This window comes from Microtus oregoni, unplaced genomic scaffold, assembly GCF_018167655.1.
Source record: "Microtus oregoni isolate MIOR12 unplaced genomic scaffold, Mior012 000005F_ref0000423, whole genome shotgun sequence".
Classification (NCBI taxonomy): domain Eukaryota; kingdom Metazoa; phylum Chordata; class Mammalia; order Rodentia; family Cricetidae; genus Microtus; species Microtus oregoni.
Window position 1 is genome coordinate 27933437 of NW_024543064.1, and position 284631 is coordinate 28218067.

Consider the following 284631-nt stretch of genomic DNA (forward strand, 5'->3'; position numbering starts at 1 on the left):
CCAAGCTAAGACCAGACTCTAGGACTTCCAACAGAAATCCTCAGGTCTGTGTAGTTAGTGACGAAGATAGCAAAGACAACTACTTTTCTAGTATTGTGTTGGGGGCTGCAGAGCACTGGCCCCTTGACTTTCTTTGCCTGCCTCAGACCCTTTGCCTGCTGGAGTGAACGGAATAAACAACTTGTTTTCCTGTGCCTGCAGCTGCTCTGAGCACGAGACCCTCATGAGTTCCTGATGGCAGGGGGGTGGTTTCTGGTGGGTTTTACAGCTGAAAGTCCCAAGAGCTGGGGCATGGCTGTCAGTTAAGGATCCCTATATAAGCCTCCCTGGAGCACAATAAAGTTGGTATTCTTGTTTCAAGGATGACCCGTGTCCCTGTGTGTCTGTGTTTAAATCTCCAGCCCCTTTCCTGGCTCGCGTACCGTCCTGTATAGTGCAGGTGCTACAATTGTGTATGGTAGGACCCCAAACCCAGCGGCTTGAAATGCTATGCGCTTACTGTAGTATAGCCTATTGGTCAGATACACTGAGCTAGACCCCCTGCTGAGGATGGCGCAAGCCTGTAGTCAAGGCATTTACTAGGCTACAGGCTTCCTCCCCTCCTCCCTCCTTTCCTTTCCCATCTTTTTTTTATCTCCCCCTACCCTTTCCTTTTTAAAAAAAATATTTATTTACTTATTATATATACAATATTCTGTCTGTGTGTATGCCTGCAGGCCAAAAGAGGGCACCAGACCCCATTACAGATGGCTGTGAGCCACCATGTAGCTGCTGGGAATTGAACTCAGGACCTTTGGAAAAACAGGCAATGCTCTTAACCTCTGAGCCATCTCTCTAGCCCACCCTTTTCCTTTTAAGACAGGCTCTTAAATATATCCACACTAGCCTCCAGCTCACTATGTGGTCAAGGCTAACATTAAATTTCTGGATTTTTTTGTTGTTGTTTTGTTTTTTAGGCAGGATCTCACTATGTTGACCTGGCTGGTCTGGGACTTGCTATGTAGAGCAAGATGGCCCCAAACTCACAAAGATTCCCCTGCCACTGCCTCCTGAATTCTGGAATTAAAGGTATGGGCCACCTTACTTACCTGGCTAGTCTTAAATTTCTGATTCTCCTGCCTTTATTTTCCAAGTGCTGAGGTTACAGGCCTGTGCCACTAAGTTCAGTTTATGCAGGATGGAGGTTAAACCACGGGCTTCTTGAATTCTAGGCAAGCATTCTACCAACAGAGCTATTTACATTTCCAGCCCCTTTCACCATTTGTTCTTCTTAGAATAGATTTGAATGCAGGATCCTCCTGTCAGCCTCTTGAATGAGGAGAGAACATACCTCTGTCATACGTATTCTTTCTCTCTCCTTCCTTTCTCCTTTTCCTCTGTCTTCCTCTCTCTTCCTTTCTTTCTCCTTTTTGCCTCTCCTCTTTTTCATCTCAGTAAGGCCCTGTACATGCTGAGCCAGTATTTTACTGCCATACTCTACTCTGACGCATCAAAGTAGCATTCTATTTATTATTGTTGTTATTATTGTTGTGTATGTGTATATATCTGCATATGAGTGTGGAGAAAAAAAAGGGTGTTAGATCTCCTGGAGTACTAGAGGTACAGGCAGTTGTGAGCTGCTTGATGTGGACACTGGGAATAGAACTGATCTTCTGCAAGAATAATATGTGCTCTTAACCACGGCCGTCTCTCCAACCCCCTAGGCTGCATTCTTGACTGGAAACTCACTTTCAGAACTTAACTTGCTTCCATGCTCCTTCAGACTGCACACAGATACCTGCAAGTCCCTGCCAGCTAGCATCCCAACAAGGCTGCTCCTTCCTTCTTTCCATCATCCATCTTTTCTTCCATCCATCCATCCCTTCTTCCATCCTTCCTTCCTTCCATCCATCCACCCATTCTTCCTTCCTCCCTTCCTTCTTTCCTGCTTACCTATTTGCCTTCTTTTCTTTACCTGAATCTCATTCTGTCGCCAAGGATGACCTTGAGCTCCGGTCCTCCACCTCCAGCTCTGAAATGCTGGACTTTCAGTAACATTCTACTGTGCCCAGTTGAGAATGCTTATTTCATCAAGCCCATTGTAGACTGTTGCGGGAGGTCCTCCCACTCCTCCAGCCTATCACCGCTGAGGTACCAGCCCACTGGGGCGTGGTTTCTCTCCCTTTAAAAAAGCGGCCACTTCCCTCTCCTCGCTCTCTTCACTTCCTGCTCCGCCTGCGACTAGACTCCTTTCCTGGTTGCGTAGAGGGCTGTTGCCTGGGACAGTGATCTGTAAGTTTTTTCCCCTTTAAATAAATACCACCCTAATAATCATAACCCCGAATTGGTGTGGCATTGTTTGTGACTTACGCCTTCATTTTGGCGCCCAACGTTTGGTTTTAGAACCTCTCCTTTCCCCACTCGCAGCCGCGAGTTCGGCTTGGCGGCCCCAAGTTCAGCTTGGCGGCTGCGGGCTTGGCGGGCGCAAGTTCAGCTTGGCGGCCGCGGGCTTGGCGGGCTCTAGTTCGGCTTGGCGGGAGCCCTCCCCTTCCTCAGCCGCCAGCGGCCTTGGACTCCCCACGTGGATTTAAACTCCACAGGCCCGCGTAGTCTCTGGCCGCGTGGTTTGCTCTTTTCTGAGTCATTTTTAAATCTCCCTTGCAAGTACAGCTCTTAAGTGGCACGAACCAGAGCACGTGGTTGCTGAAAGCTGCAACCCCTCAGGGTGACTCTGTCACGTGGAGGCATAAGCGGCTTCCAGATTGCTCTTCTCTAGCCCTGGATTCTGGGTTTCTGGTTCCGTCTCAGGAATTGATTTAATTACATTTACTTTGTTGAGAAACTTGCATTTTCCAGTTTTTAACATCTACTAAGGCACTGAAACAGGACCATGTTTTCACCGCGACTCTGCAACAGCGCCACCTGCTGGATAATAGGTAATATTGCAGTTTTTGTTTCTAACGCAAATTTTACTGCTTTGTTTTCACTAATACAATGGATTAGTAAATTTATATTTACTAATACAATGAATTACATCATACAAGGTTTATATGATTATGGGGATACCTTAATTTGCTTGTTACTAGCCTTCAGTTTTCTTTTCCATATTCTATCATTAAGGAAGAATATGGCACTCCTAAAAATGATAGAATCTTTACGAACTAATAATGAACAACTAATTGACAGGATTAAAATTATTGAAAATCAGAGGTTATCTGAACAAGTGGATACTATGACAGACAAAATTGATTCCATATCCAAGGGAATTAGAAAGTTACCTGAAAGGGTTCAGGCTGTTAAATTTGATGTTCAGACTTTATCACAAAGTTTTGATAAGGTAACAGACAGAATGTACCTCCAAGATGGGAATCTACATGATATACAAGAAAAGTTTAAGGAGGACATGTTATCTTTGAAGGAAAAAATTAAAGCTTTGGAATCACAGGTGCAGAATGGGGACCAAAAAATTGATACCTCAGTGAAATCACTGGAGATATATACAGGTCAGGAGATTCAGGATTTAAGAGAGACAATGATAAAAAGATTTGAAAAGATTGGGGAAATTATTGCAGCTGGTGAACAGAGTAAGGAGGCACAAGGACAGGATACAAGGCCTCCACCAGCTCTTAGAACTGGCTTACCCAGGGTTCTAGCGACATACCCTATACTTAATTCTGAAAAAGCATCAACTTCTAAAGGCTCAAAGGGAGTCAGAGAAGCTAGATGGACGCCAATAGCAATGAATGATCTGAAAGAAATTAAGCAAGCTGTTGTTAATTTTGGCTTGCACAATGCATATGTAAAGGAAATGATAAGGACTTGGGCTTCTAATGCTAGAGCTACTCCCCATGATTTCCATCAGTTAGTGTCTGCAGTTTTAGATAATGGACCTTCCTTGATGTTTGGAATTTATTTCAGAGAAGAATCCAAACATATGGAACAGCAAGGAAGAGCAAAAGGTATTGAGGTTTCCCAAGATCAAATTCTTGGTGCAGGAGAATATGCTGATCCACAGGTCCAAGCTCTTTATGACGATGAAGTACTGTGTCTATGTCACCAAGCAGCTTTAAATGCTTGGAATAGGATACAAGATCCAGCAAAAAGGGTTGAATCATATACCAGAATTAGGCAGGGACAGAGAGAACCCTTTATTGACTTTTTGCAAAGATTAATTAAGGCTCTGGACATAGGGGTAACAGACCCAGAAGCTAGACGAATACTTCTTGAATCTCTAGCTTTTGAGAATGCAAACATAGAATGCAAAAAGATAATTGGGCCTTTAAAGTCTAGATCAGCACCTATGGATGAATGGATTCAGCATACGATGAATGTTGAGACGTTTAGCTATAATGATGAATCTTGGGTAGGAGAAGCGATTTCCAAAGCAATGAGGAGACATCAAACTGCCAGGTGTTTTAATTGTGGTAAATTAGGACATTTGCAAAGGAATTGCAGGCAAAGAATTTCTAGGAATAATATCTCTTCTGGGAATGACAAAAATAGGAGACCTCGGCCTTCAGGTATATGTAGGAGATGCGGTAAAGGCAGGCATTGGTCCAACGAATGTAGGTCAACAACAGACAGACGGGGCAATCCGATATCATCGGGAAACTCCTTGGGGGGCCTCTCGCAGGCCCCCAAGCCAACAGTAGCCCAGTCATTCCCAGTCACAGTGGAGAACGTGCCTCACCAAGAAAATTAAAAGCTCCAATTTCTGCTGTAAAAAGTAATACTGGTCTAAATGAAGAATTACGTGTGGAGGATGAGTCAAAAAACCCAATAGGACAGAGTAAACGTATATTTTGGCAGACTTCTATTAATGATCAAAGACCAAAGCTAAGAGTCTGTATAAATGGCACTTTTATTGAAGGCTTATTAGACACAGGTGCGGATGTAAGTATCATTACCCCAGAATCTTGGCATCCGAATTGGCCTCTTCAAGAGGTAGATGTTCAGTTCCTGGGAATTGGAACCCTATCTCGTGTAAAACAAAGCACAAGATGGGTTGAATGCATAGGGCCCGAAGGGCAAATAGGAAGACTAAGGCCATATATAGCCAATATTGCCATAAATTTATGGGGCCGTGACCTGCTACAGCAATGGAATACCCAGATTAACATTCCTGTATTTCCAGGAACTCATAATTCTGGGAAGGATATGATGAGGTATTATGGAAAAAGGTCACCAGCTATTCAGGCTGTACAAGAACATACAGCAAATACCAAACCTTTAGAGGTACCAACGGCCCTACCTTTAAAATGGCTAACTGAGAAGCCAATATGGACCAAACAATGGCCTCTAGCTGAAGATAAACTACAGGCATTGGAACAGCTGGTGCAAGAGCAACTAGATGCTCACCATATTGAAGAATCAACCAGCCCTTGGAATTCTCCTGTGTTTGTTGTAAAAAAGAAATCTGGTAAATGGAGAATGGTGACAGATCTAAGAGCTGTCAACAAAGTAATTCAACCTATGGGCCCATTACAATCTGGAATTCCTTTGCCTTCTCTGTTACCAAAAGGATGGCCTCTTATAGTTATTGATTTGAAAGATTGTTTTTTCACTATACCGTTACAAGAAAAGGATAGAGAAAAATTTGCCTTCACAGTGCCTACTTATAATAATTCTCAGCCTAATAGGAGATATCAGTGGACTGTCCTCCCACAGGGTATGCTCAATAGTCCTACACTGTGCCAATATTTTGTAAGTAAGCCATTGGAAATAATTCGTAAACAATTCCCCAAGTCCATCATTTATCATTACATGGATGACATCTTATTATCTGATTCAAATAAAGATACTTTAGAAAGGATGTTTGAAGAAATAAAGAAAGTCTTGCCTAGGTGGGGATTACAAATTGCCCCTGAAAAGATTCAAAGAGGAAATTCTATTAATTACCTAGGTTACAGAATAGGGTTAGAGAAAATTAAAACGCAAAAGGCACAAATTAGGAGAGACCGGTTAAAGACTCTTAATGACTTCCAAAGATTGTTAGGAGACGTTTCCAGTCTACGACCAGCTGTTGGGATAACACCTGATCTAATAGTTCATTTAAACAAAACCTTAGATGGTGATAAAGATTTGAATAGTCCAAGAGAACTGACAGCTGAAGCAGAAAAGGAACTGACAATGATTGAGGAAAAATTACAGGAGGCACATGTGGATAGGGTGAACCCAAATCTTAGCTGCATCCTAGTCATATTGCCTTCCAGAATTTCTCCTACAGGGATTCTAATGCAGAGGGAAGATATTATTTTAGAGTGGATATTTATACCTAATAAACCAAGTAAAAAATTAAAAACTTATGTGGAAAAGGTCTCTGAATTAATTATAAAAGGTAAGCTGAGACTTCGTCAACTAGCAGGTATAGACCCAGCAGAAATTATAGTGCCTTTTACTACTGAAGAAATAAAAAAGTTATGGGAAGACAATGAACCGTGGCAAAGAGCTTGTGCTAACTTTTTGGGAGAAATTAATAGCAACTATCCCAAAAGTGATAGACTTAATCTCATAAAAAGAACTTCTTGGATTCTTCCTAGAATTGTACGTGATGCTCCAATAACTGGAGCCCGTACGTTCTATACTGATGCAAATAAATCAGGGAAAGCAGGTTACAAGTCAGATGAATTGAGTAAGGTGGAACAAAGCCCTTATAATTCTGTCCAGAAGGCAGAATTATATGCCATTCTTATGGTGCTAAGGGATTTTAAAGAACCTCTTAATATAGTTACAGATTCACAATATGCAGAAAGAGTTATCTTGCATATTGAAACCGCTGAATTTATACCAGATGACACAGAGTTGACTTCATTGTTTATCCAGGTACAAGACATAATCAGGAACAGGCTTTGTCCGATGTACATAACACACATCCGGTCCCATACAGGTCTGCCTGGTCCTCTAGCCCAAGGCAATGCTGAGATTGATCAATTATTGATTGGAAGTGTGTTGCAGGCCTCGGAATTTCATAAGAAGCATCATGTCAATAGTAAAGGCCTAAAGAAAGAATTTTCCATTACTTGGCAACAAGCTAAGGACATTATAAAGAGATGTCCTACTTGTTCTTTCTATAATCAAACACCGTTGCCTGCAGGGAGTAACCCAAAGGGTACTAAGAGAAATGAAATCTGGCAGATGGATGTGTTCCACTTTATGGAATTTGGTAAATTAAAATATGTACACCACACCATAGACACGTATTCAGGTTTTCAATGGGCTACTGCCCTGAGCTCAGAAAAGGCTGATTCAGTAATCACACATTTATTGGAAGTTATGGCCATCATGGGTATACCTGTGCAAATAAAGACAGATAATGGTCCAGCATATGTATCTAAGAAAATGAAACGCTTTTTTGATTATTATAATATAAAACACATTACAGGTATACCAAATAATCCTACAGGTCAGGCAGTTATAGAAAGATCAAATCGTACTATAAAGGATATGCTGAACAAACAGAAAGGGACTGAAAATACCCCCAGAAATAGATTACATAATGCTTTATTAACCTTGAATTTTCTTAATGCTAATGAGAAAGGAACGACAGCAGCAGAAAGACATTGGATAATGGAAAAGTCTGCTGAACTAAATCAACCGATTTATTTCAAAGATGTGCTGACCTCTCAGTGGAAGCCAGGAGATGTGCTACGTTGGGGAAGGGGTTTTGCTCTTGTTTCCACAGGAGAAGAAAAATTGTGGATACCATCAAAATTAATAAAGTTTCGATTTGAAGAGGAGAAACCTCTTGGAAAGGAGAAATGACAACTCATCCACAATGATGATATTCATACAGGTGGTAAGAAAAACATAGAATGGGGGCAGGGTTCTGTTCTTATCTCCACAGGAAAACACTCATCTTTGAGAAATTCAAGGGACCCTGGATGCTTGGATACTGACAGATGGAAAAATACCTGCCCAATAGGAAATATGAAGACAACTGAATGGATTGTGTAAGTAATATTAAACCATATTTCTAAATTTATAAAGCTGGTTTTGAAGTTGGACTCTGGCTCAGTCCCTCTCCAATTCCAAGCCTGTTAGTAAGAGAAAAACCCAGAGTTTCTGGAGTTTCTGTCTCATGTCAAGAGCCATGATATGGGACAGAAAGAAATATGAGTTTAGAAAACATCTTTGCTTTTCTTCATATCTATCATACTTTTCATTGAATATATCTATCATGTCTTTCATTGAATATATATATATGTTTATATATGTCTATATGATTAATGTTTAAGTTTTTCATAATGAACAATGAGTTTTTCCTGAAGTGACATTTGAAGTTTCCAGGAAGAAGATGGGGCCCCATAACAACAACTCCACCTGGTTGATATGACGTCATGATACTGATAGCGCTACTACAAGACCTGCTTTTGGTACCAGCTGCACAAGACAGTTCCAACTTGGTTAGCTGAAATGGTGCACATCTTATACAACATTTTGGCCAGACCTGCACAAAATACTCAGAGACTATTGGCAATTTTAAAAGACATTGATCTTGAAATTTAACCATCATTTCACTTTCACAGGATCCCCCAGAAAGAACGTCGCCCCCATGACAGCTGGAAGTAATTCTAGAGGACGACGTCCCCTTTCCCAATAAAACTTGCCCTTGGGTTTAGGGACATCATTTAGGGGTTGATTATAATTAGTATACGATTGAGGGTTGGGGGAGGAATTTTATACGCTCAGGGATCATTTTGAAAAAAAAAAAAAAAGAGGGATGATGGGATAATAGATTTGTAATTGTGAGTTACTGTTTTTAGACAAATACATTGGTATAGATTCTTGTATATTGATACAAAGTTAAATTATATTGACTATTGTACGCATGCATGTTTCTACCTCTGTTTAAAACATTTTTTATGTATTGACATATATTGTATTGATATATATATATATTGTATATATCTACCATATTGCAGTGTACATTTCTACCTCTGATTAAGATACTTATATAATGATTGTGTATTGATATATATTTGCCTACTGCAATGTATATTTGTACATTGTTTATATTTGGAGGTCATTGTCCTCATTTGTTTCACAGTCGTTTATTGTCTTAGTCTTTAAGTTAGATAGATATTGAGAATTATATAGACTAATAGTCATCTAAGTTTGTCATTTATAATAGACTAATCAGGTTCTTTAGATATATAGAGATTATACTCAGTATAGATAGATAATCTTCAACTTCTTCAAAGAGCTGTAGAAAATGGCCTTTAATCTAACTCAGAGTTTTGTGGTAGTGAGACACAATTGCTCCTGGCAACACCACTCTATTCCCGAGAGAATGTTGAGCACCAAAGACACTCCACCTGGAGCCTTTCTTTTTGGCAGAACTGGCGTTTGGGCAAAGAAATGCCCATACCTCAACAACTGACAAAGATACAGAGCATGCATCAATGGATAAAACAGGACTGTCATATCCTGCCAAGACAGGGTAAGATAGTTTTGAAAAGTTGCTTGCCTTAGAAAATGGTATGTCAGTTATGTTAGGCCTTAGCCAAAGTTGGTTGCTTCAACGCTGCTAATGTGACTTTGGGTGATTGCCCAGGTAGCTAGTTGTCTCTGTAATTTGTTGCATGTTTTGGAAGTTGTTTTACTGAACTTCCTAATTACCCAGGTAACATTATTTCCCTTCTCAGATCTTCGATGGGGTTGAAGACTATATAAATGTAGTTACTTTCTCTCATGACTTGGCCAAGTTATTTATTATATAAGACCTAAGCTAGTTAGAATAGGATATTTGTACTTATTGTATATAATTTCATAGTAGGTTTAGAACTCTCTTATTTAAACAAAAGGGGGAGGTGTTGCGGGAGGTCCTCCCACTCCTCCAGCCTATCACCGCTGAGGTACCAGCCCACTGGGGCGTGGTTTCTCTCCCTTTAAAAAAGCGGCCACTTCCCTCTCCTCGCTCTCTTCACTTCCTGCTCCGCCTGCGACTAGACTCCTTTCCTGGTTGCGTAGAGGGCTGTTGCCTGGGACAGTGATCTGTAAGTTTTTTCCCCTTTAAATAAATACCACCCTAATAATCATAACCCCGAATTGGTGTGGCATTGTTTGTGACTTACGCCTTCAGTAGACTCTCTTTCCTAGTCTCTTTTCAGGATTTTTTTTATTAAGTCAGGACCATCTCTATCTTAATTAACTTGGCCTGACCTGATTTAAGAACCTAATTATGTCTCCAACATCCTCATCACAGCCAGACTCTGCTGGCTAGAAGCTTGTCCCAGATCCCGCCCATGCTCAAGGAAGAGGACTGTAGACTGTCAGGAATGTCAGGGAATGGGAACCATGGGGATCACTCAGGTCTGTTTACCACAAACAGAAATATCCAAACCAGTGTCTTTCCATGTAACCCTGACTGTACTGGAACTCACTGTGTAGTCCAGGCCAGCCTATAGCTCACAGAGATCTGCCTGCCTCTGCTTCCCAAGTGCTGGGATTAAATGTGGGTGCTGCCACACCCTGAAATAAAAATATTTTAAAAGAACTGGATAGCTCATTAGGCAAAGATGGTTTGAAAGTGGTCTGGAAGTTGCTGAACATAGTGAGATATTCTCTCTTCCTCTCCCCCAACCCCATCCTGGGGTGAAACCTATGGCTCCTAGGGTCTCATGCATGCTAAGCACAGTTTACATCTCCAGCCCCTAATTTTTAGGCAGGCTACCTGGGATTAGTAGCCGAGACATGTCACTTGGTACAAGCATGGGCACTAACTGGTTAGTGCCCAACCACATCCTCTCCTTTGTTCCAGTGTATCACACAGGGCAGCTACAAAGGGAATGGCTGGCCTCGTTCAGAGACCTTAGTCTGTCCAAGTAGCTGCACTATCCTGTGAAATCATATGTGATCTCCATGGACATCTGAAGCATGCTTATTTAGTTCTACACTAAACATTTTCTTCTCGGCCGCCAACCAGCTCCCAAACCATGAGAGGGAGACATTAGTTTTTTTTTTTTTTTTTGGTTTTTCAAGACAGGGTTTCTCTGTAGCTTTGGAGCCTGTCCTAGAACTAGCTCTTGTAGACCAGGCTGGCCTCGAACTCACAAAGATTCACCCGCCTCTGCCTCCCGAATGCTGGGATTAAAGGTGTGCGCCAGCACCGCCTGGCTGAGACGTTAGTTTTGAATGCTTGGCCTAATTTAGGTGCATTTCTGGCTAGCTCTTCTAAGTTAAATTAACCTGTTTCTCTTTATCTACCTTTTGCCTCAAGGTCTTGTACCTTTCTTTCTGTACGTCCTACTTTTCTTGCTTCCTTCATGTCTGTCTGTCTGGTGACTGCCTGACCCTGATCATGTCCCTCTGTCTCTGCTCTGCTCTTCTCTCCTCCTCCTCCTCCTCCTCTCTCCTAGATGTCTCCTCCTACTTATTCTTTCTGCCCACTAGCCCCATCTATCCCTCTCCTCCCTAGCTATTGGCTGTTCAGCATTTTATTAGACCAATCAGGTGCCTTAGGCATGCAAGGTGAAACAGTAATACATCTTTTCATAATGAAACAAATGCAACAGAAACAAATGTAACACATGCTTACACAGTTAAATAGTCCACAACATAAACAAATTTAACACATGCTTACACAGTTAAAGTAATAGTCCACAACATAAACAAATTTAACACATGCTTACACAGTTAAAGTAATAGTCCACAACATAAACAAATGTAACACATGCTTACACAGTTAAAGTAATAGTCCACAACATAAACAAATTTAACACATCCTTACACAGTTAAAGTAATAGTTCACAACATAAACAAATTTAACACATCCTTACACAGTTAAAGTAATAGTCCACAGCATAAACAAACGTAACACATGCTTACACAGTTATAGTCCACAGCATAAATAAATGTAACACATCTTTGCCCAGTTAAAATAATATTCCACAACATAGTTCACTACTGTGTCAGTGGCAGCTAGAACCAGCTCCAATGTACCATGCTCAATACGTGTCTCAGATGAAGGTGTAACTTAAAGAAAGGGCACTTGCCCCGCATGAGCGAGGTTCTGGCTTCAATCCCTGCAGTGTAAATAAATACACACGTGTTAACTGACTTCAGGAGCGGGACTTCAATAATCCAATTTCTTCCTAACACCAGCTGTGTGTAGTGATATGCATCCATCAGTGGAATTCAGGAGGCTGAGGCAGGAGGGTTGTGAATTCAAGGCCAGCTTGGACTACATAGTGAGACCATGCTCCCAAAAGCCAAAGTTATAACTTTGAGAGAAAGCTAAGCAGGTAAAGATGCTTGCCACTAAGCCTGACAACCTGAGTTCAGTCCCCAAGTCCCATACGGTGAAAGGTGAGACTTGACTCTCACAGTGGTCCTCTGACTTCTCCATGTACTATATGTACAGATGTGTACACGTGCACGTGCACACACATGCACGCACACACACACGCGTGCGCCCACACACAAATGGATGTAAAAATAATTCTTGAGTCTCGTCCAATGTAAACGTGTATGAACAGCCTTATTCTGAGCAATCCTTATGACAAGCCTGTGAGACAACCACAATCTTAGAAGATTCACTGTTCAGTTTGTTTAAATTCACTCTCCTTGTTCATCAAATATTGTACATTGCATTGAAAGTCAAACTGTACTGCAAGTCCTGTAATAAAGATGTAATCCCCCATCGTCCTCTTCCATCCCCGAGTTTCAATCCCTAGGGCCACCCGCTCTGGGTTGCCTCTTCCGTGTCTGTTCACACTTTCTGAGTATGATTCTGAATCTGGACAGAACTAACGCTTCTTAAGAGGAGCGCTTTCTGTTCCAACACTGCTCTGTAAACCTCAGGGTAGGAGCGGACCAGATCGTTCACATCCGAAGCCAGTCAAAGCAGCTCAGTTGGGGTTTTCATGGGCTATGTCTAGAGACGGGAGACACTTGTGGGAAAAGTCGGGGCAGATGTGGCTCCAGTTCAGCCAAGCCTCTTCCCAAAGGTCCACGTCTTTGCTATGTCCTCTATAAAATGGTAGCAGAGGGATGCGAAGAAGAGGTTAAGGTGTCGGCAAGCAGGCATCCTTGGAGGTGAGATTCAAACAGAGGCCGTGAAGGGAAGATGGTTTGAACCAGGACAAAATGTGAGCAAGAAGCATAGATTTAAAGGTAGAATCAGCACAGTATATTTAAGAAACAATTAAAGAGCCAGGCGGTGAGGGACAGGCAGGCAAATCTCTTTGAGTTCGAGGCCAGCCTGGTCTACAAAGCGAGTTGTAGGACAACCAGAGCTGTCACATAGAGAAACCCTGTCTTGTCTCAAAAAAACAAGAAATAAAAACAAACAAACAAAATCTTCCACCTTGATACTTTAATACTTTTTTAAAATTTGTTTTATTTTATTTTATTTCTGAATGGCCAGCCATCATTGGCCTCCTTCTATTTTCCCCCTCAACTTGATGTATGTAAGCTTTGATCTGCCTGGAAGCTTGCCTTAAACATGAGACTAGTTTAATAAAAGTGCACACCTTACAAATAAACAAATATTTATTTTAATACCAGTATGGTGGTGCAAGCCTTTAGGTCCACCACTCAGGAGACTTAGGCAGGTGCATCTCTTTGAGTTCAAGGTCAGCCTGATCTACACAGTGAGTTCCAGGTCAGCTAGGGCTACAAAGTGAGACCTTATCTAAAAAAATGTATTTGATTTTAAATTATGTGTACATATGTATCTCTGGCTATAGTCTTGTACATGTGTGAACACAGACATGTACATAGTCCAGAAGATGGCTTTGGGTCCCCTAAAACTGGTGTTTCCAGTGTTGTGGGTACTGAGAATTAAACTTTCCCTGCAAGAGCAGTATGTGCTCTCAACTACCAAGGCATCTTTTTAGCCTTTCTTTTTATCTTTATTATTATTATTGAGACAAGGTCTTGTGTCCAGGTCGACTTCAGACTTGACATGTAGCAGAGGATGACCCAGAACTCCTGATCCTCCACTCCAAACTGGGATAATAGTGAGATTACATGCAAGTGTTACCCATGTCTGGTTTTCTCCGTACCGGGGATCGAACTCAGGGCCTCTGTGTATGCACGCATGCATGAGACACACTCTCTAACCACAGGGTTACATCTCCCTCTCTAGATTTGTTTTAGGTGGAGATGTTGGGTCAGCAGTGAAAGAAATAATACCCAGAGCAGACAGCAGTGGGTCAGCCCTTGGGAGTTGCACGGAAGGCGGAACAGGATTAGAGGATGGGAAGTGCCCCTATTGTAACCAGGTTTTGTTTGGTGTTCTGCAAACCCAGCTGAGAAGCCTCGGGGAATATAACAGAATGTGACCCCAATAAGACCAGCACAAGGTTACAGGTGGTCTCTACAATCTTTCAGTCCTGGTGTTCTGCAAATGAAAAAGTAAGTTCTTTTAGATTTATTTATATTTATGAGTGTTTTGTCTGCATTGATGTATGTACACCACATTTGTGCCTGTTGCCCATGGCGTGCAAAAGAGGGTGTTGGATCCATTGACAATGGATGGGCATGAGGCATCCCGGGGATGCTGGGGACCCAACTCAGGTACTGTGCAGGAGCAGGAAGTGATCTAACTGTTGAGCCATCTCTTCTGGCCCTGTAACTTCTTTTTTAAACTTTTATTTTAAGATGTGTGTGTTAGCTGGGGGCCACAGGAACCATGTGTGGTGAAATCAGAGGGCCATGCCAAGCCAGCCCTCCGAAAGCTGGCCTTGTCCGCCACTGGACAGTGAAGCAAGGGTCCTGGCCCTGACTCTCACGGGAGAGCTGTAGAAAAGCTGGCTCTGTCTTGCCTGAGGGGGTGGTCCCAGTAGCCAGGACTGACCAGCTCAGCTCACCCAGGCTCACAGCCAGACCTTGGATTGGCCCATCCTAATATTGACCCCATATAGGACCAGCTGGAGCTCATGCAGGGACTGGTCCTGTGGAACAGCACCTACAGGATCTCCAGGGCCGGGACAGCTGAAGGGAATATTTGAGAGGCGTTTCAGTGAGGACCCAGTGATGATGGTGGACCAGAAGCCCGAGGCCTTGAACCAGACCCGTGACTCATTGCAATGAGCATCCGCCAGTAAAACTGATTGGACACACGGTGCTCCCAACGCCACTAGGGCAAGAGAGGTGGGAAAGATGGAGGAGCAAAGAGTTTGGTTTTATTTATTTATTTGTTTGTTTGTTTATGGATTTTCAAGACAGGGTTTCTCTGTAGTTCTGGATCCTGTCCTAGAACTCACTCTGTAGACTAGTCTGGCCTCAAATTTACCTGCCTTTGTCTCCCGAGTTCTGGGATTAAAGGCGTGCGCCACCACTGCCCGGTAGTTTGAATTTTTTTTTTAACTTTGTAAAAATTTTTCTTTTGGGAGGACTCTGCAGAGGTGAGGGACAGATATGGGGGAATTGGGAGATGAATGGAATTGGGGTGCATGATGTGAAATTCTCAAAGAATTGATAAAGAAATTATGTTAAATAAGTAAATACAAAAAATGTGTGTATGTGTGTGTTGTATGTATGTGTGTGTTGGGTTTGTGTGTGTGTGTTGGGTTTGTGTGTGTGTGTTGGGTGTGTGTATGTGTGTTGGGTGTGTGTGTATGTGTGTTGTGTATGTGTGTTGGGTGTGTGTGTATGTGTGTTGGGTGTGTGTGTGTTGGGTGTGTGTGTATGTGTGTTGTGTATGTGTGTTGGGTGTGTGTGTGTTGGGTGTGTGTGTGTGTTGTGTGTGTGTGTGTGTGTTGTGTGTGTGTGTGCCACAAGCACGCACTTGTATATGGAGGTAAGAGAACAGCTTTGAGTGTTCTTTCTTTCTGTCCTCAATGGGTTCTAGGGATTAAATTCAGGTCTTTAGAATTGGCAGCAAGAGTTTTACTATCTTACAAGCTCTGATCTGTAATTTTTAACATTATGCAATTGATACTATAACATAATATAGAAAAAAAATCCAACTCCAGTTCCAGGGGATCCAACGCCCTCTTCTGGGCTTATTGAGCATTGCACACACATAAAATGGAAGCAAAACACATATAAATAAATCTTTAAATTGGGTTCTATTTTTATTTTCCAAGAGCCATTTCATACAGTCTATAAACATTTCCCCTCACTTATATAGTCACCTGTTCTTGTTTTAAAAATATAAAACCTTTGGAGCATTAGACAACATTTTCAAAAACATTCATGCATAGAGGTGTTTTGACTGCATGTGTGTCTGTGCACAACATACATGCTTGGTGTCTGAGAAGACCAGAAGAGGAAGTTAGATCTCTTAGAACTGGAAATACAGACACTGTGAGCTGTCATGTAAACCTGGGTCCTCTGGAAGAGCAACCAGTGCTCCTAACTGGCCTTCTCTCCATCCTGTCGTCCAGCGGTTCTCAGCCTTCCTAATGCTGTGATTCTTTAATACAGTTCCTCACGCTGTGGTGACTCCCCCAAACAAAAATTATTTCATTATTACTTCATATTTTGCTACTATTATGAATTGTATTGTAAATGTCTGCTAGGCAGTCCTCAAAGGGGTTGCAACCCACAGGTTGAGAACCACTGTGCAGATAGTAACATTTGATTGTCTGTTTTGTTTTGATCTTTAAAATTAGCTCTTTCAGCCAGGCAGTGGCTGTGCAGGAAGCCCAGCACTGGGGAGGTAGAGGTAGGCGGATCTATGTGAGTTTGAGGCCAGCCTGGTCTACAAGAGCTAGTTCCAAGACAGCTAGGGCTGTTACACAGAGAAACCTTGTCTCAATAAACAAAAAAAGCAAAACAAAAGTAAAAAACCAAACCAAACAATAAAACCTAGCTCTTTCTTACTGGATATCTCAGGCTGGCCTCAAACTTAAACTTCCGGTCTCAGCCTCCTGTGTGCTGCACACTACCACGTCTAACCTGCATTTTATCTGAAAGTGGCTACAGCGTTTCCATGTCCTTTTAGCTACTCTCTTTGGTTTGCTGAATTTTTAAAAATTTTATTTATTTATTATGAATACAATATTCTTTCTGCATTCCAGAAGCGGGCACCAGATCCCACTACAGATGGTTGTGAGCCACCATATGGTTGCTGGGACCTGAACTCAGGACCTCTGGAAGAGCAGCCAGTGCTCTTAACCTCTGAGCCATCTCTCCAGCCTCTTGTTTGCTGAATTTTAAAAAAAATATATTTGTCTACTTATGTGTGTGGTAGGGGTAGGGGTAGTGTGTGCAGGGACAGACACATGACTGTGGAGTAAAGGGTAACTTGTAGAACTCGGCTCTCTTCCTCTACCTTGTGCCTCCCCGAGTTCAAACTCAGATCATCAGGCTTTGGCAGGAAACACCACTGCCCACTGAAGCATCTCAATTGCCCGGTCTTGCTGTTTTCACTTTCACCTGATTATCTGAAAGTCAAGGACTGCTTTGATAACTCCTGTTTTCCGGCGGAGGGAGCAGACTTGCAGGAAACACGGGCTTCCTCCAAGGACCTCAATGTGATGTCAGAACGTACAAGCCTTTTCTTTTTTTATTTTATATGCATTTTGATGCATATAAAATATTTTGATGTTTTTCCATGGGTGTCGGGTTCCCTGGAATGGGAGTTAGAGACAGTTGTGAGCTGCCATGTGGGTTCTGGGAATTGAACCCAGGTCCTCTAAAAAAAGCAGTCGGGGGGGGGGGGGGGGCTGGAGAGATGGCTCAGAGGTTACCCTTCCAGAGGTCCTGAGTTCAATTCCCAGCAACCACATGGTGGCTCACAACCACCTGTACTGAGATCTGGCACCCTCCTCTGGCATGTAGGCATACATCAAGGCAGAATGTTGTATACATAATAAATAAATAAATCTTTGAAAAAAAAAGCAGTCAGTGCTCTTAACCACTAAGCTATCTCTCTAGTCCTGTATAAACCTTTTCTTGAAGGTTTTTCTTCTCCTTCCTGGGAGTCATTTGGACTTCTTTGGACCTGGAAGGTAAACCTCTGACCACCAGCTCTCTAGGGTGACCTAGACCCGGACTTGTGGCTGATTATATATGTATATTTATAGTATGTCAGCACAGTAAGTAGGCCACCCCTGCCTCTGCTGTTAACTTGTTCCTTCTCCACAGTAAATCTACCTGCTCTGCTGGGGTTCTTACGAACCCCAGCTCTGCAAAGGCAAGAAGGAGATACCACAGATATGCTCAAGGTTATATTCTCGAGGCCTTTGGCTTTTGTTCACATTTCTGACTGGCCTTAGCAATGGATTGACTTCAACATAAACATGATACAACTTATGCCAATGAGAAGTGGTAGGAAGTGTACAGAAAGCTTCCGGATGTTTATTTTATGGCCATGGAAAAGCCAGGCGTGGTGATTCAGGCCTCTAATACCAGCAGTCTGGAGACAAAAATATCCTGAGTTCAAGACTAGCCAAGGCCATACGGAAAATTTCAGGCCATCATCAGCTACATTGTCTCAGAAAAAAATAAACAATACAAGACAGGCTCACACCTGTCGCCTCAGTACTGGGAAGCTGAGGTAGAAGGATCAATGGTTCAAACTCAAGGTCTGCTTGGACTGTGGACTGAGTTCAAGGTCAGCCTGGGCAACTTAGTCTCAAAACACAGGACCGGACCGCAAAGAGGATTGAACTCACTGCTGTGGGATTCTTGCCCAGCATGGGTGTAAGGCCCTGGCTTCAATCTCAGTGCGGGAGGGAAGAGGCGCTGCCTGCCTACTGGAAAGCAGAGTTGAGAAAGAATAGGGGACCGTGCACAGATGGCCCAGACTATAGACGGTACTATTGCGCAGGAAGCCCAGGAAAGCCAGGCCTGGCCCAGGAGATAGGCCCCAGTGCAAGCGGCGGCCCCCGCTTAGGCTTCTGGCTCCAGCCAGAGTTTGCAAGGTGGCCCAACGTCCCTCTTCTAGTACCGGGGATCTGGAGCCAAATGCGGTGATGGTGACAGAGTTCAGTGGAAGGAAGGCTCGAGAAGGAGGCTGAGAGACCCTGGCTTCCCACTCTCCGCCCCGGCCTTCTACCGAGAAGATCCGGTCCTGCACCCCACCCGCACCCCAGGTCCACCCGTCCCGGGACTCTGCGCCGGCGCCGGGCTGAATTCGGGTTCCTCTGCCTGGTCCCCCCTCCACTCGCTCTCATTTGGTCGGTGCCACTGCATCCTGTGTATGCCGGGCCCGCCCGCACTGCGGGGAACAGGCGCGGAGCCGCCCTGGGCGTGCGGCGCTTGCGGGCCGCGGCCTGGGACGCGCGGGCGGGCGGGCAGGCGGAAGAGATGGCGCGGCTCCGGGGCCGGTAGCGCGGCGGCCCGCACCGCGGCAAAGACATGGCCCGGCGGCGGCGCCGCGCCTGCATCGCCCTCTTCCTGGTGCTGCTCTTCGCCTTCGGCACGCTCATGGGGCTGCGCACGCTCAAGGCCCCGGACGGGCTGCCCGCGCTGGGCCCGGGCCCGGAGCTAGCGCCCTTCGAGCGGCGTCCGGAGGGGAATCCCGCGCCAGCCCGCGCCCCGGCCGCCCCCGCCGCTCCGCCGCCCCCGCCGCCGCCGCCGCGCTCCGCCGCCCCCCGAGCCTCGCTGGGCCCCGCCGAGGCCGATCCCGCGCCCCGGCAGAGCCTGCGCGTTTACTCCGATCTGCACGCCTTCTATTACTCGTGGTACGGGAGTCCGCGGCGCGAGGGCCACTACATTCACTGGGACCATGTCATGGTACCGCACTGGGACCCCAAGATCTCGGCCAGCTACCCGCGTGGCCGCCACAGCCCTCCAGACGACTTGGGTTCCAGCTTCTACCCAGAGTTGGGGCCCTACAGCTCACGGGACCCCGATGTGCTACGAGAGCACATGACCCAGCTCAAAGAAGCCGCCATCGGTGAGTCCCCCTAGCCAGTCTGCCCCCCAGCCACGCCCTTCCTTCCTGCACCTCAGCTTTTGCTGCCCGGCCGCAGGGCCCATTCTCCCGCCAACCTGACCTCGTAGCCTTTCCCTCTCATTTTTATCCCGGGCCTACTACACACCACCGCCCCTTCCTCTAATTTCGGCTGTACCTTCTGGGCCTTTCTACCCTCAACAACCCCAGGGGCCTTCCATAGGGTAGAGTTGGTGTGTGCGCGACTGTGTTAGAGCTATCCTGAGTAGGGACAGTAAGAACAGTCCTAAGTATTGTTGCACCTCCAGGTTTCAGGAAAGTGGGGATCCTGGCCCCTCAAGTCTGGAAGGAGAGTTTGGGGAGGGTCAGCTTTCACAGCAGGTTTAGGGGAGTCCAGCAGCTAGATGGTTGATCTGTCAGGGCTGAGGGAGGTCACAACACATGACAACCACAGGTTTCATCAAGCGCCCAGCCAGAGGTCCTGGAGGACCTTCTGCATTACGTTGGGGTGGGGAGACGCACCTTGGTTAGATTTTGCCACTGAATTTGCCACTAGCTTTTAATGATACATTTGGTTATACCTCGAGACGGGTTGAGGGAGAGCTACAAGGTTTGGATCCAGGCTTAGTAGCTGGTGCAAGCCTTGCACTTGAGAGGACCAGACAAAAGGCCTCCCAGTTTGAAGTCAGTCAGGGTTACATAGTGGGGCAGTATCTTAAAAATAATGAATCAATGAATGAATGAATGAGAAGGGGATACACAAAGATGTGGGGATGTGGGCTATTCTGTCTAGGCTTGCTTTCTAGATGGGCAGTCACTCAAGGCAAGTGCTCTCTCCCATGGGAAGCAGGAGAATAGGATTTCTTCACAGGGATTTTCTTTAGGTAGGGTACCAGAGGTACGGTTGTGGTTTCCAGGTGAGTGTGGCATTGCCACCCTTTCCCCTTCCTCCTTCTACTTGATGATGCTCTCCTCAGCCGGCTCCCTTGGCTGCAGGACTTCAGCACTGCTGGCATGGACAGCTCCTAGACCTGCTAAGCTCTGGGCCCCAGGTCTGTCCCAGGAACCTAGCAGGATCCTAGCTCCAGATTTGAGGTTTTCAGGAACCGTGTAGTTACAGATGCTTTCTGCTGCTGGGGGCGGGGTGGGTGGGCACACTGTGGACCATTGAAGGGGCTTTTGTATTGTTTAGGAGTCTTGGTTCTTTCCTGGTATCCACCTGGCATGGCTGATGATAATGGGGAGCCCTCAGATGATCTGGTACCTGCCATTCTGGACACTGCCCATCAGTACAACATCCAGGTGAGTTCAGAAGGTTTCACACACTGTCATGGAGAATGCCCCTTTGCTGCCAGAGTTAGTGCTGGATGGCTGATGACGACAGAAATGTAAGTATGGTACTGGGAGAGGGTATAGCAGGCTGCACCATGTCAGCTGTTACCATTTTTAATTTTGAGCAAATAGGGGACAAATGGAAGACTATAGATATATTTATTCATATTTTTAAAATTTTGTGTGTGTGTGTTTATCTGTGTTTGGATGCCTGCAGAGGCCAGAGGCATTGGATCTCCGTGGACTCGTTGTGGGTAATTTGACACGGTGCTGGCTACCCAGGTCCTTCGGAAGAGAGCCATAACTCCAGTCCCTTCACTTTTATTAAATCATATAGGTTAAGTGGAAGACCCTTGATCCTGGATACTGGGCAGGCCAGAGCCCAAACGATCTGCAGACAGAATTCTCCACTCTACTCCACAGTGGAGGACAGTGCTGGACCTCCATAAGCAGCTTCCCCTTCTAGTGGAAGGAGATGTGTGTAGCCATTCTCCCCAAACACATCAGTAGAGGAAGTCAGTTCCTACATCTGTAATGAAGGAAGAAAAAATGTCAGAGAAGCCCCCTTGCCTTCCTGAGGTCACCGCTGGAAGGTGAACAGATTGTGGCACATTTTCTGCTGGCAGAGAGCAGGCACATGTCGCCTGGTGCTCATGATTGGAGCTGACAGTGGTAGAAACCTGAGTGCCATCCTGCAGTGACCTCACAATGATTCCTAGATGTCCTGATGTGGGACATGGACAAAACTCACATCCTTTATTCTGACCTGATGGGCAGTGGCAGCCTTCATTGTGCCCATCCTTGCCAAGCTTGCCTGAATTCAGCCCCTCCCTATAAGCCATGACGGGTGTGTGTGTGTGTGTGTGTGTGTGTGTTAATCTATATGTCTGTATGTGTAGTGCTCCTGACTATTCACCTGATCTGAAACTCCATTTGTGGCAGGTGGCCTTCCATATCCAACCCTACAAGGGCCGGGACGACGTCACTGTTCATGACAACATCAAGTACATCATTGACACGTAAGATGGGAATCGAGATGGAAGCAGGGCTAGAAGGGCTGGAGGTCAGGCAATGCAAGGGTGGAGTGCATGTGTTCCTAGCAGTTATTCTGGGTGCTGGGCTTGGAGTCAAGCAACTGAGTTTCAGGTTCAGCTCTGGAGCCCTAATTGAGTCCTGTTTTAGTACAGAGGTGCTTCAGACATGCTTATATGTATTCACTGAAAAACTGTTTAGTGCCCTCACATACAGCTATTATCTTTAGCAAAGTTTTTGACTTGACACTTATAGTCTAGCGGCTGGGGGTGCAGCAGAGCTCCCCAACCAAGAAGTGGGAAACCACAGCAATCTGTAGTATGAAAAAAAAAAAACAATAAAAAGCTAAGAAGAGTTTTGTGTTAAGAATGTGCCCAAGAAGTTGTTTTTTGTTTGTTTCTGTTTTGCTTTTCCCCCTCCTTTTATGGTTCTGGAGATGAAACCCAGGGTCCTTTGCATGCTAAGCAGGAGCATGAGTGTATGTAACGTCCCAGCCCTCAAGGAATTTACTCTAGAAGGGGTGGTGAAAGGTGCTTCTCTGAGAGGACTTGTCCTGGGTGCTGACACCGAAGAGGCTGACTTTCGCTTTCCCTGTGAGCACAGCAAGTTAGTGGCCATCTGTGAACCCAGAGAGCTCTCACTGAGAACCAAACTTGATAGGCACTTTGAGCATGGACTCTGCAGCCTCCAGAACTGAGCCATAAATACGGTTGTTAAGCTAAAAGGAATGAGTGAGCTTAGAATTCTGTTGTTTTTAAGACAGGGTCTCATATAGTTTAGGCTCCTTGAGCTCTTTAAGTAACTGAGCGTGAACCTGAACTCCTAGCCTGGTGACCTAAGTCTCTCAAGTGCTGGGACTACACACGTGCACCATTATGCCTGAGGCCCTGGGTTCAAGACAAGTTTTTTTTTTTTTTAAAGATTTTGTTTATTTATATGTATGTGTGTGTCTGTGTGTGCCCAGAGGCCAGAAGAGGAAGCTGGAGTTACAGGCATGTTGTAAGTTGCCTAATGTAGGTGCTAGGAACAGAACTCAGATCCTCTGGAAGAACAGCAATTGCTTTTAACGTCTGAGCCATCTCTCCAGCAAATCATTCTTTTAAAAAAGTATATTTAAAAAATCATATTCACTGTTCCTACTCCTCTTCCTAACTCTTCTCAGACCCATCACCAATCCCTGCCTACACAATGTTTTTTAAAGTAAGTCAGCTCTGGCTGGGCATGCTGGTGCATGCCTTTAATTCAAGGCTAACCTGGTCTACTTACTGAGCTTCAGGCCATATAGTGAGACCCTGTCTCAAATAATAGAAGAATAATAGTAAGTAGCTCTGCAAAGATCTGGAGAAAGGGGAAGAGTCAAGGCAGAGCGAGAACTGGCAGATGTGATGTGGGATTCCCTCTGCATGCTGTGAATACCATTCATTAATAAAGGAACTGTCTTAGGCCTGCACAAGGCAGAACTTAGGCAGGTGGGGAAAACTAAACTGAATGCTGGGAGAAAGAAGTCAGAGTCAGGGAAAAGCCATGTAGCCCCACTGGAGAGATAGACGCCAGAGGGAACTTTACCCGGTAAGCCACAGCCATGTGGCAATACACAGATTACTAGAAATGGGTTAAATTAAGATGTAAGAGTTAGTCAATAAAAAGCTAGAGTTAATGGGACAAGCAGTGATTTAATTAACAGTTTCTGTGTGGTTATTTTGAGTCTGGGCAGCTAGGATGAACAAGTGGCCTCCTACAACACAGATGGAATGTTCTAAGATGGGACAAGGTCACATAAAGATTGATGATAGAAAGGCCAGTTAGGGAGTGAAGTCTGAAAATAGCCAAGTTCAGATCACACAGGGGCATCCTTACAGGTACAGGAGGGAGTGATCAGATCAGATCAGATCCTATAGGGGGGCAGGAATGGAAGTCTAGAAACCATTGCTGCCACACCCAGACGAAGATGTGGAGGCCTGGCTTGGAAGAAGAGGCTGAGGGATGACAGGCAGGGAGGGCAGGAAGAGAAGCAGGTTAATCCTTGGAGGCATATGCTGAATGTGTAACCTGAATCCTAGACTGCTGTGAGCACAGAAGAGATCAACCCTGTGGCTGATCTCTCAGCTGTGCTGGCTTCTCACCACCAACTCAAGCCTCTCCCTCCTGCTCCTCAGGTATGGCTCCCATGGTGCATTTTACCGTTACAAGACCAGTATGGGCAAGAGCCTCCCACTCTTTTATATCTACGACTCCTACCTGACATCCCCTGAGGCCTGGGCCCACCTCCTGACACAAAACGGGCCCCACTCGATCCGCAACACCCCCTATGATGGGGTCTTTATAGCGCTGCTGGTGGAAGAGGGCCACACCCATGACATCCTTGCTGCGGGATTTGATGGGATGTACACCTACTTTGCCTCCAATGGCTTCTCCTTCGGCTCCTCCCATCAGAACTGGAAAGCTGTGAAGAACTTCTGTGATACCAACAACCTGATGTTCATTCCTAGCGTGGGGCCTGGGTACATCGACACCAGCATCCGGCCCTGGAACAACCACAATACTCGCAATAGGGTCAATGGCAAGTACTACGAGACAGCCCTGCAGGCGGCCCTGACAGTGAGGCCTGAGATTGTCTCTATCACCTCTTTCAATGAGTGGCACGAGGGCACACAGATTGAGAAGGCTGTTCCCAAGAAGACGCCAACTCGTCTGTATTTGGACTACCTGCCCCACCAGCCCAGCCTGTACCTGGAGCTGACCCGCCGCTGGGCAGAGCACTTCATCAAGGAAAAGGAGCAGTGGCTGATGTGAGGGGCTACTACTCAAACCTCATTAGGTCACCAAGCTGGTTCAGATGAGAAATAGGCACATGCTAGTCCCAAGTAGCCAGTGGGTGCTTTGTGGATGGGCCAGCTAGCTCATGTAGAACAAAGTCCGGCCCTTGGACTGGTGGTGCTGGGGCGAAGGGAAGCAAGGCTTGATGAAGGAGGCTGGCAGGAAGCCGCACATGGCTCAGGGCAGCTCCACGTCATTTAGCTTTCGGCTGTGGCAGGTTGTAGTGTAGTTGCCAGCCACTGTGCTTAAAAGGGTCTCAGGGTTCTGAGCTAGCATGCCCCTGCTTCCTTTGGACAGCCTACATCTCCTCAGGCACCTTCCTTTTTCTGCTAAATACAGGGAACGGTATTTGACTTCAGAAAGGGACTTTGTTTAAGGTCTTTCCAGTTCATTTCTGTGCCCCTTTACCAGGAAACACTGAGCACCCATTCATTACTAAGCATCTTATGGTCAGGTGCTGGGAAATTTGGTCAGCGTTCCCTTCTGGAGCTTCCAGGAGCTCGCTTTTGGTGTAGCTATGCAGCTAGCACCTTGGCTGTTTTGCTCTTCTTTGCAGCTACACCCAGGCCTGGAAGTTCAACCATTTTCCTCCAAGAAAATAGTTCTGCTTCAGAGCCTCTCCTGATGAACATAAAGCTGCAGAGGACTAGGTCAGTCCCTCCCTCTGGCTATCTAGGCTGGGGAGGCCACACATTAGTGCCACTCAGTGCTACTGCGATTTGTATTAAACACGAAGTAGTGTTTGCCAGTCCACGTTCCTCTTGCTGCCCTCTAGGTCAGACTGTGACAAATTAGTGTATGTCTGGGCTGGCTAGTTTTAGCACAATGGAGATGGGCTTGCTTAAATGACTAGTTCATGATTTCTAGAAGGAAGTTAGCAAGTCAGTACTTATTTATAAACAAACTAATGTTAATTGCAAGGATCCTTGTTAAAGTACATCCAATGGAATATTTTTCAGGAAGGTTCTCAAATACACTTGAGGTGTTCACTGGAAACTACTGTACTGGTTTAGAGGCTAAGGCTGAGCCGTGACTCTGGGAAGAGGAAGCAGCAGAGGAGATGAAGTAGAATACAGGTCATTTCAAGGACAACCAGTCCATTTACTGAGAGATGAGCAGGGCTGGTCACCTGGACTGTAGCTTAGTTGAGAGGGCTGGATTTTTACCAGTGCTAATTTCATTTCATACATACACAGCTTGGACACAGTAAGGCCAGCAGGAAGGGGCAGGCATCTTCAATGAAAGTTGACACAGATCTTCTGAAGGCTAATCTACATCAACAGCCATAATGCACATACACCTTGACCTAGAAATCCTACCCCAAAGGAAATAGCTCAAAAGAAAAATAAACCATTTATAACTGTTTGTAGCAGCATTTTTTAATAAAGAAAAATACAGCTTAAATACTCAAAAATAATTATGTATGCAGAATACTTGGCACATATATGAACAAAGATAAAACTTCTGAGTAAAAATGAAGTTAAATAAATTATACACAGAACTATATAATTTATTTTATCAATAAATAAGAAAGTCACTGGCTGAACAGTCAAGATTTTATTTTCCAGTATTATTTCACTTGGGACCCCCCCAAGATAGTTTCCCTAAAATGATCTCTCTGGTACCCAGGAAAGCTGTCTTGGGCTCTTGGACTTTCCTGCATTGGTCCTGAGACTTCTAGAACACACTAGTGCTTCTAGCTGGCTCAACATGAAGTGCCACTGTCACCAGAAACAAGCTCTTAATACATTCTAATTCTGTTCTCAATTTACTTTTGACTTTTAAAGGTCTCAAAATAGTAAGGCCGATCTAAGAATGTTCTTTTTTTCTTTTCCCCCTGAGACAGGGTTTCTCTGTACCTTTGGAGCCTGTCCTGGAACTAGCTCTTGTAGAGCAGGCTGGCCTCGAACTCACAGAGATCCGCCTGCCTCTGCCTCCCAAGTGCTGGGATTAAAGGCATGTGCCACCACTGCCAGGCTTCTAAGAATGTTCTTACCTTTGTTCAATTTTTGGTTGATATAAGAACCTACAAGGCTCAACCTGCAGCTCCTGGCCTATAGTGTTCAGAGAGAGAGATGTTCCCTAAATAGCCAGGCTACATGTGTAGCTCCAGGAGCCTCTGCCAATGAGGCCTTGCTAACCAGTTAGCAGACACATAGTATCCACAGCATGATCCTCGGATCTTCCCAATCTTCATGAGCAGGACCCCTGTGAAGGGAGCAGCCCATATTTCTGTTGAAGGATGGTTGTAGTGTTTTCCAGAGCACTGAGGAAGACACAGAAGGCAGTTACAGTCTGACTTCTCATGGCATTGAGCCCACCAGTCTGAAGAGTAGCCAATAAAGATTACTGTCCTATGCCCTGTTCATCAAACTTGAACCCTAAAAAGCCCGCCATAGCAGCAAATTTAGTCCCAGCCTCCTCACTGCCTCCCCGCCCTCAAACAATGCAAGCTGGGAATCAACTCGGTACATTAAAGCTCCTCTTTCTCCAACTTCCTTCACAAACCCCCGTGGCACAGGAAAGAGCCTTACCAGCCCGGGCGAATAATGGTAAACTTTCCAGGCACAGATAAGTCAACCACAGTAGAGCCGAGGCGGCACTCGGGGCTCTGACTATCTCCAATTGGTCCCCCATCAATGACCAGGGACAAATGAGGCCAGAGGTCTTGGAACTCCTAAAAAGAAGGGCATGGCCATATTGTCATCCTGCACACATGGCTCACATTTAAATTCAGGCATCTTCCTCTAATCAGAGGAGAAAGCTCTTAATTATGCTTAGCTATGTCAAGGGCACAATTAGCATCCAGTCTGCAACCCCCTTACAAGTTACACCTTACATAAAAAGAATCTTAATGTACCAAAAGGAAATCCCAGTACTACAGAGGCTGTAGAGGCTTAGGTCCAATAAGTGGTATGCTGGGTTTGAGCCTAGAGATGTGGGCTTTAACCTTGGACTTTCCATCATCTCTGTATGATACATGAAATCATTTCATCTAGATTCCTAAAGTGAGAGCCAGCCGAGGTGACTATCAACGGTCTTTCCAGCTCTAGCAGCCAGATCCTGGACCTCAACAGAAGTCAATCAGCTCAGAGAATGAAGAAAACAGGGTGGACTCTGCAAACCCATGTCACCAGCACTCAGTTCTTGGGCCATGCTATTAAATGAGCTGGAGTCTTTCTGCCCCCAGTGAAGAGTCTCTACTGCAGTTAGGCCTGGGTCTTGATGATAGGGCAATCATAAATACCAGTTATAAATAAACAATGACTGTGCTAGCCCATGGTTGGTGAAAGGTAAGAACCACCCTCTCCTCTGGAAGCATCCCCATCTGGCTCCCTACTGTACAGATACCAAGAGCAAATAAAGTAGAACTGCATTTCCAAGTCCCCCATCACTTAACTGCACCTAACTTAGAGGCTGTAAAAACAGAGCAGTTTCTTTTTGCTCATTTGTTCTAAACCACATAGCCAAGACAGGATTAAGATGATCTTATCTTAGGCCTACCTGGCAAGTAGAGATAGGACAGTAGGTATTAGGTGAGTCCAGGTGTGCTGGCATAGATTCCAAAATGAGGAGGCCTAAGGGTCCTGAGTTCAATGGCAGCACGAGCCACAGTCGTAAGACCCTGCCCTAAGCCTTTAATTCCAACACTTGGGAAGCAAAGGCAGTTCAAAGTCAGCGGTTCTATATAAGGAGTTCAAGGGCTACATAGTAAGACCCTGTCTTAAAAACACTGTCCCACTCTGAAAAGAACTGGCAAAAAGACTGTCATTTAATGGCTGTGACAGAGAACAAATGTTGCAGAGCCCCCAGCACTGGTATCGAGTGTCTGACAACTCCTCCCCTCACAAAGCTGTCTTTACTTCCTATAACCTTTTCTACTTTTGTTTTTTGAGACAGGGTTTCTCTATGAAGTTCTAGAACTTGCTCTGTAGACCAGGTTGGTCTTGAACTCAAAGAAATCCACCTACCTGCCTCTGTCTCCCAAGTGCTGGGATTAAAGGTGTGAGTTACCACCCCCCAGCATCTTTTAAGAGCACTGGCTGTTCTTCCAGAGGACCACAGTTCAATTCCCAGCACCCACAAGGCAGTTCACAACTGTCTGTAACTCCAGTTCCAATCTGACATCTTCACACAGACATACATGCAGGCAAAACACCAATGCATATAAAAGAAATCATTAAAAATTCAAAAAGTGATATGGGATTCCCCTCTGTATGCTGTGAATGTGTTTTATTACCAATGATTAATAAAGAAGCTGCTTTGGCCTATGGCAGGGCATAATATAGCTGGGTAGAAAAACTAAACTGAATGCAGGGAGAAAGAAGGCTGAATCAGGGAGATGCCGACCAGTCCCGGGGGAAACAAGACGTAGAAAATGAGGTAACATCACAGCCACATGGTAATACAAGGTTAATTTTAAGATGCAAGAGCTAACTAGGAATATGCCTGAGCCGTTGGCCGAACAGTGTTATAATTAATATAGTTTCTGTGTGATTATCTGGGTCTGGGTGGCCATGAAACAAAAGTAGTCTTCATCTACACAGGTAGTGGTGGTGCATGCCTGTAATACCAGCAGAAGCAGGCAGAGTTCGGGTTCGAGGACAGCTCCTTGATGGAGGAAGGTCATTGGCTAATAAAGGAACTGCCCTGGCCCATTTTATTGGTTAGAGGATAGGTGGGAGGAGTAAACAGAACAGAACGCTGGGAGGAAGAGGAAGTGAGCTCAGTCTCGACAGCTCTCTCGGGAAGCCATGCCCCGCTCCCGGGATGAAGCTCCGACCCAGGATGGACTAGGCTAGAATCTCCCCGGTAAGCACACCTTGGGGTGCTGCTACACACAGATGATTAGAAATGGGCTAAATTAATATGTGAGAATTAGCCTAGAAGAGAATGGGCCAAGCAGTGTTTAAATGAATACAGTTTGTGTGTTGTTATTTCGGGGCATAAGCTAGCCGAGCAGGCAGCCGGGGTGCTGGGGACGCAGCCCCGCCGCCCTTATTACTACAGCTCCTATCACGAAACACAACAAAAACAAAAAGATTTTCTTGCCTTGGCCTTAGTGCTGGCACTACAAGTATGCACCACCTGGCCCTTCCAATATTCTTTCATCTGGATGTCCTCCCTAAACCATACCACATGGGTAGCCTTCTTACTGTTGCACCAAAGGCCCAATTTCGGCCATGCAATCCGAGTGCAGTCTTACTGGTTCTGAGGAAACAGCAGTTTAGCCCACTGGGGCCAATTCTCACCTCAACACTCAGAGAACTGGCGTGGGAGCTGAGGTTGGCACTGGTGAGTGCAATTGGTCCCCCAAACATTTGGGCCAAGTCCTGCATGAAGGCGTGGTTAGGGATCCGGATGCCAACCAGCTGTGAAGCAAGAGAAGGGAGCGTGAGGAAGGCTTCAGGGGCCTGCATGCATCTGAGTCAGATCACAGGAAAAGCGACTGTGACTCACAGGAGTAAAGGGGTTCAGGTCTTTGTTGAGCTCCCCGGAGCGCTGCATCACCAGGGTCACTGGTCCTGGCAACAGGTCCTCCAGGAGCTCCTTGGGTACCCTCACCTGGCAGTACCTAGAGGCAAAAGAGCACAAACCTACTCCATATCACCCGGATGAACCTCTCCTGGACTGAAGGCAGATGCGGGAAGGGGCTCCTGGGGGCGTACAATGAGATCTGCCTGCCCCCCTACTTCCTTAGAGCTCTGGCACAAGGCAGAACGCCAGAGAAGTAGCCCGGGCTTGAAGTCCACACGCCTGTCTCGGCGACAATGCCCACAACGCCGTGACATCATGAACAGAACCTCGAACTATTTTATCGTCATACTCCCAAACTGTGGCGGCGATTCCTTCTTCCCGCGGGACTCCCCCTCCGTACATCACAAGGGCACCGAGGGAACAGTGCCATGCTCGCCCAGTTCAGCGCCGCGATTAGCGCGCTGTCGACTGCGGAGCCTGGCACGCGTTAAGCGCTCCCAACACATTTCCAGTTCCGGATTCCTCAGTGAGCCAGGACAAGCCCCTCCCGCGCTCGGCGCCTCAGTCTCCCAAGCCTGTCACCGGAAACCCCTCCCGCGGTGCCGCCTCCAGTGGGGCCGGGTCGGGGCGGCCTCACCTGTAGACGTCGGCCACGCGGCCCAGGCACACGGCCAGCGGCTTGGCCTCGCTGCGGCCCTTGAGGCGATAGACGCAGCCCAGGGCCGCCGAGCAGCTCGCCGAGCAGGCCAGACCATACAGCGTGTCAGTTGGGACCGCCACCACGGCGCCGGCGCGCAGCTCGGCCACGGCGGCCCGCAGCGCCTCGGTCCAACCGGAGCGCTCGGGGCTTGCGGCCTGCACGGCCCCGCTCTCCGGAAGCCGCAACAGCCGGGCCCCCGGCACCGCCGGAGCCGGCGCGGGCGGGCGTAGAAGGCGGCAGCTGCGGCCAGAGCCTGCTGGCCCGTCGCTCAGCCCCATGCCGGCCGCCACCGCGGCCCTCAGCCCCGCACACGGACGCGCAGTAGACATCCGCCCAGACCCGCTTCCGGGAGGAAGTGACGCACGCGCCCAACTTCCGGTCCCCGAGGCTCGGCCCCGCCTCCGCGCCGGGCAGCTTAAAGGGACCGCGACCCCCAGACGACTTGAAGGAGACCGGTGGGGACGGGGCGGGGCGCAGCTTAGCTGAGCCCTCGCGCGGCGCCGGGGCGGGGGCGGTCGGCAGGCGGGTGGGTGGTCGGGCTGCGATGGAGTGGGGCCCGGGCGCAGGCTGGTCACGGGGGTGAGAGCGGGCCCGCGGGGCGGGGGGCTGGTGCTGGGGCCGCGACCTCGCGCCTCCCTGCGCCGGCCCTGACGCCGTCTCTCTCCCGGGCAGGGAGGCTGCCGGCGTGGACCGCGGGAAGGCGGGGCTGGGGCTCGGCGGGAGGCCACCCCCGCAGCCGCCCCGGGATGAGCGCGCCCAGCAGCTGCTGGACGCCGTGGAGCAGCGGCAGCGGCAGCTCCTGGACACCATCGCCGCCTGCGAGGAGATGCTGCGGCAGCTGGGCCGCCGGCGTCCGGAGCCGGCTGGTGGCGGGGTCAGTGTCCATTCCGGGCTGGGCCTGGGGAGGTGGGGTCTCCTCACTGACTACACCGGCCAAGCTCGTCCCCGTCCCAGAGGAAGAGGGTGGAAGCGCATCCCCACCGCTCCACACTTAACCTCCTTTGATCTGGGTGAGGTTTTGAAAAAGTACGGTATTGTCGAGATGCCAAGTGGCCTTATCCTTGTGGGGCCTAACCTAAGGCCTTTCCTCCCAGGCTCATTAACCCCCTTTTCTGTCTCAACTAGAACGGTTCAGCCAAGTCCGGAGCGTCGCCCCAGTCAGCTGTATCCGCCAGAGGTGGCCTTCCAAAGGATGCTGGCGATGGAGCTGCGGAGCCTTGACCATTTCCTAGCCGGGCACCCTGACTTCTGTCCCTTTCCAGGGCCGGTGGCTGGACTCTGACCAACTCCCTTCACTAAAGGGGTCAGTCTTAACTGGCAGTTGCTGGTACTTGGCCCTCAGCCTGGGATGGCAACTCTACTAGCAGCTGGGTTCACTCCTCGTCGTCCTGGCTGAAGGCAGGACTGTGTTTTGAAATGTAGCCAGCGAATATCCAGTCTGGAGTACTCGGACTCCGGCAGGCCAGCAGTGCTGGCCAGAGTGGTCTGGCCTGCTTTGGGGGTTCCAGGTGGTATTACATGTTCATTTCATGCTTTGGGGGCTCCCGGCCCCATAAAACACTTCAGCAGAGTATTGATTAAAAGGAAACCTGCAGACTCCTGGTGACCGGCCTTTCCTTTCTGTCCCCCCCCCCCAAGACTTGATGGCTGGGCAGTGGGGAGTGAGGTTGAGAATGTCACCCAGGGACAGGGATGGAAAGTAATGCCACAGGTACTACCAGATTTAAATAAGCATTTAATTAAGATTTCATTAGTATTTAATATTGCTTTTTCAATTCCAAAAAGTTAAATTTTCACTTCATAGCAGATATTTTAAAGTACAATATTAAGTTTATACAAAATGAGCAATTAAGCAAACACCATTATTTCACATTCTTCAAAAATACAAATTCGTATTTCTTTTTTGGGTTTGGAAGTTTCTTCCTTTGGAAGTACTGAACCTGTAACGTTTTCATATCGCTCAGTGGAAGTCCATTGTTCCCATGTTTTACATTTAAAATAAATTTGATACTTTTACATAATCCAAATAAAACTATTTGGGACTTAAAAACTTGTCACCAAGACCACTGGCCAATGATTTAGTGTGTGTTAGAAAAGAGAATTTGTGGCCTTTTCGGGCTAGGTCTGAGCCAGAAAAGCCTGTTTCCAGCCACCCTCCCTGAACTGGAACTAGGGTGAGTTCACAGGAACAGGGAATAGTTGCCTGCAACTCCAACCTCAGTGACATTTTCTTCAAAGCACAACAAAAGATGCAGACTGTTGAATCTAACAGCCCTTGGGAGGCCTGAGAACACATGAGGCCAGGACAGACGAGCCTCTGACTTGGCACCACGAGGGCAATATGGATATTGCAAAAACACCCTAGGTTTTGGTGGAAAAAAGTTTTACGAAAAAATTTCCTGTAAAAAAAGTAGAAACTGCATTGTTGAGAAAGCGACGTGACATTATCACTTATTTTTGGCCCAGTAGGCCACCACCAAAGGAACAATGCATGGTTTTTAAACCCCACTTGTACTATAATATCCCTTGACAGATGCAATAACTCATGTTTTCAGTGCAGACCAAGAAGCCCTCTCGCCACCAGGAGTAACAGTGAGAAATGCCCAGGCTAATCATCAACCTCCCAAGAGCAGGGGCCTAAGAAACAAGACCCTTTTATCTTTGCCCCAAGAATATTCCAGAAACAGGCCAAACAGATTGACCAATCAGAAATATGTATTATCTGGCTTTGTGATTGAACGCCTTCCACCCCAAATAGGAGATGGACGATTTCCCAGCTATGTCACAGCAGACCCGCTTGCAGACTGCAGGGAAATCTTGCTCTGGCTGAAGGGTTTTAAAATGCCTCTCATCTTCAGCTGGGATTTAAGATGAGGTGGGACCCGTGAGGGAGACTAGCAGCGGCCTTATGACGGGATTTGAGGAAGCCCACAGTCTGCTTTGAGCCAACTCAGGTAGTGGCTTGTATTGCCCATTCCTTTCTTCCAACATATTTCTGATTGGGGGTGTAGAAAAAGAAGTTGTAAACGAGCAATAGCGGTGCAGTTCCACAATCAATAGTTTCAGTGACACTGGAGAAGCCGTTACCTTCAATGGATGTGATTACAGATATGAAAGTCTAGAAGGTGCCGGATCTTTACCTGGGAACAACCTGTCCCTTTCAGGAATCATTTTGACATGGTGAAGAGGGGAAAGACAGCAGGGGGACCAAGAAGTGGTAGAAAGGGGGCTCAACAGTCAGAAAACAGATGCAGCAGTTCCGCGGAGGGCCTGAGGGGGGCGCCCGGGACTCACATAGGCTTGCATAGATTGAGCAGCTGCTGAGATGCAGAAGTGTTTCCCTATGGACAGCTTCAGCACAGGGCTGACGGAAAAACAGGCTGGGCCAGGGCCACATGGGATTACAACTCTCAAGCTACGCATATATTGCACCAAAGTAAGTGCTTTTCTTTTCACACCTCAACTTTTTATTATGAGCAAAAAATAAAACTTTGTGGGAAGTATATATATATGTATATATATACATACACAACAGAAATTGCAGCAATTGGGTTAAAGATAAAGTAACCTAAAGTGCTTTTATTTTATTATTTCTTTAATATACCAATATGAGGTTCTGCAAATTTGTCCCTCTGGACACATTCAGCATCATACAAAGCCTCAGGAAAACCTCATCTACCTCCATTACCCCATCAGTCCACTGCCCTGACTTAGAAAACCACCTTTTCCCATGTATTGACTCTCTGGAAGCAAAGGGAAGTCCCCTTGCCTTCTACCTAGAGAGGTTCCCACATCTCAAGGCCTCTCCTTAGCGCTGTACCAATGATCTTCTAAACTGGAGTAAGCCAATAAATGGCACAACTTCGGTCACCAAACTAGTGCTGCCCCAGGAGGTTGGCCAGACCCTGCTCAGCCTTGCCCTCCTGTCTGGGAAGGACCACATTTATAAGGCAGTTTGTCGGGACCAAGATTACCTGACTACCTCTTAAATCCACCAGGTCCACTCTCCACCCTTGTTGTGGACTAGTGTCTTGGAAGGGGCTAAACTGGAGATGCTAGTGGTAGCCCAGGTGTGCTCTATAGGGTGACAATGGTGAAGGCTGCCATGAGAGGAAAAAAAAGGCTTACCTCCACCTGCCAGAATCCACTCTGTTTGGCCTTACCCTAAGTTCATTCCCCTGAGAAACCACTCTCCAGGAAGGGGCTTTCTGGCTCTAGTCTAGCCAGGGTTCTTGGCATTAGAAGCTGGGCTTCTGGGAGGAGAGCTGGCACGGCCTGGCAGGGAAGGCTGGCTAGTCCGCGGAATACACCTGGCCCTGCACAACTACTGGTTTTTAAGCACATTCCTCAATTTCCAAAAGCTATTTGGAGCTGAGAGTCTCTTATGTTCTACAGCCACCCACAAAGACAAATACTTAACTCTTGCAGCTGGAAACATGTCAGCCTTAACACTGCTTAAATGCTTCTTCCATACCCGCAACTGTGGAGAGCGAAAAGCCAGTGACCCAGGAAGGGATCATTAAGAGTACAGCCTGAGCTAACCAAGAAGCCTTATTTAAACCATTACAACCTTCCACACATCCTCCCTGGGCTCCTTTCCTATGTCAGCTCCCAGCGAACCAGAACCCCATGGCGTCCCTCTCACTGCTCTCCTCAGAAGTCAGAAACATCAAGGGCCTGACGCAAAGCTTCCTGGTTGGCTGCACCCGTCTTCCCCTTACCGCTGCCATGACTCCCTTGGTCAGTTGTCCTGAAATATCTTGCCTCTAGACAAGGGCCTTCTGAAAGGACACCATCCTGACGGGCTGCAGGAGGGCAACCTACACAGCTCTCATCTTGTCTGGGCTCTGGACCTTGCTCCGGGAAGGAGGCCGAGACCTCCAGACCCCAGCCTGGCCACTGAGCTTTCCAAGCTGAAGGACAGACGCTCCCGTTTTCCTATGGATTATACTATATTTGAAGAGGCAGGAACCTGGAGCCAAAGGCAGGTAGATGGACACAATTCTATACACTAATAAAAAAATCCTAGAACACAACTTAATGAAACATTCCAAATGAGGTAACTGACTGCAAGCTTCAGGCTTTTTGGTGGAAGGGGAATTTTTGTTTTACCCTGAGTAGAAGATCATCGTTTTTGTTTTTATCCCTTTTTGTTTAGAAATCACATCCTTGTTTGCACTGTGTGAGGCTGTATGCAAAATCTAGAGATGTGAGGATGGAGATGGGAGGGGATAAACAAAAGCCTGGCTAGACCTGGGTACCACCTACTACTTCATCCAACCCCCTTCGCTCTGTACCTTCTCAGGAGAAGCGGCCCTCCTGCTCTGAGGCGGCAGACCCTGGCAGCCACTGGCCATCAGCCCTGCATTCACTATGGATAAAATAGGGCGCTTCCTTAGGAGCGATGCAGTCCAAACTTCTAGCCCTGACAAGCACGGAGAAATGGGAAGAGCCCAGAAGGCAAGGACTTGGCTTTGCTAGAGCCAGCTCTAGCTAGGATCAACAGAGCTGTCAAATTGCCTCAGGGCCCTGCAGAACCACCACATCACCATGGCCAGGGGCCTGATGCTGCTCGCTTGGACTGAGCAGGATACAGGACAGGTCCCTCTGCATCTCCTCCAAGCTCCACAGAAACAAAGCGCCAACAACACAACAATCTCACCCTGTCTAGCTCACAACTCTCACCTGCCCTTGCCACTGACCGCTTCCACAGAACAGTGGTCTGGCCCTCCAGAGAGACGTCACCTCAGATTCAAAAAGACAGAGAGGGAGGAGCAACACGCAGCACACTGCACTTCCTGCCCATCCACAAGGACCCCAGTGCAGTGATGGGCAGCACCAAATTGATGGAAACCACACCCGTTCATTTACAACTTTTATGCACACGTAACCTTAGTTTCCAAGTTCACAGAACAATAAGCAAAAGTGACACACAGTGCAGCCAGACAGTCCACTTATAACTTAGCTTTTTTTTCTTTTTTTGTTTTTGTTTTCCTCCAAAGATCAGTTCCTTAAAATGGATGTTCCTGGGATATGAGTAAAGAAAATATGTCTGAAAGGTGAGGCTTTCAGATGGCAGATTTCTTCATCCTTCCAATTTCTGACCCCATGATGGCAGCATCACACCCGCTACTTCCTGCTCACCCTGTTCCTGAAGGGGCGCGCACAGGCCCGTCCCCCGAGCAGCTGCTGGTCAGGCTGTCTCCTCTACCCTGCAGTAGTGCTTCGCTCGGAACTGGATTGGACGAGGCGTCCAGGCTGTGAGGGACAGGAACTCTGACACGTCCATGGCACTTAACACTTCGGAGGGTCTGAGGAGCCTCAGCCTGTCTGCTTTGCTCACAGGAAGAGGGTCCAGTGGAGGAGGATGAGGGGGGCAAGGGTGAGGGAGAAGTCTAGGGTGGCAGCTGCAGGTTGGGCCCATCAGGAGGCTGGGGGCTCAGCTCTGGAGGGGGTGGGGAAGAACAGCCCTTTCTCCGGCCGGCTGCCCGCTCCTTGGCAGAGTCCCTGCAGGCACACTGACACTGACAGGCCTCCTCTTGCTTGATGATGATCACAGGAACACTGAGGCCGATCTGCTGGACAGAGCTCCCTGTGGGAGAGGCGAGAGAGGAGCAGAGGCAAGATGGGAGGGGGAGTATGGACTGGGAAGAACTGAATGCTACCGAGACCAGGCAGGATAGGCAGGCAAGATGCCATACTTTGGGTTTTGCTATGCTTTAAAATGGATCAGGTTCTTCCTCAGGGAAAAAGCCTGTCAGGTGCTCCCCCATCCCTTTATGATGCTCCTTTCTTAGAAGAGCCACCCACACAATCTAGGATGCACCCTGTCCCTCTCTGGTGCCCATCTGTGTAGGCCATAGCAAATGCGTCTCTTCTTGTCGGCATACTCTGGGCTCGTCCCTTTGCCTAAACTGGCGGGGCAGACAGTGCTGTTCTTTGGAAGAATTATTCTCATCTTTCAAGGTCCAGCTGACTCTCTGCTTTCTTCCTGCCCCAGGTGGTGTTCCCTGAAGGCTGTGACAGATCAGCGACAGCCAGTGCTGAGCGCCAGGCAAATGCACGGCATTGCTGCTTGCCTTCTGCACCCTCTCCACACTGAACAGGACCTGCTCAGCTCCTTAGGACCATGGCTGACATACGGGAGGTGTCAACTGCTTTCTTCCACAGCCAGCCTGGTATGTGCAACATTCACATCTGTTCTCGGTTCACGTTCATGTGTATGATGCACACATGTGCTCTGTATCCATTCTCATTTCACGGTCGTGTATTTTTTGTTTGTTTTGGTTTTTCGAGACAGGGTTTCTCTGTAGCTTTGGAGCCTGTCCTGGAACTCAGAGATCCTCCTCCTGTCTCTGTTTCCCGAGTGCTGGGATTAAAGGCGTGTGCTACCACTGCCTGGCTCATGTGAACTGTGCACACATGTGCTCTATATCCATTCTCAATTCACTTTCATGTGTACTATGCACACATAGGCTCTGTACTTAGCCAGGTTCTGTGTACAACAGAGCTGAAGGCTATTAAGAAGACATAGGGTGGGAACAAGGTGCTCAGAGATCTCTCTTGTAAGTTCACTTACAATCCTGGGAGAGTCAATGAATCTCTTTGGGCCCCAACGTTTTTGTTTTTGAAACCGTTTCTCTTTGTAGCCCTGGCTGGCCTCGAACTCACAGAGATCCGCCTGCCTCTGCCTCCTGAGTGCTGGGATTAAAGATGTGTGCCACCAAGGCCTGGTTAGGTCCCAATTTTTATCTTTCCTTCCTTTTACCTTTATTTTACCCCCTTAATTATGTCAGTGTACCTGCCACAGCAGGTTTTTACCAGAGCGGACTAGAATTCACTACACGGCTCAGGCTAACCTGGAACTGAATTCTCTCAATCCTCCTGCCTTAGCCCCACAGTGCTGGCAGGACAGGCATGCACCACCATGCCTGGTTCTGGGTTTAATACATGAAAAAGTTCCAAATGAAAGATCTAGCCGAGGGATACAGCTCAGCAGTAGAAAGTTTGACTAGCAGGCATAAGCTGCTGGGTTCAGGACCCAGTACCAGCAAAAGAGAAAAAGGAAACTGCACTCAAATGAAAGACCTTTCAGCTCTGCTAAGTCCCTGACCCAGATGCTGCTGCTGCTGCTGCTTACTGTAATTAAAAAAGAGCCCCGTGAATTAACAACTGCCCTCTTTAGCATTAGCTGTGATTTAGCCGTTTTCCCCTGGTTCCACTTACAAGCTCAAGCTCCATCACAGGGAACGCACTTGGACTGGGGAAATGGAACGGAGCCCACATCTCACCAGCAGCACACTGGCTTCTGGTCACCATGAGAACATGTTTACTCAGTAAACAAAGTAATGTCAGCTTAAGGCTGTTTCACGATTTAAAAACCCTTAAAAACTGAAGCAAGGACAAAGAGTCTGTAGATCGTGGCTTTAACGCTGTGGCATGACATACCTGTGCTACTGGCTACTGGCACTGCAGTGGTGAAATACACCTGCTCGACTTTCGATGCTTGCTGCTGAGGAAAACACAATACAACAAAATCACACTATGGCCACTCCAATATGGCGGCCACCCAAGGCTCCCAAGCCGCCCCAGATGCAGTGGTCCCCCAGGAAGATATAAAACCCTCAGTGTTGAGGCATTTCTGTACTGAAGGGTGTTTTGTTTGTGCACTGAGATGAGGTCACTGTACTGTTTGACATTCCATGCTGGCATTATAGGCCAGCTTTGTCCCCATTACTTGGCTGTCTCCCAGCTGCCTAGTCCAGTGGATTGAATTTGTCCAAAGACTCCTCCGAGGTTGCTTTTCTCAAGCGATGGCCTTCTTAGAGGGAGTTCTGGGCTAGCTTTGCCCATCCCAATTCTGTAGTGAAAGTTGGAAAGTTCCTTTTGACCCCTCGGGGTCTAGGCTGACCACCCAGGGCAGGTTAAGGCTGTCTATAATAAACACACAGGACTCCGAAGTCTCAGGAGAGTTCCGCTGTGGGTCTTGGACTTGGCTAAACCAGATTCACGTCCAGGCAAATGAATGGACTTTTTCATTTGTTTTTGTTTTGTCTTATGGAACAAGCTCTCACTGTGTAGCCCGGCCTGCCACAAATCTGCAATCCACCTGCCTCTACCTCCCATGCTGGGACTGCAGCCACATGACTTGAGTCATTAGAGCCCCGGTTTCCTATAAAGGCTGGGAAGCTAACTGAAGAGTCTCAAAGGCTGCTGAAGATGAATGAGAACACGCAGCTTGGAGCAGACAGTACACATCAGCTTTTGTGGTGTTCCTATAAAGACCACAAACTGTGCAGAGGTACACAGCACTCAGGAGTTCAAGGCCAGTCTTGGTTCATAGTCAGTTTGAGACCAGACCTAATGTAATATTCCTCATCTCAAAAAATGAAACAAACAAAAAAAATCTTGTACTAGAATCTCATTTTACTTCCTAATATATTAAGGGTTGCTGGGGGTTAGAGCTCAGCATTTGAGAGCATTGGTTGCTCTTCTAGAGACCAGAGTTCAATTCCCAGCACCTACATAGTAGCATCTACATGGCAGTCTCTATTTCTAGTTCCAGGTGCCCTCTTCTGGCCTCCACAGGCACTGCACACAGGTGGTACACACACATACATGCAAGCAAAATACCCCCACACATAAAAACAATTTTCAAAAGTATTTTTGTATTCTTGTCTTAAAGGGGCTTTGTTTTAATCCTACTTTAAGACACACCATCCGTGCTCCACTAAGAGTCTGGGAAGAACCTGACTTCTAGCTAAGATGTAAACAGAACCATGAGACAGAATGATGGACGGCAGAGGAAGGCAGCCCAGTAGCAGGGCACGGGCACAGTCTAGACCCAGCACAGGGGGCAAAAAAGAAGAGATGGGAGACACAAGTGTCCGGTCCTCCCCCACCACCCCTTTTTTCTTTACTTTTTAGTTGGGGAGGGTGGAGACACAGGATCTGGCTTTATAGCCCAGGTTGGCCTTAAACTTAGTTCTCTTGCCTATACCTCCTGAGCAAAGGGATTATAGGTATGAGGCCCATAGTGAAATATATGTAAACGATTCACATGGGCAAAGAATGACATTTGCTTTAACAGCTCCCAAGGGCAGATCCAGAAAAACAGTGCAGACTCTAAGCCGGCAGATGGGAGAGAACACTGGAAAGCCATTCCAGTGACCCTGATCATCTCATCCACAGGTGTCGCCACGCCATTTCTAAACTTACTCTCCAGTTTGTTTAAACCCACGCACAAATTTCCCTCTGTAGTTCCTCCCACTTCCCACCCAATTCCTAGCCATGGCTCAAGGCCCACTTGACCTGTGTGACCATGCCAGCTTCTGAGTGTCTGAACGCTCCAGAGGTAGCACAGCGCTGGGGACAGGCTCCACCTTGCCTTGTGTGGGCTAGTCACTCTATTATGGCTTCTGAGGGCACCAGGCTAGCACGAGGTGGACAGGCATACAGACAACACATTCATACACAAAAACTAAAAATGAAACTGGAAAAGACTAAAAGAGGGCTGGTAAGAGAGTTTAGTGGACCCTGGTGTGGTGGCCCATGCCTTTAATCCCAGCACTCAGGAGGCAGAGGCAGGCAGAGCTCTGTGGGTTCAACACCAGCCTGGTCTACAGAGTGAGTTCCTGGACAGCCAGGGCTCTGTAGAGAGACCCTATCTAAAAACAAATAACCAAAAAGCTTAGTAGGTAGAAACATCTGCTACCAAGAAATATCTCCCATAAGTTGTCCTCTGCGCTCCACACGTGCCCCCTCTCAACAAGAAACAGAGTGTATGGTCACTCCTTTCACATACAGTAAGAGCTCAGCGAAAGGGCTTTGTTTTGTTTTGCTTCACTGCTGGTATTATTGGGCTCTTTGCCCATTGGTAATATTAATATATTTTAGTCTCTTTACTTGAATGTACATCTTAAATAAATCACGCCTTTCATTTCTCTGTATCCTCCTGCACAGAATCTGGCAAATACTAGGCTCTCACAGCACACTGACATGATGGTCAAGTGACTTCCAGAGTCAAAACCAAATGCATTCTTAGAAAAGTACCCTGGCGGGGGCTGGGGAGATGGCTCAGTGGTTAAGAGCACTGTCTGCTCTTCCAGAGGTCCTGAGTTCAATTCCCAGCAACCACATGGTGGCTCCAAACCATCTGTAAAGAGATCTGGCGCCCTCTTCTGGCGTGTGGAGGCAGAAAGTTGTATACATAATAAATAAATCTTTAAAAAAAAAAAAGAAAAGAAAAGTACCCTGGGGCCTGGGGTGTGCTTGGTGGTGGGCATTAGCCCAGCATGTGTATGGCAATGAGTCTAATCCCTTGTATTGCAAAAAGAAAAGAAGAAAATAAACAGATCTACTGCCTGGACACTTCCTGGGCCTTTGGGGTCGTTACAGGGTAATGATGTGGTCGCTAGTGCTGAGCCAAACTCACTGCTATCCTGGGACACAAGCAGCCCACAGGCCACAGGCTGGGCGTGCCTGATGGCACAGATGATGTGATTAGCTTTAGAGGGAATATTTATTCAGATGTTTTCACTAGGTCAACTTTGAAATTATTTTTCTTCATCTTTATCTTTTTTTTAAATATTTATTTATTATGTATACAATATTCTGTCTGTGTGTATGCCTGCAGGCCAGAAGAGGGCACCAGACCTCATTACAGATGGTTGTGAGTCACCATGTGGTTGCTGGGAATTGAACTCAGGACCTCTGGGAGAACAGCTACTGCTCTTAACCTCTGAGCCATCTCTTCAGCCCCTTCATCTTTATCTTATATACTGATCTATTCCCCAGGATCTGCAACACTTTACTGGGGGGAATAGCTACATGGATACATGTTTCAAGACAGAGAAGCTAGCCATTTCCCCTTTGAAATAAAAGACTGAAGGCTGAGGATCTCTCAATGGTAGAGCACTTGCCTTGCGCGTGTGAAGGTTCAATCCCCATTACTACTAGAGAAAAGAAAGGAGGGAAGGGCTGTGTCTGCTACACACACTTCATCCCACTGGGTGTGCTTATGGGTGATACTTACAATTTGTTCTTGGTTTTGTGGTGAACTGGTGGCACCATTCAATATCCACTGTAAGTTCTGCTCTCCCATGACTAGGCTGGACTGCAGGATTGCCGTGTTGGGAGTTGGGGTGATGGTTATGGTAGGATTGTTAGTTAGGACAGAGTTGGCACCCAGGGGCAGAGTTCGGACCATAGCAGGCAAGGGCTCAGTAGTACTTTGTGGTGGGGCTGGTGCTGCCACAGCTGATGCCACTGCTGCTGATGCAGGAGCCCCGGCAACAACAGAAAGTCCTGGTACGATGGTCTGGGGTGGCGCCTGGGGGTGCGGAAGAAACTCTTGATGATTAGCAGCAAACTGTGTGCTGTGGGGAACAGGCACTTCTGGAGGTTGCAAGAGAGCAGGGGTGCTGCCAAATGCAGCCGGCTGGGAACCAGGTCCTAGGGAGGGAGCAGGTGGAGGAGCGGACGGAGCTGAGGCTGGCAGCAAAGGCTGGGGTGGCTCAGAGATGCCAGGCTGCAGGACAAGCGGAAGAGATAAAGACGCCGAGTTTCCTGCAGGCGGTGGGATGTCACTGACTGACTCTGCATCACCATTAAAACTCTCGATCAAGGCAGCTGGCAAGGAAAAGAAGAAACATGTATCCACGCCCCAAGCTTCATAGGCACCACAAACACAGTCTTTATGGGCTAGCTGGACTGGCTTCCTGATCAAGCACACTTTATAAAGACTAAGTAAATGTAACCAGAACAAAAGTACCCTGTGGTTCTTCTGCAAAGAGAAGAGGCAAGCTTTCTGGCATGATTAGTCAGAAGACATCTGGTCCTGGAAAGCTGTATTGTACAGACATTCCATTCCAGCGGTGTTACCTACATGTCAGATTTGCGGATCCCACCCACTCATGAACAGAGCAGTACACTAGAAGGAAAAATGTCCACAGAAATCCAACAAGAGACTGAAAAGGAGACCTTCCCCGTGCACCCGGGGAATTGGTCAAGGGCGAAGGTGAAAGCACACCTGTCTGCAGAGGGTCATCCTGAACCGCAGGGTCATCTGAGTTCTGGAACATTGATTCAAAGATGATTGCTGGTGAAATTGTGCTGAGGTCCTGGTCCTGTGTCTGAAAGGGAGAAAGGTGAGATGCATCATCCTGAGGAAGTCTCCCCTTGACAAGCATCCACAAAAAGCAGGGGGACAACCCCCTGATAGGATTCCTCTTCCTTTCTCCCTTCTGTAGGTACTGGAGACTGAACCCGGGGCCCTGCACACCTCGGGCAAGCATCCCACTCCCAAGCTTCATCCCCAGTACTCAATTTTTTTTTTTTATTTTGAGACAGAGTCTCATTAAATTGTTCAAGCTGGTCCTGAACTGATCCTCCTGTCTTTGTCTTATAGGACCGGGATCACAGGTGTAAACCATCATGGGCAGCAGCATCTCCATCTCCTGCAAATGGACATGTATTTCCCTGAAACTGAGCCATGAGGAATCAGCAGCTCTGGCTTGCAAGTCAACGACCAGTTCTTCTCGTATAAAGATTCACCAGAATGCAGGCACACGTTCAGGGATGCTGTCTGCATCATGCATCAGCACAGGAAGTAGCTGTGACAGAGACTACGGGCGCCGCAAAGCCTGCAATATTTACTCTACCATGTTTATGTCGGGGGGGCTTGGGGATGGGCCAGGGCCTGGGGGTGAGGTGCACCCTGGACCCACACGGTGCTAACAATCATCTATAACTCTAGTTCCAGGGGTTTCAACACCCTTTTCTGGCTTCCACGGGCAACAGTCATGCAGCATACAAGCAAAACACTCATGTACATAAAAATAAACCTAAATCTTATAAACCCTGTTTAAAAAGACAAAATTCTGCATACAAATGAGATTGTTATCTGACTATTACTGCTATAATTTGCCACATGGAAACTCATGTTAATTGAGCCAAAATGATTCCATTTTTAAAAAGAGAAAGAAACTCATGCTAGGGCTTAATCCCCATAAAGCTTAGGGAGTGCAAGCCAGGGACCTCCACAGTTTAAGTTTAAAACACAGATTTTATAAATAAAAGTAACTGAAAGCAATCTACCCGGGCATGGTGGCTCTTGCCTATAACCAGAGTCCTGGTGGCTGAAGATAAGCAGGTCTGGGCCCCAGGGTGAGGTACTATCTCAAAAGAACAAATTTAAAAATGAGGAAAAAGCGGGGGGGGGGGGGGGGGTGGGAGGTGGGAGTGGGAAGGAGGAAGACAAAGAGGGAACTTGGGATGGGTCAGGGGATAAAGGGTAAAAATGCTTGCCACACAAGTGTGAAGACCTGAGTTTGAATCCCCAAAAGACACAAAAAAAGCTAGACAGAGCAGCATGAGCCTGTGCAATCCAGCATTCGACAGCCAGAGAAGCGGGAGACAGAATCCCCAGGTCAGAATCCAGTGAGCCCGATGGGAAAACTACAAACTCTGCAGCCTCAAAACAACAGGGAAGGCAAGAACCAACACCTGAGGCTCTTCTCTGACTTGTGCACAGTGGCCCTTGCGTGTTCTCAACAACACATGGGGGGGGGGGAGTGCACTGTGTAAGAAGGGTCTCATGGCTCATGCATCTAATTCCAGCACTCAGAGACAGGAGGACTGCTGTGAGTTTGAGGACAGCATGGACCCACTATACAGTCAGATCCTATTTCAAAAGAAGACACTATATTATAAATCAAAGTAAAGCCTGTCTTTGGGTCGGGGGGGGGGGGGGGGCTTTGTCCCAGCTGCCAGCTTATCTTCCAGTCTTCCAGGCGTTCTGCAAGGTCTCTTCCTTCCCTCCTCCTCCCTCCCTCCCTCCTGGACAGAGAGCTCAAGGGCTGCCTTGCTGCTCACAGACCTGGCGCCTGGGGCTGTCCCCCAGCAAGAAAGTCCTTAGTTCAGAACTGCTCCAAGGCAGTTATTCTACTCTGATTATTCTACTATTATTACTACTATTCTATTATTTTACTCTGATTCCCTCTGCTGCAAGAACCAGTTGGGGGTCGGGTGTGGTGCTACAGGCCTTTAATCCCTGCCAGCATTGGGAAGCAGAGACAGGAGGGTCTCTGTGAGTTCAAAGCCAAAACAAAGTCAACCAGACAACCAAAAAGAATAAGGGGGGGGGGGGGGAGTACAGTCACTGACTTGGCAGTATGGGGAGAATGGCAGCAACCTGTGCAGCAACTCTAGTGCCCTGCCCAGCTGAGTTAGGACTCAGGCCAAGGCTGCTGTGACTTTCAGATTCTGCACTGTGACTTGAACAGCCAAACACACACACACACACACACACACACACACACACACACACACGGAGAGAGAGAGAAAGAGAGAACAATTCTATCTATCACATACGCACATATACACTTCGCATGTATATCTAGATGTGTGGCAGACACAAGTCTACGGAACACTTTTGGATGTCGACCAACAGTGTCCTCAGCATGAGTGTGTGTAGACAGCAGAGGCTGAAGTTGACTGAACTTTACTATGCTCTACTTTTATTCATTTTTCAGACAGTTCACCAGACATGGAGCTTGCCCATTTGCCTAGACTGGGGCTTACAGGTGTGCACTGCCATGTATGACTTTTATGTAGGTGATGGAGATCCAAACACAAGTCTGGACATCCACTTCACTCACTATGCCATCTCCCTAGCACCCCATCATCTATTCTGCTGATGTCTTAGAAACGTTGGTGATGAGCTGGGGAGAAGGTGCCATTGCTATTCAAGCACGAGGACTTAGTTGAAGTTCCCAGTACACGCGAACACATGCGCACACGAGCTCGCACATACACCAAAAAAAGAAAAAGGAAGGAAGGGAGGGAGGGAGGAAGGGAAAAGGATGGCATTGCTGCCTGAGCACATATAATCCTAGTGTTGACGGAGGCCAAGACAAAAGAATCCCGTCAGCCCTAGTTCCAGAGCAAGATGCCTGACATCGCCCTTTGACCTCATCTGTATACAGATATGCACACATCACACATACAAAAACAGGAAGGAATAGAAATATTGGTTATGAAACCTAATGTTATAATTTTTTTCTATACTTATTTCTAGAGAGGCCTTCACTGCGCAGCTCCAGCTGGCCATTATATAAATCAACTTCAGACTTATAGCAATTCTCCTACCTCTACCTCCCAAGAGCTAGGATTACAGGTGTGCAACACCACACAGGGCTACAATTAATTCTTTTAATTTCTTTTCTTCTCTCTCTCTTTGGCTTTTCGAGTCAGAGTTTTATATAATAGCTCTGGCTGTCCAGGAACTCACAGAGATCTTCTTGCCTCCGCCTCCCAAGTGTTGGGATTAAAGGCGTGTGCCACCACCACTGCTCAGCTACAATTAATTTCTTAAGCTGAGTGTTTTGAGAGAAAAGACAAACAGAAGCAAGCATAAAGACCAAGCCATGAGAACGTCATCTATCTGTGCTGGTGCCATGGTGCAATGACTCATCAGGCAGCTTATGTATGGTTGTGTCCCTCTGTGCATGTATAATGCTCCTCAATGAAGGTTCCAAATCACAGAACAAGAAAGAGGGAGGCAGGGAGAGGAAGAGCCAAGGAGAGGGAGGAAGGGTAGGTGCTGAAGCCCCCAACAGGCTTCAAAGCAAAACCCCTGGCTGGAGAATTAGTGGAAATGACTCTCCAAAGCTGAGAGAGGTGAGGAGAGGCTGAGCTCTGGCTCAGAGCAGGAAAAACAGCAGGAGCTGTCCAGATCCAGATGACCTTAGAGCTCAGCAACCAAAAGGCCCAGAGGCTACACCCTGCTCCATCCAGCCCCTTCTCAGAAGGCTGAGCAAACAAGTTCCTTTCTTGGACACATGCACATAGACACTCTCAAGATGATAATGCCGTACAATTTACCATTTGATCACACCATGCCCCAATTATTAAGAAATATCACATTAGTCTGACTGTTTTAAGGAACTGTGACCTTGGTTTGAAAGACTGAAAAAACTCTTTCCAAATCTGGGCTACACACAGGGTACCAGGAGCATAATAGTTAGACTAGGGGATAGGATTCCTCTCGACACAGGTAACTATGCTGGAGATGGCTTCACTTTTCACAAGCGTCTTAATGGTTCCCATTTGTCAGGCGTCTTCCCCAGTGGCCTCAGAGTTCCCCAAAGCTTGCAAGTCTTTGTCATAGTTCTGGCCAGCATGGACTTCTCAGCTATGTAATACAGTTAAATGCTGAGCTTCCAGATGTCTCTATTGGTAAAGGAGACTGCCTTGCCAGTCTGATGTCCTTAGTTCAATCCCCAGGACCCAAAAGTTGTCTTCTGCCCTCTGTATGTGTACTGTGGTATGTATTTGTACACACAAGTCAACATTAGTACACACACATGGACTAAAAAAAAATGTTAAAAGGATACTCTACCCAGAAGTCTTAGGTTAGGTAACTCAGAGGGCATCCTAAGACATCTAGAGTATAAACTTTAGAAAACTGTTCTGTAATATGAATGACAATCATATGGAATAATCAATGTTTTTCACCTTTGTTACTCCAGACTTCTGTTTCTTCGCTGTTACGTCTGACCTACGAATCTTTCCGTGTGGTTTGTGTTCAAGTGCACACATGCACAGGAGCACGGTATACTATGGAGAGTGGAGGACAACCCTGTGAGGCCAATTCTCTATTGCCTGGAGATTCCAGAAACTGAACTCAGCTCACCAGGCTCGAGTGGCAAGCACTTTCTCCACTGAACTATCTTGACAGCCCCTGGTTTTGAATTACCTGACTTAATTTTCAGTTCTAAATGAACTTTTTTTTAAATAGCATAGCTCCTTGAATCTACAATCTTGCTGCCTGTACCTCACACGTTAGGATTACAGGTAATCACTTTAATGCCCATATATCAAGCTTGACTTGGATTATTTTATTTATTGGGAGGTTCACTTACTTAGTATAGGTTGACCACAAATTACTGGCTCAGCTTCCAAAGCACTAGGATTAGAAACATGTACTCCTCCATACCTGGTTTCATTTTTATATAGTTTCTACTTCTCCATCAAGATTTCCTATTTGCATAAACATATTCATTTATGTCCATGAGCAAATGCTAGCTATGAAAATTTTCTATCTGGGATGAGGATCTAGATCAGGGGTAGAATACTTGCCTAGCAAGCATTGAGGCCCTACATGAAAGTTCCCAGCACAACACACACACACACACACACACACACACACACACACACCCCAAGTGAGGTAGAACTCAGGGCACTGCACTTGCCTAAATCTCCAAGTACACTTTTTAATATCACTGTAGCTATGCTGACTGTGTGGTTGTATGGAGAGCACATACACTTTAATGTATATTTCTTGTTTAGAGACAGGTCTCACTGCTCTCAGAATGGTCTCCAACTGCTAGGCTCCAGTGATCTCCTGCCTCAGTCACCCCCATGCACTCCAGGTGCACCGTGACACCCAGATAAGAACCTCTGTTCTCACAGGGACTACCACTTACAGTATCAACTCCCACACAGTAAGATAAGGTTATTCTAGTTCAGCATGCTGGCTCACCCCAGTTCCCGTATCTGGATGGCTGAAGAAAATCTATTCTGAGCATAAACCTCAAAATCAGTGTAGAGAAACATAGTATCAGCTGGATTGAACATGCTCAGGCCCCACATAATGGTCTGCTAGCGCACTGTGGAACCACAGTGACAAAGATGAGTGGGCTTGTCCCCGAGTGGAGACCTGTACAGCAAGCCCACTAAGGTGAGCTCGAAGGAGGAAGCGGCCTAAGGCAGGTGAGACGCGCGGGGTTGACAGGTGGTTGACACAAGTCCAGGAACTCCGATTCTGACTCTTCTAACTAGACCTCAAGTTCCTTGAGGCCAAACCACACCTTCCTAATTGTGCCGGAGGCTGCACAGTGGCTGCCGGAACATTATTCAGTGAATATTTGCCTAAGTTATTAAAATAAGAAATCTTCTCGGGCCGGGCGGTGGTGGCGCACGCCTTTAATCCCAGCACTCGGGAGGCAGAGGCAGGCGGATCTCTGTGAGTTCGAAACCAGCCTGGTCTACAAGAGCTAGTTCCAGGACAGGCTCCAAAACCACAGAGAAACCCTGTCTCAAAAAACCAAAAAAAAAAGAAAAAAGAAAAAAAAAGAAATCTTCTCGGATCAAAAGGCCATCAAAGGAATGATCTACGCCAAAGGCCAAATCTAGGAACCTTCAGCTTCGCCTTCCCCATTTTCACAGAAATTCCTCTAGTGCCCCTCCTACTTACTGCACTGGAATTTTCTTGCAGTTCAGAATCCGTGGACAGAAGGCCCAGCTCACTCAGATAAAGTGAGTGATTTGTATCCTGTGAAAGAAAAAAAAATCATAATGTAAAAAAATATATAAAATAAGTAAAAATTATAGCAGCACAGTACACAATAAAATACTTGATTTCCAAGTCCTTAAGGTTCTAAATGTCTGTACATGTCACTTAAGAAAGGTCAGACATGGGGCTGGAGAGATGGTTCAGTGGTTAAGAGCATTGAGGTGGGCTGGAAAGATGGCCGAGGTTAAGAGCACCAGCTGTTCTTCCAGAGGTCCTGAGTTCAATTCCCAGCAACCACATGGTGGCTCACAACCATCTGTAATGAGATCTGGCACCCTCCTCTGGTGTGCGGACATATATGGAGGCAGAATGTTGTATACATAATAAATAAAAATTAAAAAAAAAAAGGTCAGACACATCCAAAGCGGGGGCTATGTAGATAGTTCATTAAAAAGAAAACAAAAACAAACTTACAGAGAAAACCCCCTTGGTATTCTTTTTTAAAAAGATTTATTTATTTATTATGGATACATGTGTGACCGCACACCAGAAGAGGGCAACAGATCTCATCATAGCTGGTTGTGAGCAACAGATCTCATCATAGCTGGGTGTGAGCCACCACGAGGTTGCTTGGAACTAAAATAAGGACCTCTGGAAGAACAGCTGGTGCTCTTAACCTCGGCCATCTTTCCAGCCCACTTCCGTATTCTTACTGGAATACCTCCGCTCCATCCCCAGTTCTTCTGAGGTAGGATGTCACATAACCCAGCATGGCTTCCAATTCTCTAGGCAGCCATGCCCTTGAATTTATGACCATCCTGCCTCCACCTCCCAAGTGCTGGGATTGCAGGTATGAGACAGCATGATCAATTGTTTCTTAAAGTGACTAGTAGTTGTCATTTCAAGTTTAATTTAACTTTATGTGTGTTTTGCCTGCATGTATATCTGCATACTATGTGTGTGTTTGGTGGTTAAGGAAAAAAAGAGCTTTGGATCACTTGAGACTTGAGCTACTGACTGCAGTGAACCTCCATAAGGTTGCTGGGAACCAAACCTAGGTCCTCTGGAAGAGCAGCCAATGCTCTAAACCTCTGAGCCATCTCTCTAGACAGTGGCTAAATTATTTTTAAATTACCTTATGAATCAAGCTGCAAAAAAACACAGCATGAAATTACTAATATTTGTCTAATTTCTTTCATCTTTTATTAAGTGATTTCACATTACTAATTTGCTAGTCAAGTAAACTGGAGAAATATTATCTAATACTCTCATTTGAATTAGGAGAAAAATGCTGCACAGATAACAGCTAGTTAACAGACGACAAATGTCCTGGCTGAACAGTCAATTCTCCTTCCAGTAGTGTCTCTCCATATGGGCTCCCCAGGTTCCTCCTCGGAATGGTGGTGAGGGTTAACTATTCAAATCCTGCTGCTTAGGCAACTCTGAACTCTGGATTCCTGAACATGTAGCACAGTCCTGGCCCTTTGTGGGTTCCTGCTTCTATCCAAGTGGGAATGACACTCCCACCATGTATACATTCAACACATACAAGCCTGCTTTTCAGTTCCAGCAATCCCTAGTAAACGATGAGTCAAAACTAAACCAGACTAAACCACCCCTGGGCTTCCAACTGCACACCAATGAGCTTCCAACTGCATACCAATGAGGCGTATGATGCAATCTTGGGCCGCCTACCCCTATCTCCCATAAAGCTACAGCCCCTTCCCACACCAGTCACTCAGAGCTGTCCAGGGAATCAGATCACTTGTCTGAGTGTTGTAGGCTTATGTTCAAGAAATCCTTCTTTTTCTCTTCAAAAAAGATTTACTTTTATGTTTCTGAGTATTTTGTGGTATGTATGTAAGTCCTGGTTGCATTCAGAAGCCAGAAAAGTGTCAGATCCCTTGGAACTAGTATTGTGAGCTGCCATTCAGGTGCAGGGACTCGAACCTGGGTCCTCTGCAAAGAGAGCAAGTGTTCTTACCTGCTGAGCCACAATTCAATCCTTAGCAACATTTATTGTCTTTAACAATGGCTCCAAAGCACAAGAGTGCAATAGTGCCTGCGTATCAGGTACTGATCCAGGCCAGGAACACAGTAAGAAACAAACCTCTGTACTTAGCAGACTTCCATTCTAGTGACGGCCACTAATGACAGCGCAGGAGAGGAGTGCTCTGGGGTCAAAAAGTAAGAGTGTTTATTTTCTTGCTTCCTAGTCTCAGCTTCAGGGGCCATCTGCAGTGCAACTTTCAGAAACTGGTTCTCTATTTCCATCATGTGGGGAGTTGAACTCGGGACAACAGGTTTGGCAGCAATCACCTGTACCCACTGAGCTATCTCACCAACACAGGAGTTTAGATGGTTAGGGAAAACTTTTCATATAGAAGGTGTCTGAGTAGAAACGAAAGCAGGCATTGGAGCAAGAGTGTCTGGCAGAGCCTGCAGCGAGGCGAAACAGTTCCTCCTCATGTTGTGGTGACCCCCAACCATAAAGTTATTTTTGTTGCTACTTCATAACTATAATTTTGCTACTGTTAAGAATTGTAATGTAAGTTATCTGTGTTATCTCCTGAGGGAAGAGTGGGTGTCTCCTGGCTTACCACAAAGAGGGTGACATGATGGAAGGGGGAGGATAAGACGTGGATGATGTCAGATAAGTGACCAGGGCCTTGACGGTTACTGACAGGATTGTGACCTTTACTCTAGATGACACAGGAAGCTGCCAAGCAGCCATGAGAACAGAACTTATCTGCAATGTGGTTCAGACAGAAAGGTCTCTGGTTGATGTAGGCAGGACAGCCTGTGGAAACCTGGGCCGACACAGTGGGACTACGCAGGGAATACCACAAGCCAGGCAATCCAGGCACACACAAGCAGGCTGACCGAATATACCAGGAAAATGACTGGATTCTAAACAGGGCTTTTATCTGTTTTGTTGTCTCTCAGAGCCCAGTTAGGCCTTGAGCTCTTGATCCTCCTGCTTTTACAGCCATAAAGTGTTAGGATTACAGGCACAGCCGTCACACTCAGCTAGACTTAGACATATTCTGGTAGAGATGACAGGTGGTCTTAGTGGCTATGTAAGATGATAAGGAAGAGGTCACCAAGACTTGGAGCTCCACCACTCGAGAAGCCTAACTGCCTGTGAACTACATGAAAGCTGCAAGAGAAGCAGGTCCAGACAGTCAGGTTGTGGAAGATCGATTATTATCTGATAATGATGTCAGTGGGAGGCTGGACGGGCCTAGGCTGGCACTGTCGATTAAACTCAGGGCACTGCAGATGGTCCCTAAGCCTCAGGCCAGGAATCATCCCCCTGCTGAACGGAGATGCAGAGATTTGCCCTTACAAGACTGAACACTGGTATACCCAAGGCTCAGTGTGATAGCTATTCTTGGTTGTAAACTGACCACACCTGGAATTAATTAAAACCAAAAGAAAAAAAAAGGTTGGACACAGCTGTGAGGGATTTTTTTTTTATATAACTGGATCATTTGAAGTGGGAAGATCCACTTCTAGTCAGGTCTTCTTGGTGGAAAGACACACCTTTAATCTAGAATAGTGGCGCTCAGCCCCTTTGTAGGGTCAACCAAACCTTCCATATGGACCATTGAAAAACACAGATAACTTACATTACAATTCTTAACAGTAGCAAAATTATAGTTATGAAGTAGCAACAAAAATAACTTTATGGTTGGGGGGTCACCACAACATGAGGAGGAACTGTATTAAAGGGTGACAACGTTAGGAAGATTGAGAACCACTGATCTTTTGAGGTAGGAAGATGCACCTCTAAGCTGGGCCACCCCTGCTGTTGGAAGCCTATATAAAGGACATGGAAGATGGAAGCTCTCCTTTGCCTGCTTCCTCCCACAACAGCTACCAAGTCCATTTCTTCGCTGATATTAGAGCCTACTTCTTCAGGATTCTTGTGTATACTAAGACCAGCTGAGACATCCAGCCTCGTGGACTGAACACTTATTGGTGTCTCGCACTTTCCAAGGTGTATGTGAGTGTGTGTGTGTGTGTGTGTGTGTGTGTGTGTGTGTGTGTAAGGGGGGAAAGAGAGAAAGAGAGATTGAGATTCACTCTGTAAGTTCTGTTATTCTCTCTACAGAACCCTGGCCAATACACAAAGGGTTTGCAGTTCAAGTCTCCATGCACTGCTACAAAACAAGAAACTGATTCTGACCTAAGGAGAGCAGTTCTTGCCTGGTTTTCTCAGATGAAGAAACTGAGGTGTCCAGAAGCAATCTGCCAAAGGCCATGTGGTTAGTGACAGAAGAATGGTTTCAACTGGGGCTGGTGAGCACCAAAGGCCACCATCTTCACAACTAACATCACCTTGTCTCTAACAAGGCAAACCTTAAGAGGTTGGCTCCGGAGTCACACTGCCTGCCTAAGTCACACTCATGACAAGCTATGCAGACCTTGGCAAGCTATTTAATTTCTCCTTGCTCCAAGGCTCTTAATCAGTAACGTGGGAATGGTGACGGCACAGAGTTGTGAGTGAGGCAGCACCTAGAACAGATTCTGCACGTATTTACCATTCAACAGATATGAGTTCCCCATTATTTACTATGTGTGTTTGGTGGGGGGCTGCCACAGCACACACGTGAAGGCCAGAGAACAACTTGCATGAGTTGGTTCTCTCCACCATGGTTCAGGGAATCAAGCTCAGGCCATGGGGCAAGCACCATTACCCACTGAGCCTTCTACCCAGCACTGAGAGTGCTTTAAAAGGATGCTTGTTTAAAAACTAGGAACCACAGGCTTCTGAGTGTGCTGTCTCGCCAAAAATAGAAATCTTATTTCATGGTTTCTGAATTTCATTATTGCAAAGGAGACCAATGAATAAGTTAGCCTGGAGCTGGGGAGAAATTCAGGCTGCAGGACTAAAAGCACTCAAGATATCCCTCCAGCCTCAGGTCCCTCCCTCGGCCTGCACTTCCAGGCCAGCCTGGGGCTAGAAAAATGGCTCAGTGGTTAAGAGCACTGACTGTTCTTGCAGAGGACCCAGGTTCAGTTCCCAGCACCCACACAGTGGCTCTCAATCAGCTGTACCTCCAGTTGCAGGGACTCTAATGCCCTCTTCTGACTTACAAGAGAACCAGGCACACAGGTGGTATACAGACACAAGTTCATGGAGGTAAACACCCATCTACATAAAATAAAAATATCTTAAAAAAAAAAAGCAACTCTCCTAGAGCTTACAGGGGCCTCCTCTGTGCTCAGTGAGCGAGGCAGGCCCTCTCAAACCTTTTATTCTTCAGACAACCAAGGGGGCAGGGAACCCTCCAGACTAAGCCTGGCTCTCCGGTGTTGACAGAGGTGCGAGGCAACTTTGGTTTTCATTCCAAATGTGGTTTAGACTTATCCCTACTGCAGTCATGAATGGGAAAGTGGCATTAACTAAGAGTTCCAAGCCAGGCATGGGGCTTCATGCCCACAATACCAGCACATGAGAGACTGAGGTAGGACAATTACCATGGGATGAGGTTTTTCTCTCAGAACAAAACTCCAAACCGCCAGACTTGGGAGGAGGGGGGATGACAACTCAGTCCACAGATTTCAAATCCCCAAACTTATGCTTTCTTTTTTTTTTTAAAGCTGGGAGTACGGTGCACACTCGTGATCTATACACTGGGGAGGCCAATGTGAGAGCCTGTCTCGAAAGAATAAAAGGAGAGGGACAGGCAGCAGCTGAGGAGCAGCACTTGAGGTATTCTTCTGAGCTCAAGCCGGTGCACACGAGAGCGTACTGCCCAATATGTATTCTTACATACGTGAACACACATGGAAGCGAGGGGGGAGATGACATGGGGACTAGGCCTAGGCCTTGAAAAGCCAGTCAGTGGCACCTTCTTCCCCATGCCGGTGACGTTTTTGGCTTCCACCCTCCTATGGCAGAGGCACACAGGTCCTGACCCATTTTCTCCCTCGCCAGGTAACAGAGGACTCAACAGCTGCAAACGGCTGCCCTGCAGTGCCCAGATCAGGACAGGAGACCAGAACGCACCTCTGATCCATTGTGTTGTGGAAGTGCACTGTACACGGCTCCTTTGTTATCGTGACCTTTCATGTGACTTTTGAGGCTATACTGAGTGCTAAAGGTCTTCTCACAGCCGTTACTGGGGCAGAAGAAGGGTCTTTCACCTGCAGGAGGGAAGAAGCCATGTTAGTTTCCTCAACAGGCAAGCTCTCCCTTCTAACCCAGGGAAGGTCTGAGCACGAGCTGTTCACGAATGAACCAACTAGCACAGGCTTCCTCAGTCTGAGAACCCAGTGCTGAGGAACGCAGCGGCCGTGGCCTGGGCCTGGAGGCCTGAGGACAGGGCTGCCATGCCTCACAGCTCTCCCGAAAGGTTGTCTGGTTTCATGGCTTCAGGGTGGATTAGTCCTTAGATCCTTCATGAAAGAAACACAGGCACTGTAGGTGAAGGCCAGGCCGACTGTGCTCGCCTTCTTCCTAGTCTTACAGGTCTCAAGAGAAACCTGGAGAGGTCAGGTGGAGGTCTGAAGGGAAAGCGGAAACTATGGCAGGCATGGTGGCACACACCTTTAATCTCAGCGCTGAGGAGGGAGCGGCAGGTCGATCTCTCCAGTTCTAGGCTAACCCATTCTACTGAGATAGTTCCAGGGCAACCGGGCTATACAGAGCTTTGGCTTGAAAAACAAAACAAGAAAGAAAGAAAAGGAAAGGAAACCGGAACTCAGCCTTCACTTACCAGTGTGCGTACGGACGTGAGTCTTAAGATGGTGGCTTGCTGCAAAGGCTTTTCCACAGCCATCGTGATCACACCTAAGTAAGTTGTTTAGGTAAAGACAAACAAAAGTCATCCAATAGGAGAGCTTTATCCTGAAGATCTTGTGCGTGTGCACTAGAGCAAATGTTTGGAACGCTAAGATCAGATCAGTCATAGAGGTTTTAGAGACAGGGAAACAAAAACATGGGGGTGGGTTGGCAAGATGGCTAGGCCAGGTAGACCAGCTTGGATCCCTGGAACCCACAAGATGAGAAAAACAATTCTATCAAGTTGTCCTCTGACTATAGATACTTATCTGTAATCCTAGTGCCCAAGAGGCTGAGGCAAGAGGAGGCTCACAAATTCATGGATAGCCTGGGCTAGAGTTAACCTTGTCTCAAAATAAGAAAAAAAAATGGTATGTATGGAACTGGAAAAACAGCAAAAAAACACAAAGCACTGATATGGCTGTAATTAAGAAGCAGCCATAATTCTCGGTACTTAGTTGACGCCTCCCCATCTCAGGCTGGCTTTGAACTCACTCTGTAGCTAGGATTACAGACATGCACCATTATTCCTGGCTCACAGAGTACTAAAATGCAATACCAGGGAATCCAGAATGCTGGGTGAGCTGCACTCTTGGCACCCGGATGCTTCCTTGATAATCGAAGTCAGGAATAATCTCCACCTCCTCAGGACTACTAATGCATTTATCACATGCTTCCTTTAAGGCACCTCTCATTTCCAATATTCCTTCATCTCTGTGTGCATCTGGGACGAGGGTGTTGATCTGAGACGGTATCACTACGTAGCTCTGGCTAGTTAGGACCTCACAGAGGTCTGCCTGCCTCTGCATCCACAGAGATTAAAGGTGTGTACCACCATGCCAGATGTGTGCATATTTTTATCTGCTTTCTCAAGGGCAGGGTCTGGGTAGTTCTTTAGCTGTTGCATAGCAAGAACTTAACACATACATGACCAAATAGATTTTCTTATATCTAAACATCTTATTTATTTAAAAAGAACATTTCTTTAAAGCCTTTTGATTTTCAATCACAAATAATCATCACTGTATCTATCTAGGTCTCCTCTAATATTCAAGACAAAACTGTTTTAATCATCACAAAAATAAATGCACGCATTTGTATAGAAGTAAGAGTCCCCCTAGCAATCTGGTGGGGGTAGATAAGCATCTGCAGAGAGTGACCAACTGGACTGTAACCTCCTGTTCTTAAAGGAGCTGAGACTCAGAATGTATCTGAGTATGGTATTAAATGGTACTGAAACCTCAATTTCATTTCATTGGTGTCTAAGAGCTAGCTGCCCCTGGAGACTTTTCAACTGTCTCCATGTGTGCTAAGGAGGACAAGTAACTTGAAAATGGAAGGGTAGCATATTTATGCCATAACTTTAAGCAGTGTCCCTTATCAGGAGTCAAGGACACTGTTTATGGGAAATCTTCAACAATACTTAAAACACAGTTATGGGGATCCTTTCAAAATGATTACCTTATGAAAATGTCATATAATCATCTGAGGCTGCTTCTCAACACTTACTGTAGGCCTGGAACCATGCCACATGTTACATGCAATGAGAGGAAAAAAGAGGATGGTACAGACTTATCTACTGTGGAGGATGTGGTTGGGGAGATGCTCAGGAGTCAAGAGCATTTACTGCCCTCATCAAGGAGGCAAATTTAGTTCCAGCTCCAGGGGAGCTGATCCTCTCTTCTGGCCTCTATGAGTGTCAGCACACATATAACATGTACTCACACAGATACATACTTATAAATATGGATTTGGGGGACTAGAGAGATAGCTTGGCGATTAAGAGCACTGGCTGTTCTTCAAGAGCTCAGTCCCCAGCACCCACATGGTGACTCGCAACCATCTGTAATAGGATCTGATGCCCTCTTCTGGCAAGCAAGGCATACATGCAAAGCACTCAGACATGAAATATAAAGAAATAACATTTAAAATTTACACAAAAGTGGGTCTATATGTACACAAACATGAGATATTAAAAGCAAGAGCAAATAGGTAATGGAGTAGAGCATGCAGGGCCCTGAGTCTCCTCCCTCACCGTCCCTTGTGAACACGCTCAGAAACAACTGAAATCCCCTTTCTTAGAGAGGTCTCCCCTCTCCACGCTCCGGCCACTTAGGCTGATAGCATCAGACACTGTCTACAACTTTGTGGCTCTGTCCCACTCAACTAAGGATGTTCTGTGTTGTCTAAGGGGAAGGGGTGTTGACACTGGGTCTTACTCTGCAGCCCAGGCTACAAACCCCAGCCCTTGACTAAGGATCTCAGTACTTCCTTAGTACAAAGAAAAGAGTCTGCCATATAAGTCAACTTCAACAAACATCTTTTTTAGAATACAGGGAAAAAATGAGGCAGAATGGGCAGCCATCACCCAAGGAGAGATGCTTTTGAGTCCTCTGGCATTCCTCCAACTCGCAGTAGGTGGTCACTGATACCCTGTGGAAAGCTAGCACTACCAAGTATGGAAATGGGTCAGGGATTTTCTTCCTACTTTGAAACTGCCTAGAGTCTACCAAGAATCCCAGCTGAGACCTGGTCAGTGACAAACAGAAGAAAGCAGGACCTACCGAAATGGCTTTTCTCCTGTGTGGGTTCGAATGTGCTTCCGCAGATCACTGAGTGTGGTGAAGTACTTGCTGCAGCCTTGAGATTCACAGTTAAACGTTTTCCCTGTGTGAAGCCTCTGATGTGCTTTCAACCTGCAAAATATCCCAGAGAAATGTCCCATGCTGAATGTAGCACAGAGCCTCCTAGTACCAGCCTACTGCACCGTAGGACCAAGTGCACCAGAACGCTGTACCAGTGCACATTAGCACCTGAAACTACCCAGAGAGGACAGCAGAGTGGCCGTGAGCATTAATTAGAGACAGAGTCCTGGCCCTGACCCTATACAACTCCTCTCTACTTCTTTTCACTTAGCAGCTGTTCTGGGGACCAGCACGTAGAACTGTGCCTTGCACACATCAGCATTAGCCATTGTTATTTCTCCCACCTAATATTAACCAGGCCGAACCCTGCTTGGCTTCTGGGATCAAACAAGATCAGGCACTTTCAGAATGGTATGTCTTATTTTGTTATTTTATGCCTATTACTGAAGATTGGTGTAAGTCTCCTGACACAAACATGGAAAAAGAAATAGAGATCAAGTGGCAACTCCACCTCTCAGGATAGAAGAAAGTTATCTCAAAGGCTTTGTGCCAATGGGAGGACTACTCTAAGCCAGCTACTAAAATCCCAAGGGCACGATGTCGCTCCCTGCGATGCAAGCCTACACACAGATGTGCCAACATTTCCACCCAGCCCGTGGCACACCTATTTTTAAGTAGCAGGTTTTGATAATGCATTTTAAATAGGTAAGCACAGCTATGCTTTCCAGTCCCAAAAGCTTTGTTTCATATGCATGGAAAGGGTGTTCTGTAGTCCCAAGCTCAGTGTCAGGACGCTGGCTGACCTGTACAGTGTGTTGAACGCCTTCTCACAGCCCTGCACGTCACACTCAAATGGCTTCTCCTTTGTGTGCACTCGCACGTGGATCCTGAGGCTGTAGGAGGTGAGGAAGGCCTTGCCGCAGCCCTCCTGGTTACAGACGAAGGTGTACTCTCCGCGGTGAGTCTTCTGGTGGGTGCGCAGGTTGCCTGCTGTGCTGTAGGTGCGGGGGCATCCCTCAAAGGTGCACTGGTACCGCTTGACCTGATGGAGGACATGGATACCTTATCAGTGGGGAAACAGCTGTCCAGATCTCACCTCTCCACCCTGGGACAGGGGCTCATGAAGCATAAGCTGACTGTAAACTTGTAGCCCTTAAACTTTTGATCCTCCCGTTTCTGCCTTCTGAATACATACATGTATGTATCACTACACCTAGGTTTGTATGCTGTGCTGAGGAGCAAACCTTGGGTTTTGTGTAAGACGGCAAGTGCTTGACCAACTGAGCTACCCCGAGTCTATCTTTTGAAAAGCTGCTGTTGGCAGCTGGAGAGATGGCCTAGCAGTTAAGAGCATGCACTGCTTCACAGAGGACCTGAGCTCTCTCTGAATCCACATCAGGCAGCTCACAGGAGGTTCTGTTATCGATGGCCTCCATGGGCACCTGCACTTCCCCTGCAAATATCCTCACACAGTCATAAACACATGTGTAGCTAAAAATTATATATATATATATATATATATATATATATATATACATATTTTTGTTCAAGATAGGGTTTCTCTGTGAGTAGCCCTGTCTGTCCCCGAACTCACAGAGATCTGCCTACCTTTGCCTTCCAATGCTGGGATTAAAGGATTGCGCCACCACCACCTGGCATGAACTTTTAAAAATATATAAAATAAAAGCTGTTTAAGAAAAATTTGCTGGAGGGGGGGCACACACCTTTGATTCTAGAACCTAGGAGGCAGATCTCTCTAAGTTCAAGGCAAGCCTGATCTACAGAGGAAACCCTGGCTTGAAAAACAAAAGCAAAACAACAAAAAAAAGGATTAAGGATAATTTGTGTAAAGTATTTTAATACAGCAACTGATACATAAAGTATCCTATAAAAAAGCTCCCAGGACAAAGGACAGACAAAAAGAGGAAGCAGCATCTAAAGCACTAACTAGTAAGACTTGGTAGGCCAGTGCGGGAAAGAGCTAGAGCAAAGAAAGTCACAGCAGCTAAAAGAAAAAAGGTCTCGTGAAAAACAAAACAATCAAAACAACAAAGGTCAGAGTAAACAAAGTAAAAGCCAGGGAAAAACCACTGTCATCCCCCCCCCCCCCGTGTACACACACACACACACACACACACACACACGGATTCTCTAATGATTCAGAGAGACCCTGCAGTGCTGGACACACACACACACACACATGGATTCTCTAATGATTCAGAGACCCTGCAGTGCTGGACACACACACACACCACACACACACGGATTCTCTAATGATTCAGAGAGACCCCGCAGTGCTGGACACACACACACACACACACCACACACACACACACAGGATTCTCTAATGATTCAGAGAGACCCTGCAGTGCTGGACACACACACACACACACACACACACACACACACACACACACACGGATTCTCTGATGATTCAGCGAGACTCTGCAGTGCTGGGGCTGGAGTCTGGGTGGTGGTGAAATGAAAGGAGAAGCAGAGTGGGCAGAGCCAGGACCAGTACTTCTGGACTGAGCTGAGGGCTTACTTTTAGAGGGAAACAGCCCCAGGAGAGCTAGGGGGTGATGCGCACCTGTAATTCTAGCGCCCAGGAGGCTGAAGCAGAAGGAATTCTGTGAGTTTGAGGCTAGCCAAGGCTGTATAACAAGATTCCATCTCAGTGTCTGAGCTATTACACCCCTAGCACCCAACAAAAGAAAACGTCCTGGAGGAAAGTTAAACGAAGGCCTCAAAAGGAGCACCCGGAAGAGACAGACAGTATTTAAAAGGAGCACACGGAAGAGAGAGACAGTATTAAAAAGGAGCACCCGGAAGAGACAGACAGTATTGAAAAGCCCCATCGAATTGGGGGGGGGGGGGCAGTTTAGTGATAGAGTGTTTGCTTAAAACATGGTGGGAGCTATCTACAGTACACAAAACTTTAATCCCAGCATTTGAGAAGCAAAGGTAGGCCAGTCTTGAACAGTCTACAAAGCAAGTTCTGGGACAGCTAGGACTACACAGAGTCCTGTACTAGTTTGAAAAAAAAAAAAAAAGACGGAAGACATGGTGGGAACCCTGGTTGGATCTTGGCACAAAGATTACAAAATAAAGCCTGGGTAGAAGGACCGAGCTCAGAGAGGAGACAGCAGCCATTCTGTTTCAGAAAAGGAGATTGGTTGAGCCACGGACGGGTGTAAGTCAAGGATGGACAGTTTTCTGCCAAGTGTCAAAGAGAGCATATTTTGGACTTTAAGGTCTCTGTTACTACACAACCCTTGCCCTGCACGTTCAAAGTAGCCACAGACAAGTAACTGAACACTGCCATTTTCCAAAAACATTTATGGACACTCAAGTTTAAATTTCACCTTATTTTCATGCATTATGAAATATTTTGATTTGAAAAAGATCAATTAAAAGTCTAAGAACTGGAACAGGGAACACACAGCTCAGTGGGTAGGGTTTTCCCAGCAGGCACGAAGCCCTGGTTTCTATTCCCAAAAGGAAAAGAACCGGGTGTGCCAGTAATCTTAATGCCTGGATCAAAAATTCAAGGTTGGCCCAGGGGTGGTGGCCTTGAGCCTTGATCTCAGGGCTTGGGAGGCAGAGGCAGTTCAGTTTCTCTAAGTCTGGTATCGGTCTGGTTTACATTTATTTACATAGAGAGTTCCAGGACAGTCAGGGCTATATAGTGAAATTCTGCCTCAAATATAAAACAATAAATTCGAGGTCATTCAGTCATCTTAGCTATACAGAAAACCTGAGGCCAGTCTGGGCTACTTGAGAGCTTTACTAAGAAAAAAAAAGGAAAAGAAAAAAAAAGAAAAAATAAATAAACAAACAAAAAATGAGGCCACAATTGTGGCTCAGTCAGTGTTTGTCTACCACGCCTGAGGTTCTGGGCTCAATCCACACAGGAAACAAATGAGAACCACTGTGAGGAGCCGCTCCGCGCTCTGAGCTCAGTTCTAACCCTCACAGACTCTCAAGTCTCTGCCCTCCACATGCACATAAAAACTAAAAAACAAAACAAAGCAAAAAACCCAGCATTCTTACTTAGCTCTAGATCAGTGATCTCAGCCTTCCTAACGCTGCGACCCTTTAACACATTTCCTCATGTTCAGTGATCCCCAACCATAAAACTATTTTTATTGCTACTTCATAACTGTAATTTTGCTGTTATGATCATAACATAAATATCTTATGCGACCCCTTTGAAGGGGTTTTCGACCCGTATGTTGAGAACCAATACTCTAGAGCTACACAAAACAAATAAGGTTTAGAAGGGGTCTGGCCTCTCAGCTAGTTTACTAGATAGGGAAGGGAGGGGTACTGACGCTCCCCTGCTTTCTTCTCTCCAACTTCTAAGAGGGCCTCGCACAAGTGCTCACTCCCGTATTCATGGATAATCCCCCCCCCCCCCCGCCGCCATTGCCACACAGGCTGTGCTCTGTATCCCCTGAACTAGTCACTCAGACGTGCACCTTGGTGCTCCGTGAGGCCCCTCACTGGAAAGCCCCAGTGCCCAGGCAAGCAGGAGGGCCAGCCGAGGCCCACAGGCACAGCACGCTCAGCCTCAGTGGCTCCAGTTCCTGCCCCTTTCCTGTGCCTTTTTCTTCCTTTACTGGAAATGTCTAGTTCCGTTCTTTGCTCTCCCAAGCCTCTCTCTTCTTTAATTCAAGTCTCACTCCCTCCTCCAAGGTCCTCCACAATCCTCTACACTCATCCCAACAGTGCCCTTCTCTAAAGGCCAGTATTCTGTGAGTTCACCACTCATCCGACACTTCATTTACATGGCTAACTGTCCTCTCATGTACACGTGCTAACTTTACAAATGGAAACTTCAAAACTAACACTGAAGGGGAAGCACTGCACAGTCTCCATCATAAGGTCCAGGTCCATCACTGAGTGAGAGATCAGAACAGAATCTCATCCCTGAGTTGCCATAGCAGCCAACAACTTTGTAAGTGACTGCAGTGAGCAAGCCCTCTCTCTTCCTGCCCTGTTCCATCTGAATTCTTGTACTTGGCCAACTCACTCCACTATTGGATGGTTCTTCCTCAAGGTGTCTCCCTGACTGGCGTTCGCCTCGGTTCTGAGTGTGACTGCACAATTACTCTAGCCTCTCACAGCTTCTGGGGTCACCACCCTTGGAATGTGAGGGATCTGCAGTCATAGATTCAGCCAATTATGAACTGAAAATGCTCAGAAATAAAAGTACTTGTGCTGAACAGATACAGAACCACCATGATTCCCTAAACACCTACACTGTATAAAATGTGTCATACGTAAGCTAAAGTACACAGGAGAGGCCACCAGCGGCGAGGTGCTTGCTGTCAAGACCAGTCCTTGGGACACAAGTGAAGGTGGATGGAGAACAAACTCCCCAAAGTCGTCCTCTGACCTCCACATGCGCCTGCACACAAATAAATGCTTTAACTATTTAAACAGACAGGAGACTGTACACGGGCTGCCTGCAGGCAATGTGATCCCTTTTCTACAAGAAGAAGAAGTATCCATATGTGCTTGAGAAGCAGTGCTTCCGGAAATAACCCCCAGTGGAGAGATACCACCTTTTCCTTAAAGTTCAAGATTAGGAGTAAACAATTATATAATTAAACAATTTCCATTATTCCCTTTAGTTGCTAGGCAAGCAGGACCCGGAAAACAGGCACTCAGTAAGTATTTACTGAATTAAATGCACGAACGGCTGCTTCTCATCTCCACTGTAATCTGCAGGAGAGCAGGGACTAGAGCTATCTTGCTCACTGACAACAACTTCAGAGACCAGACTTGTGCAGAAGTGGTACTCACTCCATTTATATTTTGAATAAATGAAACAGACCCAGCAAGACTTAATGATTAGAACCCACATAAAAGCCTCTTGGCCACGAGAACAGAAAAGTGGGGAAGCACTGAGATCAGGAAAGGGACGGAAAGGTAGGACAGAAGTTGGTTATGGAGGCATTCAGGACTGAAGTCAGGCTGGGCTACACAGATGTAATAAAGATCCTATCCCAGCCAGTGGGGGCGCACGCCTTTAAACCCAGCACTGGGGACGCAGAGGCAGGCAGATCTCTGTGAGTTGAGGCCAGCCTGGTCTACAAACAGAGACAACAAGGGTTGTTATGCAGAGAAACCCTGTCTCAGGGGGGCGGGGATAAAAAGTGAAATAAAAGTGGTGTCGAGTACTAGGTGCCTTCTCTCCCAACAATAAACTGAAGAAACGATCGACTCATTTTATCTGGATAGGGTAAGTGAAAATAATTGTCGAGTATCTTTCAGAATTATTTTAAAATAGCAACAAATTTCACAAGAAAGGGAAACTTAAACTGCCTCAAACAGGATCAGAACAGGAAGCTGAAAAAAATGTAGTGTGTCATGCCACAAAGAGATATTACAACATCACGTACCTTTAAATAAGACTAAAATTTAGCATTTATGGATTTGAAGAATTGTGTTCTAGAATTATACTGTGCTCAGTGCCAAGAACAACAACTCTCCTTGCTCTCAAGAAGTTCAAAACAGAAAGGAGAATTAGACAGAACGGGCAAGAACACTGTCTAAGAAGCTGCACAGGAATGGATACTAGGGCAATATTCAGAAATAGGGCTTAAGACTTGGGCTACCGAGTAGAGATACCAGATGAACTCAAAAACTTCAGTGAAGGGTCACACATACATAGCCTGCCTGTCAAAATGTGGCAGTATCTGTAATAGACACATAAAGTCACTGGAGACTCCACTGGACATGTAGAAAACTTGTTTTTCAAGAAACCTTAAGATGTCTAAGCCTGACTTTAATTTTCCCACGTGGCATGTGACAGTGGAGGGGACTCTGCTAAAGAGCCCCAAGACACCTGGGTGAGTTCAAGGAGCATGGAGTGTGACGCTGTGAATGTCCAGAAGGTTTCCAGAATGTTCTGAATGGTGATCACAACACTCAGGCAGCAGCAACGGAGAACAGGTGCAGGAGATAAGCTTGAGCAGAAAAGGAAGTAGTGGAACTTCAGGAGACAAATTCTTAAAAGTTAGAAAAACAAACAAATGCCTGAGCTTCTTCTGGAAGGAGAGGGAGATGGAGAGAACTCAACTCTATACACTGCAGTAAAGAGTGGGAGTCCCTGGTTCTGAGCCCAGAGCGGATAATCATAAATAAATGATTGGCTGGTGGTCACAGCCATAGAACTCACTTTCCAAACTGTGTGTGCTGGTTTCATCCCAGTCTTTAATCCCAGCACTCAGAAGGCAGAACCAGGAGGATTGCCCCAATTTTGAAGCCAGACTGATCTAGATAGCAAGTTCCAGGGCAGTGACGGCTATACATAGATTGTCTCAAAAAATGAAAACCAAACAACAACAAAAAACCCTAGGGGGGAAGAACTGAACTCTGCCCTTTCTTCCCCATCACTAGTGACTTCCTGTCCCCTTCCTCAACACCAAAACTGTACTAGCATACATACTCTGTTGCAAATGGACAATCAAAACTCTTGAGTCACAAATCTAAGCACTCTGAACTGGTCCCACTTCTTCAATGCCCGGCAGAGCTGAATCTACCGCTCTCCAGCACTGTGTGCACACCTCATCCCTCTACACATTCAGAACTAAGGACACACACTTGCCCTTTCATTTCTCAGTCCTGTTAGCAGCCAAAAGGCCTGTGTCATGACTACGACCTTTGTAAACTGGTACGTTATCATAAAAGCATTGACTTTGGCATCCAGACAATCCTTAGTTCCAGTCTCAATTTCTCCACTTGAGAACTGGATGTTCCTATTTGCAGGCATATGCTCATAGGGTATGTGTGTGTGCACTTGTGTGTGAGCATGCAGAAGGCAGAGGCTGACACTGGATATTGTCTTCTTTCTGGCTCTACCTTATTTCTCCCTCCCAAGTGCTAGGACTAAAGGCATGGGCCGCCACACCAGGCAGCCACATTATTCTCTGAAACAGGGTCTCTCTCTGAATCTGGAGCTCTCAGATTATTCTACAGCCAGAGAACACTTAGACTCCTCCTGCCTCTGCCTCCTGGCATGGGATTTTAGCAGCTAGATGTTCCTATGCTTTAATTTTCCTCATCTGTAAAATGGGGGCTAACAGTGTCTATTTTATGATTGTTAAAAAGGTAAAATACAAAATTATATTAAAATCTCACTTTTAGCTATAGGATATTAGTGTCCCATATGTTCACCATGGAAGTAACTTTCAGTGGCCTGGTACCAGGGAAATTACAAAACGCCAAGAATGAGGGCAAAGGATTACCTGTGGCAAGGACTGGTGTTCACCAACCTCTGCTTGGGGACCACAAATGTCTTCTTTTTGTAATACACTTAAAAGTGTAGTCTGGGGCTGGAGAGATGGCTCAGAGGTTGAGAGCACTGACTGCTCTTCCAGAGGTCTTGAGTTCAATTCCCAGCAACCACATGGTGGCTCACAGCCATCTGGAATGAGATCTGGTGCCCTCTTCTGGCCAGCAAGCATACAGACAGACAGAACACTGTATACATAATAAACAAATAAATGTTTAAAAAAAAAGTGTAGTCTGATGGTTCAGGCCTATGATCTCAGCTACTCAGGAAGATATGGAAAGGGAATTCCAGGACAATGCTCCCTACACTACAGACTGAGTTCAAAGCCACCCTGAACAACTTAGGGAGAACCTATTTCAAAATAAAAAGGTTTTGTTTTGTTTTAAAGAGAAGCTAGAAAGATGGCTCATTGGCTAGGAGGACTGACTGCTCTTCCAGAGGCCCCAGGTTCAATTCCCAGCACCTACACAGTGGTTTTCAACAGGCTGTACCTGATGCAGGAATCAGGTGTCTCCTGCCACCACAGGTGCCAGGCACAGACATACAGGCAGGCAAACTATTCAGACATATAAATAAGTTCAAAAACAAGATGACAGGAGATAAAGCTCAGTGGTAGAGGCCTGGCCTAGCATCATCTGGCCCTAGGCTCAATTACCCAGACCCCCCAAAACAAAACAAAACCAGCAATACACAACCACCAGTCCCAGTTACAGTGACATCAAGGAAAGTTCGGCTAAGGAGGTTGGGACCAAGACTTCTGTGGGATCTCTTGGAACCCAATCACATTTCCCTAACTTTTTAAAAAGTTTCTTTAATTTACATTGGTGTGAGGGTGTCACATCCCCTGGAACTGGAGTTACAGATAGTCATGAGCTGCCACGTGGGTCCTCTTAATTGCCGAGCCATCTCTCCAACCCACATTTCCCCACCTTTTTAAGACCCTGAACTGTGTAGACCAGACTGGCCTTGAAATTTATAGAGCCACTTGCCTCAGCCTCCCCAGCAAGCACTAACACTCTGCATCTAACCTCAATTTATAGTCTGGCTCAAGGAGACCTTGTTTTCCAAACCACTTCCTAACAAAGAAGTCTTGACATTTTAACCTTTCTAAAGCTAGCGATGACCTCTGAACCTTTGGGAACAGCGGCCTGTGAGGAAGGGGCAGTAAGAGGACATGTGACTGAGCAAGTGAGCGCCAGCCACAAGGCTCGGTATCTGAGACACACACTGATGGACACCGCCCATCACACACGGTGCTCGGTATCTGAGACACACACTGATGGACACCGCCCATCACACACGGTGTTCAGTATCTGAGACACACACTGATGGACACCGCCCATCACACATGGGACTCGGTATCTGAGACACACACTGATGGACACCGCCCATCACACACGGGGCTCGGTATCTGAGACACACACTGATGGACACCGCCCATCACACACGGTGCTCGGTATCTGAGACACACACTGATGGACACCGCCCATCACACACGGTGTTCGGTATCTGAGACACACACTGATGGACACCGCCCATCACACACGGTGTTCGGTATCTGAGACACACACTGATGGACACCGCCCATCACACACGGTGTTCAGTATCTGAGACACACACTGATGGACACCGCCCATCACACATGGGGCTCGGTATCTGAGACACACACTGATGGACACCGCCCATCACACACGGTGTTCAGTATCTGAGACACACACTGATGGACACCGCCCATCACACATGGGGCTCGGTATCTGAGACACACACTGATGGACACCGCCCATCACACACGGTGTTCAGTATCTGAGACACACACTGATGGACACCGCCCATCACACACGGTGTTCAGTATCTGAGACACACACTGATGGACACCGCCCATCACACACGGTGTTCAGTATCTGAGACACACACTGATGGACACCGCCCATCACACATGGGGCTCGGTATCTGAGACACACACTGATGGACACCATCCATTACATAAATCTGACTGGATCTGCACACAACGCAGTGGGGTATTTTTATTTCCATTTTACAAAAGAGGACCGAGAGCAGCTTGCCAGGGCCGCATAGTTAGTATACACTAGAACAAAAAGATGAGACCAAGGTTAAAATCATCTTTCGAAGAAGAGACAGTTTTTGGAATAAGCTGGATTTAAAGAAAGGGAGAACACTAAAATTCAAGTAATTTCTTCCACTCTTTTTTTTAATTTTTATGGCTTATTTAACTTTATTTTATGTGCATTGGTGTGAAGGTGTCAGATCCCCTGCAACTGGATCTTCAGACAGATGTGAGCTGCCATGTGGGTGCTGGGAATTGAATCCGGGTCTTCTGGAAGAGCAGTCAGTGCTCTTAACCACTGAACCATATCTCCAGCCCTCCCACTCTTAAAAGAACAAAATGTCAGCAGAACCTACAGTCCAAAGAAATATCAACTCAAGACCCAGAGCTCCTACAGTACCAACTTTAAAAACCAGTGTGTGCATAAAACCAGGCCGGTCCCTCTGCCAGGCCAGAGGACCTCAGCAATGAGGCAGGCACAAGTACCACACATGGCCACATGCCGTCATGGAGGAGACACGCTGACTAATCGGCTTCACCTGGCAGCACAAGGAAAGCGCTCTGCCCTGGCCTCCAGCAGAGCTGCTCAGAACCACCAACTTGCCCTGATGTTCTCCAAGCGCCAGAGGGTTCTTAGAAGTGACATCTGACCAAAGGACACTAAGTCAGACACTGGAGTGGCAGGAGCGGAACTTTACCACTACACTTGCGAGCAGTGACAGGCTCATCTGTCCCCGCTCTGAATGGCAATCCTGTGGGAGCTGCACAGTGATCTGTGAAGAAATGCAATGGCGGTGTGCAGAATGGAAGGTGGGTGGCTAAACACTCCGGTGTGTCTGAGCGCACGGCTCTGCGCACTGAGGATTCCCGCTGAGGAACAAGACTAGAATCTGTCTTCCTAAAATAGAGGACAAACTGTAGGAAGGATCTCAACACTGGAGTCAAAGCTCCTTACTTCTGTCTGGTTTCTTTCTTTTGTCTCCTGGAGACAGGATTTCTCACTGGAACCCGGGCTGGCCTGGGAGGGACCATGTGGCCTCAGGCTCACAGCAAGCTTCTGTTTTAGCCTCCCGAGCTGCTGGCACTATAGGCACAAGCCGACCCACTTCTAACCCCTTTATTCTTAAAATCTGTCACGCTCAATACTCAGCCAGGTGTGGTGGCACATGCCTTTAATCATAGCACTGGGAGACAGAGGCAGGAGGATCTCTGTGAGTTTGAGGCCAACCTGGGGTACAGAGCAAGCTCCAGGACAGCCAAGACTACACAGAGAGCCTGTCTCAAAAAAGTGAAAAAGAATTTTTTTTTTAAATCTGAAAGAAAAAGAGGAGGAATAGGAAAGAAAAAGAACTCCTCCCCTCCTTTTAGAATGCCACTGAGAATAATCCAATTACTGCGCAACACACTAGGAGCAGAACTCAGACAACACTGCACCTGCTTCGTGCAAGAAAGGCCACTCTTCGCCATCAATACTCTGGAATATGCAGGGCATCGTGAATAATATCTTTGGCTTTTAGGCCCCGGGTTTCTTCCTATCTGCCAACTATTTAGCACAACAGTGGGCAGGCTGGTAGGATGCATTATTGTGGTGCCACCAGAGGAGGTAAGCATTCCCTGGCAGGTTCTCTGCAAGAATAGATGCAATAAAGTTTGGGGAACCATGGGCCACACGAACCCACCAGAGGAACAGCTGTTCAGCACCCTGGAGGGGAAAGCCTTTGAGTATAAGGATGCTGAGGGATGGTGTTTTGACAGAGCTCTCAAGGCCACCAATCCGCAGGGAGAAAGCAGTAACCAGGATGAGAACCTGAAATGCGAATTCAAGTGTGGCAAGGTGAGATCGCGTGTGTGGCAAGGTTCTGGTTGGCTTGTTTTTGCGTAAGACAAGCATGATGAAGAAAACAATTCTAATAAAGCAACCAGTAAGCCAACTGCACATTGAAGGAAACAAAGGTACAATCGGGAGGAAACAGGAAAATCAGGCTAACATCTGACTCAGAAACTAAGCAGCTTAGGAAGCCAAGAAGACCGAGTAGTTATCAAAGGATTCCATTTCTCAAGAGCAGAACCTGTGAATGCCATGCAGAAAAAAAAAAAAAAAAAAAAAAAAGCAATGCTTAAAACAGGTTCCGGGGACAAGGGTGGTCACAGCAAGGGTGGTCACAGAGCATGCAGCGGGTACCATCCGTAAACACGGGCCTCTAAGTGGGTTTGGAAGCCAAAATAAAATCCCTGTCAATCAACGACTGAGGTAAGAGTGTACTTCTGGAGGACAAGCCTCCTGAATGTCTGGCCTCGAGAGACCAGGGCTGTGGCTCCCGTTTCTAATCTCGGACCTCAAAAGACTGCTGCGACTCTTGAGGCCAGCCTGGGCTGCAGCTAAAACCTAATAAAAAAAAAGTCTAGCTTATAGAATCTTCAACATAGAGCCTATATATAGGAGGGACAAACTATGCATAGGAAGGAGGACCCTACAATGAGATAAAGCCATAGTACACTGGACAAAGAGCTCACAGCATCCTTGATCCTGTCCTGTTCACGGTTAAATGGCCTGAAGAAACCAACGGGGCAAGTCAGGCTTGCAAACAGAAGCAACTAATTGCTAAGGAGCACAAACAGGAAAGTGACAGCTACCACCAGATTGCATAGCCCCTCCCTCCCCTCCCCTCCTCCTCCCTCCCTCCTCCCCTCCTCCTCTCTCCCATCTTCTCTTCTGCCTAGGTCAGTATTTACCAAAATGTGCCCTACTAATCCTTGAAAAATGGTTTATAGGGGCTGGAGAGATGGCTCAGTGGTTAAGAGCACTGACTGCTCTTCCAGAGGTCGTGAGTTCAATTCCCAGCAACCATATGATGGCTCACAACCATCTGTAATGAGATCTGGTGCCCTTTTCTGGTGTGTGGGTATACATGGAAGCAAAATGTTGTATACATAATAAATAAATAAATATTTAAAAAAAAAGAAAAATGGTTTATAGCATAAGCTTATAGCATTCAGAAGATTCTGATTTTCTTTGTTAGCTATTAGCAAGCCAAAGGTCCTGCCCGGTAGGTTCTGAAGGAGTTTGGTTTTACCTCACACTTCTCAAACGTTTGCTCCTGAGCCCTTAGAGAGTAATCATTACCTGACGGGGGCCTAAAGCTGGATCCCGAACTATGTCAAGACTTTTGAGGCCCTAATTAATTTAGAAACAGGGTCTCACTATGTAGCCCTAGCTGTCTGGAAATCCATCTGCCTCTGCTTCCCCTGTGCTGTGCTCAGCTCAAACTTCCTAAACTTCAGTTTCAAGGCCCCTGAGCCGCTACTCAATGATTTTCTCTTCCAAGTACCAAACTTTAAAAACAAAACAAAACTTTACACTTCCTGCTTCCTGTTCTGTCATCCCAGCTTCTACCTCACGCAGGCTCTGTGCCCCGGGCTCAGCTGAAGGCCTTTTCAAAATGTGAGGAGCAGCTGACCAAGAGACAGAACTAGTGTTTTCTGCAGCTCCTCGGTCCCTCTTCCAGGTCACACAGGAGGTCAGCCTTCCTGACTCAGAGTTCAGAAGAGCACATTCCACCCTCTTCCAACTACTGGCTTCTTCCCTGGCTGCCCCTTCCCTCTCCAGTCCCTACCTTCTTCCTTGTTCATACTGCCACCCCAAAGGGACCTAGGATCCGTGTCATCTCTGTGACATTTCCAGTGGGTTTCAACTTGTGCTCCTTATTCCAAGGACTATACATTCAGTCCACACCAACCAGGTTTGCTCATTTCCCCACCAAACTTTCCTGCTGCTCCAGTTCTTGTTAACAGACTCATCATTTAGAGTGGCAAGGCACGGGGTAGAAGGCAGAGCTAGACACTTTGTCTTCAGCACACAGCCTGAACATGACTGAATTACCCATCATGACAGATTCTCAGCTACTAAAATCTTTACCCACTCATCGACCAGCAACAACTCAACACAGTGAGAAAAAAAAATATCTTTTGCTTTGAGAAAGGATCTTACTGTGGAGCCCTAGCTGGCCTTGAACTCAAGAGATCCGCTTGCCTCTGCCTCCTGAGTGCTGACACTAAAGGTGTGCTCCACCATGTCCAGACCTAGATGAATCTTTACTTTCTTTTCTCTGGGGGGAGGGGGACTCGACACAGAGTTTCTCTGTGCAGCCCTGGCTGTCCTGAAACCCGCTCTGTAGCCCAGACTGGCCTCGAACTCGCAGAGATCCGCCTGCCTCTGCCTCCTAAGTGCTGGGATCAAAGGTGTGCGCCACTCTAGCTAGCTCTGAAATGACCCTCTGGTCACATTACTCCTGCTCCCAAATCCCAAAGTCTCCCACTGCTTCTAAAACAACCTCAGCAAGCAATCACTGCTTCCTAGATTTGGATCTTTGCTCTTTCCATCCCTGTCTCCTGCTACTCCCTGGATTCTAGTCCAGTCGACACAATCACTACAACTAGTAAATCAGTTCTGACCAGCATGCTCATTTACATATTTCTTTCTGCTTTACTGCAGTGCCAGGAATAGAACCCACGGCTTTGTGGTAAGTGATCCAGACGGAGCTCCACCTCAGCCCACTGCCCATTGTCTATGACTGATTTTGTGTTACAATCGAAGAGTTGACTGGTTGTAACAGAGACCACAGAGTCTGTAAGGACAAGAACATTTACTATCTAGCCCTTTACAGAAAAATGCACTGGCCACAAGTAGTTAAACTAAAAAGAGACAGCCAAAAAGTATTGCAGAAGTGTAAAGTATGTGAATAGACACAAGCATCCTGTAGGGTCCACAGCCTGCAAGTAGCCCCACAGAAGCCCCAAGTGGCTTGTAGCACCCCTGACTTTAGTTCGCTTTACTATGTTTACTAAGTGTCTCATCCCCTCTTCCTTGGTAGATCTCAAGGTGGGAACAGCTATTTGATTTGTTTTAGTCAATTAAATAGGAACAGGAATAGTTTCATTTTTGTTGTTACAACTGAATACCACAAGCCAATTCTGTGTGCATGTGTGTGCGTACATGCATGTCGGGGGGGAGGCATGTGCCAAGGCACATGTGTGGAGGTCAATGTGCCTGTAATCCCAGCACTAGGGAGGCAGGATGATGATCACTTTGAGAAAAGCTTGGGCTGCACACAGTGGCGCATGCCTTTAAGCCCAGCACTTGGAAGGCAGAGGCAGGCGGATCTCTGAGAGTTTAAGGCCAGTCTGGGCTACAGAGCGGGTTTCAGGACAGCCAGGGCTACACAGAGAAACTCTGTCTCGAATCCCCCTCCCCTCAGAGCCTGTTTCAAAAAAGAAAAACACACATACACACACAAAAGAAAGAACCCTTGTTTTAGGGGGATAGCTGGCCACTCCCTAAAGAGGGGAAGGGGCTTTTGTTTTCTGCCTCTCTCTGTTCACATTGTCCCCATCTCTCAGAAACACTCATATCCTGCTTTTCTCATAAACTGAAGACATATTTAAGACCACCCTGAAGGCTCGCCTAAGCACACAGCTGAGTTCCTTGTGTTCCCAAATACAGCACTGGTTCCCTTCACTGCTACCTCTTTCCCTGGTGCTCACATTTCTGCCATCAGGTAATTCTACCTCCATGTTGCAGAGAACCATCTGCAATCACAGCACCTTGCTTGAAATGTTTGTGAGGCAAGGGACATGCCTGTCACCCTAGCATTGGAAAGGGAAGGCAGGACATCTAAAGTTCAAGGTCAACCTTAACTACACAGCAAGCTGGAGGCCAGCTTGGGTTACGGGAGCCATCTCAACAACAACACAGCAACGAGTAATTGGGTCTGCTGAAGGCAGATGGACCCCTGTACAAGCTCCCACAATAGGCCGACCAACAAGAAAATTCCTGAGGCTTGCCAGAGTGTCTACCTTCACCAGCACGGAACCTGACAGCTGCACCTACGAGAATGCAGAACAGGGCTCTTCCAGCCCAGCCCTGAAGACACCTAGGGTAAGTACTTGTCGTCGGAGGCTAGCCTGTACATTATAAAACATCTAACAGCATCATCAGCGCCTACCTACACAATTCCAGTTAGCCCATCCCCAGTATGACAACCAACTGTCTCCTGGGGGGCAAAAATGCCCCTGGCCGAGAACCACTATTCTAGAGGTTTCCAAGCACAAGCCAACAGTGAGATGCAGGTATAAACACAGATGACACAGTGACTGTAGGACAGTGTCCAGATGAGGCGACGGATAAGAGCCACACAACTGGCACTGCTGACTCACTCTTGGGAGACCATGCTCAACTCTGGATTCTAAAAGGACATCGGAAAACTGGAATTCCTTCAGTTAAAGGCAACCAGATTGAGGAGAGACTGGGGACAATGCCATCAGAAAAATATCTGAGTGTAGGTGGCTAGCTTGTACCAAAGGACATGGAGGCACCTTTAAAAATGTGCCGGCTGCCCCATGGGAGAAGGGTTCTCAGGAAGACAGCCCTGGAGGCAGGGAGCAGCACTACATGAGGACAGACCTTGGTCCTATACAAGCAAACGCTTCCTAGCAATCAGAGCGGACCAACAAACGAACTGGACCGACTGGACTGGACTGGACTGGACTGAGCTCCGAGAACCTATGCTCTTCCCATTCTGGAAGGTTCAAGCACAGACCATAGAACAGACGTCTGAGGTGCTGCAAAGATTACTGGGTCTCTCAAAAGCATTTACAGCTCTACAATATTTATTTATTTATTTGCAGAACTAGAGGTCAAGCCTTCAAGTATGTTAGGCAGGCATTCCACCCCTAACTAAAGAGTCTAAGGTTATAAAGGAAAAGCCAAATGTCATGAATAAGTCATTTCTACAAGTTGCATGTAATTTCAGACCTTCACTAAATCAGAAAAGGAAAAACATTTCCTAAAGAAACGAGGTCTATTCCTGCTCGGTAGTACCTGACATTGAGTCCTCAATACAGTAACTGCCAGGGACCTCTCTTCAAATGAACTTGCACTAGTTCCTGAATAACGTTTAAGCCGTATCATTGATTTCATTCAAATTCAGCACTACAATTTGAAAAATGCTTTACAGTTTCCAGGATATCCCGAAAGGCATTATTTTATTCACATTATCTGAACACGAATGTGGCAACTTTCCGCTAACCTGGTCTCATTTGTGGTCTCTGGCCTGAAGTATAAAAACTACCCGTCACTATCCATTTAACAGTCACTAAATTAATAAAGCTCATTTCCGCAGGCATCTCCCTTGCAAAGCATTTACAGGCAGCTCTAGCTATCAGACACAAACCTGGTCACTCTGCTAGCAGAGGAACCACACTGTGACTTTCGCAGCGTAATTATGCATCCACTTCGGTGACATTTCTACTTTATTTATAATGTGATGAGGGAAATCTGATATATTACAGCGTGGTATTTCTCAATACAAAGTGGCCATACAATCCAACAGTTCTAGAAAGCAGTCACAACAAAACAGGAAGCGGATGTGTTGTTGACAGGCAAGACTACTGCGGGCTCTAAGCCCAGGGGCTCCTTTAGCCCCAGTTAAGACTGCCAGCACGCTGCACAAGGAGCTGCCCCACAGCCACACTGGGCCCGCATCCGCTGCTTTACTTACTTCTTTGCGTTTCGTTTCTGGACATTCCGACTGCAGAGTAAGGGTTGCACCTTCGATGTTTCTTGGCATGGGCGTGGAACCAGGGTTTATAGTCAAATGAATCTGATCGGGTGAGATAATGTGTTGTACATAACCCTGGGACATTGCTTCCTGATCTATTAAGAAGCCCTCTTCACCTTCCACTAGAAAAGGCAAGTGTTCTCCGCACTGTCCGTCGTCGTCGTCATCCTCCAAAGTGCCAGGGTCCTGCTCTATGAGAACAGTGGTCCTATCATAAACAGTTCCAGATGAGGACGGCACCAGTCCGCTGTCATCCACAAACCTGAGCATCTTGTCATCCGGGGTTAGGTCATCTTCCTCTCCCTTAAAGAAGATGATGTTGTCGTCTGGACTGTGCTCCCCCATGGTTCAGTTGTGCTCAGCCCAGTTGTGAGAAACAGAACGGTAATGGCCTTTCTGCAACAGACAACACAGAGTTAGAGCCAGGCACAAGACTCAACCACCTCCTAAACACCTTAGTTCTCCCTCGCTTTAAAGAGCAAACCAAGGCTTTAATCCCAGACTTTGGGAGGGAGGCAGAGGCAGGCAGACCTCTGGAAGTTCAAGGTCAGTCTGGCCTTCATAGTGAGCTCCAGGTCAACCAAAGTTAGATAATAAGATCCTGTCTCAAACAAAAAAGACAGCAATTCAGGCCTAGGCATAGTGGTGCATGCCTTTAATCCCAGCACCTGGCAGGTAGAGGAAGGCAGATCTCTGAGAATTCCAGGTAAACCAGGGATACACAGTGAGAATCTCAAAAAAAAAAAAAAAAAAAAAAAAAAACAACCCTCCTTAGAAATATTTAAGATTGGCAAAATCAGTAACTGTTAAGGGAAAGTAGTATATCTTTTTTCTTTTTCAAAAATTTAAAGTTAGCAGTTCAGAAGACCTAACTGTGATTTACTGTCACACACCTTAAAGATGGGTATGCACCTAGTGAGGAGAAAAGAGCAAACTGCACGCAGTTCAAGGACCAGCAGCTATAAACCTCAAGTGAGGCACTCCCATCCGAACACCCTCCCCCTCAGTCACACCGTGAGGCAGTACACAGCCTCGTGTTGTTGATGGTGCAGAAACAACACTTTGAACACAAACAATCACCTACAAATCCTGGTTTGCTCCTGACTGCTTGGCCAAACGGTGCCTTGTCTTTCTACAGTGGGACTCACAGTCCCCGTCTCATAAGGAGTGAAAGAGAAATGGCAGGTAAAACACAGTCCTGTCAAACAGTAGAAAGAGGATAGACTCCTTCCGTCGTTGCTAGAACACGTGGGGTGGAGGGGTTAACCCCTAGTAAATCATAGTCAATGCAAATCATTTTAATTATTTGTATCCTAAAACATGACATGGGCCAGAGAGTATGCCTGTAACAGCGTGACTAGGCTTTCTGCCCCGAAAAGCTGTCCCTCGCACACCATACTGACACGAGGCACGCAGGAAATAGCAACAAAATGAATGACAGATGAGCAGATAACGTCTCTTTTCGAAGACAGTCTCTTGAGGAAATTACCAAATTTGAAGCTTTCATGGTCTGGAATGGTGATTCTTCCTGCACCCGAAAACACACAGGTTCTACAAATGTGGGTTCGGCAGACACAAAAGGAGAATTTAAAATAATCAGCACATCACTTGGTTTTCAGCCTGCTTCTGCATTTTCTCTCCTGCTCGGGGGTTGTTAGCAAGTGAGTCTTCACGAGCCAGAGCGACAAGAAGGCGAGGTAGTTACCAGACACAGGTCAAGGGATCTAATCAGAGAGGAACCAGCCCGAACCTTTGCTTACGCAACCCTAGAAAGGCACGTTTCTCTGTCTCTGAGACGAGAGATAAGAATACCGAGAGCTCCCGGTGGGCTGCCCCGGCACCTTCGGCGGCAACGCAGAGACCAACTTTCCGTAACAAACAAGACCAGGAGGTGCGAGTGTGGCCGAGGAGTGTGAACCGAGCACCCCTGAGAGACTGGCAGGAGGAACCTGACCGGGAAAAGCACCCCTAGTCCAGGACTACACAGAAAAACCCCGAGGCAGGCTGGGGGCTACGAGCTGGGCGAAGAGGGGCAGGGTCCGGGTCTCCATGGAAACAGAGAAGGGGGGCTGGATACCCATCCCCATGGAAACGGAGGAGGGGTGGGGTCCCTCTGGTGAGTGGAATGAAGTCTCTACCCGGGACGGCTTCGGCAGGGAGCCCATGTCCCGCGCCCCCCGGGGAGTCCCAGCCCCAGCCAGTCCAGCTTCTGCTTTTACCTCCGCGGCTCCCGGCAACGGCGGCAGCGGCAGCTTCTCCCCTCCCCAGCGGCACCATGATTGCCCCCACCTGTCCCTAGCGTCACTTCCGCTTCCTCTTTCCGGAGGAAGAAGAGGCCGGCGGGTTCCTTCGACCACTGCTGCTTCTGATTGGCTTCTGCCGTCCAGGGTTGGGACCGCGCCTCCAGCCGGCGGGCTGTGGGCGGGGTGAGCGGCGTCAGGAGCTCCTGGGCGGCTGGGGAAGCCGACCGTAGGGAGCGGCGGGTGTCGGGTTCTGGAGACCACGCGACACCAGCCACGAGCCCGAGGTGTCCTCAGCCCGGGCTGCGCCCATAGCTGCAGCGGGAAGGGCGCAGTGAGCCGCCGCTTTCCAGGCGCGTAGGCCAGCCCTCGGCATCCCTCTTCTTCCTCCACTGCGCCCTTGTCACGCAGCGTAGTTCTCCTGGCTGAGGTCCTAGGACCCGAAAGCAGAGCGGACTGTTTCAGTCGCTTCCCGTTCCGACGCCTGCCAGAGATGGCAGTCCCAACTTGCCCGTCCTAGGGAGGGTTTTCGTGCTCGGGAGGGTCAGCGCCACCTACTGGCCGATCCCCTCTTCAGCTGTTAACACTCAGCCTACAGACCCTTGAAACCACTACCTGGTAGCAGTATCCAAAGCCAAAGAAGCGATTTTGCGCGTACTTCTACTATAATCCAGTAAATATAATTACTAGACCCTCACATAAGCTACTGTTTATTTTCCCCAAGAGCGACTTCTCTGGAACGTTTAGGTTGGAGCAATGCCCTTATAGGCTAGATCAGGATTCAGCCCCAAACTGCTGTGCCATTCCCTCTGCTTGGGTTATACCGAATAGTGACTCTCACACGCTAGACTGCCACGCATGTCTCTTTGGCCTCTGACCAGCTGCTTCTGTGCTTAAGCCACAAAGACCCATCTGCTAAGAACTACCATATTTTGAAAGGGGGGAATAAGGGGAGAAGACTCAGTGGTTAAGTCCATCTACTGCGCTTGACCTGAGTTCGATTCACAGAACCCACATTGGGTGGCTCACAACCAGCTGTAATTCCAGCTTCACAAGAATCTCTCCTCTCTTGGCACCAGCATTCACACATGCAAATATCACCACCACCGCCACACACACACACACACACACACACACACACACGTAACTTAAAAAAAGAAAACGACAATCACGACTGTTAAAAATACATTTATCATTAAAATATATTACACATATGAGAGGGGATACATTATATACAGCTGGGAGGACTGTCTGACCTACAAAAGCTCACTTGCTTCACCAGAGCCCCCTTTTCTTCTGTGCTTTTAGGGGCCACTGAGAGGCCTTGGAGCTGAGTAGAAAGGGGGCAGTGTTGCCCTGCGTATATACAGGTCCTCAGATTGGACAGTGGGAGCATCTGGAATGGCTAAAATTTGTTTATCCAGGAACATCTAACCAAATTCCTGCTGTCCAACTTGTTCTTCAAGGACTTCAGCTAGCCCAAATACCTAATTATGAGATGCTCAGTCAGGGATACAGGGAACTCACTGACTGTATGTCCCAGAGGCAGTTTGAGTAAGGCAAAATACAGTTACTTAACTTTCTTTAAAAAAAAATATAAACAACTAGAGCTCTATTTGTGTTAAATAACTAAAGGTGAACATTGAATGTCAGTTCTATAATTGTGGATTTCCGCCATGTTTTCACAAGTCAAGATGGGTGTACTAGCCAATGACATGGGTAAGGAGCAGGTGTAGGCTCAAGAAACAGGTAGCTGCCGATCTTGCTTCCAGCTGGCCTCAGAGTACTTTAGGGCAGCTCTTGAGCTGAAACAGGCGGGGTTGACCATTGTGGCTGCTTGGGTAAGACAGGAGAGAAGTACTGAGGCTCAGACTGGACTGCTGAGGAATTGATGAATAAACTCTTGGGCCTTCTTTTTCTCCGTCATGTCAAGTTTTTGGGGACGAGCTGGGTTTCGGAGCAGTAAGCTGCCAAATATACTAGCTGTGCATGACAGAAACAGAAAACACCATTTAGCAACCAGACTACTAGGGTGACTAGGAGAGAGGAAGGACTATCCAAAAGCAAAATTTTTAAAGGCAGACCCTGGCTGCCTCAAACTCAGGAGACCCACCTGCCTCTACCTCCTGAGTCCTGGGATTAAAGATGTGCACTATGCCCAGGTATTTTCTCCTTGAAAAACCATATAGTTGGGTGTGGTGGTACATGTGCTCCAGCCCAGTCTGAGCTATACAGTGGGCTGTGGAGATGGCTCAGGGAGTGAGAGGACCTGAGTGCAGACCCAGCACCCACCCCTGAGCCAGGCACACTGGCACACACCTGAAACCCCAGCGGTGTGCAGGTGGAGAGGTGGATCCTGCAGACAGGCCAGCCAGCTAGTCCAGCCGAAACAGGCAGCTCCAGGGCTTTGCACATGTGAGCCAAACGTTCTACCACTAAGCCATCCTTCCAGCCTCAAACAATCTACATATAAACTTCATTCAGAACAGGGCATAGCGGCACATTTGCAGCATTCGGGGGACCAAGGCCAGCATGGGGTACACAGTGAATTTGAGGCCAGCTTTGGCAACAGACATAACTTGACCCTATCTCTTAAAAAGTTAAAAGAAAAAAAGCCTCAGGAAGCAGAGGCAGTCAGATCTCTTCTGAGGTCAAGGCCAGCCTAGTCTGCAAAGCAGTTCCAAGATTGCCAGAGCAGACACAAAGAAACTCTGTCTCAAAATAAAACAAAACAAAACAAACAAACAAAAGTTTAAAAAAAAAAGCAAAAGCAAATACTTTCCTCTGAGCTTTGGGGGAAAAGGAAGTAAAGGCTAGGAAAAGGGGAGGTGAATGTAGAAAAGAAAACACATTTTAATTCCGCTTCCTTCCTCAGTGACTCGGTAGAGATGCTTGTCCTAGACACTTGGCTACTTACCTAGAATATTTTCATCCAAATGATTTTTTGCTGAATTTTTCAGCAGTTCTTGCAAAAACGCCATCAAGTAGTTGAAGACATTTTTGTGGAATGTTGGGAGAGTGGAAATGACCTGAAAGAGAGAGGTGGGGTTTGCAGCTTCGCTCAATCAGGAACTGTGATTATAACTTACAAATGTAAGAATGCACACAGAGCTAATCATGCACCACTTGGCATAAGTATCAGACACACACAAAGGTCAAATACTGCATGATTTAGAGGTCAGACTTCTAATTCTGAGAACTTCCATGTTCTCAGACAACTTGAGGGAATTAAGACATTTTAGTTGGGTCTTGAATATAAGAAAAAATTATACTTGTAACAGTAAGGATTAGGTACTGGGGAGGGCATAGAAGGCAAGAGAAAGCAAACTAATAAGCAGTGAGAACAGGAGATATCAGTGTTGGCAGGAATACACTGGCTGCACAGGCACTAAGCCTGGAAGGGTAATCCAGACTGGAATCCAGTGAATAGCCCACGTATCTGCACAGAAGAATCAGCTAGGAAGCTGGGAAAAGGCAGGTTCCAGAAGACACCCAGATTCAATGGATATGAGCAAAGGTTCTGGAACACGTACTGTTGGCAACTGTTGTTCATTATTATATCAATCACCGAGTGGGGTGTGGTGATGCACACTTGTGATCCCAGCACTTGGAAAGCTGAGGTGGAAGAATAATGAATTGAGGTCAGCCTGGGCCACACTGAATTCTAGGCCAGAGTCACACAGAAAGAACCTGCTTCAAAAAAACCAAACAAACAAAAATAAAAAAAAAAAAGAAAGAAAGGAAGGAAAAGAAAAGAAAGAGAAAGAAATGAGAAGTATTATTAAAAACAGCGAACAAAGAGGTAAGTATGGGACTGGAAATATGGCTCAGTGGTTAAGAACACTGACTGCTCTTCCAGAGGACATGAGTCCAATTCCCAGGAACCACATGGCAGCTCACAACTGTCTGTAACTCCAGTTCCAGGGAACTTGACACCCATGTCAAAACACCAATGTACATAAAAAATAAATAAATTTTTTAAAAAAGAGGTAAGTATGGTTTTGTCTAATAGGATGGCACCTTTAAGTTTACCATCTAATTGGAGCACGCAGAATGAAGAAGAGAGGGAGCGCAGTAACACAGAGCCCTGCACCACGTAAACAGTGACAACGGGAGAGAGTGGAAAAGTGATGGATCAATGGGACTGGGTGCGTGGGCGGTGAGGAGAGGGAGGAATCAGAAATGACTCAGGTTTCAGGGCTGAGTCACTGGAATTAAGGGTGATGCTATTAAAAGCAAAGGGGACATGAAAGGAAGAGCGGGCATGAGAAAGAAAGAAGTTCATCTTCCAAGCCACTGCAGGAGAAGGTAAGATATTAATTTTCCAAGCCACTGTGATTGAAGGGCCTGTTCTGTTTGGCTGTGCCAGGCTTCACATGCCCAGGGCTAGCTACTACGCATGCTAATGCTCGGTGCTCCCCTCACCTGCTTGCTGGCTCCGCAGTTGCCAGAAAACTCCAGGCATTTATGGTAGGCGCTGTAACAGACGACAGGCTCTGGCAGGCTCTCTAGGAAAAGCAGCAAGGCTTCAGCTACGGAATGGTTGTTGGCACCTTTGGCCCACTGTTAAGGAACGGGTGACGGTGATGCCCAGGGATAGAAGGCCCAGGGACAAGCATGTGCCAGAAGGGCTGCCTGCTCAGTCAGGCTCTACTCAGTGCTAGGATGCCAGTCCATATCTCAAAGGCACCATGCTGTTTGTCAGGTGCCATGCTGCCTGCGTGAAGCCGTAATGTCCTCTCTGAAAAGGTTCTGAGTAAGTAGAGCCTGTTAGCCAAGGTCACACTATCGGACGCCAGGCTTTGAGATATGCTTCTCTCTCTTTTAAAAGCTCTCATAGTCTCACATGCACACACAAATTTCTGAAGGATACAGAGGTTATCAATCATTCCGGTATCCAAGCAGTCTCTTATATGTTCAAATTCTGGCCTCAGGCCTGGCTGCTGAAACAGATCTTCCTGCAAGAGGGAAGAAACCCACACAACAATTATTTTCTCAGAGGACTGTTCTCTGACTTACCCACATCACCAGAGTCCAAATGTCGGCCGTGTACTGAGACCTCTGAATCACCCCAGTGTCAATGAGACTTAGGCTGCTGTGATGGACTCATCTTCAGGCCTTGCATGGCTTTACCATACGTCATTAGGCGTGCATTATAAAGCTGTGGGGAGGCCACGCTACACAAAACAAGACCCAGGGTACGAGAAAAGCCACACAGTGCACGCATCCTACAGTGTTATGAGAGACATGCCATGTGTAAGACTGAAAGCTACTGTGATCCTTACCCAAAACAAACAAACAACAACAAAAAGGAAATAGTGGTAAGGGGCAGAAAGACTCCTCTGACCTTATGCAAATAAGAATATGGAAGTAAACATCATTCTATTAGTCTCAAGGTATTTTGGATTCACTTGTTTCATAAAGCAACTCAACATATATAACTATTAATAAATATTACATATGTTACTCACAAGGTACATTTGAAAGATCTACAGAGAAGATGGACCGCTCATAAAAGTGAATTCTGGGGCCTGGGAGGGCAGCTCAGTGGTAGAAAGCTAAGGCCCAGGGTTCTAACAATAGCATGACCAAAATTATGAGAACAACAAGATAATAAGTATAATACATATACATAAGACATGTATATTTAAAAATTCAATTTAAAAATTTTTAAAAACAAAGGCCACTATTGTATGTTCATCAGCTTGGGAGTAAGTTATTCACCTTTCAGGGCATGTTTCCTCCAAAAGTTGTTATGAGCATTAAATGAACACAATTTGGCATACTGCAACACCAGTGTGAGTGGGGAAAAATGAGGAAAAGCCAGGCATGGTGGAGCCCCAGTCCCAGCATATAGGAGGCTCAAGCAAGAGGATCATGAGTTCAAAACTAGTCTAGGACTAGGGAGTTTGCCATTAGCCTGGGCTACATAGTGAAATACTAACTCAAAAAATAAACAGCTGGGAATGCAGCTCAGTTGTGCTGCCTAACATGCAGGAGGCCTAAGTGTAGTCCCCAGCACTGGAGGTGTAGGACAGTGACTGGAGGGAGGGTCGGGAGAGAGAATGAAGGGACAGTAAGACGGGGGAGAAGAGAGGGAGGAGGTAAGAGTAATGGAAGAGGGATGGAGAGAGGGAAAAAGAATATGAATATATTTTGCTACAATATTAAAATGTCTATAAATGTAGCTTTGAGATCAGAGGCAAGAACCTTGGTCTTTAGCAGCCTGCCCCTGTGTCTACCTCTACACAGCCTGTGTGATGCCCTGTGTCTGGGTGCCTGTCAGTGTCAGCCTGACTGGTGGCCTGTGCTGCTGGATAAAATATCTCTTAATAGTCTGTGATTCCTCACACTCTCCTTAACCCGCCAGCCTCCTGTGACCTCTTCCATCCCTGGCTTCGGAGCCTGGACCTCATAAGTCTATGGTCAAGTCAGTCAAACTGATCACTAATCTCAGGAAGCCTGCCTGTATCTCTCCAGAAATCAGCAGTCCAAACTCATGGCCTGGGGGTTCCATGTGTCCTCTGCCTGAAGTCAACACAATAGCCCCTTCCATTCTCGGAAGCAGGTGAGAGTTCCCGCAGAAGACATCAAAATGACCTCACAGGAGCCACTCAGAAGTCCTTCTCTGGAGAGACTAAGAGGCCTGGGGAAGAAACACTTAGCTGGGAAGTCTGCTTTGCTTCCCAATGAGGAATCAGGTCAAGTATGAAATAGTCACTCTACTCCCTGGGGGCACAATTCTCCACAGATTCCTCGGGACAAAAGCTTCCATACAAAAGTTCTTGGTCTCTCAAAGGCAGCCTGGCTGCAGTCTGACTGCCTTAGTCCCAGCCTACCTGCTGGATAGCATTTCTATACAGGTAATCGACCATCATCCAGAGTTCTTTGGGGATTTCCAGGGGGTTCTCCAGCTGGCTCCTGTCATCCGCAGTCTGCACTGGCATCAAAGTCTCCAAAGAAAGAAAAACAAGTCATGACAAGGTGGAGCTTCAGGAGAATGCACGATACAGGGACAGCAAACAGCAAAGGGAAGCTTTTCAATGCCACTAAACCAAACATTCCAGAGGCCAAAAATTAAAAATAAAAAAGGAGGCCAGGCGATACGACTGGGTGACAAACGGCGACTCTGAAGGACGGGGAGAGCTGTGGCAAGCAGTTCCAGTGAATGGGGTAGTATGTGCCTAACTCCACAGAGGAAAGCTCCTCTAGCATCCCACGGCTAGAACCAGAGACGGTGCATGAAAAGAGCACACACTTGTGAACTCAAACTCCAGGTCCACTGCCACTCACCACATGACCTGTGACAAATGGCTCTCCTTGACTGGCTTTGTTTTCATCTACATTAAATAACAGAGAGAACAGTTAACCCAGGCGGTGGTGGTGCACACCTTTAATTCAAGTACTCGAGGCAGGGCAGGCAGATCTCTGTGAGTTCAAGGCTGGTCTGGTCTACAGAGCGAATTCTAAGACAGTCAGGGCTATGACACAGAGAAACCCTGTCTCAAAAAATCAAAATGAAAAAAAAGAAAAAAAAGTGAATAGTTCAAGAGTTCCTAATTGAAAATAAGAGTTCTAGGGAAAAAAGTGTACAAATTACCCAAATCTGTGCCAAATTTGTCCCTTTGTGCTAGGGTGGTCACCATAGGAGCCTTGTGGTTCTTAGCAAACTTGTTTTAAGATAACCTGCCAGATCATCATTATGTATTTGTCTATTCGTTTTGTGTGTGTGTGTGTGTGTGTGTGTGTGTGTGTGTGTACATATGCATGTGGTAACCAGAGGTCAATACTGAGTGTCTTCTTTAGTTGGTTTCTACTTTGAGACAGGGTCTCTCACTGAGCCTGGAGCTTTCCCATTTGTCAAGAATGCTTAGACAATGGGTTCCCATGGCACATGTCCCCATCTCCCAGAGCTGGGATCACAGACATACACCTTTTTTTTCCTTTTTTTTTTTTTTCCAAGACTGGGTTTCTCTGTGTAACCTTGGCTATCTTGGAACTCGCTCTGTAGACCAGGCTGGCCTCAAACTCAGAGATCTGCCTGCCTCTGCCACCCAAGAGCTGTGATTAAAGGCGTGTGCCACTACCACCGGGCAGACATGTACCTTTTGTGTGGGTTCTGGGGAACTGAACTCAAGTCCTAATGCTTGCATGGCAAACACTTTATCAAATGAGCTATCTCTCAGTCCCCCAGATGACAGTTTTTTAAAATAGAAAACTTCCACTAGGAAGTTAGGATCGTGGCTAAATTTCCCTACTGCACTGCTTGCTGGACACTGAATGGTAATGCTATGTGTCTCCTCCATCCCGCCTGGATTACCATAAAGAATCTTAGTCACCAATGTGATGGTATCTGGAAACAGGGCCTTTGGGGGTGGTTGGTCATAAGGGCTATGTAGTCACAAATGGGACTGGTGTGCAGTAAGAAAACCAAGAGTCTCCTACTCCTGACATATGAGGACACTGAGAAGAGTGGGCCCTCATCAAACAAGTCATCAGGGATCTTTGTCGTATACGTCAGCCTCTCAAACTGTGAAGTGCCAGCCAATGGAGCTTTGTTACTGTCGCCTGCTGCTCTAACATGTGCAGGGGTATAAAAGAAAGACGAGAAAGTGTGACCATCTTCCACAGCTGTGCACAGGAGGAGGTGGAGACTCTCTGTGCTGGAATCAGGCTGGCTTCACAACTTGCTCCAAACCACACAGCAAAGCAGAAGTGATATTGTGTGGGCTTCGTCAGCCATGCCATGTAAGGCCTTAGCTTTTCTCTTGTTCTTGCCTCTACCTGCAGAAGCTTGAGCTCACTTCTTGCACACTGAGGGCCCATGTGCAGAAGCCAGAGGGCAACCACCACTGAGGCAGGCAAGAGAGGCTACCTTCAACACGGTGGCCAACACGGCTGCTGCTTGATTACATTAGCACAAATGAGCCTCGGCTGGACCAGCAGAAAAAAGCTGCCTGGTGAGGAGGGGGTAGCCTGTTATACTGATCCTAAACAAGCTCTAGGAGGCTACAAGAAGCTTACACACCCAGGAAGGTTGATAGAGAAAGACAGTGTTGGGCCCAAGCTGCCCACTACTGGATGCTTTCTCCAAGTCTGTTACTCACCAGCCTGCTAACGGTTTCCAGTGGTAGGTCTAAGATGGGTTCCCTCATGTAGCACAATGAATGAATGGGAGACCCGAAACAGCTGGGCAGGTAGTTTCCAGACACAGACAAAAAGTAATCCTTTCCTCGGATCAAGTGCAAAACCAGAATGTCTTCGATTTTGTCTTTGCCTGAGTTGAGTTTTGTGGCAGTAGCCTTATTTACAAAGAGCTCCAATTCAATCTCAACGTGAGAATCTGCAGAAAAGTTTAAAAGTCACATGAGCTAGGGAGCAGTCAGCAGGAGGAGGAAGAGGCAGGAGGGAAGGGAGTAAGGCAGAACGGTTTAAGAAAGGAAAGAGAAGGCAGCGATTGGCAAGGACCCGTGTGCTTGCCCTGGGGAAGCACAAAATGTGCACAGCCCAGCCTGGAAACGTGAAGACAGCAAATGCTCAGAAACTCAAGTACTGAGCTGCACAGCTTAAACCAGAAGAATGATCCAGTAAGAAGGCCTGGATCAAAGGACCAGCCCTGGACCAGGTAAGATGAAAACACATGCCCCCTTCGCAGATCAAGGGAAGTTATTACCTGGGAAGTAGCCAGGAAACACCCTTAATTCTCCAGTTTGCAAAATAAGAATGTTACATTCTGGGGGTGCTGTTAACATTTCTGGATTACTACCCATTGTCTCTCTCCACCTGAGTGGATACTATTAAGTCTCAAACCCTGGGACAAATGGCTAAAGTGCCTATTTAACAAATCAAAGTGGACCTGACCACCAGATTCTCTCAACATCCCTCAGTCCCTACTTGTTACAGGGTATGGCATGTATACCCCACCCTCTACCCTGAACTCTCTAGCCCAGGGGCTGGGGCTGTCCTTCCCCAGAGGCTCTTCCCTATATAATTCAGACATTACCCACCTGCTTTTGCAACTTTGGCCTCGTAGCTGCTGTACCTGATTCCCCTCTCTCCCTTTTCCCTTCCCTCTCTCCCCACATGGCAGAGCTCAGGCTGGTCATGCCCACTCTGGACTCTCCCAGATATCTCTACCTCTACCTGTTATGGTTTAAATAAAATGCTGCAGGTCCCCGAGTGGCTACAGTGGGCAGTGGATCCCGAGACCATGACAGGTCATAAAGGCAGCTGGGTCTCAGGCAGGAAGCTGTGTGGTGGGTGAGAGACTGAGACAGATAGGCACGCCATGCAGAGTGAAGTTGGATATTTATTTAGTGGGTTATGGAAGGGAAGGGGAGAAGGGGAAGAGCAGAGAGAGAGAGAGAGGAAAGGAAGGAGGGAGGGGGAAGAGGAGAAGGCAAAGACAGAAGCTGCCTCTGAGGCGGGGAAGGCAGGGAGGGAGGGAAGAAGAGAGAGAGAGAGAGAGAGAGAGAGAGAAAGGGAGGGCTCAAACTGGAAGCAGAAGGAAGATCAGGCCATGGGGCGGGGGCTTGTCTCTTAAAGGGACAGAACAGACCATTACATCACCTATGTTCTTCCTTTTATTTATAATAAACTTTCTCCTCCACCATACCAAGGAGTAGCCATGTCCTCTCCTTTCCTTTTTATTTCTTTTCTTTTTTTTTTTTTTTTGATTTTTTTGAGACAGGGTTTCTCCATAGCCTTTTGGTTCCTGTCCTGGAACTAGCTCTTCTAGACCTCCTTTTTATTTCTTTATGTTCTTCATCGAGACACCTTGAGGCAGTGGAGGTGACCCCTAAAGTAGTAGCATTTCCCATAATCTGTGAGATTACGGTGCACACAAGCGACTAAAATGTTCTTGAAACTGAATGCATGCCCCTCAGCACTTTCCATTTTTATATGGCTGAGTTCAGCTATAGAGATTGGGGGAAAATGTTGCAGAGCCAGCATAGGCAGGCAGATCTCCACCCTGGTCTACATAGTGAGCTCCAGGATAGCCAGGGCTATATAACGGAGAGACTCTATCTCAAAAAACAAAACAAGACAAAGCAAAACAAGAAAAGTTTCTGGCTATTCAGAAGCAAAAAGCTTATGTAGAAAAATGAAAAGGACAGACAGGACATGCAAAAACCAGAGCCGAGGAAGAAACTTGTTACCTGGCAGGAGGAAGCCTCTGCTGGGTTTGGCAGTCAGCCACTGCTTACAGTAAGACTCTTCATCAGGCTTGTTGATGAACTCAAACTGACAGGGTACTTGGCCATTGTGAATCGTGAAGGATTGTGTTTGCAACTGCATGTACTTCACATTCTCAAAACAGAACTGGGAATAGACAAGGGATCAGTCAGAACCAGTGTTCTCTTTTCAAGTTGTGCCCTCACCCTAACTGGGAAAAGTATTTGTCTAGGAAAGAAAACAAAGGACCATCTCTCTGAAATGTATTTAGCTGGGATGGCACAGTTGCCGCTGAAGACTAGTGGCCTACGCAAACCAAAGCCCAAGTTCTTTCTATACGTAGGCTTCCTGAAGCCAACAAAGCTTCCATCTTCTACATCCAAAACCATTTTCAAAATACCATGCTCTAGTTGACCCGAGCCTGAAGGTCAAGCTCACTCTGCCAAGGGGTTGGACGGCTGCAGCATAAAGTATCTTATCTTCCCTTGAACTCCGCTTGTTTTTTTTTCAGACAGTCTCACTAGGTAGCCCTGGTTGACCTGGAATTCCTGGAACTAGCTATAGACCAGGCTAGCCTGAATTCAGAGATCCACCTTCCTCTGCCTCCCAAATTCTGGGAATAAAGGTCATGTCACAACACCCAACACAATGTCCAACGCCCACCACCACCCCAACATGGGTTCTGGGGCTTGAATTCAGGTCCTACCAACTGAGCCAATTCCCCAAACCCTGATGCTAATATTTTTAAAAGGTCTGGGTCTTTCCTACCTCCCGCTTGGAGAGTGATACAGAAGGAATGTTGGCATTTTCCATCTTATCCAGGGAGCGGACAATTTCCTCCAGCGTCTTCCGGTAGAGTTCTTCATTCACAACCCTCACCTGGGAGGAAAACATTATAGAGACTGAGTGTGACACCTTCTGCCCATTCTTCTTTCTTGGTGTTGAGAGTGCTTGGGGCATCAGGAAACAGCAGCTAACAGCTAAGTATACTGATTTAGTACATTAACAAATAACCTAATTAACTACAGACTCACAGAAGGATCCCCAAGCTACTAAAAGGCTGCCTGCTTCTTGATCAGCAGGAGGACACTGGAATGCCCCAGCTGATCCTCCTTGGGTATCAGGTCTTGGCCAAAAGACGCTTTCTATCTCTGTCCTCCTTGCTGCCACCCAAAGGCCAGCAATGCATTATTTTTTCTATGGTTTTGATAGAAAGATGTACTTTTCTGCTTTTTAACCCAAACTCACTGGCAAGGAAAAGTATGTCAGGCTCTCCCGTCTGTATTTTAATTATAAACACTTTTTTTTTCACTTTTCAACAATAAAATATTAATTGCAATATTACTTAGTGCCCCCCTTCTCAGAGAGTGTCTCTGAATAGGGTGGCCTCCAACTCACAGCTTAAAAGCCAGAGTCACCACACCCAGACTTAGGCTCTTCTCCAGTTTCAGATTCTGAGCTGTATCTACTCTACTACACCTGCAAGAACAGGCAGCACAAAGCAACACAGAAGCCTCTGGAGACAAAATGCAAATAAATAATGAGTACTGGAAGGTCTAACTTCAGTAGGGTCAGGGAGCTGTGACCTAAAACAATGCTCTCTCTCTCTTCTCATTGTATTAACTAAAACGATTTTTAAATATTATTGGCGTGGCTGGAGAGATGGCTCAGCGTTTAAGAGCACTGGCTACTCTTGCAGAAGACCCACGTTCAGTTCTCAGCACCCACATGGCAGCTCACAACTGTCTGTAACTCCAATTTCAGGGAATCTGACAACCTCACACAGATAGACATACATGCAGGTAGAACGCCAATGTACATAAAATAAATTAAAAATATATTGCCTAAGTTACGGGAAAGTAAGCTCATCTGTAGCTGGTAGAAGTATAAAACAATACGAACTGGAACTGGAAAAATGGTTCAGCGGTTCAGAGCACAGACTGCTCTTAGAGAGGACCCAATTTTCTACACTAGTATAGTGGCTCACAACCATCTGTAACTCTAGTTCCAGGGGGCTGGGTTCCTGCCTTCTCCTGGCCTCTGGAAGCACCAAGCATGTAGGCCATGCATATACATGTATGCAGACAAAACATGTGCCTTCTCGTAGTCTCTAGGAGCACCAAGCATGTAGGCAGTAATAAATAAATGCATAAATAAATATGTCTTTTGAAATGGTAAAAGCTGTTGGGAGTAGACACTAATAAATGAGCGGGCACTGACTAATAGGTCTTAGGAGTCCACGTATCTAGAAATGAACTCAAGCTGGACCATAGAGGAATCCCAGTTGTTAGATAAAAGCATTCCTCAGGAACTAATGAAACCAGTTCCCATCTACCAAAATTAGCCATTTCCCTTGCCTCTGGCAGAAGGGGCGTGAAAAGACTATCTGTGGACCTATCAGCAGATCAAAGCCCACACTGACCTCCAGGCTCCTTCAGTGTCACAAGTATAAGTTAGGTTTGCAAAGTCCACAACAGTCTGTTGGTCTTTCCCTCCCCAGCTACTCATCCTTCCAGTATAACCCACTCTTCTCCACTATTCTCTCCCCCCCTCTCCACTGTCTCTAGCTCGTGCTAGCCTCTTGACTGCTGTGCTCTATTCTCTCTCCCTTCCAGTCTATCTCCACTATTCTCTCCCACTTCCTAGGCCAGGCAGTGCTGTCTTCTTTCCCTCTGCTCTGGACTCCTCCAGATGCCTTTAGATATTTTCTCTCTCTTATTCACATTAAAATAATGGAGCAGTCCTGTAGGGGGTTTCTTTACTGTGTCCCTTCACATACATTACTGCACCCCCTCTTATAAACTAATACATTTAAAAAAAAACATGTACACACACACACACATAGAGAGAGTTTTGCTATGTTTGCCAAACTGGTCTCAAAACCCTGGGCTCCAGAAATCCTGTCATAGCTCTCTGAATAGCTCAAACTATTGCCTGCACCACCACCCTGCTAAAATAGAATTCTCCTTGAACTACTGATGTCACCACTGAGAACTTCAGTCTAAGACAGGCAGTAGTAGAGCACACCTCTAATCCTGCACTGGGGAGGCAGAGGCCGGTGGATCTGTGAGTTTGAGGCCAGCATGGTCTACAGAGGGAGTTCCATGACAGCCAGGGTTACGGTTACAAGGAGAAACCCTGTATCAACAAAGAAACAAAGAGAAAACTAGAAAGAGAATGAATTTCAGTCTACAGAAATACTCAAATACAGACATAAAAAAAAAATGCACATGAGCCAGGCGGTGGTGGCGCACGCCTTTGATCCCAGCATTTAGGAGGCAGAGGACAGGCGGATCTCTATGAGTTTAAGCCAGCCTGGTCTAGAGTGAGTACCAGGAGTCGGGGCTATACAGAGACACTGTCTCAAAAAACAAAAACAAACAAACAAAAAAGAACAATAAAAAATGCCCATGAAGGATAGTCTCTACTGCACCAGGTGTAAGCAAGGATGACCCCGAACCCCAGATCTTCCGATCTCCGCCTTCTGTGTGCTGGGTCACAAAAATGTGTCGCCATATCCGGTTTGTGTAGTTCTGGGAACCGAATACAGCAGCTCATGCACACCACGCAAGCTTTGCACCAAATGAGCTACATTCTCCTGCCCCAAAACATTTTCAATGAAGTCAAAAGATGATCACAGAATGTGTATAATGTGAGCTCTTTTTTTAAGAAAAAAAAAAAGGAGGGGGGAATATCTGTGTGCTGTATGCAGAATACTGACACACTCAACTGCAAATGCATAAACAAAGTCCAAGAGGCAAAAGGGAACAACCCTGTATGTGGAAGTATTCAGATGTATATAAATGCAGTAGTAATTAACTTTACACATAAATCTTATTGTACTTTTTAAAAATGTATTTATTTTTATTTTATGTATATGAGTGTGTACTGGCTAGTTTTATGTCAACTTGACACAAGCCAATGTCATCTAAGAAGAGGGAACCTCCATTAAAAAAATTCCTCCATAACATGGAGCTGTAGGATTGGTTACAAGTTGGTATTGCTAATGGTCAGGAAAAAAGCTAAATAGTGATTAAATTCAGAGTTCTTGTTTTCAAAGGATAAATGGGGATACAGACATGATAGTATAAAAGAGTAGATTATTGAAAACTACTCTGAAGAGAAATAAGGGTGATATAGAAATAGGATAAAAAGATAATTATTAAATCTGCTTTTAAGCCTAAAAAAGCAACTACTAGTTTTAAATATTTTACATTGGCTTGGAACTTTTGTATATTGATACAAATTTTAGTTTACTTTTGTTAGGAAATATTGCATATACATTTTAATCTTATTCAAGGTATTGTACCTATACAACTCATTTAACAATGTAATGCAAATTTATAGTCCTTGAAAATTAGTATTAAACTATTTAGGATAATGAAGAAATGTAGGTTAGTAGTTATTTACCTATTACAAGCAAACTTGTAGTCATATTAGGTATGTTTTCAAGGTCAAACAGATATTTTAGATTGACAGATCATCTTTAAACACGTCATAGATCCACAGAATGTGGCATTTAAGATGTTTTAATAGCATAGTTTTTGTGTTGTTTTTTTTTAATGACGTTGAGACATGTCTGCTCTTGGCAGCACCAATCTATGTCGGAGAAGATGATGGGCATCAAAGAAACTCCACATGGACTTTAGTTTCTTTGTGGCAAAAGTAAACCACTGGGCAAGATAAGAAGTCACTGCTCACTGCCCTTGACTCAGCTACTGAGTCCAAATTGGACAAGCAGGATACAAAAGAAAAAACTGCCAACATTTGCCAAAACTAGGCAGGATAGCCCTTCAGAATACCCTGCTTCACAGAAGTCTATCAGGTATTATAGTCCTGTAGGCTGAAGATAGACGCTCCAATGTTGCAAAGAACAATTGGATGATGTCCAGGCAGCCAGCGGTTTCTGTATTTTCTCATATTTTATGGAAGTCACTTGCTTCTACTTCCTGCTTACTCAGTTAACATTATTTCCTTCTTGGTTCTCTGAGCGAGTTGTAGACAAGATAGTCATGGTTTTCCTTGTTTAGTAGATGCCGAAAAGAAGCTCAGTAAAGATATGTAAAGTATATAAGTTTGAGAGATATCAAAAAATAGTTTTGTATAGTAATACATGTTAGAATAGAATATGAATTAGGTACAACACTTTGAACTCACCAAGATAGGATAGATAATGGTGTATTTTCTCTGAATTTGTCAAATGCTAACGAAGTAGGCAGGGTTGATGTACTTATTGCCTATATATATTGTGTATAGTTATTGTACTTATTGTATATAGCTTTTCTTACATTAATTACAACCTTTTATATTTTAGACAAAAAAGGGAAATGTATTATTTTGTGTATACTATAATAAATAAAGCTTGTTGGAAGATCAAAAAAAAAAACTGTGGAGCTCTAGGCAAGCCTGTAGAATGTTTTCTTAACTAGTGATTGATGGGGGAAGACCCAGCCCAATAGGGCTGGGACACCTCTAGGCTGCCAGAAAGCAGGCTGAGCAAGTTATGAGAAGCAAACCAGCAAGCAGCACCCTCCATGGCCTCTGCATCAGCTCTGCCCTGTTGGAGTTACTGTCTTGACTTCCTTTAGTGAAGAACATAAGCCAAATGAATCCTTGTTGCTCCCCAAGTTGCTTTGGTCCTGGTGTTTCCACACAGCAAGAGTAACCCTGATAAGACGGTGTTTTGCCTGTATGTATGTATGTCTGTGTACCATATTCACATGATGCCTGCAGAGGCAACTGGATCCCCCTGGAACTGGATCCACCTGCTCAGGTAGTCCTAGCAACCCAATATGAGTGCTACGAACCAAACTTGAATCTTCTGTAAGAGCTGCAAGGACTTTTAATATCTGAGCCATCTTTCCAGGACCTTAAACACATTTTAAAAAGAGCTTCCTCACCTCAAGGCTAAGAGGAAAAGATCAGAGAGTCAGAGAGACAAAAAGCAGCCCTGGTATATATATAAAAACAAGCTGCCCACCTACCCCAATGTCAAACACCGAGCTGACGGGCTTGTGGTCACTGGTCTTCAAGGCCATGTGGCTCTGATAACTCAGCTGAGAGATGTTCTTTCCTTTCCAGAGGATTCGGTCACACCAGGCAGGAGCACGACACTTCTCACTGAAATACAAAGTCCACCCTGGTAGGCTCACAGAAACAGCAGACCCCCTGCTTAGTGTGTGCCATGGCTCAGGCGGGAAAGATGAGGCAGAACCCCTGTGTCCCTGCAGCCAGGAGATCTAAGATGGCGGATGATTAGGCCATGGAGGAACAAGGTATCCCTGAGGGTATCATCCACAGCAACTATGAAAGCTCCAACAGCAAACTGTCCAGAGTGAGTCCCTGCCCTATGTCATTGTGTGGGGATGGAGAGAAAACTGAAACAGCAACAGGAGAATAGACAATTTATGGTCCTTGAAAGAAAGTGGATGGCCTGATCTTGACTTGCCCTGAAGTCAGACTAATGAATATCTTAAATACCATCATAGAACCTTCATCCAGCAACTGATGGAAACAGAGGCAGAGACCCACATCAGAGCACTGAACTGAGCTCCCAAAGTTCAGTTAAAGAGAGGGAGGAATGAGAGTGTGAGCAAGGAGGTCAAGACTATGATGGGTACACCCACTGAAACAGTCTACCTGACCTAAGGGGAGCTCACTAACTCCAGCTGGACTGGAAAGGAACAAGCATAGTACCAAACTAGTCCCTCTGAATGTGTGGGACAGTTGAATAGTTGAATGGCTGGGGCAGACTGAGGGGCCACTGGCAGTGGCACCAGAATTTATCTCTACTGCATGTACCGGCTTTTTGGGAACCTATTCTAGATAGATAGATAGATAGATAGATAGATAGATAGATAGATAGATAGGATATATATATATATAGATATGATATATACATATATATATCATATATATATATCAGCCTAGATATAGTAGGGAGGGCCTTATGACCTTCCACAAAGCAATGTGCCTTACCCTCTCTGAGGATTGGTTGGGAGTAGGGTGGAAGAGTGTGTGGAGGGAATGGGAGGAGGAGAGTGGGAACTTGGATTGCTATTTTTTAAAAATCTAATAAATTTTAAAAAAATTTTAAAAAAAAAGAAGAAGAAAGTGGTTAAGGGAACAGGTTAAGGGAATTGGAACTCTGCCTGAGTTCAAATTCTGTTTCTACCACTTGCATGTTTGGGAGGTTCTTGAACTCTCCCAGTCTCATAATAAACCATATCTACCTTAATATGTTCTTTTTAAACATATATTTTTATTTTTTATGAGCATTGGGTGTTAGGTCCCCCGAAACTGTAGTTATAGACAGGTATGAGCTACCATGTGGGTGCTAGGAATTACTGGGTCCTCAGGAAGAGCAGCCAGTGCTCTTAACCATTGAGCCATCTCTCCAGCCTCCTCAACAGGTTCTTTTTTTTTTTTTTAAATATTTATTTATTTATTATGTATACAGCATTCCTTCCATGTATGCCTGCAGGCCAGAAGAGGGCACCAGATCTCATTACAGATGGTTGTGAGCCACCATGTGGTTGCTGGGAATTGAACTCAGGACCTTTGGAAGAGCAGGCAATGCTCTTACCCTCTGAGCCATCTCTCCAGCCCTCCTCAACAGGTTCTTAACAGGTTAAAATGAGATATACAAATCCAATCTATCCAGGAGTATTTGGCATACTGTAAGCACTATTAAGAAGTATTAACTAGGGGGCTGGAGAGATGGCTCAGAGGTTAAGAGCATTGCATGCTCTTCCAAAGGTCCTGAGTTCAATTCCCAGCAACCACATGGTGGCTCATAACCATCTGTAACGAGGTCTGGTGCCCTCTTCTGGCCTGCAGGCATACACACAGAATATTGTATACATAATAAATAAATAAATATTTAAAAAAAAAAAGAAGTATTAATTAGTATGTTAAGACCAAGCAAGCACTTTGACTAGAATCATCACATTATCTTAAACAAAGCTCAAAGTCAATTGGTGGGTGCAGAGATGACTAAGCAGCTAAGAGCACTCGCTGCTCTTGCAGAAGACTCCATAGTGGTTTACAACCAGCTGGAGTTATAACTCCAGTTCCATGGTATCTGGCCCCCTCTTCTGGCTTCTGCAGGCACCAGATCAGCATGCAGCGTACATACATATATACAGACAAAAACACTCATACATGTAAAATAAATACACCTTTTTAAAAGAAAAAAAAAAGCTGGACAGTGGTTGTGCACATCTTTAATCCCAGCACTCAGGAGGTAGAGGCAGGAAGATCTCTGTGAGTCTGAGGCCAGCCTGGTCATAGGCAGCCCAGGCTACTCAGAGAAACCCTGTCTCAAAAAGACCAAAAAAAAAAAAAAAAAAAAAAGGCAGGGGGAAAAGGAAAGTCAATCAGTATCAAGACGCATGGTGGAATGATGCCTGGGTCAGAAGAAATAATGTGGACAGACAGTGGGCTTAGAGAGCAGATACCGAGAAGAAATGCTTGGCCATGGAGTCACAAGGACCTTATCCTCTTCAGGTCCACAAGGGCCAGTGCTTTCCAGAATTCCTGGGTTTCTATCTCCTTAGCCCCGGAAGTGACCTCTGACTCACCTGGTATCCCAGTCGTCAGAGCCAGTATCATACTTATAAGTAGGCTGGAAGGTGAGCTCGCCCTCTGTGAAGCCTTCAAAGACGGTCTTAGCAGCCACCTGGATTTTCAGCTATGCAAAAGAACAGGAGAGAAAAGCCCTCAGAATAAAAGGTCAAAACTGGGATTGGTGGAAAACATGAAATTAATCTACTTCCCAAGCCCTACCTCAAAGGGAAAGGACCCATGAGAAAACTATTTCTATTCTACAAGTCAAAGAAATGATTCCATGATGAGAAACAGCTAAATTAAGATTCTTCTCCTTCACGCCTTTAATCCCAGCACTCGGGAGGCAGAGGCAGGCGGATTTCTGTGAGTTCGAGGCCAGCCTGGTCTACAAGAGCTAGTTCCAGGACAGGAACCAAAAGCTACGGAGAAACCCTGTCTCGGAAAAAAAAAAAAAAAAAAAAAAAAAGATTCTTCTCCTTCAACTATTCTGTGCAGGGAAAGGGAACAAGTGAAGGATTCAGACCCAGTGATGCCAAGGTTGTCAAGGGGAGAAGAGCTCAGGTGGAAAGAAAGAGGGCTCCAGCATCCTGGACAAGTCTACCGAAGGGAGCAGCCTGTGAAGTGGCTGTTGCTCTCCGGAAGGCGTCCTACAACGACGCGACCACCAGTGGCGGTGGGAAACAGAGAAGAGCCGAGCAAGTTCGCTCCCACTGGAGAAAACTGGCAACAAGGAGGAGGCAGGGGCAGCGAACTCATTCTAAAGAGAGTTAGTAAACCACCAGACGTATACCAACTAGTTTCTTTACTGAAAGAAGAAACAAAACCAAGAACATAAGGCCCCTTTGACCCCAATTCCTGGTCTCTTGAGTGGATGGGAAAGTGTGTTCTTACTCTAAGGGACACAAAGTGCTTCCCGGACAAAGCCAAGAGAAAGGAATGCAGATGGAATGCAGGCAGCAGAGGACGTTGGGCCCTTAGGGAAGCCTCCAGGCTAGGGAAGGAGAAACTGGGCTCCACGCTCTCACAGTGGTGGAGCAGCTGCCGAGGAAGACACAGAAGACACAGCGCAGACACAGCGCGGCTCTGTACCTGATCATATGCATACAGGATTTGAAAGGCCTTCTCTTCAATGAGCGCTTTCACCTTTTCCACATCCAGCTCTTCTATTCTGTAGTTGAGATCCCCCAGCCACAAGATCACACTGTAAGGACAGAGCACAAAGGTGACAGGGTTTAGGAGAGGCTTACCCCTCCCTATCCAGAATGCATCAGACACAAGACCCAGGGCGAGACAAAAACTTAGCTGCGGCAGAATTTTCCTTCCTGTCTAACGCACTGCTGATTCTATTGTCTTGGCCCACGCTCATCATAAACGGCCTGGAGTTCTTGACTGTTTTATTCAGGTACAATTGAAAAGACAGACTCATAAGCCTGTTTGCTGGTGTCATGACACATGCCTGTAATCCTAGCACTCAGGAGGCTGATACAGGAGTATAGCCAGTCAAAAACTAGTTTGGTTAACCGGGCGATGGTGGCACACGCCTTTAATCCCAGCACTTGGGAGGCAGAGGCAGGCGGATCTCTGTGAATTTGAGACCAGCCTGGTCTACAGAGCTAGTTCCAGGACAGGCTCCAAAGCCATAGTGAAACCCTGTCTCTAAAAACCAAAAAAACTAGTTTGGTTATATAGTGGACAAAATACTCAAACAAACAAACAAAACAAAACAATCTAAAAGAAAGATAGTTGTTTATTGAACAGCAAGAAGTAGTTTTAAAAAAGATCAAGAATAAGTATAAATCCCACCAGTCAGTCACTTAGGCACCCCTGTTACATTCCAGCCCACAAACACACTCTTGGCATTTTCCAAGGGAGAATTGCCTGAAGCGAAGCTCACATTTAATAGCAAGGCCAGGATTGCCCACCACATAACTGGCTTACTCTGCACTCCTGGGAAGAGCTGTGTCACGTGGTTCATTACACCTGCTGCTGCTCCCTGATGGTCTCAGACATGCCATGAAGTCAAGTACTGCTCTACCTGAAGCCAACAACCATGTCACTATATAATCTGCCTAGCAGCGTGCCCCCTCCCCCAACAAATGCATCCTCAGGCTAAAAGCAGACGAAAAGCCATTCCAGCTGCAGCCTCACAAAGGAGGAGACCTGCTCCCTACGAGGGACCCTGGAGAAGAACGGCCCTCCAGTCAGCCAGAGACAGTTCCACAGATTTGGACAGGACCCTAGTGGCTTCCTCTTCTTTATAAATAAGATTCATGGGGCTGGAGAGATGGCTCAGTGGTTAAGAGCATTGCCTGCACTTCCAAAGGTCCTGAGTTCAATTCCCAGCAACCACATGGTGGCTCACAACCATCTGTAAAGAGGTCTGGCGCCCTCTTCTGGCCTTCAGGCATACAGACAGAATATTGTATACATAATAAATAAATAAATATTTAAAAAAAATAAAAAATAAATAAGATTCATAAATTTCAATTGTGACCACGAAGTCTGAAATTCCAAGGCTTTGAAATCAAACAAAATAGCAAGTTTTGGAGATTAATGAAATTCAGAGAATGAACAAAAACTGGCACAATATGCTCTGTGCAGCTGCAACTATGCTTTTGACAAGTAGAATCAAGAAGGAATGAGCAAGTGCAGGCAACAAGCACAGGCCAGACTCTCAACTGCACCGGCTCTGGAAGAACAGACGTGGAAACTTCAAGCAGTACTCCAAGCTGTGTGCAAGATGCAAGCTTTCTGACAAGTAAACCCCATGTCCCTCCAGGGGCAGGGAATGCTTGACAGTGCTTTTACGGGTTTTCCAGATGGTGAGTTAGAAAGCCAAGAATTTCCAAGAGACAAATAAGAGCTGGCAGATACCCAGTCTCTAGTATTCACCTCTAGCGTGGTGGAGAACCCAGAGCCTAGCAGTCACAAGGGAACTGAGGAGGGAGAAAACTCGAACTCACTCGTGCTTGCTAATGGTAAGAGGGGGGAGGCTTGGGTCCACTTGAGAGAACTGCATTCGAGAACAAATATCTTTGTAGTCCTGGTTCCTCCTCTCGTACTCTTCTATGTGGGCGGCCAAGTGGGAATTTACAACGCAGATGCTCGTGTTGTGCAGCTGGAACCGGATTGCCACTCCTCCTTTGTTACCCTAGAAGAAAGACCCCTCCTCGGTCATTTAAACCTTCTGACTTTCACATATTTCGTCTTTATTTTCCTAATGGCCTTATGGGGTTACTATCTATATCTTACAGATAAGAATAGAAATTCCCCAAGCAAAATGACTAGACATTACAGAAAGCTCAGGCCTGAGTCTGTCTCCCTCAACCTTCTATTCTTTTCTCTGTATCACTAGTGAACCAGCCAAATGTCCAGCTCAGCTTCTGCAGAGAGATCTTAGGGCAGGACTCTAGGAGCCTCAAGAACAGGACCCTGTTTTCCTAGGTGGCCAAAACAGTTTCTGTACCATACGACACTATAGGCGGATCAACCAGGGGCTCCAGCACTGAGTAACTACCAGGATGGAGAAATGCATCAGCTGGATTTCTAAACTGTCTGCTCAGTCCAGTCCTGTTCGCGTGTACAGCTTGTTCTGCAGCAGCAGCATCTCAGGTGGGTTTGTATTGTTCCTCATCCTGAGAGGCTGAGTCAAAGCATTAGGAGCCAAGGTCCTCAATGTGAAAAACATACATACCAAGGACTCACTGTGGTGATATTTTGTTTGCATTTTAACAAATAAAGCTTGCCTGAAGATCAGAGTGCAGAGCTAAACCACTAGAGGCCAGGCAATGGTGGCTCACACCTTTAATCTCAGGACTAGGGAGACAGGCAAGAGGATCTCTGTTAGTTCAAGGCCACTCTGGGCTACACAAAATCCAGTTTAAAAGAGAAACAATTCACACAAAGGTGATTCGGCATTTGGGATTACACGCCTTTAATCCTAGAGGTGGAGACAGGAGTGATATGGCTGGGCGGGGAGAGAGGAATATAAGGGGAGAGGAGACAGGAAAGCAGTGCAGTCTGAGGACAGGATCGCCCCTTCAGTCTGAGCACTGGAAGAGGTAAGAACTCTAGTGGCTGGCTGCTCTGCTTCTCTGATCCTTCAGCTTTCGCCCTGATGGCTAACTCTGGATTTTTATTATTAAGAGCAATTAATTTCGTGCTACAACTCACCATTCTCCCCATGATTCCTGTCCCCACAGTCTCGGCTTCCACTTCTGAGATATATGCTGCGTGTTCCTGTTTGACGTACAACAGCAGCATAATCCCAACCAGTCGGATGAGCTTCACCTGGAACACAGAGCCCAATTCTCAAGTGATGGCGCAGCAGACAGAGCTGGAAACCAGAATACCCCAAGGGAAATGTGGTGTGGGAGCTGGCTGAAACACTAGCATACCTCCTCCTCCAGGCCAGGAGACAAGGTGAGCAAGCTACACAATCCCCTAAACTACTTACAAGTGCCAGGACCCTGCGTCTTTCTACTCAGACAGGCCCTCTGGGGAAATGAGGCTGACTAGGAACAGTTCCCACTGAGAGTTCACCAAAAAGCTGAGCGTTTGCGTCAAGCTTCCCTTGGAGGATATGGAAAGTGACGAAGTCCCCAGCTGCCCCTTACCTTTGCGTACTTGGCACCTGGGTGAAGGCTCTCTGACACAGCCTTAAACCACTCTTCCTCCTTTGGGGTATCATGAAAGAAGAAGGCTTCTTTACTCAGATCTAGCTCCTGGAACCTATGCAGAGAGGCAACACTGAACCAGGGAACACACCCCAAGTCTGCTCAGGTGCTCAGCTTTCTAGCTGAACTGGGGGGACCCTCCAGAGGGGCTAAAAACAAACAGATCCAGAGAACTGAATGTCGTGGGATTTCCCAGGTGCATCTCTGAACATGAGCTCACTTCCTCCCTATGACCTAGCCACTGAAATAGTTGGAAGCACCCGCCCCCCAGTTTTACATCCAGAATCATTAGGTCAATAAGGATTAAGTGGCAAGTTGGAGTTCAAATTAAGATCTATCGTTTGGGGGCTGGAGAGATGGCTCAATGGTTAAGAGCATTGCCTGCTCTTCCAGAGGTCCTGAGTTCAATTCCCAGCAACCACATGGTGGCTCACAACCATCTGTAATGAGGTCTGGTGCCCTCTTCTGGCCTGCAAGCATACACACAGACAGAACACTGTATAATAATATAATAAAATAATAATAATAAGTAAATAAATAAATATTTTAAAAAAAAAGATCTATCGTTTGGTTTGGTTTTGTTTGGTCTATAGAAATCCCAAGTTCTAGCTCTTTCCAATACATCTTTCGGGTTTCTCTAGCTGCCCCTCTCTCTAGCTGTACCCTGAACTGCGATGAGAGGATAGTGAGGAAGTTAACGCTTAAACTGGGTGTGGGGCTCAGTCAGAGAGCACTTGCCTCACACCTTTTAGTGCCCTGCGTTCAACCCACTGCATCGCAAACCAACCCAAGCATGATGGTGCGCACCTGTAAAGCCAGCACCTGAATAGCAAAGGCAGGAAAGGTGCTACAAGTCTGAGGACAGCCTGGTCCACACAGCAGGCTCCAAACAGTCTACATAGTAAAACCTTTTCTCAAAACTATAAAACCAGGGGCTGGGGAGATGACTCGGTCAGTAAAGTGTTTGCCCTACAAAGCACAGGGCCTGCATTTGATCCCCAGAATCCATGTTAAAATAAAAAAAATGCCAAATATAGGGTCAGCTATGGTAGCTCATGCCATTACTATCAATACTCCAAAGGCAGTGGCATGCAGATCTCTGTGAATTCAAGGCCAACCTGATCTACATAGAAACTTCCAGCCAGCCAAAGCTACAGAATAAGATTCTGCCTCAAAAAGAAAAACAAACAGCCGGGCGGTGGTGGCAGACGCCTTTAATACCAGTACTCGGGAGGCAGAGGCAGGCGGATCTCTGTGAGTTCGAGGCCAGCCTGGTCTACAAGAGCTAGTTCCAGGACAGGAACCAAAAACTACGGAGAAACCCTGTCTCAAAAATTTAAAAAAAAAAAAAAAATGAAGGGCATGGTGATCCACACCCAGGGCTGAGAGGCAGAAATGGGCAGGCAGACTCGTGGGGCTTGCTGGTCAGTCAGTCTAGCCCTAATGCTCCAGACTAGAGAGAATCCTTGTCTATCTGTCTGTCATGTATGTGTACACACACACACACACACACACACACACACAGATACATACACATGCACGCACGTGCGCATGTATACTAAGGAACAACAGATTGTCCTCTGGCTCCCATACAAATGCATGCACACACACACATGCACACACACGCACGCGCGTGCACATGTGCTAAGGAATAACAGATTGTCCTCTGGCTCCCATACAAATGCACACACACACATGTACACACATACACAAAACTGACTAACTGATAAGACTTCAGGGAATCTTCCTTTTCTGGCAAAATTATTTTTTGCTTTGTGACTAAAAATGTGTTGAATGTCAAGTAATGACACACCAGTTTTTAACAGAAGGTTATACTAAATTAATATTAGCATTTAAATACCAAGCACAGTACACAGCCAGACCTCTGTTTATCAGGAAGAAGAGCAAACTGAGAAGCAGCTGTCCCTGAGCTGAGCTCATCATTTCCATCCCTTCACCTGCTATGAACACTCAGCTCAGTTCACGCCCCCGCTCCGTCAGCGTGCCTCTCTATTCTTAAGAACTGGGAACAACAGAGGAGGAGCACTCACCCCACACAGTACACATCTGGGGCCTGGGCGCTGTGGCTCAGCCAGGGCCGGAGGCATTCTTTGGGAGACTGTCCGTTCACATTGTATGTACCCACAAAAAACCTGTCACCAAAGAGACTCAATCAGTGATCTAGAAACAGTAAGTCTGGGGTTCAGTCTCTGTTGTAAAATGGCATGTTAAGACATAAGAGATGGTCTGGCAGTGGTGGCACACACCTTTAGTCACAGCGCTTGTGAGGCAGATGAAGGCGGATCTCTGTGAGTGTCAGGGCAGCCTGGTGTACAGAGCTAGAGGACGGCCAAGGCTATACAGAGAAACCTTGTCTCAAAAACACAAACAAGAAAACACATAAAGAAATGTCCTATTTAATCTCCAATAATTATGGCACCAATGGGTGACTAACAGTCTGCCTCTGTGATACCTGAAAACAGTATGGGTCTTCTCCAAGCCAGGTGTGGTGGCACATGCTTGTAATTCCAGCACTTGAGACAGCAAGGAAGGAAGACAACTAGGAGTTCAAGACCAGCCTGGGCTGCAAACTGAGTTTACGGCAGTCATGGCTACATGGTGAGACACTATCTCAAACACACAAACAAATAAGCACGCAGTCCAGCCTTCTCTGAACATTCCTCCTTTCCTTAAATAGCCATTGTGGACTCATAAGCCATAAAATGGCTTGGTTCTGTGGGAGCCACTGAAAGGAAAAAGATGGTAAGATGACAAGAAAGTAGCAGGAGCGGCCAGAGGTCGTGTCTTCACCTAGAAACAATGGTCCCAGGGCAATGATTTTTAAAGCTCCAGCAGAACTCTAAAAGCTTCCCTCATTTAATGTTCAGAGAGCCCAGCTAATGGGATTACTGAACGTCAACAAGTTTCATTTTCAATGGCTTTCTTCAAAGGCCTGGAGTGACCACGGGAATAGAAAGCCTCAGCCAGGGGGCTGGAGAGATGGCTCAGTGGTTAAGAGCATTGCCTGCTCTTCCAAAGGTCCTGAGTTCAATTCCCAGCAACCACATGGTGGCTCACAACCATCTGGCGCCCTCTTCTGGCCTTCAGGCATACAGACAGAATATTGGATACATAATAAATAAATAAATATTAAAAAAAAAAAAAAGAAAGCCTCAGGCAGGTACTCGAGACTCGGGTACCGCTCTTTGTTCTGGACTCATTTATCCCTGTAAATATCTCTGCAGCCACCAAAAGCTGTGCCACTCAACCCATCAACCATGGAGCCTGCCCAGAGGAGACACGGCATGTTCAGACACCTGCCCATGAAGAGCAACCAGAATGGGCACAGTGGCATGTATCTCTAACCCTGCATTTGTACAGCTGAAACAGGAGGATGACTTGACTCTTTAAGTTCTAAAGCAAGCTGGATAACATAGGGAGACATACCCTCCCCAATTCCCCCTCAAAAAGGGAATGCAATGATACTTTTTGAAAAGGAAAAACATCAAACAGAATAATTTCCTTCCAAATCTAAGGTTTGTGAGGCAGATGCTTAAATTCCAGAGAGCAGAATGGTCATTTTGCCTTGAAAAACCACTGATGTACATCTTAAAACCTCGACATTCCATAAACAGAGGCAGGGGGCTTTCTGTGAGTTTGGAGCCAGCCTGGTCTACAGGACAAGTCCCAGGCCAGTCAGGACTATACAGTGACACCAGTCTCCAAAGAAAACTGTGAGAACCTAGTTAGCTACCTGAAGTTCTGGATGTAAGTATAATCCTCTTCCTTCTGCACCAGATGTGATTTCACGATTGTGTCTCGCAGTCCAAACTTCTGCATGGATAAAATGTGAGCCTTGTCTGATACTGTGATTGTGGAGGAGCGAACCATGTCAGTAATTTCAGACTTAGATTTATTCTGTCTGGAAAAATAAAAGCATTTTAAACACATTTTGAGTCTGGCATGGAAAAGAAATATAAAGCAAGATGTTCCCACACTTTAGTGCCTGTATCACAGAAGAATAAAGGAGTTCAAGTTAAACTTATTGCTAATAACAAGTGGGAGATTAAGTAAACTGATATGTCAATTACACAGTATATTGGTCTAGAGATTTTTTTCTGATAATATATTCATAGAATCCTAGGTCACAAAGAGACCTTAAATGAAAAATGAAGGAAGACTAGGGACAAAGCTCAGTAGGCAGAGCACTCAACTTGTATGCACAAGGCCCTGAGTTCAAGTCCTAGCACTACAAACGTAGAATTCCTGTTGGAGGGACTGGAACTCAGATGTGACAGCAATCTTTCTGCACCTTTGTGCCTCAGAGAGCAAGAATGTAAGGTCCTCTGCACCCCGTGGAATAAGCCAAAATAAAAAGGCAATGGAAGGGTGGAGAGATGGCTCAGCAGTTTAAGGGCACTAACTGTTCTTCCAGAGGTCCTGAGTTCAATTCTCAGCAACCACATGGTGGCTCACAATCACATGTAATAAAATCTGGTGCCCTCTTCTGGCCTGCAAGGATACATGCAGGCAGAATACTATATACATAATAAATAAATCTTTAAAAAAAAGTATAAATAAGACCATCACTTAAAAAAAAGGCAATGGAAATTTAGACTGCACTATTATATAGTATTTATAGTCAGGAGAGTTAACATAAGAAAAACAAGACATATTCATTTACCAGGATTCTATTATAACCAAAGAAACTCGTTGAAGATGTCTTAATGAACTAAAGTATACAAGGCTCTAGAAGCCATTCCCGGCACTGACTAAATGACAAGTGTGGCAGTTTGAATGAGAACAGCCCCCACAGGCTCGTATATTTGAATGTTTAATTACTTACCAGGGAATGGCACTATGTGAAAGGATTAGAAGGATTAGAAGGTGTGGCTTTGTTGGAGGAGGTGTGGCTTTGTTGGGGTGGGTGTGGCCTTGATGGAGGAGTATAACACTAGAGGTGGGCTTTGAGGTTTCAAAAGCCCACACCAGGCCCAAGCTCTCTTCCTGCTGCCTATGGATCAGGATGTAAGTCTCAGCTACTGCTCCAGCCTGCATGCCATCATGCTCCCCACCATGATGACGGAGGACTAAACCTTTGAAACTGTAAGCAAGCCCCAATTAAATGCTTTCCTCTCTAACAGTTGCCTTGGTCACGGTGTCTCTTCACAACAGAACACTGACTAAGATAACACATGAGTATAGCACCACCGTTACTTATATATCAACTACGGTTATATATACAGCACATGGTGGTTGGTACATGTTAATCTCAGCACTGGGAAGCCAGAGGCAGGCAGACCTCTGAGTTCAAGGCCATCTAGGATAGTCTAGGATAGCCAGGGCTACATAGAGACCCTGTCTCAAGAAAAATAAGGACGGGGGTGTGACTGGGGAGATGGCTCAGTGGTTAAGAACACCTGTTGCTCTTGTAGAGAAACCAAGTTCAGTTGATGGCTCACAACTGTCTGTAACTCCAGTTCCAGATATTGGTGCTGTCTTCTAACCTGAGGGCATCAGATACATGTGTGGCACATACACACAGACAAAACACTCATTCACATAAAATAAACCCTTTAAAGAAAAGTCTTAAAGTGGGGCATGGATGTGCACACTTTTAATCCCAGCACTTGGGAGGCAGAGGCAGGCGGATCTCTGTGAGTTCAAGGCCAGCCTGGTCCACAGAGTGAGTTCAATGACAGTCAGGGATACATAGAGAAACAGTGTCTCAAAAAAATTTTAATATATATAACATAGATACCAAAATGTTTTGAGAATGGTGGATTGCTGAATACATTCAAATTTGGGGGTTTCTCATTGTTGCTTAAGGTGTAACTAAAATACTGACCAAAATGTATTTTATCTTGACAATATGATTCTACCATCAGTGGGAGGCACTTAGAAAACACACTAAATACAATGTACATGATGGGAGAGAGGTAAAGAAAAAAATAAGTGTTTTCCAAGTCAGGAAAGTGTAAAAAGAATGTGAGGGGGGAATAAAACATTTTCAGTTTCTTATATTTTTTCTTGTTTTTTTAAAACAGAATTTTGCTGTATGGAGGAGTGGCCTGTAAATCATGCATAGACCAGGATGGCCTTGAATTCACAAAGCTCTACCTGCCTCTGCCCACCCCAGGATTAAAGGAGTGAGCCACCTTTGCCAGGTTTAAATTTTTTTTAATTATCTGTTTGTATGCACACATGGCCAGAAGAGGGCACTGTTCTTCCTCTCCATCTCTAGGCCCTCAGGCAGGCTGGAATAGCTTTCTCCCTGAACCTAGGGCTCCTGTTTGCTAAGCTGGAGTGGAAGGCAGCAAGTTCCAGTAATCCTCCTGTTTCCGTGCCCCATCCTCCTGTCCTGGGACCTGGATTACAAATGTTTTCACTGCTGTGAGTTTGAGGCCACCCTGGTCTACAAGAGCTAGTTCCAGGACAGGCACCAAAGCTACAGAGAAACCCTGTCTCAGAAAAAAACGTGTTCACTGAATAAGCTGGTTGGTTACTCAGGTCTTGAGATCTGGACGCTGGCTCTCACAATAGCACAGTAAGTGCTCTACACTGCCAAAATATCTCTCCAAAACACTTTCTAAATCTCTGCAAGAGTGTTAGAGTGCTTACAAGTTCAAGTTCGAGTGCCTTATTTAAAACAAAAAAAATTAACACAGGTTCTGGGAATCTGAACTCAGATTAGTGAGACAATGCTTTGTCTACTGAGTCATCCCCTCTAGCCAACCTATGTAGTCTCTATTCTTTCTTTCTTTCTTTTAATTTTTTTTTTTTTTTGAGACAGGGTTTCTCTGTGTTGCCCTGGCTGTCTTGGAACTCACTTTGTAGATCAAGCTGGCCTCAAACTCACAGAGCTATTCCTGCTTCTGTCTCCTAAGTACTGGGATTAACGATATGTGCCACCACTGCTTGGCATCTCTCTCCTCTTTTTTTTTTTCTAAGATCTATTTTATTATTTTTAAGTATGTGCGTGTCTCCCTAAGGATATGTACACGTGAGCACAATTCCCAGAAGAGAGCATCAGACCCCTGGAGCCATGTGGTTGCCGGGAATCAAACCTGAGTTCTCCGTAAAAGCACCAGTGCTCTTAACTACCGAGCCATCTCTCCACCCACTTATCACTTCGGCACCTGAATCTCCTCAGCTCTGAAACAGTAAAGTACAGAACTCTGACGTAAACAACAGTCCCTGTAAGTGGATGCAGCTTACACAGTAAGAGAGCTGTGTCACACACATCAGGGACATTTCTTAGGCTTCAGCCACTTGGAACAATTTATGTTATACACAGTTGCGAGATTCTCTGATGAATAGTCTCACTCCTAAGAGATACAAATGAAGTGAAGGTTGAGTTACCTTGTGGGGCAGTTTTCTGGCTTATCTGAACACCTGGCCCCAGAGCTTTGGTCCATAAGCAGGCCTCTCCCATTTGTCCTTGAGCTGTCCAAGTGGGAGCCACCTGAGGAGAAGAAATTAAAGTGTACTAGTGTGATAGTATAAAGTATACACACAGACCACAGCTTCTAGACGCTCGCCAAGGAACCACCAGCAGTCTGCATCCTGCATAGAAACCCTGCAAAGCCCACGCTGGCCCTCAGATGGTATGTGCCACCGCTGCCCAGTTTGGAAGAGATTTGTTAAAAGCAAGACAAATGTAGAAAGAAAAATTAGCCAGGTGGTGATGGCACACACCTTTAATCCCAGCACTCGAGAGGCAGAGATGGGTATATCTCTGAGCTTGAGGTCAGCCTGGTCTACAGAGTGATTTCCAGGACAGCCTGGGCTACCCAGAGAAACCCTGTCTCAAAAAACACAACAAAACAAACAAACAAAAAAAAAACAACCAACCAAACCAAACCAAAAGAAGAAAAAGAAAGAAAAGAAAAGAGAAAAGAAAATTAGGGGTTGAAGCGATGGCTCAGCAGTTAGAAGTACATACTGCTCTACCACAGGGCCAGACTTGGGTTCCCAGCACCCATATAGGTGGCTCAAAATCCCAGCTGTAACTGTAACTCCCACTCTGGGAATTCTATGTCTCTGGCCTCAGAGGGCAAGGGCACTCACTCACCTGCACATATCCGTACCAACTACCCCAACCTCAACACACACAAATATGCATAATTAAAAATACTAAAGACAAATCTTTAAAAAGAAAGAAAATTGGCTGGGCATAGTAGTGCACAACTTTAATCCCAGCATTCAGAATGCAGAGGCAGGTGGATCTCTGTGAGTTCAAGGCCAGCCTAGTGTATTTAGAGAATTCTAGGTCTGACAAATATATATACATACGTGTGTGTGTGTGTGTGTGTGTGTGTGTAGTGAGATCTATCTCAAAACTTATCTCAAACAAACAAGGAAATAAACCAAAAACAAGGTGGAGGAACTGGGAAGGTGACTCAGTGGGTAACAACACCCGTTGTGGGATAATCTTTTTTTTTAATTTATTTATTATGTATATGGTGTTCTGGGCACCAGATCTCAGATCTCATTATAATGGGTGTGAGCCTTCATGTGGTTGCTGGGAATTGAACTCAGGACCTCTGGAACAGCAGTCAGTTCTCTTAACCTCTAAGCCATCTCTCCAGCCCAGGATAATCTTTTTGTATGCTGTGAAGATGTCTCTGCCAAGGCACCTTCTGGTTGGTTTAATAAAGAGCTGAATGGCCAATAGCTGGGTAGGAGAGGACAGGCAGGACTTCCAGGAAGAGAAAGGAACTAGAGGGAAGAATCAGAGAGGCAGGGATTCACCAGTGAGACTCAGAGGAAGTCAAACATACAATATGAAGGAGAGGTAACAAGCCACATGGCAGAACATAGATTAACATAAATGGATTAATTTAAGTTTTAAGAGCTAGTTGGGAACAAGCCTAAGCTAAGGCCAAGCTTTTATCACTAATGAAAAGTCTCTGTGTCATTATTCGGGTACTGGCGGTCCAAAGAAAGACCACAGCTACACAACACTTGCTCTACAAGCATGAAAAACAGCTCAAACCCCTAGAACCCATTTAAAAAGTCAAACGCGTGCCTGTGACTCCAGCATTGTAAGGGGAAGACAAGTGGATGGATTCTAAGAACTTACTGGCCAGCCAGCCTAGCTGAAATGTTGAGCTTTCTTCTGGTTCGCTCAAGGCAAAGAGGCAGACAGTGACAGCAGAAGACACTCAACATCTCACTCCATCCTCTACGTTCACCTGGCACAGCATGCACACCTGCACACTCAACGTGTGGGGGCTTGAATAAGAATGGCCCCCATAGGCTCATAGATTTGGGTGCTTGGTCATTATGGAGGGGCACCACTTGGCAGGGATTAGGAGGTGTGGCCTTGTTTAGTGGAAGTGTGTCACTGTAGGTGAACTTTGAGGTTTCAGAAGCTCAAGCAAGGCCCAGTGGCTCACTTTCTCTTTCTGCGGCCTGCCAATCCAGATGCAGAACTCTCAGTTGCCTCTCCAGCACCATGTCTGTCTGCACACTGCCATGCTTCCCACCATGATGACAATGGACTAAACCTCTGAAACTGTATATAGCACCAATTAAATACTTTCCTTTCTAAGAGTAGTTATGGTCACGACATTTCTTCATAGCAATGAAACTCTGGCTAAGACATGCATGAACTACACATATACACACAAAAGGAATGCCAGACAAGTATAATGATACATATAGTAATCTTCGCCCTTGGTAGACTAAGACAGGATTACGACAAGTTCCAGGCCAGCCTGGGCTACAATGTGAAACCTTGACCCAAACAAACAAGGAATGCATTATGGATTATAAAGACACCAAGAAAAAGGGAGGGGGCTGGAGAGCTGGCTGAGTGGTTAAGAGTACTACTTGTTCTTGCAGAAGACCCAGGTTAGATTCTAGGCATGCACATGGCAGCTCACAATCCCCTGTAACTCCAATCGCAGGGATCCAATGCCCTTTTCTTTTTTTAAAAAAATATTTATTTATTTATTATGTATACAACATTCTGCCTCGATGTATGACCGCACGCTAAAACAGGGCGCCAGATCTCAGTACAGATGGTTGTGAGCCACCATGTGGTTGCTGGGAATTGAACTCAGGACCTCTGGAAGAGCAGCCAGTGCTCTTAACCTCTGAGCCATCTCTCCAGCCCAATGCCCTTTTCTTATTTCTGCAGCCACCAGACATGCATGTGGTGCATGCATCTGGTGCACATACATACATATAGGCAAGGCACACATACTCATAAAAAATTCATTTAATAAATAAATCTTTCCATGCAGCAGTGGTACATGCCCTCAAACCCAGCATTTGGGAGGCAGATACAGGAGGAGCTCTGTAAATTCAAGGCCAGCTTAGTGTACAGAACAAGTTCCAGAATTTATAGCAATCCTAGGTGGAGACTGGAAGTCAGAAGTTCAAAATCACCTTCAACTACACAGTGAATTTGAGTCTAGGATTCATGAGATCCTTTCTCAAAGAAAATGAAAAAAAAAAAAAACAAAACCTGTGACCTCCTCCACAAACACAATTCTTTTGCTGTCATCTGATGATGTAGGATTTCCCTCTGTATGCTGTGATTACCACTAATGAATAAAGAAAGTGCTCTGGACCTATAGCAGGGCAAAACTTAGTCAGGCAGGGAAACTAAGCTGAATGCTGGGAGAAAGAAGGGCAGAGTCAGAGAGAAGCCATGTAACCCCACCAGAGGCAGAGGGAACTTTAGCTGGTAAACCACAGCCACGTGGCAATACACAGACTAATAGAAATGGGTTAAATTAAGATATAAGAGTTAGCCAATAAGAAGTTAGAGCTAATGGGCCAAGCAGTGATTTTAAATAATATAGTTTCTGTGTGATTATTTTGGGACTAAGCGGCCGGGTACTAACTAGCAGCCTCTGCCAACAATCTGAGAAGCAAGAACATACCAAGAGCAATTAGCACACTTGATGAGAGCGCTTAGCTTCTAATACTATTTTCCAACACTGGGCCCCTGAGAAGTATGGTTATTTGGGGACTGAGAAGGAGACACACAAAGTGGGCCTGAAACCCAACAGCACTAGAAAGTAGGAAAGTGCTAAACAATATGTAAATAAACACCAAATAATCACCGAGATAATAAAACAAGTGAGAAGACATAACTCTCCCCAGAATTCCAAGAAGCTCACTCATATGGCGGCTTCCTTCAGAGAGGAAGCTAACTCCATACATACTCCTTAGGGTGTGCAGAGAGACTCCCTTCCAAATGATGAAGCATACAAAGGAGGAAAATCAAAGCTTTGTGAGGCAGAAATGTGCCAAGTGGTCAGGCTCACTCGTGACGAGTCATGTTGATAACCTATACCCTTGACACATACACTGTTCCCTCCTGCTACAGGCCTGGGCTCCTACGAGCCATCTTCTCCTGTCTTCTCGACCTCTGTAGCCCAGCCTCGTCTCAGCCCTCCCATTACCTGCTGTTTACAGCAAGGGATAAGCATGTGGCTAGACCCACCAGTCCACCAGTCTGTGGCTCTGTCCACGTTCACCCCTTTGAAGTAAGTCCTCATGGATGTCACTGCTTTCTTTGGGAACTAGTCCTTGGGGGTTCCTCCCTTTTCTACCCATACCCTAGCAAGATCCTAAGCGAGGCACCTCTGCCCTCGGACTTTAACCTCATTTGGACTCGAGGTCTAATTTTTCATTTGTTTTTGATGATAGTGCTGGAAATTTTAAACACTTTTTCCTACGGAGACATCTCCCCAGCCAGTTTCAGGATTTAAAAAACTATGCACATGGCTTGCTCTCTCTCTCTAAGATTTTTTTTCATTTTATGCGCGTGAATGTCTTGCCTACATGTATGTATGTGCACCACCTGTGTGCCTGATGCCCAAGGAGGTTAGAAGACAGCATAGAATCTCCTGGAACAGTTACAGATGACCATGAGCCACCATGCGGGTGCTGGAAACTGAACCTGGGCACTCTGCAAGAGCAGCCAGCGCTCTTAACCTCTAGGCCTTCTCCCTAGCACCTCCACATGGGTCTCTTGCTACATAAATGCAAACGAACACAAGGAGAGCAGGTTAGGAGTGGGGCTCCATTGACCACTTAGAGAAAATGGCAGACAAGCTGACCATGGGGGACTGTCAACTTTGCTAAGAGCTCACTAAGGAAAATGGAGATACACCATCCAGTGAGAAGGCTCAGTAGGCAAAGGCACTTGACACCAAGCATGGCAATCTGAGTTTAATCCCCAGGACCCATGTGGTGAACTACCTCCCCCTAACTATTCTCTGACCTCCAAATGGCCTCGAACTCATAAAGATCCACTTGCCTCTGCCTCCCAAGTGATAGAAACAGAGAACCTGTCACCAAGCAGGTGGTGGTGGCACACGCCTTTAACCCCAGCACTCAGGAGGCAGAGGCAGGCAGATCTCTGAGTTCCAGACCAGCCTGGTATACAGAGTGAGTTCCAGGACAGAGTTATGGCTATGTAGGAGACCCTGCCTCAAAGACAGGTAAGAAAAATAAAAGAGGGAAGTTATTTGAATATTTGAAGCAGAGAAATGACCTCATCTAATACACTTGTGTACTTTAAGGTTTGCTGTGGCTGGCTGTGGCAAACTAACAATAGGCCTTATGTAAGGAGGTGCACGGACAGGAAGCTGCTGCTGTGGTCTTGACAAGCACTCCTGGACTTGGTTTGAAGACAGAACTCGCTTCACTTGCCAATGAATTGAATGTATGTGTGAGTGTGGAAAAGGAAGAGTTCAGGATAAGGCCTTGGTGTGTTTGCTTGCTTGCTTTCTCTAAGAAGCTCAGGCTGTCCTTGAACAGCAGTGATCTCCCAAGTGCTCCAAGATTTGGGAGAATGCTCCGCCCATCAAGGAGACTACTGAACAGGAAAAGCAGAGTGAATTTTCTAGACCCCTTAAGAATCTCCATCTACCTGGTGATGGATGGAGATAGAGACAGAGACCCACACTGGAGCACTGGACTGAGCTCCCAAGGTCCCAATGAGGAGCAGAAGGAGGGAGAACATGAGCAAAGAAGTCGGGACCACGAGGGGTGCACCCACCCACTGAGACAGTGGAGCTGATCTATTGGGAGCTCACCAAGGCCAGCTGGACTGTGACTGAAAAAGCATGGGATAAAACCAGACTCTCTGAACATGGCGAACAATAAGGGCTGATGGCCGGGCGGTGGTGGCGCACGCCTTTAATCCCAGCACTCGGGAGGCAGAGGCAGGCGGATCTCTGTGAGTTCGAGACCAGCCTGGTCTACAAGAGCTAGTTCCAGGAGAGGCTCCAAAACCACAGAGAAACCCTGTCTCGAAAAACCAAAAAAAAAAAACCAAAAAAAAAAAAAAAAAAACAATAAGGGCTGATGAGAAACCAAGGACAATGGCACGGGGTTTTGATCCTACTTAATGTGCTGGCTTTGTGGGAGCCTAGCCAGTTTGGATGTTCACCTTCCTAGATATGGACAGAGGGGGGAGGACGTTGGACTTACCACAGGGCAGGGAACCCTGACTGCTCTTTGGACTGGAGAGGGAGGGGGAGAGGAGTAGGGGGAGGGGAGTAGGGTAGGAGGAGGGGGAGGGAAATGGGAGGCTGGGAGGAGGCGGAAACTTGTTTTTTTTCCTTTCTCATTAAAAAAAAAAATGAAAAAAAAACACCAAAACACTTTTTGAAGTTTGCCTTTGTAATAAAGTGGCTTCTGCCATGTGCAAAAAAAAAAAAAAAAAAAAAAAGAATCTCCATCTACATCGTCTGAAAGCCTTGGAGGAAAATCTGCGAATAATAAACTTCACTGTGAACCCAGGTACTCTGCATGAAGCCACTGACCTCTGAGCCTCAGGAAGCCCCCAGTCAGACTGCTCCAGTTTACCCTGGGACACTATGGAAAACTGCATGATTAATGAAAATAAAACTTGCCTCATGGCATTCAAATAAACCAAAAACTAAGCAAATTCTCAGATTTGCATTTCTGCTCTCTACCTTCCACCTGATTCCAGTTCCTACACCCACACCCTGGCTTCATCTTCTGCATTCCAGTAAATGGCACCAGCACTCAACCAGCTGGGCAGAATATAAACCTCATACTCACTGAGCATAGCGGCATATGCCTGTAACCCAGCACTCAGGAGGCCAGGGCAGAAGAATTGCCTCAAGTTTGAGAGCAGCCTAGGTTATAGGAAAAACTTTTCTATAGTACAAATAAGAAAACAAAAGAATTTAGGGCTCCAACTAGCGTCATGGGACTTACCTATATTCTCAGCACTTCCATATGCATGTGTGTGTGCATAAACTTAAAAATAAAAAGGTTTAGCCGGGCGGTGGTGGCGCACGCCTTTAATCCCAGCACTCGGGAGGCAGAGGCAGGTGGATCTCTGTAAGTTCGAGGCCAGCCTGGTCTACAAGAGCTAGTTCCAGGACAGGAACCAAAAGCTACGGAGAAACCCTGTCTCGAAAAATCAAAAAAATAAAAATAAATAAATAAATAAATAAAAAATAAAAAGGTTTGCCTATTATTGCTATCATCATTTGATATCAAGTCAATTTTACTCAGACGGTATTTACGATCAAGCCTGATATGTAGCCCAGTTGAGAGCCTGGGCTCTGGGTCCCACCCCAGCACTGCACAAAATTGGTGGTGGTGCACACTTATAATCTAGCACTTAGCGGGCGGGGGGGGGCGGGTAGGATCAGAAGTTCAAGATCAGTCTATGCTACAAGGAGACTCCAACTCATAAAAACAATGAAAGACGCGTAATCAGTCACACTGGCTGCCAATCCCACTAACAGGTAAGTCTGGGGAGGAAGGGCTGGCTCCCTCTGGGCTACTCCCGGATGTAAAAAGGTACAGCAGGCCTGCACCATGGTCTCAGAGAGAAACTAAAGATAGCCTACTCTACCACCATCTTCCTGTGTAAATAGCAAGTCACTTCCTCATTTGGGTCTTCCTTTCTTATCTTTAACATAGGGACATTAACATCGCCAGCTGGGAAATGTGCGGATGGAGCTCTGTAAGAGCCTAAGGAGCTGTGACAATGACTATGTGATGAAAAAGGCCTCTTAGCGTGATCTACGGAGGGTGTGGCCCACAGGTGAGAGTAATACATACGCTGTGGAAGATGCCGTGTACCGCTCCATCTTGCCTGTCCTCTCCGTGGGACAGACCATCTTCATTCGTGACTATGAAGCACCATTTGGGGGATTTCCAGCCATGAGCAGTTCTCGGAACCTTTTCTCCCCAGGACCTGGCATGGAAGCTGGCTGTCAACTGCATTTCCGGCTCCATGGCACCACTATTCCCTCTCGCCACAGCTTCCCTAGTTCCTCTCTGCCCCTCTCCAGCCTCAGCCCTCCAACCCTGTCACCCAGTCCAAGGGGTGACAAGATTTTTCCTTCCTTCTTGTGTTAAGTTACCAGGTCCAGGAATATTGTCCTTATTGACTTATTTGTTTAGAGATAGCAGTTTACTATGCAATCCTGGCTGTCCTAGAACTTCATATGTAGACCAGGTTGGCCTCAAACTCAGAGCTCCACCAGCCTCTGCCTCTGGAGTGCTAGGATTAAAGGCGTGCGCCACATCACATCAGGCTCTCTTAAATATTTTTATTTTAACCCTCTTCTCTATCCCATGGCCATGCCTTACCTTGATTTCTGCAAAGCCTGGGCTTGTATTCACCACCTTCAACCCACTGAACCAACAGTCAGAAGAAAGCACCATTCCCTGGTCATGTATGTATAAAGTCCCTCAATAACAAGGGTCACCTTTGAAATAAAACCTGAGTATCTGTGTATTTAACATACAAAGTCCTCTATAAATAACCCAGGCTGACTCTCCAGCCGCACTTCCCACCGTCACCCCCACTGCTCTGAGCCCTCAAGCCACTCACACCCCTGACCCTGTGTGTATCTCAGGCCACCTGACAATTGCATCAGCATCTGGTAAGCCACACTCCCTTCAACTCCAACTCAGAACTGCTACTTCTGGTCCTCTCCTTCTACCCTCTTACTCTGCTTACTTCTCCTCCACACATCCCTTCTGTACGTACGTCTTTCTCCCTCTCCTTTATTACTGGGAGGAAGTCAGGACAACTCTGTGAAGTTGGTTCTTTCCTCCCACCTTTATGTGGGTTCCTGGGCTTGCACAATGAGTGCTTTATCTGCTGAGCCAGCTTGTCAGCCCTCTTTAATCAGTTCTTTAAGTCTGGGGGGGGGGGCGGTCAGAAGATAACTTTGTGGGAACTGGTTCTCGCCTTCTGTCACTTGGGTCTCAGCAATTGAACTCGGGTTGTCAGGCATAGCAGCAAGTGCCTTTATCTGCTGAGCCATCTCTTGTTGTGGGATCCTGTATGCTGTGAATATGTGTTGTTCTCATTGGTTGATAAAGCTGCTTTTGTCTATGGCAAGCAGGATGGTCAGGCAGCAAATCCAGGCAGAGATGCAGGTGAAGGGTGGAATCTGGGAGATGCTACCCAGTTGCCTAAAGAACAACATGCCAGCACACATGGAATGCCATGGTCACATGTCACCACACAGATTAATAGAAATGGGTTAATTTTTTTTAATATTTATTTATTTATTATGTATACAATATTCTGTCTGCATGTATGCCTGAAGGCCAGAAGAGAGCACCAGACCTCATTACAGATGGTTGTAAGCCACCATGTGGTTGCTGGGAATTGAACTCAGAACCTTTGGAAGAGCAGGCAATGCTCTTAACCACTGAGCCAGCTCTCCAGCCCGAAATGGGTTAATTTTAATGTATGAGCTAGCTAGTAGTAAGCCTGAGCCATTGGCCAAACATTTATAATTAATATGAAGCCTCAGGAACTGGTAGGCAGGAGAAAAACCTCTAGTTACAATTTCTATAGTCCAACTTTGAGGGATTTTCTTTTTTTTTTTTTTTTTTTTTGGTTTTTCGAGACAGGGTTTCTCTGTGGCTTTGGAGTCTGTCCTGGAACTAGCTCTGTAGACCAGGCTGGTCTCGAACTCACAGAGATCCGCCTGCTTCTGCCTCCCGAGTGCTGGGATTAAAGGCGTGCGCCACCATCGCCTGGCGAGGGATTTTCTTTAAAAGATACATTTATTATGTATACAGTGTTCTGCTTGCATGTATGCCTGCACACCAGAAGAGGGCGCCAGATCTCATTACAGATGGTTGTGAGCCACCATGTGGTTGCTGGGAATTGAACTCAGGACCTCCGGAAGAACAGCCAATGTTCTTAATCCCTGAGCCATCTCTCCAACCCTTTGAGGGATATATATATGCCTCTACCTCCCAAGTGCTGAGATTAAAGGCATATGCCACCATACCCAGATTTACTTCTTTACTTTTTAAAAATTATTTTATTTTATGTATATGGGTGTTTGCCTGGTGCCTACAAAGGCCAAAAGAGGTGTCAGATCCCCTAGAACTGGGGTACAAATGGCTGAAAGACATCATGTGGTTCCTGGGAAATGAAGCCAGGTCTTCTGCAAGAACACCCAGTTCTCTTAATGACTGAGCCATCTGTCTAGCCCCAAGATTTATTTTATTTTTAAGTGTGTGTGTGTGTGTGTGTGTGTGTGTGAGAGAGAGAGAGAGAGAGAGAGAGAGGGAAGAAGGGAGGGAGGGAGGGAGAGAATATATACATGTGAGTGCAGGCACCAGAGGGGTCCGAAAAAGGGCATCGATCCCCTAGAGCCAGAGTTATAGGTGGTAGTGAGCTGTCTTGTGGATGCCAGGAACTGAACTTGGCTACCTCTCCAGCACCCTTGTGTCTTCTAAGACAGGGACTTTGCTGTACAGCCCAGGCTAGCCTCACCCTTACTGAATAAACCTGCTGCCTCCTCTACCTTCCAGTTTTTGGGATTCCAGCACACCCAGCTCATGGTGCTTCCATCTGTGCAGGGGCTTACACAGCAGAGTCCTAACCGGCTCAGGGGTCTTAGATGTCTCACCTCTTTAGCTGGACCACACGCTTCTCAGGAGAGGACACGGGATTCTTTTCCCTGCAGCCCTTGGCTAGCCATAACAAGTGCTGCATACTTGGCAGTCGGTAAAGAATACTGAACAAAACAGTCTCAGTTTTCTGCTCACTGGGGTCATTTCTCAGGGGTGATCTCTGAATGCATTCCTGATGACTACCTGTCACGCCTACACTTGGAGTCATTTCCCATTGACAGTCTACCTAGTCGGTCAGTCCTAACAACTGCATGCACTTGATCTGGGTGTGGAAAAGTATGGAATGTTTATTTCTTTTTTTTAAATTCTGACTCTGCATTCACATCTTAAAAAAAAAAAAAAGTCAACAATCTACCCACACGAACCTTGCCTAACAAATAACGTTGCCTTTTAAGGCTTCTTCTTAGCCCGAATAGCAGTACTGCTAAACACAGACTCACAGAACCTGGCTTCAAAACCTCCAAGACCAGTGTATATTGGAACGCAAAATTTGGTAACTCTAAAATGATAAGACCTACACCATTGTGGTAAAAAATCCCAGTAGAAGCTGAGACGCAGTACAACTTACGAATAGCAATACTTGCATAAATAAAGTCTATAAATAGACTCATATCAGTAAAAGGAATGTTCACTGCCAAATCTAGCTTGAGCCAAACAAAACTCCTTTTGAGCCCTCAAAGCTTTTGGGAGTTCAGAACTGCCGATGAAACACTAAAGACGGTGGTGATGACTGTAGCCAGTGACATTGCCATGAGCTCAGAAGGACTAGGAATCTAAGCCCACATATGAGGTATAAACTAACACCCATCTACACACAACACATACATAGAGCCATGGCTTGGATGCAGCTTGTCCACAGGCTTCTCTGGAAGATTAACCTTCATTTAGCAAGGGCAAGTGGTAGTAAAACTCCAAAAGCCGAGGCTCTGAGGTGATCCGGTCAACTGGTGATGCTAGTCTCAGAAGGGATGAAGGATGTTTCTGGTGAACACTAGTTAGTCCCCTCAACAGCAAATCCTAACAGAAAGAACAACCCTCTGGGTAGTGGTGACACACGTCCAGCAATTGGGTGGGGTGGGGGGGCGCGCAGTGGCAGGAGGATATCTGTGAGTTCAAGGTATCCTGATCTACAAAGAGAGTTCCAGGACAGTCAGGGCTGCACAGAAAAACCCTGTCTCAGAGAACAGCACTGGCCCATAAATCCTTCTGGCTTCACAGTGTGGCCTCTTCTACACACACTGCCACACACTGTGAATAGATGGGGCTGCTCAAACTTGGACCTTTGGCCTCCAAAACTGTAAGCTAAAGAAACATCTTCTAAAAAATAATTTTAATTAAAAAATTGTAAATATACCATTTCCCCTATCCCTTTTCTCCCTCCAAACCCTCCCACATGACCTCCCCTTCTCCTTCTTTCAAACTCACAGATCTCCCTGCTTCTCCCTCCTGAGTGCTGCTGGGATTAAAGAGGTACATCATCACAGCCATCCAGGAACTTTTTCAAAGTGTCAGAAAGTAAAGATCTATAAACACAGAGAAAATCTGGGGATGGAGAGATGGCTCAGTGATTAAGATGGTTCAGCGGTTGGCCATTCTTCCAAAGAACCAAGATTCAATCCCCAGCACCCACATGGCAGTTCGCAACTGTCTGTCACACCAGTTCCAGGCAATCTGACATCCTCATACAAGCATAAATACAGGCCAAACCCCAATGTACATAAAAAATAAATAGGGGCTGGAGAAATGGCTCAGTGGTTAAGAGCACTGACTGCTCTTCCAAAGGTCCTGAGTTCAATTCCCAGCAACCACATGGTGGCTCACAACCATCCGTAAGGAGATCTGGTGCCCTCTTCTGGCCTGCAGGCACACATGCAAACAGAATACTGACAATACTGTATACATAATAAATAAATATTTTAAAAAAATAAATAAATAAATAAAAAATAAATAATTTAAAAAAAGAAGGGGCTGGGGAGATGGCTCAGTGGTTAAGAGCACTGACTGGAAGAACACTTCCAGAAAGCCTGGGTTCAATTCCCAGCAACCACATAGCTCACAACTGTCTGCAACTCCAGTTGCAGGGGACCCAACACCCTTACACAGGCAAAACACCAATGTACATTAAATAAATAGATAAAATAATTTAATAAATTAATTTTAAGAAATAAAGAAAATCTGCAAGGGTACACAGCAAATATTTAATAATGGTCTGTGGTGATGTTTCTCTTTTTGCTTATTTTTGCTTTCTTTTTCATTTTGCTTTGGTTTTATTTTTGAGGTGGATCTCATGTAGTCTAGGCTAGTCATAAACTCAATACCTAGAAGGGAATGACTGTGAACTTCGGACACCCTGCCTTCGCCTACTGAGAGCTGTGACTACAGCTGTGCCCCATGGCCAGTCAGTCACTATAGGGCCATGGGTCAAACCTCCGGCCTTGTGCACATGAGGCAAGCACTCTACCGATTAAGCCACATCCCCAGCCCTAATCTGTGGTTTTCGTTATTACATAAAAGACACAGGCTTTGGAGTCAGGAACTTAGGTTCCGTTGCCTCTTACAAGCGTGACCTAGAACAAGCTATCTAACCTAAAGCCCCTGCTTCCTCGACTGAAGATCAACCGCATCTTCCTCCTACAGTTGCTGTCTTTTTCCACGGTTAACTTTTTTTTTAAATATTTATTTATTTATTATGTATACAATATTCTGTCTGTGTGTATGTCTGCAGGCCAGAAGAGGGCACCAGACCTCATTACAGATGGTTGTGAGCCACCATGTGGTTACCGGGAATTGAACTCAGGACCTTTGGAAGAGTAGGCAATGCTCTTAACCACTGAGCCATCTCTCCAGCCCCTCCACGGTTAACTTGAAGCCATCCTTCACCCAGTAGCCAAGGTGCTCTAGAAGTCAAATGAGGCCCAGAGAAGCCCCAGAACTACAAAATGAAGACAGTAGACAAGGTCTCTGGCCTCAGTTTCAGGTCCTTGATGCCAGGCCTATGTCTCATGTGGAGTCTGGACTTTCACTTGAAAGTAAAATTGCAAAGTTCAGTTCAAATCAAGATATCCCATTTCTGGGCTTGTAAGATGGCTCGAGTGGATAAAGTACCAGCCAGGCAAGCGTGACGACCTGAGCCCAATCCCTGGAACCCACACACCAGTAGGAGAGAAGCGACTCTACAACATTCTCCTCTGGCCTCCACAGGAGCACTGGCACACCCTACACACACACACACACACACACACACACACACACAAATTTTAAAAAAAGGAAACAAATCGAGCATGCTGAGACATACCTTTAATCCTAGCCCTTGGGAAGCAAAGGCAGGTAGATCTCTGATTTTAAGGCTAGCCTGGTCTACATAGTGAGCTCTAGGCCAGCCAGGATTATACAGTAAGATCCTGTCTCATGGAGAAAAAAAAATTGAGGACAGAATATTCTATAGGTGCCTTATGCAATAGTGTGACCATTAACTACACTAACACTTAAAATGTGACTACGGCAAAAGAGAAACTCGGGGGGGGGGGGGGGGGTTGGAGCCTGTCCTGGAACTAACTCTTATAGACCAGGCTGGCTTCAAACTCACAGAGATCCACCTATCTCTGCCTTCCGAGTGCTAGGATTAAAGGCATGTGCCACCATTATCCACTGAGAAACTCAATTCTTAATTTCACTTTATATAAGCTAACAGCACAGACAGCTAGTAGCTATCATAAGTACCAGTGCAGATTTGGGCCTGGTCCCTTCTCTGGGGATGGGCAGACATCACGGGTCACTGTAAGCAGGAGCCATCCAGCTCAGCCCTCCTCTGTCTCCTGAGAGTCCCCACAGGATGTATTTTACTTGGGTGGGTCCCTGGTAAAACTGGTCCCACTCTGTGCTCGCAATGCAGTCAGCAGCAGCCCCATCACTCTGACCTCAGCTCTGCCATCCTGCCATCCACTCGCCCTTCATAGGGGCCTCCAGAGGGAGTCAACCAAGTGTCTCTTCATTCCCAAGCTATCGCCTCCTCCTTTGCTGTCACAAGAGCCTAAAAGGTCCTCCCACGTCTCCTTGCCTAATGTAGTCTCTGGTCTGGGCCACATGAAACTGATTTCATCTTTCTGCTCCAAAACTTAGAAGATGCCTGCAGGTTAAGGCCAAAACTGGTCCAACTGGCACCCAAGGCCCTTTGCATATTGTCTTCATCCTCCCTCATTAATTCACCACCCAGACATCTCCATCTAAAGGGACAGGTTCCCATACATGTCACCCTCAGTCCTACTCCTACTGTGAAGCTCCTCCTACTTTCTGGCCACCTCACCCATAGAACCCAGCCTGTAGAACCCAGCCTCAACTCCTGCCTCGCCTTTCACAAGGTCCTGCTCACCCCACAAGTCTTCAGTGGGTGTCTCTGGATTCAGAGGGCCTTGTTTGGCACTTTAAGAGGTAGAGGACTTCAGGAAAAACCTCAGGTTTTGTAATGAATAAAGCTGTATATTTTCCTGACTCCATCTAATACATCATATGAAACCTCAAACAAAAGACTTAACTTGTTTACTCATTTGTAAAATGGTACTACAGCAGTCATATTTACAAAGAAACCGGATGATCAGCAAATGCACAGCCATGGTGGCTCATACTTGTAACTCCAGCACACAGGAGGTGAGGCAGGACTCTTCAAAGCCAGCCCTGGAGTCACAGCGTGTCCTACACCAGAACAGGATATAGAGTAAGACCCTGTCTCAAAAGAAAGAGCACAACGTCTGATATACAGCAGACACTCAGAAATTTTGCTCTGCTCTTTTCCTCCTTCTTCGTTACTATTAAACCCCACACTGTTTGATGGAGTGTCCTTTCATGGTGAAGTACTGGGTTATATGTTGATGTGGGACATCCTTCAGTATGCTGCAAATATGTGTTGCTTCTATTGGTTGATGTATAAAGCTGCTCTGGCCTATGGCAAGGCAGAATATAGCTAGGTGGGAAATCCAAGCAGAGATACAGGAAGAAAGGATGCAGAGTCAAGGGAGACATCAGCAGTCACTGGAGGAATAAGATGCCAGATCATTACCATCACTACTGGTAAACCATGGGTCATGTGGCGATACACAGATTAATGGAAATAGGTTAATCTGTATGGCTGGGCGATGGTGGCGCACGCCTTTAATCCCAGCACTCGGGAGGCAGAGGCAGGTGGATCTCTGTGAGTTCGAGACCAGCCTGGTCTACAGAGCTAGTTCCAGGACAGGCTCCAAAGCCACAGAGAAACCCTGTCTCGAAAAAGCAAAAAAAAAAAAAAAAAAAAAAAAATCTGTATGTAAGAGCTAGCTAGTAATAAGTCTGAGCCATCGGCCAAACAATTATAATTAATATTAAGCCTCTGAGTGGTTATTCGGGAAATGGTGAGTGGGCGGAGGTGAAATATCTGATAACAATATGCCTTATAGGCTGGAGACGGCTCATGGGTTAAGAGTCCTTGCTCTTGCAGAGAACCTGAGTTTACCTACCAGGCTCTTGTAGAGAATCAAGGTAAAGATGCAGCTCACAACCACCTACAACTCTAGCTAGCTCCAAGAGATCAGACACCCTCTTCTGGCATAAGGGTGCATCCTGTCCCAGGTCCTTTCCCGCTCTCCTCACCCCCTCGCTGCTCCCTGGATGCCAAGGAGTGAGCAGCCTTCTTTTACCATGTTCTTCCAGTAGGGTGCTTTTGCTTTACCAGAAGACTAAAGCAAATAGAAATATGAAAAAAAGAACCAAGAGAGAGGAGAAAAGGTGGGGGCTGGAGCACTGACTGTTCTTCCAGGGGTCCTGGGTTCAATTCCAAGCACCCACATGGTAGCTCACAATATAACAGGAACCCTTCCTGGTGTGCAGGCAAACATGCAGACAAATCACCTACATATGCTAAACAAATCTTTAAAAAAAAAATGCAGGGGCTGGAGAGATGGCTCAGCGGTTAAGAGCATTGCCTGCTCTTCCAAAGGTCCTGAGTTCAATTCCCGGCAACCACATGGTGGCTCACAACCATCTGTAATGAGGTCTGGTGCCCTCTTCTGGCCTGCAGGCATACATGTAGAAAGAATATTGTATACATAATAAATAAATAAATAAATTTTTTTTAAAAAAATGCAATGGAGATAGATTACTGTGAACTGAAATCTCTGAAACCAAGCCAAAATGAATCCGTGTGTGTGTGTGTGTGTGTGTGTGTGTGTGTGTGTGTGTTTGTGTGTGTGTAGGCGTGAGAATCCTTAGTGGCCAGAAGAAGGAATTGGAACTGGAGTTACGGGTGATTGTGAACCGCCCAACATTAGTGCTGGAAACTGGACTCAAGTGCTCTTAGCCACTGAGCCATCTCCCACCACACTTTAAATTATTTTTCTCTAAGATTCTGTCATGTTAATTAAAAAGAAACAAAAACAAGACTTAACATACTCCCAAAGTGAAAAATAAAGATTCCCTTCCAGAACTCTTCTTGTTTGAGATAGGGTCTCATGGTGGACAGGACACTGGCCTCAAACTCATGAACTTACTATGTAGATGAGGATGGCCTTGACTTCCTGATCCTCCAGCCTCCACCTTATAGGTATGCACCACCACACCTGGCTCCTAGAACTTTTACAGCACAGTATTAGGGTCCATAGATCACAGAACTTGCTTAATAAATCACAATTGCATACAATAATTGTGACATATTAAGCCAAATGCTAAGACTTTGAACTCCACATAAACCTTGGACTTCCCTTTTTTCTTCTTCTTTAGAGGATAAGAGCACATTTTTTTTTTTTTTTTTTTTTTTAGTTTTTCGAGACAGGGTTTCACTGTGGTTTTGGAGCCTGTCCTGGAACTAGCTCTTGTAGACCAGGCTGGCCTCGAACTCACAGAGATCCGCCTGCCTCTGCCTCCCAAGTGCTGGGATTAAAGGCGTGCGCCACCACCGCCCGGCAAGAGCACATTTTTAATTAATTATTTTATTATATTATTCTTAGTTACATAAGGCCATCTCCATGAAAGTATATGATGCACTTTGAGCATACGCACCCCAATACCCACTCCCCTCCTATTTCTTCCCCTTCCCTTCCCATTTGTCCCCTTCCCTCCCCAAGATGGTTTCACATTTACTTGCATATCCTATACACATGAGTTTATAAATTCATATAAATCTAGGAAGCACAAATGAGAAAGAACATGTAATACTTCGTGTGTGTTTTATGCTCATGTGTGTGCTTTTTGAGATAGGGCCTCTCAATGATCTGGGGCTTGTGGATTAGGCCGGATTGGCCAATGAGCCCCAGGGATCCTTCTGCCTCCGCTTCCCCAGGATTGGGATTACAGAGGCATACCGCCAACCCAGACTATGTGGGTGCCAGAGATCAAACTTGTACCTATGCAGCAAGCTCTTTAAGTACTAACCTATGCCCCAGCCCCCAGTATTTGTTGTCCTGAGAACAGCATACTTTCCTCTTAATGTGATTATGTCTAGTTCCAGGTTGGCCTTGAACTCCCAATTCTTCTGCCACCATGCTAGGTTTTGAGTCTTATTCTTACACAAAAGAAAGTTAAGTGTTTACATAGAACCCAATACACAAGGTAAAGAGTTCTTGAGTGAACTTTATATAACATAGGGCACCTAGCATTAAAAAGAATGAAAAGAACCCTTTGCTACCCTTTGAGCCTGCCCACCAATCCAAATAGTTACGGGTTTGGTTTGTTTGCTTGGTTTTGGTTTTTGGTCTCTTTTTGAGATAGGATCTATGGATCTCCTGGCGGTCCTGGAACTCCATGTGTAGATCAGACTGGTCTCGAACTCACAGAGATCAGCCTTCCTGTGCCTCCCAAGTGCTGGGATTAAAAGTGTGAGCCACCACGAGCGGTTTAGGTGTTCCAGCTCTCCTTAGGCAGGGATAGGTGTCTGGGTCTTCAATTAGCCTTCCTGCAAATTCTCCTGTGCTCTCCTAAGTCAAGTAACTATGTTCTAATTATTTGGTTTTGTCTATTCTGTTAACATTTACCATTATCTTGTGTCCAAAAAAAAAATAAAGGACCACAAAACCAAGCCTGGTGGTACATGCCTGTAATCTCAGCACTTGGGAGATGGACACAGGGAAATCAAGATTAAAATGTTGAAGGAGTCAGGGACAGGGAAATAGGGACTTAAGTCTAAAAACTACATTTTGCACTCTGAGTCTTGAATTCAAAATCTGGTTTGTACCCCGAACAAATTTAATTAGGTAAACAAGGACTAAAAACAACCATCCACGCTTTCAAAGAGAGACTCCGGCGCAATCACCAGCCAACGTCAGGTCATGGGTGATGTGCTATTACAGGTGACCTGACTGTTCCCCCGGGTTCTCTGCAGCAGGCCTTCTGTGAACTATCTGTGGTCTGGTGATAAAGCTGAAAGACAGGTGGGAAGAACAAGCCAGGAGGCAGGGAACGGGGTGCAGCGTGGTTCACAGAGCGGGCAGGGCATGCTGCCTGTGAAGACTACAATGTGTAGTTTCCTCAGCTCAACCAAAGGCAGACTTTTCCCCCCTTTAAGAGTGGGCCTCAAGTAGCCCAGACCTCAAACTCCTGATCTTCCTGCCCCACTTCCCATGTGCTACAATTACAGACATGCGCCACATCTGGCTGGCGTAGACAGACCTTTCCTTGAGCACCTACTGATGCAAAATGTCAAGAACAACAAGTTCAAGTTTATAAAAATGGAGCCAGGGCTGAAGAGATGACTCTTTGTTGCTGACAGTCTAATCCCCAGGATCCATATGGTTGAAGAAGAGAATCAAATGTCCTCTGACCTCCACACGTGCTCCATGCATGTACAAACACAAGCAAATAAATTTTTCAAAAACACGGCCTAGCACTAGGCAGTGATGGCACACACCTTTAATCCCAGCACTCGGGAGGCAGAGGCAGGCGGATCTCCGTGAGTTCGAGGTCAGCGTGGTCTACAAGAGCTAGTTCCAGGACAGGCTCCAAAGCTACAGAGAAACCCTGTCTTGAAAAACCAAAAAAGAACATTTGAAGTGAATAAAGGTTGAGTCGTGGTATGGATGAGACTAGAGAGGCCAGCTGTGGTGAAGCCACGCAGGACCTGAATGCCACACCAAGGGACCTGAATGCCACACCAAGGGACCTGAATGCCACACCAAGGGACCTGAACTTTACTCCAAAGGCACTGGGGTGTGGATCAACAGTCACTGCCAGACACTACGAGTGGTGTGTGATATAAGGTGTGCTTTAAAGAGACCCCAGAGGGAGAGAGAAAGGCTGGTGGGAGAACAACCATCTAGATGAGCAAGGTGCTAGATTTGATGCCCAGAACTGGAGCGTGGGGAAGAAGAGCTAGGGGGAAGACTACTAAGGGGCCACTGCAATTGTTTAGGTAAGAATGAACTCAAACAGTGGGCATGCCTTTAATCCCAACACTCGGGAGGCAGAGGCAGGCGGATCTCTGAGTTGGAGGCCATCCTGGTCTATGGAGGGAATTCCAGAACAGTCAAGACTGACTACACTAAGAAATCTTGTCTCAAAAAAAAAAAAAGGAATGATCTTGTACTTGGAAATCCTGCAATAATAATAATAAAAATAAATAATAATAATAAAAAAATTGTTTACCAGATGTGAGAGATGAATCAAGGATGAACACAGGCTACGGGACACAGTAGCACATGCCTTTAATCCCAGCATGCTGGCAGCTGAGGCAGATCTACCATGAGTTCAAAGCCTGCCTATGCTCAGCCTGGGTTATAATGTGAGGTTTCTGCAGTACACTGCATCATTTGTAATCCCAGGATTTGAAGACTATGGCAGAAAGGATCTGCAGTTCTCGCTGTGAAACCATTCCTGGATAGGTTCAGGACATCTCCGGAGTCTAAGCTCTTCTGGGTAGGCATAGACAACCTCTGTTTCCCAAACAAAAGTACTCCTAAGTACACATTCCTCCTTTCAGAAAGCAAACATTTACTCCCATTTTACAACTGCAAGAATGGCAGTCAAGAGGCTAGGGAGGAAACGGCTCAGTAGGGCAGAGCACTTACTGTACACACATGAGGACAAACATGAGGACCAGAGTTTAGATCCTCACACCCACAGAAAAAGACAGGCATGGCTCTGTAGGTTGTAAGTTCAGCACTGACTAGAAGGGAGCCAGGACACAAGAAAATTGCTAGAACTCAAGGATCACCAGCCTAGCAGAAAAACAGTGAAGATTCAGGTCCAATGAGAAAGAACCCTTATCTCATAATGAGGCAGGAAGTAATGGAGGGGGACACCTTACACCCTCTTCCAGCCTCAACACCTACAAAGGCATCTGTATGCCCCCCCAACACGTATACACACAGGCATACACCACATACACACACCAAGGAAAAAGAAAGTAAGAAAAGACAGTTAAGATGTCACGAATGTCGTACCAAGAACAACAGTTTTTCATTTTTGAAATACCCAGTCCATTTAGACACATAATTTGCCCAAACCTTATCAAAATGCCAAGAAGGAAAGTCTCTTCTCTTTACATATACTAGCTTCAGTTCATATATGGATCATCTGTAAAGTCCACAAAATTATGAAAAGTACTTTTTCACTCTTTTTCTAGTGCTGGGGACTCAGAACCCTGTACATACTAGCAAGCTACATAGCCTCCCTAGTAATGGGATTACAGGCATGTGCTACCATGCCCAGATTTTTTGTTTTTATTGGAATTTTTTATTTTTTTTATTTTTATTTTTTGGTTTTTATCAAGACAGGGTTTCTCTGTCCTGAAACTCACCCTATAAACCAGGCTGGCCTTGAACTCACAGAGATCCACCTGCCTCTGCCTCCTGAGTGCTGGGATTAAAGGCGTGCACTGATGCTGCAACTACCAGGCTATTTTGTTGTTGTTGTCTGCGTTTTTGTTATGGTGTATTTGAGGCAACAAAACACACACACACACACACACACACACACACACACACCAGTTTCTATGCCCCGACACTGTCCTTCCTCTAGTAAATATTGATGCTTCCCTCTTCCTGAACTGCCAGGCCCTGAGGGTTTCTGTATAAAGTCCCACTCCTAATTGAGTGGGTCATGGCTCTTGTTCCAGAAAAGGCATTGTAGAATTCCAAAACCAACTGTTTTCTCAAGAAAACAATTAAGGATGTGTGCCCGTTGTAGAAACAAGAGGTTGAATGGGACAAGGAAGAAAAATGGAGACAGAAACAACAAAAGGAAGAAAAGTTAGTACCGTTTTGTTTAAAGAAACAAGTGGCTCAAAATAAATCCATTTGTTTAGGGGCCTGAAGAATTTCCTACAGCGACGGACATGATGGGCAGTATTTCCACCTCAAAGATAAACAAAAGGCAAATTCATCTGCTCCACAATGAAAGAATATATCAGTCACACAGGTTTTACTTATTAATACAGACCAAGCCAGATGAAAGAAACAGAAAAGCAGCCACAGGCTATTTTTTTAAACATTCTCTGTGACTCTGGTAATCTAGGTTGCCCTTTATGCTACCCTGAGATATAAATAGCAGTCACTTCCTTTCACAGGCCAGGCAGAGTTTAATGCTTTGCTTCCTGGGCCCAGGGGAAAATATTCATAACATACGTCAATGAGAATTTGGATACAGGGCTGGATCAAGTGCTCAGGCAGTAAGGTGTCTGCTGCAGAAGCCTAAGGACCTGAGTTCAACCCCCAGCAGCCACGTAAAACACCAGATGAGATGGCTCTCACCTGTAATCCCAGGGCAGGGGAGGCAGAGAAAGGAATCTATAGCCAATCAGCCTAGACTAATCAGAACTCCAGACCAATGAGAGACCCTGTCTCCAAAAACAAGATGGATGGCTCTTGGGGAACAACACCCGGGGTGACCTATAGCCTCCAAACACACACACACACGCACGCACTATTACAAAGCTGCCCAACTTCGAATCAGCTAGAAGAAAAAGAACTTGCTTCAAAACACCAAAATTGGTTGTTACCACATTGTTGATTTTTAAAATTCCATTTATTCCTTTATTTGTTATGAATCTGTGTGTGAGTACAGGTGTGTGATATGAGTGGGCACAGGCATGCCACGGTGCGGGGTGTAGCAGTCAGAGGGCAATCTGTAGGTGTCGGTTCTCTCCTTCTACCATGTAAATGCCAGGGGTCAAACTCAGGCCATCAGGCTTGGTGGCAAGTGCCTTTACTCAACGAGGCATTTTACAGGACCCCAGCTCCTGCTCTTGTTATTGTCACTTGGTTAGATTACCCCCACGGGACTTCTGCTGTTTCCTTTCCCGTGTATTGCTCAGAATCCTCTGGAACACAACTCCAGGTCTCTGCCGTGAACCTAGACGGAAATGCTAGTGAACTTTTTACAAAATGACTCGGGTGGCATTGAGCCCCATGCAGCGTCCCCAGTGGGGCTGAATGAGTTAAGAGGCCCTTTGGTTGCCAGTGAACAATAATGAGACATTCCTCCCAAGCCACACTCTGTTCTTATTAAGGAAGGAAAGAGCGTCCCAAAGTTAGGAACGATAAAGTAAGTAATGAAGCAGATCAGCTACTGTCTGAAATAGTGACCTGTCCAAGGTCCAAACAAGACCATGGTGCCCCAGAAACCAAGAGCAGCAGCCACTGTGGTTCCACACCACGGCCCAGCACCTAGACACCCGTGACGCTGAAGACACAGACTTAGGAACTAGCTCCGTGCCGGGCGGTGGTGGCACATACCTTTAATCCCAGCACATGGGAGGTAGAGACTGTTGGATCTCTGTGAGTTCGAGACCAGCCTGGCCTACAAAGCGAGTTCCAGGACAGGCTCCAAAGCTACAGAGAAACCCTGTACCAAAATAATCAAAACAAACAAAGAAAAAAAAAAAGAACTAGCTCGGTCTCTTTCCCCACTACAGTCCCATCAACATCAAGTCACTCTGGAGCTCCCTTACTTAGATCTTGGCCTGATGAGTCTGCATGTATCTATGGAGTCCTCACCTCCCACCTTGTTTGAGACAAAGTCTCTTGTTCATTCCCGAATAGAGCAGGGTAGGTGGCCTTCGAGCTTCTGGAGTTCACTAGACGCCACCTCCCCATCTCACCACAGGGACCCTGCCATTACAGAGGCCATGATGGTACCTGGTTCTACACCTGGCTCTACCCGGGATCCCGGGATACGAACTCAGGTCCTCATACATGCGAGGTGAACACTTTACTCATTAAGCCATCTCCCCCGCCTCTTGAATTCAGCTGACACAAACCAAAGAAAGGAGCTTGGGAGAAAGAATGACTGAAGTGAGATCTTCCTCCAACAAGGAAAAGGGATGCAGTGAAAACTAGATTCACCTTGCCCCCCAAACACCTAGACCTTCCAGACGCCCTTGTTTACCCTACAAGGACCACCCTGCTGCTAGATGGAGCTTTGCCTCCTCAGCCCTACTTACACAGGAGGCCTTTCTGCATCAGGATGTCAGCTCCTGAAGAACAGCAGCTTTACCTGTGGTTAGTTTAGCTTGTTTGGGGCTTTTGTTTGTTTGTTTTTTAAGACAGGGTTTCTCTGTGCAGCTCTGGCTGTCCTGGAACTCATTCTGTAGACCAGGCTGGCCTCAAACTCACAGAGATCCACCCGCCTCTGCCTCCCTAAGTGCTGGGATTAAAGGAGTGTGCACCTCGGCCTGGCCTGTTTTGGGTTTTGTTGTTTTAGTAAGATGGTGTCTCATTTCCTGTAGCCCAACTGACCATTGGCCTTGAGCTCACAGGTATGCCTAAAGATAAATCTAAATTCCCAGTCCTGCTGCTTCCGCCTTCCAAGTGCTTGGATTCTACGCGTCTGCTACCACACCTGGCTACCAAAAGCACTGAGAGGCAGCATTCTGCCTCGGGTTAGTTCCCCAGGTTTTGGGGAAGTGGGTATTTTGCCAGTCTACACGTGGCAAGAATCAAAATCCACTATTTGTTTCCACTGAAGCTGAATCTACTGGTGCATCCAGAGGTGGCCCAAAGGGTTCCTTCCATCTCTTACAGAGGAAGCAACTCTCTGTGGATGCCAGAGCAACTCTGACCCAAACAAAACAGGGCCTTGGTTGGGTACCATTCTTTCCAATCTCAACAGCAGCAACCTAGCAGCTACTCATGTAATCTCACACACTGTTGGGTATTATGACGGGGATGAATCTTTTGAATTAAAAATCTAAGCAAAATCCACCATGTGGCCAGTTTTTCCTTTGTGAAGCGAAATGAATGCTTCTGCGACCAGGGCACATTTCTCACCCTGGGGCAGATAACCCTTTCCAGAGCTGGCTGGCCTGATTTCTCATGGTTTATCTCTCTCTACCAGAAGCCCAAGAACTCCCCAAAGCCCAGCTCCCGGATGTGGGCAGAAGCCAGGACCCACCTCTTGGGGCTGCCGCTGGGCCTGTTCGCCACCGAACAGCATTTCTGGCAGCGTGAAGGACAAGAGGGTGTTCATCTTAAACACTCACCAGTGCCAGTACCACAGGCCAGCGGGTCATGGAAACTGAAGCAAGAGGCGCAGTGGGCCTTGAGATAAGCCTGTGAGGCGCACTATCTATGCCATGGGTGTCGGGGTGGGGGGGGGGCGGAGTGGAGGGGGAGCTTCGGTGCCATCGCGGTAGTTTCGAGGAAGTCCTCGGCGCTACCTAGCTAGCTTCCTCTCGTTTTTACAAACACTTGCCCAACGTGTCACCTCGCCCCAATCCTCATACTTTCCAAGTCTTGTCATTGCAAACGTCCTGGCCCATACCATACTTGACAAGGCTACTTGACAGGCTTTCGTCGCCAGCAGAGGACGGACAGGAGTGGCAGAAATGGGGATTCGGGATTGCGCCAGAGCCCTCAGGAGCCTGATGCTTTGTGGACAACACCTTGGGGAAAAACAACCACCAGCGAGCCCTAAACCATAGGGCTGACCCAAATTTCAGCCCCGAGCCTCTCTCTCCCTCTGCAAAGGACAATATCGGGTTCAACAATTAGCCTCTGTGCTGCACATTATCCAATCAATGGACAAGTGGCAAAAAACGTAGTTGGGTTCACCTGTCACCTCATCCCCGAGGGCCACCCCTGAGGATCCCACGGTCGCCAGGGCTCCCCCGGCTACGTGCGCGGACCAGCCACTCTGTCCCAGCGGCTGTGGCGCACAGGGAGCGCCAGCACACACCGCACCTCCTGCGAAGACGACTCTGGTCACCGTCGCGCACACCCCCCCAGACACTCGCCACCCTCGCCAAGGCCAGGGCGGAGGAACTACCTCGGCTGGAAACCGAAAGGCCGAAAGGCGTAACAAGCAGCCCGAGGTCACGCACTCGGCCACCAACGCGACTTCCCTAAACCCTCTGCCTCAGGATTCCCGGGGACCCGCGGACCACCGGCCTGTCGCCTTCACGCCCGGCGGAGAGGAACTTCCCGGCAGAACTTGAGCCTCAGCATCCCCCGCCTCGCCCGTGGCCAAGAGCTCGACCTTCGTCCCACAAGGCCATCGGCCGACCCGCCAGTCTTCCCGAAAGCCCGACACCGCAGCCCCGCTCCGCAGCGACCGCCCGACCTGCACAGTCGCGCTCCCGAGAGCCGCCGCCTGCCGACATTTCCCAGTCTGCTTCCTCAAGCACTTCATCCCGCCGCCCGCCGCGCGCTCTCCGTCCTCCCACGGGCCCGCCCCCGTGCGCCTCCTCTGCCAATAGAAATCCCGACTCCTCCGTGGTTCCGCCCCCCCCTAGCAGAATGCGGCTCCTGAAGCAAGATATCCTCCAATCCTCGCCGTGCATTTCGAGACTGATACCTGCCTCCTCCAATAGGCGTGAACCCGCTCGGGGTACCCGGGTCCGAGTTCCACTCGCGCGGTTTCAGCGACTGGGCTTCTGGCTCTGCGCACCTGTATCTAGACAGCCACAGGAACTCGGGATCCCGCGTCTCAGGATCAAAACCTGTGGGCAGGGACAATGGAGCACAGACTGAGCCATGGGTTTGAAAAGCCGGCTGCACTTCTGTAAGACTGTGTGTGGTGGAGACTCTTCGAGCCCTCTTTCTTCTTGCTCAGCGTGGATCGGAAGTGCATTTAACAGAAATGAAGATGAAAGTTCTCTGCCAAAACAGGACTGCGTCATTATCCAGCGAATTTTTATTAGGTAGGGAACTATTATCTTAATTTTATAGAGAAGGCAACTACGTTCAGAAGAGCTAAATGCAAGGTCACAAAATGGGTGATAAGTAGGAGATTTAAACGGATGCGGGCACTGAAGAATGGGCTTGGGGGATCTAACTACGGCCAACCTCCACCTGCAACTTCCTGGCCACTCCACATAACCCAGAAATAAGCTATATTTCATATGTAATGAAATATACTATTAAGACAAGCTCTCTGGGGACCTCGGGATGGAGATAGATAGAGAGCTTGCCTAGCATGCACTAAGCTGTGGGTTCGATACCCAGTACCACATAAAACTGGTGGCGGTGGTAGTGGTGGGGACACACCTGTAATTCCAGAACTCAGGACGTAGAATTGGGAGGATCAGAAGTTGGCCAGCCTGGTCTATAACAGCTAGTTTCCAGGATAGGTATGCCTAACTTGGTTGGCACCCCTCCTCTCCAGAAGTTCTGAGCAACCTTTGCCTCTGACTTCCAAGCCCTGGCATTAACCCTTCTTGCTAAACCCTTCTTGTTGTCCTGCCTGCTCAGCTTGTAGAACTGCATGAACCAGACCCAACTGAATTGGATTTGTAAGGACATCATACTGAGGAGACCTAAGCTTAAGTCTTGGGCTGTGGCATGACTGGACACTGCTTTCAAATTGTTTTCAATGTTCCTTAGTACCACCAACTCCTAGCCAGCCTCAACCACTGTCAACAACACCCCTAGATTATTAGGTAAGGCAACTTTATCTCTCCCTTTTTTTCCATCGAACAGATCATAAAATGAAGGCCTGAAGAAGTAAAAGAACCACCATGTTCTTATACAGGAAGTGGCTGAGCTGGGGTCTCAGCTGAAACGGTTGCATTCTGTGGGCTTTAGTGTCAAAACCTATCTTGTTACTTCAGCTCCTGAATGGTCTCGGGTTACATGTCTTACATTTTCTGTGTCAGCTTATACACAACACTTTAAAGCCCCTCTCCTTTTTAAAAAAATATTTTTAATATTTATTTTACTTTGTTTGTATGTATGTATGTCTGTTGTCTGCAGGCCAGAAGAGGGCACCAGACCCCATTACAGATAGTTGTGAGCCACCATGTGGTTGCTGGGAATTGAATTCAGAACCTTTGGAAGAGCAGGCAATGAATGCTCTTAACCACTGAGCCATCTCTCCAGCCCCATGGTTTGTTTTGCATTGCCTAGATAGCTAGAAAAATGTCTAGCATACAGTAGGTACTCATTAACGTGAGCTCGTTCCTTTCTTTACGTGTTGTTTCATGGCCAAGGCACTCAGAGAGGATTAATGAGGACAGCCTCCTTCCTTCACCTGGAGCCTCATCCTGGACCCTAATCCCTTCCCATGAAAAGTATAAGTGTTGACTGATGGATAGCCAAAGATCTGTCCCTGCCACCCAGGTTCCTTGTCGTAATAGCCAGAGAAATAAGAGTTAGTACATAGCTTCCCTCCTGCTTACCCCAGGCAGGGTGTGGACCCCCAAGGAAAGAACAAGGAAGAGAGGAAGAGATCTGGAAGACAGACCCTTAAGCCAAAAAGTAACATATCCTTAATCAATCGATCTCTCACTCTCTATGTCTCTGCCTGGCTCTCTCATACACACACACACACACACACACACACACACACACACCACACACACCTCTTGTAATAATTCATTTGGCTTCCTAATTCTTTCACTTGCACATACTGTGCACACACACACCCCCTCTCTGTACAGTGCACCTAGCAACCTCACAACCACCTCAGCCTCCTACCTGGATGGGATACACATGCTCCCACCTCTGAACAATACTGTTAGTTTCCCTACCTCTGATATCAATCACGTTTAGACAGTTTTCTATTCAGTCCTACTCCCAGTCTGTCTACACGTGGAGGATAGAAGGCCTGACCCAGCCTGAACTAGTGTGAGTGCATTGGCAGTAAGGTGACATTGTGTCGTCTACAATCCTTTAGAGAAAGGTCTCTACTTACCATCTCATACCTGGGCACAGTTGGAAGTGTATATGATTAAAATCAAGAGGCATTATGGGAAGGAGTATGCACAGTAGGAAAAAATGAATATATGAATAAATGAATATAAACCTACCAATCAAAATAGAGAACTGCTCAAACTACACCCCTTAGTAACAACTTCCTTGTAACACTAGGCTGTAGCACAGGGCCCTTGAGTGCCCCCACTCAGGCAGCCTATTGTCAATCTCTACAATGTCTCCCTCTACAGCTTTCACTACCTTTGCTTTGCTGAAATTAGCTTGCTTCTTTTGCAGATCGTGTGAGCTCTTCTTTCAGTTCTTTGGACAAGAAGCCAAGAACCTGGAAACACCGAGCCCAGACCCTGACCACAGGTAACAACACTGCATTCTGTTCATCCACTCAGCAAGTATTTATCTCATGGCTAGTATGTACAGGCACTGCTCTGATCAGTTGGGATAAAGCTGTCCACCCAAACTCATGGTACCTTTGACCCCATCAGAATGATTTCCTCACTATCTTTCTAACCCTTCTTCCCCAGCCCCACGGCCATGTTCCTGGTCTAAGCCTCATTTTTAAAAAACCAATTTATTTTATGTGAATGAATGTTTTGCCAGCATCTATACATGTGTACCTTGAAAATCTCATTACCTAAGAAGGCCAGATAGTTATGAGCTGCCATGTAGGCACTGGGAATCACAACAGGGCCTCTGCAAGAGCTACCAGTGCTCTTAACTGCTGAGCCACCTCTCCAGCCCCCTAAGCCTCATTCTTTATGCCTGACCCATGATGGCACATACCTTCTTATCTACTGCTTTCCCTGCTCCAGGTTCTCACTGCCCTCATACTTGTTGCCAGAAGAGCTTCTCAAACTTGCAAAGCTAATTGGAAACATTTGGAAACTCTTGTAAGGCCTCTCTCTTCACAAGCTACAGGGCAGAGTCCAAGCCCCTCTGTACTTTGTTACTCTTCATGGGCTGTTTTTGCTAGCTTCTCCTGGCTCAGCTCTCTCCACACCTGTCCAAGTTCAGGCCCACCAATTGCTCCTCCCCTAAGCCCCACTGCCCTTTCCTCTCCTTTTGCCTGACTGGGGGAAAAAATGCTTGCTCTTCCTTATAGTCTGGGCTTCAACATCACCTCCTTCAGGAAGCTGTCTCTCAACAGTTTATATGGAAAGACACCAGCCAGGAAAGCCCTGGAGCAAAAGCCTCAGGATCCAGAGGACATCAAGAAAGTCCTGGCTCACCTAGGATGTACCTGCTGTTTACTAGCTTGCTAGTCATATAGGCAGGCAGGGCACTTGCCCTCACTAAGCCTGAGATGCTGTTAATACCTACCTTGTAAGGTTATGGTATGGGAAAGAGTCTAAACCGCGTGGTGGTGGCACACACCTGTAATCCCAGCATTCAGGAGACAGAGGTAGGCAGATCTCTGTGAGTTCAAGGCCAGCCTGGTCTGCAGAAGGAGTTCTAAGACAGTCAGGGATATTACACAGAGAAACCCTGTCTGGAAAAACAAGGAAGTAAGAATGAAAGGGATGGAACTGTATTTCAGTAGGGTAGCACTCTAGCCTGCATTAGGCCTGCTTTGATCCCAGCACTATAAAAACCCAGTCATGGGGACCCACACCTGTAACCCTAGCACTGGAGAAATAGAGCCACGAGGATCAGGAGTTCAAAGCTGGTCTATAGGAGACTCTGCCTAAAGAAAACTAAGAAAGTACGTTTGGACCTGGACTTCCAGCATTTGAGAGGTGGAGGCAGGAAGATCAGGGGTTCCATGTCATTCTCAGCTATCTAGCAGGCTTGAGGCAGCCCTGGGCAAAAAAAAAAGTTTGAGCCAGTTATAGTGGCACACACCTTTAGTCCTAGCACTCAAAGGCAGAGGCAGGTAGATGTGAGTTCGAGACCAGCCTGGTCTACAGAACAAGTTTTGGAAAAGACAGGGCTACACAGAGAAAGCCTGTCTCAAAAAAATAAAACAAGCCGGGCGATGGTGGCGCACGCCTTTAATCCCAGCACTCGGGAGGCATAGGCAGGCGGATCTCTGTGAGTTCGAGACCAGCCTGGTCTACAGAGCTAGTTCCAGAACAGGCTCCAAAGCCACAGAGAAACCCTGTCTCGAAAAAAAATAAAATAAAAAAATAAAACCAAAAATTAAGGTTGAATTTTGGAGGATTTCCAGTTTGTATTTCCACGTTAGGGTTACCCAACCTGAATTATTATTATCCCTACCTACAACCATTACTAACAATCATAAATTAATTGTCTTTATTATTTTATGATTTAGAGGTAAAGTTCCCCTGCTTATAGGATAACACTTAAACTCCTTAACCTTCAAGGCTCTATCATTCTTTTTTTTTTCTTTCTTTTTTTTTAAATATTTATTTATTATGTATACAATATTCTGTGTGTATGCCTGAAGGCCAGAAGAGGGCGCCAGACCTCTTTACAGATGGTTGTGAGCCACCATGTGGTTGCTGGGAATTGAACTCAGGACCTTTGGAAGAGCAGGCAATGCTCTTAACCACTGAGCCATCTCTCCAGCCCCGGCTCTATCATTCTTGACCTGATTTCCTTTCACCCCCAAAGCCAATTTGTCTCCAAAGCCAGTCACACATCTCGTGAGATGCTTGGAGCCAAAATGTAATATGGGCAGTTACAATAGGAGACAAACCCTCCGTACATTCCTGCAGAGACAAGATGTTAGCTTTAAAGGAACTCCTCCGCAATGGCGCTGGGTGAGCACCTGAGCCCCAGCACCTAGCATATGAATGAATTTGCATAGTAACCCTGGTCCTCTGCTCTATATACAAACACTCCTCCGCTTGCCTGGCTGACCTCCCAACTAAACAAATTCTGTCAAATGTCCACTAGCTTCTCTCTGCTGGGTCAAAACTAGACTTTTTTTTTCTTCGCTGCAGTGGGGAACAGAGTAGAGTTTAAGGGCAGAGACCATTTGACAGACTTTTCTTAGTTGTAGCTATGGATATAGAGAATTTGGGACTACCAGCTAGCTTGGAAGAAGTCCCATATCCTCAGAGTCATGGCCCAGTTACCACTCAGGTTCAGGAACCCAAAATGGTGAAACAAAGGCTGGCCAGGTGTGGTGACACACGCCTGTAGTGTCTCCTACCAACACCGTCTTCCCTGGAAATCTGGCTCTTCCCTACCTGGACAGGCTCTGGCAACTTCCTGGAGGAACATTCTGGTGTGTGAGCCAAAGGGTAGCTGGAATACAAGCCTTAGCTCAGCTGTGTCCAGTTGTACCGTCACATCAGAGCCTGTAGAGAAGAGGTAAGAAATGAGGCCACCAGGAGCTAAGGACTAAAATGTACTTTAAAGAGTGGAATCTCAGCCGGGCAGTGGTGGTGCACACCTTTAATCCCAGCACTCGGGAGGCAGAGACAGGCAGATCTCTGTGAGTTCAAGGCCAGCCTGGTCTACAGAGCGAGTTCCAGGACAGCCAGAGCTACACAGAGAAACCCTGTCTTGAAAAACAAAAATGAAGAAGAAGAGGAGGAAGAGCGAGCTCTGTGGTGACAACCGGTGATGTCTGAGGTGATGGAAAGCACCGGGGAGGACTTAAATGCAATGACAAGGGAGTGAGGGATGGAAAACAGCTGGTAGTGGGGGCACGGTCTGACTCAGGGTCTCAGTTACCACAGTATGGGTATCAGGAAAGTCTCCTTTTTTATTACATTTATTCATTTATTTGTGTGTGTGTATGCATACACATGCACGTGCTTGTGCTCACACTGACACAGCTACAGTACAACTTCCAGGAACTAGTTCTCTCGGTCTACCATGTGGATTCTGGGGCTCAAACTCAGGTAGTTGCTTAGCAGCAAGCATCTTTCTCCACTAAGTCATCCCACCAAACCAAGCATTTTCTTTTTTGTCGTTGGATTTTGAAACAGAGTCTCAGTCTATAGCTCTGGCTGGTCTAGAACTCACTGTAATCCCAGCCTAGGCCTCAGTCTTTGGAGGCCCCTCCCCTCTGCCCCTTGAACCCTGACCCTTCCCCAGGAAAGGCCAAGACCACTCCCACAGGCTATTTAAACCGCTCCCCAGAAAATAAACACGTGGTTTTCCCTCTTCCTCTCCGGTGGTCGTGTTGGCTGCTTCCCATTTCCCCTTGGGGCCACCCAGAAGCGCAGGTGTCAATTAAACTTGGATATCTTTTATTGGTCTGATTTGGTTTGATTGGGATTATTTTGCATCGGTAGAGTGGCTCTGTTAGGAAATATTCCTAACACTCACTACATCATCCAGGCAAGGCAATCCCCCTACCTCAACCTTCTACATGCTAGGATTCCTGGCACGTAGCATCACACCCACCAAGGAATGTTCTCCTTTCCACCCTTCTCTCTGCCTTAAGACCCTGTCTCAGTGCCCCAACAGGAACCCAGATTGAAAAGACTACTCACCAAGGATGTAGACTTCACCATCTGGGGACACTGAGGGAGGGAAATGAGAATGCCTTTAGCAACTCAACACCCCTGTCTCACACCCTCCTCCATCCCTACCCGCCCCTACAGTAAGGGCAGAGATGATGGAGATGGGGGGGGAGGAGAGTCATTCATACCACCCAGCCCGACTAGCACCTTCTTCCAGCGTAAAATCTCTTGAGAGCGGCACTATCTGGTCCAGAGATACATCGTCTCCTGTGATGGCCATCCTCCGGTGTGTATACAGGAAGAGACTGAGGGCACGAAGCAGAAGAGGTACATTCTGAAGTCTTGGGATAATCTTTTCCTATTAAAAATGTCCTTCCTCACTGGCCTAAGCTACCTTCTGGTTGGCTTAATAAAGAGCTGAATGGCCAATAGCTAGGCAGATAGGGCTTTTGGGCAGAGATAGGAACTCTGGGAAAGAATATGAGATGGCAAATTGGCAGATTCACCAGCCAGATTCGGAGTAAGTTGGGTGTGAGGTGCTGAAGAGAGGCAATGAGCCACGTGGCAGAATGTAGGTTTAATATAAACGGGTTAGTTTAAGGTTTTTTTGTTTGTTTGCTTGTTTGGTTTTGGTTTTTAGTTTTGTTTTTTTTTTGTTTTTTTTTTTTTGTTTTTTTGTTTTTTTTTTTTTTTCGAGACAGGGTTTCTCTGTGGCTTTGGAGCCTGTCCTGGAACTAGCTCTGTAGACCAGGCTGGTCTCGAACTCACAGAGATCCGCCTACCTCTGCCTCCCGAGTGCTGGGATTAAAGGCGTGCGCCACCATCGCCCGGCTGGTTTTTGGTTTTTCCGAGAAAGGTTTTCCCTGTGTAGCCCTGGCTGTCCTGGAACTAGTTCAGTAAATCAGGCTGGCCTTGAATTCACAAAGATCCGCCTGCCTCTGCCTTCTGAGTGCTGGGATTTAAGATGTGCGCCACACCGCCCAACCTAATTTAAGTTTTAAGAGCAAGTTGGTAACCAGCCTAAGCTAAGGTCAAGCTTTCCTACTTAATCAGAAATCTGCGTCATTATCCGGGAGCTGGCAGTCCAAAGAAAGGCCTGCAGCATTGCAGTGCGTGTAGCTGAAAGGGCTCTAGAAGGCCTGGGCCTGGCAAGCATGGCTCTGGCAGGCCTTGCTCTTCCCCCATCCCCTCTACTTGCTAAACCTGAAGCCACCAATCTCTTACTGGTGCTTCCTTTCCCTGCGCCTGACCACCAATGTCCAGCTATCAAAGTATTGAAGTCTAGCAACCAAAAGCCCCCTTTTGACCTCCTAATTAACATACCCAACCAAAATTAAACACCTCATCCTAATATGGGGTTTCCCGTTTTGCCCTTATAAACTGCTGTTTGCCTATGGACCACATCTGTCTCCTCTCCAGATGTAATCCTTTATCCCTCTGGGAAAATATCCCTTCCCCTCTCCTTTGCCTTTTGCCTTCTCCCTACCCTCTATCTCCTGTCTTTGTTTCTTTTCCCTGCCCTTTGGCCCTCTGGGACAAATAAATCTCCTTTGTGCTGAGAACTTGGTCTAGGGGTGTCTTGTGCCAATACTCCTTTAGTGATAGCCTGTAGGTCCGTAGTGCGGGGCTGGCAGTGCCCTAGCCGTTCTTGTGCCTCAGGCCTTCTCCATCCACGGTGCCCAGAGATGCTGTAGTTTGTGGATGAGGTCATCAAAGCATAACTCCTCACAGCTGGAAGAAAATCCGATTTGGTGCCATCTAGCACGTCAGTGACAGGGACAGTGTAGACTTACAAAGCCAATTCGGCTCCCTGCACTTCGGTTTCCCCCCCTATCAAGTTGGAGCGGCAGATCAGAAAATGTCGAAAGCCCTCTTCCTCCTGGCTCTGAGACCCTGAGGTTCACTTACAAGCTATAAGACCTTCACAGGTTTTATTTACTCCCTCTGCTCCCGTGGAATTTGCAGTGTTGCTAGGCAACACTGAATGAACACTTTTTCAAGACAGGCTCTCTCTCCTCCGTAGCTGTGGCTGTCTTGGAACTCATTATGTCAACGAGGCCGACCTCGAATTCGCAGGTACCTGTCAGCCTCTGCCTCCCAAGTGTTGGGATCAAAGGCCTGTGCCACCACTCTCAGCCATTAATCTCTTTTTTAATATTTAAAGTTTTATTGTGTGTGGCATTTGTGACCCTCAGGTATCTTTCCTCAACCACTCTCCTCTTTTTAAAAATTTTTTTTAGATTTATTCATTTAATGTTACGTGTATGGATATTTTGCTTCCATGTGTATTAGTACCATATGTGTGCCTGCCTGCTGTTGGCAGAGGTCAGAAGAGGGTGTCAGACTCCCTGGAACTGGAGTTATTGGTGGTTGTGAGTCACCATGTAGATGCTAGGGAATCGAACCCAGGTTCTCTGAGAGACCAACAAGTGCTCTTAACCTCTAAGCCATCTCTCCAAGCCCTACATTTCTATGTTTTGAGACAGAGTCAGTTTCGGTGAACCTGAAACACCTTGATTCAGCTAGACTAGCTAGCCAATGAGCTTCAGGGATCCACCTGTCTCTCTACCTCCCCTAACTTCTTTAGGATTTATATTTAGTTTTGTGTGTTTGTGTGTCTCAAGTGTGCAGACGCCCAGAGACCAGAAGAGGGCATCTGCACCCATGGAGCTGGAGTTACAGGTAGCTGTGAGCCTGATGTAGATGCTGAAAACCAAATTTAGGTCCTCTGCAGAAACAAGTGTTCTTAACCATTTAGCCATCTCACTACACCCCACACCCCAGCTTGTTCCATGGGTCCTGGAGATCCAAACTTGAGTCCTCATTCTTGTGTGGCCGGCACTTCACTAGCTGAACCATCTCCAGCTCTCCCTCTCTCTCTTTAAATATTTATTTAATTTTTTTAACTCACTCGTGCGAGTGCACAAAGTGCCCACAGAGTCCAGAAGAGGGTTTAGATCCCCCTGAAATTAGAATCACAGGGGTTATGAGCCACTGGATGTGGGGGGGGGGGTGCTAGGAACCAAATTCAGATCCTCTGCAAGAGCAGTACACGTTCTAACCACTGAGCAATCGTCTCTCTTACTGAGATAGGCTCTCACTCTGTTAGCCTACTCTAGCTTAGTCTCACTATGTAGCCCAGGATGGCCTGGAACTTGTGACAGTCCTGCCTCAGCTTTCTGGGATTACTGGCAAGAGCTCCCATTTCCAGTTCAGCCTTCTGATCTTTGCTCAGAGTAAAAGCACTATGAAGATCACAGCGTCTGGATCTGAACTCAGGCACTCCCGCCAGCTCAGAATCTAGCCAGGTGTGATAACTGCCTCTTCTCTGATTACAAAGGGCTTAGAACACGGTGTTCCAAGAATACTATCATTATGTTAATTACTCTGAGAGGCTCAGACGGGATGACTGAAGTCAAGTTGGAGGACAGTAAAGAACAACCCTCAGCCCGCGCGGGCGAGCTGACCCTACTTACGCATGCTCCTGGGCATCATTTTCCAGCCGGCACCGCACCAGCCCTAGCAGGCGGCTCTGCCTGCTGTCTCCCTTACATAGCACACCTTGTACAGCCTGCTGCTCTGGGTGAAGGGAAACTGAAAGCCAAGAACAAGCCTCCCCATCCCGCCCACTCCACCCACCACTGCCACGTTTCTCCCTCCCGCTAACTGTGTGACCTCGGCCAATTACTTCACTTTTCTGAGCTTTCCTCATTTGTAAAATGGGTATAATAGTCCCCAACTTCACAGCTTGTTGGGAGGATATCTGCACATTTAAAGCACCTAGTAGAGAAACCAGAGCCATGTGAATACTTAGTAAATACTGGTTTAACTATTTCCATATGACTTTGAGAGAAAGCGGGCAGATATTTCCACACTTTCCCTCCCACTTCCCAAGGCCAAGGATATGATGGTGCAGTACTCCCCCTCAGCCAGCGTCTCCTGGATCGCCACAGACTGGTCCATGCTGAGCCGTCAAACTCCGGTGTAGGGCAGGTGGGACCCTCCCATGCTGCAACAGAGCTGCTTCGGGGGGCTGTGGGGGTGGAAGGAGAGACCTTTGCAGAGGGTCTCCTTTGCAGAGTCTGGGGCCTCTCTCTCTTTCCTACACTTTTCCTCTACGTTTCAAGGGAATGACTTTTCTTTCCTTTGACCCTGACTGGATCTCCCTTTGGGAGGGCAACCAGATGCTCCCAATGGGGTCCAGTATACTTGTTGGTCCCCTGGCTTCTGGGCATAGCTGTGACTCCCTCTGCAAGGAGCGGTTGTGGTCCATCTGGCGCATCTCTGGGGAAGATTGGTAACATGTCCAAATAGGCATAGGAGACAAGACTTATTCTCCGCTAGGAGAGTCTTATAAAGGAGAAAAACCCAGTCCCGCTCCTTTTTCCTTGGAGCATAGAAAAGTGTCCCGGTGCTCCTTGCCCCCACCGCACCCAGCAGGCCCCGTTGCATCAGCTGCAGGCCGGGGTGTCCATTCTGGTACCCACAGGACAGGGGCCCCAACAGCCAGCTTGCAAGCTCCCTCCCACTCTGCACCTATTTCAGACCTTGTCATTGCCGCCTACCTCCCGAGCTGTCACCGCTGAGCCGGTGGGACACCGATGTCCCGGACCAGGCAAAAGACTACATTTCCCAACGGCCCTGGCGTCACAGGATGGTCAGCCTGCCTGCAAGTCCCAGCATGCCCGAGTCAATCATTAGCAAGTGGGTGGGTCTCCCGCTCCAATGAGGATCTACCATCTAGAGCCTGGTATGGGATCCTGACGTATGCTGGCGTCCCAGTTCTGGACGGGCTGTCTGAGGAACGCCTTTCTCAGCCCACCAAGTCAAAGGCGGAAGGAAGATGGTCACGTTACCCTAACGGAAAGAATATTAACTTTTATTTTCGAGTTAATCCCATCCTCAGCTTTTCACATATTTTATAGTCCCCTGAAACTCTTCCAAATAACTGCCCGCCCTGACGTACTCCGAGCCACCGTTTCTGTTTTCCAGGTGGAGAAACAACCGGACAGAGAAGTAAAGCCGTTTGACAAAGGCTGCAGCCGGCAAGTGCTGGAACTCAGAGAAAAGCCTGACTCCAATTCCTACGTCATTCTGTCTTGAACCATGTTCTTGTTTTTTTTTGTTTTTGTTTTTGTTTTTTTTTGTTTGTTTGTTTTGTTTTGTTGAGACAGGGTTTCTCTATGTAGCTTTGGCTGTTCTTGAACTTGCTCTGTAGACCAGGCTGGCCTCAAACTCACAGAGATCCACCCGCCTCTGCCTAATTCTTCCTGTCCGCTGATGGGGCATGAAGTGTATGGAGGATACCATTCTTAGAGTGAAGGAAGATGTGGCCCTCTTGGCTCTTTTATTTATTTTTTTAAAGATTTGTTACGTTATTTTTTTAATTAATTTATCATATATACAGTGTTCTGGGCACCGGATCTCATTACAGATGGGTGTGAGCCATCATGTGGTTGCTAGGAATTGAACTCAGGACCTCCCGAAGAGCAATCAGTGCTCTTAACCTCTGAGCCATCTCTCCAATCCTGTTCAGTTGTTTTTTAAATTTGTGTGTATGTGTGTGTGCTTACATGAGTTTCTGTGCACCGCCTGTATGCAGGTACCCAACAAGGACAGAGATCATCAGAAGCTTAGAGCTGGTTACAGGAGGTTGTGATCCGCCTGATAGGTGTGTAGAGAATTGTACCAGGGTCCTCAGAATGAGCATTAGGTGTCCTTAACTACAGAGCCATCTCACTAACTCACCCCCACCCCCTCCTGCCCAGGTCTTTTAGACAGCCCTAGGTAGGTTTTGTTTTCAAGCTCTTCCCCACATTCTATTGGCTCAAATGGAAGATTCTAGAATAGTTCTCTCTCAACTATTGGCTACTTCAGTAAGCTGGATGCTCCCTGGGGACCAGGCTGAGCTTACCCTCACCACTCCTGTGCAGTTTCTGGCATAGTGGCTCTTAGAATCTCATTTATTTGTTTTGAGCAGTGGTGGAAGCTAGGAAGCCGGCATTAAATACTCTACCACTGAGCCACATCTCCAACCCAGAACATAGTCACTGAATTAATTACTCAGTAAATTAGCTTACCGGATAATTTGTGTTTCAGCTTGGTCCCATGGGAAAAGAACAGCAGCGGCTGGGCTAGTGCTGGATAAGGGATGGCTGCTGTTCCTTCTTCTTGCTGTTGTTTTGAGACAGGGTCTCACTGTTTGGTCCAGGCTGGTATAGAATTTGCCTCAAACTCCTAATTCTCCTGTTTCAGGTTTCCAATGCTGGTATTACAGTGAGTGACCACTGTGATGTTTAAAAATAAATTTTTAAAAAATATTTATTTATTTATTATGTATACAATATTCTGTCTGTGTATATGTCTGCAGGCCAGAAGAGGGCACCAGACCTCATTACAGATGGTTGTGAGCCACCATGTGGTTGCTGGGAATTGAACTCAGGACCTTTGGAAGAGCAGGCAATGCTCTTAACCTCTGAGCCATCTCTCCAGCCCCCTAAAAATAAATTTTTAAATGTTTACATGTATTTGTGTACACACATACACACCACGGCATATGTGTTGTTTGTGGAGGTCAGAGAACAACTTGTGGGAGTTGGTCCCTTCCACCACGTGAATGATCAAATTCAGGTCATCAGGCTTAGTAGCACACACGTGCTCTTATCTGTTAAACCATCTCGCTGACCCCCCACTGTAACTTATAACCTATCCCCCTCCTCTTTGTTCCAAACTGCGTTCAGATATCCAGTTCCATCTGCATGTACAAACAAACCCCCTCCAGAAATGGGTATGTCTTCCTGGTTGTCTCTTCTTAGAAAAATCCACAACATCACTGGAACTGGAGTCAGGTTTATTGGACTGCAGTTTCAAAGCTACGTGGGGAGATGAGGCGAAAGAGAATTGGTTGGAGATCAAGGGGGTGGAGGTTGCTGAAGGAAAGCAGAGAAACCCCTTAATGCTGTTGGCTTGAGAGGAGGGTCTGGGGAAATGAGCTGGGGCTAGGCAGTTTCTGTAGATGAAGAAACTCTCTGTGCAGGATTTAGGGGTCTTCCCACAGTATGTGGGTCAGGCATGTGTATCCCCCCTCCAATAAAGCTCAGGCTTCTTGAAGTCGGGGATAAGAGCCTTGGAGGTCCCATGTTCAGGCCTGCGAATGGGGAAGGGAAGAGCCTGGACTTGACAAGTCCTCCTTGCTAAAGATCCAGGATTTGGAACAGGGAAATGAGGAGACGGGCAGAGGTAATGGGGACAGATGCAGAGAATGCAGAGGAGCAGCCAGAGCAGGGGGCTCCTGGTGACTCCTGGGAGGGCCTTGTTGCAAAGTACCATCCATCTGTGGGCAGCCACCTGAGGCCTAGGCGTGACAGCACTCCGGGTAGTAGGGGCCAGTGCCAGCTTCATGACACCTGGTTATATCTGCCATGCAGGCTGCAGCCTGCAATGTAGCCTGAGCTGGACCATTCGAGCTACAAGAACAGGCAAGATCATTCATCTGACTCTTCCCCTTCGCCCAGCTTATGAAGGCAAGAAGCCTCAATGAAACAGGAACTGAGCTGAGCTTCCCCATGAGGTCAGGCAGTCAGTGCCCAGAAAACCAGCAGGTCAGAAACAAGGGGTCCCGACCTGGAGACTGGAAAATTCCACCTGATGCCCCGTCTTATGCAAAGCAGAGAGGGTCAAGCCTGCTCAACCCCAGGCAGGCCGGTTCTCCACAAATGTAGCTAACTCTCTTTAGATTCCCACTGTTGATGTACTCCAGGCCTACAGGTTTTTTGTTGTTGTTGTTTTGTTTTGTTGTTGTTATTGTTGTTTTCTTGAGACAGAGTTTATAGCTTTTGGAGCCTGTCCCAGAACTAGCTCTTGTAGACCAGGCTGGCCTCAAACTCACAGAGATCCACTTGCCTCTGCCTTCCAAGTGCTGGGATTAAAGGCATGCGTCACCACTGCCTGGTCCAGGCCTGCAGTTCTAAGGGAAGACAGCTACCCAATTCTGGGAGTGCAGAAGGCCTGCCTCACAGAAGTTCAAGTCCTTAGCTGGAGTGTCCTGCTCTTTGAAGCAGGCATCCCCTTTGCAGGAAATGGGGGTACAGGTTTTGTCCTGGAAGAAAATGGGGGGTTTGGAGAGTTAATGCTGGACAGAGGGGTGAGTTGGGAGCCTTACTGTGTCTCTGCCGTGACCACCCTTCACTTCCGGCAGCTAAGTACAAGATATTTAGTTTCTCTGGGGAGGGGACTTGGTGGTAATCGCTTGGGTGGCATGGGAGCTGCTTGTTCTCTGGGATGCTGAGGCCCTGCTTCTCTTAACAGAGCATTCAGCCCGGCGGTGGTGGCACACGCCTTTAATCCCAGCACTTGAGAGGCAGAGGCAGGCGGATCTCTGGGAGAAAGCTACAGAGAAACCCTGTCTCGAAAAACCAAAAAAAAAAAAAACCAAAAAACAGAGCACTCTGCCTGGGGAAGTGGTGTGGTACCCTAGGCCACTGAAAGAATGCAGCACCTCTGCAAAACCATAGCCCCACCTTGCCCCTCTAGGATGTACAGGCAGCCCACAACCCAGGACCTCTCTTAGTGAACACCCTGGAAAGGACAGGTGATTGCTCCATGTCCCTTTGAAGCTTGCAGGAGAGGAGAAAGAGGACTGGGCTGGGCCAAGGGAGGAACATGGCAGGAAAGGGGTACTGTGAGAGAGTAGGGAGCCCAGCTTTGGGGAGTTGATGAAGACCTCAAAGGCAGGGGTCAGCCAGATAGGGATTTATAGGTCAGGATGTTGACAGAGATCGGGGGACTGGTGCAAACAGCTGAGACATGAAGATCTATCGAAGGGTAGGGTGTGTCAGTGACTATGGAAGTCAGAGTTGGGGGCAGGAGCTGCGGAGTGACAAGGGTGGAGCTCTCGCCAGGGACTGAAGACTTTTGAGGACCAGGCAGAGGGCTGTCCTTTGCAGCACTGCAGCGTGCAGGGACTGTGACTGGACACCGAGTCCTTGGACAGCAGGGAAGGGCCGGGATGTTGGGGGCTGCAGACCCCTGGCCCCTTGACTTTCTTTGCCTGCCTCAGACCCTTTGCCTGCTGGAGTGAAACAACTTGTTTTCCTGTGCCTGCAGCTGTTCTGAGCTTGAGACCTTCAAGAGTTCCTGATGGCAGGGGAGTGGTTTTTGGTGGGTTTTACAGCTGAAAGTCCCAAGAGCTGGGGCATGGCTATCAGTTAAGGATCCCTATATAAGCCTCCCTGGAGCACAATAAAGTTGGCATTCTTTTTTCAAGGATGACCCGTGTCCTTGTGTCTCTGTGTGCATCTGTTTTTAAATTTCCAGCCTAGTTCCCAGCTTGTGTACTGTTCCATAGTGCAGGCACTACACTGGGACCCATTTTCTCTCTTGCCTGCAACTGAGCCTGCACCAGGCCTTCTAGTGGGAAGCATTAAGTTGAACCAGCTGAGTAAGGAAAGGCAGGCACATCCAGGAACGGGTGGCTACTGCCAGTCTTAGGCCCTATCTCAGCTTCTCCCAGCATCATAAAAGGGACTCTTCTCCCTCCCGTTTCTGAATCTCTGTCCCCAACTCTTCCAATGCCTCCCTATTCTTTTTCATCTTAGAGTGGTGTTCCTCTGGGTACCATCATGCCCTGCCCCCTACCTTGCTGTGCTGTTCCCAGATTGGCACTCTGCTACCTGGTGGGAGACCTCACCTCCTGGGTGTACATGGCTCCAAAGCAGTGGAAGCTATGGAGGGTTTGAGTGCTGTGGCCCATTTCAAGGGGAGAGCATCAGCCAGGAAAGGTCTGTCTCCTACACATGCCGCTTACCTGGACTGGAGCAGGGGTTACCTGACCTCTTGTCAGAGTCTAGGCTCCCAGGAAGACCAGCAGTAGAACTGACAGGAGGAAGAGAAGACTACAGACTCAGCAGGAAGTAACCGGATCAAAGGTCACAGGTCAAGGAGGGGCTGTGCAAGGGTTGAATGGAGAGGTGTGGAGAAACAGGAAGGTCTGGCTCAACAACAAGCCCGAGGCTAGGATTGGTCCCAGGGTCCAGGAAAGGACAGGATCTCAGAACTGAGGACACATACCTTTGAGGAAAGCGGTCCTATGACAACCATTGACTCCAGATATCTTGGAGAGGAGAGTGGAGGACCAGTCCTGAGCATCCCAAGGGAGGCCGCAGAGACTCCCATGATTGCGTTATACAGACAACTGGACTGAGGCTGGGGAGCAGGCGAGACTACCGATAGGCAAGAAGAGATCCCAGGAAGTCTCTTTCCTCCCTGTCAGAGCGACAATATGAGACAAACATAAAAGGATCTGCATTCTAGCAACAGTCCCTCTGAGAATATATGTTGGCATGGCAACAGCAGCATCTTAGGCCTAAGGAGAAAGCATTGGAGCGTGTGCAGGGACATGAAGTAGATATCGCATATCTCTGATCTGGCATCATTTACCTCCAACATCTGAAGTTGTGGGGAGGATGGCAGAGTGGGGGAGTAGAGCACAGGCCAGGGAAACTTTGGGTCACAGAGGGGCTCAGAAGGCTCTGTCCCAAGATTAGAGAGTTTTTTGGTTTCACTGCCTGGGGGACCAGCCTCCAGCAGCACAGGAATCAAAGGGAAATCCCCGGAGTCGGCATGCTGTGACTTTTTTATCTGAGGGGTTTAAGGGAAAAAATACTCACACACTCTCTCTCGATAATTCCCTTCTTTATTCTTCTTCTCTATACTCCATTTTGTGTTCTTTCTACATTCTCTTTTCTTATCTCTATCCAAAAGTCCTTTCTGTCTCTCTTGATGCTTTCCTTCTCCTTCTATCTTCATTCTTGATGGTTTCCTTCTAATTCCTTCTAACTCTGTCTTTATTCTTTCCCTTAGAGCTTATGTGCCCTAGCAAGACCTTTCGGGCAATATAAAAATTGCAATGTGGTTACGTTCTAATTTTCAAGTGAAGAATTACAATGAACACGAGTAAAAAACCGCCATGTTTTCCATCTCCCTTATGAGGCTGCCTTTTATGGTTACAAAGAAAGAACCAATCACTTTATTACTGATCTTGGAAGATAATCTTATAAGGAATCTTAAAGGAATCACAAACCTAAGCTTTTATACATAAAAAACAACCAGTCAGCTCTACTTTAAATCTTTATGGTTCCGACCTGCTCATCAATAGTTTTTATACTAGGAGACTGAGGGCAGAAATGGGTGCAGGGAGTTAATCATCACTGTCAGTGTTCAGCTTCCATGTATGCCTGAAGGTCAGAAGAGGGCACCAGATCTCATTACAGATGGTTGTGAGCCACCATGTGGTTGCTGGGAATTGAACTAGGACCTCTGGAAGAGCAGTCAGTGCCCTTAACCTCTGAGCCATCTCTCCAGCCCTCTTCTTGGGTTTTTCACCTCAAAACTATTTAACAAAAAGATCTTAGCTGAGAGTGGTGGCTCACATTAGTAATTTCAGCACTTCAGAGGTAGAGTCAGGAGGATTAGGAGTTCAAGGCCACCCTTGGTTACATAAGACCCTGTCTTAAAAAACAAGATAGTTACTATGTGGTCAATATCTCTCCAAGGAGACACCAGACTTCAAAGGCTAACAGGGTCAAGTGCCCAATGTTCTACCCAGGGCCTCTGGTTCCTATGAAAAGAAAAGCCCAGAAGATGGTCCCATGCTGTAAGGATTTAAAGTCTGGCCTTTGAAAAGAAAGACCCAGACTTGCCATATAAAGTCCTTCTTGCCTCTCTAGTTTGCACAGACGTGACTGGAGGGACAGCTCAGGAGTATGACGGGTGGATGCTCAGCAAAATCAGACATGGTCAATGGCGACCTGGAAGTCCCCTGGGGTGTCCATAGAGCTTCTTGCCCACCAGTTTAGTCTGTGCACCTTTCCATGCATAGAGGGGATATTCTCAGCATTCCCTGTGCCTGTCCCATCCCAGCTGTAGCCCGACCTGCACACCTCACACTGCAGAGGGCATCGAGTATCTGTGCACAGCCTGGGGAGGCTCAAATGCAGCCACTGGAAGCTGCCAGCGGGCTTTCCTTCCTTCCAATCAGTTGTCAGTTCAGGGAATTTGTCTGAGGTGGCTGCCCCTAGGGACCACCAGAAGCCACATGCTAAAGAAGGAAGCACAGCTGATGTCTGCACTGTAGTCGGGAGAAAATAACATTATCTGGCAGTTCTGGAACATCAGAGGACCAACGTCCCGGTGTCCTACCGGTGGGAAGGTGTCTTATCTGTCTACACTGTTAGCTGGGGAGGGCTCTCAGAAGAGACTATAAGGGGCCGTCAGGGTCCTCCCAGAGCTCATACACTGATGATAGTATCCAAGGGATAAGGGAATAGTTAGTTATCACAATAATTACAAGAAAAATGGAGAGAAAGGGAGGGAAATCTTAAGACATTTGTCTAGGTTAGAGGTGTGGCTTAAATGGAGAGAGCTCACCTAGAGTGCAGAAGGCCCAACTTGATCAGTTAGCTCAGTCTAAATTCTGTGTCTACAGCAGACTCCTTTAAGTACAGACCTCAGGGAGATACCTCTGAGGACTCCTGCTGTTTTGCCTGGCCTTAGCAAACAGTTGCCTGTTATACGGCTGGATGGAGTCAGCCATACAGGGTTTTCCCTGGCTCCCTGTGGAGATTGCATCTGAGCTTCCTTGCACGGGGCTTCTGCTCCTACCATCTTACCTCTATGCAATTCAAGCTCTGCCAATTTAGTTGTGCTTGGCACACAGGGGGCGCTAATTTTTAAAAGTGTTTTGGAAGTTGGGCTGGTGGTGGTGCATGCCTTTAATCCCAGCACTTGGGAGGCAGAGGTAGGAGGATCTCTGTGAATTCTAGTCCAGCCTGGTCTACAGTGAGTTCCAGGACAGCCAGGGCTAACCAGAAAGAATTTTGGCTAACAAAGTTTCATACATACACACTTGTTGCAGAATATTTGCTTAACTATGCAAAGATGTGTTGCCTTTGTTTAACTATGTAAAGATGTTGCATTTGTTTAAATACCTAAAGATTTGTGTTGTTGTTTTACCTTGCCTAAGGCACCCGATTGGTCTAATAAAAAACTAAATGGCCAATAGCAAGGGAGGATGTATAGGCAAATCTTCTGGGCAGAAAGAATAAGTAGGAGGAGGCTGGAGGAAGAAATTAAAAAAAAAAACAAATATACAAGGGAGATGCTAGGGGCCAGACAGACAGAGTCGGAGGAAGCAGGAAAATAGGACATACAGAATGAAATAAAGGTAAAAAGCCCTGAGGCAAAAACACAGATAAATAGAAACAGGTTAAATTAAGTTAAAAAAAAAAAAGCTCTAGTGGGACAAGCATGCATAATTATTAAGTCACTGTGTCTTTATTTGGGAGTTGGTTGGTGGCCCAAAGAAAATGCCAACTGCATACACCGTTTTTCTTCTAAATAGGGTTTCTCTGTGTAGCTTTGACTGTCCTGGAACTTGCTCTGTACCACAACCCCCACCTGGTTTACTTTATTCTTTTTTAAAAAGATTTATTTTATGAGTGTTTTGCCAGCATGTAGGTATGTGCATCCCTCAGGGCTCAGAAGGTGGCTTTGGATGCCCTAGGACTGGAGTTATGGATGGTTGTGAGTCTAGTTAGCCATAGAGGCTGAGTGGTGGTGGTGGTACATGCCTTTAATTTCAGCACTAAAGAGGAATATAAAACAGGAGGAGACAGGCCTCATGTGCAGTCTCAGTATGAGGATTTATGGAGGCAGGAGCATCCTTTTTGGCCCAGTGGGTGGCTGCTTTGCTTTTCTGATCTTCAGCTTGAACCCCAGTATCTGTCTCTGTGTTTTTATTCATGCTACATCTGGTGTCCAACATTTGGGGTAGAAATTCACAAAAAAAGTCATTTTCCTATGGCTTTACAGCCAGCCACCAGCATAGGCTGGGGCTACGTGCAGCCGGAGTCACGGTTTTTCTTTCTTCTCTCCTGGTGGGCTCTTCCTGAATCTCTTCTCTGGCTGCTGCCAGACTAGGTAGCTGCCTTGAAATCCAGTCAGACATTTTTACTGTTCTGTTCTAGCAGCAATAAGCCTCACATCTTCCTCATCATTGGTGGCAGATTTGGTGAGAAAATTGGGGATTCTTTTTTTTTTTTTTTTTTTTTTTTTTTTGGTTTTTCGAGACAGAGTTTCTCTGTGGTTTTGGAGCCTCTCCTGGAACTAGCTCTTGTAGACCAGGCTGCTCTCGAACTCACAGAGATCCGCCTGCCTCTGCCTCCCAAGTGCTGGGATTAAAGGCGTGCGCCACCACCGCCCGGCTTGGGGATTCTTTAAGGGAGGAAGAGACAGTATTTCCCACATTAAAAAAAATGGGAAACATTATTACAATGAAAGAATTTGGGTCTCTGTGTCATAATACATTGGATAGTTTGAAAATGGAATGATTAAATGAGAGGGAAACTAATTTAAATAGGATTTATGTATTGTCAATTGTAAACATCAGCTTTATCATTTTGTTTTATCATGAAAAAAAGTTGCTTAATCTGAGTGCCAAGATACAAGTTTTGGAAAAACTTAATAAAACAGATCAAAGAGATATTCAAATCCAGACAGAAGAATTTAATAGAGAACCAATTTCAGCATTGCATTATAAGGTTAGAGAGCGACAGCCTTAGGTTTTCAAACAACCAACCTTAATATATCCAGCAACCTTACAGAAATTGCCAAATGACAGAGGCTCGAAGAATGGATAAGGAAAATGTGGTATATTTACACAATGGAGTACTACACAGCAGAAAAAAATAAAATCTTGAATTTTGCAGGAAAATGGATGGAGCTAGAAAACATTTTTTTTGTTTGTTTGTTTTTCTAGACAGGGTTTCTCTGTGGCTTTGTAGCCTGTCCTAGAACTAGCTCTGTAGACCAGGCTGGTCTCGAACTCACAGAGATCCGCCTGTCTCTGCCTCCCGAGTGCTGGGATTAAAGGCGTGCGCCACCACCGCCCGGCTTAAAATTTATAAGATATATATATATATATATATATATATATATACATATATTCTAAACTTTCTGTCATATTGATGGTCATATAGGGTACTAATTCTAGAAAAATGTCTCTGCAGGTGTCATTCCTCTCTCTTCATTTAAAAACTATTAATTAATAAAGCACTGTGTAATCTATCTCTGGGGTCTTTATTACCTCTCTCTGTTCTTTTTTAAATTATTTTTTATTTTTATTTTTTGTTTTTTTGAGACAGGGTTTCTCTGTGTAGCTTTGGAGCCTGTCCTTGAACTAACTCATGTAGACCAGGCTGGCTTTTGAACTCCCCTGTAGCAGGAAAACCACTGGGGGTTGGGGAAGCCACCTGAGCAGTGTCTATGGCTTTGCCTCCGTGTGATCTAATGTCATATGTTTGGACGCCAGAGGAACTTTACTTATATTGTTCCATTAGTGAATATGGGGTGTGCGGGTGGAAGGGTAACCTCACTCTCTTCTTCCCCTGATCCAAAGGGCCTGTGACTCTATTCCTTTCCCTACTACTTCCTGTATTTCTCTATATGTATCCTAGGTCCTCCAAAACCTCTATTGTTAATTCTGTTCAGCCAATTGAGATTGGTAGTTTTGAAGTGGCGGTGCAAACAAATACCCCGAAACAACTCAGGGTTCTTCAACAGTAATGCCTGAAAAACAAGCCAGCTTAGGGTCCCTGTGCTAAGAGGCCTCTGGGGCATTCTCCTCTGGCTTCAGTGACAGTGCTCACAGGTAGAACTTCTAGTTCTTTCTGAAATGGGGAGCACCGATGCAGAAGCCAGAGCAGTTCTTTCTTGCTGCCAGCCTCTTGCCTGACCTGCCTGGAAGCTTCAGTTACAGACCTGTGCTACTATGCCTGGCTCCAGCTAACTTTTTTTTTTTCTTTTTTTAAAGGCAGTATCTCACTGTTATCCTGGCTGATTTTGGACTCAGATACTCAGATACCTGCCTCTGTCTCCAGGTGCTGAGATTATAGGTTAGTGCCACCAAGGCCAACTACAGCTAATTTCTTCATGTAAAACAGGCAAGCTTTGAGCCACTTTTGGCCCTCAAGACTAACTCTCCCTTCTGTCTTCTCCTATGTGTACACTGATGGTTGGCTCCACTGAGGGCAGACCATCCTAGCATGATGCTCATTTGGGGAGTGGCAATGAAGGTGCAGATGATAAAGGGAAAGGTTAGGTCTCAATTACTCTACACATGCCTCATGTGGTGCCAAAGACCTATAATCTCAGCACACAGAGGCTGAAGCAGGATCCGTGGGAGTTTAAGGCCAATCTGGGCTATAGAGTGAGACACACACACACACACACACAATTACCTCATGTGACACAGACAGTAATAATTACCTTCTAAACCTAAACTGCTCCTGAAGTTGGTGAGAACAAGGCAGATAGGCATTAAGAACAAAAGGATTACAATACTTAATAAACCTGGGTATCAAAAACAACAAATCAGAACAAGGGCTGGTTTTATTTTCCCACAGATCTTTTTAATATAAAACAAAGATAAAACACATCTCAATTTTGCAAACTGCCAGCATCTTGTTTCTACAAGATGCACACTAGACTGAAGACTACATAGCAAAAAGTCTGTAAGAGCATTTGGTTGGGAAAAATAGAAAAAGCAGATCTCCGGGGTGCCTGGGTGCAGCCGACCACTAGAGCAGTCCTTGTCTTTTCAGATCCTCGTATGTTTTCTTGTTCACAACATTTCCACTGGAGTCTTCATACTCTTCCTGCAAAGGAAGGGCTCTCTGTTAGCTACAGAGTTCCACAGCAAACCCTGCTACCCGGAAACCAACATTCACCTGGCTTCTCAGCCAGAGTCCCACAAGTGAACCAGTGCTACGTCTAGTTATCTGAGCAGCGCCAGTAGCGGCTCTCCCTCACCCCTACATATTCTTCCAAGTAGCACCCTGTGTCTGAGGAAAGGAAGCCTAGTAGGGAAAGGCTGATCAAACAGCCATGTGAAATGGTTCCTAAGAAGCCTGGGTTTCTGCTCTCTGGCCACTGCAGGAGTTAACAGGGAAACCGAACAGGCTTAGAGCTTCAGGTCTACATTATAGCTGGAAAGGGTCCTGATGCTGAAATACTGACAGAATAAAGGAGACCACCACCAGTCTCCACAGAACCCGGATGTTACCACCACACCCTTGAAGCACGACACTCCTCTCAGACCCGTCAAGACCAATGAGGACATCCCCACTACAAAGAGAGGACTCCTCTGATTGGATACCTTCTCCAGACACCTAAGAGGTGACAGACTTCTTTCGAAGTCCAAGGGTAGACAAGAGGCTGGGTGCTCTGGTCCACAGCACCCTCAGGGGGAAAATACACTGCCTGATAAAAACTTCAAAGCACAGCAATGGGTTTATGTGTAGTCAGCTTGTAGACACTGTCCCATCAGATTTGCTCCTGCCGTAAACCTCCTTTCCTCTCCTTTCTGCAGGGCGAGGGAGCTGTCATGTGATGCCACCCCGAACACTCTCCTGTTTTCACCCACCTCAGTGTCGGGCTGCCATCGTTCTGAAGCCTTCTGCAGCTTCAGCTTGGCCCACACTGCAGGATGAGAGAAAGCAGCCATTAGAACTCAGAGTCTGCTGGTACAGTGCTATATCACAGTCACTGCCCTGCTCCCAGCAGCCCCCTCCCCGCAATGACTCTAGCTGCTCCCAGAGGGAATTCGGGTTTAGAGCCACCTGTAAAACTCCTTTTACTGTGAAATTTACCACAACCTCACTTTGCTGAGAAAGAAAGGCACACCAGGACTTTTCAGAACAGAGATTTAAAAAACCAGACATGGAGGCGCACATCTGCCATCTCAGCATTTGGGAGACAGAGGAGGGAGGATCAGTTTAAGGCTAGCCTTGGCTACATAGTGAGATTGAGGCCAGTCTGTGCTAAATGAGCTACCTTGTCACAAAAAACAATTATAACAGTAAAAAGAAAAGAAATACTTTCAAAAGAAGTTAACGGGGAACAGTCTACAGGAACTGTGGAATAAAATAACAATGGATCATAGTTGAGGGCTTCATACATGCCCTGGTTAGTTTTTCTTCTTCTCCTTTTGTTTTTACGTTTTTTTTTTTTTTTTTTTTTTGATTTTCGAGGCAGGGTTTCTCTGTAGCTTTTGGTTCCTGTCCTGGAACTTGCTCTTGTAGACCAGGCTGGCCTCGAACTCACAGAGATCCGCCTGCCTCTGCCTCCCGAGTGCTGGGATTAAAGGCGTGCGCCACCACCCGGCTTTTTTTTTTTTTTTTTTTTTTTTTTTTTTTTTGAGACAGAGTTTCTCAATGTACTTCTGGCTGTCCTTGCGCTCACCAGCTCTTGTAGACCAGGCTTGCTTTGAACTCTGAGTGCTGGGATTACTTGAACTCTGATCGGTTGGTTTTTGTCAATGACAAGCTAGAGTTCTCTGGAAGGAGGGACCCTAGAGTGAGAAAATGCCATTGCATTGTTTGTAGTGCGTTTTCTTGATTAGTGATTGACAGGGGATAGCTCAGCTCACTGTGGGTGCTGCCACCCCTGGGCAGGTAGGTGGTCCTGTAAGTTTTAAGAAAGCAAGCTGAGCAAAATCCATGGGGAACACGGCGGTAAGGAGTGTTCCTCCATGGCCCCTGCTCTGGTTCCTGCCTTGAGGTCCTACCCTAACTTCCCTCAGTGATGGTGTGATATTGAAGCGTAAGCCAAATAAGCCTTTTCCTTCACAAGTTGTTTTTGGTCATGTTTTTCATGCAACAGAAAGCAAACCAAACTGTAACCCACATTACTACCCACATTGACTGCCTTAAAACAGTCAACATCTGCAGCCATTTATTTCTGCCTGAGTATGTGGTATGTATGCATATTTCATCTTCAAATACGAAGAACTGTTCTGAGTGATGACCTGAGACTGCTCCCTAGAACACATGTGGGAGGAGATCTGCACGTGCAGTGCCATGTATATATGTGAGCACACACAAACATACATGGTAAACAGATGCAAGAAAATTTTTTTGTTCTTTTGTTTATCGGTTTATCGAGACAGGGTTTCTCTGTGTAGTCCTGACTGTCTTGAAAATAGCTTTGTAGACCAGGCTGGCCTCAAACTCCGAGCCTGCCTCTGAATCTGCCTCCCAAGCGCTGGGGTTAAAGGTGTACACCACCAGCACCAGGCTCAGGAAGAAAAATTTTTAAGTATTCAATCTGTAGAATTATGATCCATTCCATGAACTATGCCTCAATTTCCTACCAACAAAGCAAAAGGAAAAAAAAATAAAACAGGAAATCAGGGTAGTTGTGATAGCTCATGTTCCCAACTGTCTGTAACTCCAGTTCCAGGGGATCTAATGCCCCCTTCTGCTCCATTGGATGCTGGACATGCACAATAGGAAACAACAACAACAACAGCCCCCCCACACACACACACACAGAGCAAGCACAAGTGTGCAGAGATGTGCACACACATTACATTTACAAAATAATAAGGTGGAGTGTGACTAAGGAACCTATAACCTTCACATGCACACGCATGCACACACACAAACTCTTGAAGCTGGGCGTGCTAACACACCATTACTCACAGCACTCAGGAGGCAGAGGCAGGCAGAGGGAGGTCTGAGTTTGAGGCCAGCCTGGTCTACCTGGTGAGTTCCAGGACAGCCAGGGCTATATCATGAGATCCTGTCTAAAACCAAACCAAACCCAATAGCAAAAGGGGGCTGGAAAGATGGCTCAGCAGTTAAGAGCAGTGGCGGCTCTTCAGAGGATTCGGGTTCAATTCCCAGCACCCACATGGCAGCTCACAACTAGAGATATGACAGCCTCACACAGACATGCAGGCAAAAACACTAGTTCATATAAAATAAAAATAAGTACATCATAAAAAACAAACAAACAACGGTCTAGCTAGCATAAAGTGAAACACAACAGAGAAAAGATGAACGAGAATGCCAAGGACTCTGGCAGTTAAGGTGTTAGTAGCCGAGACTGCCAGGCAAGGGGAGGCGCTTGTCACACACTGCGCGGGCTCTTCCTCTAGCAAGGACTTTGCTGCTGTGTTCTGTTATCTGCAGCTGCCTCAGAAATAAGCTTACTGAACCATTTCTGTTTTCTTCTACTGGATCAGTGGTTCTTAACACACCGAAATCAATTCTGAGGCGTAAATATAGAACCTATACTCAGAATCTTTCAGAGGAAAGTTTGAAGACTCGGCTGAAAGCCCTCTTCTAAGCTCAGCATAGGGTTCATTTCAAGGGAGATATAATCAGTACTGCCGACTAGTTCATGTCCTTAAAAAACGCAGTAATTATATGTGGGCCTCAGCTTTCCATGGCCACAGCCTCTGTCCCTGGAGACAGCAGGGTACCAGGACAGCTGTGGGAGGGGCCCCTTGGCTGGCTAGGGAGCGGCCGGCAAGCTTACTCACAGGAGACAGCATCCTCAATCTGTGTCACATTCGCGAAGTGGGCAGTGTTGGGGATACCCAAGCACCTCATGCCATGAGCATGACGCCATTCCTGGAAGAAAAGCAGAGGGACCATGTGAAGCATGGACAGCTGAGACAGCTCTCACTCCATTCTACCACAGACCCACCCCTGCCCAAGGCAGCAATTCTGCGGTATGTGACGGACACAAGGCTGACAATGCCAAGCAGGTCTGCGCTGTCTCAGGCTTACGAACTGCAGATTCTAGAGTCAGTGGTATGAGAAAGGCACAACTCAGACTCACAACTGCACCCTAAGGAGAAGCCAGCACAGCCCAGCGACCCCACCACCTGCAGGGCTGCGGGCAGGTGGGCGGCTCTAGAGTTCAGGAGCAAACTGCCGAGCAGCTAAAAACGATGAAAGCACAACTTTGGCTCTTAGACAGACAGCAACCACTATCGCCTGAGGTGGCACTAAGAAAACTCATGGCCCACCAGGGGCACAGAGGACAAGACCAAACCAGGAGAGCTAGCAACATGCCTGAAAGGGTAGGCATGTCATCCACTATACTTAAGTCATTTCCATTATGCAAACTGTCCTCCAAAAATGGAAGAAAGAATGCACCAGGGGTGAGTGCACTCAGTGGGGCAGTGCTCAGACACAGCTGTGTCAAGAGCAGGTTGGCAAATATCAGGGCCTTAATTATTTTTTCCTGCAAAGAGGCAAAGACCCATTTAAAATCTAAACAACAACAAAAATCTGTCGAGCCCCCTTAAATAGCAATGTAGAGAAGACCAAGAAGTCACAGATGGTCCAAGATGCCACAGAAAAACAAGCGAGACAAAGCACAAAAACCAACATGGGAAAGCCCAAGTGAAGCTCCACAGCAGAGCGGTGGCGTCACTCCAGAGGCCAGACCAGGATTCAGGGCTAGCATGGCCCATGGCCACTGGCATGGGCCTCTCTGATTCCTTCCAGCTCTGGACACTAGAGCCCTCACAGGCTGCTACCACCTTCATCTCTAAAGGGTCATTTCCATTCAATTCCCAAGAAAAAGGCTCTGAATTTCTTACAGCAAAGTGCCGCTGGAAGGCCTTCGGTCCTCGGTAGGTGTAGTTCCCACAAATCTCACAGTTGTAGTTAATGTTCAGGCCATGAAGCTTATACAGCCAGTAGGGGATGGGCTAAAAGAAACCAGCGACAGCATTAGGTTACCAAGCTCTTTCTTGTGTGCTTCCACAATGGGAGGGAGAGGGGTCCCAGGAGGCTTACTTTGCCGTCCCAGCCCAGGGGCAGGTTTTTGGGGTTGTAAATGATCTCATTCTCTTCATCTTCACTTTCACTCTCGCTGATCTGCTCCTCTTCCTCCTCCTCCCGCTCTTCTCCTGTCCTGGCTTGCTTGCGCTGGACATTTTCATGAGTGAGCTGTCGTTGTTCCTAAGGGGGTCAAAAAGCAAGAGCAGAGTCAAGAAATTAGTGCAGGACACCAAGGGACATTGCCTCTAATTCCTGCAGACGTCTTTCTACCAAGGATAAGGATCTGGTCGTAGGATAAGGTTGAGGACGGTTGGCAAATGGCTCAGCTGGTTAAAAAGTACGTGCCAGGCAGCCCAATGGCTTGAGCTCAAGTCTCAGAACCCATGTAAAAAGCCACATGTAGGGCTGGTGAGATGGCTCAGTGGTTAAAAGCACTGACTGCTCCTCCAGAGGACCCGGGTTCAATTCCCAGCACCCACATGACAGCTCGCAGCTGTCTGTAACTCCAGTTCTAGAGAATCTGACATCGTTCTACCAATGCGCATGAAATAAAGTTCAAAAAAAAAAAAAGGCACATGTACACTCTCAGCACTCTACTGCACCATGGGAGGTAAAGGCAGGAGAGTCACCTGGACGCTGATGGGCATACTAGCCTGGGGTATGAAGTGCAGCAGAACAGGGAAAAGGGTGCCTCAAACCAAGGTGGAAGGTTTGAACAGAGTCCTGAAACTTGCCTTCTGACCTTCACAGGTGAGAATATATTCACACCCAAATACCACACCCACACATACCAATAAGTTTAAAAAAAAAAAATAGAAAAAAAGAGAGACTAAGCCATGCCTTCTTGTTAGAAACATGCTCACGGGCCAGCTGGTTGTGAAGGGAAAGCCCAAGGTTTCATTGCACTGGTCTAGATCCTCATCTGAGGCTGCAGACCATCGCCAGTCTCAGCACTGCTACTGCAAAGTTCCTGAGCCAGTCTTTCTACTGTGGTGACCACCCTGCCCAAGAGGTCACCTTCCATTCACAATGAGTTCACTCTCCGTGCCGCTACTTACTTCTCCTGACCACAATGTGACTTACTTAAGGACCATGACATACTCATTTCATATGAAAAAATTCAGAGGCAGAGGCAGGCGGATCTCTGTGAGTTCGAGACCAGCCTGGTCTACAAGAGCTAGTTCCAGGACAGGCTCCAAAACCACAGAGAAACCCCGTCTCGAAAAACCAAAAAAACAAAACAAAACAAAAAAAAAATTCAGTATCATGCTTACAAACCAACAGCCATAAATAAATGGCAAAGTAATGACAAATATCCTATGGTCCCATAGTTAGAGCAACTTAGGGAAACCACAGGGTAGAACTGGTTAGAATTCAAGAGAGGTGCCAAGGCAATAATGGCTTTTCAGCCAGCTTCAGAGGACTGGCCATCCATATTGCTAGTCACATTGTAACAGCCTGCATTTACTGTCCCTGCTATCTAATATCTAGCTAGTCTTTCAAGAGAATAACTCTCGGAGAAGCAATGGGGGACTACTTCCCCAGCCATGTGGGTGCGTGCTAAAAATAAAGTAGAATCACTATGGCAAGGGGCAAGATACAAACAAGTTATCTTGGACAAGTCAAACTTTTTCCACCTCCTCAATCAAACCCTTGGCGCTCCCTGAGAGACTGCAAGGAGAATGTTCTCCACCCTCCGAGTACTAGCCTCCCCTAGCCTTGCTAGGTTTCACAATCTCAACATGGACAAAATGCTATGTCACAATAAATCACACCTGAAACGCTGCTGGGAGTCACCTTTCTCTTGCCTTTTGAGTGTCTGCTTCTTGGGTCACCCCCTGGTCTATGCTGAACCTCAGGAAAGAGCTGCATTATCCATGATCTGGCTGAAAGGCAGGGGTGGGGAAGTGGTCTGTTGTCTATGTCTGGCCTTGTGGGAATTGAGCAGCCTTGGGAATACCACCTAACAACAGAACAGGAACCTACTGAAAGGCCAAGGACTTCAAGAGAACCACATTTTGAGATGAATTTACTGCTCACTCCCCTCCTTATTTGAACTTCCTATCTAATCCTCACACTGAATAGCACCACAGCTTGCAGAAGACAAAGCACTCACCCCAAGAATCTCCACGTACTCATAGATCTGAGCTTCCAGGAAAGCAATGTCTTTGTTCCTCTCTGTGTCTCTGAAAAAAAAGAAACAAGCTGTATCAGTTGAGGGTTCTTTCTGCACCTAAAGCTTTATTCCTGTCAGGAACACTGACTCGGCAACGGCATTAGAAACTCCAGGCATGTGCGCAGCACCGAGCAGAGCAAGCTCTCTGCCTGAAGCCTGGAGGTTAGCGCTTACACTCCGGAGGTCTCTGGACCATGCCTATGAAGTCAAGGACCCGGTAAGACTCAACTAGTACCACTATAACTGACACAGGAATACAGTAACACAAGGCCTGCAAGCAAGAACATGACATGAAGGCCTAACTCTGCTGCTTAGCAACTGCAAGAAAGGGCTCATTTTGTGACTTTCCCAAGTCCCAGAAAAAATCAGAGTAACATATACTTGTAAGAGCTCCAGGTTTCTTATGACAAGTTAGGAAAAAAAATGAAAACAAAACAAGACAAAAACCTGCAAATAGCCCCCAAATGCCCAAACTGGAAAAACAAACAAACAAACAAACAAAGAAACCCAATACCCTATATAGGTATGTGGCTCATGAATACATTCAACTGTCTTTAGCAAAAATAAAGTAGAAGCTAGGCTATGGTGGCGCAGGCCTTTAATTCCAGTGATTGGGAGGCAGAGAGGTCAGCCTGGTCTACAAAATGAGTTTCATGACAGCTAGAACTGCTATACTGAGGAACCCTACCATGGGGGGAAAGGGGGATAGATCAAGGCCAAGGAGGCAGGTTAAGGTCACGTCCAGGCAGACATTTATCAAGTTTGCAGTCAACCTGAGTTACAGGAAACCCTATCTTAAAGGGAAAAAGCAAAGCAAAAGGAAAGACGGGAAGCTGACTCTATGGAAAGAAATTTAAATCAGAACAGTGGTGTACCCAGTTACTCACCTTTTCGTGCCCTTTGATTTGGGGTTCTTGGCAAACAGAGAGGTGTCGAGAGACTCTAGGGACTTCCCTTTGGTGCTGAACAGCCTCTGCGCTCGCTCCTCTAGGGTCCTAAGGAGGGAAGAGGACTTAGGTGAACTTACTACATAGGCTGGTATGAGATTCAGACTGCCTGCCTCTCACTCTCACATGCTGCGGTTAAAAGCGGGCACCATCATGCCCTATACACGATGATTTTTGCAGTATGGGGCAACAAAAAAACCAAAATCAGACCCACACAGTAAAACACACAATAACTAGAAGTTTTGATAGAAAACCCAGGTCCTTACCCGCCACATTTTAGGCCTAAAGCCAACAGTGCAGATTTCAATCTGTCCAGACCCAGAGAGGCTAACTCCTACAAAAGATAAATCAATTACAAAATAGCATGATTAGCTTTTTCCCCAGGCAAGACTACATTCAGAAGTCAACATAGCTTTCGGTGTGTCTAGATGCAGCCACACTGGGAGGGCAGCATTTCCTAGCTCTCTGTGGTAGAACTGTTCCTGCCAGTATTTTTGCAGAGATGGGAACTGAACTTGGGACCTCACACATGCTGACAACGTATGTACTCCACCACCTGAGCTGCCTCCGGCTTCCTGTTCTGTTTTAGAATTACTGTCTTTGTGTTTTGAGATAGGTTTTTATTCTATAGCTACACATTCACAGCAACTCTCCTGCCTCAGTCACTCTCTAACTCTCTAAATACTGTAACATCATATCACACTTCTCTGAAATATAGTTTTTAGAGAAGTTAAAAGGTTTTTTACTTCTGGTCTTTCCATTGCCTTGTACATGCCTGTCCTCAGGAAATGGTATCATTACAAGTCTAAGACACTGCAGACAAGAAAGCAAGTAGCCCCTCCAAAGGATGGTCAGGGCTGGTGAGACGGCTCAGCAAGAAAAGAATGCTTGCTGTCAAGGGAGTCTGAGTCCCAGAAGTCACGTGGTAGAAGGAGAGCCAACTCCCACAACTTATCATCTCTGCACGCATGCTGTGGCACATGTGTGGGGACACATAATTATTCCTACACAATAAATTTAACAACAACAAAAAGATAACCAAGCAAGGCCAGTATTGTCTATTGTCCTGAAAAACATACCTCCCAGGAGGAGAATGCAGAGAGGTCAAGATGGGCTCCAGCATGGGTCAGGGCACTACTTGTCTCTTTCTGGTAGGAACAGGAAAAAATCCAGGTTAATAAGAAGAATGAAGGTAAGGGAGTGGTCTAAACTGGCTGCTCCTTTATTTTATTTATTTATTTATTTATTTATTTATTTATTTTTTATTTTATTTTATTTTTTTTTGATTTCTCGAGACAGGGTTTCTCCGTAGCTTTTGGTTCCTCTCCTGGAACTAGTTCTTGTAGACCAGGCTGGCCTCGAACTCCCAGAGATCCACCTGCCTCTGCCTCCCGAGTGCTGGGATTAAAGGCGTGCGCCACCACTGCCCGGCTCCTTTCTTTAATCACATATACAAATAAAGATCAATTCATATAGAAGTGAAGCAAAAAAAAAAAATCAGATGGTTAGTTTTCTTTCCAAAAGTTCAAGTTTATCCACAGAAGTAAAAAAATAAGATAAGCTTTATACTTTCCTATCACAGAGACTAAACAAAAAATACAGCTAGCTCTCCCAGGACTAAACCATTATCCCAATTTTCTCATGGTTCCTTAAAGATGACGGCACCCCCAGACAACAGAAAGTGTGGAGCCACAGGTGACTGACTCAGTTTTCATCTGGAGTCAATTCTGACTTAAAAGTCAGTGAGTTCAAGATTGTCTGCCCCGCCTGTATCCTTGAGGGCTGTGAGAAAGTTCTGATTAAGTCTATGGGAAAGAGCATTTTGCCCATGATAAAGAACATCTACTAAGCTGTGGGCTGGTGAATGCCACCCAAGGGCACATCCAGATAGAAGAAGACACTGCTTGCTCAAGGACAGGAATAGTCCTGTGGTTAGATACTGACTGTCTTGTTCTGCTTTTGTATATAAGCAGGCTCTGAAACAAACTCTGGGCCAGTTGGTATTTAACAACAGACCTCCTCCTGGATCTATCCTGTGTTTTCTGCCTCAATTTCTTCCAATCTTTCAATTTCCTCAACCTCACGCCCCCTTCCTGGTATCCCAACTGACTTTGTTGGAACAGGCTCTGACAAGAAAGCAGCTTAGAAACATAGCATCCACATTCCCAAGATGAGGGATGGATGGTTTTGGTCATTCATTGGATTATGAATGTTTGTTTGTCATCATTTGGGGACTGGCTACAAGTTGTTATTGGTAATGGTAAGAAAAAAAGCTGAACAAAAGAAATTAGATTCAAGGATCTCATTCTGAAAAGAAAAAAGCGGAATATAGAAATGATAGAATTAAAGGGTGGATTATTAAATCTATTTTCCAATAAAAAAAAACAACTACTAGTCTCAAATATCTTATATTGGTATGGATTTTTGTATATTGATACAAATTTAGGTTATTTTTGTTATACTGTATATATATTTCTACAAATGCTTAAAGTATTGTACCTATGAGACTCATTAAAATGTTTTAATAACATAAGGCTTTTCATGACAGTGAGACATGTCTGCTCCTGGCAACACCAATTTACTTCAAAAAAGGATGATGGGCATCAAAGAACCTCTATACAGAGTTTGCTTTCAAGTGACAAAACGAGTCATTTGGGCAAGAAACTGCCCTTGCCTTGACTACTGACAGTATGCTGTCCAAATTGAACAAGCAGGACACAAAAGAAAATAACTGCCAAACTTTGCCAAGAAAAGGTAGGTATAGTCCTTCAATGTTCATGCTTCACAGATATGTCTGTTAGATATTCTAGGCCTGTAAACTGAAGATCGATGCCCCAACACTGCAGAGGAAACTTGGGGTGACTGTCCAGGCAGCCAGATGTCTCTGTCATTTCTAAGGCTTTGAAAATTGCATGCTCTGCACTTCTTTTACACTCAAGTTAAAATTATATCCTTCTTGGGTCTCTGATCAGAATTGAAGACTACAGAATATACAGTTTTCATTGTTACCAAATTCAGGAAAAAAAAACTTACATAAAAGATATAAAGTTTATAAGAAACATAAAAGCCTAAGTTGTTTATCTAAGATGTTTTTAGGTAGCTTGGCGTGGTAGCACACGCCTTTAAATCCCTGCACTCAGAAGGCAGAGGCAGGTGGATCTTTGTGAGTTCTAGGACAGTCAAAAATACACAAGAAACCCTGCCTCGAAAAACAAACCAACAGAAAGATGTTTTTAGGTCAAAAAAGATATTTTAAGGATGGTAATACATGTTATAAAAGAAAATGATTAAGATATAAAGCTTTGGTCTCACTAAGATAGATCATACAGTACTTTTCTAGAATTTGCCAAATATATATGGACTACACACTGAATGTAATTCTTACTTGATAATTGTTCTTATTGTATATAGTTATACAAAGCTAGAGGTAAAACCTTCCCTTTTTATTTGGACAAAAAGGAAAAATGTGTGATATTTGTACACTGTGTGAATGTGTACTGCTGTGGTTGGTGTAAAAAAAAAGCTGAACAGTCAATAGACAGGAGGTATAGGTGGGACTTTCGTGGAGAGAAAGGAAAAGGAGGAGGAATCTAGGCATGTGGGAGACACAGATAGGAAACAGGTGCAAGATGGAAGAGAGGCAACACCATGCGATAGAATGTAGATTAATAAAAATGGGCTAATTTAAGATATAAGAGCTAGTTAGGAACAAACCTAAGCTATAGGCCAAGCTATCATAATTAATAAGAAATCTCCGTATCATTATTTGGGAGCTGGCTGGTGGGACAGAAAAAGACTACTACATAAGTTCACCCCACTGAAGCTCACCGGCCATCCAGGAAAGGTACCATTATCCCACTTCTTCTCAAAGTCAGTCTGAATCTTCCCAAAGAGCTCATTCTGGTCCTGAAGGGGCTTCACTCTATCTGTGTAATCTTGGAGGTACTCCAGCAGCATTTCCAGGTATCTGCAGAGCATTTGAGAGAGAGAGAGAGAGAGAGAGAGAGAGAGATATCACAGCTTCCACCTATGATATACTGCTATGCCCTGCAAACTACACTTCATTTTTTTTCTTTTTCTTGGTTTTTCAATACAGGGTTTCTCTGTGTAGTCCTAGCTTTCTTGGAACTCAACCAGGCTGGCTTAGATCTGCCTGCCTTTGCCTCCCAAGTGCTGGGATTAAAGGCATACACCACCATCGTCCAGCCCACTACTAATTATTCAAATGAGCTTAATTTTTTTCCCCTCACATCATGACCTTTCCTATCTCCTTTTATCCTCAAGATATGTTGCTAAATACCAGGTCTTAATCAACTCACAGATAAAAGAAGTAAATAGAATATGAGAAAGAGAAAGCTTGGGAGCAACTAAGGAAAAGTGTGATTAATTCAACATTACTTTCCACTTAATACCAGATCCAAGCACATAGCCAGTCTTGGAAAAGTTCCCCATTAAATTCCAAAACCTCAGAGATCTCCTAACAGATTTCTTTCTACATTACACAAAATTAAAGAAGGTATGGGTAAGACCAGAGATGTTCCCATAGATACTGTGGTATTTGAATGCCACTGGCTCTCATAAGCTCATTGGGAGTAACACTATTAGGACAGGTGTTTTTGTTAGAGTAGGTGAAGCGTTGGAGGAGCTGTGTCCACTGTGGGGGTGGTCTTTAAAGTCTCATATATGCTCAAGTCACACCCAGTGTTTCAGTTCCCTTCCTATTGTCTCTGGAGCAACATGCAAGACTCTCAGCTACTTTTCTAACACCACATCTGACTACACACCACTATGTCCCACAATGATGATAATGGACTGTATCCCCCAACTGTAAGCCTGGCAATTTAATGTTTTCTTTTTTTTTTTGTAAGAGTTGCCATGATCACAGTGTCTCTTCACAGCAACAGAAACCATAACTAAGATAGATACCTTTGTGCACAATCAGAATATTACAAATTTTTATTTCTTGAGACAGGGTCTCACTATGCACCCCTGGTTGGCTTGGAATTCACTATGTAAACCAGGCTGGCCTCAAATTCACCACCTGCCTCTGCCTCTCGGAGTGCTGGGATTAATGGCACACAACATTACATCAGCATCACAAATATTTTAAACCTAGCACTCACTATCTTCTGATAAACCCAGAAGTCATTCACGTACAGTATTTAGGCAACAAAAGCCAGGACGTTGACCTCAAACCTTCCCATGAAATTCTAGCTAAATCCAGAAAAGGCCTGGAAACTGTGAATACCTACCTCTTATACTCTGCGTTCTTTCTTTCTTTAGGAATGTCAAACAATTGGTCAAAGATGGACAGGTATGTGATATAATCCAGCTTCTGAAAAGAGAAAAAAAATGACAACAGTCAGGAGGATAAGTCAATTACTCTTCAAAAAGCAAGGTCAAGGGCTGGAAAAATGGCTCAGTGGAAAAGGTGCCTGCTGCCAAGTGACCCACATTGTGGAAGCAGAGGATTAACTCCCTCAAGTTAGCCTGGGACTCCCATACTTGAAGGTGACTACACACACATGTACACATACACTAAATACATAATTTTTGTTTTTGCAAACAAGGGGGGCTGGAGAGATGGCTAAGAGGTTAAGAGCACTGGCTGCTCTTCCAGAGGTCTTGAGTTCAATTCCCAGCAACCACATAGTGGCTCACAATCATCTAAAATGAGATCTGTTGCCCTCTTCTGGCATGCAAGAATACATGCAAGCAGAATGTTTCATACATAATAAATAATTTTTTTCAAGACAAGCTTTGGAGCCTTTCCTAGAACTAGCTCTTGTAGACCAGGCTGGCCTGGAACTGAGTGCTGGGATTAAAAGCGTGCACCACCACAGCCCGGCCCTAAATAAAGAAATCTTAGAGTGTTCTCTAACCAAGCATCAAGGCATGGCTCACTTCAGTATTTTCTTTCCTGTCCTTCAATCCCTAGGGCTATTGATTCCAGTGAAGTGTGTAGAAGATTGCTGGACATGAAACTAAGTCTACAGGATTAATTAACAAACACAAATCCAAATAAGATACATGCTGGATATTTATGGTGGGCCAGGCTCCTGTCTAAGGATTTTGCCATCCTCAAATACGATCCTGAAAGATGCTCTGCGTTAGTTAATTCATGTGGCTTCTCACTGAAGATCTTTGAACTAAACATGGAGGTGCAGCAGAGAACAAGGCACCCACCTGCAGAACTTAAAGGTTAGTAGCTGCATTTGGGAACATTTCCCTATAAAGACAAGGTGCCACAGAGATCCTTCTGCCTCTGATGCCTAAGTGCTGCTGTTAAAGGTGTGCCACCATGCCCCACTACAAACTTACTATTAAACTTCCTTGTGATCTGAGACCGCCATTTTAAACCCAGACACTGAACAAACAACAAATAAATACCTGCCCACTAAAAGACATGAACTAGTCCTTTTCTGACAGAGACTGTGCTGGATTTCTCGCATGCCTCACACAAGAGCATTTGAAGTATTTATGAGTTTAAAAATTTACTGGGCAAGCTGGGCGGTTGTGGCGCACGCCTTTAATCCCAGCACTCAGGAGGCAGAGGCAGTGGGGATCTCCTTGAGTTTGAGACCAGCCTGGTCTACAAGAGCTAGTTCCAAGACAGGCACCAAAAAACAACAGAGAAACCCTGTCTCGAAAATAAAAAAACAAAAACAAAAAAAACCTTACTGGACATAGTGATGCATACCTTTAATCCCAGTAGTTAGGAGTCAAGAGCCAGGTGGATCTCTGTGAATTCAAAGCCAGCCTGGTCTATGTACTAAACTCCAGGTCAGCATTTACCTTTGGGCAGGGGATTGGTTCAGTGAGTCAAGTGCTTATACTATAAGCATGAGATTCTGACTACAGATCTTCAGGCCCCATGAAAGAGTTGGACATGGTGGTGCATACCCAGAACCTTAGTATTGGGGAGAAGAGACAAAGATCCTGGGGGCTCACAAGACAACCATAATAGCTGAAAGGGTGAGCTCCATGTTTAATCAAAGACCCTGTCTCAAAAAATAAGGTGCCAGGAATGAAGTGAAGGCTCAGCACTTAAGAGCACTCAATGCTCTTGCAGAGGACCCAGGTTAAATTCCTAGCACTCACAGGGTGGCTCACAATCAATCATGAGTAATGAAACTCCAGTTCTAGGGGATCTAGCTCCCTCTTCTGGCCTCTAGGAGTACCAAACACACATGGTACAAATATACATGCAGGTAAAAAACTCATAAAATAGAAATACATAAAAAGTATCTATTTAAAAAAATGATGGAAGCCTGGTAGTGATAGCATACACCTTTAATCCCAGCACTTGGGTTGGGAGACAGAGACAGGCAGATCTCTGAGTTCAAAACCAGCCTGGTCTACAAACCGAGTTCCACGACAGCCAAGGCTACACAGAGAAACCCTGTCTTGAAAAACAAAACAGAAAGTGTGGAGAGCAACAGAGGAGTACACATGATGCTGGCCTCAGGCCGCTACATGCACAGGCCCAGGACTGCACTCCCCTCAGACAATTTTACAAAAGTATTTTTGTTGCATGAATAAATCAAAATAAGGAAAATTATTAATAAAGAAAATGAGCTTGCTGTATTAACTGTAGGCATGTGTCATTTCATTATAACTACTGTGTATTCCAAGAAATAGAATCACCTACTTAATATCAACATAAGTTACATGGGGACACTTCATGCTTTAATTAGGTGTCTTGACTGAGCCCGAGAACAAGAGTCTCTCTCCCCTCCCCAGGCCTTACCTCAGACGCCTTCAGGTTAATGTACTTAAGGTAGCAGTCATGGAGATCAAGGTAGCGACCATATCCCTCTTCATCTGTGAACTCCACCAAGTCTGAAGGAATGACATATGTCAATGATTGTGATATGACAGACTACTTTCTTGAACTTGCTCTTTCAAATGCACTACCTGTACGAAGTTCCATGACGCAGCCCTTTATTCCAGTGTTCTCCTTACTCTCATCAAATAAACAGAACTATAACTGGGCGGTGGTGGCACACGCCTTTAATCCCAGCACTCGGGAGGCAGAGGCAGGAGGATCTCTGAATTCGAGGCCAGCATGGCCTACAGAGTGAGTTCCTGGACAACCAGGACTGTTTCAGAGAAACTCTGTCTCAAAAATCCAAATAACAAAAACCAGTTCTAGGCTTTCACTTTGAGCTTAGATAGCATAAAATAAGTATTTTATGCAAGACCATCAGAATGTCAATACAGTCCAGAAACCAAGATGAAAACCCAGCTATCAATTTCTGAGGTACTTGGGATAAAAATAGGGTTCATAGCCTAAACTGGCCTCAGACTCCTGGTCTGCACGCTTCCACCTAAGTGCGGGATTTACAGGTACGTGTCACTATGCTGGTTTACACAGCTCAGAACGGAACTCAGGTTTTCAGAGACACTCACCAATATTCTACCAACTGAGCTAATCTCTGTGCACAGATCTAAGCACTGCATTACCCTCTACTTTGCTTTAAAATTATCACTCAGAAGGCTAAGGAAGGTGGATCATGAGTTCAATACCAGTTGGACATGGGAGTAAGACCAGCCTGGTTCCAGAACAGCTAGGCTATGTAGGAAGACCCTGTCTCAACAACAAACTGGCAGAAAGAAAAAATCAGACAAACAAAAATACCAGGTGGTGGTGGGTACTCCTTTAATCCCAGCGATAGGGAGGGCAGAGGCAGGCGGATCCTTGAAATAGAGGCCAGTCTGGTTTATAGAGTGAGCTCTAGGGCAGTCAAGGTTACAAGGAGAAATCCTATCTTGAAAAACAAACGAAGAAAAATAAGAGAAAGGGACGGACAGACGACTCAAAGGTAAGAAAAATGAAAAAGAAAGGAAAACAACAAAAAACTCAAAGACACTCATCTTTATCTTACTGATTTAAATGGTATCATGCCTATGAGATGTTTATTTACATATTTACTATTTGTTCAAGACAGGGTCTCAAGATTCTTGACTGGAACTTGCTGTGTATCCTAGTCTGACCTTGAACAAAAGAGAACAGTCTGCCTATACCTTCTGAGAGCTGGAATTAAATGTATACACACAACCAAGTTTCAGCAGTTAAAAACATTGGCTGCTCTTGCAGAGAACCCAGGTTTGATCCCTAGCCCCCACATGGTAGCTCACAAGCATCTCTAAGTCCAGTTCTAGAGGATACAACTTCCTCTCCTGGTCTCCTCGGGCACAGCTCATACATTGTATATAGATATCATGCAGGTACAATACCATACAGTTCAAATAAAAATAAAGGCTTTAAATAAATAAATAAATAAAAGACAGGTTAAAGCTATATTGCCTAGAATGGCTTCAAATTTCCCAGAAAGAAACATTAAACCATACTTACTTTGTGCCTCTTCGCTTGGATTCTCTCGGGCCTTCAGGAGCTCCTCAAATTCCACTGACATTGGCACACAGATCTGAGGGGAAGGAAGGAGCGCAGGTGGTTCTGTCAGTGTCTCAGGCATGTTCAGAACTGGACTTCTGATGCCTGATTAGCCCTGGACTGTTCAGAGGCACTTACTACTGTTCTCCATTTGCTTTGCTAAGGATAGCTGGGCAGACATTAACTGCCACAAAATACGGCCTCCTAAGGAAGGACTGCACTGGAGGAGGCAGTCTAGGAAAGACATCTGGATGAAGGAGCTGGCACTGGACACGAGTCCTGCAGGTGCTCATTAACTCTGGAAGTGAGCAGAGTACCACTGTGTTGGCAGAGGATTTTGAGGCAGAATTGGGAGCACAATGTATTAGATTTTTAAATCTTTTAAAATTACATTTTTAAATCTTTTTTTAAAAAAAGAGAGAGAGAGGGGGCTGGAGAGATGGCTCAGCGGTTAAGAGCATTGCCTGCTCTTCCAAAGGTCCTGAGTTCAATTCCCAGCAACCACATGGTGGCTCACAACCATCTGTAATGAGGTCTGGTGCTCTCTTCTGGCCTTCAGACATACACGCATAAAGAATATTGTATACATAATAAGTAAATAAATAAATATTAAAAAAAAAAAAGAGAGAGAGAGAGAAAGCAAGTTTGGCTATAGAGAGCCTAGACTATGATGCAGACAAAATCTGGACCAAGTCAATAATGAACTCGGGAGCAAAAATTACTCAGCATTTCTCCTGCTTTCATTGTGCTCCCTTACTGGCTGAGAGAGACCAGAAAGGATGTCAGCTAACTATGTTCACTGCAGTTAAGTGGCAAGTTCTTTTTTTTTTGGAGAGATAAATGGCATCACCCCCCCCCCACACACACACACACACACACACACTTTCCTTGCATCTTTCCTTCTTTTGGGAAAGATACTTTGGGAGGCCATACCTCATTTGGGTGCTTCCGATGAAATTCCTTTATCTGCTTGAGCCTATTATAGAATTCAGCAAACTCATTGGGTCCTGAAATAGCATTGAGTTCTTCTTTTCGCAGTCTGCAAAACATGGATAAATCCAAGAAGCATAAAGCACAAAACGAATCCTCTCATTGGCTCCCCAGATACCCTGACTGCTGGGGTGGGGGATGTGACTGACACTTACCCATCTTTATCATCATACAAATCCCTCAGGTTCCCACTGACTTCCATGTATCTCTGAAAGGCAAACACAAATCCATCAGAAGGAAGCAATTTGTACAACAGGGTTAAGTAAACAACAAAGGCTTTGTTGGCAATGCCTAAGGAAACCTCATGAGACACAAGGTCTTGAAAGTTCCTCTACTTTTAAGAGACACACTGAGCGGGGAGTGGTGGCATACACCTTTAAAGCCAGCTCTTGGAGGCAGAGGTAGGACATATGTCTAAGAACCCGAGATGGGATATTCTAAGCACCCACGGGCAGGACTCACGCTGAGCCTCCGCACCTTCCCCTGCCAGCACTTTTCCCGCCCAGCCCGACCTAAATGGAAGCGGACAGTGGGGCACTCACATCTTGCATGGCCCGAGTGCGGTGATCGGAATTGATCTGGTCCCGGAGCTGGAGAAAGACAGAGACGCTGTTAGTTTGAGAACTGGAGTTGGAAAGGCCACCAGAAGGACAGCTTAATGGTTTAGGTCTCGGGGCTGAAGTAGAACTACTGGGCCCTCGGAGGATGTTACCAAAGTTGGGATTACAGCAGCCTAGGAGGAAAGCGAAGATGAGGTGCGGGGAGGGTCTGAGGCCGAAGAAAGCGCTCAGGGGCTCGGCACGGGACCGAGGCCCTCCTCCCGATGCGGTCCCGACCACGGCCTACTCACCGTGGACTTCTTAGTGAGCATCTCTTTGGCCATGACATCCATGAGCCGTTCCTTCTCCTCATGATAGCGCCGTTGCTGCTCCAGAATTGTTTCCATTTTCCCCTAGCCACGGCGCTTCAATTCAGACCACCAGCACAGGCGGAAGCAGCGCCTGCCGCCTTGCGCGCCTGCGTCTCCGTCTCAGCGCGCTGCATCCGGCTGCACAAAAGTTCCGCGAGTCCCGGAAGTGCATTGGGGGAACTAAAAAAAATGAACACCACAAGGAGAGTTTTTCACGGCTACCGGCAACACTGCCCCCTGCTGACCGGAGTTGTGTAGTGGAGGAGCGATGCTCAGCGACTGAAAGATCCTGAATGCCTGACTGGCTGTGGTCAGCTGGGCCGGCAAGGACACACTGGTGTGGATCTAGACGTCGAAGGATACAGAAAGGAAAACGGAACTGGAATCTCTAGTTTTCAGGGTGTGACCTCTGGTGATATTTTCCCTTTGTCTGTACTTTAATGTCTGTCAGTAAAGTGAAGATGGTGGTGGTTTTGTTCTTAACAAAACTCATATGTGGGAACAACCTTTATCAGCAGAGGACTCTTTTTTTTTTTTTTTTTTTTTTTTGTTTTTGATTTTTCAAGACAGGGTTTCACCGTAGCTTTTGGTTCCTGTCCTGGTTCCAGCTCTTGTAGACCAGGCTGGCCTCGAACTCACAGAGATCCGCCTGCCTCTGCCTCCTGAGGGCTGGGATTAAAGGCGTGCGCCAACACCGCCCGGCAGCAGAGGACTTTTTAAGTGAAATGCGGTCTTTTCAGACAATGAAAGGCTTGTGATTCAGCACAGGCTGGTCCTTGATTCTCCGTGTCCTTACTTTTTCTGCCTCTGCCTGCCATATGCTGGGATTATGGATGAGCCACAGCACCTGGCCACTGTATGACATAGAAAATGAGATCTAGGCTGGGCGGTGCTGGCGCACGCCTTTAATCCCAGCACTTGGGAGGCAGAGGCAGGTGGATCTATGTGAGTTTGAGGCCAGTCTACAGAGCAAGTGCCAGGACAGGCTCCAAAACTACACAGAGAAACTGTCGAAAGAAAGAAAGAAAGAAAGAAAGAAAGAAAGAAAGAAAATGAAATCTAGGCAGCCTTTCTTAAAAGGAGGAGAAAAAGGAAGAAACAACTAACATTAACAACCCTCCGGAGGCAGAGACAGGCAGATCTTTGTGAGTTCTAGGCCAGAACGGTCTACATAGTGAGTTCCAGGATAGTCAGGGCTACACAGAGAGACTGGGTCTCAGGAAACAAACACAAGCAAACAAGGACTTGAAATGTGAGTCAGTACAAAGAACTTGTTTAGCATGTACTAAAAACAGGGCTGGAGCCGTGTAGAGTGGCTCACACCTGTAATCCTAGCACTCAGGAGACTGAGGCAAGAGGGGAGCAAGTTCAAGCTCAGCCTGCACTATGTGCTGATAGCATATCTCAAAATAATAAACAAACACCAGGCAGTTCTGGCAAATGTCTTTAATCCCAGCACTAGGGAGACAGAGGCAGGTAGATTCAAGGCCTACAGCTTGGACTATAGAGCAAGTTCTAGGACAGCCAGAGCTACACAGAAAAGCCCTGGCTCAAAATGCCAGAGACAAAACCAAACAAAAAACAGAAACAGTGTTCAGATGAAATGTTGGGATCAGCAAATCCATGGAGACAAAGGGAAGATAAGAGAATGGCTGTTTGGGATCAGAAGTGACTTAGAGCCGGGTGGTGGTGGCAGTGTATGCCTGTATCTCTGTGAGTTCCAGGCCAGCCTGGTCTACAAGAGCTAGTTCCAGGACAGGCTCCAAAAAGCTACAGAGAAACCCGGTCTCAAAAAAACCCAAAAACCAAAAAAGAAAAAAAAAGTAGAAGGAGCAGAAGGAATTCCTTTAGGGGTGACAATAGTTGTGCAACTCAACTTTGTTAAATAAAACTGAAATGAGTCGTAGCACTTCAAGTGAATGATATCTAAATTTTAACCTCAATAAATCTCCTGTTTAAAAATTCCTGGGTGAGCCGGGCGATGGTGGCGCACGCCTTTAATCCCAGCACTAGGGAGGCAGAGGCAGGCGGATCTCTGTGAGTTCGAGACCAGCCTGGTCTACAGAGCTAGTTCCAGGACAGGCTCCAAAGCCACAGAGAAACCCTGTCTCGAAAAACCAAAAAAAAAAAAAAAAAAAAAAAAAAAAAAAATTCCTGGGTGGGGGGGGAGTACTGGTTGCTCTTCTAAGGGACCTGCATGCTACTCCCGGCACCCATCTGGAGCTAATAATTGTAAGACTCCAGTTCGGGAGGATCCGATGCCCTCTTCTGGCTTCTATGAGCACTACATGCATGTTATGTACATGTGTGTTTGCAGGCAACATGCACGCCTTTAATCCCAGCACTTGGGAGGTAGAGGCAGGCGATTCTCTGTGAGTTTGAGACCAGTCTGGTCTACAGAGTGAGTTCCAGGACAGCTAGGGCTACACAGAGAAACCCTGTCTCGAAAAACCAAAAACCAAACAAATGACTGGAGTCCTACTGTGCACTTAATAAACGGGGCATCCCAGTACAGCCCTGTAACCCTAGCAACGAAAGCGCAAAAACAGGAGGATGCCTGGGGCTTGCTGGGTTCTAGGCTGCCTAAGAAAACACAACTCCAGATTCAGGGAGAAACACTGCCTCAAAGGAATAGGTAAAGAAAGAGGACATCGGAGGCCCTGTTCTGACTTCTGTGTGTACATAGATATGTGTACTCCTGTGGAACCTAAGGCCTTATGCTTTATAAAAAGGTGCTCTATTATTAAAAGAATCTCCCAATCCCTTAACATTTTCTTTTTTTTTCTTAAAGATTTATTTATTATGTATACAACATTCTGCCTCTATGTATGCCCGCACGCCAGAAGAAGGCGCCAGATCTCGTTACAGATGGTTGTGAGCCACCATATGGTTGCTGGGAATTGAACTCCGGACCTTTGGAAGAGCAGCCAGTGCTCTTAACCGCTGAGCCATCTCTCCAGCCCCTTAACATTTTCTTTATACTCGAGGTACAGTGCACCTCCTCCTTTCTCTTTAATACACATGCACTTTCTTTTCTTTGAGATAGAGTCTCATGTAGCCTTGGCTAGCCTCGTTTTCACTATGTAGCTGAAGATTATTCTGAACTCTGGCCTCCGCCACTCAAGTGCTGAGATTATAGGCATGTGCCAAGCAGGCGTTACTATATTAGTTCCAAAATAAGTTAAGCTTGAGATGTTGACTCTGAAAAGTGTTCATATTGAGGTAAACGAAACCGTTTGCGGCTCAGTCTCTTCCTCCAAGATGAGCAGGGGACCCAAACCATGCCTTTCGCTCTCATTCTGCCTCAGGTCTGAAGCCTCCCTTAAATGCTACTGTTCACACTCCCTGCACACTGCTTCCAAAGCAGCTACCAAGCCCCCCCTTCCCCTTCCTTCTGCTACAGGTTTCATGATCGCTCCTGGCCCACTGCTCCCGTGTTCTCACCAGCCTGCTCGGTTTACCCTGTTAATCCATTATTCAGACAGAGCCAGAATGATCTTTCTCATACTGACCCTCAGATGCCCCGTTTCAACATTTCCGAGGCCTGCTCATCAGTGGGGTGAGGTCTGTTTAAGTTGGCACCTGACTTTTGACCACCCTGGCTCTGCCTGCCATTTTAGTAGCTTGGCAGGCACTCCCTCCATAATGTGCTTCCCCGAAACCAGCCTTTCCCCAGCTATTTCCTATGTTTAGACTGCTCTGCTTCAACAACTGCTAACTGAACTTGTAGCAAGAGTTGGGAGAGCAGGAAGCCGAGGAGAAGCCAAGTGCGAAAGAAAGATGGGCAGTTCTCTGGTTGGTGAGAGAGAGAACAAAAAATGGACACCTACGACTGTTATAACCATGTACGGCAGGCGGGCATTCATCAGAGGTTGTTGAAAGTGTTGGGGTGCCAATATGGCTCGGGGGATGATGACTTGATTCCACTGAAAGGTGCTGGCCGTGAAGCCACCTGAGTCTTAAGTCCCGTCACCTGGTCCCCACATGGTAGAGAGACCTGACTCCCATAGTTGACCTCTGACCTCGACACTGTGCCACTGCAGGCAAATTTTTTAAAATCACAATGTAATAAATTATAATAAAAAGGTCAACTATGAACCAGGTGATGGTGGCACACTCCTTTAATCCCAACACTCTGGAGCAGAGGCAGGTGGATCTCTGAGTTCCAGGACAGCCAGAGCTGCACAGAGAAACCCTTTCTCGAAAAAGAAAAAGAGAGAGAGCCCATCCCAGCACTCAGGAGGCAGAGGCAGGTGGATCTCTGTGAGTTCGAGGCCAGGCTGGTCTACAAGAGCTAGGACAGGCTCCAAAGCCACAGAGAAACCCTGTCTCGAAAAATCAAAAAAAAAAAAAAAAAAAAAAACAACAACAACAACGTGCCGGGCGGTGGTGGCACACGCCTTTAATCCCAGCACTCGGGAGACAGAGGCAGGCCGATCTCTGTGAGTTCGAGACCAGCCTGGTCTACAAGAGCTAGTTCCAGGACAGGCTCCAAAACCACAGAGAAACCCTGTCTCGAAAAAACAAAACAAACAAAAAAAAACAAAAACAACAACAACAACAACAACAAAAACCAACTACAGTGCTGAGTGAGTGTGGCGGTTGGCTCACACCTGCCATCCTCCCTCTCCAAAGACTGAGGCAGGAGAATCAGCCTAGGCTATATAGTGAGAAAATGCACCTCCTCACCCAGTAAATGCCAACCACTGCCAGTATAAAGCATTAATCTCGATCTTCAGGTGACTGTCTTTGCGATTTTGGGCAGACGACTCAGGAGTGTGCATCTCTGAGAATCTGCAGTAAGGCCAGCCCAGGGATAGGGAGTATTTCTTGAGATACTACACTCTCACTTTCCCTCTTGGCAGCCTCCCCCGCCCCCGCCCCCGCCCTCCGCGTCTCCCCCTTCAGAGGCTGCGTAGTCACCAGGGCGCGTACCTGCCGCCACAGTCCTACCGCTGAGACAGCGGCCAGGGGCCAACCCCAGACTTAGGCGGCCAGCAGGAGAGTGCTCCACCCCATCGCCCCACTTCGGGGGACAGCCCCTAAGGCTCACTCCCGCCCCCGCCAGTGAATCATGAGAGGCGGGGCCATGACCCATTCATGCTGGGAATCGGATCCAGATGTTCCCCGGCGCGTGCAGCTGCATCCTTGCCTTTTTTGGCAAAAAAACGTGCGACCGCAAGCGGATTCTGAGCCGCCCCCACTAATCCTTGGGTAGAGGGGGAAGGGGCCTGAGGGTCTGGGCCCAACTGGGGATCAGAACTCCGTGCTTGTACGTCGGGTTGGGGCAGGGTTGTCGGGGATGGGGGAAGATGTGTACCAGACCTAGAAACCCACTGCCATCCGGCTCCGTTTGGCACTCCTCCCAATCTCTCCCTCCCTCCCAGAGGAAAAAGCCCTCCGCCAGCAGTGGGGAGACTGGCCAAACTAGAGAGGGACTAGCGTGGCTGCCAAAGGGGATCCTCTTCCTGGGGTGAGAATCCCCACCCCATGGCCCGCCCACTAGGAGGTTTATGAAAGCCTGACTCAGCCAAGAATCTTCCTTCACCCTCCCCACAAATACACGGGGGCCTGTGCTCTCTCACACTGTTTTATTGCAGAATCTGGAAGTGGGGCGAGCCAGCCCCTCCTGCCTGTCTGTGGGCAACATGGAGCCGAATTAAATGGTACTCATAGGCTGGACAGCGCCCTGTACCTTATGACCCTCTAGCCAGGGAGCTCCAAATCTGCTATCCAGACAGTTTCATTCAGCCCAGAGATAGGGGTGGAATGGGGATGAGGTCAAACTGGGGTGCAATCTATCTATGAGGACTTCTCAGGAAACCTATAAATCTATCTGAGAAGTCTAGATTTAAGGAGACCTATGTCCCAGAGTCCAGGTTTGGGGGGACTGGTGTATTTAGAGTCTTGATCTGGGAAAGAAACTAGATCTGGGAACCCCCTGCCCCCAAAAAAAGTAGAGGGGGAGGACTCATTTCTGGAGTCCAGACTTGGAGAGAGATCTTAAGTCATAGGTGTTCCACAAGAGCCCAGGTTTGGGGGCCTGGATTAGAAACTACCAGTTGGGTTTGATGGAATTAGGAGACCGAATCCTGAAGTCCCTCCCACCCCCCACCCCCACTGCACAGGGGCAGGTGGAGGCCCATTCTAAGGAGGGGCTGGATCCCAGAAGTGGTTCAGAAAAGAAGCCATAGTCTTGAACCCTTGGTTTGGGTAAGGGGAAGAGTCAGGAGCCTTGGCTCAGGGCCCGGCTTGGCTGCAGCCCTGGCACAGAACTTGATCTCCGTCTGGTACGAAGCCTTGGCCCACCAGGGAGGTAGAGCAGCGGGCACAAGAGAAGCAGCTGTGGTGCCAATGTCGGTCTTCGAAGGACACATACTTGCCTCCACCGAGTCCTGGAGGAAAGGTGCAAGTTAGCTTGGCAGATCCGGTGGCATTGCTGCCCCTCAGCCTCAGCCCGTGCCACTGCCATACTCTTACCTGCAGCCTCGCCACTGCTCCCACCTGTGATGGGGCGCTTGCAGCTGCTGCACTTGGGTGCAAAGAGTTCTCCAAAACAGGCCACACAGTAGGGATCATCATCCCGAGATGTGAACTGCTGTCCCGCAAGGGGTGTCTTGCACCCAGTACAGACCAGGCATTCTCGATGCCAGGGTTGATCTCGATATGTCACTCCACCCTGGGTCAGCGTCTGTGGGAGGCATCAGCCATCAGCAGGGGAATCAGTATTCCCACCCACAATGGGTCTTCCCCTGAATTCACAGGCCCAGCCCCCACCTTGCTGCAGCGGGCACACCGAGGAGCAAACTTGTTCTCATAGCAAGGCACGCAGTAGTGAGCGCCCTTGTCGGGCACGAAGGAGCGGGAGCCTAGAGGCTGCTCACACCCGCTGCACAGGAAACAATGCTCATGCCATGTCTGGCCGCCATACTCCAGCTTCCGGGACCCTGTGAGAAACAGGAATCCCATTTAGAGTCTTTGTCCCAAGTTCCTGAGGGTCACTCTGTCAACTTGACTCCCCAAGCTGTCCCCACTGCTTCTATAACCTAGTAGGATTATATCCCTGCACACGAAATAAGACTCTCACCATATATGTTTCATATGCCAACCTCTTGTACCAAACTGGACATGATGGTTCAGCACATGCTAAGCACATATATTAAACCTTCCAAGCCGGGCGGTGGTGGCGCACGCCTTTAATCCCAGCACTTGGGAGGCAGAGGCAGGCGGATCTCTGTGAGTTCGAGACCAGCCTGGACTACAAGAGCTAGTTCCAGGACAGGCTCCAAAACCACAGAGAAACCCTGTCTCGAAAAACCAAAAAAAAAAAAAAAACCTTCCATGCCTCACATAGCACTCTATCTAAAGACACATCAAGTATGTGTAAAATTCATGTTGTCCCTGTATACGCTAAATAAATCATTATATATCAGAAATACCAGCGGTTTTTGTTGTTGTTGTTGTTTGTTATTGTTTTTTTGAGACAGGTTTTCACTGTGTAATAGCCTTGGCTGTCCTGGAACTAGCTCTGTAGGTCAGACTGACCTCAGACTCACAGAGATCCACCTGCCTCTGCCTCCCAAGTGCTGAGATTAAAGGTGTGCACCACTACTACCTGTCCAGAAATACCAGTTTAACACTCAGGCAAGATCCCATTAACCAGGCAACTTACACAAAACCTAATGCCCCAGGAATAACAGGTTCACTACATGCTAAGCCTTTGTATGTTCTAGGTATATCATTCTCCATGCATGCTAAGTCCTCGCATACCTAATAGGCATGCAGGACACCATACCTTTAAGCCTACAATCCGATCTCTGCACATAAAGCTCCAATGCAGCAGCCCTGAGAATCTCAGTATATCCTTAGTCCTCGCATGGACCAAACATGCAGGTCTTCCCATAAGCTAAGGCCTGTGTGTGTATCGAGTATGTGAGCTGCCACGCACATGGTAAGTCCTTAGGTGTTCACTAGGTCTACTGGTCTAATACACACAAAGCCTCCAGCTTGTCAGTTTGGGTACCTGCCAAGCTTTTGTGTGTAGAGCTAGGTGCCCCAATCCGTGCACATTAGGCTCCCAAGAGCATACGTGTACAACAGATCCATACACGTTCCAGTAACAGGTAGTGTGTCTGGAGCTCTACCTACGCCAAATCTCATGCACCTATGAGACGGGCAGACCCAAAGACCCTACCCAAACGGGAGTTCCCAAAGCCAGGGTGAGGCCCTGGGACATACCAGGCATGACGGTCTCCCCACAGGCCGAGCACTGTGAGGAGAAAGCTGTGCAGTAGCAGTCATTACAGAGAAGCTCATTGTCCTGGCAGGTAAAGGGCTCATCAGCGAGGGAGCGCTGGCAGCGGCAGCACCGGAAGCAGCCCTCGTGGAAGTGGCGATCCTCGTAGAACAGTTCCTTTGGGAGAAAAAGCAGGGCACTACTAGCACCTGGGCTTGGTGGATTTATCCTTGGCCCCTCCCACCAGTCTGCACTTACTCTCACCCCTGTCTGCTCGGGTCCTTACCCTTGAGTCGTGCCCGATGAGCTGCTGGCACTCGGCACAGGTGTTGGCGAAGGTGTTATCATAGCAGGGAACACAGTAGGGCCCGCTGTCTGTCTGGATGTATTTGCGGCCGTACAAGGACTCACTGCACTTCGCACAGTCAAACGCCTCGCTCATGGTGGTGAGGCTCAGTAAGCCCTGTTAGGAACGCAAGGTGGGGCAGAGTTCACCTAGAAGGGCTCTAACACAGCCCTGGACAAGGGCTCTTTGCATTCAAAAAGGACAAGAGGCATAGAAGATGCCAGATCAAAGCAGGTGGGGATGGGGGAGGCGGCTCTGGGAACCCAAGAGTCCCGGGTTCAGGACATGCTTGTATCTTGGGTGTTTATTTCTATATTTAACTGTGAGGATAGGAAGGGGTCAGGAAAAAAATCAGGAAGCAGAAGTTGTTTTCTTATCTAGGCCCTGGCTGATCTGGGGGGAGGGGGCTCTTCCTGGGTCAGTGACTCATTTCCTGCCCCAGCCTGAGGTTTGCTTCCACAATCCGTACTGTCCCTAGGGTGCCAAAGGCCAGGACAGGGGGACACCAACCTCAATGTATATAGACAGGACTCTCACCTCCTGACTCCCAGGATGAGACATTTATCTAGGGTTCCGATCTGGGGAGCTAAGTGTGGAATAGGCTATTCTGTGCCCCACCCCCTGCAACTCCCCACCAATGCAGGAAATAATGGAATGCTGGAGAGAAGCTTGACTGATGAATGGCGGAGGGGGGTGTGAGAAGCTGGGCCTCTCCTCCCGTGGTGGAGATTCAGCCAAGCCAGCACTTGGGAAGCTCAGCTTAGGTTCAGGCAGGAAGGAAACCCTGCAAGCTGGACACAGCCAGACTTCCCCAGCTGGCCCTCGGCCTCCTCCCCTACCACCTCTGCTGTCTCTGGTCACACCAGCCCGGCAACATCTGCCGCAGCTGGTGGCAGCGCAGAGGGCCAGATGTCAGCTTTTTGCCAGCCAGAGGGAGAAAAAAGAGGAAAACCGACAGGCCTGGGGAAGGCAGAAGGAAAGTGGAGAGAGGGCAGTGTGTCCCCTGCCACCTCCTACCAGGTGTCTCAGCCGGTAGCTCTGCAAAGGCCCAGGGTCATAATATGTCCTCCCCCCCACCCCTCCCGGATCTGGACAGACAGTCCCTGCTGTCTGATTCCCCAGGGCTTAAGGCCAAAGAAGAGAAAGGTGAGAACACAGGAGCCCCTGCAAGCCCCATTCAGGTCTCTTCCTGATGGGGAGTCAGAGAAGGGGAGCCCAGCAAGACGCTGCTGCAGACACCCAGCCCCCCACCAAACCTCAGACACTTTCCATTTTCTCAGGAACAAAGCGTGTTTGCGGGATGAGGTCACCCACACAGCTGCCTCTGGAACAGGAGCAAGAAGAATGGGGGGGCAAGGAAGTGGGGTTCCCAGTCTCTTCTGCTGGCCAATGCCAGTCTTGGGGCCCCAGAGTCAGAGTCTCCCAGCTCCACCCTCCTCCACTATAAAGTGAGCTCTCAAAGAGCTGGGGAGTGAAGAAGATCCCTAAGGACCCACAGGAAGGGGATGGTGTCTGTCACTGTTGCAAAGGGGGCTGGGGCAAGTTAGAGGGGTGCCAAGGAACCTACCAATCCCCTTCTCCATAGCTGTACTGGCTTAAGATGAAGGAGAAGCCTTACTCAGGAAGTACGGCGGCGGGAAATTCTCACAGAGCACCTTGGTCTGCCTTAAGAATTCAGACTTCAGGCAGAAACAGATGTCTCAAACCTAGAGGGTTTGCCTCTTTGCAGCTTATGAGTTCGAACTTCCCTTCCACCCGAGTGGGAGACACTGGATTCACACTCAAAGCAGGACACAAGGTCACCAAAGCTGAAGTCTTTAGAGTGGAGAGTCCCCAGGGCAGCAGTTATGAGGGTGGAGAGAGCCCCCTCCTTCCCACGCCCCTCCCTGTCATTCAGATCCTGGTTTCCTCTGGCCCAGCTTCTGAGGAATGCCTGGGCTGCTAGCCACTGGACAACAGACGGCCATACAGGTGGCCTGTGGCCATGTGTTCACTGGGGGAGTGCCCTAGGTCCTTTCCTTCCTTCCGGGTCTGGCCAGCAGCAGCAGCAGCAGCAGCCACAGCCGCTGCCACAGCTACCTTCCCAGGCCCAGGCTAGCCTTGAATCCACCCCCTCAGAGCCAGTAAGAGCCAGTCAGCATGCTGAAATGAGGCATCCTAAATAGGGTATGGGCGTGCCTTCTGCTTCCTTCCGAGAATCCCCCAATTCTTTAACCTATGTTTCTAATAAGGACAGAGTGAAGGACACCACCAAGGCCTACCTGTCTCTCCCTATCCTGGTTCCTCTTCCTCCCCAATCCCTCCCCATTCCCTCACAAGGGTATGGCAGGGAGTCAGTCCTGTATTCCTTTCCGGTTGGTAGCAGGCGGGGTTCAGAGGAGACAGTGGATCTTCTAGATGACCCTCATCTGCTATCCCCACTAACACACAGCTCTCTATACAAAACAGACACACACACACACACACACACACACACACACCAGTGAGCTTCCTGGAGCTGAATGACAGGACTCCTTCCTGTATGGTGTTCAGCATATAGCAGTTTGTTTGAGTCATGGAATATAAACCTGACTTGGGATCCTGTGACCTTGGGATCTTTTCACGTCCTGAGACGGTTAGTCCATCTAGTTAAATGAGATACTGTTACCTCTGCCTCCTAGGACTGCTGTTAGGCTCAAATGTGATAATCCCTGTAAAGCATCTGGCGGATAGCAAGCCCCAGGTAAATGGTAGCCAGTGTATTCTTTACTCCAAGCTCCTCACTCCTACCAGAGCCAGACAGTGGGTCTCAGGAAGACCTAAGGCAGGGCTGGCCTGGGATGTGACTTAGAGAGTCTCAGTGAAGGCTGAGCCTAGGATCTAGCTGAGGGCACCACTGGGGTCAACACCGGACACCAGGGAGAGAAACCCTAACGATCTTACAGATGGGCAGTTCACCGGGGTACACACTTGCATGGCACCTTGTCATTCACGAAATATATATACCACCACCACTGCATCGCATCTCACAAAAGGCAAGCAGGACAGAGTCTATCTTCTCTTGAGAGTTCAGCACAAGACACCAAGGGCAGGCAAGGGGCATGGGCAGGAACTGGAGCAGAAGTGTCCTATACCCCACTGAGTGACTCTGCCTAGAAAAGCTTTGGTAGTAATGGAGGGGACAGTCAGCCTTAAGGGTGATGGTGGGCGATGGGGGGGCACGACATGGAGGGACAGGAGATACTAGAGCTGGCTCTCATTCCCAGCTGCCAACCCTGCCATTGGAAGACACCCAGACGTCTTTCCAATCACCCATGCCAACTGCTCAACCCTTGTGTACACCCCCATCCCAGGTTTAGGATGACCCTGGCCAGGCCCTGCAGCTGTGAGTCAGAATCAGATCAGACCCCTCCCCCTTGACAGGAGACTTATGGGGAAAAACTAATCCCCCCCAACCAGGCACCAACCCCAAACTCTCTCCCGCCCCTCTTCCCCACAGGGCCTGGAAGTCAAAGCAGTTTAGGGAAAAGGGGGGTAGGGAGCAGATCCCAGCAGCTGCTCTGAGGGCAGGAGAGGAACGTTTCATTCAACCCCCCCCCCCCCCCCCGAGTCCCCCAGGGCTGAAGCAGAGCGTCCAAGATTTGAGTTTAAAAATAAATTGGCGCTGTCTTAGCGGCTGTGTGTACGTGGGGGCTCTTTCTTGAGTGGAGCTTTACAGCCTCAGGTCCTCTGCCTCCTGGGGGATGGGTTGGCTGGGAGACAACTTCCCTCCAGCTTTGCCACTACCTTTTCAGGCCTGGGGCAGCTGTCAGAGAGTGTACCTAGGAGTCTCTCTCTTCCGCGAACTCTAGCCCACTCCGCACTTCTCAGCACTCTCGGGCTGCTGTCTTTGTGTTTGGGTAGGGGTGTCTCTGTATCTCTGGAGCAGTGTCCCACTGGGACCCCACACTCTGGGGATATCTATCCCTCTGCAGCCAAGTCTTGGTCCCTCAGCGTCTCAAACTCTGAAGTCTCTTTAGGCCTCAGGGAGGCACTAGTCTAACAAGCTTCTACCGCAGGGCCCTCTCCAAGGCCCTGGGAAGGGCGCTAGCAATGATTTCCCCGGGGGTCATACATCTGCTTCTTAAAAATGTTTCACAGCACCCGGGTCCCCGCAGTGCCTCGAGAACTTTGTCCGTCCATCTCTGCACTAATTTGAATGGCTCCTGGAGCCTCCTGGGGCGCGCGTCCTCGTCTGTTCTACCAGGCTTCCTAAGAGCCTCAGTTTCTCTAAGCCTGATCTCTCTTCTAGTTCAAACTTGGTCCCCTCCCCCAGCAACTCCGGCGGTCCCCTCCCGGCCCGGAGGCGCCGAGTGGTGAGGTCCGTGCTGGCTCGCTTGGTCCCGAGCTCGGGGTGCTTGGGGTGTCCCAGCGAGGGACAGTGGTGGGGCCCCCCACCCCCGGCAGCGACCCCGGCCAGAACGCAGCGCGAGCACTAGGGCAAGAAGACGGGGCGGGGGACGCTCACCTCGAAGCGGGCGCGGGAGCCGGGCGGGCGTGGGTGGGGCCGAGAGCCGATCACCCCGCGGCTCCTACCTGCGGACCGGGCCGGGCGGACAGAGAGAGCCGCGGAGAGGTAGCCAGCAACTACAGACTGTGTGGGCGAGTGGGCGCGCGGCCCTAAGCCTCCGAGGAAGTGCGCTGGCCCGCCCCGCCCGGACCCCGCCCCCGGGCCCCCAACCCGCCCGCGGGGGCCAGACCCCGCCCCCCTCCTGCCTGCCGCGAGCCCGGCCCAGCCGAACCTGGCGCTCCGACCTTCTCGGCCCCGCCTTTCCCGCCCCCTGCAGCCTGGCCCGCCCTTCTATGCCCCTCAGACCCAAGGGAACTGTTGGAAGCGATCGCAAGCCTGGGGTGCAGGGCTCCCAGGACCAGGGTCCATTTGGGGACCAAACCCCCTCATCATCTCCTCCTAGCTCATCCCCAATGTTAAACTAAACCTTAGCTTGTGAAGGAGGCCTTAATCCAGAATGAGGGAGGGGGTGTTTTTGCTTCTGCTGGCTTAGCCTTACCAGTGAAGATCAAGGCATTTTCTAGAAACTTGGGCTAAAGAGAGAGAGCCTTTATCCTCTTCAATTTCAAAAGGCTTTATTCTACAACTGTGTGGCAACCTCCCCAACCTCAGATGTGTCCTGGCACTGAGGTTTCTGCAGTGCCCCAGGAATAGTTTTGACCTTCCGGGCTCAGGGGACCCTAATCCTCGGGCCCATAAGTTTTGGGTTTCTTGGGAGGGGTGTGAAGACTTGAGAGAGGTTGTGTGGTTGCAGGCAGGGGTGATGAAGGAGAAGGGAGGGGACTTCTGCAGTTTCTGACCCTCCAACTTCTACCCTGTGCCAGGAAGGGAGGGCTAGAGCCTGCCAGGGACACAGGCCCATCCAGGGCCTTGAGGCCACCCCCCCTGGGATCCTCAGGCTTGTCACTAGGAATAAATAGCCTCGATCTGAAGGGCGGGGATGGGGGTGGCGGTGGGGAGACTCTGTTGTGCTGTTTGCAAAACAAGAGACAACAAACTAACGCTGGAAATAACCTTTGTATCCATGGTGATTGAGATGCCCAGAGAGGCCGCTCTGATCCAAGGCTGCATCCAACCAGGTTTGTATTGCAGACATTAAGACCCCACCGAGGCTGGTGAGGACCTTCCCCTTCGATAGCCCGTGTCAGGTTCCTGGGTCCTAAGAAAGCCTCTGGGCCAGGTTTCCTTTCAAAATTAAATGATGGATTATTGTGTTGTTGATTCTTAAATTGCAAGAGCATTGAGGGCAGAGGTTGGGTCATTTTTGTTGACTACTGCATTCCCACTACTCCTGCGCTGGGCAGGCAATAAATAACGGTTGAGTGAGTGACCCACAGGGCTTCAGTTTGGATGCCCGCCCCCTCCGCCGCTCCCTTCCAGGCACCAGCGATCAGGAGTCCAGTGGGTGAATAGACAGTCTCAGGGTGGGCCCGTCCTCTGGAGGGATGCAGCAACTATTCCTGGTTGGAGTAAATAGCAAGAGGGGTCTGTCTGAGATGCGGTGATGGCAATAATGGCTAGAGCTATCCGAAAAGAGGGAACCTCAATTGGAAGAAGCCTCTATAACCACAGGCTGTCCGAGAGCCTGAGGGCATTTTCTTTCTTTCTATTTTCTTCTTCTTTTTTAAAATTTTTTTCTTTTCTTTTCTTTTTGGTTTTTCGAGACAAGGTTTCTCTGTGTAGCTCTGGCTGTCCTGGAACTGGTTTTGTAAACCAGGCTGGCCTCCTCACAGAGATCACCCTGCCTCTGCCTCTGGGATTAAACGCCTGTGCCACAGTGCTAGCTTGGGCATTTTCTTATTGATTGATGGGGGAGGACCCAGTCCATTGTGGGCGGTGCTATCCCTGGGCTGGTGGTCTATAAGAAAGCAGGCTAGCTCGGCGATGGTGGGCACATGCCTTTAATCCCAGCACTTGGGAGGCAGAGGTAGGCAGATCTCTGTGAGTTCGAGGCCAGTCTGGTCTGGTCTATAGAACTAGTTCCAGGACAGCTAGAGCTGTTACACAGAGAAACCTTGTCTTGAAAAAACCAAAAGAAAACAAACAAAACAAAAAACAAACAAACAAAACAAAGGAAGAAGGCTGGGCGGTGGTGGCGCACGCCTTTAATCCCAGCACTCGGGAGGCAGAGGCAGGCGGATCTCTGTGAGTTTGAGGCCAGCCTGGTCTACCAGAGCTAGTTCCAGGACAGGAACCAAAAGCTATGTAGAAACCCTGTCTCAAAAATAAAAAAAAAAATAAAAAATAAAAAAAAAAAGAAGAAAAGAAACAGGTTGAGCAAGTAAGAAGCATACTTTTCTTTTATGGCCTCTGGTGCGTCAGATCCTGCCTCCAGGTTCCTGCCTTGCTTGAATTCCTGTCCTGACTTCCTTCAGTGATGGACTAAGATGGAAGTGTAAGTCAAATAAACCCTTTCCTCCTCAACTTGCTTCTGGTCATGGTGTTTCCTCACAGCAATAGAATCTCTGATTAGGACAGGAGCCCTCAGGAAGGGGAGAGTTATGAGCAAGCAGGGAAGGTGCTTCATCTAGAGTCTTCCTTCTCTCCCTGTGGCTGGGAGCACTACTGAAGGGCTTTCCCAAGAGCCAGGACTCCGTAAGCTCCCACTTCACAGTGTTCCCTAAATCCTTTACATACATGAATGCACGTAATTAGCCAGGTGGTGGTGGCACACGCCTTTAATCCCAGCACTAGGGAGGCAGAGGCAGAGGCAGGTGGATCTCTGTGAGCTCGAGGCCAGCCTGGTCTACAAGAGCTAGTTCCAGGACAGCCTCCAAAACCACAGAGAAACCCTGTCTCGAAAAACCAAAAAAAAAAAAAAAAAAAAAGAATGCACGTAATTATCGAATAAACACGCACACACACATATATACATATTTATATACTTGCATATAGTATATATATGTGTGTATGTGTGTGGTATGTGTATGTATTCGCCTGAGTGGGCTCACATGTGTGTGCTAGTGCTAGTGTACCTGTGTGCTTGTGTGAAGGTCAGAGGTCAACCCTCTGGAGTCAGTTCTCTTTAAGGTGGCTTTGGTGGCTAAGACTGCTTGGGATTATTTTCTAATACCATGGACAAAAGCAAACTAGGGAGGAAAGGGTTATTTTATCTTGCAACTCCACATTACAGCATTGATCAGGGAACCTGGGGTAGGAGCTCAAGCAGGGCAGGAAACTGGAGGTGGAAGCTGAAGCAGAAACCATGGAGGAATGTGCTGTGTGCTGGCCTGTTTCTCATGACTTGCACAGCCAGGTTTCTTAGAGCACCAGGACCACCAGCCCAGGGATGGTACTGCCCACAGTGAGCTGGGCCCTTCCATGTCAATCAGCCAGTGCACTGCTCTTCCAGAGGACCAGAGCTGAGTTCCCAGGGTCTATGTGTGGTGCCTCACAGTGGCCCGTAACTCCAGGGAATCTGACGCCCTTTTCTGGCCTCCTCAGACACCAGGATGGGTGACATTCACTCCCACAAACACAAACATATACATATAAATAAAAATAAATAGCTGGGCGATAGTGATGCGGGCACGCCTTTAATCCCAGTACTCGAGGCAGAGGCAGTTGGAGCTCTGTGATTTTGAGTCCAGCCAGGAATACAGAGCATGTTCCAGGACAGTCAGGGATGTTATATAGTGAAACTCTGTCTCAAAAAAAAAAAAAGAAGAAGAATTAAAATAAATTGTAAAAAATTGGAATGAGCCGGGTGGTGGTGGTGGCGCACACCTTTAATCCCAGCACTCAGTAGGCAGAGACAAGAGGATCTCTGTGAGTGAGAGGCCAGCTTGGTCTACAGAGTGAGTTACTGGACAGGCTCCAAAGCTACAGAGAAACCCTGTCTCAAAAAAAAAATTGGGGGCCGGGCGATGGTGGCGCACGCCTTTAATCCCAGCACTCGGGAGGCAGAGGTAGGCGGATCTCTGTGAGTTCGAGACCAGCCTGGTCTACAGAGCTAGTTCCAGGACAGGCTCCAAAGCCACAGAGAAACCCTGTCTCGAAAAACCAAAAAAAAAAAAAAAATTGGGGTATATATGTGTGTATATACATGTACATGCATGTAGAACATAAGGGACAACTTGTGGGAAGAAGTTCTTCTTGCCATGCGGTTCCTGGGAATAGTCAGGCTTGGTGGCAAGTGCTTTTGCCCACTGAGCCATCTTGCTGGCCTTGCAGTTCATCAGATTCTGCCAGCATAGGTTTAGGGGATTGAACTCAAGTCTTCAGGATCACAGTAAGTGCTTTTATCCATTGAGCTGTCTCAACAGTCCTAAATATATGTTTTTCGTCCTCTTTTCAAAGGTGAGAAAGTGGTTTTCACTGTGCCGACAGCACAGATACTAAAATTGAAAGGATACAAAGATTAGCATGTGGGATGACATGTAAATTCATAAAGTATTATGTATTTTTAAATACAATTTTGTTGTATAATTATTTGTTCCATTAAAATCCATTAACCTGCAGCAGCAAAAACAAAACAAAAATAGGAAAATGGAGGTTGGGCCTGTGGTGGTGCACACTTTTAATCTTAGCACTCAAGAAGCATAGGCAGGCCGGGCGGTGGTGGCGCACGCCTTTAATCCCAGCACTCGGGAGGCAGAGGCAGGCGGATCTCTGTGAGTTCGAGACCAGCCTGGTCTACAAGAGCTAGTTCCAGTACAGGCTCCAAAACCACAGAGAAACCCTGTTTCGAAAAACCAAAAAAAAAAAAAAAAAAAAAAAAAGAAGCATAGGCAGGCAGATCTCTGTGAATTTGAGACCAGTCTGGTCTATACAGCCAGCCAGAGCTACATAGTGAGACTCTGTGGGGAAAGAGGAGTGGGGGACAGGGAGAGAGATGGAAAGGGGAGCACGGATACAGTAAGTAACTGCCAAGAATGACAAAATCAAGAATCGAAACCCAGATTGTCAAATGTCAAAGATTCTCATGCCAGAAATGATCCTAACCATTACCTGTGTAGTCAGTGAACCTCTGAAAGGCAGGCAGTTTCTTCCTCGAGGATACCATTGTTGGGTCCTGACGGAACCACGGAATAAGTTTATTCTTCAGTAGGTAGGGAGCCCTCCCCTCTTCCCCCTTCACGGTCAAGTGTTAAGATTCTACTGTTAGGCCTTGAAGTCTAAAGGTCAGAGAGACTTAGGAGACTTTTGGTTCTGGCTAGTCTGGGGAAGGGAGAATACCTAGGACAGGGGGCTGTGTCCTTTCTCCTCTCCATTTCTAGTGGGCTCACATTTCCCTGCTCACTTTCTTTCCATTGGCCCAGGAAGATGTGCCCCAGGGAGTTCAGGGATCAGCCTCATGGACTCTCTGTCCCTGTTACCCATCTGTCCTCTCCCCCTGCTTGGGAAACAGGTGCATCTGAGCCAGAGCTGGAAGCAGAGTGCTTGGCCACCCGCTTAGGTTAAGTGGGTTATTTGTTCCTTCCCCACCCAGGCAGTTCCCGCACACACTTCCCTAGCTCAAGCTCACAGAACCCCATCTTGTCTTCTTGCCTTGCGAGAGCTTTCAAAGGAAGGCTCAGCGTCACTTCTGCCAAGCTGCTCATGGCTTCCTCTGGATGCTGAATCACTCTGGTGCCTGCAACCACAAGACCTCCTTCCTCCCAATGAGAAACACCCTTTTCCCTGGGTATATTGCTCACTCTTAACACCGCAATGCCCAGAGCAGGCCTCAAGCCTGACAAACACTCTCTTTCAAATCCCATAGAAACACTGTGCTCTCCTGCCCACAGGGCTGTCACAGAGGCTAAAATGAGAGATATTGACAGAGCACAGGAAGGGAAGCAGAGAGAACACGGTTAAATGCTGTGTGTAGGTACCATGTGTATGGTATGTTTAAAAAAAAAAACCATGCTAACTAGTTATTGCTCTCACTTTACAAAAATGTTGATGATGGGCTCTAAATGCCAAAATAAAAGGTGGTAGTTGTGCGATGTCAATCTAAGGCTAACTCTAGAGTCTCCCACCTCCAAGGTACAGCGACAGCTTCCCCAGATGCTTCTGGGTAAGTCAGGAGTGGATACAGCAGCCATCTGGTCATTCCATCAGATAGCTAAGCTTCCTGAGATAAGGCTGGAAAGGTGGTCCCAGACTAGATGATGAAGTAACTTCTTTTTTCAAGGATGGCAAACAAAATGGAATTTTCCTAAAGCGTGTGGACCTAACTGAGAAAAGATGAAATTGTATAGAAGCAGGAAAAAATCTTCATAGTGTGATCTTTTTCATACCCATTTGTCCCCTGGACTCTCTGAAGAGGGTTTCTGTGGCCTTCTTCAACTGGAGAGGTGACCAGTGTCATGTAAAATGGAGGCAATTAAAGAACCTGCCGAAGTAAGCCGGGCGATGGTGGCGCACGCCTTTAATCCCAGCACTCGGGAGGCAGAGGCAGGCGGATCTCTGTGAGTTCGAGACCAGCCTGGTCTACAAGAGCTGGTTCCAGGACAGGCTCCAAAACCACAGAGAAACCCTGTCTCGAAAAACCAAAAAAAAAAAAAAAAAAAAAAAAAAAAAAAAGAACCTGCCGAAGCCTGTGTAGTGGTGCAAGCTTTTAATCCCAGCACTTAGCAGGTGGTTAGCCTGGTTTACGTAGTGAGTTCTGGGACAGCCAGGGCTACATAGTGAGATCTTGTCTCAGAAAAATCAAAAACAAACAAAAAAAAACAGTCCGTTGAGGGCTGGAGAGAGTGGTTAAGAGCATTGCCTGCTCTTCCAAAGGTCCTGAGTTCAATTCCCAGCAACCACATGGTGGCTCACAACCATCTGTAATGAGGTCTGGTGCCCTCTTCTGGCCTGCAGACATACACACAGACAGAATATTGTATACATAATAAATAAATAAATATTAAAAAAAAGAGTCCGTTGAAGATTAGCTTCCTGTACTGGAAAAGAATCCAAATGCCAACAGATTAAAAAAAAAAAAGAAAAGAAAATAAGAATGAGAAAGAGAGAGAGAAAGAGAGAGAGAGAGAGAGAGAGGGCAAGCAATCTCAGATGCCGCTGTAATGCCTTGCTGGGTCCAGCTCTCTCTGGTACTACTTAGAGGCAGCTTTCATGATGATAAAAATAACGCCGATAGCTGGGCGTGCTGGTGCACACTTGCAATCCAAGTACTCTGCAGATGCAAGAGAATCACAGTGAGTCTGAGACTGGCTGGGTCTAGCGAGTTTCAGGGCAGCCAGGCTTACATAGCTAGGTCCTGCCTCAAAACACCAAACCAGATGAGACTAAACCAAATCCGATAAAACCAGAAAACAGAGACAGAACAATTTTATTGTGAACCTGCTAGCAAGTAAACAGAGCAGAGGTAGGCGGATCTCTGTGAGTTCGAGACCAACCTGGTCTAGAGAGCTAGTTCCAGGACAGGCTCCAAAGCCACAGAGAAACCCTGTCTTGAAAGACCAAAAAAAAAAAAAAAGTAAACAGAGCATTAAGCGTTTTAAACATACGCTATTCAAGTCCCATATCCTGTGGGGATAATATTATTTTATTATTTTACAGCTAGATGTGGATACCAAACCTTAGCACAACTAACTTTCCTTGGTTAAGAGCAGGGGTGGGGCCAGGTTATGGTGGCACCTTTAATCCCAACCCCCCCCCCTTTTTTTTGGTTTTCGAGACAGCTCTTGTAGACCAGGCTGGCCTTGAACTCACAGAGATCCGTCTGCCTCTGCCTACCGAGTGCTGTGATTAAAAGCATGCGTCACCACTGCCCGGCAATCCCATCACTTGAATCTCAGCATTTGGGAGGCGGAGGCAGGAGACTCATTGTGAGTTCGAGGCCAGCCTGGTCTACAGAGTGAGTTCCAGGACAGGCCCCAAAGCTACGGAGAAACCCTATCTAAAAAAAACTGGAGAGATGGCTCAGAGGCTCAGAGGTTAAGAGCACTGTCTGCTCTTCCAGAGGTCCTGAATTCAATTCCCAGCAACCACATGGTGGCTCACAATCATCTATATTGGGATCTGGCGCCCTCTTCTGGCCCGCAGATACACATGCAAACAGAATACTGAATACATAATAAAATCTTAAAAAAAAAACAAAGAAAACAACAACAAAACAAAACAAACACGAGAGCAGGGGTGGAATCAGAACCACTCCCACTGCAGTTACAGCTCTAACAAGCACACTGTGCCACTTCACTCTAAGGCTGCCAGCCAGCCACGTCTTTGATGGTTGTGAAGGACTCATAACTTTACTGCTTTTAGGCGATTCTCTTCTGCATGCTTACAGATATTATACAGATACTATTCTGCACCTCAGTGCCCTTGACACTCCCGGGAGCAAGACCAGCGTGCTATTATTATCTTCACTTTATGGATGAGGAAAATGATGCTTGTTAAGTCAAAGAACCTGCTCAAAGTCAAGCCGCCAGTAGTCAGAGCCAAAGGTGGTTTTAAAGTGTTCTTTCTAGTGCATTGTAAAACTCACCTTATTTCTAGTTTTTGTTTGTTTCTTGTCTTTTCTCATTTTGGTTTTTCAAGACAGGGTTTCTTTGTGTAGCATTGGTTGTCCTGGAACTAGCTCTGTAGACCAGGCTGGCCTCGAATTCACAGAGATTTGCCTGCCTCTGCCTCCTGAGTGCTGGGATTAAAGGAATGTGCCATCATTACCCTTTTTTGTTTTGTTTTTTGCTTTTTTTTTTTTTTTGGTTTTTCGAGACAGGGTTTCTCTGTAGCTTTTGGAGCCTGTCCTGGAACTAGCTCTTGTAGACCAGGCTGGCCTCGAACTCTCAGAGATCCGCCTGCCTCTGCCTCCCGAGTGCTGGGATTAAAGGCGTGGGCCACCACCTCCCGGCTGTTTTTTGCTTTTTGAGAAGGAGTTTCATTTCACTATGTAGCCCTGGGTGGCCTGGCAATCACTATGTAAGACCAGGCTAGCTTTGAACTCACAGAAACCCTCCAGAGTGCTGGGATTAAAGGTGTGAACCACCACCCGCTCTATTTAGGATTTTAACCCAGGGCCAAGACTCAGGTGATAGCACATACGCACACACAAGTCTAGCTCAACCAGAGGGCAGTGCCAGCAACTTGTTCCCAGATGCCAACTTGCGGCTAGAGCGAAGGCTCTGTCTCCGGACCTTTGAACACTCTCAGGCGAATAAGAGAGAACGCTGGAGGAATCAGGAGATTATCTCGGAAACTACATCTCCCAGAAGCCTCCTGTCCGGGTTGCTCGATCGGGGATGTATTTCCGGTAAAGTAGGCTTCAGCTAGTCTGCAAGCCTCAAGCGGCTGGGCCTGCTTCCGGTAGTCTTGGCGGAGGCTGCTGCTCAGATAGTGTGGTATCGGTGGTGGAGTTTGCTGAGCATTTTCTAGACCCCAGTAGGCATGGCGGCGGCATTTCGCAAGGCAGCTAAGTCTCGGCAGCGGGAACATCGAGAACGAAGCCAGGTAGGCCCGCGCAGGCCCCGTGGGCGACGGCTGGTGGCCCCTGCCTCCCTGCTACCCCAGCGTCCCAGCTAGCACATCTGCCTTCCGTAAATACCCGACACACGGGGCCTGCCCCCAGCATGCCTCGTCGGGGAGACCTGGGGACCCGGTTAGGGGGATTGTCACTCCCTAGGGTAGGAGGTTCCGTGGGTATTGAGTGAGGCGAGGCGTGTCAGAATCCTTTCCCGGTGTCCAGCAGTAGTTGGCGCCCCACATCCGACTCGGACTGGAGTTGTTACCGAGGACAGGTGTTCCTAAAGTGGGCCCAACTTTTGGCTTGGGATTTGTGACTCCTGTAGAGCTGTCACGTGCCTCACCCTGAAATCGTGGTACTTTCCTTCTCCCTTCTGGAGGGTGACTTGACCATTTCCAAACTGTGGGGACTGATAGCCCAGATCTGTAACTGCAGCTACTCGGGAGGCCAAGACAGAAGGATCACAAAGTTAGGGACTGCCTGAGCAACTTAGACCTCTCTTAAAATAAAACTCTAAAAACATTCTGGATGTACAGCGCGGTGGTGAAGTGCGCGCCTAGCAAGATTTAGTCCTCGGTAGGAAGAAAAGGAGGGAGGGAATCCCCTACGAGATGTTAGTTAGAATAAGTAAATGTGGCATTTCTAAGGAGAATGTGTCGGTGTGGGGATATGTGCTAGAAATAAAGATGTATCCAGACTCACATCATCCCCTTTACTATTCTCAGAAATCGCATAACTAGTTCCAGCCTTTAACGGCTGGAGAGGGGGCTTAGCCATTAAGAACACCTGACTGCTGTGTTCAAAGCCCAGCACCTACATCGTGGACTCACAAGTACCTGTAACTCCAACTCCAGAAAATTCTTCACTCCCTTCTGGCTTGCACAGGCTCTGCTCTCACTGGGTCATACACATAGACATACACAGTTATGCATCTTTTTTTTAACTATTATTTATTTGTTTATTTTTGGTGTTTCGAGGCAGGGTTTCTCTGTAACACTGACTGTCCTGGGACTCACTCTCTAGACCAGGCTGGCCTTGAACTCACAGAGATCCACCTGCCTCTGCTGAATGCTGGGATTAAAGGCGTGTGCCAACCACTGCCAGCTTTTATTTTTTTATTTTATTTTATTTTTAGATTTATTTTATTTATTATGTAAACAGTGCTCTGTCTGCATGCTTTCCTGCAGTCAGAAGATGGCACTGGATTTCATTACAGATGGTTGGGAGTCAGTATATGGTTGCTGGGAATTGAACTCAGGACCTCTGGAGGAACAGTCAATGTTTTTAACCTCTGAGCCATTTCTCCAACCCCTATTTTTTATTTTTAATCAAAAAATTAGCTTATGTGTGTACATGTGTGTCTGTGGATGGGTGTGTGCACTTGACTATATATGCCTGTGGGAGCTCTCCCTGGAGCTGGGGTTGCAGGTAGTTGTAACACGCTTGATGTGGGTGCTGGGAGATGAACTTGGATCTTCTGGAAGAGAATAATGTGTTTTAAACTATTAAACTATCTCTTTAGTCCTCAAATAAATAATAAATATTTCTTCTTCTCCTCCTCTCCCTCCTCCTCCTCCTCCTCCTTCTCCTCCTCCTCCTCCTCCTTCTTTTTTGGTAAGAGGATCAAGAATTTAGGATAATCCACCAAGTTTTAGGACACTCTGGGCTACATGAGACAGTATCTCAACAAAACAAAATGGCTCAGTACTAGCTGCACAAGCCACGTGACCTAAGTAAGCTCCTCAGAGCTCATAGAAAAGTGGAGGAAAGAGTGGACTGTTCTCAACTCTTTATTTTGAGAATATAACTTAATCACAGCATTTCCCCTTCTCTTTCTACCCTCCAAACCCTCCCATATACTAAGGCTCGCTCTTTTAACTTCTTGGCCTCTCTTTGGAGAATGGACTCTTAAGGAGTGGCATGTATACCCGCATACACAGATATGTATACACACAAAATTAGACCGCAGTAACAACAAACAGAACCCCCATATAAACAACCCACAAGGCCTTTGGAGATACCAGTGGTACAGAGGCCGAAGAAAGGGAAAGGATATTACCTCTGAAACCGTGCAACTGATTGATGCTGTTGAATGTCGGCCCCTCTCTCTGGTTCTCCTTCTAATAGTTTAAAAGTCCATTTGTAGTTGTTCTCGGCCAAAAGGATGAGAAGGGATAGTTCTGAGTCTTTTTTTCCAAGACAGGGTTTCTCTGTGTAGCTTCCCTGTCCTGGAACTCACTCTGTAGACTCATAGAGATCCACCTGCCTTTGCCTCCCTAGTGCTGGGATTAAAAGTGTGCGCCACCACTGCCTGGTGTTCTGAGTTTTTTTAAGCACACATTCTTTCTGCTTAATAGCATTTATTTTGGTGTATGCCTAGTGGAAGCAGTATCATACATGTATTGAAAAGTTTATCTTACATGTATTTTATTTAACTGTGTGTGTATTGGGGCCACAGCTTTGTGACGTTCAGAGGACAACTTGTGGGAGTTGCCTCCATGTTTAAACTGACATGATGGCAGATGCCTTTACCCGCGGGTAGTATATTTTAACATCTTGTTTGCGAGACTAGACAGACTTATCGAAAACTGGTAGTGGCCCGACCTTGGTGAAGTGTAAACACATGACTCTCAGCCATTCCACTCAGAGCAGCTGTTGGGAAGCGGGTTATTATTTCCTCATATTTCCTTAAGGAAATGAGGCTCAGATGGGTCAAGTATTTACCCAGAGAGGGACAGCTAGAGCTGTCATATGGCAAAGGTGGAAATCACATCAGGTGTTTAAGAATACAGAGGTGTGGGGCTGGAGAGATGGCTCAGTGGTTAAGAGCATTGCCTGTTCTTCCAAAGGTCCTGAGTTCAATTCCCAGCAACCACATGGTGGCTCACAACCATCTGTAATGAGGTCTGGTGCCCTCTTCTGGCCTGTAGACATACACACAGACAGAATATTGTATACATAATAAGTAAATAAATATTAAAAAAAAAAAGAATACAGAGGTGGAGCTGGGGAGAGGGGTCGTCCTTTAAGAGCACTGGCTGCTCTTCAATTTCTAGCATCCACATGGCAGCTTACAACTGTCTGTAACTCCAGTTCCAGGGGATCTGGCACCCTCATAGAGACATACATGCCGGCAACACACCAGTGCACATAAAAATAAATCTTGGGAAAAAAAAAGAAATAAAACTAAAAAAATATATAGAGGCAACTTTATAAGATATGGCACATTAAAAATACCAGATGTGGGCCTGGAGGGCTGACGCAGTGGTTAAGAGAACTTGTTGCTGTTTGAGAGGACTCAGGTTCAGTTCCTAGCACCGATATGTCAGCTCACATCCATCTGTAACTCCAGTTCTAGGGGTTTGAGGCTCTCTTTTGGCCTTCTTGGGCACCAGGCACAGTAGTGGTGCACAGCATATATGAAAGTAAAACAGTCATACACAGCTGGTCAGTGGTGGCGCTCGCCTTCAATCCCAGCACTCGGGAGGCAGAGACAGGCGGATCTCTGAGGGTTCGAGGCCAGCCTGGTCTACAGAGTGAGTTCTAGGACAGGCTTCAAAGCTACACAGAGAAACCCTGTCTTGAAAAACAACAACAACAACATTTAAAATACCAAGTATGCAACATGTGTGGAAATGGTAGAGATATAGAACATTGTGTTGAAATGTTTTGAACTCATAGGTCAGTTTGCTTTTGAAGGCAAAGCTACTGAATGTGTGTGAATTTTTTTTTTTTTTTTTGAGATAAGAGCTCCCTATTTAGCCTATGTTGAAATAGGAGCAGCGGGCTACGTTCCTGGCACCCGGCCGCCCTCACGGCTAGCTTTACCCAAAATAATTACACGGAAACTGTATTCTTTTAAACACTGCCTGACCCATTAGTTTCAGTTTCTTATTGGCTAGCTCTTACATATCAATCTAACCTATTTCTATTAATCTGTGTAGCCCACGAGCTGGCTTACCAGGAATGATCTTAACCTGTGTCTGCCTAGAGTGGGAGAATCATGGCGACTCCTGATTCAGCTTCTTTCTCCCAGCATTCTGTTCTGTTTACTCCGCCTACCTAAGGGTTGGCCTATCAAATGGGTCTAGGCAGTTTCTTTATTAATAAGAAATCACTCCCACATCAAGCCTAGACTTACCTTAAATTCAATTTGTGATCCTTCTGCCTTAGCCTTGTTGATGTTGGGATTACAGTACATCCTGCCTAAAATGGTCATTTTGAGCATCCTAGGAATAGCTGTGCATGCTGTAAAAGGAGTATCTCCTAATCCCTCAGTGTCCTCAGGAGCTAGATGCTCTTTCATCTTACAAATTAAGAGCCTGATGCTTAAAGAGATTAAATTTCACATAATATAAAGTAAAATAAACACTCGCAAATAGTTGACTTGGATTAATATAGAAGAAAGGGATTTCAAGGCGATGCCCGAATCACTTGTGATTTGGGTTCCTTGTGTTTTCCTTTGTGCTGGCCCTGTGTGATGTGGTGGAAGCTCTCGGTGATTCATGTGGAGGAGGAAATGTGTAACTGCTGCACATGTAGTCTGTTTCCTCTGTAACACACGTGTACCATCACACATGATTCCAAGACCGCTACCTCATTGCTGTTCCCTGTCAGTCTCCCTTTGCAATATTAGAAATAAAAGCTATCATGGGTGCTGGAAGATGACTCAGCGGTTAAGAACACTTCCTGCTCTTGCAGAGGACCCAGGTTTGTTTTCCAGCACTCACATGGTAGCTTACAGCCATCTATAACTTCAGTTTCAGGGGACTTGATGCTTTTATCTGACCTCTGAGGGCACCAGGCATGCATGTGGTGCACATATGTACCTGCAGGCAAAACACTGATACGCATAAAACAAATGTAACTGAGTCTCTGACAGTTGTGAGCTGCCATGTGGGTGCTGGTAATTGAGCCTAGGTCCTTTGGAAGAACAGCCAGTGCCCTTAGCCACTGAGCCATCTCTCCAGGCCCATTTTTGACTAAGTATCTCTCTTTCTTTTTCTGTTCAGACAGGGTTTCTCTGTGTAGCTCTCACTGTCTTGTAACTGGCTCTATAGACCACGCTGGCTTCAAATTCAGAGAACCACCTGCCTCTGCCTCCCAAATGCGGGATTAAAGATGTGTGCCACCACTGCGCATAACAATAATTACAAAAATAATTAGGAAATTCAGTTTTGAGACAGTGTTTCACAGCCTTGGCTGGCCTAGAACTCTGTGTAGTCAAGGCTGGCCTTGAACTCGCAGAGACCCTGCTGCCCCTTGTCTGCTGAGTGCTCGGAGGGCTTGTGCCACCACACAGGTTAATTTTTTTTTTTTAATTACAGTTACTAATGGGTATGGGTGTATGAGTGTTGGGCAGTCATGCTGGGTAGTCGTTATGGAGGTAAGAGGATAGTGTGAGGGAGGTCAGTTCTCTCCTTCCATGTGTGGGCCCTCAGGGATCAAACTTAGGTGAGGTGGCAGACATCTCCCTTCTGACCCGTCTTGCCATCCCTGTTACTTTCCTCACTGGGTTATTTTGTCCCTTGAAAGATTAAGAGATGACAAAGGTGGCTGTAAGAATACCGTCCAAGTTATTATCCCAGGTTCAGCAGAGACTTATATATGCAGCCCAGAAGTCAAGGTTGTTCAGAGGCCTGGGATAGCAGTGCAGATCTATTATCCTGGCCCTCAACAGGCTGAGGCCAGGAGGCTCACAAGCCCTGGCTGAAGTAACAGTGGGTTCCAGGCCAACCTGGGCTATGGAATGGGACCCTATCTCAAAAAAGGCAGGTGTGGGGTGGGGTGGGGGTAGAGTCAAGCACAAAGCTGGATATGGGGGGAACATCCTCATCATCATAGCTTTTGGGAGGCTGAGGCAGGAGGTCACGAGTTTGAAGTCAACCAGAGCTGTATGATAACCTGCTTCCAAACCCAAAGCCAAACAAACATTCTTCAGAGCAGAAAGAGTATAGTGGGCTCTGAGATAGCATAGACTGGCTGCAGAAGGTAGGGGCTCTGCATTCCTAGAGAGTAAATAGCTCCTGTATATGTAGCTAGGGATGACCTTGGACTTCTGATCAGCCTGCCTACTTTCTTTGTACAAGGATTACAGTTGTGTGCCATAATGCCAGGTTTATGTGGCTCTGTAGATTGAACCTAGGGATTTTTGTATGCTAGGCAAACAATCCATCAGCTGAGGTACATCCTCAGCCTTGGTTCTACATTCCTGAATGTATTCTCTAAATGTCATTCCCCTTCTGGAATATGCTTTACCTTTTTTGTAATGGTCATAAAGATGAAATAGTACTATGTAACAAGCATAGCACATTGCTTTGGGACAGAGTCGGTACATAATTGTGAGCTGTTAAGATGATGTAGGTAGAGTTCGGGGGTGTAACTCAGTGGGTAGAGGTTCTGGGTTTTGATCCTCAGCACCTAATAAAAGCCTGGCATGGTGGCATACACTTCTAATTCCAGCACTCTGCAGGTGGAGGCAGGAGGATCAGAAGTTAAGTAGGCCAAAGAATTAAGCTCTCCTCAATAGCAAAAAGTCAAAAAAGCATCTAACATAGACACACATAATTTACGCAGGATTTCATGTAGCTTAGACTGGCCTTAAACTCCTGATCCCTTTGTTTCCCGTTTTTCAAGTTCTGGTATTATAAACATGTACCAATTTAACCTGACATTAAGCACTCGGAGTAATGGTAGAAGGCTATAAAGAAGATAGTCACGCCGGGGGGGGGGGTGTAGGGGGGGTGGAGGGGGTGGGGGTGCAAGCCTTTAATCCCAGCACTTGGGAGGCAGGGGTAGGTGGATCTCTGTGAGTTCAAGGCCAGCCTGGTCTACAAGAGCTAGTTCCAGGACAGGCTCCAAAGCTACAGGGAAACCCTGTCTCGAGCCCCCCACCGCCCCAAAAAAGACAGAGTCATGGAACCCTGCACGTTGTAGAAGTGAGTGTCAGAGAGAGTACTTCCCATTTTACTTGGTTTTGCCTCTGCTGCTCTCTGTTTTGTTTTGTTTCTGGTCTTACTATGTAGCCTTTGCAATCCTCCTGCCTCAGGCTTCCAAGTGTCAGAATTGCAGGCAAGTACCATTTACCCAGCCTTACTGTTCCTATTTTATAGTTAGGAAATGACAGCTCAGAGAAGTTAAGTGATTTATTTGCCCAAGGTCAGAGATTGTTACGAGGTAAAGCTTGGATTGAACCTGAGTCCGAAACTCTAAATTTAGCGCCCTTAAGCACAGTTGCCTCCTGTTGCTGTGTTTTCCCTTCATAGTATTTTATAAGCCCTTGGATTAACCTGGTAGTAATTTTAGTACAGCTGGCAACTGCTTGCTTAGTGCCGAGTCATTGTTGCCTCTCTCTGTCCTTAATAGGCCAAGAAATCTACTATGGCGGTGCTTGTGACCTGTCTGGCTCCTGGACGAGCCGTCTCATCCCTGGCAGGGCCTAGTAAGGGGGAGGAGGGAGGAACAGGGTAGTGGGCTGGCTCCAAGGACACATTTACTGAGTACTACAGAGTCCTGTTCCTGTCAGGTGTCATGTTGCTTTCAGCTTGTGTTTGCCAAGAGAACTAAGTGCGTCCTTTTCCTTTTGTCTTCTAGCCTGGCTTTCGAAAACGTCTGGGTTTGCTGGAGAAGAAGAAAGATTACAAACTTCGTGCAAAGTGAGTCCAGTATTTCTGGTAGAGGTGCTGCCAAAAAATCTTACAGCATTGGCATACTACTGCTAAAGTGTCCATGTATCTACCGGGGAAGTAATTTCCTGTTGTCGATAAAATAGCCAAAGCTCTGGCAGCCTGTTAGGTATTTTCCTGTGACCCCCTCCCCCCAGCCTCTCTTTGCTCAGACAGAGCGGTACTTAAGCAGTTGCCCCCGTCATTTTTTTTTTTTCATTAGGCCTGTCCAGGTGGTTTTCTCATAGTGGCGTTGCTTTGCCTCCACCTTGGTGTTTGCTCCCTTTTCTTGAAATGAAAGATACAATCTAAAAATTCCACTTGCTGAGTCTCTTACATCATTATTTGTGGTGTGGAATGAGATGTGAAAGACGGATTCATGAGCCTGAGAGTGGGTGATGATGAACTATGAAAACATTTTATAAAACAATTATGTCCATTCTTTTCTTTAGCACTTCATTTGCAAAATGCTTGTAATTGCTTATTAGCATACAAGTCAGCTGAGGTTCTTTACTCCTGGTGTGGGGGTGGTGGTGATTAAATGGATTTCTCTAGGCCCCAGATTTTAATTAATTTATTTATTTTTTAAAGTTTATTTATTATGTACAGTGTTCAGCCTCCATGCCTGCAGGCCAGAAGAGGGCACCAGATCTCATTACAGATGGTTGTGAGCCACCATGTGGTTGCTGGGAATTGGACTCAAGACCTCTGGAAGAGCAGTCAGTGCTCTTAACCTCTGAGTCATCTCTCCAGCCCTCCAGATTTTAATTTTTTAAAAACTTATGTATTTTATTTTATTTTTGGAGATAAGGTCTCACTATATATCCCTGGCTGGCCTGAAACTCACTTTGTAGACCAGGCTGACCTCAAATTTACAGAGATTTCCCCCCTCTCTCTGCCTCCTGATATATGCCTGTGGAGGCCAGAAGAGGGCATCAGATCCTCTTGGAACTGGAGTTATAGACACTTGTTAGCTGCCGTGTCTGTTCTGGGAATTGGACCTGGGACCTCTGGAAAAGCAGTCAGTTTCCTTCCTTCCTTCCTTCCTTCCTCCCTCCCTCCCTCCCTCCCTCCCTCCTCCCTCCCTGACTCCCTAATTTTTTTGTGTGTGTGTGTGTGACAATCTCCTCGTGTAGTCTAGGCTGGCCTCAAACTCAAGGTCTCCTACCTCAGCTTCTCGAGTGCTGGGATTATAGTTGTATGTATCATGCCTGACTGGGGCCAGAGCTGCTTGTTGTTGTTGTTTTGAGGTAGGGTCTTTCTATGTAGCCATGACTGTCCTGGAATTTACTATGTAGACCAGGATGCCTGGAACACAGAGATCTGCCTGCCTCTGCCAGTGCTTGGAGTAAAGGCATGTTCCACCATGTTGGACATATTAGAACTTTGAAACTAATTGTAAGAATTGAGTGCTGGGGGCTGGAGAGATGGCTCAGAGGTTAAGAGCACTGCTATTCTTCCAAAGGACCTGGGTTCAATTCCCAGCACCCACGTGGCAGCTCACAACTGTCTGTAACTCTATCTCCAAAGGACCTGAGGACACCTTCACACAGACCCATATGCAGGCAATACACCAATGTATATAAAAATAAATACATCTTAAAAAAAAAAAGAACTGAGTGCTGTCGTTAGTTTCCTTTTTTTGTGGTGTGATAGGAAATGGGACTTGAACCTAGGGCCTTATGCATTCGAGAGAAAACTCTCTACCATTGAGCTATAGCTCCAACCCCGAGTGCAGTGATTGGGTCAGGCAGTGTCGAGGACATGAGTTTATATGTTTGTTTATTCCTTCCAACAACCTTCTGGGGCAGGTTACTGTTAGATTTGTTTTATATGTGAACCACACAGTCCGGCTGCAGAGCTCACCACTCCCCTGCTCTGCTGTACTGCAGAGAGTGGTATCTGAGTCATGGCAGGACTTCAGTGCTGAAGCTTGGACTACAACCCTTCATGAGGAGTTTCAAGTTGTGCTTCATTTGGTGTCCTTTTGTAGTGGTTTAGGTGGCACTAAGATGTGGGGAGGAGACAGTTACTTTCAGGTGTGATTGGGACAGAGGATGCTTAAGATTGTGGGTCTTACAGGGAGCCCGACTCGTGACAGTGGACCATGGAGCAATCTGGTCACTGCTAGCTTCCTTCCTTCCTTCCTTCCTTCCTTCCTTCCTTCCTTCCTTTTTTTAAATAGTGTTCTGCTGGCATGTATGCCTGCAGGCCAGAAGAGGGCGCCAGATCTCTTTACAGGTGGTTGTGAGCCACCATGTGGTTGCTGGGAATTGAACTCAGGACCTTTGGAAGAGCAGGTAGTGCTCTTAACCACTGAGCCATCTCTCCAGCCCTGCTTTGGGTTTCTTCAATATATTTTTTGTGTGTGTGATTTTCATTGGTTTGTTTGCTTTGAGGGATTTTGTTTGTTTGTTTTTTTAAGACAAGCTCTCACTTTAAGTCAAATTGATTTCAAATTTGTGATTCTTCTGCTTCAGTCTCCTAAGTGTTGACGTAGTAGATGTGCCTCTAGGTTATGAATTTTTTTAATTTATTTACTTTCATTTCATTTTTAAAAAATTATTTACTTTTATTTCATTTGTATTTTGCCTGCATGTAGGCCTGTGTGAGAGTGTCAGATCTTGGCATTAGAGACAGTTGCTAGCTGCCATGAGTGCTGAGAACTGACCCTGGGTCCTCTGGAAGAGCAGTCAGTGCTCTTAGCCACTGAGCCATCTGTCCAGATCCCGCCCCCCCCCAAACCAGGTTATGAACTTTTAAATTCATGTAGTTCATCTGTGTGGATAGTTTTTCTTCTGCAGTGAAACTCTCCTGACTTGTTTTTTCAGTGACTATCATAAAAAGCAAGACTTCCTCAGAGCTCTCCGGAAGAAGGCTCTGGAAAAGAATCCAGATGAATTCTACTATAAAATGACTCGGGATAAACTCCAGGTAGGTGCAGAACAGAGCCCTAAGTGTTGGGAAATAATGGGAATGAGGCAGCACGAGGAAGTGTCCTTGTGACTCTTCTCCACTTGGACCAGGTGTTCCTGGTGAGAGGTCCAAGTCAGACTGTCCTTTTCTTGGTCAGCATGCTCCTACCTTTGCACCATCTTGGTTTTTTTTCCCTCCTCTATTTGTTGTTATTATAAAGGAGCCCAGTACCTCTGCATGCTAGACAAAGTGCTGTACCCCTGAGGTACACCCAGCCTCTTGTTTGAAGGGTAAGTGAATGGAGGCATGTCTGCTCAAGGTGGGTGTCAGTGGCCAGAGTTCTTAGTGTGCATGCTTGTCTTTGCTTTATACATGGGTTATGCAAGCAGCTTACTAATGATAGTACTCTGCTATACACTGTATCTGTTAAACTTCAATTTTAGGACGGAGTTCATGTCATCAAGAAGACCAAGGAAGAAGTGACACCGGAGCAGCTAAAGCTGATGAGAACTCAGGACATAAAATATATAGAGATGAAAAGGGTCGCAGAAGCCAAGGTGACCTTCACGTGTTTGTTCTGATGGATTTTTGTTGGTTAATTAAGAAAGGACATAGCAGATTGTGGTTGTGTATACCTCTAGTCCCAGCACCTGGGAGGTAGCAGCTCTAAGAATTAAGGCCCAGGGCTAGAGAGATGGCTCAGAAGTTAAGAGCACTGGCTGCTCTTCTAGACGTCTTGAGTTCAATTCCCAGCACCCACATGGTGGCTCACATAAACCATCTGTAATGAGATCTGGGGCCCACTTCTGGCCTGCAGGCAGAACATTGTATACTTACTAAATAAATAAATCTTTAAAAAAATTGAGGCCCTGGTTTAAACAACAACAAAGGAAACAATTGGGTAATGTCAAGTTATCAGCTGGTAGTCTACAGTGAGTTTGGTGTGATTATTTAGAGGTATAATCAGCATGGTGGAATAGAGTTCAGATTTGAGAATGAGAGATGTAGGCTAAAGTCTGGCTCTGCCAGTTTCTAACCCCATGGTTATGGACCAGTTAGCTTGAGAATGCTTATTTCTGTCATATGTTTTAAATATTGAGTTTTGTGGAATGCCTTGTATAGTGCTTGATAGATAAATTTAAGTGCTTTCATTTATAAGACTAAAACCTGCCTTGCAGTGGTGGCACACACCTTTAATCCCAGCACTCGGGAGGCAGAGGCAGGTGGATCTCTTGAGTTTGAGGCCAGCCTGGTCTACAGAGTGCATTCCAGGACAGCCAGGGGTACACAGATGTCTTGGAAAAAAAAAAAAGAATGAAACCATTGAGAACAAAGTACAAAGTATAATTATAGACATGTATGATGATGCCACAGTGAAAGCCAGTACCTAAAAATATCAAAAAGAATGAAATGAATTCTTTGCTGCTTGACAGTGGTGGTGGGAAGTGTCTCAGTTCTTGAAAGTTTATTTCTGAGACTCCGGAAGAACCCACTTTAACCATATTCCTTACTCTAGAAAATCGAAAGACTGAAATCAGAGCTCCACCTGCTGGATTTCCAGGGGAAGCAACAGAACAAGCACGTGTTCTTTTTTGACACCAAAAAGGAAGGTATGAAATGTTGAAGGTGTCTGGGGTAGTCTGCCGTGTCACTGTGTTGTATGGTGTTAGCGACAACCTGTGCCTTAAAGATTGCCTTGAATTTCAGTTGAACGGTTTGATATTGCAACTCACTTGCAAACGGCCCCAGAACTGGTAGACAGGGTCTTCAATAGACCCAGGATAGAGACCTTGCAGAAGGAGAAAGTGAAAGGCCTCACCCCTCAGACTCAGCTCAAGGTATGTATCTCTTTCGCACTCAGGTGGGAGTTGGGGAGTTTGGGTTTTTTGTTTATTTATTTTTTTTTTTTGGTTTGTGGTTCTTTTTTTTTTTTTTCTTTTGCCACTATATTTTTTATAATTATTCATGGGAAACTTCAAAACTGTCTAGATAAAGTAGAAAGATTTATTTGGTGATGGGGTGGAAGTGGATTTTTTTTGTTTGTTTTGGAGGTCCTGTTCCATAGTGGTCAGGAGCTTAGATTTTGGGTTTGAATCCCAACTCTGATCTGGTCCTTTGTGTTTTTAACATGTGCATCCTTCGCTGACGCGTAGAAAGTGCAGAGCAGGGAGGAAACACTGGAGAGTAGGATGTGGTGTGTAGTGTTTTCATATTACTTGTTTGTAACCAAGATTTTGTATTGACTTTTCCTTATGGTGCTTTCTATCACATGACTGGGTTGTGGAGATGACAGGCTTTTTCTCAGAGCCTTCTGGAGTTGAACTCTCACTTCTGACTGATTCATTTAAAAAAAAATGCTGTCAATGTGTTTCAAGCAGACAGCTGTTCTGTTTTGATTTGAATCATTTACACCGCATCAGTTTTGCTTCCAATGTTTAATTTCACAGCAGTTTCCTCTAGCTCAGAGGCAGCTAAACTTGCTTTAGTAATATAAATACCCCTAATTAGTTTGACTATATTGGGTAATCCCATAAATTTGACAGTCTGTGCAATAAAGTGAAAACAAAAGCTGTCTGAAACCACTGCTGTGAGACTCTGCTCGAGCTGGCGAGTTGTTGGTCTGAGGCTCAGCGCTAGGCCCCTTTACGTTCACAACACTGCCAGCCGAGAAGCTGGCCGAGGGGTTCTTGTGCTGACCTTGTTTGTTGGTTAGTTGTGTTTTCAGTCAGCCGGTCACTGACACTTCTCGGGTAGTAGTATTGTATTGTAGTCCTCTCCGAGGGCAGTGTCAGACCCTAAAGGAAGGCCTGCCATCAGAGCGGCAACAAACACAGGCTCGGGACTGCCGTTTTTGCCCAGCATTATTTCACTTGATTGCTTGTTTAAAGCATAATTATTTTTATCAAGAGGCTACTGCCCATGAGTATATTGCAAGTCTGCAACTTGGAAGTGATAAACAAAATCTGTGAATGGCTTGAAGTCTGTGAACATCCACCCCCCCCCCAGAAATTGTGTAATATATGTATGTACAGGTTTCTGCATATATGTACATACAGGTAGTTCAAAACAATAAAATCTGAAATCCTTTAAAATTTTTGCAAAGTTTTGAGTGCTGATACGATACTATAAGTGGGAAATTGCACACCTGATTTTATATGATGGGCCACAGTCAAAATGCAAGCATGCTAAAAATACTGTGTAAAATTATCTTCAGGCTGTGTATATAAGGAATATATGAAAAATAATGAATCACTTATTTAGACTTGGGTTTCATCCCTAAACTATCTCATGTACATGCAAATATTCCAAACACCCCAAAATATGAAATCCAAACACTCTGTTCCAAGCATTAGGGATGAGTGAGACTCAGTCTGTGTGCTATCTCAAAGAAGCCAAAGTTGTTAGTTTCTCAGATGCTTCAAGTCTCCGAAATGTAAGGACTGCAGTAGTCCTGAGGAGTCATTAGCTGGTGAGTTGTCTTCTCAGGTCTCAGTGCTGAAAATTCTCCTCTGCTCTGTGAGACTGAGATGGAGGGGCTCCAGCCCCAGCACATGGCCCATCACTGGCCCTTCTGTTGCTCTGTTCACTTCTGCAGGCTTCCAGTCCTGGGCGGCTGCTGTAACTGAGACCATTTAGTGGACCTCTGGGAACACTCTTGGAGGTGGGGGCTCCTCATGACAGTCCTGACTACCCGTTAGGCAAACCATCCTTGGGCCAGTTGCGTTTTTCCTCTGGGTCTCGTTCTGCTTTTGCTAAGTGACAGGTTTTGATAGGGAGTTTCCACACATACTTTCACTCGTGGTGTGTCCTGGCTTTAAAGTAGGCATCTTAATGGTGGGCATTTTGAGTTGAGTCTGGAATAAAAAGGGGACTGGTGAAACCACTGATGTAGCTGGACTCAAGAACTCCTTCGTCTTGTTAATTGTTTTATTTAAATGTATGTTTATTCTGTAGAGGATAGCTAAAGAAAGACAAAGGCAGTATGATTGCTTGACGCAGCGAATTGACCGGGAGAAGAAGCTGTTCGTGGTTGCACAGAAAATTCAAACCCGCAAAGATCTTATGGTGAGGAGAGATAGCCTTGAGCCTTCTTTCTTTCTTTCTTTCTTTCTTTCTTTCTTTCTTTCTTATAAAGGTCTTAACTGAGACTGGATATCGGCTGTGTGTAAATCAACAACAGTGAAATGTCTGCTCCTTTGGGGCAGTGGTCTGAGCCAGTGTCTATTGCTCTGACGCTGTAGAATGATTCCTTGATTAAGAAGGTAATAAGAGTTGTTGTTAGTCAGTGCCCTGAGCAGCAGAGGGTGGGATCAGGTAGCGTGTGGACTCTACAGCTTATGAGCAGCTCCCGTAACATTTAAACAGGTTAACAAACAGTGCATGCCACTCACGGGTGTTTAAAAATAGACAGCATTGTGCAGTGAAGTAGCAGAGCCAAGGAATTTAAGAAGCTCTTTCGTATTATCATTCCTCTAAATGTCAGATTCTTCAGCCTTGCAGATCATTTAGGTTGGCCTTTCTCAGCTAGGGTTCTGAGAGATAATTAAATTTATAATTTAAACAAAATAATTACTCAAGCTGCTCTCGCCTCAGTTTTCCCAAAGACTGTCGACAACTGGTAGCATTCTGTGTGCTCCAGGAGTTAAGTGGCTCCTGCAGCGGGTGGCCCCGGCTCTTCTGAACTTGGAGGAGGGCTCTGTGGGACTTCCCCTTAGCTAGCCTACTGACTGTGCTGCTTTAGGAGACCCTATTTATGTTTACTGCTCACCTTTTACCCTTACAGGATAAAAATAAGAAGGTGAAGGTGAAGAAAGAAACAGTGAACTCCCCGGCTATTTACAGATTCCAAACTCGCCGAAAACGTTGATACGTTAAAAATAAGTCTCATCATTCTGCATTGAAAAGAACTTTTTTCCTCTTTTGCAATAATTTCAGATTTCACTAGTTCAGATGCCTTGATTTTCTCTTTTGTAATCATGACTTATTGTTAACCTGTTATTTGATATCTGTGAGAACATTAAAGCCCCTTCCCCAATATCATTGTTTCTGTATTATTATTATTTGATTTTTCGAGACAGGGTTTCTCTGTGTAGCTTTGGACTGTCCTGGAACTCACTCTGTAAACCAGGCTGGCCTTGAACTCACAGAGATCCTCCTGCTTCTGCTTCCCAAGTGCTGGGGTTAAAGGTATATGCCACCACTGCCCGGCTTTGTTTCTATATTATGAATTCATTCTCTTACATATAGTACTTATTTTTCCTTATAAAAGTTACATAATTTTATATAGCAAAGTAGAAGATAGACAAATACATTTCTAATTTCAGTATTTAAGAATAGTTATTCCATAGTAGGAGCTTGGGCTACTTTTGTGGGCATTTTGGTGTATGTCCCCCATTGGGAGAGTTGTATATCAATTTTATATCAATTTTTGTTTATCATTCTAGCAAATTTTACATTCTAATTTTTAATTAAATCACTGCTCTGTTCAATTTTGTTATATTACAGAATTTTTCAAAAGTAATATAAGACCAAAGTAAAAAGTAAAGTCATCGTTTCTGTGTGTTTGTGTTTGGGTGGATGCAGTATGTGGTGGTGCACAGGGAGGCCATGGGACAACGCCTGGCCTTACAATCGGTTCACCGTGTCTTGAGACAGTGTCTCATTTGCCTGGAGCTCGTTGATTAGACTAGGCTGGCCAGCCAGTGAACCTCGGATCCACCTGTCTTTGTCTGCTTTTGCTGGGATTTCAGGGGAAGAGCACCACACCTGTTGGGGACAGCTTGCTGGATTTAGTTCTCTCCTCCTACAGTGTTGTCCCAGAAATCTAACTCTGTTATCAGGTTTGGTGGCCAGAGCTTTTACCTACTGGGCCGTTGTATCAGCTCCTTCACGGGGCTCTTAAAATGTGGGATCTAGGGCTGGGCAGGGGTGGCACATGCCTGTAATACCAGTACTTGGGGGGCAGAGTCAATTTGGATCTCTGATCTAGAGTTCCAGGGCAACCAGGGCTACGGAGTCGGGAAAAACAAACAACAAAAATACAGATTCTGGAAACCAAACCCGCATGCTTGCACAGCAAGGGAACCAGAATTTCTTTTGTTTTTTGAGATGGGATCTCATGGGTTCCTGAGTGACCTAAAATTAGCTGTGTAGCCAAGGATGACCTTGAACTTGTGACCTTTCTGCCTTTTTTTTTCCCTTCTTTTTAACCCTAGGACTGGAATTACAGACCTGCCAAAGCAGCTGACTAAAGTAATGGTTTTAAGGATTAAATGTGTATAGCAGAGAGAGGGATCTTCATTATTATTTGGGTGGCTTTATAAGTTGTCCAAGAGTCCATTTCTCCCTACTTATGTGTGGAGACAGCCATCCTTGGAACTGGCTCAGAAAGCTCACATTAGAACTCACTAGGACTGGCTCCGCTCCTGCCCTCTGCTCCTGGCCAATTGCCGATTCCAAGGCTATAAAATGACTTCACCTGAGAATACCGACCCCAGGCTATTTGGAGCTGTTTTCTTCTCTCCCTTGGGTCCCGCCCTTTGCTTCCTCGCCCTTATATAGGGATGGTAGGTCATGGCCAGTCAGAACAGGACTAAGCATGCTTACAGCTGTGGGAGAACTGAAAACCGTTCTGGGAGTCTTGTCCACACTCCTCTTCCTGGAGAAGAATAGCCGCGTAGGTCTGATAGATTTTCGTTTTGAAAATGTGTTTACGAGGGTTCTGCCTTTATGTCTGTACCCTGTGTGTGCCTGGTGCCTGCAGAGGCCAGAAGAGGGTGTTGGGTCCCCGGAAACAAATTATACCTGATTGTGAGCACCATGTGGGTTCTGGGAATTGAATCCAGGTCCTCTGGAAGAATAGCCAGGGCTATTAACCTCTGAGCCATCTCTCCAGGCCCAGATACACACAGACACAGACACACACAGACACACACACAGACACACACACACACAAGTGACAGGGCTACTGGGTTCCTGTATAAAGCCTAGAATGGAAGCCTGTTTCTCAGAATACATACTGTGGGATTCAGATCTGGGAACCCTGAAAATAAGGTCCCAGAGAACAAAAGCTAGCTTTTGTCTTTAGGGAGGAAGCTTTTTTAGACTGAACTCAATTTTGTGAAGAGGTGCTGAGCTCAGTACCAGTGGTCTGAGTCTCGGGTCCCATCAACAGATGTAGAGATGGTGTAGGTAACACTGTTGGGAAACCCTGGCTGGAGCAAGGCACAGGTAGTGTTTTCAGATGGTTCCTGAAAGGAATTTGACAGACCAAGTAATGGTCTGTTCCGGGGTAAGCCATCAGGCACCGACTCTGTTCTTGCCATTCCTGGGTTGGAGAGTGGGGGAGGATTGAGAGTGTACCTGCCCACCGTCTCATAAAGTGAACACCCACACAAAAGCACATGGTGCTGCATGGTCTCTCTTGTTAACTGAGGCATGAGGCAGAAATAACTTGGGCCCCATAAACAGGTACAGACACATTCATGCACCCACCTTCTGGGTGCACACACATAACACACCAATGGAGATGCTTGAAGGGGCTCGTGCTCAGTCCAAAGGGGCTGCAAAGTCCAATTGAGGAATCAAAACTAGAGGAATAAGATTAGGCATCCTTGCTGCGCCTGCGCCATTGTTGGTTGTCTCTGGGGCCCCGGGATTCTCTTCAAGAGCAGTAAACTCTTAACTGTTGAGCCACCTCTCTAGCCCCTTGTTTTAATTTTTTGACATGATCTCATGCTAGCCTGGACTGCTGTCAGAATTACAGTTATGAACCATGGTGTCTGGAGGGCCCAAGAATTCTGGGGGAGAGAGAAGTGGTCCCTTGTCATTAACTCATCACGGCTCCAGTCTCATGGATTTTGAGACCATGGCAGAGAAGGCTCTCAGTGCAACCACAAACAGACTTGCTCGGAAAGGGAGAGGGTTTGTTTTCTTAGGCTCAGGATGGTTTGGCTTGTTAGCATGGTATACCACGCTGGTTATGCCACGAGGCTGTGGGCCGCCTGTGGAAGCGGAGAACTTGCCTGTGACTCAGTATTCTTGTTTGGTTCATGTCTTGGCATAAGTCAAGACTTCAAAGCAGCAGCCGTCTGAACCCTGTGGAACCCGTGGATCTGTCCAAGGGACAGTCCCCGAGCCAGCTCAGTTCATTTACAGCCACGTCTTATGGTCCTTTCGAATAAAAGGGCCGCGCCTCAAGGCCTTGTTTTATCTTTGAGTAGAAGAATCTAATTCTGATTTTTCCGACCACGGAAGGAACTGTAGGGTGGAAGAGAGCCCAGCAGGTGGAGCTGCTGCCTCTCTCTGGGCTGCTTAGCAGCGAGCCTGCGTCTCCCACGGAAGTAGCTTCTGCCAGAACCTCCTTGTCCCCCAGAGATGCTGAGTATGGGTTTGTTTATTGAATTTAATGCCACCGAGGAGCGCTCCATGAAAAAAATCTTTCCTTTTAGTCTGAATGTATCGTGGCTTTCCCGCTTTTAATGAGGATCCTGTAGGGACCATTAGGGTCTTCCCCAAGGCCTCAGGTTTCCCAGAGGTTGGTCCACCGGGATGTTGTAGGGGGCTTCCCTTTTGTGGAGGTCCGAGGGGGTTGGCTTATGGCTTGCTGTCTCCCCATGCTGATGCCTGTGGGTCACTGAACAATCAAAGTTGCACGTCCTTCTGCAGGGAAAGCAGCCAACACGCAGACTGTTCCGCCTGCCTGTGGAGGCCGATGAGGCCAGGGCCTGTTGGGACTTGAAATCATGAGGCAAGTAGGTGTGTGGTTCTGGGCGCTCTTCCTCCTAAAGCCATCTCAGCTTGCCAGTTCCCAAAGCCTCATGCACAGGGCACTAGGAAGGGCACACTGAGCCTTGGGTGGGGGTCCTGGCCCAAAGCCACAGGTGAGTGGAGGAATGGGGTAGACGGTCTGAGGCTGAGCTGCCAGGTTTCTTGGGCTTTGCACAGCTGCCTTCTGAGGTTAGAGGGTGCACTCTCTAGCCAGCCAGGTCACGGGGCCTCCTTGCTGGCAGGACTTCCACTGGCTTTTAGGTCTGTAGCCTATGGATGCCAGGGCGGCGGTGCAACCAGGGAAGGCAAAGTTGCTGTTCCTAGGTCCGAGGCCAGGCCATTACTCAGTGGATAGAGCTTTGACCTAGACGATGCCAGGCCTGTACATGATCCTTAGCGCTGTCCCTCAAAGTCCAAGTCTACTTCTGAGACTCAGGAGACCAGAAGAGGCTGTGCAGGTCTTGCTTCTGCTTGTCTGCCCCTAGACTGCCTGACCAGAGGAGACATCTCTCTGGCTGCTTCTGCCTCCTTTCCTCCTCTTCCCAGGCCCATTGTCATGGCATTATGGGAGGTCCTGTCTCAGTTGCACCAGCTCTCCCTGTCCAGCTGCTCTGCCTCACGTGATGAACCTAGAAAAGATGGCCCTCTCCTGTCATGTGGAGGAGCGCACTGCTGCTGGGAGGTCACGCAGTCTCTTCCTGCCAGGTGACCATAGAGGGTAGTCTAGAATAGAACCAAGAACCTAGGCAGGGGATTGCTGAGTTTGGGGGTTTAAGGAAGGTGGGAAGGAAGCCTTTTGCTGCTGGTTGTCTGTCACCTGATGGCCATGCTCAGATCACTAGTTAATGAAACCCTGGTGCCTGGGGGCAGATGGGCGCTCCCCTCCCTTGCCCTGAGCCAGTCTGACTAATTTATAGCTCCCCCCCCCCTTTACCCCAAAGGCTTCTCTCTAAGGTGAAAAATGTTGGGGGTTGGTTTCGAGTTTCATGTTTTCACATTACTGGGTGGAAAAAGAAACAACAACGAAAAAAACACCCTTTTCTATACCCCAAAAAAGCGGCTCCTACAGAGAAGACAGCTTCACCTTGAAAGCGCTAAAAAGTCCCCATTTTCGCTTCATGTTCTCAGAGACACAACCGGAGACTGAAGGGTTAAGAGGAAAGGGCTGGAGCCCAGCTGAGCAGCACTAGGGACAACCCCTTTGGAGGTGGCAGCACCTGCTGTTCTGCTTCAAGTCAGGGGAAGACTTTCCCAGGCTCCTCCTGCTCTGGGCTCTGTGGCTTCCAGGGGCCAGTGGTAGACTTCAGGGCATGCGCAGTCAGTTCAGGGTGAGGAGGGACCGGAGTAGGAAGAAACCACCTCTCTTCCTTAGCTAATTTGATCCTGTAGGTCTGGGGGACAAGTGTCTCTCCCCGAGAGAGGGTTCTTTAGGTAGAGCAGTAGGTGGGAAAATACAGGGTCCATCTGGCACATAGAGACTAAGGGGAGGGGGGAGTACTACCCCCTCCTGTCTCTGGCTGGTAGCATTATAAACTACCCCCTGCCAGGGGCAGATGGCCTCCATGGCAGATGGAGACTAGGCTAGCAGTGGGATGGGCTTCCTAGCCTCAGCCTGGCCTCCTCTCAGGCTAATAAGGCAACCAAGGAGGTAGTGACAGATCCTCTCTCTCTCTCTCTTTTTCTCCTCTCTGCATCTCTCTGTGTGTGCTCGCTTGCTTGCTTTTGAGCCTTGTTAGAATGTTCTGCGGAAGAAGCAGCTCCCAGATAGAGCCAGTGACTCAAGACACGCAGTTGTCTGTGTAGTAGGGAGTGGCTGGTGCTTAGGTCTCACACTGCCCACCTGTCCTCCCTCTTGATGCTACCCTGGCTGGTTCTCCATCGAAGCTGATAGTCCCTGGGGTTGGGAGACTGCTGCAGCTGGAGCCCAACCTGCTAGATGAAGACCCTTTACTAGGTCCCCCCGAGCTTGGGTCTGGGCAGCAGCTCCTCCCAGAGGGCGCACCCCTTTATTATGCGTTCCTGCCCCCTCACTGCTCAGGCAGGCAGCGGCCTTCATTAGCCAAGGAGCTGGGGTCTGTTTTGGCTGCCTCATCAGCATCAGTGAACTGCGTCCCTGCGAGATTTGATACAATTTAATTAACCTAATTAAAAGCTCTGATTGCAGAGATGATTGGGGTAGCGCCAGCAGCGACTGCATATTTATAATGAGCTGCAAGGTGTGGGACCGCAGCCAAACGCCACGCATCCTAATGAGCGGGAGCCGGGAGCCAGGGAGCGGGAGAAGGAACGTTTATTTTTGGCAACAATGCCCAGTTCCTCCCTGCCAGGGAGTCAGAGACCCAGGGAGCAGAGACCGACCTGCCCACCACTCTCTTCTGCACAAGGTGGAAGCAGAAATATGTGCTTTTCCTGCTGGCAGTCTTGGGCCTTTGGACACTCCCTCCCTCAACCCTGCTTGCCCAGAACTCAGTGATAATGTCTCTGTTTGCAGAGTTGGGGGTGGGGTGGCCTGGGCCCTTCCTGCTGCCTCTCTCCATCTCTGGGAACCAGGGACCACCTTCAGAGCCTTTCTGAGGTCACAGGGCCCAGGAGAATCTCCTCATTTCCAGACTTCAGGACTTCTGGGTTCACCTCTTCAACATATAAAGGGGAATCTGAGAGTCCTCGAGACAGGCTCAAAGGTCAGATGCGAAGTCAGAAAGGGGTCTGAATGTCCCAGGATCACAGGTAAGGACCATGGGCCTAAAGCAGGCAGGAGAAACATCAGCAAAAACTTCCTGCTCCTTCTAGAAGTTGGAGTCACACATACCCAGCTCCTGGCTCCCTCCTGAGGCCCCTGCTGCCTACCTCCATGGACGCTCTTCTCCTCTCCCACTGCCTCTGTCTAGGGGAAATCTCAGTTTGTCTGACTCAGCGCTTCCGCTGTAAATCACATCTAATAATAACGAGAGTGAGAGCTAAGGCAGAGACGCGGCGGGTGAAGGGGCACCGCTGGGAAGGGAGGCACTGCCCAGGTGTTAAGGGGGCGGGGTCTCTGGTGTGAGCTCTTGAAATGCTCGTCGGAGAGGTCAAGAGGGAGAAGCAGGGAGTGGCTTTCTAGCGCCCCCCCCCCCAGCTCCTGTTCTGAAGCTTGTACAGGTCACGAGCGAGCGCAGCCAGGCTGGCCCAACCCCCCCCCCCTCCCCCCCAGTGCTTTGAGCACTGCCAGGACAAGATGAGATTTGTCCCCAGCCCACCTGGCAGAGTTGCAGCTGTTTAGCTCCCTTATCAATCTTCTCTGTGGGTTTAATCATCTCTCTGTCATCCGGCAGGGCCAGCCCTCCCCTTACTGGAGCTCCTCAGACCCAGCTTCCCTCCAGTCCCCCTCCCCCAGACACAACCCTCCTCCCTCCCCTGGTAAGACACAGTGGACCAGGGTGGCTTTGCCTCCTATCCCAGTGGCAGGGACCAAGTCAGGGGATAGCCTTAAAGTATACACAGGACTATGGGTAGGCAGAGATGGCACTGGCAGGGACAATCTCCAGTTGACTCCATTCTAGACTGGGTGGGACAGGGCCTAGAAGAGGTTGGCCATGACCTTCAGCCTGGACCCTGGGAGACTTTTGTACAGGTGCAGTGTCTGTCCTTCTGGACAACCCTGGCCTTCTTCTTGGCTGGGTCCTGTGGCTCAGGAGCCTGTGGGCAGGAGCCATGAGTCCATGACTTTGTGGGCATCTTGGGAAAGAGGGTACACAGGAGTCAATGGAGCCTGTGTTGTGGTCCAGGCTGGGAGCCAGGATGCAAGGGGCTCTGGGGCTCCTCCCAGTGCTGACGTGCAAGATGACCTTCAGGGCCATGCTTAGGCCTTCTCTGCTCTGCTCTCTTTCCCCCCAGAGCATCTGTGGAATGGGTGAGGTGGGGGGCTGGGGTCACATGGTGGCATATCTCTTCCGAGGAGAAGAGGGAAGACAGCCCCTTCTTCCCTTTGCACCCTCTCTCAATGTCAAGAAAGCCCACTCCTCCCCACTGCTTGAGGATGAGTCCTGCTGGGCATCACTACCACCACCATCATGAGAACTGAAGGACTCCTGAGCCCAGGCATCCCTGAGGGAGCTTTGGAGGCTCACCAGCTAGCCTGGCGGGGAGAGGGTTTTTCCCCTTCCACACAGGCTAGGCTCTGGGAGACAATGGAGTGTTGACAAAGCTTCAGTCCTGGTCTCACATGACCTGAGCAGGGCTGTGGGTGGACTGCACGTGGCTGAGCCGTCTGAGCTGACCTTTGGTCGCTGGCTAGAGAAGAGAGGAAGCCATGAGGTCTCCTGCCCACTCAGTACCCTGGGCACCCTGCCACCCGACCCCAGGAACTGCCCTCTGGGCACACACTCTGGCCTCCTCCTACCTCCTCTTTTTAGTCTTTCTTCTGTGCCTCCACGTGTGAGAGTGTGTGCATTGTGATGTAGCTGTGTGTGTCTGGCTGACCATGGAGAAGGGAGACACACACCGGCTATGAGATAGGGAGAGAAAGAACTCCTGTCTGAGAGCGCTTCTCAATCAGGAGTGAAGGCCTTGCTTCTTCCCTGGGGGAGAGCAACAGGGACAAGGCTATGGAAAGCGCCCTCTACTCTGCCTTATCCTTCAATCTGGGTCTTCCTTATTTCTGGAGGAGATGGCAGTGATGGAGGCTGACTCTTGTGGACACATCTTCTTGTTCCACCTGGAACCCAGTGCCACTTCCCAAAGTAAAAAAAAGGATAAAGTCAGCTTGGTGGCTCGCACTTTTATCCCAGCACTTCTGAGGCAGAAACAGGAGGGGATTGAGTTTAAGGTCAGTCTGGGCCATGTAGCAGGAACCTGTCTCAAAACAGAACAATACAACACAACAACAACAAAATGGAAGGATTTGGGGAATTGTATCATTACTGTACTCAATGTATGAACTAAAAAGATATTTAATAAGGAAGCAGGGCATGCACACGCGCACACACACACAACGCATACACCCTGCACACATGCACTTCAACACGCATGCACATACAAACTGCACATACGTGGAGTATACGTGGGAAGTCCAGAGAGGCAGTCTGCTTCTGAAACGGGTGTCCTTTCTTCCGCCTTTCACCAGGATTCTAAGGCAGGTGTAGAAACGGGGATTGTCTCTAGAGAATCTTCTCCCATGTCCCCAAGGAGTTGAGGTCCAGGTTGGAGATAGAGAAGTCAGTACAAAGGACCTGACAGTGTGCTTGGAAGGCAGCCTGCCGTCTCACTCTGTCACATACCAGTACAAATATTAACCTTTTTTCTTGTCTTTGCATTTCTTTGTTGGCATCTCACCTTCCTTTCCTTTCTTTTCCTTTTCTTTTTCCTTTCCTTTTTCCTCTTTCCTCTTCTCCCCTCCCCTCCCCCCTCTCCTCTCCTCCCCCCTCCCCTCTCCTCCCCTCTCCTCTCTCCTCCCTTCCCCTCTCCTCTCCTTTCCTTTCTTTTCTTTTTTCTTTCCTTTTTCCATTCCTTTTCCCCCTCTCCTCTCCTCTCCTCCCCTCCCCCTCTCCTCTCCTCCTCTCCCCTCCCCTCTCCTCTCTCCTCCCTTCCCCTCTCCTCTCCTTTCTTTTCTTTTTCCTTTCCTTTTCCCCCTCTCCTCTCCTCTCCTCTCCTCTCCTCTCCTTTCCTCTCCTCTCTCCAGTTGAGCCACCTCTACAGCCTCTCTATGGTCCTGAGATCAGGTGGAGGGAAGCTGCATAGACTTGGATTCGATGGAATGGGATGCCAGGTGTCAGCACAGGAGGCCCCTGGTGAGAAGGGACAGTGTGTGTGCCTAAGACTTGCTCCCTGGGTATCATTCAGATGGGGTTTCCAGTGGTTTGTCTAAGGACAGTTTGTGGACTATCCCACCCCCACCCCCATTTTTTTTTGACAGGGTTTCTCTGTGTAGACCTGGTTGTCTTGGAACTCACTATGTAGACCAGACTGGCCATGAATTCACAGAGATCCACCTACCTCTGCCTCCCAAGAGCTGGGATTAAAGGTGTGCTCCACCATTACCTGGCTCTGTTCCCTTCTTTGATCCTCAAGTCCTATGAATCCCATCAGATATTCATTCGGGGAGACAGTATGGGACTGGTCCTTAGCAATGGAACAGATGGAGCCTGGAGGGGCTGGGCTGGAGGTGTAGTGCTGCCTTGCATGGTGGGGTTAGGAACGGAACACAGGCAGAGGCCCAGGCTAAGGTTAGAACTGAAGTTGACACCAAGTTGAATGTGGAGGACAGTGGGATGGTGGGGTTGGCAGGGTATACCTTTTAGCCGTGGCAGGGTCCTGAGATGCCTATTTTTTAGTGTCTAATGCAGATGTTTTCCTCCAGCGGCGTGCTTGGTGTCTGCTCTCCCTTGGAGGGGTGGGACGGGTCCCCTCCCCCTGCTCCCCACAGCTGAGCAGAGCCATACATCACCAAGGGGCTGGGGCTCCCTAGATGTATTGCCCTAATACGTCGCTATAGCAACCCCACTCTAATCCTGCATTATTCTAATGTGGTCCCCTCCCCACTGTGATGTATAGCTTGGGTCTCAGAGCTGCTAGTCTCAGAGTATCCCAGGGATGAGTAGGTTGGTGGTTGCCTTTGCTCCCGCGGGTCCCATCTCGCTCCTCATTCTGTGCAGGGGGATCCTTTGTGAGGTTGGCTGTGGAGGTGGGGTCTGAGCCATCAGTCTGCCCTCCTGCCTAACCAGAGAAGGTAAGCTGCAGGTCATGTGTGCCCAGCTCTGGTACATGAGAGTCTGACGCACTGATCCACGCCAGCCTGCCTGGCCTGGGGACCTGAGGCCTTGGGGTTGGGGGCCAGGGCAGGACAATGGCTGCATTCCGCATTCCGGCTGTTAGCCACAGGCCCCCATTGTTTCTGTGGGACACTGTCTGCTTGAGGGCTGCAGTTCTGGCCCTCACTCCTCGTGGAGCGTAGGATGCTCCCTGGACCACTCCCCCGGGGACCATAGAGGGGTGATTCATGGGATGGCTGGGGCATAGCAGGCTCCAGCTGTGCCCAGATTCTGGGGAGCAGGAGGGGGAGGTGACTGAGGATTGTTTGTGTCAAGGGAGGGGGAACTGAATAGCCGGAGCTGAGTCCTCAGGGCTCTGAACACCAACCACGTCACCTCCTATCCTTCCTCTTGTGTGGGCTGGCTAGAGAAGCCCCATTGTCAAAGAAGCAGGCCCACCCAGGCTAGAAGGCAGGCGAGTTCCTCAAAACTGAGAAGACCCCCATAGGGTACTGGTGAAAATTGGGGTGATGGATATGGCAGGGATTTGTTCCAAGTTACACATCCAGGTAGGGAGAGACTGGGCACAGAACATCACCCCATATCTCCCTGGTGCTTAGATGTCCCTGCCATTTTCAAAAGAAATAGGCAAGCCAGTGCTGGCCTTGGTAGAGGCTATGCTGTTAAGCTCCTTCTCCCCAGTGCTCTTTGAAACCCTAACATTTAGGTCAGCACTTGACATTCACGGGGGAATCCTAAGGTCGTACGGACTGATGCCGGAGGCTGTATGGACTACACCTTCTTTGAGGTCCTGGGGAAATAAGTGGAGTGTGGAGGGTTCCAGCTCTTTGACACACACACACACACACACACACACACACACACACTTACTTCATAGACACAACAATAGATTTCATTGTTTTCTTCCACATTGTTTTCTCATCGGCTCCCATATACCATACCCTATATGACGAATGAGCCCTAGCTAGAAGTGTGTGGAGGTTGGAGGCATTGGTCTTCTCCGCCTCCATGAAGCTGGATGATTGCATGAATGGCTGTCAGACAGATGGGTGGGTAGTAGAGTAGGGAGTTTAGGGGTAGGTGAATGAATGGCTGTATGGATAGGTGGGTGGCTTCATGAATGGATGAGTAGATGACCGTAGAGTGGATGGATGGGTAAACGAATGAGGGAAAGCTCATTTCATAGTTTGAGGTCCATCAAGACAGATGACCCAATTTGTGAGAAGAGGACCAAAATGGCTGAGGTTGAGGTACCCCATTAAATGGCTTAGTGGTTAACGTCTGGCCAGGGTTGCAGTCAAATCAACCATGGAGACCTAAAGGAAACTTCAGTTAGACTTAGTCTCATGGCTTGTGATCCCATCAAGTTTAGAGGCCCTCACCCTGCACTGAACCTTTTGTGCTAGGGTCAAAAATGTGCCAGGACATTTGGAGGTTCTGAACAGAGTGGGCAAGGCATAAAGGTTCAGACTTCCTTCTGGGAGGGTGAGGGAATGGGGTCCGAGGGTTCAGGGGTTGAGCGACTAGTCTCTGGGATCAGGGCCGTGAACCGGGAACTCCTAAGCATTCTTCATGGCCCAGCCTGGTCTACAAGAACTAGTTCCAGGACAGGCTCCAAAGCTACAGAGAAACCCTGTCTCGAAAAAAAAAAAAAAAAAAAAAAAAAAGCCTTGGTAGGTACACAGTACTAGTACTTAATATTATAGCCTTAGTAGACACGGTTGGGGAGGTAGGGTTGCCACAAAGTGAAAGTAAGCAATAGGCCTAAAAGCTGCACCAATCAAATGAAAAGATTTAATAATAATAATAATAAAAAGCTGCACCTATCACTGATTTTCTGGGTCGCCCCAAGAAAGGCCTTTAATAACCTCAGTTTCCTCACCTGTGGACTGGAAATGAAAAGTCTGGACTTAAATTTCCTATAGTGGTTTTATGAATGAAGAGCATTCTGGGAAAGTAGGGTTGGCAGGGGAAGCACTTGACATTATTATTATTTTTTTCTGCAACAGCTCAGCAATAATATATACTGTACATATAAAATTATTTTTTACAGCTAACATTTAATGTGCTCTTATGACATGTCAGGCTCTAAGTGTTTCTGTTGTATATCGTCTCTCATCAAGCCCTCACTACAGTTTTATGGAGCAGAGGCTATTGTTACTTTCATTTACAGAAGAGAAAACTGAGGTATGGGGAGTTTAGGAACTTTCCAGAAGACTCTCATGTCGTAGGTAGGCACACCAGGTTGAATGCCTGGGCGGATGCCAGGTCTCCATTCTACACCGCGTGGCTGCTCAGTATGTGGAGGCATGGCGTGGACTAAACAGGAGGACTTCCTGATCATCCAAATGATCGTAGGCAAGTTATCCAACCTTCTTCTGCTTCATGGGGTTTACTGGAGTTTGGGTAGTGGAGAGGGGCCACAGATTCCAGCCAATTAGCTCTCACTCCCTCGGCTCTTGATTCCCATGCCCAAGTTCTGGAGCTTCTCATGCTTGCAAACACTCAAACACTGACTATTTTTTCTGTTGGCTTTAGTATAAAAAGAACAGGGGGCCAGGCGATGGTGGCACACGCCTTTAATCCCAGCACTCGGGAGGCAGAGGCAGGCGGATCTCTGTGAGTTCAAGGCCAGCCTGGTCTACAAGAGCTAGTTCCAGGACAGGCTCCAAAACTACAGAGAAACCCTGTCTCAAAAAACCAAAAAAAAAAAACAAAAAAAAAACAGGGGTTTCTGAGTCAGATAAAATGGCTTCTGTCCTGACTGCTGGCATTTACTAGTCTTGCTGCCTTGGTTAAGCTACGGTTACTCTTCTGGGCTCTAGTTTCCTCTTTTATAAAATGAGGCTATATTGTCTAAGACAGTATGCATAAAGCATAAAGCGAGTGATGGGTATGCATTATGTAAAAGTGCCCTTGGACAAAGTGGGGTCCCTGGTCAGAGGTCATTATCTCATAGTGTTTCTCCCCATAAGAGAACTCTGAGCTCAGGCCTCAGAATAAAGCAACTTTGTTAAATATTGTGTGCACTATCCCACTTAATTCTCAAAACAACTCTGCCATACAGAATGGCCCTGTCATCATACCGGGAAACCGAGGCCTGATGTGAGTTGCTGGCTTAGGGTCACACAAGTGATAAAAGACGGAGCTAGGACCCGTGTCCGGGTCTGTTTCGTTTCACAGCCCCTGTGTTCACACTCTGTGCTCTGCCTCCTGAGTCACAGCAAGTTTCCTGGGACTTTGATGACAGAGGAGAAGACAGGTGATCCACAGAAGCAGAATGGATCATTGCTATAGAGTAGATCCGGCTGTGAGCTGCTGGGGGAGATTCTCCCGGCTTCTGCATGGAGAAAGTCCTCCCTCCACCCCAGCTCAGCTTCTGCAAAAGCCCAAACAGGGTGACTCCAGGCCAAGGGAACAGTGGCCGTGCAGGGCCCAGGTCTGCTTTAGCTCAGGCTCCTGTTCAAAGCTGAATAATCGGGAGCCCTTCAAGAAGGATTTCTGAAAAGCCATCAGGAGTGAATCATTGACTTAGGGAGGTGATGAATCAACCGGGAGTTCATAAAACAGCAAATGAATCGGGTGTGAGAGCAACGGAGCCACCGCTATTCCCCAGAACCCTCCGGGGACAGAGAGCCGAGAGAAAAGAAATAAAAATAACACAGGACCTTATGCCTGCCACAAACCCAAGGCAAGGCCTCTTTCCCTGTGGGAAGACAGAGTGGAAGAGAGGGACAGGACCCACTGGTGGGTGAAGCGGGGCAGAGGATGCTCCCGGGGCACTTTGTGATCCCTGGGTCCGGGCTGTGGGTGTAATTAGCAAACGCCTTTTTCCCTTCTCTTCAGGAGCCCTCACAAGAAAGAACACTGATTTTGACGAACACCCAAAATAATGTGAGATCAGGCACCATGCATTATGCATGAGGTCTGATTTAACATGAACACTATTTCTTGTGTACGAGACCATATGCCTCCGTGCTGTCTCTATAGCCTAATAATACCCAGTCCCACCCTGGTCAGGCTCGGCAGGGAGATGTGTCCACTGCTGTGTGTGGCTGGAGATGGGGTGGGCTGGGGAAGGGTTGTAGCATGGTGGTGCTCCTGGTCCTCGGGTCATTTGAGGAGAGTCCATTAAGATGCTCTGAAGGGAGGTGGGAAGCAGGGGGTGGGTTAGACTCCTGTAGTGTAGACAAATGAAATGGTAGTGTCGTGTGTGTGTGTGTATAGGACATCAGGAGCCTGTGACGAGGTGAAACTGGGTTCATCACAGGGCCATGTGGGGGCCTGTACACAGCTAGGTTTGACTGTTCAAGGATGATGGCGGGATGGGTAGAGCTAATTGCTGTGTATGTTTGTATATATACACGCATATGTATGTGTGGGGGTGTGTGTTTAAAAAATAAGATCACACATACATACAAACACACAGCCTAACTTGAATTATCTGAAAGGAGCAGAAAGAGATCTGGGAGGAGCTGGGGCAATGATGGGCAGGGATGGATCTGGAAAGCGGGTTTGTGGGGTAAGTGCTTAGAAATCTTGAAAGGAGAGGGTCTGGCTAGATATGACCGCGGATGGATGGCGGGGTGTGTGTTTAGTCAAACAGTACATGGGCTGGGCACCTGGACTCCCAAGAGTTCAGTGCCAACCACCAGAAGGCTGGGTCTGGAGGGTGGTGTGGGGAAGGCCGTGTGTGTGTGTGTGTGTGTGTGAGCTGGTGAGAGGAGTGATGGGATGTATGAGGAGGGATGGAGGAAGCAGTGTGTGGTAGTGGGTTTCTGGGCGTGACTGTGTGAGTGGATAATAGTTGGTAAGTGGAAAAGGAAGGGTCACAAACAAGCATATTTTTGTCTGTGTGTGGAGCAGGATTGCTTCCTTTGGGGCCTGAAGTCAGCTTAGCTGGCAAAGCCTGTGGAGTAATCGCCTTGACGCTGGCTTGGAAGGAGGGCTTACTCAACAATTAGGTGTTTCTGGTGACTGGTGTCATGTCCCAGCTCAGGGACCAATAGAGGGCAGTCCTCCCACATGGAGTCTTGAGCGGCACAAGGGAACCCCTGGCAGACCTAGCGAACACTAACTCCAGGGCCTTCATGTGTGGCAGGAGAGGACAAAACTGAAGAGTCTCTAACCTGAGAGCCTGGGAAGATCTTCTTGGCTAAGCTTGTGGGAGTAGCTGGGCCAGATAATCCCCCTCACTCTACCTTCCGCCTAGGTGGCTCTCCTTTCCGGAGCTAAAGTCCTGTTGTGGAAAGTTCAGGAAGGAAGAAGGCTGGCCCTGGGTGGGTCACATTGACTTATCTTCTTCTGTGCAGTCCCTGAGGCTGTCTAGGATCTTCCAAGTGGGTCCAACTGGGCAGCTGTGGTTAGGAACCAGGTAGAACATTCTTGGGACAAGGGATGATTGCTTGGGACTTAATGCCAGGCAACACAGAAGCCCGTATAATGTGGGGCAGGAGGTGAAGGAGAATACCAATGTGCTTGGTGCTCAGGATAGGGTCCCTTCCGGGTTTGCCTTGATGATTACAGGTGACCACGATGGCTACCTTCCTTCTTTTCACCCACACCTCTGCAAATGCTCTAGATCAGATTCCCAGAATAATATGGATTTCCCCCACCAGCACGTGGCTCTGGGATCAGGCCTGGATTTCACACACGCAATAGAACAAACAAATATCAGTAGGTAAGTGTTCTCCTGAGACCAATCAAGCTCTTGTGATCTGCGGCTACACGATGACATGAAACAATTTTGTCTGAGTGTAAAAGGTGAGAAATGGCCTCAGAAATTCCACGTTTGCCATGGAGAACTGGGCTTCTTTGGAGGTTTATATTAGGAACATGTTTCCCTCTCGGACAAATGCAAAGTCTGGGCAACTTCGGAGCAAGCAGGTAGACCTGCGTATAGGAAATACAGAAGCCTATAACTGACGCGCCCTTTCAAAAAACTATTTTGCCAAAGGGTTAGAACTCTAGGTTGTCGGGGCAGGAATCTAGAGAAGCCCTAGGGACTTCTGCTCTGAAGGGGTTATCACTGGGTAGAGCTGTCTCAGGCTGGTGTCTCACTAAGCAAAATCTTCGCACTGCAAGGTTTTCTCCCACCCCCTTCTCCACCTTTCCTTCTTTTTGTTCTACTCCTCAGCTGCCGCTGGTTCTTGGGAGGGAGGCAGCATTGTTTTTGCTATTTTTGAGTTGACTTGCTGAAATAATAAGCCCACCCTCTTGTACAAGATTAAGAGACAATTAGGAAATCAATCAATCAATCGGTGTCAGCTGCAGGCAAGAGGCCAGTGAAAGCCGCCTCTCCTCTCCCCGAGGCCTTTCCAATCTCAAAGCCCTAGTAGATACTCTGGGCAGGCAGGGGCTGGGAAGCCAAGTGTCTGTTGCTTCCTTTTTGGGCACCTCCCCAAGGCAGGTACAAATCTAGGGGTGAAGAACTAGGAAGCAAGGAGGAGAATATGGAATGGCTTCAGAGTTTTGTATTTAATGGAACGTGAAATGAGAAGCTGAGGCAGGGTGGCCAATGACTCCCGACCGTGTCATCTCTGCCCACAAGTCACTGTCTCCTCCTTGAGAAGCACAAGGAGGCTCAGCAGGGACAGGAAGAACAACAGGGACTCCAGTGCCCATCACAGGGCTATTCATGAACTAAAAAAAAAAAAAAAGATTTAATTTAAACAAACTTTTAAAAAGGTGCAGAGAGTGAGCGAGCTTTTGAAAAGTGCGGGAGCCTCTGTGTGTGGAGACAAGACCCCTTTGGACTTGAGGGGCAGAACCCAGAAAAGCCACCAGGAACCAGCAGTTATCCCAAGGTTCCAGCCCAGCCAGGGGACACCAGTGTGGGGGGCCTGGAACATCTGACTCAGGGCATCACCCAGTCCTCCAGCTAGAGCCAAGGGCTCTCCAAGGCCCAGACTTGAGCAACTTGCGGGGCCTGCAGGCCTCCACATACCCCTGCACCAAGGGAACAACTTTCTCTTCAGACAAGCCACTGTGCTTCAAGCTTTGCCCCACAAAGAGCAAGAGGGACCTTGTGTGATTTCTCCTGGGAAGGTGGAAGAACCGTGGTCTATGGTAGAAACGGGAACTTTTAAAGGAAATCCTCTTGGGTTTTGAGCTGAACTGAGACCTGCCCCTGGTACAGGGGCTTCTGAGATGCTGCTACTGAAGAACTGAGGACACCTCAGAATGTTTTCCCGTCAGGTCCTGATGCGCAGTCCTACGGACTCCCTTTCACAAGCCCTCATCTCTCCCCATTGTGCTGTCCTTCCATGTCTGCCCTAGGAGGTATGGCAAGCCTTTCCCACAGCATGGCTTACCTCCCTGCTACTCTCCAAGAGTGGCTGGGGCTGGTGGTTTGTCTGCAAAGCTTAACTAGCTTTGTTTAAGCAAACAGACAGGACTCCCTCCCAAGCCCACTTAGTTCTGCAGGACCACTGAATAGACTTCAGTCTGGACCCACCAGACGTCCACTGTATCTAGGTGGTCTTGGTACCATTTGTTTGGATGGAGAACCAGTTGGGATAGGATGGAAGAGCTTGACCAAGTTCCTAGTTGCCCTATGATGATGAAACTTGTCTTGGAGGTACATGGAGTGCAAGGTGAAATCAATGTTAGGGGCTGGCTTGTCAGGCAAGAGAAACAGCTTCAAGGCTGGTAATCCAGGAAGAGATGAGCTGCTTCTTTCATGGCTGAACCCAGCTGTATGTGGTGTCAATGGTTTCCTGTCCTAGGCCCTGATCTGGCCAATGGGAAAAGGATCCAATTCATTTTCCCTAGACTGATGTACTTACTTGGGCCAGGTGCCCAAATGCTGACCAAGCAACAGGCAGCCCTGATACTGACCAGGAAAAAGGCTGGCGGTTCCTTTCCAGAGTGGGAACCAGGTAGCAGAATCTCACACCTTCCCAGCAAAACAAGCTCTAGCAGTAAAGAGAACAGGACACAGCCCTGGGGTACATGTTTATGTGAGTAATAAAATATTTACTATAACATAAATATAAAGGGAACTTCCCAGTCTACATTATTTTTTTTGCAATAAAGATACAAAGAGAATGCACCAAACATTGTTCCAAAATAAAAATAAAAAAACAAAATTTAAGCTCCAACGTTAACAAACAATGAAGAATTGGTGAAGGGGGAAGCTCCAAACACATCCAGAAAATAAATAGAGATGGGTCAGAAATCAGGAAACCATATTAAAATATCTTTTTCGGTTTAGTCGGGCGTACAAAACCCGGGGAGGGGCAACAACCCAGAAACCAAAAAATAAAAACCAAGCACAAAAGGTTTCTTCCCGCCCCCCGCCAGTGTGTACATATCTCACATATTTACATGGTTCCCACCTCACCCCAAATTGGGAGAATTTCTCTCCAGGGTTCCCCCAGCATCCCGAGGGGGCTGGAAAGAGCAGGGGGAAGCGGTAGGGAATCAGGCGGAAGGTTCTTGGGGGAATGGTTTATTTCTACAGCTGGTTAAAAAATAGTTCCAACTTTTCCAAGTTTCGTTCGTTAAGGCCAGGAGGGGAAGGGCCCGGCGGGGAAGCAGCGGCCCGTGGTGCGTGCTCGGTCTTGCGGGTGGAGATGCCCCTTCCCACCCGGGTGTGCGTGGGAGCGCAGACCCTATCCGCTAGGCCAGGAACCGAGCCGACAGCTCGGGTAAAACGAAACGGAAATGAACACTCAAAAATTTTTTTTTGTTAGTTTTTTTTGTTTTGCGTTCTTGGAGGAAGGAGGAAAGGGTATGAGAAAGGGAAAATAAATTAGGCTAGATTAAAGCTTTGGCTATTTCCTGCTTTTATACACAGATGCGGCTCTCGTGGCCTCCCCTCCGGGGCCCCGATAAATACAGTATACAGCGATTTAAATTAAGGGCGCGGGCGGAGTTAGAAGGACCCCAGGAACCTAGAGGCTCCACGAATAAATAAAAAATCGCAAAAAAAGAAAAAAAAAAAGAAAAAAAAAACAAGCCCGGAGAAAGGGTGAGGGGCTGGGGCGCATCCTGGTGCGAGAGAAGAGGCGCGGAGAGAATAAAGTGACAGTCCCCCACCCGTGACCTGCAGGCTACAGGGAGTCCGCGCCCGGGAGAGCTGCGGGGGACTCTCCTCTCTCTTCGTCCTTTCTCCCGGGAATCCCTAACCCCGCACCGCGTTACCTTTCGCTGTGGGGAGGCCGCTGCCGGGATCCGGCCCCGAACAGCCCGGGGGCAAGGGCAGGGGTCGTCGAGGGTATGGGGACAGGGAGCAGGCAGTGGGCAGAGGGCGCCCAGAGTGTGTTGGCGCATTCCGGATCTTCGCTGCTCTCTCCCGGGACTCGGGCGACACAGCCTCTCGGCCGCCCTTCGCCGCTCGCCAGAGAGGGGTTCGGTCCGGGGTTGTTTGGTTTTGTTTAAAAGTTTCTGGGTTTTTTTTTCCTTTTTGTAAAATCCAAAGCAACCGAATAAAGAACAACAAAAAAAGAGTCCAGGCCGCGCGGGCTGATTGCGCGCCGGAGGCACCGCTGCGCCGGTGGGGAACCCAGCCCGCAGGGTCACTGCACTGAGCCGGGCAGTGTGTGGTGGTGGTGGTGGTGCAGCGCGGCCGGAGGCGGTGGCGGGGGTGCAGAGGGTGGAGACGCGCCGCCCCCGCCAGGCCCCAGCTCCCCAGGCGCGTAAACGTCGTCCATGGGCGGGTGGCCCGCGCCGGCCGCGGGGGTCATGCGCTTCTCCTTCTGCCGCCGGTTGCAGAACCAGACACGCACCACCTCCTTCTCCAGCTGTAGGCTGTCGGCCAGGCCGGTGATCTCGTGCGCAGAGGGCTTGGGACACTTGAGAAAGTGGCTTTCGAGCGCGCCTTTGACCCCCACCTCAATGGACGTGCGCTTCTTGCGCTTGCGGCCCTGCGCCGCGATCTTGTCCAGGTTGGTGGGACTGCCGCTGGACGAGTCGGTCTCCTCCAGCCACTTGTTGAGCAGCGGCTTGAGCTTGCACATGTTCTTGAAGCTCAGCTGCAGGGCCTCGAAGCGGCAGATGGTGGTCTGCGAGAACACGTTACCGTAGAGAGTGCCCAGCGCCAGCCCCACGTCGGCCTGGGTAAAGCCCAGCTTGATGCGACGTTGCTTGAACTGCTTGGCGAACTGCTCCAGGTCGTCGGAGCTGGGAGCATCCTCGTCCGAGTGTTCGCCCACCGACGAGCCACCGCCGCCCGCGCCTGGGTGCAGGTGCGCCGCCGCCGCGTGCAGGCCGCCCGCGTGTGCATGTCCGTGTGCGTGTCCGTGTGCGCCCAGGTGCGGCGGCGGCGACGGCTCCAGCTGTGCCTCGTGGCCGTCCTCGTGCAGCGCGTGGTGCAGGCCGGGTCCCGCGCCGCCACCGCCCGCCGCCAGCATCCCGGCCAGGCCGCCGCCGCCGCCACCGGGGTAGGCCGCCTGCGCGTACAGCCCGAGCGGCTGGGGTTGGTGGCCCCCACCGGCCCCGGGCGACGGCGACATGGCGGGGCCCAGGTGGTGCGCTGTGCCGCTCTGTGCCCATGCCGCGCCCGCGTGGGCCGCCCCTTGGTGCACCAAGCGGGCGTGGAAACCGCCGCCGCCGCCGCCGTCGTCGGCTCGGCCGGTGCCGCCACCGCCCGCCTTGCCGTGTTCCAGGTGCGGGCCGCCGGCCCAGTCACCGCCGCCTCCTCCTCCCGTGGGTAGCCACTGGGGGTGCGCTAGGCCCACGGGGTGGCCCGCGCCCGCGCCCAGCCACTCGTGGTGCATCAGCTTCTGCACTTCGCGGTACGCGGCCCCCGCGTGCAGCCGCTCGGCGGCCGCCGCCGCTGCCGCCGCTGCCGCGGCATCGGGATGCATGAGCGGCCCGGTGCCGCCAGCTCCGCCGCCGGGGCCCCGCGGCAGGTACTGCGCGGTGGTGGCCATGCCGCCCCGCGCCCTGCGCCGCGCCGCCGCCGCCGCCTCGCTCCGTCTGCGGGCCCCGCCGCCGCGCTCCGCCGGCTTAAAGCCGGGACCCTTTGGGCGCTCTTGAGCCCCACCCCTCCCGCCGCCCATTGGCTGCTCGCGGAGCCGCCTCCCGCCCCCCGGCCCCGGCCTCCGCCCCTCGTGCCCGCCCGCCGCCGGGGCCTGCAGCCCAGAGCTTGTCATTGGGCCTTGCTCCCGGGGTCCCGCGCGCCGGCCGTGCTGATTGGCCGCTGGGGCTTCATTCATGAGCCCCCCCCCCCACCGTCCGCGTACACATTCACGCCCCGGGGGCGCGGCCGCCACGTGGGGAGTGGCGCGGGGGTGGCACCGGGACCGCACCCCCCTCTCGTCCCCCCTGCGTGGGCCCCGCTTTCCCCGCAGCGCGGGAGCCTCGGAGCCCTATCGGTCCCACGTTCCACACAACCTGAAAATCCGCCCGCATCCCAATGGGGCGCGGGGGGGGGGGGGGGGGGGGGGGGGATTGCTGGCTCCGGGAGGCGCTCCGGCTGAGAGCAGAGACTCAGCTCGGCACTCCTCCCCGCGCTGCGCCGCTGCCTGCGGGCCAGGATCCCGTGGGCTGCAGCGAGAGCGAGGCGGCGTAGCTTCCCGGCTCGGTACCGCGCGGCTGCTCACCTCCGCGGCCTCGCCTACTGCGGCTTCAGGTCGCACCGTGCGCTCCTCTTCGCGCCGCTCCCACGGTCTCTGTTTTCCCCCTTCTCTCACTAGACTCAACGTCACAACTACCGGGACCTCTGCGGCCCTAAAAGTGCAGCAGGCACAGACAGAGTCGGATCAGCTCGGGCTTCACGCCTTTCGCCGGCTCTCCTTCCTTCTCCTGGGCACCGAGGCCAGGTGAGTACCGAGTGGGCAGTGCTGCGCCAGCAAGGACTGCGGGCGGCAGAGGCTCTATGCGGAGATGTGAGCTCCTATAACCAGCTCCGGGGTTCTGGAATGAGAGGACCTCGAGGTGGAGACTGGTTCCGGAGAAAGCGCCACCAGTGGGTGGGGGATGGCCGCTGGGCCCTGTCCTGCACTGCTGAAGCCTTTTCGTGATGTTTCCTCCCAGCTTGAACCAGTTGTCGGTCGTTAGCGCTGGTTATGATGGGGTCATACAGGCGGGAAACTTGCAAGAGAGCTTGTGGGCTGACTCAGGGAAGAGCAGTTCAGAAATCCAATGTGTAGGCTGGCAGCTGTCCAGTCTTCCGTGGAGCCAACTCAGACTTGTCTGGTAGGGAATTGAGGAGTCCTTGTTGGAGAAGTGGACAGTGGAACGCCAATTTCTTCATCCCTGCCTGTTTTTGGAGTCTCTCCTAAGGATCCTGCCTGAGCAGGGCCTAAGCTGCAGCTGTTCTGTGCTTCCTTACCCTACATGGCTCACAGCTTCTGCCTGTTTCTGCGCTGGGTTTCAGTCCACTGCCAGACCCCCTTCTGCGCCTCTAGTCTTGCTTTAAGGTGATTCAGAGGTTCCAGGGTGTCTAGCTGGGGGCCTAGCTAGGGTCTTACTGGATAAGTCCATTCAGGATTGGGGGGCGAAGCCCATGTATTTGAAGAAAGGATCCAAGAACTCTGAACGCAGCTGCTGTGGAGATGATCTCACTTGGGACAGAGTTGACAGCGATCAGAGTTACCCTGGTTAGAGACAGTGTCCTCTAAGACCCGAAGGCCCCAAGTCCAGCCCCTGGCTAGCCCCCAAGGGAAGGAGTGGAAGAGGTCAGGGGTTGTCTGATTACTGGCCACAGTCCTGAACAGGCCACCTTCAGGTCCTATTCTAGCTGCAGGAGTTTGATGGATTCCTGTGTCTGAACCCATATAGGATCTTGGCCCAGGAAGTAGTCACCTTGAGGCAGCTCAAGTTCTTTTGGTCCACTTGCCTGGCTGAGCCTTCTCCAGGATCTAAGAAGTGCAGAACCAAGGCTTGGATTCCTCCAGCGGAAGTCTCTAGTGCCGGCCCTAACCAGACCCACGTTCCTCTGAAGACTGGGCTCAAACTGGAGTTCTCTTGTCTCCTTGGTTAGAGTATTCTGGTCTGTTCTCTCTGAATTTGGCTTTCCAATTTGTAAATTGGGACTGGCGGTATCTGACAGTCCTCCCGTCTCCCTAAGGCGAGCAGAGAGTGGTATGAGACGGTGCAGTGCCCCCCCCCCCAAACTCCCGGGTTTTTTTTCCCATGCTTTTTCCTGTTGTTGGTGTCTCTTGGCTGGGCAACAAAGTCTGTTTCCTCATTTGTAAGTGGGCTATTGGGTTTGGACCAGTTTACCTCCTTTGCTCTTCCAGCTTTGACAGTCTGAGATTCTATACATCTACCTCTGGTCCTGCTGGAGGATGGGAAATGTCTGGGCAGCTGACAGATGTGAAGCCATACAGATTTGGGGGTTACCCCTGAGGCTCGAAGAACAGTGATCCATGGGCATGGTGCTGTTCTGCCCATCGTTTGCCCTAAACCCTGGGAGAGCTAATGACAGCATCCTCGGAGTGTAGAGAACAGAGCTGAGCCTTACTCATGCCTCCTACTCGTTCTTCTCTACATTGCTGTAGGTTGCAAGAAGTGGCAGTTTTGGCCTTCAGGGCAAAGATGGCCTACAGCCTTTTCTCTGACCATGCTTGTAGGCAGGTCAGGGCTAGCTGGAAGCCGTGTCCCCTGATCAGTAAAGCACTACCCAAGGTCCAGCTTGTGGCCCCGCTCTTCTCTGTCCCTAGGCTAACATTCCTAATAAGCAAGCAGCCTGGGTGAATCACTTGCTTCTTGGAGCTACGGCTTCTCCATCTTAAAGTGGGGACAGTGATGCCTGCATCTTAGGATTGCTCTGAGGCTCCAAGGACGGAACAAAGAATGTGATTTAAGTGTCCTTCCGGTACACAGCGGATGCTACCCGGGGGTGAGCAGCAGCTTCATGAACCAGGAAAGGTAAAATTCTTAACTCTGTGTTGGGAATTTTAGATCCTCCACAGCGATATGAGTTTTGAGTCTTATTTTTGACTTGGAGTTAAGTTTCCCATGGAAAATCTTGGAATCCCTTTCCTTCTTGTTCTTGCAGATTGTGTGAGGACCGTCATAGGCCCTGGCCGATACCTGTACAACCAGAATGGCCCCTATCTCTAGGACAGCGGTTCTAGACCTGAGTCGAGGCCGCTTTGGGGGTCGAATGACCCTTTCACTGGGGTTGCCTAAGGTCATTGGAAAATATAGATAAAACATAGATATTACAATTCATGACAGTAGCAAAATTATGAAGTTATGTAGTAGCAATGAAAATGATTTTATAGTTGGGGTCACGACAAGTTGTATTAAAGGGTCGTAGCACTGGGAAAGTTGAGAAGCCCTGTTCTGGGATCATTACCATCACAGACCCAGGGAGGAACTTACCTATATGACCACACTGCACCGCCGTGGTGTACACATGGAAGTCAGGTACCTTCTTGGCTGGTGCAGATGGGATAGCGAGGGCATGCCGGGAAATGTGCACTCTTACATATACTGAACATGCAGATATACAAGCCAACACGAAGATACACGTACTAATTCACCACAGGAACATGCAATGGTCTTGCTTCAGTAGGCTAAACATGCAGTTTCACAGAGTAATACCTAACAATAAATGCAGGCAATAAATATGTCTAAACAGAGTCAGATACAGAACACTCATGTAGACTGAAATGGGTCTTCCTTGTCTGACACGAAAAAAATCTTGAGACCTGCAGGCCCCTGGGGTCACAAACACAGTGACTCTTGACTGGCACACAGTATTGTTCACGTAAACAGCTACACTTTGGTGTCTGTTCGCACATGGAACTGGCCACACACACTCTCTTCCCCGGGTGAACAGACACAAAGAGTTGTCCCCATCTCATAGACACACAGACGTCCTTATCCACTCTTTGAATGAACCATCAGGTCTGCACGGTACCAGAAGGCAGGAAGGGGCTGTGCCCAGTCCAGTGTTTGGTCCATGTGGTTTGTTGCTGATGTTAGCCTCGGGGAGATAGGAAAGCTCTCCTGTTTGTTTCCCCTCCCCTTCCCTCTTCTTGCCTGTGCAGGGCAGCTCTAAGCTAGACTGCTGCCAGTCTCAGGCTCCCCTGTGGGGCCCCTGCCCAGCCTGCCCCCAGGCAGGACCTCCTCAGCTTTCCCAGAGTGCACAGCCTCCTCCAGGCTCTGGAGTGTGACCGAGCGCCTGCTCATTTGACACAGGTCACCGAGCCTCCAGCAGATGGGGCCCTCGCTGTGGGGGGCCTTTGAGCTGCAGGGCAGTTGGGGGTGGGTGTGGGTGTGGGGAGGGCTCTGAAGGGAGGAGTCAGAGCTAAGCAAGCTCCAGGCTGCAAAGCCTGGGATCGCAGACATAGACTTCCACGCAGGCTGCCACAGCTCCACTCTCCGAGGCTGTCACCATCAGTACCCTGGCAGCAATGCACTCACTGTTACAGTTCAGTTCCATGGCCCTGGGAGGGCAACTTGCATGAAGTGAACCTGGAGCACAAGTCTGGGGAGAAAGAGGTGCAGTCCTGCTTAGTGTCTCTTGGTGGCAGCTGGATCTGGCTGCTTTCCTCTTAGGTCTCTGAACCCCTGGAGCTTTCTTCTATTAGTCGGGAGGCTTGCAAGAGCTGGGGCGGCTCAGCTGTGGCCGGAAGCCTTTGTGGTGTGGGGGGCAGGCTCTAGAAGCGCCACCTGGAGCCCTTGCAAATCAGGGATGCCGGGAAGAGGTAAAGGAAGGAAAGAGGCCTAGGGTCCACCTGCTGGGCTGCTGAAAGAGCCTTGTCTTAGGTTCTCCCTTCCAAGGCTGACTGGGCTTGGATAGGACTCACCGCCCACTCCCTCTCCCTTCTGCCACTTCTCATGCCCTAGATCTGTTGTACATGAGAGCAGGGCCTGGGAGCCAGGGTCCTGGGTTTCATCTGCGCCTTGACTCAGGGCTTGTGGACCTTGAGCCAATCTCTGTATCCTGATCACTGTAACCTTTGACCTCTCCATACCTTCCTTTATAAACTGGGCAGGATCGGCTCTGATGGCAATTAAGAAGGTAGAGGGAGATCACCACCCAATGGAAACGTGACAAGGGTACACGTGGCTTGATTGTGCTCTCTATGGGCAGTCCGCGTGAGCAGGTGGGAGCAGGAACTGCTTGGTCCTCAGCTGAGTTCTTACTTCAGTGTCAGTTGTCTGCGCGTGTGGTGTGAGTGTGTGTGGCTGTGTGCATGCTACAGCATGCGAGAGAAGGTCAGAGAATAACTTTTTCAGAAGCAAGGGCTTTTACTTGCTGAGCCATCTTGTCGACCTTCCTTCCCCCAGCAGTTCTTGCTGAAGACGTCAGGGCTGGAATCCTTTGTTGTTGTTGTTTGTTTGTTTTTGTTTTTGTTTTTGAGACAGAGTCTTGCATAGCTGGCTTTGAATTTACTCTGCAGGCAAGGATCACTTTGAACTTCCAATCCCCCTCTCAGTCTCCTGAGTGCTGCAATTACAGATGTGGGCCACTATGCTCAGTTTATGCCGTGTGGGGGGTCAAACCCAGGGCTTCATGTTTGCTAGGCAAAACTACCCACTGAGCAGCATTGCCACACTCTAATATGGTTTTGATTGGAAACATTTGTCAGGGTGCTGGCTGTCACAGATCCATAGTCTCTGGAGGTGGACGTGGGGGTGTCAGGGATCATTCTGTCCATATGGGTGGGCCCCAGCTAGGTGTGCGCCACCCTCCAAAGCCGTAAATCCCTCTTTTCTCTGAACTCTAGTCTTCTGTCCGTCCTGAGCCCTCTCGAGCTTTAGGCCAAGAAGGACAGGGTTCCTGACTCTGGTGAAGAGAAGGAGCCATGTATTTCCTGGCTTCCTCAGGCCTGTGGGAGGGAGTGATGGCCCTAGGCTATAGTGTTTAAAGCAGGAGTGATGAGTTGCTATTGGGATGTACTCCTATTTCAGCCTCTGAGTGGGATCAGTGCCCATAGTCCTGTTAGGTGGAGCATGTGCTCTGCAAATGGGTAAATTAATAGAGGGGATTAATTACTGTGAACGGCTGGGGCTGGGTTTGGTTTCCTCCTGAGAACCTCCCTTCTTCCCTCCTCGCCTCCCTCCCTGCCCCTTCTCCATCCCTTTACTCCCCTTCTCTTCCTCCTCTCCCTCTTTCCCTTCTCTCTTTTACTTGAATGAGTGCAAAATTCACCACAGCAGGATAGGACAAGGGCAGAGAGTTTATGTCCTTGTCACCATTGGATGGAAGAGTGAGGCTGGGGGTTGACTTTGTGGTTCAGCTGAAGGCTGGTGTAGGTAGCTTGGTTAGGGTAGCTGGAGGGAGGGGAGTTGCCTTGTGTTTCTGTATTTGCAGTGGTAGCAGGTGACTTGGGGAGTTTTGGGGTGCTTTTGTGTAGGATAACTGTATATATGGTGGCTTCCATGACTTTTTTTTTTCCAAGACAGGGTTTCTCTGTAGCTTTGGAGCCTGTCCTGGAACTAGCTCTTGTAGACCAGGCTGGCCTTGAACTCACAGAGATCCTGTCTCTGCTTCCTGGGTGCTGAGATTAAAGGTGTGAGCCACCACCGCCCAGCTATTTTTTTTTTTTTGCTTCTATGACTTAATGTGTCTGTACTTTACATTTTTTAATTTAGTGTTTAATGTGTATTTGTGTGTGTGCGTGTGTGTGCGTATGTGTGTGCCCCTGTGCTCACACGTGTGCATGTCATGAAGAGCATGTAGAGGTAAGAGGACAGCTTGTGGGTATTGGTCCTCTCCTTTCACTCTGGGGATTAGCTTCTATAATCAGATTTAGCACAAGTATCTTTACCAGCTGAGCCATCTCACTGGCCCTGTACACACACACACACACACACACACACACACACAAAATCACACACAATTTATTTATTTTTATTTCATGTATATGAATGTTTTACTTGTATGTATGTGTACTGAGTATCTGTTTCTGTATTTATGTTTTAAAATTTCCTGTGTGTGTGCTTGTTTTACTATGTTTGAACTTGGTTTGCACTAATGGGCACACACTAGTGTCTGTTTTTTTTTTTTTCGAGACAGGATTTCTTTGTAGTTTTGGTGCCCATCCCAGAACTAGCTCTTGTAGACCCGGCTGGCCTCGAACTCCCAGAGGTCCGCCTGCCTCTGCCTCCCAGTGCTGGGATTAAAGGCGTGCGCCACCACCGCCCGGCTTAGTGTCTGTTTTGAAGACGCCATCTTGAGTGTGAGAGTATCCCTTGTCTGGTTCACTTCTGTCAACCGAGGGATACCTCAGGAAGGTTAGGTCTGGAGGGAGGGCCCAACTAGCACCTGCTGAAAGTCGTGGTTTATGCTGTATTTACATATTCATGAGCCAGCTGCCAGCAGAGATCTCTCAGGGCAGATAGAATGGGCAGGCTTCCCTCTACGTAGGTAGAGTGACCAGCTACCTTTTCCACCAGTGGTCCCAGGCCTCGGATCTGGAGATTTGCTAGTTCTAGCTTCTGATGGCAGTTCTGTGGCCACAAGGGGAACATTCTTTTTCTCCCCAGGGCAAGATGCTCTTGGAGAAGGAAGATCATCTTCTACCTAAGGCTGAGCTGATGACTGAGACCCTCTCCCTACCCTATTCCCCATGGGACGGCCTGTGGGTCCCTTTTCACACGCTACATGCACTTGAACTTTGGGTAGCAAGTCTTTTCAATGACACAGGAATGAGGTTGCCGGGGTACTGGCCAAAGTATATCTATGGGAAATGAGGTCACGGGACGTCCTCTTCAGTCCCACAGTGAGGGTGTGAGGTCCTTACATTCTTCCTCAAGTGTCCCTCTCCCTTACATTCAGCTCAGGTACCCTGGGCATCACTACCGCTGCACAGATGGCCCAGCTATCCTATATACTGTGATACACGTGGCATTCTCTGTGCCTCTGCCTCCTCCTGCGGTGACTGCCTGGAGCTGGAGGGTGAAGGACCACATGGATGGCGGCTTTTTATGGCTTGTTAGCTGGCCTTCTTCAGCTTTCTTGGGGTAGCAAGTGGAGGGTGAAGGGGCAAAGGGAGATTTAGGAATGATATCTTCCTAGAGACCTCGCAGCATCTTTGTTTGTCTGGTAGCAGACATCTGTCTGAGTTTAGGCTAGCATCTGCCTGGCTGGAGACAACATCTGTTTGAGGCTGGGACACCTGGCTGAGCCCAGCACATTATCTGGTCCCAGGATAGCTTCTGTCTGGGCTCATGACATGTGTTTGAGCCAGGCACAACATCTGTCCGGGCGTCACGCAGCATCTTTTGGCCTGGGGGAATGTCTGTTTGAGCCTTGGACATGTTTCTGACTTGGGGACATCTGCTGGGTCCAGAACAACACCTGTCTGAGCCTAGAAATGGGCTCGTCAATGCAGATACAGTCACTCTGGTCAGCTTTGGTCTGCAGCTGAGAACAGTGTGCGGAAGGCTCACATCTCCACTCTCCATTAGAGAAGAGCGCTTACGCGGAGTGCCTCAGTTTACCTGTAGTTCTGAGCACTGTGGTCTGGTTGCTTCGGTGTCTGGAAGGATGGTCCAAGTCTGCAACCTCAGTGACTCGCAGAAGCCAAGAGTAAATAGAAAAATAGCAGGTTCAGTCTAGTTACAGGACTGGAAGCCGTCTGTGTCCCTCTCATCTCTTTGGAATAGTTAACTCTAGTCACGGTGCTCCTGCAAAGACCCAGCTCAGCCACACACTCAGCTCTCAGCAGTGTGTTCTGACTTTCCCTACACTTGTTTATCAAGTTTAGGCCCTGATGGCCCTGTCCTGCGTCTCTTTGAACACAGAAACACCAGTTCTGCCCCCAAAGCAGCTTACCTCCTGCCTGTGTACATCAGAATCTCTTTTCCCAGAATGCTTTTCTCCCTGCTTCATGCCCTTCCAGTCTGGGTTCAAGGGTCAATAGTACCGGGAAGCTTCCCTCTGCAGATGGAGACGTGGTCTCTGCCCCACTTACATGGTCCATCCCTGTGATAGCATTTGTGGGCCCATATTCCTTTGATTCTTTGTTGTCTGTTTCTCTACTGACTCCATTTTATCAGTTCCCCTAGGACCCAACTCCTTTTTTTATAGCAAGCACCCATTAAAAATGTTTTAATAGGGTCTTGGCCAGGCTAACCTTGAACTTACCATAAAGCCTTGGCTGGGCTGAAACTATGTATCTGTAGACCAGGCTGGCCTTGAATTTACAGAAATCCCACCTGCCTCCTGCAGGGATTCAAGTATACCCATCTTCCTTCTTTTAGCATTTTTATTTATTTTCTTGGGTTCTGGATACTGGATCTGGCTATGTAAATCAGGCTGGCTTAGAATCAATGGTCCTTCTGCCTCAGCTTCCTGGGGTCTGGGATTGCAGGTGTGCGCCACCATGCCTGGCTCAGTGCTTTCTTTTTTAAAAGGGGACGACGAGAGAGAGGATATTATAGCTACTGGCTTGCAGCCTCAGAGGAGGGGAGGGTCTTCTTATTCACACTGGGCCATTGCGTATAGTCAAAGTGCACTAGATAATGGATCCACGCACTGGGATGGGGGCCCGTTAGGACACTGTTCTGCCGAATCCTTTTTTTCCCCCTGGGGGAGTGGGGCGGTTGAGACAGGTTTTCTCTGTGTGACAGCTCTAGCTGTCCTGGAACTCACTCTGTAGGCCAGACTGGTATGGAACTCACAGAGATCCACCTGCCTCTGCCTCCTGAATGCTGGGATTAAAGGTGACCCACCCCCTACCCCTGGCTCTGCTTAAAATTCTTTATATATGACCAAAATAAAGATGAAGATGCTAGTAGGAGTAGAAATTATTGCTGCCAGCAGGAGCAGGGAACAAAGCAGGGAAGGCCAGGGAGAGCCATGAATCCAGGCATACTAGCCTCTGCGTGGGGTGGGTGACAAGACTAAATCTGGTGGGAGAGGACGGTGTCCCCGCACATGTCAAGACCGTCCCCGAGGAACAGAGGAGTATAGAGTCTGGCTTAGCTTGAATGAAGAAGCTGAGGAGTCCTGAGCTCTGCTCATCTGGGCATAGAGGAAAGAAAGAAGGTCTTAGCAACATCCATTTGTGTAGAGCAAAGTGATCTCTCAGGTGGGGCCAGCCTGGCATCTGGCCCAGATGAGAAGGCTGTAGATTCCCAGGTGAGCACCTACAACCCTCGCCTCAGGGCTTTGGTGCCTCAGTGAGATGGCTAGGGAGTGAGGGCTCCTGGGACCGGGTCTAGACATTGTAGCTTTTACTCCAGTAGACAGGAGGACCTGTAACTGTTTCTGCTGCTGACAAAAGCAAGTCTCATTTTTAAAGATTCTTTACCCTGGAAGATCCTCAGTCTGCCTTTTGGCCTTGGCTTCACCTCTCCTAACTTCTCATTTCTTTCCAGGACTGTCTGCACACATGCACAGTTTTTAATAAGAGCCAGGGTTTATTGAGTGCTTGCTCTGTGCAGGTGCTGGGCTCATGGCCATAATTGGCCTTCTGAGCTGCACCCTTACAAGAATGTTTGCAACTATGACCCCATTTTACAAATGAAGAAATTGAGACCCAGAGAATTGAATTAGTCTCTTAAAATGACAGCTCCTCTCATATACATATGGATGTATTTTATGTAAACATATAGTTATAGAGGTAGATGTGACTGTCTTTTCAAGAAAAGGTATGGTCTACAGCCCAGGCTGACTTTGACCTTTGTAAATGGAGACTATGCTTTCATTTCCCAGCTACCCAGACCTGAATAATCACACAGAATCTATAATAATTACAACACTGTTTGGCCAATAGCTCAGGTGTATTCCTAGCTAGCTCTTAAATCTTTAATCCATTTCTGTTATTTTATATTTTGCCATGAGGCTCGTTGTTTGTTGACTCACATCTTGCTTCTTGGGTGGCTACATAGTGTCTGCCTTACTCAGCCTTCTTTCTCCCTGCATTCAGTTTAGTTTTCCTGCCTAACTCTATTCTGCCCTGCCACAGTCCAAAGCAGCTTCTTTATTAACCAATAGTAATAAAACACATTCATAGCCTACAGGGGGAAACCCACATTAGACTTTGGTCGTAGTTTTGTGTATTTTGGTAGATAGGCATTACCCAGCCAGATAGGACACGGGTTCTTTTATTAAATTTTTATAGTTACAAGTATTTATTTGTGCCTGTGTATGCTATGGCACATGTGTGAAGTTTGGAGGACAACTTGTAGGACTTTTATCTTTATGACAGGCTCCAACTATGTAGCCGAGGATGGCCTGGAGTTCCCCAAATCTGTAGTTTACAGTTATCTGTGCCTTAGCTTTTCAAGTGCTAGGTTTATAGACCAGAACCACTGTACCCTACCTAAGCTTGCTTTTTGGTTTTTCGAGACAGGGATTCCCCATGTAACAGTCCTAGCTGTCCTGGAATTAGCTCTTGTAGATCAGGCTGGCCTCAAACTCACAGGAATTCACCTGCCTCTGCCTCCTGAGCTTGCTTTTTAAAAGTTAACTATGCCGAACACAGTGGTGCGAATCTTTAATCCCAGAACTTGGAAACAGAGACAGATGTATTTATGAGAGTTCAGAGCCAGCCTGGTCTACATAGTGAGTTCCAGGACAGCCAGGGCTACACTGAGAGACCCCGTCTCAAACAGACAGACCAACGAAATGCTGTATTTTGGATATCTATGTAAGCATCTTTGTTGTAAAGGACCCCTCCCTCATGTTTCTTACCCTTGGGTTTGCTCTACAGTATATGCCACCTATTTGTGTCCCATGTGGTACTTTCTGTGTCAGACCTACTCCTCGGGGACCCTTAAGACTGTAGCTGGTTATCTGAGTGTCTGCAGGGCTGGTGTAGGCCCAGGAGTAGGCAAACTGCACTGGACTTAGGGGTCTGAGGGCTGAGATGACATGGGAGAAATGCTGGTCTCAGGAAGTGTGTTTTCTAGTCCCGTTGTCATCCAGTTTCCCTTACCTGGAAAGGGGAAGCAGATTGAGCAGATTGCTGGAGGAGTTCAGATCATCAATTGGGAGCCAACCAGAATCAGATTTGCAGTGTAAATTAAGGTTTTTTTTTTTTTTTTTTTTTTTTTTTTTTTTTTTTTTTTTTAAAGCTTCATGGTCAGGGGAATTTCCTCAAACTCTCTAAGCTCCAGTTTTCCTAGCTTTGACCAGAGTTCTCCCATTTCAGCCTTTTTTTTTTTTTAATGTCAAAGTTTCTGGCTGTCCTGGAACTTGCTGTGTAGACCAGGCTGGCCCTGAATTCAGAGATCCAATTGCCTCTACCTCCCAAGTGCTGGGATTAAAGGCATGCGCCACCGCTGCCCAGCTCCCTCTTTTTTTTTTTTTATGTCAAAGTTTCTGGCTGTCCTGGAACTGGCTCTGTAGACCAGGCTGGCCCAATTGCCTCTGCCTCCTGAGTGTTGGGATAAAGCACTCCCCTCTCCATTGCTATGCATACCCCGTTTCAGCTATTTATTGAGAGTCTTGCTATAGTGAGCCCAGGTTGGCCTTGATCCCCACCCCCTTTTTTTGAGGCAGTTTCTTTTCTTAGTCCCAGCCTTCCTGGAACTCTAACCTTGTGTGTTAGAGTCTGGCCTTGAGTTTAGAAATCCACCTGCCTCTCTCCCCCCAAGTGCTGGGATTAAAGGCTACTACGCCCATTGGCCTTGTACTCTTGATTCTCCTGCTTCTGCTTTTTCTCTTTTCTCTTTTTCCCCTTCCTTATTTCATTTATTTATTTATTTTTGCAAGACCGGGTTTCTCGGTGTAGCATTGGCTGTCCTGGAACTCATTCTGTAGACCAGGCTGGCCTCAAACTCACAGAGATTTGCCTGCGTCTGCCTCCAGAGTGCTGGGATTAAAGGTGTGTGCCACCACCAGGAGGCTCTGCTTTTTGAATAGTGGTTTACTAGCGTGTTGTCAGCATTCTCAATTATTATATAAAGACAAAAAATATTTATTTACTTATTTGTGTGTGTGTGTTTGTCTTAACGACTGCCTGCCTGTGTATGTGAGACCTTGTGTACCTGTGGAGGTCAGTTCTCTCCTTCTACCATGGTAGGGCCAGGAGATCAGACTTTTGTTTTCAGGCTTGGTGGCAAGCCTCTCTACCCCGTAACCCATCTCGCTAGCCCTCCACTGGTGATTTTGGTTTCTTGTTTGGGGCCAGGCACTGAAAAGATAACAATGAAAAAGACAAGGCCCAGCCCACCAGAAGCATAGTACTTTCTGGGGTTTTGTTTTGTTTTGCTTTTTGGTTTTTTGAGACAGGGTTTCTCTGTAGTTTTGGATCCTGTCCTGGAACTAGCTCTTGTAGACCAGGCTGGCCTCAAACTCACAAAGATCCTCCTGCCTCTGTCTCCTGAGTGCTAGGATTAAAGGCATGCGCCACCACTGGCTGCATAGTCCTTTCTGGAAGAGAAGACTCAGTATAGACTGTATCAAGAGCTGTAAGGAGCTGGGTCGTAGTAGTGCACACCTTTAATCCCAGGGGGTAGTGGCAGACAGATCTTTGTGAGTTCAAGGCCAGCTTGATCTATAGAGAGGGACAGGCGCCAAAAAAAACACAGATAAACCCTGACTCAAACCAAAACCCAAACACACACACACACACACACACACACACACACACACACACACACACACAAACCAAACCAAAAAAGAGCTGTAGGGAGGCCCCAGTGGAGACAGTGGAGTTGCTGAAGGGTGTGGGTTTCAGCCTGAGAAAGGCCTTTGAGAACCTTGTGAAGCTCTGAGCCTTGCAGGATGAGATCAACTGCATTGCACACCAAGCCTTGAGAGGTTTCGAGCTAGAAGATGGGCTGGGTGTCCAGGAGTTTTGCTTTATTCTCACAGAGCAGAGGAGGGAGCAGTGGAGCTAAAAGGCTGGAGGAAACGGGGTCAGATGGAGCAAGACCTGGTGGAAATGGGAAGAGCATCCGGGTCTTGTATCCTAGGGTGGTCACTAGGAGGGTTGAGAGACCTGGTGTTTCAGGTCAGCTTTTCCCAAAGCAAACCACAGGAAATGATCCAGGAGCCAGTGGGGAGAGACAGAAGGGAGTAGGGAGATGGCCAACAGCTGGAGCTTTATACAGTAACAGGTTAGTTTTGAGGACCCCTGTCCAACCAGGGCCCTTTGGACATCAGTGTTGAACCCATCTGGAAGGAAGCTCTACCACAAGATCAATGAGTCAGTTTCTACCGACTGGGTCGTTTCTCTGGCTGGGTAACATTCTTCTGCCTTGGGGCCTGACTCTCTGACCCTGGTGGCCTGCCCTAGGAGGAGAGAGCAGCAGCCTCAGCAGAAGCCCTTAGGCAAAGCTGCAGTTCCTGGCAGTAGGTAGCCAAGCAGGAGTGTACTAAAATGGTAGGGCCTGGAGGGATGGGGGTGGGACATGCGACCTCTGCTGCCCACACACCGGGAGGTTTTGGTATTGGAAGCCTCCAAGAAAGAAGAACGTCTGTTACTTTATTATTATTGTCACAATGATTATTGCTATTATTGTGAAAGCCAGATGAGATGCTAGGAAGAAGAGAAGCTAAACTGGGTGCCTACCGCCTTCTAAGCACTTCACATATCTCATTAAATACTTTTAGTAGCTAGTGTGTCGGAGAAAGCATCGTGGCCATGAAACGACTTATACTTCTAACTTGAAATTTCTAGAATCTGAGATGGTGAATTCAGTGGGCTCCCCTGGATGCTGAGGGCTCTTGTCCCAAACCTCCCAAGCAGCAGACAGCCTCCCTGGTGCCTGGAGATGCTGACTCATCAGAGAGAGATGTAAATTCCTACCTGGTTTGCATATGATTTACACATATTTATTTATGAGAGTCTTTGATTAATGTCAAAGTGTGTCTGTGATTTTTCTGTCAGGCTTCAGGGCCCTGCAGAGGCCATGGCTGGTGTGGATGTGGGTGAAAGTCTGACCGTGGATGTGGGGTAGGGGGGCTGCTGGGTAAGCTGTGGGCAGGCGGTTGGCAGGTTCGGAGCCACAGAATGGGCAGACTGGAGCCTGGGATTCCAGCATGGATGGTTTGAATAGCTGAGGGAGGGGCGTGTGTGTGTGTGTGTGTGTGTGTGTGTGTGAGAGAGAGAGAGAGAGAGAGAGAGAGAGAGAGAGAGAGAGCTATCACCAGACGACAGACTCCAAGTTCTTAAGTGCTGGAGTGAGGGGGGCAGATTGGTATCATAGTGGCAGGAAGACTGTCGAAGGAGTTCAGACTCAGGAAGCAAGAGAGAACCTGGAGTCCCAGGGAGGGCCACAGTAGGTGCGGGGCAGTGGGTCGCACAGGGGCTTTCAAGCTACCCAGAAACTGAGAGGCAGAAGGGGCCTGGCTCCTGAGTGCTCTCCCCTCGTGCTGCCAGGGCAATCCCTGGCCCCAGATGCCCCAGGGGAGAAAAGCTGCTGATCAGCAATAATTTGTGTGTGTGAGTGTGTGTGCAGGCATTGCCCAGCCCTCTGCCTGGAACTGTGGAAAAGGTCTGTCCCAGCCTGCAAGCCTTGGCAGGGGAGCTGGTGAGATAAGGAGGAAAGGGCAGGCCCTGACCTCACCTCTGAGGGCTGCGAGCCTGGCACCCTGTGGTATTTACATCCATTATCCACCTTAATCCTCACAAGGGCCCAGAGGGCCAGAGGCTCTCTTATCTTCTCTTTGTGGAGGAGGCAGCAGGTCCAGACTGCTGTGGCAACTTGTCCAAGGTCACACAGCAAGGGCGTGGAAAGTTCTGATTCAGAACCCAGCTCCACCTCCTTCTGGAGCCTGGGTATTTAGTTCCTTCTACCCCAGCCTGGTGCTAAATAAGGATACCAGACTCTTTGGTTGTTGTGAGGGTGAATGAGTTCAAGCCTTCAGAGAGCTTGGCACGGTGGCTGGCACACAGTAGATGCTCAGTAAAGGCTCTAAGAAATGTGGTAGAAGCCGGGCGGTGGTGGCGCACGCCTTTAATCCCAGCACTCGGGAGGCAGAGGCAGGCGGATCTCTGTGAGTTCGAGACCAGCCTGGTCTACAAGAGCTAGTTCCAGGACAGGCTCCAAAACCACAGAGAAACCCTGTCTCGAAAAACCAAAAATAAATAAATAAAAAAAGAATGAATAAATAAAGCATTTGTGTTTGAAGATTTAAAAAAAAAAAAAAAAAGAAATGTGGTAGAACCAATAGTCCTCACCCCTGGCTGTTGTCATGTGTGGAAACGGGAGGCCATTTCTGGGTAGGTTCGTGTCACCTGCCAGACAAGAGTCCTGTCTGCACAAGTCCTAGCCATGGGTGGAAGGGGAACATTGAAGCTGGCTAGTCAGGACTGCCTGGATACGGGTGTATGTGGGTTCAGTGAGGACTTGCGTGGGAAGGGAGAGGGCATGCTGGGAAGAGGGAGCTCCACCAGCAGGCAGTGCTCAGGCCATTCCTTGTTTCCAGCGGCAGAATTCTGAAATCAAGAGAGGAAGTAGGGGATATGAACGGGCTTGACATGTCCATTTCCCACAGTAGCTATAGCAACAATGTAGACTCCTGCCCTCCAGTGTTGAAAGTAGAGGAGCTCAATGAGGGTCACGTGCATTCATTCAACAAATAGTGCCTATTTTGTGTCAGGCACTATCCTAGGTGCTAATAGGTAACACTTTTTTTTTTTTAAAGATTTATTTATTTGTTTGTTTATTTATTAATTATACAGTATTCTGCCTGCATGTATGGCTGCAGACCAGAAGAGGGCACCAAATCTCATTACAGATGGTTGTGATCCAGTATGTGGTTGCTGGGAATTGAACTAAGGACCTCTGGAAGAGGAGGCAGTTTTCTTAACCGCTGAGCCATCTCTCCAGCGATACTTAACACTTTAAAAAATATTTTTTTTTTCAAGACAAGGTTTCTCTGTGTAGCCATGGCTGTTCTGAAACTCTCTCTGTAGACCAGGCTGGCCTTGAGCTCATAGAGATCCGCCTGCTCTTTCTTCCGAGTGCTAGAGTTAAAGGTGTGCACCGTCACTGCCAGGCTGATAGATGTGCTTGCTGTGTTCAAGTGTTTCACACGCCTTACTTCTTTTATTCCTCCCAGCTTTGCAATGAGTCACTGTAGTAGTCTGGAGAGATGGTTGGTTTCTCTGTGATTCCTCCAGCCCCTTCTCATGTGCCAACCATACTGGGCATCCAGTATCTGCCACCCAGCTGGACCACCTCAGATGCAGCTCTCCTATCCCCTTACCATGTCAGCATCAGCATCCCCCTTCCCGTCCTGTCCTGCCCTGCTCCACCCAGACTCACCCAGCTATTTATTCCCAGCTCTTAGCACAGCTCAGATCTTGTCCATCAGCTCTTCTTGGGAAGCCACACCCCAGCTCAGGACTGAGGCTCCAGGGAGGTACAAAAGGAGGGCCTCTAACTGTTTTCAGACCAGATTCACTAACTTTGCTGGAGGCAGCAAGGCTGCTGTGTGGTCTGTCTGGCTCACTCTGTTCCTTACGATGTAGAACTCCACAAGGCTCAGCCAGGGTGGGCTTCTAGTTCCTGGCAGCCACTAGTGACCGTGCACTTAGCCGACACCCATGGTCTGAGCTCCTCACCGGCTTGTAACACAAAAGAGGTGTAGGGAGAGGTTTCCTCAAAATCTAGGGGCCAAGGGAGAAACCTGATCTACTTCTACGGTTTGCCTTTAATGAGTGAGAAACCTGGCCAAAGGAGCTCATTGGTGAGATGAAGGGAAATCAAGTCTTGCTTGGAGGCCTATGTTGCTGTGCTGATCTGGAAGCTGTTGCTTCATTTACTTTATGTCTGTCCACTTGTTTGCCCATCAACCAGCCATCCACCCACCTACTTACCTGTCTACTTCCCATACTCACCTGTCTACTTCCCATGCACGCATCCATCCACCCACCTATTACCAATCCACGAACTCAATTATCCATCTATTCACCCACCTACCTATCTACCTGTTAATGCATTCATGCATCCATCCATCCATCCATCCATCCATCCTCGTATATCCGTCTGTAGATTCAGGCATCCCTTCTCCTACATAGCTGCCACCCTATGACTCCATCCATCTAGCTCTTTGTCCATCCAGCTGCCTACTGCTGCCAGATGCAGTCTGCAGCTCACTTCCGCTTATTGAATTAGTATTCTGGGGAGCCGGCTAGTGCTTCTGTTTCTATGAGTCCTCTCTTCTGTCTTCTCCCCATCTGGTTTGTGGGGATACTCCTCATGCAGTGGAAATGACCCCTCGATAGAGCCAAGGAAGAAGTATGTCTTGGTTATGGATTGGCAGGGACTGCCCAACTTGTGTCCCCTGGTGGGGAGTCTTGCATGATGCGCTTGCTTTTTCCAAACTAGACTTGCGACTTTCAGACCTATAAGTTCAGGATGTTAACTTGGTCATCAGGTAGGCAGGCCAGATTTTTAGCTCACACCAAGCCTTTGGAGTGATGTTCCGGTCGACAGAAGTCCAAGATCAGCTGGGTCCTTCTGGCCAGGGCTTTATGCTGTATCGGAAAAGAAACAGGCGTGTATATGGAAGAGTCTGGCGGACACGAAGGCTTAGTTTGCTTTTTAGCAAGTGGTTCTATGCCCATGAGAGCTGTATTCATCGCTCAGGATTAACGCAGGATTTCTCTGTAGCTTTGGAGCCTGTCCTGGAACTAGCTCTTAGAGACCAGGCTGGCCTCAAACTCACAGAGATTCACCTACCTCTGCCTCCCAAGTGCTGAGATTAAAGGTGTGTGCCACCACCGCCCGGCTCTTTTTTCTTTTTCTATTTTGGTTTTTGAGACAAGGTTTCTCTGTGTAACTGCCTTGGCTGTCCTGGAACTCTCTTTGTAGAATAGGCTGGCCTTGAACTCACTGAGATCTGCCTGTTCTACCTCCCAAGTGCTGGGATTAAAGGTGTGCACCATCGCTGCCCTGCCAGTCTATTCACTTCTAAGTACTGAGGTCCAGGGAGTCAAATCTCAGCCTGAGCTTTTGAGGAGACCATCCATGCAGACTACAGCATCCTGAAATAACACCCAATTTTGTTGGTGTTACTGTATAGTCCAAGTCTAAGAGACAGCAGGGCAGGGGTGTACTTCTTCAGGAATCCTCTGGACGACCCCTGAGTCTTGTGACCTTACACCACAGTGCCAACCCTTTCCTTTGCAGTCAAGGCAGAGAGGTGACCTGACTCCTCAGGGCTTCCAGCCTGAGCAAACCCAGGTTCTGGGGTCCTATTCCTGAGCCAGCTTTGGGCACCACCTTCAGTCCCTAGGGCAAGCCCCTTCTGAGGTATAGGATAGTCCTAGCCGCACCTCCAGGCAAGAAACTCTGCTTGCTTAGGAATGGATTATCCCAGAAATAATACCTGCTTCAAACTCATGCCCCCCACCCCACCCCTGGTTGGAGGCCAGGTATTAGCTTCACTGGATCTCTATGGAATCAGATGCAAGGACACTGAGCTAGCTTCAAGGAGTTGGATAAGTGCCAAGTTGTGCCTACAGCATAGCATCAGGTCACCGTGCAGTAGAAGCTCATGCTCCCTAGAGCTCATCCCTGCTTCTGCATTTCCCTCCCAGAGCACCTCCCCCAGGCCTCTGCATCTCTGCCTCTGCTGAGTCTCTCTACTTTCTTTTTGCCCCCCACCATTGATGTCCCAAATAGCAGTCCCATGTAGCTCAAGGGCCTTAAAACAAGACTAGGCCGCTGGGTGGTGGTGGCACATGCCTTTAATCCTAGCACTTGAGAGGCAGAGGCAGATGGATCTCTGAATTTGAGGCCAGCCTGGTCTACAGAGTGAGTCTAGGACAGCCAGGAATGTTTCACAGAAAAACCATGCCTCAAACTAAACAAAAAGCCAAGACTAGGCCCAATTGAAAGGCTGTAAGCATAATGTATGTGCTGAATTTGTAAGACTTGGTCTGAAGAAAAGAAAATGTAAAGTGTCTTCAAGAATTTTTTATATAGATGATGTTTTGAGATGGGTAAAATAAAATATATTCCTAAAGTTAATTTTGTTTATTTTGGTGTAACAGAAGTTTCTGTCCAGCCTGGTCCTACAGCCATTCAGCCCCAAAGAAACACACAGAGGCTTATAGTAACTTTAAACTGTTTGGCCTATTAGCTGAGGCTTATTATTAACTAGCTCTTACAACTTAAATTAACCCATAATTTTTGTCTATATTAGTCACGTGGCTTGGTACCTTTTATCAGTGAAGTATTCTCATCTTGCTTCTTCTGTGTCTGGCTGGTGACTGACTCTCTGCCTTTCCTCTTTCTAGAATTCTCCTAGTCTGGTTGCCCCACCTATACTTCCTGCCTGACTACTGGCCAATCAGTGTTTTGTTCAAGTAATAACCAGTGACAAATCTTTGCAGTATACAATCGCATTATCCCATAGCATTTCGGCATTTTTACTTTCTGAGACTGTAGATTTTTATGTAGAATAGTCTGGCTCCAGTCATAGACTGGACATGGGACGTCCTTGAACTCCTGATCCTCCTGCTTCTACCTTTCCAAGAGCTAGGACACAGGCATGAGTCACTGCGTTCAGCCTTCTTTACCTTCTTAGATTTGTCATTGGTGTGTCACCGAAAAGATTCACACCACACATTACTCACGAATGGCATTTCTGTGGACAGTGCTGCTCCAGAGCCCATTATTCACCAGAGGTTTTAGCTCAGGGTCTGCTGGCTCCAATGCTTTTAGGTTGGTGTGGAGGTGGAGCGTTGTAGGTGGAGGACTTAGCGGAGGAAAGCTGCACACTTCCTGGAAGCCAGAAAGCGGAGAAGACTCAGTAAGAGACAGGGAGAGACACATCCTTCCAGGCCACACCGCTGGTGGCCCACTTCCCTCATCTAGATCCCACCTTTCATCAGTGAAGGCAGGGCTCTCGTGACCTAGCCACCGCCCCCAAGTCCCTAGCCCTGTGCACATCTTGTATTAGGCTTGGAGCCTTTAATATACTCACCTTTTGGGTGAGGAGCGTCTTCATATCCGCCCCCCCCCCCATTTTGGCTTCTCTCCTCATTTGAAGGTGACCCACTGCTTCATTTCCTCGCAGATCGTCCTTGCCACCACTCTGTCCTCCCCTTCCGTGTTTAAACTTGCTGAGCTCATTTCTACCCCAGGGCCTTTGAACTCCCTAGTTCCCCTTCCAGGACCAGTGTCCATCTCTTCACGTTTGCCTACCTACTTGATTCAGATTCCCGTTTAACTGTGCCCTCCTCAAAGTGCTTTCTGGTCACCGTGGCAAGCAGATGTACCACTCCGTTGCTCGCTCTCTCATGCCTTAGGGAGAACAGTCATTTGTCCATAGGCCCAGGGAAGTGAAGAGCTTGTGCAAGCTCACAGTCATCAAAGTAATAGCCAGCTGTCCTTTGAGCGCCCACTGTGTGGCAGGAAGTTCCCAGACCTTCCTTGGCTTTTTCTTACCATTTCTTCTGTAGTTGCTGTCTTTGCAAACCTAAGAATCCGCGGCCCAGAGAGGTAAAGTGACTTGTCTGAAGTCACCCAGGAGGTGGGTCTGGGCTGCAATTCAGATTTGCTCCCCGGGCTTAGGTTGTTCTTTCGCAGCCTCCTTGGTTCCTCATACTTTAATTTCTCTTCACACTGCATGCATCGCTTACCTTTTATCAAATTCCTGGTCTCCTGTGTCCCAGGCCAGAGGATTTTCTATATGGACTGAATCTTCCACAGGTCACTGGGGAGGGAAACAGCAGTCAGCAAAATGGAGGCAGCCCCTGGTGTCTGGCATCAGTGAGGAGGCGAGGCTACCCCTGCCCAGGCCCAGAAGCAGGGCTCTCTCCCTCCCTGGGGCTGCCCCCTGCGAGCTGCCGCCTGCCTCCGCAGCCTGATGGGGCAGAGCTCCTGCTTCATGTTTTATTAATAGCACTGCCAGCCTTCCTGTTTTCACGCTGATAACCTGCTGGGGAGGAGGTGGGAGGAGGCAGGGAGCAAGGTGGCCAACCCTGGAGCTTGAGGCCTCCCCCGTAGAAGCGCGCTCTGTGAGACTGGCACAGCCCCAAGCCTCTCAAGTTGGCTCTTAGCGCCTTTTCAGTTGGTCTGACAGAGCCCCTTGGAGGGGGTAGGTCCTCTTGTAGGAGGCTGGAGCATGGAACCTGGGGAGTCCCACCCCTAAGCCGTTTAGGACACTAAGAGTATATCTGATTTTGGTCCTCCTCAGAGGGAGATATGTACATATTAAAGTGGCCATCGGTTCAGTGGGTTCAGGGATTGTGGGGAGACAGGGAGGGGGAAAAAATCTGCATCCCATAGCCAGACATGGTCGCACACACATGCAGTGTTAACACTTAGGAGGCAGAGGCATGAGGGATGTGTAGAGTTTGAAGCCATCCTGGGCTACATTGTGAATTTGAGGCAAGCCTGGGCAACCTAGTGAGATCATTTCTCGGAAAACACACACACACACACACACACACACACACACACACACACACACTCACACTCTGCCACACTTCGCTGACATTGGTTCCCAGGGTTCCCTGGGTAGGAGATGGCGGACATCTTGTCACACGAGGACCATACCTGAGTTGGCCTCTCCCTGACCACTCCCGTTTTTCCTTCTAGACCATAGTGAAAGGGTTAAAGGAAAGAGGCAGATTGGAGCTCGTCTGCACAGCTCGTCTGCACAGCTCGTCTGCACAGCGTCCTGCACAGCGTGGGGTGGGTAAAGGCCACCCCGCCAGCCAGCCTGTAGTCTGGGAGCCACGGGCACCGCCTGCAGGTGCCAAGCACATGATGTCACATTAGTTCTTTGAACGTGGCCATGGTGGGGGCAAGTTCAGTGTCTGAAGATGGATCGACAAGAACAGGCGCTTATGGTGTAAGCTGGGCGACCTCGGTTCAGCCATGGAGCCCACATAAAGGGAGAAGGAGAAAACCAACTCCTCAGAGTTGTCTTGTGATCTCCACAGGCGTGCCACACGCGCACACGCACACACACAGATAGTAATAAAACTGGAAAAAATTATATCAGCAAATGCAGAGCTGGGTGGCACAGTGGCACATAGCTGTAATCCCAGTACTTAGGAGCCCTGGGAGGAAGATTGCAAGTTTGGGGCCAACTATAGAGAAAGGTTCAATTTTTAAAAAAATCTTTTAGCACAGTCCTGGAACCTGCATGAAGGTCATGCCAAGTCCTGCTCTCAGCAGGCCCACACTCCTGCTCTTTACCTCTGCTCCTTGATCTCTGCCCAGACTGCTTTCTCAAGTTTGTTCTTGCTTTTTTTGTTTGTTTGTTTTGTTTTTTGAGACAGGATTTCTCTGTATAGCCCTAGCTGTCCTGGAACTCACTCTGGAGACCAGGCTGACTTCGAACTCAGAGATCCACCCTGGCTCTGCCTCCCAAGAGCTGGGACTAAAGGCGTGCACTTCTGGATTTGGGGTCACCTGTAAGAGACCTGTGTGATTGTTTCTGGAGAGGTTACACTGTGGGGGGAGGCCCACCCTGAACATGAGAACACCATCTCATGGGCTGGGGTCTTAGACTGAGTAAAAGTGGAAAAAGAAGTTCAAAAACCAGCCAACCAAACAAACAAGAAAAACAAGAGTCGAGTACCAGTGCCCATCTTCCTGACTACAGACAGGCTGTGGTCAGCTGCATCACGGTTCCCCCTCTGCGCCTTCTCCAACACAATAGGTTCTGTCCCTATGTACTGTGAGCCACGATCCGCTCTTCGTTCAGTTGCTTTTGTTGGGTGTTTTGTCGCAATGATGAGAAACACGAGTACAGGGGTAGGGAGAGGGCTCAGCGGGTGAGGCACTTGCCAGGCAAACATACGGGCCAGAGTTTGGTTCCCAGAATCCACAAATAAAGCCAGGTAGGTGTGATAGCCACCTGTAATCCCAACGTGGGAGGCAGAGGCAAGGGCTGCCCAGAAGAAACAGGCTAGTCAGACTTAGCTAAAATCGTGAGCTCCACATTCAGCAAGAGACCGTGTCTCAGTTATGTAAGATGGGGTGTGATCAAGAAGACTTCTGATGTCAACTTCGGGCCTCCACATGCAGGTGTGCACCCTACACATGGACACATGCACCCACACTTCACTTACATGCATCCATACGTTTGAACGTATGCACACATATGCATACACATTACATAAATGTACAGAGGCCAAGGAAAGGTCTAGATATGATCAAGATACATTATCTACATGAGTAAAATTGTCAAAGAATAAAGAAGGATATTCTATAAAGTGAAAAGCAATGAATACAGGAAGAAAGCTCCTGAGCTCCATGAGGGGCCCTATCTGTTGGGACTGTAGCCATTTCATGGTGCAATACAGCGATGCAGGTGACTGAGCAGACAGGAGGTAAGAGATGGAAGGATGAGGTGGTCACCCGATAAGGGGAGCATGAGAACCTGTGGTGGGTGTGGGAAATTGGGGCAAGGGTGAACCTTTGGGGCTGTAGTTGATAGATCTTCCACCAGTTAGCACTTCTCTGGGTCTTTCTGCATGTCCGGAACTTTTGTGTCCCCCACACCCTAAAGAATCCCAAGAAGAAACTGAAAGTTGGCATGATTCCTTTTGCGGGTCAGCATGAGATATGGAGATGCTGTGTCTTGTGACAGGGTGGCTGGACTCTTCCTTGTAATTTTGAGATTCCCCTTGCCATCTCTGGCCTGTTTGTTTCTATGCAAAGGTGGGTGGTGACCTCATGGGTCTTTGAGATCCCCTCTCATCTGCTTTTCTGCAGTCTCTTCATTTGGGAGCCCCTCCCCCCACCACATTGCCAGCCTGCAGGCACGGGTGCTGGCCGTGGTGCTGAACACAGGCAAGGTCTCTGCAGGGTCTCAGAGGCAGAAGGGCTCTGAGCCACACGCTGGACTTCGGGACAGAGGAAAAATACATGTACTGAACACAGCATGTCTTGGAGGATGTTATTAGGGGAAACTGAGTCCCGGGGACTGTGGGTCTAACACCTGCCAGGAGGCTGAAGGCTACTCCTTTGAGTTTGGGTTCCAAGTCTGGTCTTAGGACAATTAAGGGCAGCAGAGAAAGCGGTGGCATGCAGAACTGTCTGATAAAACTGCGAGGGAATGTCTGTTGACAGTGATTCGGAGCCTGCGGCCAGAGATGAATGATTGAAACACCAGGCTTGTTAAAGCGAGAGCACGTTTGATTTCTCTCCCCTGCACTGCATGCGATTTAGCTGGAGGGAAGTTAGCAATCAGCTAATTGACATTGAATTAACCATGAAACTCAGCCCGTGCCTTCTCTCTGAAGCGCTCTCCAGTAAGACTTTATCAAGGCTTTGAATTATTGATTATTACTTATAGCTCTGATGGGGTGATTTCCTTTTATTTGTTTTCTTGTTGGGTGTCCTTCATAAGTGTCCCTGAGAGAGGGAGGCATCAGACACAAAGCTCGTCACTTCAGAGTAGTGGGGAGAAGCCCCAGTCTGCTGGTGGGGGTGGGGCAGAAGATCCGGGAAGACCATCCAGCTCCTCACAAATAAGCCTGTAACCACTAGGCTGTAGGGTTGGGGGCTTTTGTTTTTGTCGCTATCATGGTAGAAACATAGCACATAGTGACAAGGAGGGACCTAGTCAGTCCCAGTACCAGGCTTACACACTCAAAGTCTGAACGGGGATATACTCCCGACACCGGCCGTTCAGGCCCCTCCTGCAGGGACTCCTATCCCATGTCTATTTCTGCTCTGATACTTGAATTCTTCTGCAACATCCAACCCAAATGGTCTTCTGAATTCTGTCTGCGTATTATTGACACGTGAAGTAATTCTGTCAGAATTGGAATAGGCTATGTTCCTCCCACTGGCCTGGTACTGCCCCTTCGAGCCCTGAGCAGTGGTCTATGTTTTTTGTTCACTGATAGACCTTCATCTGAAGTCTCTTGTCTTTTCCTCAGAAGATTCAACTTTGAGTCTCTTCCTAAACTTGATCTCTTTTCATGGGGATCCATGTATGGGCACTTCTGAACAGACAGCATCTTGAACTGGGCATATCACTTATACAGCCTGAGCATGATGTGGCAATAGGACCATCTCTCTTTTCAAAGTGAACATTAGTGGGGCACTGAGATGGCTCAACAGTGAAGTTGCTTGCCACCAGGACAGGTGACCTGAGTTCAGCCAGGACCCACACGATGGAAGGAGAAAGCTGACTCCTGTAAGTTGTCATATGACCTCCACACATATGCCATGGCATGTACATGCATGAGCATGTGTGCACGTGTATACACACATATGCACAAAATATATGTTCAACAACTTAAAAAGTTGAATATTAGAGCCTGGTTCAAAGTCATCCTTTGAACTACATGGCAAGTTTGAGGCCATTTTTGAGGTCAGCCTGAGTTATGTGAGATCCTGTCTCAAGAAGAGGAAGGGAAAAAAAAAGGAAACAAACAACAATGAAAAAGTGAATATTAGGGCCAGACATGGTGACTCATACCTTTAGTCGTAGCACAAAGGAGGCAGAGACAGGTAGAACTCTATGAGTTTGAGACTAGCCTGGTCTACAGAGTGTGTTGTAGGCCAACCAGGGCTACATAGTGAGACCCTGTCTCAAAAAAACAACCCCCCCCCAAAAAAAAAACCCATCAAAATAAAAACAACAAAAAATGATTAGGACTTGCTTCGTTTTCCTGGCAGCTTCTGCCTTGTGCTTCCATAATTTCTTACCTTCCCTGTAGCCAGTCAGGGCCACATGATCCATCTGGCCAGTGCCCTGTGGCCTGAAGTGACGGATGACCTTCTGCAACGAGACATTAGGAATGACATTCCAACTTAGTTTCCTTACCCTGGTAGCCCAGAAGTCATATGTTCTAGATGGCTTTAGTGTCTGACCCAAGCATTCTGGGTCCCCGGGTCACCCCAGGACATAGAGCTGTGCTGAAGGGTTGCTGGACCCACAATGGACTTGAGCAAAAATCAGTGTTCTGTGTGAAGTCACTGAAGCTGTGTACCGGTTACTGTTTGGGTAGCTCAGCCTCACCAGACCTGACTAACAACAGGTCAGCCTGCTGCTGCCGGCTGCATCAGACTTCCCATTCATTTTGTCACCGTCACCCGTACAGCTCTTGTCCCTGCCCTGTCCTCACCGCGCTCTGCAGTAATTTTAATTTACTGACTTTGAGGTTAGCGGCTGTGCGATGTTCCTTGTGTGTCTCTCAGGACCTGTTCTCTTGTGCAGAGGACATTAACCTTGGCAGATTGAAAAGTAGGAAAAGGAAGTTCCCAGCATCCAAGTAAAGGCAGGCAGCACCCCCCACGGGATTTTCTTTGGAATGAGGCAGTGTGGATTGGAACTTCAAGTTCTGGGTAGTAGCTCTTGCTCTGTAAGCTTGAGGACCTGGGTTCAAATCCCTAGCACCCATATGGAAAACTAGGAATGACTTTATTTGTAATCCTTCCATTGGTGGGGTGGAGATTCCAAGACCTCGCTGGCTAACTAGTTACTAGTTACTGGTTCAGTAGGAGACCCCGATTTAAGGCAATTAAGTGGGAAATGATAGAGGAAAACATTGAAGGCCTCAACATGGGCATGTATGGGTGTTCCTCACACCCACTGTCATGTCTCTGTCTCTGTCTCTGTCTCTGTCTCTCTCTCTCTCTCTCATACACACACACACATACACACATGCACACGCATGCATGCACTGTTCCATCACTGACCTAATGGATATCACTTGGATAGTTATGTAGGCTCTAAATTTCTGTCAAATAGAGATAATAGTTCCAGTGTCTCAGGAGCTGAGAATATAATAATATGTTTTATAGTGTATTATTAAACACATTAAAAAGTGTCTAGCATGCTGTATTGTAAGTAAGTGCCAGGTGTAATCTTTACCATCACCATTGCCGTCACCGGGTTCAGAGAGCAATTGGTGCTCCAGACGTGTGGGTAGGAGCAGAGGAGAGAGCCGTCGGGGAACGGTCCCTACCTAAGGCAGTCACAGGTGGGCACTCAATAGATGCAGGTCGAATAGATCTTTTCTAGTTCAAGGCCCACATCCTGGGCCTGTCCCTCAGAAGATGAGCTAGGACCTTTCTTCTGCCTCACTGCATTTCATGCAGCAGTGTCTGGCAGGATGTGCAGGTTGTCACAGCTGCCCGGTTTCTCCAGGGCGACTCTGACTGGTTCTCTTTGGAACTTGGGTGAGGTAGCAACGTAGTTAGGACCCATGTCCCCATGCACTAGTGTTCAGTGTGTAGAAAGGAGATGCTGGGTAGGTTCTGCATTAGAAACAGACCAACATACATGCACAGATGCCATCCCTGTGCACCCCTGTATAAACTCACACAGTTTTGGATTCTAATGTGTTTGGCGGAAGAAGACAGACAGCTTGCCTTTTTAAAAGTTACCTTTAAAGATTTATTTATTTAATTTATTTATTTTATATGTATGAGCATTTTGCCTGCATGTGTGTCTGTGCACCACATGTGTGTCGGGTGCCCATAGAGGCCAGAAGAGGGAGTCAGATCCTCTGGAACAGGCGGGAGCCACCGTGTGGGAGCTGGGAATCGAACCTTTGTACTCTACAAGAACAGCTTTTGCTTTTTTTTTGACAGGGTTTCTCTGTGGTTTTGGAGCCTGTCCTGGAACTAGCTCTGTAGACCAGGCTGGTCTCGAACTCACAGAGATCCGCCTGCCTCTGCCTCCCAAGTGCTGGGATTAAAGGCGTGCGCCACCATCGCCCGGCACAGCTTTTGCTTTAAACTGCTGCGCCATCTCTCCAGCCTCAGTTTGGATTTTGAGCATTGAACTCAAAGGTAATAGAGTCCTCAGAACTCCACAAGGGAACCCCCCCCCCCCCCACAGATGAGAAAATGGAGACCTAGACAGCGTTTGAGCTCGGGACCTGAGGCTGCATGTACCTGGCTGCTGTGGTGCTTCCCTCTTCCAGCATACACTTTCTTCCCAATATGGGTCCTGTCTTTCTACCTCTGCACCATGGCAAATTTATTTTTTTTTTGTTTCCCCTAAAACATTTCTTAATCACCACACACAGTGATCTTCCTCTCCTGAAAATGGGAAATGATAAAAACGCCCACTTCCTGGAAAACGGTGGTGAGCACGAGCCAACGGTCACAACACGTTCAGCACATTACTTGGCAGAGCTGGCACCAAGTGTTCCTTAGTAACCGGTACAGCCACTGTGTGTCGGACACTGTGCTAACTGAGCTCCGGGCATGGTGCTCTGTGCTTGGTGAACTGCATCTTATTAATATTCAAGCCAATCCTTGAGAACAGTGTGGGAATGCCCCTATTCATTTGGGGGAAACTGAGGCTTATGAGGCCCTTCCTGCAGAACCTGAGTTCACACGGTAATGAAACACCAGCACAGGTACCTGAGGCTTAATTTTTTTTAAATCATTTATTTATAACACATGTGTTATGTATGTGCATGGGCACATTGGTGTGCATGTTCATGAGGAGGCCTGAAGTTGACGTCTGGTGTCTTCCTTGGTCACTGGTCAACGTGGAACTCATCAGTCCCAGTTAGTCTAGGTAGCAGCTTGCCCTAGGGATACCCTCTCTCTGTCTCCTGAGTGGTCTGCATGCCTGCTCAGCTTTTGCATGAGTTTCGGGGATTTGAACTCTGGTCCTCATGCTTGTACAGCCATCACTTTATTTACTGAGCCACCTCCCCAGCTTGGGGGGACGGGTCAGTCTGAATTTTGATTTTCTGACGCTGGGAGTTACTCTGTATGGTTAGAGCCATAGACTAATCATGGTACGGTAGGAAAAGCTTCTGTGGATTAAGTGGTTATTCCACGCCCGCTGCAGCTGCCCTCTCCTCACTCAATCTCTAGCCATAGAGCTGTCTTTATGTCTGTGTCTGGGTTTTAAGCTCTCCTCTGTGAAGCAGATCCTCTTCATTAGCTGAGTCTTTGACTTTGGAGACTGGTAGAACTTAGGCTATCTCCTCAAGATCACACAGGTGAGACCTAAGTACTCAATCACAGAGACCTAAGCCCAGGTCTACATGGCCCATGCAAGAGAATCCAGCTGTGTATCACTGACCCAGCAGGAAGATGTGTGTGCGTGTGTACTTGAGTGTGTATGTGATCACGCACACACTTGGGATGTCTTTCAATGCTTGATATAAAAAAGTATACCAAATATTTACTAGAAACAAAAGGATTCAGGACGTTTTCCAGAGGAAAGGATACGTAAAGACATATATGGGCAAGAGAAAATGTGTGAATAGTTGGCTTTCTAATGGCCCTAGGTAATTTGAACAGGTCACAGTCAGTTTGGTTCACCTTGATCCAGTCTTGGGCAGCCCTGTGCATTGGAGCTGGTGCCAACAGATTTGGTTTGTCTGAAGCCAGTTTGAATCAGTTAGATCTGGTTGCTGACAGTTGGCACCAGTCTGAACTGGACTGGCCCACTTTAAATACTAGCAGTCTCTTCTGGTTGACTTGGTTTCCAGCCTTAGTGTTGGGACTCCGGGTTGAAATCCTCTTGTACTGCCTGCTTATGAGACTTTGGTTGGGGCCCTTGTGGGGGAGGGAGTGTAAGTAGCTAAATGACCTTGTAGGGTCTGACCCTCCAGTCTGCAACAGCTGGAGGACCTCAGCTGGCCAGCCCTAACTTGGATGATTGCCAGAGCATCATCTCCCCACTTTCCACCTCTGCTGCCCCCCTCCCCCTGTGCAATTCCCCTGCTGTTCCCAGTTCAGCTACAGCAACCCTTTCTCTCTCTTTGAAGGTACAAACAGGATCCGAATGAACAAACTCGGAGCTGTCCCCTGTGACAATGGGGCCTGTCAGGGATGGCTGGGCTGACGAGTGGGTGGTGTCACCTGTGATGGGTGACCTGACTGTGTCGCTCACATTGTTCCTAGACCCTGAAACAGATGAGACATGCACTACTACCCTGGTGATTCAACGAAGCGTTGATGCGTGTGGGGGCTGGGGGAGGGAGGTGGGTACAAAGGGCAGACTCAGGCTAATGGGATGCCACATTGCATTACTGTCCTGCAGAAACCAGGCTCCCTCAGACAATAGCAAGGGCAAGGGAATGAGGTCCGAATAGGCCCAAAACAGGACTGGGCTTCCATGCAGGACAGGCTCCGGCTGTGGGGCGCTGTGTCCAGTGGGACTGGGTCGGGATGAGGTTGCAGGACTGTTCAGACCAGGGTAGCTAGAGGACAGAGCCCCCTCATTGAGCAGTCTAACCTTATAGCTGGAAGACACATGTCTAATGCATTGTTCAGATCTTGGGAAGGTTTGGCTGCTGGGCACAGGATCTTCTTCATATGTAGAAAGAGGTGGGGAAGAACAAGGGTCCTTTTTCCTTCATGTATTATAATTTTCCTCTTGTGTCAAGGCCAAGTGCTTTAGAGGAGTCTAGTGGAAGCCTGGCCTAAACCCCACTCCCTACTTTCTTGCCCTGCTACCTCTGTCTGCCATTAAACAGACAGTACAGGGCTCCCAGGAACAGTCTTTACCAGTTTGGGTCCCAGCTCTGGCTCCTTGGTAGATGGGTTGGGTCATGCAAACCCACAAGGGGTCTTCTCCTTGGCACCAAAGCTCAAGGTTGACTCTTTTCCAGGAACACATCATTATGGAGTCCAACTGTGTTCAGGCACAGCCGTGCTCAAGGAATTGACTATTGACTCTGCCCAGGGGCGACCAATGGTCCAGGAGCTCCCTGTGCCTGTGGGGTGACTGTGCCTAGTACCAGTGGTTCCAAGAGACCCTCTGAGGACTTGCCATGTTGGGGGCCACCTGAACCGATGGCTAACTCGCCCGCTGGAGCCGTGTCTGAGCGCCTGCACTGAGTGTTCCTGTGCCTATGGACTAATGATTTCCGCAGTGACTATATCTACAGGACTGATGTGTCTAGAGATTGACATGCACGGAGAACCCTGGGCTTAGAGATTATTTTCAGGGAACCACCCTTTCTCAGATGCCAGTTATGTTCTAGGACAGCTGGATTTGCCAAACCAGCTGAGACCAAGGACTGGTCCTGCCCAGGGCTAAACTGGCTCGAGGGGACAGCATATCTAGAAATGTAGGGCCCGCGCTCAGCCATGTACAGGGACGGGGGTGCGTGGATGTAGGGAGAGAGAATGGGTTGAGTACGCAGGGGTGTCCAGCTGCGTGTCGCTGTGCCTGGGGTGAGGGGTAGTAGGAGGAGGGCGACTGTGTCCAGCACCAACAGTCTCAGACCCATGCCCATCTGGAGCCTGGGAGTTGGCTGGAGAACAAACATGAAGTGCCAGGGAGCAGGAAGGAACTGTGTGTCAGTGCCTTCCTGGTGTTTTCTGCCTGTTATGTCATTTCCTCCCCAGGATAACCCTGAGACAGGCGTTCTCAGCCTCCCCTCCCATTGACAGGTGAAAAACAGGTTCACGGTTAAAAATACTTTCTAGTTTTTCTGAATCGGGAACCTTGTATTCATTTACTTATTATTTGATTTTGTGTGTGTGTATGTACACGTGTGTGTGGATGTGGAGACCAGAGGGTGATTTTAGGTTTTACTCTGTAGGCTCTGTCTACCTTATTTTTTGTGAGACAACGTCTTTCTGTGGGAGCTGGAGCTCAGTGCTTAGGCTGGCTGGCTGGAAAGCCCCACGGACCCTCCTGTCCCTTGCCTGGCCTTCCCAGGGCTGAAATTACAAGTGTGTGCCATCATGTTGGCTTTTTATCGGAGTGCTGGGGAGTGAGCTCAGGTCCTTATGCAAGCGCTTTACCGACTGAGCAGTCTCCCTGACCCGCCTGTTTGTGTGTGGCCCAGGCTAGCCCGGAATCTGTGCTCCTCCTGCTCAGTCTCCAGAGTACTAGGTTGACAGGCACAAGCTGCCACACCCCGCTCCTGACTCCAGGGCTCTTAATCAAGATGACTGTGTGATTGTGGCTTTTGAGAATGGGGCCTCTCTGCGTTTTGCATAAGGGGACCCTGGGCACAGGTCAGAAACCAGGGTTGCAGTTTGCATTTGGCAAACTCAACCTGTTTGTGCCAGTGTCCCTGACTCCCCAGCAAGAAGGGCACTTGGCAGGCTTGCTAGGAAGGGCTTCCTGCGGGCTACATTCCTGCTCGCTGTCCTGGAGGCTGAAGGGAGCCGCACAAGCCCCCTTTCAGAGAACTCAACAAGGCCCCTTCAGAGTCTGGGCTCGGCTGTGCAAACACGCACATCTGGGCTGCTGTCCGGAGCAGGGCAGCGGAACTCCCCCACAGCTGGCCTTCTGCTCCTGACCTTCAGGACAAAGGGAGGCTTTGGCCATGTGGGGGCTCCCAGGAACTCAGGGCTCTGGAGGGTGCAGCAAGGAACAGCTTTCTCTCGCTGCCGCCTGGAACTCTGCCTCTGACAGTGCTTCCTGCTGGGGGCATGCCCTTCCCCCCTAGAGGGTTGGCACCCATCAGGACCGGGGAAGACAGAACAAAGGCTGCAGGCAGATAGGAGCCAAGTAAGAGCAAAGAGGCGGGCAACCAGCCTGCTCTAGGCCCAGTCCTCCTGGAGCTTGTAATTTTGTGGGGTAGAAAGGCACAGATCAGTCACAAAAGCAATAGCAGATATGAGCTGCCTTGGGTGGGCCTCGCATTTCATTCTCCCAGCAAACCCACCGGAGTGCTGCTGTTTTATAGATTTGGGACTGGAAGCACAGAGAAGTGCGGTAACTTGCTGAAGGTCACACAGCAAGTAAGCAGCAGGGCCAGGATTTGAACATGGGGCACATACTCTTATCAACGACTCAGTTTACAGACCAGCACAAGGGCAGTACTAGGATGAGCTGGGTGTGAGTGGAGAGAATAGAGTCTGAGCTGCCTGCCAGGCGGAGGAGGCTGTTGTGATGGCTTAGGTGGGAACTAGCAGCCATGTGGCTTGGACCAGGGCGGCGGCAGAGGGCACGGGAAGGGGCGAAAGCTGGAAGAGACTCTGGGTGTGGAATGGCAGTCACTGATGGCTGGGCTGGTGTGGGCATGAGGCTGAAGGTGGAGTCGAGGGCTCCACCCGGAGTTTGGGGAACGAGCAAGCCAATTTCATCGCTGCTGTCTTTGCCTGCTTCCCAGGTTCCCCTTAGCCTTTCTGCTTTTGCAGGAAGATGGGAGGTCTATGGGACATATTTGGGGCCACAAACATTGCTGTACTGTAGCTGCTGGGCACATCTTCAAGGGCTGGTTAGGAGAAGGTGTGTGTGCTCAGAGGACGCCTGGAACTGGGTGCAGACATGCATTTGAATCCAGATTCCTTAGATGATCTGGGAGACTCAGTGGGGCTCACTAAGACTCTCTGCTTTCATTTCTTCCAATGTAATGTCTTGGGAAACAACTTCCTGCCTCCCGGGGGCCATAGAAGGTGATAGGTGGGAGGGATAGCCTCAGATGGGGGCTAGGGCTTTCTGGGCTAGGTAAGGCGCATTGTTCAGCTCATCAGGGGAGGCTGGCTGGGGCAGGCTCAGGAGGTCTGGACATGGGCTCCAGGATGTGGCATAATGTTGGGCACACCTTTATTTTGGGCCTTGGTTACCTAACCAGGGACATAATTCCCCAACCCCAGTGTTTGGACAGCCAGGGTGGTCTTGGTAGTGGAGAGAGCAGTAATGCCCACTTAGCTCCTGGCTTCAGGCTGGTTCCCAATAGCATCTTATTCGTGCCAAGCTCATCCGTTCTTTCCACCATGCTTACAAAGTGCCAGAGCCCGACTGGCAATGTAACTCCGTGGTAGCGTGTTTTCCCAGCATGTTTGATCCCATAGTCCTGGACCATCACACAACAGCACAGAGTGTCAGACAGACCCTGGCCTTTGGCCTGCAACATGGTGGTGACTCGAGGTTGGCCAAGTTCTAGCTTCCCAGAGCACACTGTGACAGACCATGTCAAGACAGAACCAAAACCAAAAATAAGCCATCGGCGGAATGTAGAAACAACCAGAATGTTCTACAGGGACAAAAATAAGTAAACAAGCGAACAAACAAACAAATAAAGCCAAAATCAAACTCCTAGCCCCAAAGAGAGACAGGAGAAGGGCTTCTTCGGGTTGTCAGGTAATGTCAGGGCTCCTGATACAGTGTCAGATGATCCTAGGGCTAGCTGAAGAGATGCCATCTTGAGACTCTTAGGGATGCTGGCCAGTGCAGGTGACTAGGGTGCGGCAGAAGAGCTGTGGGACGTGGGAGAGCAGCCAGGTCATGTGGGCCTTTACAGGTTTGGTTTTTTTGGTTTTTTTTTTTGAGCAAACAAATATTCTTTAAACACATTTCTTTTATTAATTTGTGATGATTTCAGTGTGTCGAGCTGGTTGCGAACTCCTGAGCCCAAATGATTGTCCTGCTGGGCCGGCAGGTGTGTGACACCTGGCCCCGCCAGTGTGAACTGTATTCCAAGAGCCCTGGGAAGCCTTTGAGAGCTTTGAGCCTGGGCAGAATACAGTCTGCCTCACTGCTGTGTTGGAAGGGACCAGGAGGAGGGAGGGCTCCGACATGCTAGCCACCCTTGGCTCTGCTCCCGTCTTAGCCCTGGCAGTGGCATTACTCCTCTATCTGCTGAGACCTTTCCCCTGACTCTTCCAGGCCAGGGGTCCTAGTTGTTCCAGGGCCCCAGAGAGTATCAAGGATCTAGGAGCAGAGGATTGGCGGGAAGCTACAGGCAAGGACTGGAGAGCAGTGCCAGCGGGCATGGGCACGGCTGCCCTGCCTGTTTCCACCCCCTATGCAGGCCAGAGCCCTACCCCCACCCACATGGGGCTTTTGAATTAAAAAGTCTTAACTTTTTCTTTTAAATGGCAGCTCTGTGTACTGTACATGGTAATTAATACATTAGCATTTATGCAAAATACCATCACAGCCAGGCTGGTATGTCAGCTGCCTTCCTGAGCTGCAAAAATGTGAGCGCCCCGAGGTACCTCAGACAGGCCCCCGCCCCCAGCAGACAGCTTCGTTTGACCCATGTCATTCACTAGCATGTCTTGGGAGTCTGGGTACATGCAGTACATCTGTGCATACAGACCAGTGTGCATGTTGCTTCTGTGTGGCTCTGTGGCATGCATGTGTCCTTGTGTGAAGACACATGCGTGCCTGTGTTTATATGAGTGCATGCATGTAGTATGTAAGGTGCCTTCATGTGTCTGCCTGTCCCTGTGTGCATAGGACTCTGTGGTTTTATTTATTGTGAGTGTGTATGTGTGTGTGGTTTACATTTTGGTATGCTTATATATACATCTGTGAGTTTGTGTATTTGTATATATATGCAGGTCTATCTATATTTGTGCTTCCATGTTGCCTATGTGTCTATGTGTAATGTTATGTATATATGTTTATCATGTTCATGTGTATATATCATGATGTCTCATGGGCAAACACCCCTGTAGGTCATTGAGCATGTTTGAGGGGACTGAGATTTGTGTCTGTGGATGCCTATATGTGTTTGTATACATCAATGTGTATTCCTCTATCTGTGTGTGTGTGTGTGTGTGTGTGTGTGTGTATGTGTCTCTCTGGAGTCATCATGAGGAATGAAGCATCCTGGAAATGGTAGCATCTCAATTCAAGCTCCAGCCTCATCTCCTGCTAGTTCGTGACCTTGGGAAAGTCAGTCCACCTCTCTGAGACTGTGTGGCAGAGGGCTGATGAGCCTCTACTGTAACAATGGTAACATATGCCCACCAACCCCTGGGCTGCTGCAGTGGAGGGCCATCACTGTGGGAGAGATGCACCAAGAAACAGGCAGTGGCAACTTGGTCGTCACAGAGACAGTTCAGGCTTGCCCGTGCTGTGCTGTAGAGTGTCATGGCACCCTGAGTAGAAGATGGGACAGGGTGGCTCTGGAGACTGTTTCTCTGTGAAGTGGCGTCTTGGAGAGTGATCAGATCAGTAGACAAAGACCCTGGGAAGAGTAGGCCATCCCTTGGGAGTTCAGACTTGGAACACCATTCGGAGCAGCTGCAGAGCAAGATGAGGGGCGGGGTGGCTGGAGAGGACCACCCAAGGCTGTGGGTCCTGAGGTTGAGGCCGAACTGCTGAGCTCCCTCTCAGAAGAAGACCACAACTTCTCACTTGTTCATGAACAAGGGCGGGGAGGGACACAGTGTCCAGAGAGGTGACTGTTGCTGAGGGTGTCCTGTGAGACAGCAAGGCCACTGCTAATGTAGGGGGAGAGTGGGAGGTGTGCAACGAGGTGTCCTGAGGTCGATTAGAAATGAATGGAGGGGTCAGAGAGGGAGAGTCAGCTGTGGCGCTCAGTCTGTGGCTCTGTCATTGGGGGATGGATAAGGATGCTCACTGAGACAGTGGACACAGGAGGAGGCAGGATGAGTCTACAGAACGGGTCTCTGGCAGGAGGGAGATATGTATTAGACTTCATCACTTTGAGATAACTATAGAATGGAACCCATTCATTCATCCCTTCCTCTATTTACCCGTCATGTGTCAAATATTGAGAGACCAAGAAGAACAAGAAGGTCGCCATAGGCAGAGATAGAATCAGGCACAGAGCCCAGAGGCCAGACATAATGGAGCCCAGGAAGAATCAGGAAAGCCTCTGGAAGGTGGGAGCGTCGGAGAAGGAGGGAGCCAAGGCGCCATCATGCAAGGCCTATGGTGGGTTAGAGAGGAAACATGTTGGAAGGACAGGAGGACAGGGCTGGATGGATTTGCTTGTAGGAAACCTCCTCTTTCCTCTTCTTGTTCATCCCCAGTCAAGGGCCCCCTGCTCTTCTGAGCTGAGAAATGGGGCCACACATACATGGATGAGGGTGAATGCTGGGTCCTAAAATTATGTCTCAGCCCTCAGGGAGCTTGCTGTGTGGCGAGGGAGCAGGCAGGCACAGAAACAGACCGTTTTGTGCAGGGGACACCACAATAGGGGCCGACCTGTGGCTGGTTCTCAGGAAATACTTGTTGAGTGAATTATTGGAGACCACCTCCTGTGGTGGCTGGAGGGAGTGTCCGACTCACCTGTGGTAGGGGACTAGGGAGACTCAAAGAGGAGATGCCTTCCAGGCTGAATCCTAAAGGATGACGGGCAGGGCATACGTCAGGTGCAGGAAGGTAAGGGACAAAAATGTGGGGGTAATGACAGCATCGAGGGAGTGGCTGCAGTGATGGGCACACAGTGAGGTGTGGAAAGGGTTTGGGGACTGGCAGACCAGATCACAAAGTACTTGAGTGTCAGGGAGAAGTGCCTAGATCTCCCCTTGTCCCTTGGAAATATGGAGTCACAGACGGCTGGGTTTGTATTTTACAGAGCCTTGTATTCTAGGTCCAGGTGGAGGAAGGGCTGCGTTAAAGGTAGCAGAGGCAGAATCATTGTAGCTTAGTCTGTAGCCCAGGCTGGCCTTGAACTTCCTATGTAGCTGAGGCTGCCTTTGAACTCCTGATCCTCCCACCGTATCCCTGGCTGCCTACTGTTTTTTGAAGCATAGACTTGTAAGCAGGCACTGAGCAGGTAGCCGCAATCTGACCTCTGCTCTGCTCCCTGCCTTTATCCCACTCTAGGCCTTGGACTGGTCAAGTCGCTTGGCTTTGCCACAGGACACTAGGTAAGAAGCCAGAGTTTGCAGAGGGAGGAACACAGGGAGGGGCTTTGTTCCACTTCGTGGGGTGCAGGGTTCCCTCAGGGCACTGGAGGGGTGCTGTGAAGGGAAGACTGCTTCCCTTCTGCCTTCCTTCTCGCCCTCCTGCACAGGACGAGTGGGAGGAGGGTGAGGACGAGGACGAGGAGGAGCTCATGTATTTTCATGCAGCAACCTCCACACTCAGCCCCAGTCCCAGCTCACAGGGGCCCCGAGGCCGCTCTGGGGTGCGCCGACCCTTCTCGCGAGCAGACGCTCTGCTATTGTTCAAAATGGAATTGGTCCCAGGAAGCTTGGAGCCTTCGAAAATTGCTATGAATTTTGCAAAAACAGCTCCGAGGCGATAAAGCATGTCAGAAAACTCAAATGTGGAAAACCCTATCTAGAAACTCCACTCTGGACAGCCGTGGCTCCTGGAGGAGGGACAGGGGCAGGCGTCTGGCCCTAAGCGCCCTTCTGCAGTAGCCTGGGAGGGTACCCAGCTATTCCAGAAAAGGAGACAAGCTACTGGGTCTCCCCAACCCCCGTCAGCCTATTTTTTTCTGGTGTCCTTGCCTTTGGGTCCCTCACAAAGCACTTCCTATCTTTCCCAATGCACCTATAATTCTTTTGAAAGCAGCTTTATCATTTTGTTAAAGGGGGGGAAAAGGATACATATGCTCATTGCAAAAAGAAAAAAAAATCAGACAATATGGAAAAGTTCAAAGAAAAAAAAATGTAAAAACCACCTCGGATTCCACCAGCCAGAGATAACCACATAACATTTTGGTGAACGTCCCTCCAGCCTTCTCTCTTTGCATAAATATACACAAATAGATTCTGCGTATGCACTTCTACCCAGGGCGAGATCAGATGACATATGCTCTTCTGTCACCTGTCCCCCCCCCCCCCCCCATTCAGCAGTGTGTCCTGGACAGCTCTCGTGTCAGTTCCTACAGATCCACCTTGCAGACTTCATGTCTGTGTTACATGCCTGGATCTCCTGGTCTATGGATCTGCTTCACGTTCCTTCCCCCATCCCAAAGTCCCCAGCCGATGGAGACAGAAGTATTTCTAACTGTTTTGTTTATAAACATCCCTGCAGCGAACATCTACGGGCTTCTGTCTTCGCATGTTTCATTTATTCACCTACCCTGCAGATGTTATCCAGGTGTGATCTATATACTAGCCCAACACCGAGGGCTGGAGGTACAAGCGACATGCAGAGCAGCCTTGGTCAGTCCTTGCTCTTATGGAATGTACGGTGATGTAGGGAGACAGGACAGGGAATGTAGTGCTTTTTTTTTCCCACTGAGCATATGTATTAAGCAGTCACACGAATATTTATTCAATTAACACTGCATCCACGGTCCCTAGGAAAAGCCCATAGTTAGGAAGGAAGGAGAGGACAAAACTAGAAAGCTCACTTGTCTTGGAGTCAGGGAAGCCTTCTCAGAGCAGGGGATATATGTGGAGGCGGCTAAGGGTATAGCTCGGTGGGTTGGGGGTTCATCTAGCCTGTGTGAGTGAGGTTCTGGGTTTGATTCCTGGCATCGCAGAAGGAGAAAGACGGCAGCTGTGTGGACAGAAAGCTGAGTGCGTGCAGTGTTTCCATGACAAACATACGGGGAATTCCTAAAACGGGAGTAGTTGGGTCAGAGAGTAAGCAGAACTTGGATTTTGTCGCAGATTGTAAACTGCACTTGGGGAAGGTGTGGAGAATTTACCGTCCCATAAAGGGTAAGCTTCCAGGCTACCTGGGAAGGTTCCTTCAGCTAGCTAGCACGGAGCAGGATTAGCGCAGCAATCGCACACAGGAAGTGAGCCGCTCAGCCCGAGTCATCACTATCCTAATTATCTTTGCCAATCTAATCAGTGAAAAATGATATTTCATCTTTGTTTTTAGCCAACGTGTCTCCCCCCCCCCCCCCCGTTTTGGACTCTGCAGGAAATTGAGTGCTCAGGAGGGGGAGGGGTGGTGGAGAGGAAACCATCTTTCTTAAACCACCTTTGTCAGAAAACTTCCTCCATCCTTTAGGGAGGGAGGGGATGCCAGGAGCCCTCAGCCTGCACAGGGTCCCGTCCTCAGCCGAGAGCCCCTGGGTCTCAGAGATGAGTCCCAAGTGGCCGTGGGTTACCAAGGGCAGGGGCCAATCAGAGCTGATGGAGGTGGGTGGAAAGGGGGGGAATTGGAACCTGTGTAGGCCAGCAGGCATTGTCCCTGTGGGGTGGCTAGGCAGGGGGTTGGGGGACTCAGGAGGCTGAATCCACATGCCATTAGGAGTGCTTAGAGATCCCAGGTGCTCCTGGATGATATTAATGCAGCTATATGAATATTAATAGCATGTCCATTAATATTAATGACAACAATAAACAAGTGTGAGGATTATTTTTAAAGAGGACCTGCTACTCCAGCTGTTGCCTCCCTTCATTAGGAAGCCTCTGAGGTCCCGGCCTTTCTCTCCTCAGACCTGGAACAGACACCATGGGATACTCTCCACCTCTGCCCGAGCAGAGCTGAGCCCAGTGGACACTTCCAGCACTTTGGGTTGAAAGGGAATTGACGTAGAAAACCCCAAGTTTTCTTCCAAGGACTTCTGGGCAATCTGTGAGGGCAGACATGGGAGCAGGAAGGTTCGCGTGTGGACATCCGGCTGCGGTGACTCCATTTCTCGGCCTCTCAGGAGCAAGGCCTGAAGGTCCAGTGTAAGCCCTCCGATGAGTGTGGTCAGGGGGCGTGCCAGGGGCCAGTCCCTTGGATAGGTGGCTAGAAGAATTACCCTGTGAAAGCGGCCATGAATTATAGAAAGGGAGAGGGGGGCGAAAGGCCCAGAATATCATATGTGTAAGTAAAGTGGAGTGGCGGCCAGACATAAAAGCCAGCTGCCGAACTCTCGCGCCCACAGTGCCCCTTTGCCTGCGGACCCACCTCCTGCCAAGTTAACACAGCCACTCCCTTACCTCCTCCTTGAAAGGATTTGTTAATAAGTCAATGACGGAACATCTAAAGGGGAAAAATATTTCTCTTTATAGTTGGAGATAATTGTCCCAGGAAAAAAAAAACCAAAAAAACAAACCTTTAATTACAGCTCACATGGAGAAAGCTTGATTTGTGGGCAAAGCCCGAATGCTGAGGAGCTGGGTGTAAAATATTTGTAATATTTAGGGAACCTAGAGTTTTACATAAAAGTAAACAGCATTGCCTGAAGGCACAATTTCCAGCAACACAATAAAATGTGCAGTGAATTTATGGCGGCCATCCATTAGCTCTTACCAAGGCAACGTCGCCCCTATCTGTCGTCCATCATTATAATAGAGGGTTAATGCACCGAATTTACATAAAAAAGTCATATTGTCTGCATGAATTATTTACACTCGAAGCTGTTTTTACAGCTTGGTTTCAAGCTGGATTCTGGGAGAGATTCTGCCAGTAAATTACTCTGTGGAGACCCTGGGTCTATAACCGTGCACGGAGCTGGCAATGAAAAGAAAGGAAAATGGGCAGGCCCTGGCGGGTCGTTGGTGCCTACGCCTCTCAGGTGGGGGCTGGAGGCACCCGTGGAGACTGTAGGAGACTGTGGGACCCTGTGCAGATGGGGTTCTGCCTCTGAGCCCAGAGTTATAGTGGCCACTGCCAGGCTGCCCGGACACCGGAGGCTTGCTAGTGTTCTTAGAAACACAGCGATTCTCTTGAGGCAAGCGAGGGCTCCTCGCGGCTGGTGTCTAAGGTCTCTTAGGGATCAGGGTCCTGGAGAGGAGAGAAATCACTGCGTTTTGTTGGAGTTGGGCCTGTATCAGTAGTGTAAGATCTCAGCCGCCACTGTGCGGATGGGATGATGTCGGCCTGGAGGGCACTTGCACAAGAGTCAGGAAGTGGGACATGCTGTAGCCCTCGCAGGCTGAGGATGGAGGGGTGTGACACAGTCCCTGTCTGAAGAAAAGCAAGACCCAGTGGTACAAGGTGGGGCAGCTCCAACTTGAGGGGAGGAGTGGGTGTCCCTGGAGGGATAGACTGCCTGCTGTCTCTGCCCTTCTGTTTTCTGGGTTCTTCAGTTAATTGTAAGCGGTGTCAGTCATCTGAGGCAGGCTGGATGGTCTGGACCTGGATTCTCTTGTTCCTCTTTACTTTGGGTTTGCAGTATTGTGAGTGGCTTGTGTTTTTGCTGAGTACAGAGTTACAAAGTCCTGGTTGTGGAGGGAAAGGCCTGGGTACTTTTTGTTTGTTTGTTTGTTTGAAACAGGCTTTGACTATGTAGCCCTTAGCTGACCTGGAACTCAGTAAGTAGACCAGGCTAGCCTCTACCTCTGGGGTGTTGGGATTAAAGGTACATGCCCTAAGTATGGCAAAACCTGGGTTTCTATTTCCTTGTCAGCCGCATAGCCTCAGGGAAGTTTTGGGAGCTCAGTTTCCTCATCTGTGAACTGGAATTTTAATTAATTAATCAGTATTTATATTTTTTAAGACAAGGTCTCACTAGGTAGCCTGTCTAGCTTGGAGCTTGCTGTGTAGAGCAGGCTGGCCTCCAACTCACAGAGATCTGCCTTCGGTGTGCTGGGGAATCTCAGCTCTCTTGCTCCTAGCCTGCCCCAAAGGAAGGTGAGCGAGAGGCTCCAGTGGGGTGAAATGCAGTGGGAGGCTTGGGGTGTGGTATAAGCTGGGTCCCAGGCGGCAAGAGGCTCTGTAGAGGGAAATGTTGAGATCGGGGAAGCAGAGACCTGTGAAAAGAGTGTAAGATGGATAGACAAAGAGATGAAGTCAGACAGTCACCCGAGAGGCTACAGAATCCTCAGAATTGAGAACTAGGGTTAGGACAAGGAGCAGTTGGGACAGAGGAGGGAAGTGGAGGAAGGAGGAGAGGAGAGGTGATTATCCTTGGGAGGAAGGGGATTCAAGCTGCCCAGGGCTTGGCTGCCTGGGGCTCTGGGGCCACAACTCCCCACACAGAGAAGAGGTTGGGCCAGCCTGCCCTGGCATCTGTGCCTCCTTCAGCCTGGACCTGCTCTCTTTATCCTGTTCCCTGGACTGGATCCCTTCTTCCCATCTAAGAAGTGCGGGGCTTCTCTCTGGCCTTGTCTTTTTGCTTTTCAGAGCTGGAGGCCAGTGCCCTGCCCCCAACTCCCTAGCACCTGGGTTGGGCACGTGCTTGTTGTAGCTGTCACTGCACTTGGGTCTCCCGCTCCTGGAGCAGTCACAGTGGGTCCCAGGGGCCTGGAGACAACAAATGACTCCCTGCTGATGGGCTCACTGCCTCCTGCTTGCCAGCCCGGTCTGCCATTCTGCTGTGCACAGGCAGGTAATCATGCAAGGCCAGGGAACCTCTCCCTGCCTGTGGGGGTGTGATTTAAACCTGAACTTGGCTTCACTTCCTCTCATCCCCTGGGAAGCAAGATTTAGATGAAAATTTCTCTGACTTGCTGGGAGCCTGCACACACACACTCACATATTGCACACATACTTATTCACACATTTTCACATATCACACACTTACGCAGTACATACACACATGAACACACACATATATACATGCTTATACACAAACACACACATATCACACACATGCACTCATGTACACACATGCATACACACAGGTTGCAGACTCTCATTCATGCTGGCTTGTGCGTGAATACTTACGTGCAAATGTGTCCACTCATTTCCAATCCACACGCAAGCCAGTTTTACACGTGACGTAAATGCAGACACAGGTTAAGGAAAGAGGGCAGTTAGTTTGTGATTAGAACAGCAGTGAGTGGGAGGGGAGGGGACAAGGGACAAGGGACACTGCAGTTTTCAGAGAC

At 47.6% G+C, this 284631-nt stretch overlaps 9 protein-coding genes across 12 annotated transcripts; 3 read left to right on the plus strand and 6 right to left on the minus strand.

Annotated features, from left to right (window-relative positions):
- The first annotated feature begins 18759 nt into the window (after nt 1–18759).
- Maneal (mannosidase endo-alpha like) lies at nt 18760–26321 on the plus strand. 2 transcript variants are annotated; one of them, XM_041652094.1, is made up of 4 exons: nt 18760–19774; nt 20964–21073; nt 22046–22122; nt 24292–26321. In XM_041652094.1, exons 1-4 carry the CDS (start codon nt 19234–19236, stop codon nt 24926–24928), a joined length of 1365 nt encoding a protein of 454 aa, XP_041508028.1. In that variant the 5' UTR covers nt 18760–19233; the 3' UTR covers nt 24929–26321. The 2 variants fall into 2 exon arrangements, with proteins under 2 accessions (XP_041508028.1, XP_041508029.1); XM_041652095.1 differs by lacking the exons at nt 18760–19774; nt 22046–22122 and having other exon boundaries at nt 21003–21073.
- Nucleotides 26322–26494: 173 nt separating this feature from the next.
- Yrdc (yrdC N6-threonylcarbamoyltransferase domain containing) lies at nt 26495–31584 on the minus strand. 2 transcript variants are annotated; one of them, XM_041652096.1, is made up of 5 exons: nt 31068–31584; nt 30413–30527; nt 30205–30324; nt 27487–27629; nt 26495–27218 (listed from the first exon to the last, which is right to left on the minus strand). In XM_041652096.1, the coding sequence occupies exons 1-5, from the start codon at nt 31457–31459 to the stop codon at nt 27146–27148; spliced, it is 843 nt and encodes a 280-aa protein (XP_041508030.1). In that variant the 5' UTR covers nt 31460–31584; the 3' UTR covers nt 26495–27145. The 2 variants fall into 2 exon arrangements, with proteins under 2 accessions (XP_041508030.1, XP_041508031.1); XM_041652097.1 differs by lacking the exon at nt 27487–27629.
- Nucleotides 31585–31590: 6 nt separating this feature from the next.
- CUNH1orf122 (chromosome unknown C1orf122 homolog) lies at nt 31591–32724 on the plus strand. Its single transcript, XM_041652098.1, has 3 exons — nt 31591–31709; nt 31803–32004; nt 32256–32724. The coding sequence occupies exons 1-3, from the start codon at nt 31675–31677 to the stop codon at nt 32349–32351; spliced, it is 333 nt and encodes a 110-aa protein (XP_041508032.1). The 5' UTR covers nt 31591–31674; the 3' UTR covers nt 32352–32724.
- A 121-nt stretch (nt 32725–32845) lies between these two features.
- On the minus strand, nt 32846–80147 carry Mtf1 (metal regulatory transcription factor 1). 2 transcript variants are annotated; one of them, XM_041652093.1, is made up of 11 exons: nt 80071–80147; nt 77792–78247; nt 60669–60907; nt 59785–59916; nt 57156–57229; nt 56447–56583; nt 50389–50466; nt 44161–44263; nt 43165–43760; nt 39579–39639; nt 32846–37722 (listed from the first exon to the last, which is right to left on the minus strand). In XM_041652093.1, exons 2-11 carry the CDS (start codon nt 78194–78196, stop codon nt 37526–37528), a joined length of 2022 nt encoding a protein of 673 aa, XP_041508027.1. In that variant the 5' UTR covers nt 78197–78247; nt 80071–80147; the 3' UTR covers nt 32846–37525. The 2 variants fall into 2 exon arrangements, with proteins under 2 accessions (XP_041508027.1, XP_041508025.1); XM_041652091.1 differs by having other exon boundaries at nt 39579–39642.
- A 1116-nt stretch (nt 80148–81263) lies between these two features.
- On the minus strand, nt 81264–149563 carry Inpp5b (inositol polyphosphate-5-phosphatase B). The gene is given in 25 exon segments (XM_041652377.1): nt 81264–82074; nt 83009–83120; nt 84517–84644; nt 84965–85049; nt 86931–87044; nt 89199–89434; nt 91251–91413; nt 92035–92145; nt 97251–97386; nt 99849–99958; nt 100924–101035; nt 102798–102985; nt 104008–104124; nt 104451–104565; nt 106562–106663; nt 108265–108432; nt 111873–111975; nt 137934–138112; nt 138114–138312; nt 143677–143787; nt 144934–144963; nt 145111–145208; nt 148380–148477; nt 148810–148936; nt 149469–149563. Coding segments are annotated over 24 exon segments (2988 nt in total). The 5' UTR covers nt 148867–148936; nt 149469–149563; the 3' UTR covers nt 81264–81958.
- Nucleotides 149564–161347: 11784 nt separating this feature from the next.
- Nucleotides 161348–181086, minus strand: Sf3a3 (splicing factor 3a subunit 3). Its single transcript, XM_041652131.1, has 17 exons — nt 180902–181086; nt 180594–180641; nt 180207–180259; nt 179995–180100; nt 179023–179095; nt 177415–177506; nt 174917–174999; nt 173493–173631; nt 170744–170812; nt 169931–169998; nt 169605–169712; nt 168658–168727; nt 166557–166721; nt 166358–166468; nt 165287–165377; nt 162383–162438; nt 161348–161615 (listed from the first exon to the last, which is right to left on the minus strand). The coding sequence occupies exons 1-17, from the start codon at nt 180995–180997 to the stop codon at nt 161538–161540; spliced, it is 1506 nt and encodes a 501-aa protein (XP_041508065.1). The 5' UTR covers nt 180998–181086; the 3' UTR covers nt 161348–161537.
- A 5459-nt stretch (nt 181087–186545) lies between these two features.
- Fhl3 (four and a half LIM domains 3) lies at nt 186546–194210 on the minus strand. The gene is made up of 6 exons (XM_041652548.1): nt 194030–194210; nt 189484–189660; nt 189200–189374; nt 187739–187908; nt 187442–187652; nt 186546–187356 (listed from the first exon to the last, which is right to left on the minus strand). The coding sequence occupies exons 2-6, from the start codon at nt 189637–189639 to the stop codon at nt 187202–187204; spliced, it is 867 nt and encodes a 288-aa protein (XP_041508482.1). The 5' UTR covers nt 189640–189660; nt 194030–194210; the 3' UTR covers nt 186546–187201.
- Nucleotides 194211–203268: 9058 nt separating this feature from the next.
- Nucleotides 203269–219083, plus strand: Utp11 (UTP11 small subunit processome component). The gene is made up of 8 exons (XM_041652309.1): nt 203269–203455; nt 211062–211123; nt 213964–214066; nt 214492–214605; nt 215565–215658; nt 215756–215886; nt 218003–218113; nt 218832–219083. The coding sequence occupies exons 1-8, from the start codon at nt 203393–203395 to the stop codon at nt 218913–218915; spliced, it is 762 nt and encodes a 253-aa protein (XP_041508243.1). The 5' UTR covers nt 203269–203392; the 3' UTR covers nt 218916–219083.
- An 18424-nt stretch (nt 219084–237507) lies between these two features.
- Pou3f1 (POU class 3 homeobox 1) lies at nt 237508–240519 on the minus strand. The gene has a single exon (XM_041651048.1). It carries the CDS (start codon nt 240438–240440, stop codon nt 239085–239087), a length of 1356 nt encoding a protein of 451 aa, XP_041506982.1. The 5' UTR covers nt 240441–240519; the 3' UTR covers nt 237508–239084.
- Between the last annotated feature and the right edge of the window lie 44112 nt (nt 240520–284631).

Coding starts and splice junctions, on each gene's coding strand:
- Maneal (XM_041652094.1), top strand. CDS start 19,234: ATGGCCCGGCGGCGGCGCCGCGCCTGCATCGCCCTCTTCCTGGTGCTG. Junction 19,775..20,963: donor GCTCAAAGAAGCCGCCATCG/GTGAGTCCCCCT, acceptor TGTATTGTTTAG/GAGTCTTGGTTCTTTCCTGG. Junction 21,074..22,045: donor CCCATCAGTACAACATCCAG/GTGAGTTCAGAA, acceptor CATTTGTGGCAG/GTGGCCTTCCATATCCAACC.
- Yrdc (XM_041652096.1), bottom strand. CDS start 31,459: ATGTCTACTGCGCGTCCGTGTGCGGGGCTGAGGGCCGCGGTGGCGGCC. Junction 30,528..31,067: donor CGCGTGGCCGACGTCTACAG/GTGAGGCCGCCC, acceptor TTTTGCCTCTAG/GTACTGCCAGGTGAGGGTAC. Junction 27,219..27,486: donor ACCATTATTCGCCCGGGCTG/GTAAGGCTCTTT, acceptor TGTCTTCCTCAG/TGCTCTGGAAAACACTACAA.
- CUNH1orf122 (XM_041652098.1), top strand. CDS start 31,675: ATGGAGTGGGGCCCGGGCGCAGGCTGGTCACGGGG. Junction 31,710..31,802: donor GGCGCAGGCTGGTCACGGGG/GTGAGAGCGGGC, acceptor TCTCCCGGGCAG/GGAGGCTGCCGGCGTGGACC. Junction 32,005..32,255: donor CGGAGCCGGCTGGTGGCGGG/GTCAGTGTCCAT, acceptor TGTCTCAACTAG/AACGGTTCAGCCAAGTCCGG.
- Mtf1 (XM_041652091.1), bottom strand. CDS start 78,196: ATGGGGGAGCACAGTCCAGACGACAACATCATCTTCTTTAAGGGAGAG. Junction 50,467..56,446: donor CACAACACAATGGATCAGAG/GTGCGTTCTGGT, acceptor TTTCTTTCACAG/GATACAAATCACTCACTTTA. Junction 43,761..44,160: donor GGATGACCCTCTGCAGACAG/GTGTGCTTTCAC, acceptor TTTCCTTGCCAG/CTGCCTTGATCGAGAGTTTT.
- Sf3a3 (XM_041652131.1), bottom strand. CDS start 180,997: ATGGAAACAATTCTGGAGCAGCAACGGCGCTATCATGAGGAGAAGGAA. Junction 166,722..168,657: donor AGTACGTGGAGATTCTTGGG/GTGAGTGCTTTG, acceptor TGACCCCCTTAG/GAACAACGACAGCTCACTCA. Junction 161,616..162,382: donor GATGGCAGCCCGACACTGAG/GTGGGTGAAAAC, acceptor CTTCCTTTGCAG/GAAGAGTATGAAGACTCCAG.
- Fhl3 (XM_041652548.1), bottom strand. CDS start 189,639: ATGAGCGAGGCGTTTGACTGTGCGAAGTGCAGTGAGTCCTTGTACGGC. Junction 187,653..187,738: donor GGTGTGCCCGCTGCAGCAAG/GTGGGGGCTGGG, acceptor TGCCTCCCACAG/ACGCTGACCCAGGGTGGAGT. Junction 187,357..187,441: donor GAGCAGTGGCGAGGCTGCAG/GTAAGAGTATGG, acceptor CCTTTCCTCCAG/GACTCGGTGGAGGCAAGTAT.
- Utp11 (XM_041652309.1), top strand. CDS start 203,393: ATGGCGGCGGCATTTCGCAAGGCAGCTAAGTCTCGGCAGCGGGAACAT. Junction 214,067..214,491: donor TGACTCGGGATAAACTCCAG/GTAGGTGCAGAA, acceptor CTTCAATTTTAG/GACGGAGTTCATGTCATCAA. Junction 214,606..215,564: donor AAAGGGTCGCAGAAGCCAAG/GTGACCTTCACG, acceptor TCCTTACTCTAG/AAAATCGAAAGACTGAAATC.
- Pou3f1 (XM_041651048.1), bottom strand. CDS start 240,440: ATGGCCACCACCGCGCAGTACCTGCCGCGGGGCCCCGGCGGCGGAGCT.